This window comes from Vulpes vulpes, chromosome 2, assembly GCF_048418805.1.
Source record: "Vulpes vulpes isolate BD-2025 chromosome 2, VulVul3, whole genome shotgun sequence".
In the NCBI taxonomy this organism is placed as follows: domain Eukaryota; kingdom Metazoa; phylum Chordata; class Mammalia; order Carnivora; family Canidae; genus Vulpes; species Vulpes vulpes.
In genome coordinates this window covers 158554305-158813380 of record NC_132781.1, presented here as the reverse complement: position 1 = coordinate 158813380, position 259076 = coordinate 158554305, and the positions used below count along the sequence as shown (strand labels likewise).

Here is a 259076-nt window from a genome sequence, read left to right as displayed (position 1 = left end):
CTGCTATAAACATTCATGTGCAGGGTTTTGTGGGGACATAGGTTTTCAGCTCACTTGGGTAAATACAAATGCGACTGTAGCAATGTCATTGCTGAATCTTACAGTAAGATGATGTTTAATTTTGCAGGACCCGCTTCCAAAGTGACTGTACATCTTGAATTCCCGTAGGAGTGAAAGGGACTTTCCTGCTGCCCCATTTCCTCACCAGCATCTGGCGTTGTCAGTGTTTTGGATTTTATTTATTTGTTTATTTATTTATTATTTTTTTTAGTGTTTTGGATTTTAGGTGTGTAGTGGCATCTCATTTTGGTTTTAATCTTTCTTTCTTTCTTTCTTTCTTTCTTTCTTTCTTTCTTTCTTTCTTTCTTTCTCTCTTTCTTTCTCTCGTTCTTCTTCGTTCTTCTCTTTCTTTCTTGGCTCCATTCTGGGGCTTGAACTCAGAACCGTAAAATCAAGACCTGAGATGAGATTACAAGGATTACAAGTTGAATACTTAACCGACTGAGCCACCCAGGCGCCCCCATTGTGATTTTTTTTTAATTTAATGTATTATTCATGAGAGACACACACAGAGAGGCAGAGACACAGGCAGAGGGAGAAACAGGCTCCATGCAGGGAGTCTGTTGCAAGACTCGATCCCGGGACCCCAGGATCACGCCCTGAGCCAAAGGCAGACGCTCAACCACCGAACCCCCCGGGTGCCACCTCATTGTGACTTTTAACTCGAAATTCCCTAATGATATGTGGTATTTAGATCCTTTCATATTCTTACTTGCCATGTGTGCATCTTCTCTGGTGAAATGTTGGTGCAGAGCTTTCCTCCATTTCTTTGTTGTGTTGCTTGTTTTCTGGATTGTTGAGTTTATTTTTTTTATTTATTTATTTATTTTTTTTTGGATTGTTGAGTTTAAAGACTTTGTGTGTGTTGGATACAAGTCCTTTATCAGATACGTGTTTTGCAAATATTTTCTCCCAGCCTGTGGGTTGTCTTCTCACGCTATGAACTGTCTTTCACAGAGGAGGTTTTTGTTTAAATGAAGATCATCTTATCAATTTTTTCTTTCATGGTTTGTGCTTTCGGTGTTGTGTCTAAAAACTACTGGTCAATCCCAAGGTCACCTAGATTTTCTGCTATGTTGTCTTCCAGAAGTATTTCAGTTTTATGTTTTCCATTGAACTTTATGGTCCATCTTGAGTTTCATTTTTGTAACAAATGTAAGGTCAGTATCTAGAATCCTTTTTATTGCAGGTGGATGTCCAGTTGTTCTAACATCATTTGTCAAAAACACTATCCTTTCTCCACTGAATTGCCTTTGTAAAAAAGTCAATTGACTCTATTTGTGTGGGTCAAATTCTGAGCTCTCTATTCTGTTCCACTGATTTCTCTAGTCTTCCATTAATACCACACTGTCTTGATTAGCGTATATTTGTTTTTTTAATTTGTTTAAGGAGGGATGCCTAGGGGGTTCAGTCAGTGGTTGAGCCTCTGCCTTCGGCTCAAGTCATGATCCCAAGCCCAGAGATCGAGTCCTGCATCGGGCTCCCTGCGTGGAGCCTGCTTCTCCCTCTGCCTGTGTCTCTGCCTCTCTCTCTGGGTCTCTCATGAATAAATAAATAAAATATTAAAATAATAAAAAATTAAAAAATAAACTTCATTTGTTGATATCCACAAAATAACTTGCTTGCATTTTGACTGAATTGAATCTACAGATCCAGTGGGGAATAACCGGTAACAATATGAAGTTTTCTCATCCATGAACAAACAATATCTATTTCTTTAGTTGTTCCTTGATTTCTCTCATCAGAGTTCTGTAGTTTTCCTCATCTAGATCTTGTATATATGCTGTTCGATTTTATACCTAAATATGTAATTTTGGAGGGTGCTAATGTAAACAGTATTATTATTATTATTATTATTATTTTAGAAAAAATCAAAGCTTCCTTTAACCACCACAAACCCAGTCCAAAGTTAAAGGTGGGAATAGTTAAGGATCAAAGAGATGGAAATGCAGAGAGGTGAGCAGAGTCTTTTGCTTTGTTTTGTTTTCAATTTTTTAAAATTTAAATTCAGTTAATTAACATATAGTTTCTTAGTAGTTTTTGAGGTAGGTAGTTTTTGAGGTCAATGATTCATTGGTTTTATATAACACCCAGTGCTCATGACATCACGTGCCCTCCTTCATGCCCATCCCCCAGTCATCCCATTCCCCCACCCCCTTCCCCTCCAGCAACATTCAGTTTGCTTCCTATGATTAAGAGTTTCTTAGGGTTTGTCTCCCTCTCTGATTTTGTTTTGTTTCATTTTATCATCCTTTCTCCTATACTCCTCTGTTTTGTTTCTTAAATTCCACACATGAATGAGATCATATGATAAATGTCTTTCTTTGCTTGACTTACTTCCCTTAGCATAATACCCTCCAGTTCTATCCATGTCATGGCAAATGGCAAGATTTCATTCCTTTTGATGGCTGAGTAGTATTCCATTATATATATATATCTATATCTATATCTCTCTCTATATATCACATCTTCATTATCCATTCATCTGTCAATGGACATCTGGCTCTTTCCATGGTTTAGCTATTGTCGACATTGCTGCTATAAACACTGGGGTGCAGGTGCCCCTTCATATCACTACATTTATATCTTTGGGGCAAATACCCAGTAGTGCAATTGGTGCATCCTACGGTGGCTCTATTTTCAACTTTTTGAAAAACCTCCCCACTCTTCCAGAGTGGCTGCACCAGCGTGCATTCCCAACAGTGTAAGAAGGTTCCCCTTTCTAACTGTATTACTTTTAATTTCAAATTCCAATTGTTCATTGCTAGTATATAGGAAGGTGATTGGTGTTTATGTATTAACTTGTATCCTATAACTTTGCTGTAATTGCTTTTTAGTTCCACAGGTTTTTGTTGATGGTTTGGGATTTTCTATAAACACGATCATGCCATCTGGGAACAAAGTGAGTTTTATCTCTTCCTTCCCAATCTGCATATCTTATACACCATTTGCTTTTTATTCCATGAGTGTATTACATTGCTAAAAATGTTTATTTTTTTAAGATTTTATTTTTAAGTAATCTCCACACCCAATGTGGGACTCGAACTCATGACCCTGAGATCAAGAGTCACATGCTCTACTGACTAAGCCAGGACCCCTAAAAATATTTTTTAAAGATTTTATTTATTTATTCATTACACACACACACACACACACACACACAGAGGGGCAGAGACAAAGGTGGAGGGAGAAGCAGGCTCCCTGAGGGACTTGATCCCTGAACTCCAGGATCACACCCTGAGATGAAAGCAGAGCTTAACTGCTGAGCCATCCAGGAATTCCAAATATTTAATTTAAATAGTGGAAGGATATCTTAGAAAGGTACTTGGAGTGCTGATGTGCTGAGGCACTGCCATTACACACAAAATTGCAAGTGCATTGGTCACTATTCCCTTACCCCTCAAAAGCCAATGATGTGGGGCACCTGGTGGCCCAGGTCGTTCAACATTTGCCTTCAGCTCAGGTCATGATCCTGGGGTCCTGGGATCGAGCCCCACATCGGGCTCCTTGCTCAGTGGAGAATGTGCCTCTCCCTCTTCCTCTGCCCCTCCCCCTGCCCATGCTCTCTTTCAAATAAATAAATAAATAATCTTTAGCAGCAACAACAACAAAAAACCTAACAATCTCACGGAAAACAACGAATGTTGGCAAGGATGTGGAATTCTTGTGCACTGTTGCTGGGAATTTCAACTGGTGCAGCCACTATGGAAAACAGAGTGCAGATTCCTCAAAGCATTAAAAATAGAATTACTATATGACCCAGCAATTCCATTTCCTGGTCTACACCCAAAAGGACTGAAAGCAGGATCTCTAAGAGATGTTCACACACCTATGTTTATTGTAGCATTATTCACAGTTTGGGTTGTGGAAACAACTCGAATGTCTAAAGACAAATGAATGAATACAGAAAACGTGGTAATGCATACAATGGAATATTATTCAGCCTTCAAAAGGAAGGAAATCCGTTCAGTGCTACAACATGGATGAATCTTGAGGACATGTTGCTCAGTGAAATAAGCCAGTCACAGAAAAACAAATATTGTATGATTCTACTTATATGGGGTACTCAGGGTAGTCAAACTCGTAAAAACGGAAAGTAGGTTGGTGGTTGCCTGGGGCTGGGGGGAGGTGGAGGTGGGAAGTTTTTTAATGGGTATAGAGTTTAAAATTTTTTTAAAAGGGGGTCCCTGGGTGACTCAGTCAGTTAAGCATCTGACTTTGGCTCAGGTTGTGATCCTGGGGTCCTGGGATTGAGTCCCACATCAGGCTCCATGCTCAGTGGGGAGCCTGCTTCTCCCTCTGCTCCTCCCCCTGCTTGTGCGCTCTCTCTCTCTGTCAAATAAATAAATAAATAAATAAATTTTAAAAATGGGTATAGAGTTTCGGTTTTGTAAGATGAAAAGGTTCTAGAGATCTGCTGCACAACAAATGTGGATATACTTAACACTACTGAACTGTACCCTTAAAATGATTAAGATGATAAATCTAATGCTATGTGATTTTTCTACAATCTGAAAAAAATGTTAATGATCTTTCCATATTGGACTGGAAGGATGAACTGGAAGACTTTTCAGGTCCCACCAGATCCTATAGAAATCCATCTGTAAGCAAATACTTAAACATGTCATGTTATTACTATTTAAGTTTTAAATAGTAAGTATCTTTTAAGTGTCTTAAAGGGACTGCTTGTGAAAAAGCATGATTATTTTGCAGTGAGAGCAGCCAAGTCTAATTTATCAGATTTGAAAAGTGAAATTTTTGTTTCTTTAAGTTTTTTTTAGAAATATTTTATTTATTTATTCATGAGAAACATACAGAGAGAGAGAGGCAGAGACACAGGCAAAGGGAGAAGCAGGCTCCATGCAGGGATCCTGACATGGGACTCGATCCCAGGTCTCCAGGATCAGGTCCTGGACTGAAGGCAGCGCTAAACCTTCTTTAAGTTTTCCTAAGGGCATCAAAAGCATTTTCTGGGGTTAAAATACTTGAGTTTTCTGAGTAAAACAACAACAAAAAAATGCAACTATTCAACTTCCCTTGTTGGATAAATAATTAGAACCAGTCATTTCGGGGCATGTGAATGGCATAGTCAGTTAGGTGTCTGACTCTTGGTTTTGGCTCAGGTTGTGATCTCAGGATCATGAAATAGAGCCCTGTGTCAAGCTCCGCACTCAGCGCAGAGTCTGCTTGAGAACCGCTCTCCCTCTCCCTTTGCCCTTCCTGCTCATACTTGCTCTCTCTCAAATGAATAAATAAATCTAAAAAAAAAAAAAAAAAAAAAGAACGAGCTGTGTTGTTTGGGTAATTAGTTTGTTTTTAATCTTAAAACCACATTAGAAGTATTTCCTTATTTGCTATGACAACCAGGAAGCTCAAAAACAAGATTTGTAGTACATCTCTAACGTCTACCAGGAACTTTATATTTTTTTTCTAAATTTGTTTATTTTAAAGTAGGCTCCACACCCAACACGGGGCTCGAACTTACGACCCCAAGATCAAGAGTCACATGCTTTACCAACTGAGCCAGCGGGGAAACCTCTACCCAGAATTTTAGGCAATATGTGTTCAGGCAACATCATGTTTTATTTTGTCTCTTAATTCATCTGATTTATTCCCTCCCCTAATGTTTGCTTGGCCCAGTTTCATCACTGACTTTTTTTTTTTTAATCTTTTGCACAATATACATTTAGGAAATCCTCTTTGGAACATGGTGAGGTCAATAAATATAAAATACAAATGAGTAATGTGAACGGAGTACCTTACAGATATGTTCTTATATAGTCATAAATTTCCAAACATCATCAAGTCCATGACTTCCAAAGACAAATAAAATTCCAAGGCCAAGTGAAATTCATCCTGCGAAGCAGAAGGAAGTAGCAAAGCATTAGGGGAGGACTCTTTAACTAATATATTTCATATCTCTTTGTAAACAGGAAGCACGCAGTTCTAACAGCCAAGCCAAGCAGCTGATGGGAGGAGGAGGTGGGGAGGAAGGCTGGTTCCTGAACCAACTCGTCCTGGGGGCAGTTATTGTTTGTAGCAGCCTCGACTGAAGAAACCAGCAACCTTCTAAGAAAGAGATAGGAAGTTAAAACTATGCAGTGAGGAGACTTTTAAACACACAGATGTATCATAAATCACGATGACACTAATGATTCCTGTTAGTCATAATCGGCTTCGAGTGCTTTCTCCAGCAGTGGGAGCGAGGGACTTTGAGCTATCCCCTTTGCTAAGGGCCTCGTGGAATTAAATCAAATTGAGTAAGTGCTACATCAATTAGGGTTCTTGGTTGCAAGCCACAGAAATGAACTCTCGCTTAGGCAAAGCCAAAATACATCAGGAGAGATGTTATAGACTGAATGCTTGTGTTTCCCCAAAACTCGTATTTTGAAGCCCTACCCGCAGTGTGATGGCTTTTGGAGAGGGGGCATTTGGGAGGTAATTAGACGAGATGAAGTCATGAGGGTGGGGCCCTCATGATGGGATTAGTGCCCTTGTAGGAGGAGACTCCAGAGGCCTAGCGCCCCCTCTCCCCACAGCATATGCAAAGAGGAGGTCATATGAGCACGTAGCATGATGCCAGCCACCTACAGAAGAGGCCTCAGGATGAAGCCCACCTTGCCAGCACCTTGATCTCACAGTTCCCAGCCTCCAGAAGTGTGAGAAATAAAGAGAAATAAATGTCTGTTGTTTCAGTCCCCCAGTCTATGGTATTTTGTTACAGCAGCCTGTGTTGCCCAAGACAAAGGCTACGGGGGTTCACAGAATCAAGAGGACGCTGTGGGTCTGGCTTGGAAAATCAGCAGGAAGGGGTTTTCCAGGGAATTCCAAAAGCCCAGCAGCCACGTTTGTACAATTCTTGGGGCGAAAAGCACTGTTCCTACAGACCAGGAGTCAGCCGACCATGGCCTGCTGGTCACTTCTTGCCTGCCACACGCTTTTGCAAATAAAGTTTTATTAGAACTACCTCTCTCTTACAACACTGCTGGTTTCCTCCATCGGGACTGCAGAGAACAATAACTGGCCCTAGAATACTCTTCAGTGTACACGTTGCCTATGGCTGCCTTGGCACTGTAACAGCAAAGTGGAGTAGTTTCAACGGAGATCACATGACCTGCAAAGCCTGAAATACCTACCCAATGTGTTTGCTCATCCCTGCTGTAGACTAACCTAGAATAGAATGAAATGGTGCCCCCCAAAGTTGTACAATGCACTGGTGGCCTTGTCTGGAGGGACACTGAGCAGCAGAAACTATAGCTAAGGTTATGCTACAGGTCAGGTCAGGCTCACCTGCTGCCTCTGCGAAGGGTCTGGGGTTTCCAACCCCTTTCTCCATTCTCTGTGTCCTTAGAGAGGCCATTGGCTGAGAGTTAAGTCCTGCGGCCATTCTGTACCATGGGACAGAAGGTGGAAGGATTGGGCCCTCTTGGCCCCATTTACAAGGGTGGATCAGGGTGCCAGGCCTGGCCCTTCCTATAAGACCCCAAGTGAGTTCCTAGCCAGGGGGCTTCAGGTCCTAATAGGAGGAAGAGGGAGCTGGATGTTGATTGGCTGGAAGTCTCCAAATGGCCTCATAAATACGAACAGCACAATCATTGTTTTATGACCCACCAAGGTAGACATGGTTGTCTCATTCATTCATTGTCATGCCTCCCGTCCAGAATCTTCTTCCACTAGCTGCAACCCTCATCCAGAAAATATGGCCAGGGTCATCTCTCATTGCAACAGGTACCTTCTCCGTCTCCCTGCTCCCAGCCTTGCTTATTCCAGTGTGTTGTCCACACAGCTGTTAGAATATTCCTTCTACTGTTTGTTTCACTGCAAACCCGAAGTCTGGTTCCATCACATCTCTGTTCACGGTGCCCAGTGGCTTCTTGTCTAACTCAGGGTCAAAGCCAAAATTGTCACCATGGCCCACCGGGCGTCATCTGCCCCGCACTGGCTCTCTGATCTTATCTCCTGCCATTCTTCCCTGAGCTCTCTCTGTCCGATTATGCAAGTGTTCTCCTGCTGCAAGGCCCTTGATCTTGCCCTGCCTTCTGCCTAGAGCTCTGTTCCCCCAGGTAGCTGTGGGACTTCACCAATCGGGTCCCTCAGTCCTTGCTCAAATGTCTTCTCGGCAGAGAAGGTGACCTTGATCTCGCTCACCCTGCTTTCTCTCTCTTTCCTGGCATCTCCCACCAGCAGACACGCTATACACATCTGTTCATTTCTTCGCTGACTCATCTCAGAGAGCAAACTCCCGAGGGCTGCTGTGCCCCTGTGGACCCGCCCCGGAGCAGAGAGAGTAGCACTCCATGAAGAGATGTTATTTTTTAAACGATTTTATTTATTTATTCATAAGAGACACAGAGAGAGAGAGAGACAGGCAGAGGGAGAAGCAGGCTCCATGCAGGGAGCCCCATGCAGGACTCGATCCCAGGACCCCGGGATCACAACCTGAGCTGCAGGCAGATGCTCAACCGCTGAGCCCCCCAGGTGCCCTTGATGAATATATGTTAAATGGAAGAATCCTGACCCGGGAAGGGCACTGCTTCCCTTGAACACTGGGAAGCTCGGGACCCTGAAGCGCCCTAGAGTGAAAATGAACCTCTTTCCACCCTGCACCCCCCCACCTCGGAATGTTGATCTTGAATTCCCTTACTTCACACTGGGGGAATTTCCAGACTATAAAACTAAGAGCTGAAGGCATTGAGCTTTTAAATGCCCCAAAGCCTCAAGAGCAGGGCAAGGGGTTCTAGTTCCACAGCAGAGCCGAAACAGTTTGCTTTTTCTCGTCCCTAGTACCCCGCTTTATTTTTCTTCATAGCATTTGTCACTGTTTGAAAGAGAGCTGAAGCCCCATCTAGCCACCTGGCTGTTTCTGCATTTTATGTCTGTTTTTCTGAAACTCTCCTTTCTTCTGATTTTCCTTGGGGGGCCATTCCCCTCACCCCACCCCCCCACTCAATTCAAATGGCTTACCTGGAATAGTTCTCAAGAGCCCAAGGAAGAGGCACTTGGGCAAGGCTGCACTGGTCCCCCTGCTTTATCCTCTGGCTGCAGTGACTGCCTGAGTAGGGCCATGTGAACGCACTGAGACAAAAGAGAATCAGGACCAATTTAAGTCAGTGAGACTGCTGGAGAAACAGAGCATCTTTTGCTGCCCATTCTTTTTTTAAGATTTTTTTTATTCATGGGACGTCTGGGTGGCTCAGCAGTTAAAGCTCTGCCTTTGGCTCAGGGTGTGATCCTGGAGTCTCAGGATCGAGTCCCGCATCGGGCTCCCTGCATGGAGCCTGCTTCTCTCTCTGCCTCTCTGTGTGTCTCTCATGAATAAATAAATAAAACCTTAAAAAAAGAAAGATTTTTTTATTCATTTATTTGACACAGAGAGAAAGGGCACAAGCAGGGGGAGCAGCAGGCAGAGGGAGAGGGAGAAGCAGGCTCCCTGCTGAGCAGGGAGCCCAATGTGGGACTGGATCCCAGGACCCCGGATCACGACCTGAACCAAAGGCAGATGCCTAACTGGCTGAGCCACCCAGGCACCACTTTCCTGCCAGTTTTAAGAGAGAACAAGATATAAGCCTGGAATGGCTAGCGCCAGCGCCACAGCTAGGAAAGGGCCTTCCTATACAAAGTGGGTTTTTTTCTTTCTCTACATAGTTTCACAACAAAGAGACAGAGACTGGTCACATGCTATTGAGCCTCCGGATACAGCCAAACCTGAAGTCGTGGACTTTTCCAATAGATGTTGCCTAAGCCAGCGTGAGCTGGATTTTCTGTTACCACCAAGAGATCGTCACCCTCTTATTCACTCTTCCCTCCCAACTCATTGGTCATTCATTCCCTCTGACTCCTCTTCTGCTGCTAGGAGCCCTGGCTCTAGGTCAGACATCAGGCCGTGAAATGGGATACAAAAGCACTTCCTGCTCAAAGCCAAAACAACAGGATGAAGAAGGGGAAAGGTCAGTCCATTTCCCCCATGTTTTCAAACATTTGGATGCTTGTCAACACAAAAACAGAACTTCTGGCTTTTGATCTGGTAATTTTGGAGCTCTGTCAATGCCAAAGGGCTTGATGCTCATGCCCTCCTTAGAAGTGTAAGACTTACTAGAATTTGTGCAGAACTTGGAGAGAAGGACCCTAAATACATTTGCTGAAATATCTGTACAACTTCCTCTTAACCTCCTTCAATGATGTCATTGTTTTTAGAGCATTTTGAGCTATTTTTCCTTTTTAATGTTAGAAGAATAGAGGTAGACACATGCGGACTGTATCTTTTTAATGTTAAAAGAACAGAGGTAGACACATATCTAGACTTCTAAAAAATATTTCACCTTCATCTTTTTTTCCTTAGGGAAGTGAGAAATATCTTAGAAAAATAAAACATTAAAGGACTAGATAAAACAAGATACATAAGGGTGCCTGGGTGGCTCAGTGATTGAGCGTCTGCCTTCAGCTCAGGGCATGATCCTGGAGACCCGGGATCAAGTCCTGCATCGGACTTGATCCCTGCATAAAGCCTGCTTCTCCCTCTGCCTGTGTCTCTGCCTCTTTCTGTGTGTCTCTCATGAACAACTAAATAAAATCTTTAAAAACAAAAACAAAAAAACCCAGAATACGTAAACTTCCCGGTGAGCTGACTCTCTGAGATGACCACAATTGACAGTTTGCTGGATATTCTAGTACATAGTAAAATAGGAAGTTCTTAGACCCAAATGGATTATACCATATATGTTTGTGACTTTTTTCTTGGATACATCATGGACAATTCACCATGTCTTTATATACTCTTTTAAAAAATAAAAATAAAAAAAATAAAGCGTTGCATCATATTTCATTGTGCACAGGGCTGTGCATGTTGCCTGAGTTGCCAGCGTGTGGTAGTTCTGATTTTATAGAAATTCCATAATTTATTTTTCCAGTCTCTCTTTGATGGGCATTTGGGTTATCTCTAATGTTTGCTCTAATAAATAATGCTCTATTTGTATCTTTCTGTTTGCTTGCTTGTGTAAGTATGTAGAATTTATCGCTTACTGTCCAATTGCTGGGTCAGAGGGTATAAAGTTTTAATATCTAGGGTCCAAATTTATCCTAGGGTCCAGCAGTTGTGCCAGCTTTTACCATTAATGCATTGGAGGGCTTGGGATACTAACCTTGTTTTTTCTTCTCACTAATAAAAACCATCAGTAGGTGTCTTAATCTGTCCGTGCTGCTAGAATGAACTACCATAGGCTGGGTGGCACATAAACAACAGAAATTTATTTCTCGAGGTTCTGGGGGCTGAGAAGTCTAAGATCAAGGTCAAGGTGCTGCCAGTCTGGGTGTCTGATGAGAACCTGCTTCCCGCTTCACAAACTCTTGTCTTTTTGCCCTCCTCCTGTGTTGGGAGGGAAGGGAGCTCTCTGAGATCTGTTTGATAAGGGCACGAATCCCATTTTCTAGAGCTCTGCCCACATGGCCTCCCAAAGATCACACGTCCCAGTACCATCCCACTGGGGATTAGATTCCAATATATTAGTTTGGTGAGGACACATCCAGTCAAGGCGGAGGACTGTGTTGCTTTTTACCTATAGCACCTGGTCAGTGTTAGGGAACGCATTGCAGTGAGCCATTTGCTTTCATTTCACCTCCATTGTATTAGGGAGAAACCAAACTCAAATTGGTTTGGCAAAAAGTTGGCCTTAGAAAGTAAATAGCTTCAGGCAAGGCTGGATTCAGGGCTCAGATGTTGCCATTGGAACTCATTTTCTGTTTCCCACGGGGTTGGCTTACTTCTATTCTAGGTCATGCCCCCAGCAGCTCCAGGCTCTCTCTTTTTTCCTTTCTTTCTTTCTCTCTTTTTTTTTCTTTCAGATGTTATTTTTAAGTAATCTCTATACCCAATGTGGGGCTCAAACTCAGAACCTGGAGATCAAGAGTTGCAGGCTTTACCAACTGAGCCAGCCAGGCACCTCCAGGCCCGCTCTCCTTTTCGGAGCAGGGTGGTTGCAGTAGCTCCAGTTCTCCTATCCTTTCAGGTTCAAGTTCTGCACACAACAGCATGTTTTCTTTTTGTCCTTCCTTTTTCTTTTAAAAATTTTATTTACTTATTTGAGACAGAGAGAGAGAAAGAGAGAGCACAGCAGGAAGAGTGGCAGAGGGAGAGGGACAAGCAGACCCCACTCAGCAGGGAGGCCAAAGTGGGGCTCGATCCTAGGACCCAGAATCACGACCTGAGCCGAAGGCAGATGCTTAACTGACTGAGCCACCCAGGTGCCCCCCAAAGCGTGTTTTCTAGTAGTCAAAGTTCTGACACTCACTGTTTTTAGACTCATCGTGGACCCAATCACATCGACCCCGTAAATGGGCTGAGTTGTTGCTTGGGCTGGGTTGCTCAAGAGCTCCGATCCCCCCCACCCCCACACAGAGCCTGAAAGAGAGGGGGAGGCAGAGGCCCTGAGGAACCTCCAGGAGTGCTGCTTGGTTGCTGGGGCGACAAAGCCCGCGTGGAGCTCTGGGCTCTGGTGGTCACACTGCCTCCAGCGCTGTCCCGGGGTAAATCCATTCTCCATACTGCAGCCAGAAAGGGGCCCTCCCAACGGAACAAATCTGAGCCTTGTTTAAAACTCTTTGGTTGTTCTTCTTTGCCTTCAGGGTAAATTCCACCCTCCTTAACAAGGCCTCCAGGACCTGGCCTCTCCCACCCCCCACGCTCCCTAGCATTCCTTAGTAAAGCCAGGCTGCATTGCCTAGTTGTCCAAATATGCCTTGTTCTCTCTCCTACTTCTTGGCTTTTGCATAATAGTCCTGGTGATTTATAAAGAACTTACTAAGTGCCAGGCAATGTGCTAAGCATTACGTGTGCAGTATATACCCAACGTGAGCACTCACCATAACTCTATGAAAGGAGGCAGGGTCCGTGGGATACACACAGTTGGTCTGCTGGAGTTCACGTTCAGGCTTATGCATTAATCATATTTTCACTTTCAGTACTTTACGATGCTTTAACATCTCAGGGCCTCGCCAATCCTGGAGAGATTGCATCTCCCAGGGCTAGCTAATTCTTAGAGACAGTAAATGACTGGCGTTCAAGCATCCCTTATCCTACACACACCAGTCAATTCAAAGCCCACACCCCGAGCCCCTCCTCCATCCAACCCCCATGCAGCAAGTCAATATTTCCCTGTCCTAATTGGACACACGGAGGCCAGGTAGCCAGACAACCAGGGTCACCCCATAGCCTGGAGCCTGTTGACATAATTCAAACTAGCCAATCCTCAACTGCTCGTCTAGCCTCTCTCATTCCTTGCCCTGAAAACCGCAATCAAGGCTTATGCTGATGCTTTTTGTGTCTAACTTGTCCTGGTGCTTTTCCACACGGGGTGACCCTACTCCTTGGGAGTTTTAAGTAATAAATCCTTCTTCTTCTTCTTCTTCTTCTTCTTCTTCTTTTTTTTTTTAGAGATTTTATTTATTCATGAGAGAGAGGCAGAGTAACAGGCAGAGGGAGAAGCAGGCTCCATGCGGGGAGCCCAGCGTGGAACTTGATCCTGGATCCCCAGGATCACACCCCAGGCTGAAGGCAGCGCTAAACCGCTGAGCCACCCAGGCTTCCCTAAATCCTTCTTTTTTTTTTTTTTTTTAAAGATTTTATTTATTCATGAGAGACAGAGAGAGAGAGAGAGGCAGAGAGAGAAGCAGGCTCCATGCAGAAGCCCGACGTGGGACTCGATCCCAGGATCCCGGGATCACGACCTGAGCTGAAGGCAGATGCTCAACCACTGAGCCACCCAGGTGTCCCCCTAAATCCTTCTTTTGAAGGCAGTTGCCTCCATCTGTCAGTTGTCTGAGATCTTACCATTCCTCATTAAAATCAAGTCATGGGGCACCTGGGTGGCTTGGTCAATAGAGCATGTGATCCTTGAGCTCAGGGTTGTGAGTTGGAGCCCCACATTAGAGGTAGGTTACTTTAAAATCAGATTAAATATTGTATTTATTTATTTATTTAATATTTTATTTATTCATGAGAGACACAGAGAAAGAGAGGCAGAGACACAGGCAGAGGGAGAAGCAGGCTCCATGCAGAGAGACCAGCATGGGACTCGATCCCGGGTCTCCAGGATCAGGCCCTGGGCCGAAGGCGGTGCTAACCCACCAAGCCACCCGGGCTGCCCTATTTAATGATTTTATTTATTTATTTGACAGAGAGACAGCACAAGCAAGGGGAGTAGCAAGCAGAGGGAGAGGGAGAAGCCGACTCCTTGCTGAGCAAGAGCCAGACACGGGGCTCAATCCCAGGACCATGAGACCATGACTCGAGCTGGTGGCAGATGCTTAACCAACTGAGCCACCCAGGTGCTCCCAAATTTTAAAATTGTTTAAAATTTTTTAAAAGATCAAATCATGGATACATTTCATAATAGTTCAACTTCTAACATAGCTGTATGACCTTAGACTCAATCCCTCTCTGCCTTGAGTTCTCTCTCTCTCTCTAAACTGCGGATAATAGTACCTACTTAAAAAGTGTAAGGAGGGGCACCTGGTGGCTCAGTGAGTTAAGCAGCTGACTCTTGATCTCAGCTGAGGTCTTGATCTCAGGGCCCTGAAATCAAGCACCGTATTGGGTTCCATGCTGGGCATGGAGCCTACTTAAAAAAAAAAAAAAAAAAAAAAAAAAAAAAGTAGAGAAAAATTGTGAAAGACTTTGAAATGGAAAAAAAAAAAAACCAAAAAACCCACAAATGGGTGTCTGATGAACTTACCCGTCACAGTTATTGCTACCTTTCATGGTCTTTGAGTTATTTTGCAACTCTGTAAGTTATAGGAAACTGATAGTAATGCAATAATTATTGCTAATAGAAATGCAAATTGTATGTGATGAAATGCCGTTGGTTTTGCCCTGGGGAATTCGTCCAGTTTTGTCAGTTTTGCATCTATTTGAAAATTCATTTTAGTATCCCTGGTCTATCAAGGGTAGCACTTCCAACTTTCCAAAGTTTTATTCCTACCCATAGTATCTGAGTGGTTCCCTCAGTACTTGAGTTCAGTAAAGTCTTTGACAATGTTCACTCTATTTTTTTTTAAGATTTTATTTATTTATTCATGAGAGACAGAGAGGGAGAGAGAGAGAGAGGCAGAGACACAGGCAGAGGGAGAAGCAGGCTCCATGCAGGGAGCCCGACGGGGGACTCGATCCCGGGTCTCCAGGATCAGGCCCTGGGCTGAAAGGCGGCGCTAAACAGCTGAGCCACCCGGGCTGCCCAAAGTTCACTCTAAGAGTCAGGATTTTACTTTTTTGGAGAATTATCCTTTAATGTTCCACCAAGACATCCTACAGACCCACCTGATGGCCGGGTCTGTGCTTGCAGAAGTGTGCCTCGGGCTGGTCTAAGCGCAGGCCCGTCGCTTCTTGGTTCTCAGAAATAGATCCCAACCAACAAGGGAATCTCGACTTTCCTAACTCTCTGTTTCTCTCTTCTCTCTACTAAGATTGTGTTTTGTTTCTTGTTTTGGCTCATTTACAGCCAATAAATTATTCTCCTTTAGTGGCGACAGTAATGGGGAATTTGATTTTTACGGTCAGAACATTTAGCAATCTCTGTAAATGGGTTAATGGATTATAGAGATCTATTCTCTGCTGAGAGAGACAGAGAATCTGGCTCGTTAGTCTTTTTGTTTGTCTATTTGAGCTCAAATCAATGAAGACTTTTATGCTTGCCAGGAAGGAAAAGAGCTCTTTGATATCCGGACCAGTGAGTTTTACATGTTTCAGTTTATTCTTGACCCTTGGCTACAGTGTAGGTCTGAAGCTGGAGGCTTTTTGTATGTTTGTGTATCTGTAATACAGCAAGGCTCTTATCTCTTTTCTAAGTATGTAAAGTTTTCCTATCTTCGGAGGATATTAGTAAATCAGGTTAAGAAGTCTTCTGAAGTAAAGGAGCTCTTTTCTGAACTTCATAGAGATTTTTAAAAAGTGATCATATTTCTAAAATATGAATAAAATGAGGAAATTGAATTTCTAATACTTTAATGTGTGATAAGGAAACCATTCTTTTTGAAAAAGATTTTATTTATTTATTTATTTCAGAGAGAGAAAGCAAGAGAGAAAATGAGCATGAGCAGGGGGACGTGGATTGGGAGAAGCAGACTGCCTTGCTGAAGAGGGAGCCTGACGTGGGGCTCTATCCCAGGACCCTAAGATCATGACCTGAGCCAAAGGCAGAGGTTTAAAGGACTGAGCCACCCAGGCGCCCCTCCTCTTTGATTTCTATCTGCATGAAGCCAAAGACCCTGTTGGCTGGTCCTGTGGGAGCCTCCCCTGGGTCCTTGGACCCAGCCTGCCTGCCTCACATGTATAAAATAAATCTTTGGCAAAAAAAGATTAGCTTGGGGATCCCTGGGTGGCGCAGCAGTTTAGCGCCTGCCTTTGGCCCAGGGCACGATCCTGGAGACCCGGAATCAAATCCCATGTCGGGCTCCTGGTGCATGGAGCCTGCTTCTCCCTCTGCCTATGTCTCTGCCTCTCTCTTTCTCTCACTGTGTGCCTATCATAAATAAATAAAGCAAAAAAAAAATTTAAAAAATTAGCTTAACAATTTTGCTTTAATAAAAACAGCTATGTCTGATTTACCAGCGTGAGTATAACAACAGTGTACATTTTATTATACTTGGGTTTACTCCGAATTCATTCAGGATTATTGATCAAATAAGCTAACGTATTCATGTGTAACGTTTACAAAATGAAGAAATGAAGATCTGTATTCAACTAAATCAAATCACTCCGACACGCTATTGTTTTTTAAGATTTTATTTATTTATTTGAGAGAGAGAGCGAGGGAGGTCATGCATGGGGAGGCGGAGGGGCAGAGGGAGAAGCAGGCTCCCTCCTGAGCAAAGGGAGTGACACACTTTAACAGTGGTGATGTGATGTCTTAACAGTATGTCAGCAGATAGATCATTCCCAGGGTCTTCAGAGGACTGAAAACCTTGAACTGATAGTCAGTTGAGTTATTGAATGGGTAATCATCGATACCCAAATAATTTCTAAGATACAGGGCAGCCCTGGTGGCGCAGCGGTTTAGTATAGTCTGCAGCCTGGGGTGTGATCCTGGAGACCCGGGATTGAGTCCCATGTCGGGCTTCCTGCATGGAGCCTGCTTCTCCCTCTGCCTGTGTCTCTGCCTCTCTCTGTCTCTATGAATGGATAAATAAAATCTTAAAAAAAAAAAAATTTCTAAGATACAACAGTGAAACATTGTTTACTAGGCATAATTTTCATCTTTTATACTTTGCTTATATGTTTGTTATATAAAGGCTGTATTCTGAATTATTCTAATGGGCATTTTAAAAGGTGTAAGAGAAATGTGTGGCTGTAGAAAGTTGCATTGTAAGTTTTGCTCATCTGCTACAATACTGGGGTATGGCTGACAGGTCTTCATCAGCTATCCCCACATGCCCCAGTATTATCTATGAAATGGAAGTTAGTTACTTTGGGAGAAAAGTAAAGCTTTGGTTAAAAACAAAAATTCAGGGATGCCTGGGTAGCTCAGTCGGATGAGCATCTGACTCAACCGTGACTCAGGGTTGTGAGTTCAAGCCCCACGTTGGGCTCCGTGTTGGGATGGAGCCTACTAAAAAGTGTATAAATATTTTAAAATTGTATGCCTTATGGGAAGTCCCTCGGACAACCTCCTTGCTCTCCATAGTAGGAAAGCACTCTTAGGAGCTGGTTCTCTTAAGAACAAAAACCATCATGAAATAGCTCTGTTGAGTTTTCCCATGTCAGAGTCCTGTCAGTGCTTTGACTAATGAAACTGGCAACTACAGCACCATGTATATGAGCCTGGATATTCTTTAAAATGTTTACTTGCTGTAGTCTTCCTTCTTCATTTTGGATCTAGCATGGTCTAGATCCAGTGGGATGCACTCTAGACTTACCGTAGAATAGAGATCTGTAGGCATCTATAAGACTTCTAGGTCCTACTTTAAACTTACTGAGAATCTCTTTACTTGATATTCTTGGTATAAAAAAAATTATGTCTCAGGATTATTATATGCTCTCTCTTAAGATGTTTTCCTCTGTACCAATTATGTTCGTCTATTTTTGTGGATCAGACGTAACATTAGCTAACTTCTTTGAAAATAGACTTAATCATTATCTTCAGAGTATTTTGCCTAAATTTTATTCTTTTTGGAATGGTTTCATCATCTTTGTTTAGCTTGCCAGAAACAACGCAGTTTCCTAGTCAGTTTCAGGAATCTTTTTATTTTTTTTAAGATTTTATTTATTCATGAGAGACACATAGAGGCAGAGACACAGGCAGAGGGAGAAGCAGGCTCCCTGAGGGGAGCCTGGTGTGAGACTCGATCCCGGGACTCCAGGATCACGACCTGAGCCAAAGTCGGACACTCAACTGCTGAGCCACCCAGGTGCCCCCAGTTCCATGATTCTTGTTATGATTCGTCATCAGCCCTTGCACACTGGGAAATGATCAGAAATAAGTTAACCAGAGCCATTTTAAGTCATTGCCATCTACAATAACTTTTTTTTTTTTCCATCTACAATAACTCTGAGGCTTACCCGAAGACCCTGCTGTAAACACAGGGTTTGTGTTTCCTTCAAAGAACCCAGTCTCAGAGCTTCGTGGCAAACGACTATACCAGATACTTAAAACTATTGGCACTCAAACCTGAGTTGACTCAGCTTAGACAGCTTTTAGACTGTACCAGTGGACTGAGTCAGGATTTCCAGGACTCTATAGTTAAGCAGATGGCTTCATGAGACTCTAACTCAAGAGCCAGCTGAAGAAGAATTAATTACATAGGGCTGAATGAACTGACAAGGGAAATGTTATGGTAGTTATTTGTTTGGAATACTGTTGATCTTGTAATGTTCTGTTTTCCAGATTCATAAGGAAGCCCTTTGTCTTTCTTCTTAAGCCATCTGTTATCCATAACAACTTAGTTGATTTTGCTTTTATAAACTGAACTAAACCATTTAAAATATCTGATTTTCACTGACCCTACAGAATCCAGAAACTGTTGATATCTTTTTACTTTGCACGGTAATAGCTACTTGCGCAGGTTCAATTAGAGTGTGTCCTACTTCTTACCGGGATAAATTAATTGTACATCAAGGCACCAAGTGTCATATTTGAGAATGATGCTCATCAAATCTGGTATGAGAAGACATTTTAAGGAATGGAATTTTGGCTTTACTTAAGAAGCTTATGCCTACAGAGCACTCCAAGAAAACTGTCCTGGTGCCTGAGTTACTGGCGCTGAGGTATGATATTTGGAATATTCGGGGGACCTCAAAAGGAGAAGAACTCACCCGAATTTATCTATGACAGGTGAAAGAAATCTAGGTTGGTTTCTTAACCTAGGAATTACAGATAATAGAGCCTTTTAAAATTCCACTTGGAGATTCCTTATGAAAACTTCCAGACAAAAGTTAATTGTGTAATTATTTAGAACCGTATGGCTTTAAATTTTGCAAAGCAAATTTAGGAGGTACATATGACAAATTAATACACTCACTGCACCTATGTAAACAATCAGACCAAATCTCATGAGACTTATTTTGTGATCAAGAATAATTTTTCGGGGCAGCCCAGGTGGCTCAGCGGTTTAGCGCCGCCTTCGGCCCAGGGTGTGATCCTAGAGACCTGGGATCAAGTCCCACGTCGGGCTCCCTGCATGGAGCCTGCTTCTGCCTCTGCCTGTGTCTCTGCCTCTCTCTCTCTGTGTCTCTCATGAGTAAATAAATAAAATCTTAAAAAAAAAAAAGAAGAAGAATTTTTCGGGGCTCTTGAGTGGCTCAGTCAGTAAGCATCTGCCTTTGGCTCAGGTCATGAGCTTGGGGTCCTGGGATCTAGCCCCACCAGGGGAATCCCTGCTCAGCAGAGCCTGCTTCTCCTTCTCCCTCTGCTCCTCCCCCTGCTCATGCTTGCTCTCTCTCTCTTTCAAAAAAATAAATAAAACTTTAAAAAAAGAATAATTTTTCTTTCAGATGATTATGATCATAAGGGGTTGGCAGAGACCAAAGGGACAAGTTGGAAAGACCTAGAAATGCAGTGGGCATTCAGACTGGATTCACGTTACCTCTTTCATTATCACTGAGCTACTTTGCAGCTCAGAATTGTAGAAAATTGACAGTAATGCAGATTATTCTTACCTGTTGATATGCAAATTGTGTCTAGCAGAGTGCAGTTGATTGTTTTGTGGGTATCCACCAACCTTGCCTGTTTTGTATGTGTTTACAGATTAATTTCGCTGTTCCTTATCTCCCTATAATGATGGAAAACTTTAATTTCTCCATTGCACTCGTCAATGTCTAACTGGTTCCCTCATTATTTAACAGGTTCCATAAAATTTTTGAGGTAGGCTCATTTCATATCCTTTCGAGAGTCAAAATTTTATCTTTTTTGAAAGTCATCTTTTGAGTTAATGTAGGATGCATAGCACAGTGCCTGGCATCTAGTACAGGCTCAATAAATGTTAACTTTTTAAAGTCAAAGGTGCAGATTATCCCTACATCACAGATGAGGAGAACAAGGTGCAGAGAAGGTAAGCAAATTTGCTTTATTAAATGACACAGCTTGTCAGAGGTGGAACAGAACTAGAAGTGCCCTCGGTCTTGTGGTCCCCACCCTCTCCATAGCCCTGTCCTCTCTGGCTGTGCTCTGCTGATTCTCATGCATTCTTCAGCTTTCAGTGTTGGAGTCTTTCTGGATCCTTCTGAGCTAGGTCCACAGCTCCGCCTACAACCTTGCATCTTCCCGTCAAGCCCCATGTCGTAAATATGTTGCAACCATCAATTTCTTCATCTGAAGGATGAGCCCCGTACAACCAGGGACCCAGACTGTTGGCATCATCACCCCAGCACAGGGCCTGGCGGGCAGCAAATGCCCCTGCATGAGCACCAGAAGTAGGACGTCATAGGTGGGGCCTTCTTTCCCCCTGAGAGCAGGGGCGATGCTTTTCTGGAACTGCCCGGAACCCCTCAGCATCCCCTCTGTGCCAGCCCAGCACTCCCTGAGCTCCTGTGAAACCGCCCAGAGAGGATGCCCGGAGCCCCTGGCCCCCCCAGGACTGGAGTTCCCTAGGGGATTTTTGGTTGTTGTCATTGTTTCTTCTTGCAAATCAAATTCCAGAAACCCAGATTTAAAAATAACCGAGAAATGCAATCTTCTCCACCACGCTTGGCAAAAACAGATCCTCAACGAAGACCAGTGTGCAGTCTCGCTTCACACTTACTCATTTGCAGACGCCAGCTCGGCTCTGCCTTGGGGTGGGGAGGACAGGGGAGGCAGGGCTCCCTGGGACTGTGGGGCAAGGGCACGGGAGCCCATAACTGGGCTGGATGGGGCGACAGCTGCCTGGGGCCGGGGGGCCCTCCGTGGTCCTTGGGGTCCCAGCGTCGGCCCCCAGCCCCGAGAGAGCAGATCAAAGCAGCCCTGGAAGCCGGGATCCACTGGGGATCCAGAATTCATTCCCCTTCCCTGGGGAGACATCAGCCTCTGCTCCAGCCCGCCTGTCCCCGGCACTGCTCAGGGAACTGGCTGGTGGTAACGGGGGGCAGCCCTTCTGCTCCTGCTAACAACAACCTCAACCCCCCTCCTCTTCTCTGCATGGTCTATTTTTTGACCCGTCATCTTCCTTAATGCCTATTTTGTGGGCGAGAAAAATGTGTGATGGAAGAGAGGAAATTCAGAACCAGGGAAGGCCTGGAAAGCTGTCCAATTTCATATTTCCTCCTCCTTTGAATCAGCATTTATGTCCCTCAATGGGGTTTTCCTGCATATGCTTGTATAACTCCCTTTTAAAACAATTTTTGCTGTTTTTTCCTTTCCCTGCCCCTGGGTAAGTTATTCCAACGACTACTTTCCACCTCAAAAGAAAGTAGTGGACAGGAAAAAAGTGGTCGTGTGGTCTGTTGGCTACAACTCCAAGTGGAGAGCCGAGAGACGCTGGTTCTATTCTGAGCTTTTTTTGGGAACAGGATGAAGGAGGGGGACACAAGCCTTTGCCCTTTTACGGGAGTTCCCGGGACCCTGTGCCAAGAGGAGGAAGTTGCTTACTCCAGATCAGAAGGGGGCCGGAACCAGCATTTAGGAAAGCTGCAAGGTGCCAGGCTCGTTGAATCCCCACAGAGGTGTGACATGGGCTTTGTGACTTCCATATTACGGACGAGGAAGCTGAGGCTCAGAGAGGTGTAATGTGGTGCCCCAGGGGAAGCTTGTCTGCAGGGAACACGGCCTGACTCTGAGTCCTAGGCGTGAGCAGGGTCACTACCACGAGCAATCCGCTAACTGCACTTTATTCGTTGATTTACTCAATTTATTGAGCACCTATGATGTGCCACTCCCCATTCTAGTTGTGAGCAAAGATCCATTTTTCTTTTTTTTTTTTTTTTTTAAGATTTTTATTGGGATCCCTGGGTGGCACAGCGGTTTGGCGCCTGCCTTTGGCCCAGGGCGTGATCCTGGAGACCCGGGATCAAATTCCACATCAGGCTCCCGGTGCGTGGAGCCTGCTTCTCCCTCTGCCTGTGTCTCTGCCTCTCTCTCTCTCTCTCTCTCTGTGACTATCATAAATAAAAATTTTAAAAAAATAAAGATTTTTATTTATTCATGAGAGACACAGAGGCAGAGACACAGGCAGAGGGAGAAGCAGGCTCCCCGGGGGGGAGCCCTAAGACCTATTTTTCTATGGAGCTTCTATTCTAGTTGGGGGTGGAGCACAGGAAGGAGGTAGATGGAAAAAATGTAATCAATATGTAAATTATGTAATAATACGTCTTACAAAAAAAATACATCTTACATGCTGAGGACAAAAGAAAAAAATTGAGTGGGCTAAGGCCCTGGGAAGGCTGGAGGCACAGTTGTACGTTTAAATGGGGTAATCAAGATAGGCCTCACAGAGGAGGTGACATTGGTGGGAGGATGAGAGGTGGGGATGGTGTTTGAGGGAAATTATTACTGTCAGAGGGAAGAGTCAAGTCAGTGCCAAGACCCTGAGGTGGGAGTGTGCCCGGAGTGTCTGAGCAACAGCAAGAAGGTGAGGGTGAGCAGAGTGTGCAAGGAATCCTTACACATAAAGGGCCACGCTGCCGTGTTGTGACTAGACCCAGAGGGCGGGGAAGAGGCAGGAGAGCCGGGAAGGGCTGCTGCAGTCCCAGGTGAGAGACTGTAGTGGCTCGGAGGGGGCTGGGAGGATGGTGGTTGCATTCTGGATTTATTCTGAAAGCAGAGTCAGCAGGATTTCCTGCTGGATTAGATGCGCTGTGAGAGGGAGAGGCAGCAGGGCGCTTCCAAGGTTTCTGCTGGTTTTGAGTGGGGCAGATGTGGGCAGGGAAGGGAGATCAAGAGTTTGGTTTTGGACATAATGAGTTCTGAGATACGTAACCTCTCTCCATACGGAGCCAGATAAATAACACTCAAAGGCAAGACCGAAGGAGGAGCCTCCAAACAAAAACCAGCTGATTTCACGGTTTCCCCAACATCACCTTCCTCTATTTTCTTTAAAAGATCTCATTTACTTATTTGAGAGAGAGACAGAGAGAGCCAGAGGGAGAGAATCTCAAGCAGACTCTGCACTAAGCATTGGAGCCTGGGCTCGATACCAGGACCCTGAGATCATGACCTGAGCTGAAATCAAGAGTTGGATGCTTAACCGACTGAGCCACCCAGGTGCCCTGACGTCACCTTCCTCTTGTCCACCTGTTTTTAACTCGGGGGTCCATGAACTTGGATGGGGAAAACAATTACATCGTTTTTCCCCCACTAACCTCTTCCTGGAATTTTGCATTTCCTTCACTTACGAATGTAGGCGACAAACCCCAGTAGACTTAGCAAGGCCGGTGACTGTTACCAATAAGAATCACAGATATTTTCACTTTACATGATTGGTGCCACAGATTATCCTCAAATGTCTTTGGTCTTCATCACCTCTTTGCACTTATAATAACTATTAGAAACCCACTACATTTTATGGTTTCATGCATTGGCAAGCACATGTATTAATTACTCTACCATAAATTTGAATTTAAGACATTTTTTATAATGGTATTTTGTCATACTTGGTTTCCCTGGTAATCCTATGCATTTTACTGTTTGACTCTAAAATCATTATTTTGAGAGGCACCTGGGTGGCTCAGTCAGTTGAGCATCAGACTCCTGGTTTCGGGGCAGCCCAGGTGGCTCAGCGGTTTAGTGCCGCCTTCGGCCCAGGGTATGATCCTGGAGACCCAGGATCGAGTCCAACATCGGGCTCCCTGTGTGGAGCCTGCTCCTCCCTCTGACTGTGTCTCTGCTCGCCCCCCCATGAATAAATAAATAAAATATTAAAAAAAAAAGACTCTTGATTTTGGCTCAGGTCGTGATCTCAGGCTCGTGAGATCGAGCCTCCACATGATATCAGGCTGAGGGCAGAGTCTTCTTGAGATTCTCTCTCTCCCCCTCCCTCTGCTCCTCCCTCAGCTCTCTCACTCTGTCTCTAAAACAAAGAAATACAATCTTTAAAAATAATAATAAAATAAAAATAAAATGGGTATTCGGAGAAATCTTTATCAGCTTCCCCAGACTGCCAAAGGGGCCCATGGCACAAAGAAGTTAAGACCCCGATCTAAGATAAATATCCTTGACAGGACAGGAGCAAAAATCAATAAATAAGCCCCAAACATCTCTTGGGCCGTGGCAGGAACCATGTCAGGAACTTTATAGATATCACTTCATGAAATCCTTCCAGTTGCAAGGTGGGCATTCCTACTCTTTCCCCCCCTTTACAACTGAGGAAATTGGGGCTCAGAGACATTAAAGTCACCCAGCCGCTCAGTGAAAAATCAGGCGCCCAAACTCCAGGCGATTTCTAAAGCCCGTGTTTGTGTTACTAAAACGAACTGGATCATATGCCAAGCCCTACATGCCCCTGTGAATCAGCACAGCGTCATAGCCCAGCGGCAGGGTGGTAGTAATTAAGATTTGAAGACTGGAGGGGCGCCTGGGTTTGCAGAGTGTTGAGTGTCCAACTTTTGATTTGGGCTCAGGTCCTGATCTCAGGGTTGTGAGACGAGCCCTGCACTGGGTTCCATGCTCAGCGAGGAGTCTGCTTGAGATTCTTTCGCTCCCTTTCCCTCTGTGCTCTCTCTCTCAAATAAATTAAAAAAAAAAAAAAAAAAAGAAGAACTGAAGACCGGGGTTAGGCTGACTGGGCTCAGATCCAGCCTTTGCGGATTGTTTACCTGTGACTTTGGCTAAATTACTCAACCTCTGTGTGCTCTCGCTCCTATGTCTATAACATAGGCATCATGGGGATAAGGATGCCACCAGCACAAATGTGTTGTGCGGTCGTGAGTGTGTGACAGGGTCCAGAATCCAGAAGATGCTTGGTTTATAAGGATTTATTTTTATTTTTATTTATTTATTTATTTTTAAGATTTTATTTATTTATTTATGAGACAACACACACACACACACACACACACACACAGAGGCAGAGACACAGGCAGAGGTTTCTAGATTAGAAACCATTGAGCAATTGCCCCCATTGATTAATTCCCTTCCTGTCCTATTCCATTCACCCCCAGTGAAAATGTTAACAATTGCGCAGTAATTGCGTGTGAGAGGCTGCTGGAACTCCACAACCCACCAATGATAGGGTCTTCATTGTCAGGCACCTGGCAGGTGATCCAGCTCTAAAATCTCATTTTAGCTTGCTTCCTAAAACCACTTTCTGTATCAACTGATATGGGTTGGGTTCTCTTAAATCTTAAAAAAAATTTAGGTCTTCAGTCCCTCTGGAGCCTACTCTGGATGTGGGTATTATGTGGGTGTGTCTTCCTTTTACCTCTGTGTAATGAACCAGCATTCCCAACGTATCTTCGTCTCTCTGCTCTCGCTACTTTTTATTTTTTTTAAGATTTTATTTATTTATTCATGAGAGACACACAGAGAGAGGCAGAGACATAGGCAGAGGGAGAAGCAGGCTCCCTGTGGGGAGCCTGATGCAGGACTCAATCCTAGGACCCCGGGATCACAACCTGAGCCAAAGGCAGAGGTGCAACCACTGAGCCACCCAGGTGTCCCTGCTCTGGCTACTGTCTTAAGATGCCACATCTGCAGAGAATCATTGACCTCTTAATACTCTTACTTTATGGCTTAAAAAAAAAAAAAAACAACTCGATTCGTCTTGCCCTCTATACAGACAGCACTGGGCACTTTGGACCATTTCCACTTCTTGGAGCTCTGTGTGCACGACCTTTCTAGACTTATTATTCTTGTTTGCCTTTTCCTCCTTCATCCCTTCCTCCTCTTTCATCCCTAGGGCTTTGCGGGTTGACTTTCTCTTACAGCTCTTAACAATTGGTGTAATTTAAGGCTCTCTGCTTGTCTTTATTTTTATCCCGTGTAATTCTATCTTCTTTGAGAAATCCATTCATTTTCAAGGTTTCAATACTTCCAGGTGTGTGACTTCCCAACTGGCAGGTCCAGCTCTGACCTCTCTTGTGAATGCCAGTCAAATTTCAAACTGAAAAGTGGGCATTTTTAGTATGTCTAGAGTCACATTAATCTTAACCATGAAAGTAACTTTATATGATTCATGTATATTTTGTACATGTCCAGATCTTCCAGAAATCTAGCACAGTATCTTCTAAAAAGTAGGTGTTCAGCATGTATTTATTCAAAGGAAAAGAGGATCTCTTACATTTAGCCGTATTAAAAGTCAAAGTCAAATATTTTTATTCATGGTTCAAAAGATCAGAGTCGCATATTTCAGAGGGAAGTTCAGCCACGAGTCAGCTTATCTTCATCTTTCGGGAAGCAGCGTTCCTCTCTCTGAGATAGAGTAGGGAGGGAGGAAAGGAGTTGGCAGTGGGCAGAGCCATAGTCCCTGCGCTGTACTGGAAAGATCTTACTTTTGGAGTCAGAGAGACCTGTGTCGAAATTCCATATTCTCCACTTAAAAGAGCCTGCTCTCCTTATGTATAAAAGTGGGTAAGAAGGCTCAGGCCAGATGGCTATTAAAGCCTGAAGGAAGCAACACATGGAAAGTGCTTAGCACCCAAAGGATGCTAAAGAGAATTGTGAGTTCCCTTCCTTCCTTCCTTCCTTCCTTCCTTCCTTCCTTCCTTCCTTCCTTCCTTCCTTCCTCTCTCTATCTTCTTTCTTTCTTTCTTTCTTTCTTTCTTTCTTTCTTTCTTTCTTTCTTTCTTTCTTTTCTTTCTTCCTTTCTTTCTTTTTCTTTCTCCTTGCATCGCTCTCCTGCATTCAGCTTCCAGATGAAGACAGACGTGTCTGAGCTCTCAGGGTAAATGGTCTCTATCTGAGCATCCTGCGTAGCCAAAGGGGAAAGTCAGAATGCAAGTCTCATTAATCTACACAACCTTCTCCGTGCGTCTGTAAAGCAGAGGGAGGAAACTACACCTGTCCCCTACTTACAGATTGAGAACTCAGAGTACCAGGTACCATCCCAAGAGCATCAGACGAGCACTTTACAGTTTTCAACAGCTCAGAACTCGGACTCTCAGGAAGTGAGCTCACCACTTTTCAGATGGGCAGAGGAGGAGATCATGTCAAACTGTCCATCCATCGTGATCCTTTCTGGTGACGTGGGCAGCACATTCAAGCTGGTGCAGGGGCGAGATTTGAAGTCACTACAAGCATCCCTAGTCTGTCTCTGGAATCCTTCCAGACCACCTCCTTGTTTTTCTACCCTGCTTATTCCTCGTTCATAAATTTCTTAGTCTTCAACTCTCTTTGTTTTGGCTTCGTACTATGGTTCCTATTCTCCACCCATCTCTGTGTTGGATGGTCCTCTGGGCTTGACTCACTCTCCTGGCTCTCGGCAACCACGCCGATCCAAGTCACTGCTTGGTCTTTGTGCTTCTAACTCCCACACTGCTCCGACGGGTAAGAAGCAGCCCGTCTGTCGGGTCTGCTGGATGCACCCCACCCCTCTCCAGGACCACAGGGATCGTGGGAGCCTGCCAGTTCCAAGAGGGCAAAATAAGGGCATATCTGCCCCCATCATTAAAAAGAAAGCACTCCAAAACAAGCAGTGCAGGATATGAAAACAAGAGCATTGTTTATTAAACCAGGAGAAAACAGCAGCCCCCGCCCCCCGCCCCGATCTTACAGGGAGTAGGAAAGTGGAGAGACGAGGGGCCAAGCACCCCATGTGGACATCAGAGCATCCCCAGAGAGACACCAGACTAGATTGTGTAGACAGAGGGTTCGTCGTACGCGTTTCTTTATCCTCAAAGCTTACCATAGGACTATTCAAGCACTGGCCAGATCAAGTCCTCATTCAACACTTGTTGAATGAATTACATCATTTTATGTATATCATATAATAGTTATCCGCGTTTGAAGACATATTCTCTTGCGGGGGGAACGGTTAGAGATGTTCCCTACGTTGCTAAGTGGTGCTGCCATTATTTCTCTTAGAAGGCCCTTCCCAACCCATATGCTGAGGAGAACTCTAAGCAATACCCTCACTTTGATATTTAGCATTTCACTGCTTCAAATATTTTTAAAAAACTCACAAAATCTGCTTTTTCATTAGCTCAGTCTTCGTCTTTCATTATTTTAACATGAACTTGGTTCCTATGGCGGTCAGGACTTGATAATTACATTCAGCCCTTTGCAATTATTAGTAAGGAACCAGGTAACAGCACTGACATTTAATATTTAATTGTTTTTGATCAGCATTAATTAGTCACAGATGCACGCCAGATTCCCATTGAATTAAATTCTCTCGGGAACATATTGCGGGCTCAGGGATTCTAACCACATCAAAAAGTGAATGTTCAACTTTAAAAGTTGGGCCCTAGAGACCCAGGCATCCATGGAGAGGAAATTCCAGATGTCTCGCATTCTCCCTCTTTCGTCAGAAGTCAACCTCCTACTTGCAGCCCCATGGAATCTAAACCCTCAGGGTTCTGCAGGGGATCTTGCAGGCTGCAGTCTCTCCCTTGTTCCACCAGTTTTACCCTCTTCCCTGAATCATTCCCATCTGCCTGCAAACATGACTAATTCCTCTGACCCTGAAAACCTGCTCTGGATGCCACTGCTTCTCGAACTATCACCGCTTTTCTTTGTTCCTTTTTAGAGAAATACTCCTTGAAAAGATCGATGCACTTAACGTCTCCAACCCTTCTCCTCCTGGTCTTTCTCAAACCCACCATCTCCAGTCTTTGGCTCCGACCCCTCCGAGGACACCGTCCTTGTCAACGTAACCCCAAAGAACCACCTTGGTGAGAAATCCAACGGCCGGGTCCTCACCTCCCTTGGACCAAGCCAGTCATATTCTCTTTCTTGAAACATTTTTTTCATCCTTTGGCTTCCAGGAAACTATTCGTTTTGGGTTTCCTTCCACCCACAGTTGTTCCTTCTGATTCTCGTTTGCTGATTCATCCTCTGCTCCCCAGGCTAGACTTTCATAGGCTCAGCGCTTGCTCTTCCTTTTTCCTCCTCTATACTTGTTCCTTAGATGATTTTAGAGAAGCACATGTATGCATTGAACTCCCCATTTTTCAACTGCACTGACCTCTTCCTCTGCTTATTCTGCATTTCCCCTCGAATGTTGACTTAGCCTGGGTGCCTTAGAAATCAGAGCCCGAGGCCCAGCTTATGCTTGGGCATGCTCTGTTGGAAGAGTGCAATCCCAGGGCAGAGATGGGGGGCGGGGGAAGGGGAAGGGAGGCAAGGAAGGAGGGCAAGCAAACACAGAGAGGTGCATTATCTAGCTAGCCATATGTTCACAAGAGAACACAGCTAGCGGCTCGGTCACACGGGAACATGTCCAGAGAGAGGCCGTGTGTGTGTGTGTGTGTGTGTGTGTGTGTGTGTGTGTGTGTCAGGAGGGACCACAGCACCTCAGGGCTGCCTCGCAGGAAGAAGAAGGGTTTATTTCTGGCCTGTAGAAGGAAATAGATTTCATCTGTTGGCTCCTTCTTATGTCTTGTCTCTCAATGGTAAGAGTTTACCCCTGCACGTCAGGCCTGTGGCCCCGGGCCTTTCTGGACTCCCTAGGAGGCCGTTTCTCCCAGCCATGCTTTAGAGCCTAATCTGGGCTCAGAAGTGTTTGGAGGAGCTGTAGCCTCAGTGTGTGGACATGTGGGCCGGGTGCAGGGAGCTTGTGCAGGTCCCCAGACGGCAGGCACGAAGGGGCCCAGGCCTGGAGAGGCTGAGGTAGCAGGAGGCCATTAGCGGTGGTGGTCAGGCCTTTCTTTGAGTCAAGAGCGAGTGGGGAGGATGGGGAGGGAGGCAATATAGGGCAGCCCATAAACTGGGTCTCAGCAGCTCCAAACTTAAGCTAGCCAGAACCCAATTCCTGCTTCTGTTCCCCTGCACAAACTCCATCCTCCTGTTTTCTTCTTTTTTTTTTTTTTTAAAGATTTTATTTATTTATTCATGAAAGAGAGAGAGAGGCAGAGACACAAGTAGAGGGAGTAGCAAGCTCCCTGCAGGGAGCCCAATGCGGGACTCGATCCCAGGACCCGGGGATCACGCCCTGGGCCAAAGGCAGAGGCTCAACCACTGAGCCACCCAGGTGCCCCTCGCCTGTTTTCTTCTATCACAGCTTCAACTCCTACCTTTCTCTTTGCTCACATCCCAAATCTTAGAACTGTTCTTAAGTCCTCTTTCTTTTTTCCTCAAACCCACATCCCAACCATCAGCATATCCTATCAGCTCTACCTTCAAAATATATCTGGAAGCTAAGCTCTTCTCACTGCCTCCTTTCCCATAATTCTTAAATGATCACAAGAGTCTTTCTGTCCAGCTCTCGGCTTCTGCTCTCGCCCCCACATTCTGTTCTCAACACTTTCAAATGCAAGTGGTCACTCCTCCCCTCCAGCCTTTGATGTCTGTCCGTCTCACTCAGAGTAAAACCAAGCTTTGCTATGGCCTGCGAGGTTCTATACCATCTGCTTCTACCACCCTTCTGATTTTATCTCCTGTTTGTGTGCTCCGTTCCAGCCACACTGTGCCTTTATAGATAGAGTCAAGCAGACTCCTACCCCAGGGCCTTTGTGCTTGCTCTTCTATGTGCCTACAAGACTCTCTCGCCAGTATCTGTGTGGCTTGCTTCCTCATTCTTTCAGAGTCCTTAACCTTGTTCCATTGCTTCTCAGCTGGAGACGGCTCCATGGAGGATGGGGCTGAGGGATGGGAAAGACAGGAAAACAGGAGGGAAGGAAAGATCCTCCCTTCAGGAGCTTGTCATAAAGCCCACAGCAATTGCAAGGATAGTTTGGCCACCAAGGAGACCTAATGTATGGGAGAAAGTCCCATGAAAAGAAAGAGTTGGAGAGGGAGTGGAGCCTTTTCGAAAGGCTTTGAATGTTAAGTAAATGGGAGAATTGTTTATTCTGTAGACAAGGGCATCCAACTGAGAGTCAAAGTCAATTCATTTAAGTTTCCATTGAAAAATGTCTCCCAACCAGGAACTCTGAGTCAGTGTTTGCCCTGGTGGCCTAAACATATCCACGAAGGAGGCAAGAGAAACCAGCATTGACAAAGGAGCAACGAAGCTGAGAAAAAATATATGTTCCTGGGAAGAATTTTCCAGGCCCTTTCAAGAAGTTGATAGAAGGGAGCCTTCCCCAGAGCCGCTATTTGAGAGCTCACACATCCCATGATGTGGCACCTGGGTGTTAGAAATGGGATTCAAAACCGACCCAACAGGGGAAGAACAGGAGAAGCTTGGTGTTCTGGTGCTCTTGGGTCAGGCCTACCTGGCTCAACCTCTAGGATCTCTTGACACCAGTGTTGTAAGGTCAAGGAGGTCAGCGACTGTGGGTGCCACTGCCCTCTGCTGGAGGGACTGGAGTCCTCCCCAAGGCCTGTATTTGGCTCCAGGTCCACCATTAACCTTCTTGGATCTGTGGGTCCCTTGGACAATCTGAGGCAAGCTATGGACTCAAAAAATATATGCATTCATCCATAAAGATTTGCATAGAGTTTCAAGGATTTGTTAGACCATCTGAAATCCATCCATCAACTTTCCAGATAAAGGTATAACTTTATTTTTTCTTATTTATGTATTTAGATTTCTTTTAAATTGAAATATAATTGACACACAATGTTACATTAGTTTTGTTTTATTCCACACATAAATGTAATGATATGTTATTTGTCTTTCTCCGACTCATATTACTTATGTAACACCCTGTAGTTCCATCCATGTTGTTGCAAACGATAAGATCTCGTTCTTTTTTTTTTTTTTTTTTTTTGTGGCTGAATAATATTCCAGTGTATATAGAATACCACATCTTCTTTATCCACTCATCTGTGAATGGACTCTTGGGCTGCTTCCGTGTCTTTGGCTATTGTAACTAATGCTGCAAAAAACATAGGGTGCTTACATATTTTCAAATTAGTGTTTCCGTTTTCTTTGGGTAAATACCCAGTAGTGAAATTATTGGATCATATGGTAATTCTATCTTTAATTGTTTTTGAGGAAACTCCACACTGTTTTCCTCAGTGGTTATGCTAACTTACATTCCCATAGAGGTGTAACTTGTGAACCTGACAGACCTAAATGCCAGTTCAGGGCTGAGACACCCCCCTATATGGCTGTGAGACAGAAGAGAAATAAAAATGAAGTTACTCAACCTATTTTCTGCCAAGAAAGTCTTTTCTTTTCTTTTCTTTGGAGCCTATATTTAGAAATATTTTCCCTACTAGGGGCACCTAGTTGGCTCATCGGTTAAGTGTCTGCCTTTGGATCAGGTCATGATCTCATCCAGTCCCCGTGTTGGGTTCTCTTGGTAGGCAGTCTGCTTCTCCCTCTCCCTCTGCCCCTCCTCCTTGCTTGTGTTCTCTCTCTCTCTTTCATTTTTAAAAAATTTTTTATTTATTTATGATAGGCACACAGTGAGAGAGAGAGAGAGAGGCAGAGACATAGGCAGAAAGAGAAGCAGGCTCCATGCACCAGAGCCCGACGTGGGATTCAATCCTGGGTCTCCAGGATCGTGCCCTGGGCCAAAGGCAGGCGCTAAACTGCTGCGCCACCCAGGGATCCCTCTCTCTCTCTTTCAAATAAATAAATAAAATCTTTAAGAAAAAAATATATTTTCCCTACCAAATGAATTGCGTTGACTAAGAAATCCCCAATTTTTTGTTAACCAAACAGAACAGGCAATGATAGCCAGTAACTTCATTATGGCTGAGTTCATACAATCCAGACAAAAATCAAAGCTAACTTCACATTAAGTTGGCCAGGAGAGCTGTCCTGTGGATCAATCCATGGCTTTGGTTGGCCTTTGAACTATCAACACTCAGGCTATAATGATTACACATGCACCAACTCTTACTCTCAAGTTCATACATTTAAATCCAAAGTAACTCAGTGATGGTATTTGTCTCAAACTCACACTCTCTCACAAATCCATTTCCATACCCTTTCAGTGTATCTTCAAATGCATATAAATGCACCTTCAAAGACGTCTTTCCAAGCATTCCCTTAGACTCAAACTCTCTCTGACATCAATTCAAACACATACTGACTGCAAAGCTACACTTAAATCTGCTCTGGTTGTTACCCTCCAATTGTGTCCCACCCTGGGACCCTTTGGCCTCCATTGGGGGGCCATGTGAGAACACCGAGCGTTGACTGAGCACCACTTCGTACCTGGCACAGCTGGTGCTAGAGATGTAGAAATGAAAGAACGCCCCCCCCCCACACACACACACCATCATTCCTGCTCCTCATTCATTCTCTTAAGAAATATTAGTTAAAATGCCTTCAAAATGATCAGATACCATGTGGAGCACTAGGGATACAATGACCATGAGACCCATGAAGTCCTTGCTTTCATGGAATGTAAAGTCTGGTGGGAGAAACAGGGCAGGGCAGAGAGGAGAGGAGTACACAGAGAATATGATTGCAAATTTTGATATGCACTAGGAAAGAAGGTGAGGGGCCAGAAAGAGAACAGGGGAGGAGAAGGATCTGTCATGGGTTTAGCAGCCAGGATCCTGGTAGGAAACACGTGGTATGCTCAAAGTGGGACATGGAGGAGAGTTCAATACTTCGCAGTTAGTAACAGTGGGAGCCTTACTGGTATTATGTCCACAGTACAATGGGAAGAAGCAAACATGAGAATCTGAAGAGAGAGTTGATGGGGGGCCCAACTGATGTATGCTCCATGTATGTACACAACCAACAATTAATGTCAGTGTAGACTGAGATCCAGCTCACAATTTCCGATTTCCCATCTAGCCAGTTCCCTATTAGCTTGTTTTCCTAGGGTTGCTGTAACAAAGTACTGCAGACCGGGTGGCTTAAAATAATAGAACTTTATTCTCAGAGCTGGAGGCTAAAAGTCCAAAATCAAGGCATCTGCGGGGTTGGCTTCTGGTTGGTGGGTCAGAGGGAGACTCTGTTCCATGCCTTTCTTCTAGTTGCTGGTGATTGCCAGGAGTCCTTGGCATCCCTTGGCTTGCAGCCACATCACTCCAGTCTGTGCCCTCATCATCACTCAGCCACCTTCTCCTGCATCTGCCTGTCTCTGTCTTTCTTGTCCTCTTATAAGGACCCCAGTCATTTTGGATTTAGGGCTCCTCTTATTCCAGTATGATCTAATCTTAATAACATCTGCCATGACCCTATTTCCAAATAAGGTCACATTCTGGGGGGTCCAGGAAGGACATGAATTGGGGGCAGGGGGCACTATTCAATTCAGTAGGTCTGCTTATTTGCAAAGCATTGATTTTCCAAAGTGTCTTCATCGTCTTCTCTTTCAGGGACCCTTTCATTCCATTTTTAAGAAAGATTTTATTTATTTGTTCATGAGAGACATAGAGAAAGAGATAGAGGCATATAGGCAGAGGGAGAAGCAGACTCCCTTAGGTGAGCCTGATGTGGGACTCAATCCAGGACTCCAGGATCACGAACTGAGCCGAAGGCAGAGGTGCAACCACTGAGCAACCCAGGTGTCCCATGAATAAATAAAATCTTAAAAAAAGAAAAAAAAAGAAGAAAAGAAAAAAGAAAAAGGAAAGGAATTCACTTTTAATTGAAGGGAACTTAGGGGAAAAAAGGCCCTCTTGGAATCGCAAAGACCTTTATTTATGCAGGTGCTGTGCTATAAAATATTCTAATCTACATGGTTAACTAAGCTGGATTTACAACCTAGTAAACTAAACAAAGAGCTTATGTGTACCTGAGTAATCAGTTGAGGGTGACATCTAGACTACTTAAGTGACAGTTTTCACTTTTTCATTTTTCTCCTATTCAGTATAAAAGGGTGCTGGCTCTCTTGCTGTGGAATTGCTTTATTACAAGACTCTATCTTTACCCATTTTTTTTAAAAGATTTTATTTATTCATGAGAGAAAGAGAGAGGTAGAGACACAGGCAGAGGGAGAAGCAGTCTCCATGAAGGGAGCCCGATGCGGGACTCGATCCTGAGACCTCAGGATCACACCCTGGGCGGAAGGCAGGCGCTAAACCACTGAGCCACCCAGGGATCCCCCTTGTCTTTACCCATCTGAAGGTCAAACTTCATCTTCATGAAACTTGTTTCATACCATTGGGAGAAGTCCTAGTTGTGATAACAGTGACTTATACAAAGAGTTCCAGTTAGGAACCAAGCACTCCTTTGGCAGTTTGGAGTTATAAAAACATTTTGGCATGGCATTGTTAATCTCTGAAGACTTCCTTACTTTGTGTTTGTGACACAAGAAGACATTCCAGGGTCATCTTGTATTTTCCCTGCTCCAGCTCTGGAGTCTCCATCATTTTTCTAAGGAATCCTGGTATTTAGAAGACAAAAGCTAGGCTTGCTTATTGCTACTGATGTGTCATTGCATTTATTTATTTATTTATTTATTATTTATTTACTTACTTATTTTATGTATTTATTTTTTCAAAGTAGGTTCCACACCCAGTGTGGAGCTTGAACTCACAACCCTGAGAACAAGACCTGAGCTGAGATTAAGAGTTGGACACTTAACAAACTGAGCCACCCAGGGGCCCAGCTTTGTTGTTTTACACCCTCTAAGCAGACAGGATCAGGAAATACACATACGTATATTTAAATTTATCTCTACTATATTAAATACCATGAGTTCATACCAATACATTCAATTCTAATCCAACAGCGAAGAATTCTTGCAAGGGTTCCCCTATTCCATGTTTGTAACTCCCTTCTCCAGCATTGGGACTTCTTTTTTTTTTTTTTAAGATTATATTTATCCATTCATGAGAGGCACAGAGATAGAGGCAGAGACACAGGCAGAGGGAGAAGCAGGCTCCCTGCGGGGAGCGCGATGTGGGACTCGATCCCAGGACTCCGGGATCACACCTTGAGCTAAAGACAGATGCTCAACCACTGAGCCACCCAGGCGCTCCTGCTTGGGAAATCTATTTTTAATCATTTCAAACATAACTAAGTTTATAATGAATGTATTGCAGGTTTTTTTTAATATATATGTTCCACACTTGTATTGGTCTTTGTTCTCCGAGAGCTATGAAAACTCCGGAATTTTCATTTATTTTATTCATTCGACCACCACCATGTATTTATCAAGCAAACATTGTCAGATAATGCTCTAGCAGTGGGGATACAGCAGTGAACAAAACATCGTGCTGGGAAAGGAACCGTGGAAAGAGAGAATAATAGATACAAGGCTAGGAAATGGCAAAGCTGGGATCAGACCCCAGACAGCCTGGCTCCAGAATTCACGCTATACCATCTGCCTCTGATTGCTTTTGTAAGTTGCTCTCTGCCTTCTACCAAAGTTTACAACTCTCTTGAATCCAATAAAAATGCCTCTGTCAGTCTCTAACTCAACACAATGCAGAGCCTTGTGCATCTTCCACATGACTTCTCTGAGACTCAGTTTCCAAATTTGTGAGAATGAAGATACCAATTTCAATCTGCTAAGAGGATAAATGGAATTATAGGAGATGCCTGGTGCTATTTGTGACACATCATAGGTATTTAATGAAGTTAATTTTTTTTCTTTTTCAACACAACTGTTATATTACACAATATCCTCAGAACATTAAAAAAATTTTTTTTAAAGATTTTATTTATTTATTCACGATAGACATAGAGAGAGAGAGAGGCAGAGACACAGGCAGAAGGAGAAGCAGGCTCCATGCCAGGAGACCGACAGGGGACTCGATCCCGGGACTCCAGGATTGTGCCCTGGGCCAAAGGCAGGCGCCAAACCACTGAGCCACCCAGGGATCCCCCCATTTTTAAAAAATATGCTCTACACTCAACATGGGGCTTCAACTCATGACCCTGAGATCAGGAGTCACAGGCCTTACTGACTGAACCAGCCAGGTACCCTGAGAGAATATTTTTCTCTAACTCATTGAATCAATCATTTGTTTATACATCCACTCAAAAAGCATTTATTTAGACTCCATACACACCAGGCCCTCTGCTAGTCACGGGAGATGCAAAAATGGCACAGCCCTCGTTCCCAAAGGACTCCCAGTTTTGTCCAAGAATTTGTACACAAAGAATTACAATACAATCTGAAATGTAGCTCAGATGAGAGCTGGAAGAAAGGTGGTCATGGAGAAAACCTTCCTGAGGGAAGGGGCTCTGTCTAGCAAGGACTGGCACAGGAGTTCTACTATTAAAGTTGCCAAGAGGGCAGCCTGGGTGGCTCAGCGGTTTAGGGCCGCTTGTGGCCCAGGGCATGATCCTGGAGTCCTGGGATCGAGTCCCACGTTGAGCTCCCTGCATGGAGCCTGCTTCTCCCTCTGCCTGTGTCTCTGCCTCTCTCTCTCTCTCTCTGTCTCTCAAGAATAAATAAAATCTTAAAAAAAAAATAAAGTTGCCAAGAATAAATGAATAAATTAATGGGTAAATGAATTCAATTCAGTTCAATAAGCACTTCACAGAAGATCCTACTGTCCGAGGCATTCTGCTCTACACCCGGAATGTGGAGATGAAGAGGCAGCTCAGGCCCATAAGGAGTTTCTAGTTTTACTGGCAGATACAAACATCTATAAAGAGCTGTTTCTACAGAATGTAGAGATCTCTATGGGAGAGGCAAGCTACTTGGACAACAAGAGGATAGAGGGGGCTGTAAGCTCTATTAGTAGATGAGGTTGGGAAGGGGGTGGTGCTCTAAGATCTAAGTGTAAGCTTCCTAGAATGAACTCCTTGAGGCTTGGGTATATATTGTTGTGCCCAAGATTGCGAATCCGAGAAACCACCAAGGAGCCAACACCGATGCAAGCACAGGAGGGTTTATTAACAAGCTTGAGTCCAAGTATACCCGACACAGCGGAGCAGGGACTTGGACCCCGAGGTGGGTTTCAGCTGGATTTTTATGCGCTGGTCTAGGGGATTTCCAGAAGGGGTGGAGGAATTTCTTAAGCTCTGTGCTCATTCTGATATGGGACTTCCTGCCATAGGCATTAAGCACAGGGGCCTGAGGTCTGTACTTGTGCTAACGTCGAACTGGAGGTGGAAAGGCCTTAATTTTGTCGGCCTCTACAATATCCCACAGGCAGATGGGAGTCACTGACAGCTTCTAATCAGAGGACGAATGAGCTCACATGTGTATTTGTTGGTCGGAGGGGGAATGTAAAGGGGGAAGACGGGCTGAGGCCAACGCCAGCAGCAGAAAGGCTGAGTTGTGAACAGGAGGCTTGAGCTGGACCGTGGCATCTGGAGATGGAGGTTGGCAGTGGTTGCAATTGCTCCAGGACAGTGTGCAGAGCCAAGGGGGGATGGACGGGTGCACCCTTAGGCAACCCTGGGAGGGCACCTAAAGATTAGAGTCGGGAGCAGGACTCGGAAAGGCCGGGTCCTGGGAACCCGCGGGGCAAAGTGAAGGCGGGGACGAGGAGGTCCAGCACGTGTCCGAGTCCCCAGAGCATCCCTTAGCTCTGCCCTAGGTGACCCTTCGGGGGGGCTGGTCCAGAGCATCCCTTAGCTCTGCCCTAGGTGACCCTTCCGGGGCGGCTGGTCCAGAGCATCCCTTAGCTCTGCCCTAGGTGACCCTTCGGGGGGGCTGGTCCAGAGCATCCCTTAGCTCTGCCCTAGGTGACCCTTCGGGGGGGCTGGTCCAGAGCATACCTTAGCTCTGCCCTAGGTGACCCTTCGGGGGGGCTGGTCCAGAGCATCCTTTAGCTCTGCCCTAGGTGACCCTTCGGGGGGGCTGGTCCAGAGCATCCCTTAGCTCTGCCCTAGGGGACCCTTCCGGGGCGGCTGGTCCAGAGCATCCCTTAGCTCTGCCCTAGGTGGCCTTTCCGCGGCAGCTGGGGGTGCAGGCGGGAGCCCCGCCGCAATCAGTCGAAACAGCCAAGACGAGTAACAGGAATGAATAAATCATGCGCTGCGCCCTCATCTGCCCTGGGAATTGCCAAGGCCAACGTCGGAGCCGGTGCGGAGGAAGGGCCTTCCCGACCAGCTCTGGATGCCGCCTGGGCCGCCTGGGCAGCCCGTCAGCCGCGCAGCAGGCTCAGGTAGGCGCGGCTCCAAGGTCAGGGTCACCTCGGGCCTCCCGGCAAACCCGTCACCTTGACGACCGACGGGGGGAAGGAGGGGAGACCGGAAGGGGCGGGCGCGTGCGGACCGTCTCGCGATATCTGGCAGGCCGGCGCCGGCCTTCCGGGCCTGGAAGCGGCGGCCGGCTCTCGCGAGACTTGCCGGGAGTCGGAGCGCGCGGGGCCCGACCTTAAGGGAAGCGGGAGCCGCGGGTGGGGAACATGTCGGATTCGGAGCTCGGCAGGAAGTGGGACCGGTGCATGGCGGATGCGGTCGTGAAGATAGGTAAGGGGCCTCCCGCCTCGCGCCGAGCGGCCGGCTCCGGGCCCCGCAGGCCTGGCGGGGTTGGAGGGGGAGCCCCCGGGGGAGGGCGGGCCGACCGGCCTGCTGCAGCCCCGGGGCGCGGGCGCGGGCGCGGGCGCGGGCGGGCTGGCAGGTGGCTCAGGGCTGCGGAGCTGCTCGGGCAGCGGGCGGCCTGCGGGGCGCAGCCGGTGCCCTCCCCGCCGCCGCATGTCCCCGGGCGGGGCGTGGAGCCCGGTCAGGGGGCACCGAGCTCGCCGGCTGAAGCCAGCGCCGTCCCGGGAAGGTCACGGGGAGCCGCCTGTGGACGCCGCCGGGCCCCGGCGAGCGTGGCTGTCAGTCCCGAGTCGCATCCCGACCGCCTGGCGCCAGCGTCGTCCGCGGCCTTGAGACCGGAGACCTCCAGATCGGGGATGAGAACTGCCCCGGGAAGTAAGACTCTGGACACTTTTGGGGGCGGGATGGGGCGGGGTGTCCCTGGGGTAACTCCCGCGGAGCCTGCAACACGTGCTCAGTGACGACACAGATTATGACGTCACTGCCCCGTCCTAAGGGCCGCACGCCGTGCTAGGTGTGCGACGCATGACGTCAGCTCCCGCAGGCGGTGACGCGAGAGGTGAACGGATGCGTCCAGGGTCGGGTACGTGACAGAGTCGCTCGTGCCTGGCAGAGTTGGAAATTTGAACTCAGGTTTTCTGGCCTCAGGTCCCACGCTTTTTTTCTTTGAGGACTGGCTCTTGTTATCCAAATTTTTTTTTTTTTTTTTTTTTTTTTTGCATGGGAAACTTGAATATTGAAGAGGACTTAGGATTGTGCCCTTTGGGTGACAGGGTTGGAAGGGAATTAAGATGGGGAGCACCGTGAGAGCAGAGATGCTTTGTGGTCTATTCACTGCTGTATCTCTAGGCCTTTTCTCGGTTTTCTTGTGCTTAAAAAAGTTGTTGAGAAGGAGTTAATAAGGGGAGTACTTACTTGACAGCCAAGGCTTGACAGCCTTGAATTTGCTTGATTTGGGGCAAGTTGTTGGATCCCTCTGTCCTTCTGTCTCATTTGTAAATTGACAGTAGCCAATGTTACTATCTCACAGAGTTGTTAGGATTATGAGTTAGTATAAGTAAAGGCTTGGGTATGAATCATTTATTAAGAATGGGTTATTCTAAAAAAAAAAAAAAAAAAAGAATGAGGTATTCTAAAAAAAAAAAAACAAAAAAAGGGTTACTCTGGGCAACCCGGGTGGCTCAGCGGTTTAGTGCTGCCTTGGCCCAGGGTGTGATCTTGGAGACCCGGGATCCAGTCCCACGTCGGGCTCCTTGCATGGAGCCTGCTTCTCCCTCTGCCTGTGTCTCTGCCTCTCTCTCTGTGTCTCTCATGGATAATAATAATAATAATAAAAAGAATGGGTTATTCTGTAAGTGAGCCAAGAAATACAATTTTTGTTATTGTAAACAGCTCACATTTAACATGTAGATATTAAATGACCACAGTAAGTACTAAGCAGCGTGATGGCAGTAAAGAGTGGGAGGCAGACGGCTGACTTTGAAGTCACCTCTCTGGCACTTCACCCCTGTCCTCGCTAGTTTTGTATCTTTGCGTAGGCTCCCTTCCCTCACTATGAAATGGAGCTAAAAAGATTTACCTAGGGCACCTGGGTGGCTCAGTGGTTGAGCGTCTGCCTTTGGCTTGGGTTATGGTCCTGGGGTCCCAGGATCGAATCCCACATCGGGCTCCCCACTGGTTCTCCCTCTGCCTGTGTCTCTGTTTCTCTGTCTCTCGTGAATAAATAAATAAAATCTTAAAAAAAAAAAAAAGATTTACCTAAAATGATTAGGAAGATTGAAGGATAGTAAAAGTACATAGGATACTGAGCACAGTGCCTGGCACTTACATAGTCAACAAATGGTGGTCGTGATAATTGTTGACGTTAATATTTTGTGCCACTGGGGATCACCTGAGGCAGTGAGTAGCGTCGCTGTCATACGTGAGTGGGACATTGGTGTGGGGGTAACACACAAGAGAAATAATTAAATGAGGCACAGTGATACAGGATTACAGGTAAAAGTTGAAATGAGTGATGCAGGCTCTTTCTGCAGTAGAGCTGTTATGAGTCCAGTCAGTCCCTCAGTGATGGGCTGAGGTCATCCAGTGAGTTTGCAAGGAAAATGGGCCTTCATCTGACCTCTGGAGAATGACTTGGACATGGATGGTCACGGAGGGCGGGAGAACTGGAACAGAGGCCAGGTGAACTTTTGTAGAGCAGGAGATTGAAGCACAGAGACGTTAAGAAGCTAGATGTGTTGGAGCAGGAGTTAGAATCAGGCATTCTAAGTCCAACACCCCTCCTCCCTGAAGGAGGCTGGTTTGGGTGGAGTCAGAATTGTGAAATGTCTGAGAGAAATTCCACTTTATCTTAAAGGCTTTTGAGTTGCCTTTGGATTTTTTATTTACATGCACGGTGCATATTCAACACGGCTGTCTTAAAAGATCTATTACTTTCTGCTTCTCGGGCTCATTAGGTCTAGGCTGGTGGAGAATCATGGGATGGTTTTAAGCAACAAATATTTATTGCATTCTGGGCCAGTCAGTGGGCAAATAGAGAAGCAGAAGGCATTTCACTTCCCTCAACGGGGAATTGATGTGATATAAATGGAATTTTGGTATGATTGTTCTGGCAGTGTTTTATACAGAACAGGTCAGGAGTCGAGGCCAGCGGTGCTGTGAATGTGAAGTGATGAAAGCCTGCTCTGTTAGACCAGAGAGGAATGGGTGTACTTGAGAAACGTCCAAGTTCGTTCCCCATTTATAAAACGGAGATAGTAATTCCCACCTCCTAGGCTAGAACAGTGCCAAGTTCATAGTAGGAACTCAATAAATGCTATTTTCTTCATCTTTCTCTCCAACTGGTTAACTTTGCCTCATTCCATTTCTTACAAAGATGACTCTAAGGTTAGAATGTGGTTAAGGGGGGGCGCCTAGGTGGCTCAGTCAGTTAGGCATCTGCCTTTGGCTCTGGTCACGATCCCAGGGTCCTGGAATCAAGTCTGGCATCGGGCTCCCTGCTCTGGTCTGCTTTTCCCTCTCCCTCTGCTCCTGCTCTCTAGCTCTCATTAAAAAAAAAAAAAAAAAAAAAAATAGGGATCCGTGGGTGGTGCAGAGGTTTAGCGCCTGCCTTTGGCCCAGGGCGCGATCCTGGAGACCTGGGATCGAATCCCACGTTGGGCTCTCAGTGCATGGAGCCTGCTTCTCCCTCTGCCTGTGTCTCTGCCTCTCTCTCTCTCTCTCTCTCTGTGTGACTATCATAAATAAATAAAAATTAAAAAAAATAAAAATAAATAAGTATGTATGTATATATATGGTTAAGGGGTGATTCACTGATGGGAACTGGACCCAAAACAAGAGGGGTGTGTGTGTATACCTCATTTATCTGAAGTAATGAAATTCTAGAAACTGACCATGGGGGGATGGCGGGAGAACAATGCGAACAATGATCATGACTTTGGTTGCTTTTCTGCTTACATGGTTGAATTGTTTGAGAACGATAATGCAGTTGAGTAGGGGGTTTTAATTTTGCTGGAGAAACTGAGTTCAGATTTGGAGGACATTGTCCGGTTAGTAGTGAGCTTAGAGAAAGTGCTTAAAATCGATGAAGCACAGATGCGTTACTTGGGGAGTCTTTGGTCTGAGAGGTCTTTGAGTTGGTGAAGACAAGCACATTCTATAGTGAGCGTATTGGGCCCAATTCCCGGAATCGGTGAGGTTATGGGGACTCTTCAAACCTCCTTGGCTGCTTGCTGCCCTGTCCTTCAGGAAGGAGGTGGAGACTCAGAGTGGCAGCCTGCCAGAAGATAGAGGTTTTGTAGAAGATGTAGGCGAGGAAGAAGGGGCCAGTGCAGGCTTTCAGCTCCATATTGGGAATTTCATGCTCTGGCTTGACAGAGACTGAAGGGAAGCCAGGGTGAATGGACAGCTCCCTTTGTGAGCACTTCTCTGTGTGTTTGGCTGCCTTAAATGTGAAGTGTTTTTGTTCTTCTCCCACTGGTTTGCTGAAAAATGTCTATTTTCATTGCTCACGTTTAGCCTAGATGTAGTACAGCCGAGTTAAAGAGCATATAAGCTTGTACTTTAGACAGTAGTTCTTTCTTTCTTTCTTTCTTTTTTTTTTTAAGATTTTATTTATTTATTCAGGAGAGACACACAGAGAGAGGCAGAGACACAGGGAGAGGGAGAAGCAGGCTTCATGCGGGGGGGCCCCGATGCGGGACTCCATCCCGGGACTCCAGGATCATGCTCTGGGCTGAAGGGAGGCAGTAAACCACTGAGCCACCCAGTCATCCCCTAGACTTTAAAAAAACATAAAAGCAACTGCTTTTCATGGATCTCTTACTCTGAAGCTTGAGCAATGTCTCAACAGAAAATTCTATGATTTTGTCCTATAGGAAGAGCTACGTTTATTCATGAATACCCTCCGCTGTCATAAGACAAGCAGTTTTATTTTCCTTGTTAATTTTGGTTTTAAAATATCAGTTTATTTTGTGTGTAATAGGAGCGTGGTAGGATAGGTGGTTTCTAATAGTTTGACCTAATATATCGAGCCCATGAATCAAACAAAAGAAAACAAAACACATGCCTCCCTGTAATAGGCACAATAGGCCATTGTTCCTTACACATCTGTTTCTCTCTTTCAGCTCCTGTTCCTTTCTTTTCCTTTCTCCCCCTCACATTTTTGCCCTTTTCTTTGGCCCGTGTTGTTCCTGCCACTCATGTGCATTGCCTACTTCCTCTGTAAAGTTTGAGATTAATGTATCTTTTTCTTAAAATAAACTTGTTAGCATTGAATAAGTTCCTAGGTGTCCTGTTTATACTCCATGACGTCCCTAATTTTTCTCAGTAGCACATATCACCATCTGAAATCTGTGATTTGTTTCTTTATGTGATTGTCCCTCCTCACTAGAATGTGAACTCAATGAGACCCAGAAACTTTTTTTGTTCACTGTTGATCCCCTAACCCCTGGCATAGAGGAAGCATACAGTGATTACTATTAAATGAATGATATGTATTGCCGAGAATTTTGCAAATTACATTCTCTGCCCATATTTCCTCCTCAGTGTGTGTTTTTATTAACCAAATGAATTAGCATTTTTTATTTTAAAAATTATTTTTATTTATTTTTGAATTAGCATTTAAATTAAAAAGTCAAGTAAGGGGACGCCTGAGTGGCTCAATGGTTGAGCCTCTGCCTTAGGCCCAGGGCTTGATCCCAGGGTCCTAGGATGAGTCCCACATCGGGCTCTCTGCAGGGAGCCTGCTTCTCCCTCTGCCTGTGTCTCTGCCTCCCTGTGTGTCTCTTTAAAAAATAAACTCTTAAAAATAAATAAACTCTAAAAAAAAAAATAAAAAAAGTCAAGTAAGGTAGATTTCATGTGAATTTCTGCCAGTTCACATGTTTGATCATGTGTCCCTGTAATCTTGGGACTTTTACCAACTTTTTATTTCATCTGGGAATGTGAATTATTGTCAGATCTTCATAATAAAGTAGTATTAGAAATGTCTGGGAGTAGTCCGCTAAGAAACATGAACCAGAGAGCACTTTTGTATTTAAACAAGTAAAGGCTGATGTTGGTTTAAGCAGTAGTGCCAAAGCCTTATTGCAGGAAATTAAAAAGGAGTGAGGAATATTACATTTTATGAATGGCATGTTCCGTTAGTTTTTATGGGAATGCGTCATTAATGGTTTTTTGCTAATTTTATGGATTTATTTTTAAGGTTTATCAGATTTTTTTGAATGCTCTGGTTCTCTTTTTGCACTCTGTTCATGGGCTGGGCCGTTCGCTTCCCTTGTACATAGCGAGTAATTTGTCTCATGTGTACCCACATGAATCAATCACATCTTCTTGTTAATGAGAATAGAAGGCATAGCTATCATGCCAAAATAGAGGGCTTAAAAGCTCTGAGCAGAGCTGGTGCCCTCAGCTTGTGCTCATCACTCTGGACTGGATGGGCAGTTATATCTATTTTCTGTTTACCTGGGAAAATAATTCAGGAGATGAGAAAAACCCAGCCCGGAGACTTAGGGAGATGCTTCCTTGGGATAGGAGGATCTCTAAACTCTGCACGTGTGGGTCATGGAAGTACTGCCATTGCCCCCAGAGCCTTGTTATAACTCACTCTTGAATGCTGGAGATCTGTGCTGCCCGGCTGTGACCTCATGACCAAGTTGATGTCTGTGTGACCGTGGTCCAGGCCTCAGAGTTGCAGATGTGCCTGAGGAGGCTCTGAGGAAAATCCAATTCCAGGATTCATAATGTGACTTGTAAAGTTGGACCATGGATTGGGTCCTTCTTCCCCTCTTCCCCACATTTCACTCCCACTGTGAGGCCAGAATACCAATATCTAGTCTCACTAACCTGTGAGTTGGTTAGGAGATCTAGAAGAGGGGAAGGAGATGCTGTTGTGGTTGGGCTAGGGGTTGCCCAAAACTGCGGTGCTTTCCTGGAAAAGCCTGTCCCTGCCAGCCAGATGTATTCAGCACAGGTGCGTTTTTCATTTTCTTAGTAACAGGGAAAATTACAGGCCGTGGACATTGGGAAGCAGCCCTAGAAAGTGTGCTGTTCAGTGGACTATGGGGCATTCCTGGTCCTTTCCTTTTCTGAGGTTCAGTTTATAGAGTGTACAACTCTTGATCTCTGGGTCCTGAGTTTGAGCCCCACATTGGGAGTAGAGTTCACTTGAAAGAAAGAAAAAAGGTATCAAAAGTGTCTCTCTGTGCCTCATTTTCCTCATCTATAGAATGGTGGTACCTTCCTCCGGGGTTGTTACAAGTAAGGGTAAAATGAGATACTCTCTCTACAGCAGTTAGGATATTACCTGTACTTGATAATTATTAGCTGCAGGCATGTGAATGAAGGATAGCAGTCATAAGTTAAAATAATTGTCACATTTGCTTTTATCTTGTTGTTGCGGGTAGTATGGAAGCCCGATGATCAGTATTCCAGTTATGTATGTAATAGTAACCATTAATGTATACTTCCCCAAACAATTTAGTGCCAGGCATTGTGGGAAGCCTGGGGGTGCAGTGCACAGATAATAGGCACTGGCCTTACCCCGAGGGGCTTACCTTCTGGGGAATGTGCCAAGAAGGTGGTGACATTGGAGTTCCACCTTGGAGCATACGTCGGCATTTAGTAGGTGGACCAGGTGGAGGACTGCATTCTAGGCCTTGGAAACTGTCCGGGCGGTGTCCCAGAGGACAGAGAGGCTTTTTGGCTTCTGCAGAGAACGAGGCTAGTGGCTGCCGTTTATCGAGCACTTAGCTTGTGCTGCCAGATACTGGCGTTTTACGTTACATTTTATGTACGTCATTGCATTTAAGCCTCATAGTCTTATGGGTTACTTCCCACCTCTTCTCCACATTTTTTTTTTTTTTTTTTTTAAGATTCCACCTATTTATTCATGAGAGACACAGTTAGAGACAGGCAGAAGGAAAAGCAGGCTCCATGCAGGGAGCCTGTGGGACTCGATCCCAGGTCTTCAGTATCAGGCCCCGGGCTGAAGGCGGCGCTAAACCTCTAAGCCACCCGGCCTGCCCAAATAAATGAAATCTTAAAAAATACGCATAACAAAACTTACCATCTGACCCATTTAAAAATGTGCAGGTAAATGATAGTACATTTGTAAGGATTATTGCTACCTTCTATCACCAGAACTCTTCATCTTGTAAAATTGAAACTGTACCCATTTAACACTTACTCTCCATTCCTACATCCTGGCAGCCTCTGGCAACCTCGGTTCTACTTTCTGTCTCTGATTTTGACCCTTCTAAGTGCCTCCTGTAAGTAGAATCATACCGCACTTGTCTTTCTGAAACTGGCTTATTTCACTTTGTGTGATGCCCTCAATGTTCATCCGTGTCATAGCATCAGAATTTCCTTCTTTTTAACTCTTAATATTCCACTGTGGGTGTGGGTGTGTGTAACACATTTTGCTTATTCATGGACAGTATTCATGGACATTCATGGACACTATTGTGAATAATGCTGCTGTGAACATGGGTATACGACTATCTTTTGGAGACCTGCTGTCAGTTCTTTTGGGATATACCCAGAAGCGGCATTGGTGGATCATATTGTAATTCTATTTTTAACGTTTTGAAGATCTGCCACGCTGTTTTCCACAGCTGCTGGGCCATTTTACATTCCTACCTGGAGTGCACCAGGGTCCCATTACTTCACCTCTCACTAATACTTGTTATTTCCTTCCTTTTTTTGATAGTAGCCATCCTAATGGATGTAAGCTACTATCACATCGTAGTTTAGATTTGCATTTCCTTAATGATTAGTGATGTTGAACTTCCTTTCATGTGCTCACTGGCCATTTGTATATCTTCTTTGGAAAAATGTCCGCTTGAGTCCTTTGTCTATTTTTGAATTGGTTTATTGTTGTGTTTTAGGAGTTCTCTGTATATCTGGATATTAACCCTTGTCAAATATATGTTTGCAAATATTTTCTTCCATTATGTGGATGTCTTTTTTTATTCTGTTGACATTGTCTTTAATGCACAAAATTTAAATCTTTTTGTGGTTTATCCATTTTTCCCCTGCAGTTGTGGCATCCACTGTGTGGGTTTTCCACACCAAGCAATTCTCTGCCAGCAGCTGAGTGTCTTCTAATTCAGTTCAGTACACTAACTGGAGTTAGCATAGACCCTACAGGTTAAGGGCTCAGTCACATAATACTGCCACCCACTTTAGATACCAATCACAAGTCCAGATTCTTACCTCTGCTTCTGACTTGCTGGGTATGAACCTGAGGTTCCCATGGCTCCCTCCTAGGGCTTGGGAATTTGCTAGAATGGCTCACAGGACTCAGGGAAATAGTTTACTTACTAGATTCCCAGTTTATCACTGAGGATATTAAAGAATATGAATGGGGCACCTGGGGGGCTCAGTGGTTGAGTATCTGCCTTTGGCTCAGATCATGATCCCGGCATCCTGGGATCAAGTCCCATGTCAGGCTCCCCATAGGAAGCCTGCTTCTCCTTCTGCCTAGGTCTTCTTTTCTCTCTGTGTGTCTCTCATGAATAAATAAATAATATCTTAAAAAAAAAAAAGAATATGAACGGACAGCCAGATGAAGAGACACACACTGAGGACCTGAAGGGGCCCAAATGCAGGTGCTTCTGTTTCTGTTTAGTAGGGGTGTGCAACCCTCCTGGCACATGTTCACTGACCTGGAAGTTCTCAAAGTTTTCAGAACCCACACGGGGATTTTTATGGAAGCTTCATCATGGAGGCACAATCAGTCATTAAGTCAGCTTCCAGCCCCTCTCCCCTTCTGGGAGGATGTGGGGTGGGGTGAAAATTCCAAGGTTGGCTTGGTCTTTCTCCTGACCACATCCCACCCTGAAGCTATCCAGGAACCCACCAAGATTTGCCTCATTAGATCAAGACACTCCTATTACCTGGGAAATTCCAAGGGATATAGGAGCTCTGCTGGGAGTTGGGGGCAGAGACCAATATATGTATTTTCTGTTATTTCAGTGTCATATTCAGGAAATCATTGCCAAATCCGATGTCATGAAGCTTTTGCCCTATGTTTTCTCTAAGAGTTTTAGAGTGTTAGGCCTGACATTTAGCTCTTTGATTCATATTGAGTTAATTTCTACATACGGTGTCAGGTAAGGAAGGATCCAGGGGTACTTGAGTGACTCAGTCACTTAAGTGTCTGCCTTTGGCTCATGTCATGATCCCAGGGTCCTGGAATCGAGCCCTGCACTGGGCTCTGTTCTCAGCAGGGAGTCTGCTTCTCCCTCTCCCTCTGTGGCTCCCCCTACTTGTGCTCTCTCACTCTCTGTCAAATGCATAAATAAAATTTTTTTAAAAAAAAGTAGTGGGTGGGAGATCCCTGGGTGGCTCAGCGGTTTAGCGCCTGCCTTTGGCCCAGGGTATGATTCTGGATTCCCAGGATCAAGTCCCACATTGGACTCCCTGCATGGAGCCTGCTGCTTCTCCCTCTGCCTGTCTCCTTACCTCTCTCTCTGTCTGTCATGAATAAACAAAATCTTTTAAAAATAATAAAAAATAAATAAAAAAAGAAGTGGGATCCAGCTTCATTCTTCTGTGTATGACTATCCAGTTTTCCTAGCATGATTTGGTGAAAAGACTGTCCTTTTGATGTCTTGGCACCCCAGTGAAAAATCATTTGACTGTATATGCAAGAATATATTTCTGGGCTATGTATTTTATTCGATTGGGCTGTATGTCTGTATTTATTCCAGTACACATTGTTTTGATTACTGTAGTTTTGTTGTAAGTTTTGACATCAGGAAGTGTGAGTCCTCCAGGTTTATTCTTCTTTTTCAAGATTATTTTGGCCATTCAGGGATCTTTTGAGATTCCATATAAATTTTAGGATAGGTGTTCTGACTTGTGTAGGACAGCTTATGGGATTTTTTTCCCCCTAAAGATTCATTTATTTGAGAAAAGGAGAGGGAGAAAGAATACCAAGTGGATTCCCTACCGAGTGTAGAGCCCAACGTGGGGCTCGATCCCATGACACTAAGATCATGACCCCAGCCAAAACCTAAGAGTCTGACGTTTAACCAGCTGAGCCACCCAGGCTCCCCATCATGGGATTTTGATAAGGACTGCGCTGAATTTGTAGATTGTTTTGGATAGTATTGACATGTGTTAACAAACAGAATATTGTTTATTAGTATTTAATATTATTTTTATTTCCATTAATACCATTAGTATTAATACCACTTATTCTGTTGACCTAGAACACTGATGTGAATCATACCACATTTTGTTTATCCATTTACCAGTCGATGGACCTTGAAGTTGTTTGTACTTTTTGGCTATTATGAGTAATGCTGCTCTGACCAAGTGTACAAGTTTTTACGTGGAGGCATGTTTTCATTTCTCTTGGGTATTTATGTACCTAGGGGCGGAATTGATGGGTTGTATGGCCATTCTTTGGATAGCATTGAGGAAAACCACAGAACGTGAAGATGAAGAGTGACGTGGTTGGATTTCTGATTTCAGAAAGATCACTGATGTAGAACGAGGAGAATGAATTAGAAGGGACCAAGATGAGGGCAGGGAAATGGGGTTAGTATATTATTGCAAATTCATGCTGAAGATGAGGTGATCTGATTAGAGGAGACCGAAATTCAGATGAGGACAGAGGAGTAGAATGGAGACAGATGTCATGGTGCTGTGCAGCAATCATCTTTATGGGACTTGAAATGCTTGCGAGCGAGAGGAGTTGGGATGATGCCATATCTGTGTATGGAGGTAGATGGAGAATGGTGTTGCCCTTGACACATAGAAGAGGCAGGAGGGGAGCCCAAGCAACATTTTGCAGTTTATTAATTTCTGGTGCATCTACATCTTGAGATAGGTCGCTGGTTATATGCAGCTCAGTCAACAGAGATGAAATTGCTTTGCCATGCATTCATTTTCATGAAAAGAAAGGATTTGGTCTTGTTTCTTCCTTGTTAAGAAAGTAGGACGGTAAATGACTTAGCAGCTGATCTGCCTTAGAATTAACCAGTAGATTTTGTGTATCCATCCAGTAATCAATTGAGTGTAGTTAAATTAATTGTGAAGGCCGTTTTCAGGTTAAAAAATACTATATGGAAAGAGGCCATTGAATAAGGTCATGGAAAAAGAAAGCAAATTATTGTTTGTCTTTAAATATCAGTTCATCTGATAAATGTGGCTTACCACAAAGTATTGGTGGCTCACCAGAAATTGTCTTTTGGTAGCCTGTGTTTGCAAACTGATATGTCTCCATTTCATGGGGTGATATCACTTAGGCCGAACTAAAATACTTCAAAGGTTTTTTGGCTGTTTATAGGTTTGGGTTTCAAATTAGTACATGTTAATTGTTGAGTTAGTAGCCATATTTTGTTATATGTATTTCTAAACAGTTTTTGAGAGCAAAAATACTTTTTCCATTTGTGGCAGCAATATGAATAATGGAAAATTGTGATCTTGCTAGAGGAGAATTTTCTGTTAGTATTATAGAATAATGTAATTAGGCCGTATATGGAACTTGAAAACATTTAAATTTTTGTTCTGGCTGTGGTTTTATGCTTTCCTAAAATGTGGCCTGAAAGAGTTTATTAGTAAATATGCTGAATTGCTTTCTCTGGCAAGTGCATTTCAGTATTGAATCCAAGTGAAAATACAAATATTTACTTATAAAAGTCTTTTGGTGTGGTAATATTTTCACTGTGGCCATTGACCCACTAGTAAAATGTGAGGGCATTGCTAGATTGGATCTTGTTTATTTAAAGACCAAGAGAGAGGAAGCTAACATTAAATGAATGCCTGGTATCTGCCACCATATTTGGTACACCAACATATTACTCCTTTTTACCCTCCTGGCAACTCAGTGGGGAAGTTTATATTCTTTCTCTAGCAAGAAAAATAATGCTTAGAGATATTTATAGAAATTGAGAAGCTGATTTTTAAATCTACATTAAAATGTAAGCAATCCAAAGTCGCCAGGGCAGTTTTTAAAATGAAAAACAAAAGTTGGAAAAGTAACATTACCTGACATTAAGACTTACTGTAATGTTACAGTAAATGAGACCTGGGTATTGGAGAAGGGAGAGATACATCTAGATCACTGTCCAGAAATAGACCCATCAGTAGAAGGGAGTTTTACAAGGGAGTGGAAAATCTTTCCAACAAATGGTGTTAGAACAGCTGGGTATCCATATAGAGAAAAAAAAATGAACCTCATTGTCATGTGTAAAAATTAACTCGAAAGAGGGGGACCTAGATGGCTCAGCAGTTGAGCATCTGCCTTTGGCTCACTAAGGTTGCGACCCCGGGTTCCTGGGATGGAGTCCAGTATCAGGCTCCTCGCAGGGAGCCTGCTTCTCCCTCTGCCTGTGTCTCTGCTTCTCTCTGTGTGTCTCTCATGAATAAATAAATAAGATCTTTAAAAAAACCCCAAAACTCGAAAGTATCACAGACCTAAATGTAAAAGCTAAAATTATAAAAACTCCAGAAGAAAATATAGGAGAAAAATGTCTATGACCTTGAGTTCAAAAAACATTTCTTAGGTCACAACAAAAGTCACAAAAAAATCGATATACTGGATTTGGTCAAAATCTAAAACTTTTGCTCTTTGAAAGACACCATTAAGAGAACAGAAAGGCAGGCTGCAGAAACGGAGAAAGTATTTGCAGTACATACATCTGACAAAGGATGTGTTCCCATAATAAATAAAGAAAGAAAGAAAGAACTCTTAAATTTAACAGTATGAAGACAATCCATTTGAGAAAATGGGTAAAATGTTGGATAAGATTTTTGTTTTGTTTTGTTTTTGTTTTTTGTTTTTTTTTTTGTTGGATAAGATTCTTCACAAAAGATGTTTCAGAATCATTATGTTGAGGGGCATGTGAGTAGCTCAGTGGTTGAGCGTCTGCCTCTATTCAGGTCGTGATCCTGGGGTCCTAAGATCGAGTCCCTCATCAGGCTCCCTATGGGAAGCCTGCTTCTCCCTCTGCCTGTGTCTCTGCCTCTGTCTCTCTGTCTCTCATGAATTTAAAAAAAAAAAAAAATCATTATGTTGAGTAACAAACTAGACACAAAAGATTGTATATTGTGTTCTGTTTTTAAAAAAATTAAAAAAAGTTTTTTTAAAGTAGGCTCCATGCCCAGTGTGGGGCTTGAACTCACAACCCCGAAATTAAGAGTCACATAGTCCATCAACTGAGCCAGCCAGGCACCCTTACAGTATTCCATTTATGTGATGCCATTTGTATATAAAATTCTAGAAAATGCAAACCAATCTGTAATGACAAAGTAGATAAGTGGTTACCTGGGCAGAGGGTGGAGGGAAGGGTAGACTGCAAAGAGCCACAAGGAAGCTTCTGGGGATGACAACAGTGTTGTGTTTCATGGCTGGACAGGTGGTTTCACAGGTATATACACTTGTCAAAGACTGTAAGTGGCTGCATTTCATTCTACTAAATTATACCCCAAAAGTTATTTAAAACCAAAAGATGAAAAATGTACCATGTCAGTGAGGATAAAAGCAACCAGAACACTCAGACTGCCTGTGGGAATATTAGTTGGTGAACTACTTTGGAAAACTGGCAGTATCTGCTAAAGCTAACTGTCTGTATACCCTGTGACACAAGAGTTTCGTGCCCAGGTATCTACCCAACAGACATGCATACATGTGTTCACCAGATGACTTGCACTAGAATGTTCATTGAACACTATTCATAATAGCACCGACTGGAAACTACCCAAATGCCCATCAAAAGAGACTGAATAAGTAAATTGTGATACACCAATATGATGGAATACTCTATGGCAATGATAGTTAACCACCTACAACTGTTCACAAGTGTTAGGCTAAAATACTGTGATTCCATTTATAGAAATTTGCCTATACAAACAGGCAAAACTACTCTATACTTGTAGGAGTCAGAATATGATTGCTCTTGATAGAGAGCTTTAGATAAGGGAGCACAAGGCAGGCTTCTGGGGATGTTGGTAATCTTCTGTGCTTTGCTCTGGCTCCTGGTACGTTGGGGGTTTTTGCTATGAAAATACATCAAGTGGTGCACTTAATTGTGCAGCTTTCTATATGTTGCATTTCAATAAAAAGTATTTAAAAGACACGTACTGTTGGGGCACCTGGGTGGCTCAGTGGATTAAGTGTCTGACTCTAGATTTCAGTTCAGGTCATGGTCTTAGGGTCATGGGATCGGGCCCAGGTCCGGCTATGTGCTTAGTGGGGAATCTGCTTGGGATTCTCCCTCTCTCTCCCCCTCTGTACCTCCCCCTACTTGTGCTCTCTCACACCTCCCCAAATAGCAAATAAATAAATCTTTAAAAAAAAAAAAAAGACATACTGTTAAAGAATGGTGTCCTTGATAATTATAAAGTGAGAAAAGCAAACTGTAAAACATCATGCATGATGTATAATCCTATTTATATAAATGGAATGATAAACAATAAACTTAACCCAAATTATCTCTTGGGAATTATGATGTTAGATAAGGAGGATCATCAACTTTGCTTAATGTAAGCAAATAAAGAATAGTTTCTGTCTTTAAAAAATTGTTATTTGGGGTATGTGGCTGCTCAGTTGGTGGAACATGAGACTCTTGATCTCAAGGTCGTAAATTTGAGCCCCATGTTGGGTGTAGAGATTACTTAAACCTAAAATCTTTAAAATTAAAAAAAAAATTATCTGTGGAGTCCATTTGGTTCCTTTAGTTGAAGGTTTTGAATAATCTTTAAATGAATACGTTGGGTCTAGTTTTGTTATTTAACAGGTTAGTACTTTATAAAGTGAAAATCTTTTTAAGCTTTTCGCCAACTTTGAAATTATATTGGTGTTTGTTAATGGAGTTTCTCATTGGGTGACCTGTTAATGAGTTTGCTCTTGGTGGATGTGATGGCCCATTGTTACCTTGGAAGGCCCCACTCAAAATAACCTCCATGAATTCATAAACTTAAGGATAAAGCAGCTGAGGGTCTTGAGCTGGAGAAGCAGTGTGGGATAGTGAAGAGCCACATGGACTTGGGACAGTTATTGGCTCTCTCTGAGCCTCAAATTCCTTGTCTGTAAACTTGCTTTTTTTGGGGGGGAAGTATGCTCCACACCCAGTGTGGGGCTCAAACTCATGACCCTGAGATCTAGAGTCGCATGCTCTACCCACTGACCCTCCTCCTCGTCTCTATGCTTGGGATGCTAGTCCCTACATGATTTTGATGAGGCTCAGGATACGATAATCTAAGTGGATGTGAGAGCACTTCATAAATTGTAAACCCCTAGGCCCGTGGTTCTCCACTGAGAGTGATTTACCACCACCTCCTACCCCCTGGGGACATTTGGCAAGCTCTGGAGACTTGTATGGTTGTTATATAGGGGATGGAGGAGTGGGGGTGCTACTGACCTCCTTGTAGGTAGGGGACAGGGATGCTGCCAAACACTCTACAATGCGCAGAATAGCATCAAAGAATTGTACACCCTCAATGTCTGTAGTCAAGGTTGAGAAACCTTGCCCTAGGCTTATGTAACTTCTCTAAACTAATTACTCCCTATGACTCCCCTGCCACAGCCTTTCAGACTAATACACAACACAGGTCATATATTCATATATCTATATGCACATACTCTTTCAGCAACTGAAATTGAGGTGGGAAATGAAGAAAAAAAAAAAAAAGAACAAACAGAGTAATTAGAATGACTTTAAAGAAAGCATAACCCAGAGCACCTGGGTGGCTCAGTTGGTTAGGCGTCTGCCTTCAGCACAGGTCATGATCCCAGGGGCCTGGGATCACACCCTTCATTGGGCTCCCTGCTCAGGGGGGAGCCAGCTTCTCCCTTTCCCTCTGCCATTCGTTCCCCTTGCTATGCTCTCTGGTTCTATCTCTGTTAAAAAAAAAATAACCCATTATTTTTAAGGTCTTAAAAAGAAACACCGCATGTGTGCATATGAGAAGAATATGGAATACAAGAATATGAGTCAATATTAATTAATGATGGGGACGCCTGGGTGGCTTAGTGGTTGAGTGCCTGCCTTTGGCTCCGGTCATGATCCCGGGATCCTGGGATCGAGTCCTGCATCGGGCTCCCCATGGGGAGCCTGCTTCTCCCTCTGCCTGTGTCTCTGACTCTCTCCATGTCTCTCATGAATAAACAGAAATCTTTAAAAAAATATTAATGAATGACAAAGAGCTGAGTAGCAAGATGGTTTGAGGCACAGCTGGCAGAATGAGCAGATCGCAGTGCTTTTTAAAAACCATACAGACTTTCCAAAGTTGCTTCAGTTGGGAGTCTTCTTCAGGTAGAATTTTAAAACTGTGATTAATAGTTAACATTGTATATGGGAGGAATTGAAATCCAGTGTGTTTATGTCAAGTTACTTTATCCAACATAAAGCTGCATTAGAATGCTTAGGATAATTTATAATTATTGTAACACTGACATAATTGTTGACAGATTTGTAGACTTTGACAAATGTTTACAAGTTAGAACAAATGTTTCTGATTGTCAGGACCTGCACATGTAAACCACTCAGAATTTGTGTGTGATAGATTTTAAATGATTAACTGAAGTGAATGATTTAAGCAACATAATTCACCTTTTACTAGGAAGCAGTCCTAAGAAAGCTGCCACTTTCTTGGCATCATCTCAAATGATTAAATTGAGATCCATTAGTTGTAGGGTTTGTGTGTGTGTGTGTGTGTGTGTGTTTCACTGTATTAGTATAGACCTATATGTGACAAACCCTGAATTCGTGAGCTCATAAATATCCCATTCTGATTAGAAGCATAAATACAGTATATTGCTGCTCTAGTCATATATTGTTGACATTAGAATATATGCTACCAATCTTACGAATTCCCAGAAAATATTGGCCGTGACCCTCAAAAAATCACAGCTTATTTTTCTTGTTCCCGCTACAACCTGAAATTCATTTTATTTCAGCTCATAACTTCTGTGTTAGAAGACTTTTTTTCTTTACTCAGTTTATGAAAATTGAATTCTTGATTTCTTTACATATGCAAGTCCAGTGACTTGGAGAAGTTTATTTATGGGGTTTTGTCAATAATGATGCCTATAAGAAAGATGGTACAGTACCACTGGAATATAAAGTCAGCTGGGTGCTGTTGCCTAGGCTTGGGCCCCTTATTAGAGCCAGATTTGAATAGCAGAAAAACAGTTGCTTACTCATATAAGGCCCTGAAATTCAGGTGAACCCTTCCAATACCTTTGCAAATGCTGATTTGGGATATTCCCCATTTGCACCAACGATACCTGAAATTCAAAACCATTGGTATATTCTTCAAATATTTGAGCCCCTTTTATCTCTTTTTACCTTTGTCCATGACTGTCTCTTTTTTTTTTTTTTTTTAAGATTTTATTTATTCATGAGAGACACACAGAGAGAGAGGCAGAGGCATAGGCAGAGGGAGAAGCAAGCTCCCTGTGGGGGGGCCTGATGTAGGACTTGATCCCAGGATACTGGGATTACAACCTGAGCTGAAGGCAGGTGCTCAACCACTGAGCCACCCAGGTGCCTCCATGACTATGTCTTAAAGATCCATCATCTAAGAATCATCACTGAGTGTGGTCACTCCCACTGCTCAGCACTTCCCATCCCCTGCAGAGTCACGTGGAACCTGTGCTGCTCACCTCAAATACTGTCCCTCATACTGTCCCTGTCGGTGCTGCCTAGCAGGGAATAACAGGAGAGGCTGAGGCAGGGCTGTTGAGAGACTACAGTATGTAAGAGGACATTTTTCAGTAGATGGACAGAGGAGAGTCTGCGGTCTGGACCTGCCTCCCACTGGAGCTACTGTGATGGCTCTTGCCTTGCAGTACCCCCATCTCTGATGGGAGTCTCTTCACATCTGCCCCCATTTGTCAAGTGCTCATCAGATATATTGTTTCCCTGCTTACTTCCCTTTATTGCTTCCCTGCTGCTTACAACAGAGGTCGGAGTCCTTAGTGTGGCCTGAAAAACTCATGCTCTGTCTCCCTCACACTGGATAATGTGGCAACGTGGAACTCCTGGGAGCATTTCCCTTGCCCCTTCTCTAACCCTCCAGAATGGTTTGGGCATCCTTCTCAGTGCTTTTCATGCATCCTGTTCCCATCGTTGTACCTTGCCCTTGGAGTCTCTGATGATCAGTTGGCTCCAGCACTGGACAGTGAACCTAGCGATTGCAGGGCCTACCATAGCACCTGGCACACAGTAGGTACTCAGTTTGTGTGATTAAGGAAATGCTCACAACATAGTATTGGTCAGGACAAATTTGGGAAGGTTTTAGTTTACTTTAGGTAGTCAATTATCATAATAGCTTTGTGTATCTGTGAGCGGACTATCAAGGACCAGGTCTCTGGAATCAGGCTGCCTGGGTTCAAATCCCAGATGTGTGACCTGGGGGAAGTTACTTAACCTTTCTGAGTCTCAGTTTCTTGGCCTGTAAGATGGAGCTAAAAGAAGTTTAATGGTGAGGATTAAATGAGATAATGGGATACTGAAGCATAAGCGTTTAGTGAATGTGTTTCAAGTAAATGTTGTGTGGTGTTCCTGAAAACATTGTACATGTTCCCCTTTTTAAAGGATTTTATTTACTTATTTTAGACAGATTGACCCTGAGTTGGGGAAGAGGTGAGGAGCCGAGGGAGAGGGACAAGCAAACTCCAAGCTGAGCCCGGAGCCCCGAATGGGGCTCAATCCCATGACCCCAAGATCATGACCTGAGCCGAAATCAAGAGTTCAACACTCAACTGAGAGTTGGTGCCCCTGGATGTTGCAGGTTTTTTTTGTTTTTGTTTTTGTTTTTTAAGACTTTATTTGACAGGGAGCACAAGCAGGGGGAACAGCAGAGGGAGAGGAAGAAGGGGAGAAAGCAGGAAGGAAGTGGAGGAAGCAGGCTCCCCACTGAGCAGAGAGCCCGACATGGGGCTCAATCCCAGTACTCTAGGGGACCACGACCTGAGCCAAAGGCAGATGATTAACAGACAGAGCCACCCAGGTGCCTCAGATGTTACAGTTTTATAAACCCAGTTTATATTTTAGATTAAGGGACTGTGGTATTAAAAGGTTATTTGATGAATGTTATAAATAGCACCAATGTTTTTCTAGTTATCCAGATAGAAGTTCTCAGCATTTTCTTTGACAGCCTGCCCTGCTGCAGCCCCCAAACCCCAGATCCACATACACACATTTAATCAGTTGTTAAGTCCTGTAAATTTTGCCAGCAAAATGTCTCTTCCTTTCCAAGTGATCCTACATACCTTAGTTAGATGAATCTTACTAAAGCACAGCTTCAGTCATATTTTTAAAAACTCTTTAGAGCAGCCTCTTGCCTACTAGATTCAGTGCCATCATGTTTTTAGGGCCTTCAGAATGGGCTGAATCCCTTTCTAGCCTTACCTCCTCTCTAGGACACACCTCAAGCTTCAGGAGGACTGCCTCCCTTCCCCCACCAGTCCCCCAAATTTCCCCGTGAGCCTTGGATGGAGCCATGTGCCCTTCCTCACAAACTAGGGCTGTTCAAAGTCTACCTTTTAAGACAACTCAAATGACCTCCCTCATTAGTATTTTAAAAAATCTTCCCAGCTAAGTGTGTTCCTTTTACCTGTTCTCTCTGGACCAGCAGAAGACTGTCCCAGTCAGTTTCCTGGGTCCCTGACTTGTTATCCTCCCCATCACAGGCTCCCCAGGGAAGAGACTCTGTCTTATTCATTTCTGACCTTTGTTGAACCCCTGTAGCCTTGCCCTACAGCACTCAGTAAATATTTGAACTTTTGATTTGTTCTTGAAACAAATCTTACCAGCCTCTCCCCCATCCTTCCTCTGACCCACCAGGATGGTTTGGCTGGTTGGGAGAAGGGGATCACAGTTACTATGCACAATGCACTGTTCTTCAGACTCTTTACACATATTCTGCTGTGTCACTCTCACTGGTCCCTAGTCTGGGGCAGGAGCTCTTAGTATTCCTGATTTCCATATGAACAGATGCCAGGAGTGTTCTATCATCTGCCCAAGGACTAAGACACAACTAATAAGTCACCTAACCGGTCTTCTCATTCACGTTTAACCTGTCTTACCCCCAAGTCCACACAACCATATCACTTGAAATAGACCACTGAGTAACAATTCCCACCTTCAAAGAATAAACACCTTTGCCTTCTACTTCATAAATGCTAATAAGTGTAGCTCAAGTAAATGTGTAAGGAAAAGAAATTATTGGTTCTTGTTTCGCCACTGAATTTTTCATTTGGATCAGGAGTAGGTGACAACATAACTGCTATAATGATGTACATGTTGGGTATCTTGAATCCCTGATTTCTCTATTTCCTTTCCCAAAGATGAGAATCCAGTTACTGTATGAATGGGGATGGGCTAGAGGGATTGGGGGTGTTGGGAGGGAAGGAACTCACTAGAAGACACCCTTTTGAGCAGTTTGGATGAAATTAGATCCATTTTATCAGCTCTCAGCCCATTTGGAGTCATTTGCTCTACAGCCGGTGCACAGAGGGAAGTACTTCCCAGCTTGAGTTGTTGACTCTTTCTCATTGATTCTGAGTAATTTCAGGTTTTTGTTACCGCTCCTAAAAAGTCAAACTCCTGTGGTTTCTATTATTTTCTTGAGTGACTGAAGAGTAACATAGTCATAAACTACCTGCTACAAGTGCAGAAAATGCTTGGTATTAATATGCCCTTGCTGCTCTGCTCAACTCTCCATGAAGTTTACCCCTTTGTATAGGAAAGAGCCGTGACTTTGGAGTCAGCCTGGGTTCAGATTCTACATTTTTTTAGTTGTGTGTACTTGGGTAAGTCAGTTCCACTGAACTGTTTCCTCTTCTGGAAGACAGGATCATAGTACATCTTACAAGGTGCTTCTGTGGGTCAAATGAAATAATATTTAGAAACATAATACAGTGCCGGACACTATAAATGTTAGTTCCTCCAAAGCACCCTCCCCTCTAATCAATGTAATGCATTGCGTCTTTTACTGTGTTTATTGAAACTTAGTAATTGTGTGTATTTTTCAGTCTCCCTCTTTTCAGTCTCCCTCAGTCTTCAGAGCCTTTTTTCATTTTCCTGCATGCTATGCCCACATGTGAATATGTGAATTTATTAACTAATTCTATGTTAGGAAAATGTGTACCAAACCTGTTTCTTCTTTTATGCATTCTTGAAAAGTTGAATGGCTGTCAGAATTCTGTAAGTTGGATCATGTGCTACACGCAGTCATTTAAAAGGACCCTTTTAGTGAGTTGGGCCTTTCTTGAAGCAGAGCACACCAGTAATGACTTCCACATTTACCTTCCCTATCTTTACTACTTTCAGCTGACTGCTTTGCTTGTTCTGATCAGAATCCCGGGAATTGACGTCCACTCGAGAAATTCCTACAGATGTTCCAGCCTCCGTCTAGTCCGGAGAGCCACAGGAAGGTGGAGGTCTTGTAAAACAGCCACCTTCTTAGTCTGTTTCCTATATACCCTGCAGCAGTGTTGACTTTTGAGAGTCTGAATTTACCATCTCTGGGTCTCTGGTCCGGCACACTTTTCCTGGTTAACTCACATGACTTGGCGTTTACACATGGACACCTGGGACAATCTGTCTTTGCCTCAGAGCATTAAGTAACACAGTTTGGAGCGGACTTAAAACTTTTTTTCCCCTCATAAATTGGGCCCTGAGCATCTTTCATAAATCAGGAATGTTTCTTGGAAATGTAATTCTCACTAAACTCAGTCCCAAGGGTATGTCTCTATAAAAGCACATTCTTATTTGTTCTGTCATAACAAATGCATTTGATGATTTTAATAGCATTGATCGAAACATGATTGAACAGGAAAGCATGCCCGTTATAAATAGATCAGTTTGATATTAATCCACATTCAAAGCATAAATATGAAACACCAGATAGCTCTAGGAAAATCTTTATCATATTTTAAGCAAAATGTTCTAGTTAGTCATGAGTCTGAAGGAATCCTTGATTTTTAAAAAATGTGTGTCAAAACCGGAGGTGTTCCTATAAAAAATTGCTGACACCTATGCAGAGTTGGGGGGGGGGGGGATTGTGACTTTCCACCCACAGTGTGATCCTAGGCAAGCCAGTGGGTTGTATTTTAATAGAGGATTAGCTATTACATGACACTTTTGACCTATTTTGAGTTTCATTAGAGAAGTAACAGCTTACCTACCACTTGTTGAATTTTGTTCTAGACACTGCCAGATACCTTCCATTTTCCTGCTACAGTAACCCTGCGAGATTGTTTTTACTCTATAGCCAAGCGGGTTGAGGCCGCTGGTGTTAGATAATGAACATGAGGTCAGAGAGCTAGCTGCCCAACAGTGGCTGACGTGGGCACGTCTTGTGATGGCACCAGTTCTCTTGCCAGGCCACTCAGGAGACTAAAGCCCTCCTTGCTTTGGAACCTTTATCTTTTCTTTTTAAAATTTTATTTATTTATTCATGAGCGAGAGAGAGAGAGAGAGAGAGATAGGCAGAGGGAGAAGGTGGCTCCATGCAGGGAGCCCGATGTGGGACTCGATCCTGGGACTCTAGGATCACGCCCTGAGCTGAAGGCAGACGCTTAACCACTGAGCCACCCAGGTGTCCTGGGACCTTTATCTTTTCTTTTTTTTTTCTTTTTTTAAAGATTTTATTTATTTATTTATGGAGACACATAGAGACCATTTGAGGCAGAGACACAGGCAGAGGGAGAAGCAGGCTCCATGCAGAGAGCCCGACGCGGGACTGGATCCAGGGTCTCCAGGAACACGCCCTGGGCCACAGGCGGCGCCAAACCACTGCACCACCAGCGCTGCCCACCTTTATCTTTTCTTTTCGACATTTAAGGATAAAGTTGCTTGGCACATGGCTTCTAGGAATCTGAAAAACTTGCTTGGAATTCCTGAAGCTTCTCATATTCACAAAACTGCCCATTACTGTGGTACTTAAGTTTTTGCTCATACATTTTGATCTAAGGTATAGAAATTACGATGGAGTTGCTGTGTAATTTTCACTTAATTTTTAGATACAGATCACATTTTAGCATTGATAACTGTACTGTGCTTTAGGCTTATGAATATAGGAGCTTTATTTAAAGTGTGACATGTGAGTCCACTTCTCATGATGAGTACTAATGTAGAGAATTGTTGAATCACTATATTGTGCACCTGAAGCCAATAGTGTTAGTATGCTGTTAACTATACTGGCATTAAAATAAAAAACCTAGGCATGCTCGGGTGGCTCAGGGGTTGAGCATCTGCTTTTGGCTCAGGGTGTGATCCTGGAGTCCTGGGGTCGAGTTACGCATCTGGCTCCTTGCATGGTGCCTGCTTCTCCCTCTACTTCTCTCCCTGCCTCTCTCTGTGTCTCTCATGAATAAATAAAATCTTTTAAAAAATAAATAAATAAAAGTGAAAAAATAAAAAAAATAATACGACGTTAAATGTAAGCTGGAGTGAGTTTAGTTATTTTAATAACTTATTGATAAATAAAATGGGCCCATGGTCCTTTTTCCCCCCTATGATCTTTCATAGAAATGTTTTCTAAGTGACTTTATGAGGATTTTTTTTTTTCTCTGTCTCTGCAAACAATGAGTCCCTCCTCCTTGCCTGGAAGTCCATTGGCAAGTGCAGCTTTTACAAAGTTGGTTCCTCAGGAGCGTGTACTGCTCCAACTTGTTCTGTGTAGGGGCTCACATCCAAAGTACATTTCTACCCCAAGACTGCAATCAGATTATGTAGCCTGCTTGTTAATTTTTGCTGATTATGCTTGCTTCCTAATGATTTGCAGTGAAATAAAGCTTTATGATAGGTGGTATGGCAAGAGCAAAGATTTTTTTCTAAATACAGTTGGAACTAGAAATTGTCCACATGTCACAATAATGGCCATCAACATATATTTATTTCCTCCCCTTTCTTACATAGAATAAAGCTTAAGGCACACATGGGTGTACTGCTTTGGGTTGTTTTTCTTTTAAATTTGTTACAAAATCCACTTGGGCATAAGATATGGCAATATTTTGTATTTTACATGTCATTAGTGGGAGTGAGTTATTTCTTGTTTTGTTATTAAAATAGTATCAGATGTAAAGAAGATGTGGTTTATGTATACAATAGAATATTACTCAGCCATTAGAAACGACAAATACCCACCATTTGCTTCCACGTGGATGGAACTGGAGGGTATTATGCTGAGTGAAGTAAGTCAGTCGGAGAAGGACAAACATTACATGTTCTCATTCATTTGGGGAATATAAATAATAGTGAAAGGGAATATAAGGGAAGGGAGAAGAAATGTGTGGGAAATATCAGAAAGGGAGACAGAACATAAAGACTCCTAACTCTGGGAAACGAACTAGGGGTGGTGGAAGGGGAGAGGAGGGCGGGGGGTGAATGGGTGACGGGCACTGAGAGGGGCACTTGACGGGATGAGCACTGGGTGTTATTCTGTATGTTGGTAAATTGAACACCAATAAAAAATAAATTTATTATTAAAAAAATAAAAAATAAAATAAAATAGTATCAGATGAACTGTTAAGGGATTGCTCCTTCCTAAAAATCTGTTTCTCTGCTAGCCAGCTTTATGATGTCCTTTTGGGCACTAAATGTGCAGGGAAGTGCAGGGTTAGATTGATTTGGAGTAATTTCTTTTTGAAAGAATTTGTGCCAATTCTTTTTCCTCTCCAAAAGAAATGGTTTCGGAGCATGGGCTCCTTGCCTAATGTCAATTCCATAAGGCTCCTCTTTTTTTTTTTTTTTTTTTGCCTTGTCCCCCTCCTTCCCCTCATAACTGGACTTTGCCACGAGGAAGATGTGTACCTATAATCAGGCATTTCTTTCCTGTAGGGTTATTTGTCATTCCAGACAGCATGGAGCAAAAGAACAGGCTTGAGTGGGGGGAAGGCAAAGTTATATAAACTTTATTCATAGTTAAATATTTGCTTCCAGGGAAGGTGAAAAATGCTTTGTACTTTTTCCTTTGGCTTTTTTCCTCTAAGAGAGCTTGTCATGCAACAACACAAAAAAGTGGCCAAAGGCGGAGAAAACTCTTCTCTTTTCCATGTTGGTTTGTTTTTATTGTAAGACAAACCTTTCATGTTTTATTGTTACAAAGTTTAAACGTGGCCTAGAGGTGCCAATCTTTAGTGGAAACAGCTGCAGAGTGGGTGTCCCCAGATCAGGTGGGACTTTCTTTGAAGCAACATGTTGCCTTTTAAAACAAATCCAGCATGTGAGAACTTGAGCCTGTGAAACTCATCAGTGGCTCCACGGTTGCTAATCTCTCAAATAACTGAGATAGCTAAGTTTAAGTAAAACATTGGCATTGAAAAATCAGTTTCCATATTCTATTCTTCTGAAGAGGACAGTCTTGTTATTTTGTGTCTTAAAAATATAGAAACGATGTTGGGGGGCGGGGATCACTCTTCCGAATTGAAGAGGTAGTAGCCCAGTTGAACACCACAGAGCACACTCCGTCTATTGGTTAGTCTGACCTAGGATTTGGATCTCAGACTTGCAGATAGCTGCCTTTGCTGGGAGCAGAACCAGGTGGTTGGGGTATATACCTGAGCTTAAGTGTCTAGGGTAAAATTTCCTGTTCTGTATTGAGTGATGTTGAAACATTTCTCATCTCTGTGGTGAGCGATGCTGGTAGCAGTGGGTTACCATCATTCTTGGTCTACTACTTGGAAAAGTTGAGCATCAGAGAGCTTTCTTTCCTTGGGGAAAAATAGGAGAGACAGGCATGGAGTCAGAGGGACAAGAAAAATGCTGAAATATTTTCCTTTTGGGCTTTTGATTTGTTTGCCAAAAAATTGCCTTCCAGATGGAGAAGACCAAAAGCTCTGATTGTAAGCCATTATGTTTTTACTGGCCTACCTCCCCATCCCATTGCCTGGTTTGAAATCTGTAAGCCAGTCCAAATCCTTTACCTCATTTTCTAGTACCAATTTACTGTCTTACTCATCTTCCAGCTGCAAGGGGGTGAGGCATGTTGCTTTGAAATTGAACCCGGTGCCATTTTATAAACCGGGCAACAGCAGATTCTCACCAAGGAGTATCAATCGTGATAGCTCGCATTCTCTAAAGCTCTGGAATCTCACCTACCAGGTGGACTTGTGTCTGTGGCGTGTGCAGTAGGGTTAGTTTGGGAATGAATCTGAACAAGCCCTTTTGGCCTTGTGCAGACTTGTTACTGCCCTGGTTGCCGAGCGTTCTGGGCTGTTGCGTGGGAAGCACAGTTTGGTTTTTGGCTCTATCTTCACTGGCAGTAGAAATCTTGACACTCCAATTTTCCCTTGGGAGGATAGTGATTGTTTCGGGGTTGAAATTGTAGGGCCAGTGTCAAGACATAGTGGGTAGAGTGGCTTTGGAGTCTGGCAGACCTTGGCCCCGTTCACTGTTATACCCCTAACTAAACAGAGTATCCCTGAGCAAAGTACTTTCTGCATTGGAAAAAATAAGGGATAGTCCTGTATCAGGTTGTCATTTGGTTTGACAGAGAATTTGGGGGTGGGAAGGGGAGAGAATGGTGGGTACTCATGGGAAATACCAAAATGTTAGTTCCTTTTCCTTCAAGTGATGTTAGCTTTGAATAGAGTTAACTATTGTGGTCTGTAAACTGACTAGTTTTCTACCAGATTATAAATTATACGGACATCAGGGTGACCTTAGTGATTTTCAAATACTGCATTTCAAAGTTGGGCACTAAACCTAATGCAGGGTCTTTGGACAGGGCAAAGTAATGATTTTTAATTAAAATTCATATTTGTATAGGATTCAGTCATAGGAAAGAAACATACACCATGGCCACATATACATGTCAGGAGAGAATGATCAGAAATCATTCTGAGTAAGTTGCATAAATACTTTCTTCAGGCCACCATCAGCTTGGTGATTGCATGATTATGTGACTTAGCTTGCTTACTTGTGCTGAAGTTCTGTGTTTGGAGCAGAGGTTAGGCTGGTTGACGGGGAGTACTTTGAATGTTTATACTGCAGTAGCCTACAGTCATGGTTAGACTGGGAAGAAGCTCTTGGAATTCCAACAGCACAAATTGGAAAACTATTAAGGCAAAGTGAGAATTGGAAATTTTTGGTGGTGCTTAATTATCAAGAGATTGGTTGGGGGCTCAGTTGGACTCTGGAGTAGATGCTTTATATAAAGAGCCTCAATACTCTGAGGTCTGAAAGCAATGGTCAAGTCTGGAGAAAAAATACATAATCAGATCTCGGTGTGATATATATAACTTACTTTTTCAATAATGGAAAAATGAGTTTACCTCAAAGTTTGGGACATGTATTGATCGCTACAGTACCAGGGGTGATTTATTTTATTTTATTTTTTTGCCCTAAAATGGTACCATAGACAAAAAAATATCTTTTAATGGTTCTACATTCATCTTAACACATATGAAAAAGATATAACTAGCGCTCAAAGCTGTAATTACACCAATGTTATTTAAGTTCAAGCCAAATTCAAATACGTGCATTGATTTTCTTTTTCTTTTTCTTTTTTAATTTTTATTTATTTATTTATTTTTTGGACCCCGCCCCACATGGCCGAGGGGCGGGGGTGGGGGGGGGGCTCTTTTTCTTTTTTTAAAGAAAACGATGGGGCAGTCCTGGTGGCTCAGCAGTTTAGCGCCGCCTTCAGCCCAGGACGTGATCCTGGAGACCCGGGATCAAGTCCCATGTCGGGCTCCCTGCATGGAGCCTGCTTCTCCCTTTGCCTGTGTCTCTGCCCCTCCCCCTCTCTGTATTCTCATGAATAAATAAATAAAATCTTTAAAAGAAAAAAAAATGATGAATTGTGAAGGTGGTGTAGATTTAGAAAAATTGTGATGGCAGCACTAGGATGACCAAAGTTTGAGAAATACTGGTAAAAATAGGGATCTAGTCTTTTTCCTCCACAAGCTTAGATTCCTGTGAGGTGTTTTTGTTTGTTTGTTTGTTTTGTTTTTTGTTTTAGATTTTATTTATTCATGGGAGACACAGAGAGAGAGGCAGAGACATAGGCAGAGGGAGAAGCAGGCTCCCTCTGAGATCCTGATGCAGGACTTGATCCCAGGACCCTGGGATCACGACCTGAGCCAAAGGCAGACGCTCAACCACTGAGCCACCCAGGTGTTCCAGTTCCTGTGATGTTTGATTGAAATTAGGTATTTAAAATTTTTTTTCTGCCAGACAATTATAATACGCTTGCATTTGTTCTTTTATTTTGACCGATAGTGGTTGAAAATGCTGTGAGTGTAAACAAGGGAAGGGAATTGATCTCCACATTTGGGGCTTTTGAGGAAATTCTTTCCCTCTGTCTGGTTACTCTGACTTGTGTCTGACATGCGACAGCCTTTGGGAATGTTCTGGATCACTCCTTTCCCTATTCCTCAAAAAGTAGCCATCACTCAAAATGCTAAAATGACAAGGGGAGCTTCCAGTCGGCATTGTTTATCTAATGTTCTGTCTCTGGCACCCCTAAGGAAGATGGCTAGGAGAGCCCAAGAAGCCAGACGCTATTTGCAAGTGGAGCAGAGAGCGTCTACTCAAGAACTGTCTCTTGGCTCATTCCCCCACCCTGCCAGACTTGTCTAGACAGAATTGGGAATAAAGTTTCTATCCTCTATTGTAGGCAGAAGGACCCAAGGAGTCTATAAAGCCTCTGATGATAAGAAGGTTAGAAATGAGAAAATCAATTCAGTACCAAATTATTTAAGAATTTGTTTTACAGATGTTCATATTTATGAAATGTTCATTTTACTTTTGTTAAATTACTATTATAAGACTTAACATGTTTTTCCTCCCTCTTTGTAGGTACTGGTTTTGGATTAGGACTTGTTTTCTCACTTACCTTCTTTAAAAGTAAGTGTGACTTTTACTGCCTTTTCAGCATAATGTCCTAGTGTGCATACACACATAACAGGCACACTTCTGGAGGACACAGCTTCGTGGTTGCCACCCATCTGTTTATGGGGTTAGGTAGGCCACTGTCAAAGGTGCTAGGCAGAGAATGTGGACTCTGAAGAGGTCAGAATGGGTTGGGCACCTCCAGAGTTCCCCCTGGGCGTTGAGTCAGGGTGCCTGATAACTTCAATATGATATCATCCGAAAAGCCTGTACTTTATGCCAGTGAATCATTTGGCCAAATCTGCATGCACAAATATTTCTAATTAATTATAATCTTTTCTAAAGGAACTTGAAAATGAGAGTCTTGCTGGTCATAAAAACAAGTGGACCAGAAATACACATGCTTTTTGGCCAGAAATTCTCCTAAGCAAGGGCAGACAATATCCCTTTCACTCTGTGGAAGAACTTCTGAAGGTTTGGCTATTGAACAGAAGCCAGAGGGGTCACTTTGACCCCTTTCTGTGAAGAATGAGTGGGGAATACATTAGAGAATCATAATTAATTCACAGTGCTGATACAAAACAGTCATTTATAGTATTGGCATAAATAAGCCTTATGGCTGACCACAATCAAAGTTCACATGGTTCCATTTAAAATTCAGGCACCTTACTGAAAGGTGGTATTTCTGATAAGAAATTAGTTAGAATAAGCAAATGATTAGAATAGATAAAGAAAAATTCAAAGGTTCAACCATGTCCACTGTTTTCATATTGCACCACTTTTTTTTGTTGTTGTTGTTAGATTTTATTTATTTACTCATGAGAGACACAGAGAGGCAGAGACACAGCAGAGGGAGAAACAGGCTCCACGCAGGGAGCCTGACGTCGGACTCGATCCCGGGTCTCCAGGATCGCTCCCTGGGCTGAGGGCGGCACTAAACCGCTGAGCCATCCAGGCTGCCCTGTACCACTTGTTAAGACCTTGAACCTAGCAGCATAGGTACTTGGTAAATATTTGCTAAATTAGTAAATTCACTAATAGGCTCCCTTTCCTGGTTTTTAGCTGTTGATTAAATATCGATAGAAATGTGTGGCGTCTTGTAGTCATCAATAGGATGCATGTTGAATATTTTTTGAACTCTAAGCAAATGTATTTAAGCCACAGAAAAAGCTTTATCTTCTCTTAATGGTTCCCTATTGGGATTTTCCTTTTTCTGCTCACTAGGAAGAATGTGGCCATTAGCCTTTGGTTCTGGCATGGGATTGGGAATGGCCTACTCCAACTGTCAGCATGATTTCCAGGCTCCATATCTTCTACATGGAAAATATGTCAAAGTACGTACAGAATTGATATTCTCTTTCTTTCTTTCTTTCTTTCTTTTTTTTTAGGATTTTATTTATTCACGAGAGACACAGAGACAGAGAGACAGAGACACAGGCAGAGGGAGAAGCAGGCTCCATGCAAGGAGCCTGATGTGGGACTTGATCCTGGGACTTGAGGATCATGCCCTGAGCTGAAGGCAGTTGCTTAACCACTGAGCCACCCAGGCATCTCAATATTTCTCTTTCTGTTAAAAGCAAAGAATTTCTCCAGAGTCCTTGAAGAGTTCTTCGGAGCACATATAATTAATAAACTAGGTGTGTCATCATAGTACCACTAAGCTCCTAATTGCTCTTTGACCTTTAGAGATGTTAACACCGATATGGTGCCTGAAGTCCTTCCCTCCTACTGTACTTTGAGATGTACCTGTGCATTCACTTATACATTTTTATGTTAGCGAGTGGAACTGATGAACCTGCCTGGGTGTTTATCACCACCGTACAGTAGATTTGTCTTAAATATCTGTAAGTAGCATTTATGTTCAAGATCTGAGTGCCCTGTCAACAGCTCACACATGCTCAGGCTAAACCTAAAGACAGCTGGGACTCAACATTATTCCGCTTTTTATTGAGAAGGGTGGGTTCTTGACTGTAAGTCCTTGTGAACAGATGGATTTTTTAATAATGTGGACAAGATGAAAACTTGTAGCACGCACCTCCGCAGGGAGAAGGTAGCACATCTGCTGAGGTTCTCCCCATTGCCTTACGTTAGATGATTGATTACTGTGGGGTTTGGGGGAAAGGATCATGGGAGGCCAAGTGCTCAAGGACAGGGTGGTTTTCATTTTTGTATCCCCAGGGCCTGGAACAAAGTAGACACTCAAATAAATATGAAATGAATGAGTGAAGTAAACTATATATCCTATTAGATGTGCTTGAGGCCTTGGGTTTACTAAGGCCTACTCTTCGTAGCAACACCAGCTTCAGTGAAGAACATCCCGTTGCCTGGATGTGTAAAACCATCTCCTTTCTGGGTCACTCTTGAGCTAGAGTTAGTTGCTTTGATCTGGGCAGCAGCAGGGAGCTGGTGGGAAGGGCCCTGAAGCCGGGAGTCTGGGGTTTGAGTCCTGGGCCACCCACCACTTGCTTCCTCAGAGTTTTTACTTCTGAGTTTCTGTCTCCTGTCTGTAAAACGAAGGTAATAATTCTTGCCTACGTGGTTGCTGTGAGAATTTGTTGTGAAGATGTTTTTAAGCTGTGAAGTGCTATACCAATAAGAATGTTGGTGGTAGTAGTGGAGGCCAGCCCAGAAAGGGTGATTGACTTACCTGTTGTTGCACCATAATAACAAGTGGAGTGGAAGATGTGGTACAATTGATTGTCCCAGTTCTGGTCAAGAGCTGTAGCCAGAAGGGTCACCAAATTTCCACCGACAGGACACACCGCAGCTCAGTAGCCTCTGTCTTAGAACCTGCTCAGGTCGCCAACTGCCGGCCGAGCCACCAGCCTACGTGTGCTCAGCGACAGAACTGGAGCAGGGGGCAGTTGTCCGGCCAGGAGGCCTGGCCGCCCTCCCTGTTAGTGAGCCATCGCTGCGCCAGCGACCGGGTGGGGTCATCATAGGGACAGTGCGAGAAGAGGCGCAGCTGCCTGGCACCGCAGCCGACAACAGGCAGTTTCCACCGCTCCCGGACCCTTTTTTTTTGGCACCACAGCTGGATTGGGGAGAGAACAGAAAGGACAGGAGCGGAGCTTCAGGTCTTTTCTTTGTTCAGAATGTTTTCATTGTTCCAAACTGAGTTGTCGTGGATGATGGCTCAGGGGTGATTATATGCATATCATACATTTCATGGCTGGGAGCTACTGTGGAAAACACTGTTCCTTTTTAACAGCCTTGTATGTACTGCTTCAAAATGGCCTTGTAACCTTACCTGGACTTGAGTCTGTGCCCCTGTGTGCTCATCCTCCATTCTCTGAAGAGAGGAGCACAGCACAGGGCTGTTTCAAGGTAGTCATTTTATGGTAGTTGTCTGTTGAGTGCCTGCTGTGCCTTTGCGAGGCCCTCCTAGGTGCCTTGCCTTCTGTTCTTTCTCGAGACCTCCCTCCCAGTAGGTTAGTGGGAGAGGTTCTACTTTTCCCTCTTTCAGCAGATGGGGAAACACAGTCTTCCCGAGGTTAAGGAAGTTGCACAAGGTCCCATCAGTAGTTGGCTGTGTGATTGCAGAGCCATGCTGTGTCCGCTCACCTGTGGTGCGGCCCTTTGATGAGTTTTAGGAACAGTCGTCTGGATACTGACTATTTAGTCCTGCTCTGGTCCTCTCCCTCTGTCCTCCCCTCAGGTTTAGGGAGCCACTCTTGAGGCCCTGGGAGGGGTGTTTACAGTCGTCTTGTTGTAAAGCAAACAGGGTGTTAAGTTTTGGGGCCCATCGATCCCTTAGGTCAGCGATGGTTGTCAAAATGCTGTCTGCACACTTGTAATCAGAGTGTCCTTACTTTCCAGGAGCAAGAGCAGTGACTTACACCTGAGAACATCCCAGTGGGAGGAAAAGAGAAACCATGTTTATTCCTCAGGAATACTGAAGTGCCCTGGAGTAAGCTGACATTCTTCTGTAACAATGTTATCAGTAATGCTTTAAACTCCAGCGCACTGTTTATGTATTTGAAACGAAGTCTGTTTCTTGTTTTGTATTTTCTCTCTGGAAATCGCAAGGAGGTGGTCTTAAAGGAAATAAATTAAAAATAGGCAGCCCATGCATTGCCTGTGTTTCTTTGCCTTTGGTCTTTGAGCCTAAGGATGGCTGTATTTGAACTGCCAGCAGCTGTAACCTCCTGGTCCCCGCCTCGCACAGAGCCTTCCCGAAATCACAGCTGGTGTGCACCCTTTCCACCACCCGCCCCTGGTCCCCTGCTGGGTTGTGTTCAAAACTGCCTCCACCTTATTTAGTTGGTGCTTGGAGGTGGCCGCTGCCTTGTCTGCTGATGATGACAGACGTCTCGAGGAGCCTTGTCTTGCTGCAGCAGCTCTGTGAGACCCGCATGTCGCAGCCCGTCGGCTGTGGCTGCCGCTCGCGGGCGGATGGTGGCTGTACAGAAGGGTGCATACCCGAGCGGCGGTGGCGGTGGCTCACTCCATCCATGTCACGGTTTCCTGCTGCTTCATGGGGCTGGACACGGTCCAGGCTTCAGTGCATAGGGCTTTGCCCCAGGGGGTGGGGATAGCTGGTGGCATGTCTGCCTGGTAGGGTCGATTTTATCTTCACACAGCAGCTGAAGGTTGTGGACGGAGGGGCCACTTGTCATGCCCCTCCCTGAGTTCATCCCTTTGGTTTCACTGGAACCGGGAGGCTGGACTTACAAGTAATATCACGGCCATTTCTTCTGAAAATGTACAGAAACCCAGAGGGAGCTCAGGCTTTCCTACTGTGTTTCTGTCTTTACAATAAAAAGAAGATGGGCAGAGCTCGACCCCACTTTATCCTGTACATGTGGACTGAGCATCTTGTGTGAGCCAGGCACCGTTCCAGGCAGCAGAGACAGATGGAAAGGTAAGACACAAGTCCCTGCCCTCGAGGTGCTTAGCATGTGCTGGAAAACCGGGTACGTGGACTCTTGATGCTGAAGCAGAGGGGCGTAGGAGTACAGAGGAACCAAGGAGAAGGAGCAGCGAGGTGTCCTTCGGATGGCCTGGCGGAGGAGGGAATACCACGGACTGATACTTAGAGTTGATGTGGACATTCGAGCCCCCGAGAAAGAGCAGGAAGGTGGCTTATGTAAAGGCGCAGAATCGTGCAGTGTGTATGGTGTTTGGGAAAGTCCGAGGGGGTCTGTGGAACCAGAGCACGGGGGGCCAGGCGGGGTGGGGTGGGGGCCGGCAGTGGGGTGGAACCAGTGTCTGAGCCCAGTTGTGGAACCTTGATTAGACGGTTCTTGCCAGCATCATAATGAGTAGATTCAGGGTAGAAATACCCTCTCTTTCTTCCCCTCCTTCCTCCTTCATCCCATCCCCCTTTCCAAAAAGGTATGCTAAGCTCTGGACCAGAGCAGGCAGCAGTGGCTCTCTGCCCTGAAACCATCCAGACTCCTCTGCTCTGTGGGCCTTTTTGTTTATTTGAATCACTTAAAGCCCAAAGTGGGCCTGAGCCCAGGACTCTAAGTCACAGCCATGGCTCGCCGTAGCCATCTGCTGTTTTCCACTCTGCCCCCTTCATTCCGTGATCAAGACAACCCATGTTGTTCAAAGAAAAATACCTCTGCAACCTGTTTCATCCCTTAGTCTTGTCTTCACATTTGCTTTAAGAGTTATTATTTCCCTCCAGTTTTTCTGTATTTATTCAGGCAGAGAGAAGAATAATAGGTCCCTTTCCAAAAAAGAAGAAAACAGAAAACACAGCATGCCCACTGGTTCTCTGGATAATGTCAGGAGAATATGGAATGAAAATGAACACCGGAAGCCGGCTTCCCTATCTCCTTATAGTCACGGGCTTGGGCATTATGTTTGGAGGGTCCCTTTGCCCAGCATCGTTGAGTCGCCACTTATGTGTTTGAGAAACTGGTCAGCTCTGTGAGTGAATGATTCTGGGCAAAGGCCGGCCAAAGGAAGCATTGACTGTTTGCTTTAATTCCAGAGTACTTTGTATTCCTGCCTTGTAGCTCTTAGCAGAGACTGGCCCAAAGCACAGTACTCAATCTTGTCCCCACTCCCTGCCCCCATCCCAAATCAACCTCCAGAAAGTTCCAGCTCTTTGGCAAAGGCACACATTCTGTTCTACTTTAAGTTTCATCAGAAATTCAAGTCCTCCGAGGCTCTTTTCCCTTGTGGGGCCGTGAAACTTTGACTTTGCTTCTTGTCTGCCCTTCTGGAATCAAATACAAGGAAATTCATGGGTTTGGGGAGAGAGTGATGGGAACCCAACTGGGCACAGGATACTAGGATAAAGCTGTGGCGCCCTGAAAGTGGCCTGCTCTGCCAACATATATAAATTCATACAGTCTGAGCTTGACACTGTATAATTTGGCCCAGAACAATATGTATTTTGAACTCATTTAGGTGAATGACTTTGGCATTCCAAGTACCCACTGGGGGAGTCTTTATCAGGCTGCATTTGCCTTATGCAGAAATAGGTCTTTGTTCTGAAAAATGGCCTCAGAACACACTTTGTTGAGCTGTCTCCTTAAGTGAGTGTCATCCTCTCTCACCCATTCCAAAAGATCCAAGAATGCAGTCTTGAAATCTTGCTTGTAGGAAATGCAGAGATTGGTAATGAAGGAGATATCTTTGTAGACTTAGTTTTCCCAAGACTCACTGTTTACATTTTTTTTTTTAATGTAACCAAGCCATAATTACATTTTACTTGTTGTGGTTCCATCTGATTGTATTGTTGAAGGACTATTTTTGAATCTGTCCAAATAAACTCTGCAAACTACTTCCACAAGGATGTACTCCATGGGGCTGGAGCAGCCTTCATCCTGAGCGTACAGAGACACAAACAGTTTCCCATTGCATGCTTTCTAATTACATAAATGCAGAAAGGTGGAGGGGAGAAAGTGGAAATTCTAAGTACCAAAAAGAATGTTAAGTTTAGAAATAACAAGCTCATCTGGAAGCTATCACCACTTTTTTCCTTTAGTGTGCTGCAAGCACCACTTCCCCTCGGACACCAAAGGATGAGGTCGGGGTGAGCACAGGCCTGGGCAGGAGCAGGGCAGAGGTTCCCGTGTTCACCGCGCAGCCTGTGTGTGGAGCTGGTGTGAGAATCTGTGATCACTATTAGAGCCAGAAGTGTCCCCAAGGAAGAGGACCGATGGGGAGCAAGGAAGAGGCGGGAGGACTCTAGGAAAGAGCATAGGATTTAGTCAGAGGAGCAGGGTTGGGGCTGCGGGGGTCCAAGTTCCCATTCCACCACTTAGCTGCCGGATGACTCCCTTCTCTGCAAAGGGACAAAAAAAGAATCCCTACCATATAGGCTTTGGGAGTTACATATATGTGCTAACACAAGTATTAAAAAGAGGTGAGGGACGCCTGGGTGGCTCAGTGGTTGCGCATCTGCCTTCAGCTCAGGGTGTGATCCTGGAATCCCGGGATCGAGTCCCACATCGGGCTTCCTGCAGGGAGCCTGCTTCTCCCTCTGCCTGTGTCTCTGCCTCTCTCTGTATCTCTCATGAATCAATAAATAAAATCTTTTATAAAAAATAAATAAAAAGAGGTGGTTGCTATTTGAATCAGAATGGAGTACACTGTATTTATTATTAAGGGTGGGCAGGGGACTGTCCCAGAACAGAATGGGTGTAATCCTAAGGCTCAAGGAGTCTGGTTCTTTTTTTTTTTTTTTTTTAAGATTTTATTTATTTTTTCATGAGAGACAGAGAGAGGCAGAGACACAGGCAGAGGGAGAAGTAGGTTCCCTGTGGGGAGGCCGATGTGGGACTTGATCCCAGGCCCCTGGGATCACACCCTGAGCCAAAGGCAGACACTCAACCACAGCCACCCAGGCATCCTGGGAGTCCAGTTCTTAAGAGTCTAAATTAGCAAGATCTGAGAGGGAATGGATGTCTCCAATGAATTTCGTGTAATAAACTGAAAGTAGTTAGAAAACACTGCATCTTCATGAGTATTAGTGTCGTTTGTTTTCACTCTGCTCCATTGAGATACGCGTGCACAAAGCCACTGTGGCATCTCCCTTCTGTAACTACCTGAGCTAACACTCAGAGTTACTCTGAGCACGGGGTATGCTGGGAGGGGCAGGAGGACTGGGGACACTAAGGAATAGGAAGGGAACTTGAGACCTCCTCGGGGAGCTTCGGGCATGGTAGGAGGCGGCACCGCAAGTGAACATTTGTGTTCAGGATATTTGGCTTCAATCGTGCGATCCTCAGGTTGGAGCACAGAGCCAGGAGATGCGAGTGGGGGAAGGCGATGTCAAGAATTCTTGGAGGAATTCAGGAGTGGGCAGAAGAGTCTTTAATAGGGGAGAAACTGGGACTAGAAAAAGGAGCCCATTATCAACTGTCAGCCGAGTCATCTTTCCCTATTCCTGGTCCAGCCAGTCTGAGCCAGGCAGAGCTTAATTTGATCACTTCAAGTGACTGTATAATAGTATTTATGGGGCACATACTTGGTGACAGTTACTGTTCTGAGGCTTTATATACATCATGATGCTTAATTTTTATAACACACCCAATGAGAGAAGTACTCATATCCTCATTTTATAGAAGAAGAAACGGGGCAGCCCAGGTGGCTCAGCAGTTAAGCGCCGCCTTCAGCCCAGGGCGTGATCCTGGGGTACCAGGTTCGAATCCCACATCGGGCTCCCTGCGTGGAGCCTGTTTCTCTCTCTGCCTGTGTCTCTGCCTCTCTCTGTGTCTCTCATGAATAAATAAAATCTTAAAAAAAAAAAAAAAAAAACAGCTTTGGAAAGGATAAATGAACTTGCCCAAGGACAAACAGCCAAGAGGTGATACAGGCAGGATTTTTATCTGATTCCAGAACCTAAGCTCTTAACTACTCAGTTGTAAACTGTTCAAACTGACGAGGGTCAAAAAAATAAATAAATAAAATAAACTGACGAGGGTCAAAGGGGCTCTTGATCCAGTTTAAGTCTGATTTGACACACTTGAACTATTGAAATCCGTTCCATTAAGTTTAAACTGATAAGAACAAGTTGATCCAATTTGAAATCAGCTGTCTTTATTTAAAAAACAATTCCTGTTTATTAATCAGAAACATAATTGGGAATCAGAGCTTCCTTGCAAACATGAGGAAGCATCATGACATTTTATTGACCCGGGCATTTTAAAAACTACACTTTTCAATTAGTTTTTTTTCAAGACATTATTTACAAATAGTAAAATGTACCTGTCGCCTGGTTTGAAAATGAAAACCGTCTTTACAATGTATACTGGTGATATTTATACTACCTTTATACTCTACTTTTAAGAGGCTAAATTTTTTTTTAAAGATTGTATTTATTCATTCATGAGAGACAGAGAGAGAGAGAGAGGCAGAGACACAGGCAGAGAGAGAAGCAGGCTCCAGGGAGCACAACGTGAGACTCGATCCCGGGACCCCGCTGAAGGCAGGTGCTCAACTACTGAGCCACCCAGGGATCCCTGAGGATAAATATTTTTGTAACTTGATTTGATAAAATTTTACATTTACAGAAAAGTTGTGAAAATAAGGGACTCCTTTGTACGTTTTACCCATGTTCACCAATTGTTCACACTCTTCCTTGTCCACTGTACCATTCTGTGTATCTGTGTGTGTGTGTAGTATTTTTGAGCCATATGAGAGTAAGATGGAGACATCATGTCCATAGACACACAAATATTTCAGTGTATGTTTTCTAAGAATAAGGACATTCATAGGTAACCACAGTACAATTATCGAAATCAGGGAATTAAGAGGTGCCCAGCTGGCTCAGTCAGTAGAGCATGCAACTCTTGATCTCGGGGTCATGAGTGCGAGCCCCACGTTGGGTGTAGAGATGGTTTAAAAATAAAATCTTTAGGGATCCCTGGGTGGCACAGCGGTCTGGCGCCTGCCTTTGGCCCAGGGCGCAATCCTGGAGACCCGGGATCAAATCCCACATCAGGCTCCCGGTGCATGGAGCCTGCTTCTCCCTCTGCCTATGTCTCTGCCTCTCTCTCTCTCTCTGTGACTATTATAAATTTAATAAATAAATAAATAAATAAATAAATAAATAAATAAATAATAAATAAATAAATAAATAAAATCTTTAAAAACAAGGGGCACCTGAGTGGCTCAGTCTCCGACTTTTAGCTCAAGTGGTGATCTCCGGGTCGTGAGTTCAAGCCCTGTGTCGGGTTCTGCGCTGAGTGCACAGTCTGCTTGAGATTCTCTCCCTCTCCCTGTACCCCTCCTCCTGCTCACATGCACTCGTGGTCTCATGGGCGTGCAAGTTCGCTCAAGTAAATAAGCACAATCTATAAAAAACAAAAACAAAAGTAAATCAGGGAATTTACATTAATACAGTAGTATCCTCCAATCCACAGTACATGTTAAATTTTGTGAATTGTCAGAACAACACATCTTCCTGCCCTTTGCTCAGTCCAGACTCATGCGCTGTATTTAGTGGTCAAGTCTCTTTCTTTTTTTTTTTTTAAAGTCTCTTTCTTTAATCCAGAACCGATCATCAGCTTTTCTTCTTGCTCTTGACATTTTTGATGAGGACAAACCAGTTGCTTTGTAGAGTGTTCCTCAGTTGGGTTTGCCTGTGGTTTCCTCACGATTCATGATTAAATTTAGGTTTTGCAGTTTGGGCAGAGATGTATCTTTCTGATGCACGGATGTCCACGTGTCTTCACAGTAGTGCAGTGAACTTCGCTCACTTGGTGTAAGGGCTGCTGGCTTAGTGTCTCCAGTATACATTTATTATTTTTCTTTGTAATTAATAAATAAATTATGGGGGAGATGCTTTTGACACCGTACATATCCTGTTCCTCATCAAGCCATTGTGATTTTTAGCATCCGGTGGCAATTTCCAGAATTCATTATTTTTCATGACTTGACGTCATTATGAGGAAGAACTTTCCCTTCCTCCCAAGCTATTTGTTCATTTATTTCTATCATTATGGACTCATGGGGTCTCACTTTATTAAATTGATTATAATCCATGATTGTCAACATTTGTTTCTCAGATTATCCAGGTACGCCTGTTAGGAGCTCTTCCAAGCTGGCACCTGTTTTCTTCTGACATACCCACTCCATAAGGACAAGGTAGTCCAGACTCTTCCAGTATTTTCTTTACCCCAGTCTTGGAATCCTGCCATTTCTCCAGGGAGCCCTGGTTCCTTTTAGGGGAGAGTTGTGCCCATTTCTGTCCATGTGTCACTGTTCCGCAGAGCCAGGAAATAGGTGTGTAGGTGCGTGTATGTGACCTTGAGTTTGTACTGATAGATAACTAAAGTCCCGGACCTAGGGTTTTGTCTGGCCTTAGCCCATCCCAGTTTGTAATTCCCTTATCTAGCAGTGAGAAACCTGGCTTCGGGGATTTAATTGCTAAAGAGCAGTATTTATTATCCGTGATATCTACTTTGCTCCTGTGTGTTGATGAGTGGAAATCCTCTGTGATCCCCGAGAGGCGGAGTATGAGTGCCCTCTGGTCTCTCAGCGTGTCCTTTTTCCTTACTTTCTACCTTTTCTGCTGTCTACACCTCTGGAAGCGATCAAGACCCAGAGTACAGTTTTTCTTGTCCTAATAATTATGAAACAGTTTTATCCTTTTTAATTTTCAGTTAGGGAGCTGAGTTTAATGTTCCATACATTTTCAAAACCCCTAAATTAACGTTTTTTTTTTTTTTTTTTTTTTTTTTTTTTTAAGTGGGTGGCTCTGGGCGCCTGGGTGGCTTAGATGGTTTAGTGTCTGTCTGCCTTTGGCTCAGGTCATGATCCCAGAGTCCCAGGATCGAGCCCCACATTGGGCTCCCTGCTTGGCAGGAAGTCTGCTTCTCCCTATGACCTTCCCTCATCTCGTGCTCTCTCTCTCTCACTCTTTCTCTCCCAAATAAATAAATAGAATCATTAAGTGGGTGGCCCTGACTGATCATTTGTATGGGTCAGTGACTTTCAATTAGAAGAAAGGCTTCCCCAGGTTTTTACTATAGAGCATCCTCTGTTCTCTTCTGAGCTGCTTCCCTAGGTCACTGTGTAATCATGAGAAAGTCACTCGATCTCTCTGGGCCTCATTGTAAGACGGCTGTAATGATCCCTTCCTGCCACACTACACATGTGAGGTCATGCGTGCACCGTGTTATTTTGGAGAAAAGTGGGACAGCCCACCAAATAATATTTCATGATATAATCAACTATGTAACAAAGTATGACCAGGTGAATCATTTTGCCATTTAAAATGGACGTATATCAATATCACAGGACAGACTCTTTTTATTTTATTTTATTATTATTTTTTAGATCTCATTTATTTATTTATGAGAGACAGAAAGAGAGAGGCTGAGACATAGGCAGAGAGAGAAGCAGGTTTCATGCAGGGAGCCTGATGTGGGACTCGATCCTGGGACTCCAGGATCACGCCCTGGGCCAAAGGCAGATGCTCAACCACTGAGCCACCCAGGCGTCCCAACAGACTCTTGTTAGCACAGAAATAAAGACTTCACTTCCTCTTCACTCTATGGTGGACTTTGTGCACAAAATTCAAGTTCCACTTGTTTTACCAGGAAAAGTCCTCCTGTCGAGGGGTATAAGGTAATGACAGATCTTTCCTTGATCCCTTCTTCTTTTTTTTTTTTTTTTTTTAAGATTTTATTTATTGATTCATGAGAGACACAGAGAGGCAGAGACACAGGCAGAGGGAGAAGCAGGCTCCACGCAGGGACCCCGATGTGGGACTGGATCCCGGGACCCCAGGATCACACCCTAAGCCAAAGGCAGATGCTCAACCACTGAGCCGCCCAGGCGTCCCACCTTGATCCCTTAAAGACCAGGAGATAGAGCCATAGAAGGTGAACGTTAGAACATGTCAGTCAGTAGCCACATCCTTCCAGGTTTCTTGACTCCACTCCACGGGCCCCAGAAACCAGTCATAAAGCTGCTTTTTGGGCCGAACCCAAGCCTTGTTCAGTGAAGGTAGGGGGTTCTTGGGGGATTCTTACCAGAATCTCCGAAAGACTTGCGGTGGCCTCTCAACCTCCAGCCTCACCCCCTTACCCCAGTTTTTTTTTTTTTTAAGATTTAATTCTTAAGCATCTCTATACCTAACATGGGGCTCAAACTCACAACCCCAAGGAGGGCCCTGGCTGACTCAGAGCATGCGACTCTTGATCTTGGGGTCATGGGTTCAAGCTCCACATTGGGTATAGAGATTACTTAAAGTTAAAATCTTGCAGGGATCCCTGGGTAGCTCAGCGGTTTGGCGCCTGCCTTTGGCCCAGGATGCGATCCTGGAGTCCCGGGATCGAGTCCTGCGTTGGGCTCCCGGCATGGAGCCTGCTTCTCCCTCTGCCTCTCTCTCTCTCTCTCTGTCTATCATAAATAAAAATAAATCTTTAAAAAAATAAAATAAAATAAAATCTTGGGGTACCTGGGTGGCTAAGCAGTTGACTGTCTGCCTTCGGCTCAGGTCATGAACCCGGGGTCCTGGGATCGAGTCCCACAGCGGGCTCCCTGTAGGGAGCCTGCTTCTCCTTCTGCTACGTCTCTGCCTCCCTCTCTGTGTCACTCATAAGTAAGAAAATTTAAAAAATCTTTAAAATAAAATAAATCTTTAAAAAAACAAAAACAACTCTGAGATCAAGAGTTGCATATTCTACCGATGAAGCCAGCCAGGTGCCTCCGGAACCCACAGAAGTTTTAACACTGTTTTGCACCCATTGTTCATAAATTCTCAGCAGCTCCCCAGTAATGCACAGGGTCTCAGTCCAAATTTCTTTGCGTAGCATTCAAGGCCCTTCACCAACCAGCTCCTACCTCGGCCTCCTCTGCCCACTGCCCTCTCCAGAGTAAGTTAAAGGCTGAGAGCCTGAGCTCTGGAGCCACACTTTGGGGGTGGTGGGGGTGGTGGTGAGGGTTTGGATTCCAGTTTGGACACTTACTCGCTGTGGGGTCCTGGAAGTTACTTACTCTGTCCCTGCCTTGCTTTCCTCGTCTGTAAACGGGAACAGTGACGATTCCTTCAAAAGGTTACTAGGAGAATAAATTCATCAACATATGACTTCGTTACTCTAGGAGAAGCCTTTTGCCTGGTCCCTGGCCTACAGTCATGTTGGGTTATATCATAATTTCCCCCCTTTATTCTCCACACAGCAGCCTGTTTATAACAGAAATTGCATTATGTCAGTCACCTGCTCAAAACCTTCCAGTGGCCTTTCATTCCATTTGGAGAAAAAGCCAAAGTCAATCCAGTGGACTCCAAAGACCCTGCAAGGTGTGGCCCTCCCGGTACTTGTCCGACCTTGACTCTTACCACCCTCTCCCTGGTTCCTCTGCTCCAGTCGTTCTGTCCTCTCTGTGCCTGACCACACTGGCAGGCTTCCACCTCGGGGCCTTGTACTTGCTGTCCTCGGCTGGTGGTCTCTGACGGCTCTTCGCCCAGGTACCCACAGAGCTCATGCCCTTGCCTCCTTCCAGTCTCTACTCGATGTCTCGTGCTCAGCGAGATCTTCCCTGACCACTCTGGTCTTTCTGACCCTACACATACACCCTAACCCACCGCTCTGCTTTATTTTTCTCTCCAGCATTTCCCACACCTCGGCACCTACATGCTTGGTTGGCCATCTGTCTCTTCTCGTTGGGATGTCAGCTCCCTGAGGGCAGGGATTGGGGTTTGTTTTACTGCTGTATCCTTAGCCAGCACGCGGTGGGCACTCAATAAATATTTGCTGATAAGTGAATAGTAGTCTATTAACTCTATTTCCATCAAACTCATTATTTATTCCTGAGACACGTTTCCCTAGGGGTGACATTTTCAGTCACCCACGTTTCATCTCCACATGTACCCATTTGGTGGTGACTGTCTAGAGGAGCGATCTGAAGGATTCTGGGGCTGTATCTGGGCCAAGCCCAGGGGTGTTAACATTACTGTCATCCGCTGTAGTGCTGTGGACGCCTGGGGGCCACGCGTTTGTCAAATACAAACTTCCTTTCCTGGCTTTTTCTTTCTTAGTATGGACTGCTTTCCTGACTTGCACAAGCCCTTTTTTTTTTTTTTAAAGATTTATTTATTTATTTATTTATTTATTTATTTATTTATGATAGAGAGAGAGAGGCAGAGACACAGGAGGAGGGAGAAGCAGGCTCCATGCAGGGAGCCCGACATAGGACTCGATCCCAGGACTCCAGGATTTGCGCCCTGGGCCAAAAGCAGGTGCCAAACCGCTGAGCCACCCAGGGATTCCCCTGCCCCCCTTTTTCTTTAATGATTTTATGTACTTATTTGAGAGAGAGCATGAGCAGAGGGAGTGGCAGAGGGAGAGAGAGAAGCAGGCTCTCCTCTGAGCAGAGAGCGAGATGTGGGGCTCCATCCAGGACCCTGAGATCATGACCGGAGCCACAGGCAGACGCTTCACCAACTGAGCCACCCAAGCGCTCCTGACTGGCTCAAGCTCACATCTCCAGCCCCTGTTCAAATCCTGCCTCCTCCAGCGAGCCTTTCTTAGGCATGTCAGCCCCCTGGGACTTTACTACTTCTCATTGTCTGTGTGTCTGTCCTTTCCCCTTACCGGGCAGGCCTTGTGCCTTCTTCTGTCCCTGTACCTGCCGCTGTGCTGGACACTTAAGGAAGTGGTCAAAGAAAGACGTTTTAATCACACTTTTTGGGGAGGTAAATGATAAACGTCTGCAAACTAGCTTAAGATTATAAAATACTCAGGATGCCTGGGTGGCTCAGTGGTTGAGCATCTGCCTTTGGCTCAGGTCATGATCCTGGAGACCCGGGATCGAGTCCCACCTTGGGCTCCCCACAGGGAGCCTGTTTCTCCCTCTGCCTGTGTCTCTGCCTCTCTCTCTCTGTCTCTCATGAATAAATAAAATCATAAAAAAAAAAGACTGCGAGAAACTCAGAGATTCCAAGGACAGGTGCGTGTCAAGGATGTGCAGGGCAAGACCCAAGCCCTTGTCAGCTTCTTCAGGAGCCGGACATCTCTAGAATTCCACTCGGACCATGGTTGAGCCCGCCCCGCGTGGCCCCAGTGCAGATTCCTCCAGAGAGCATCTGATGGGTGCAGCCTGGCTCACCGCCCACTGGGGTCTGGCCTGCCTGGGCGGGAGGGCGGGTTCCACGAGGACACTCACTGCCAGATGGCCCTGTCTGTTTGCAGATGTAGCAGGAGGCCGTGTCCTCAGGAGAGGGGCTGCACAGAGACCCCCCAGATGATATGCTTCTGTGCCTTCTTTTTCTTCCCGAGTTCCCATGTTCCTAAAAAGGGTACTTTTCAATGAATTTATCTGGAGCACAGAAACCTTAAGAAAGAAGGTTGTTCTTGTTCTGTAGGATGGTAAATATATGCCCAGAAGGACCAACTCTTGAGGAGGGAGAGAAGCTCTCCTCTCTGTGGGCTTGTGTGGCCACGGGAGCTGAGAAATGGAAGAAATGATGTGAGAAAACAATGGGCAAGTGACGGTGTCCAGGAAGTGACTTCCCTGGTGTGGCCCGCCGGCATGACAGCCCTGCTCACTGTGTTCACCACGAGCAGCAGGGTGACGCACACGTGCCCCTTTCCTGACAGCCCCGCTCGGGCGCTGCCACAGGGGAGGGGGGAGAAAGCAAACAGGTGCGGGGCGAGGGGGTGGCTGGGCACAGCCCCCAGCACCCCACCCCTGGCAACACCAGGGCGTCCACCGTCAGAGCGGAGGTACAGCTGGGACCACCTTGCGAGGCTGCCTGCCTGGGTGCGGGAGGGACAGCCACTGGGCTCGGGTGGACCTGGGCTGAAATTTCTCACAAATTTTCAGAATTCGGTTCTCGTCTCTGACCATCTTCTTGCCCTCATCTCCCCCATTCTTAGCACTTGATCCCTCTTTCTGATGCTTGGCCTCCCGCCCCCGCCAACAAAAGGGTATTGCTTTTTTTTTTTTTTTTTTTTTTTTTAGATTTTATTTATCCATGAAAGACAGAGAGAGAGAGAGAGAGGCAGAGACACAGGCAGAGGGAGAAACAGGCTCCATGCAGGGAGCCCGGCACGGGACTCGATCTCGGGTCTCCAGGATCAGGCCCTGGGCCGAAGACAGGCGCTAAACTGCTGAGCCACCCAGGCTGCCCCCAAAAGGGTATTTCAAATTTGTCCGTGGGACCCCGGGCCCTCCCCTGGGGCCTCCCCTGGGGGCTCACCAGTCCAGCCAGGGCCATCCCTCTGCAGACGCTGGAGAGCATCACCACCTTCTCCTCCTCCCGCTTTCTCTGAGCCCAAGGTGGGGGCCAGAGCCTTCCTGAGGCTCCAGAAGCAGGAGGAGGGGGAGGAGGAGGAGGAGGAGGCCGAGGCCAGAGGACACAGCCCAGGGGGCGGGCTCAGAGTCAGAATATCTGATTCTGCTCCTGCACCTGCTCCCACGCTGCGCAGACTCGGGCAAATCCTTTCGTCCAGGGCCCAGGGTCACAGCAGCCGCTCCGCTTCCTGAGAGCGGGTCTTGCCGGCTCCGCGCTGCTCTGCGTGCGTGGCTGTGGCTCTCGGTGAGCCTGCCGTTGGCTGCTCTTAAAATTCCTCTCTCACAGATGAAGAAACAGGCTCAGGAAGTGCAGGAGTTGAGAAAGGAGAGGAGGAAACCTGTGCCAAAAGCCTAGGGGTGGCCCAGGGACCCCGACCCCCGCCTTCCCTCTGCTACATACGAACCTTCCTGAGATGGTTTCAACCTGGGGTGTTTTCCAGAAACAGCGCGGGGTGTTTTCCAGAAACAGCGCCAAGCACTTTGCACCCATTTACTCCTCGAATCCTGACTCATCACCTCCCTACCTTCCATGTCCCCTCTGAGCCGCCTCCTGGGGCTCCCCCGTCCCACCGCCCCCACTGGCTTACTTAGTTCTTCACAGCACTTGATGATGGGAAACCCATTCACCTGCTCATGCGGGCTCTGCTCCGTGTCCCAGGACGCTCGCCTCTCAGGGGCTGGGACCTTACGGGTCGGGTCCCCTGCTGTGTCCTCACACTCTGTGCCTTCTGGTGCACCGCAGGCACGATGAGTCTTTATTAAGTAAGTGAATGAGTCCTGACCAGCAACTCTGTGGGGTGCCATGACCAGGTACGCTTGGCAGGGGAGGAACCCGGGGCCCAGGCAGGAAACAGCTTGCACGGAGTCGCGGAGTCAGCGAGGATTCAGACCCAAGAAGGAAGGCTCCAGAACCTTCTGTGGTGAGTCCTAGCGGCCCCTCCCAGCTGCAAACGCGGAAGCGTGGAGATGCTTGGTCTTTATCTCATAGGAGAGGGAGGGACCGAGCATCTCCCAGCCCGGTACCAACCCCCTGATTGAGTGGGCCGGACTGGGAAGGAAGGCCTTTTGCTTGTTTTCACTCTCCAGGAGAGTGCAGAGGTTTGCACCCCTGTCGAGGCCGGGCTGACGGGATTAGAGGAAACAGCTGGCCCGAGCCCGTGCCCTGCGGGAGGGAGCTCACATTCCCGGGACTCGGGGAGGGAGCAGCTCCCCACAGCCCAGCCACATTCCAGGTCGGTCATTTTCTTGAGCCCAGATGTTTGCTAATGAGCTGGGGAGAGAGGCTTTCAGGCCTCTACCCCAGCCCTGGGCCCCACATTACTCGGCCCCAAGAGGCTGGCCCAGGGCCAGCAGGCTCTGGCTTCAGGCCCGTGCCCTGTGCCAGCCAGGCCTGTCGGGGCAACTGGCGCGCTGCTGCCAACCAGGTGTGTCTCTGCGAGCTCGGGGACTCTGACGTGACAGGTTCTGCCTTTCTTGCAGGGGCCCCATCCCCCTGGCTCCCAGTGGGGTAGCATCCTCACGGCAGGCAGCCTGATGGGGAGAGGCTCGGAGGCAGCCAACAGGGTGTGGTGGGCACAGGAGCCCAGGCTTTGGACTGGTCGGGTCTGGGTTCAGGTTACAATTTGTCAGTCACTACTGGTAGGATCTGGGGCAGGTCCCTAAACTTTTCGAGGCCTCATTTTTCTCACCTCTAAAATGGGGATAATGTCGAGACTGTGGTAAGGATTTGATAGGATAAAGCAGGCATAGCGCTTGGCATAATACCTGGCACATGACGGTAGCTGGTGGTATTATTGACAAGTCACCTTCCAGAACCCCTGGCCACTGTAGTCATTCTGAGATGACCAGTCTTCCCCAGGCAGGTGTGAACTCAACGCTAAGCCCCGTGTCCTTGATGAGGTGTTTGGGATTGCTCTAGAACTTCCCTGTGTTTCAGAGTTGTGGCTGAACTGTCAAGGGCTACCGCGCCCAGCTTTCTGTGTGATCTGACAAGCTCACGAGGCTACACAGTTAGCTTCCTGCAGTGCTGGAGTGGCTTCTCTCAAAATGCAGGCCTCCACTCCCCCTGCCTTGAGAAGGCTGGTGGCAGGGCACCCGGGTTGGCTCAGCGGGTGAGCGTCTGCCTTCCTGGGGTCCTGGGATCGAGTCTGGCATTGGGCTCCTTGCAGGGGACCTGTTTCTCCCTCTGCTTGTGTCTCTGGCTCTTTCTTTGTGTCTCTCATGAATACATAATTAATATCTTTAAAGAGAGAGAGAGAGAGAGAGAGAGAGAGAAGGCTGATGATGGGCACAGTGGTAACTATTTCCTGAGTGTCTACTTTGCACCGGGCTGCAAGGCCAGACTTTGTGGGACAGGGTCATCCCAGAGACAGTAGCTGGCCTCGTCTCCTGCTGTGTGACTTTAGGCCAGTTACTTAACACCTCTCTCTAGGTTTTGCTTCTCTCACCTATAAAATGAGAATAACAATACTGTTTATTTTATGGAATTATTGTGCGGGTGACAGGTGGCTAGAATGGGACCGGGTCCCCACTGAAGTGCTCGGTATGTGTGAGCTATTGCGATTGTCATTCCACATACAAATCCATATCATAAGATACATTTTATATATTGTAGGGTTGGTATTATTGTCATTCTCCTGGGAACACTTATCTATGGGAGCTAATAATTATTTCCATTTAGCCAAATACATCCTGCCCCTCCTTAGGCCCTGGGGACACTGGAATAAACAGGCCATCCCTGCCTGCAAGGAGCTCACGGTCTATTGGGGAAGAGAGACGTGCACAACCGGTGTAGAGGGGAATTGGCACAGCCGGAGGGATGGATCATGCTACCTGAGGGTCTTGGGAAGTCTTTCCAGAGCGGTGCTTGCAGAACACGTTATCGGGAGAAGAAAGGAGAAGGGAACCCCAGGCAGAGGCTACGGCATAAGCAGGAGGTAGAGGCACCGGGATGCGTCCGGGTGTGGAGCCATCAGAGCCCACCGGGGAGTCACCAGCAGGCCACCGGGAGCCCCCCAGGGTGCTCAGCCACCTGCGACATAGGTCCCCGGGGCGGGAGCTTCCAGGCAGGCCGGGGTGGAACCCGGGGCCGTGCACAGCTCTGAGGGCAGAATCTCCAGGTCCCACGACTGTGTCCTGGGCTCCTCCTTTGCAGGAGCGGAGCTGTGTCCTCACTCCCCGGAGAGCACCCGGGGCCGAGGGGGCACAAGGGCCACCCCTCGAGCGCGGCCCGAGGAGCTGGGCCGCGGGGGCCTGCGCTCCGCCCTCCCCGAGAGAGTCCGGGTCCGGAGTCCTCCCGGGGCTCGCGCGCCCTTCTCCGGACGCTTGGACCGGGCCGGGGCGGGGGGCGGGGGCGGGGGCGGCGGCCGGGCCCCGCGGGGACCCGGGTCGCGCCCGAGGGCGGGCAGGCTGGGAGCGCCGCGGGGCCGCACGGAGGGGCCGCCCCCGCCTTTGTCACCGGCGCCCGGCCCGGCCGCGGGGGTCGGCGCGGTCCGGCGCGGGGAGGCCGGCGGGGGCTCCGCGGAGCTCGGGCGGGGCGGGGGCCGGGGCCGGGGCCGGGGCCGGGGCCGGGGCCGGGCGCCCCCTCCCGCGGCCCGCAGGGAGCGGCCGTGCGCCCGCCCTTTCTCCGGCGCGGCCCTCCCTCCGCTGCCCCCGCCCTCGCTCCCTATTTGGAGCGGAGACACCCCTGACGTCGGAGCCGCCCGGCTCGCCGCTCCCCCGCACCGCGCGCCCGCCCGGGGCCGCAGACGGCGCGCAGCAGCCAGCCCAGCCTCGCGGGGCCGCCGCCAGCGCCGCCCCCCGCGCCCCGCGCCGTGCGCCCCGCGCGCCCCCGTGCGCCCCCGTGCGCCCCGCGCGCCCCGCACCCAGCTCCGCAGGACCCGGCGGCGCCCCGCGCGCGGTAAGTCCCGGCCGGACCGGCTCCCGGAGCTCCCCGGCTCCCCCGCTCCCCTGCTCCCCGGCTCCCGGGCTCCCCGGCTCCCGGAGCTCCCCGGCTCCCCCGCTCCCCTGCTCCCCGGCTCCCGGGCTCCCCGGCTCCCGGAGCTCCCCGGCTCCCCCGCTCCCCGGCTCCCCAGCTCCCCTGCTCCCCCGCTCCCCTGCTCCCCGGCTCCCCCGCTCCCCAGCTCCCCTGCTCCCCTGCTCCCCGGCTCCCCTGCTCCCCCGCTCCCCTGCTCCCCGGCTCCCCCGCTCCCCTGCTCCCCCGCTCCCCTGCTCCCCAGCTCCCCTGCTCCCCCGCTCCCCGGCTCCCCCGCTCCCCCGCTCCCCGGCTGCCCTGCTCCCCAGCTCCCCTGCTCCCCCGCTCCCCTGCTCCCCGGCTCCCCCGCTCCCCAGCTCCCCTGCTCCCCTGCTCCCCCGCTCCCCTGCTCCCCGGCTCCCCCGCTCCCCAGCTCCCCTGCTCCCCCGCTCCCCTGCTCCCCTGCTCCCCCGCTCCCCTGCTCCCCAGCTCCCCTGCTCCCCAGCTCCCCAGCTCCCCTGCTCCCCCGCTCCCCGGCTCCCCGGCTCCCCGGCTCCCCCGCTCCCCCGCTCCCCTGCTCCCCAGCTCCCCAGCTCCCCTGCTCCCCCGCTCCCCGGCTCCCCGGCTCCCCCGCTCCCCGGCTCCCCCGCTCCCCGCTCCCCGCTCCCCGCTCCCCTGCTCCCCGGCTCCCCCGCTCCCCTGCTCCCCGGCTCCCCGGCTCCCCGGCTCCCCCGCTCCCCGCTCCCCGCTCCCCGCTCCCCTGCTCCCCGGCTCCCCCGCTCCCCCGCTCCCCGGCTCCCCGGCTCCCCGGCTCCCCGGCTCCCCCGCTCCCCCGCTCCCCCGCTCCCCGCTCCCCGGCTCCCCGGCTCCCTGGCTCCTCCGCTCCCCCGCTCCGCCCGCGAGCCGCGGCTCCTGCCTCCGTTTGTCCGGCCGCCTGCCCCGTCCGTCCCCGGCTTCCCTTCCTTTCTGCTCCTCCCCCGGGTCTGCCTTCGCGTCGGGTCCCCCGCGCTCGTGCCTCTGCCTTCACGCCGTGTCTCTCGCATCTGCCCCTGGGCGCCGGGCGGGGGGTGGGGGGCTCCGTGTGTGCGCATCTCCCGGACCCCGGGGTCGGAGGCACGAGCCCCCCTGGTCTCCGTGGGGTTCATGACTAGTTTCCTAGACCCGGGAACAGGAGCGAAGCCCTCCCCCTCCCTTCCGCCTGCCCCGGGGCCTGGCCTGGGTCATCCCCCTGGAACTGAGTCTGGGGCCGGGGGAGCCCGCCTTTCCGGGGGCTCAGTTTTCTTAAGAATTCCACCCCCGCGAGGCGGCCTGCTCCGGGGGCCCTGCTGCCGGCCACCTGCCCGCCCTGCTCCCTGGGCGGGGCGATCCTGAGCTTTTACAAGCCGCAGGAAAGGGGGCAGCTGCCTGCCTTGGCGTGGCCGGGGGCTTGGCAGGCATCGGGGGACCGGGGCACATTTTCAGGCTTTCGGAGGCCCTCGCCCAGCTGGAGGACACCAGCCTGTAACTACGGGAACCCCAGGAAAACAGAGGTCAGGGCTGGAGGCCAAAGGCTGGGCGCTGGCGGGGGAGGGGGGTGGGGAAGCAATTTGTCAACAAGGAGCCCCTCACCCTTTGTTACTGTGGAAACCACCAGCCTCCAGAAACTCCCCCCAGATGCTGACACTGCTTGGGTGTGGTTTGCCTTTAGTTGGGGCCAAAGAAAAGGCGCGACTGGAGCATTTGCTTGGCGACCCCTGCCCCTGTCCCCCCCCCCCCCCCACACACAAGCTGGACCTCTGTCTCCTGGGCCTCCGTGGAGGGGCGGAGGGGGGAGTAGGTGGTCTGCATTAGCCACGGGCCTATCCTCATTCTTTTTAAAGTGAGAGTTCAGGCTCAGTTGGGCTCCTTCTCCCCACCCCCAGCCCCAAGGGTCGGAGGCTGCAGAGTGGGCAGGGATGCTGGTGAGGTCTGCAGTGGGACTTCTGCTGAGCAGATGTGCAGGCCGGCCCTGCAACAGCCCATTAGCATAGATTTGTTTGGGGGATAGTTTTCGGGCTGTGGGCAGGAGGGTCTGCAGGTGGGAGAGCGTCGGTCCGGGTCTGGGGGCTGTGGCCGGCAAGGTGGAGCTGCCTGGGTGGGAGAGGCGGGCCGGCCTTCGGGGCATGGGCCTGGCCCTGTGTGTCCGCCCCCCTGACGGTCAGTTCATGCCCTGCCAGCGCTGCCGGCCCCGGGGAGGAAGGAAGCCAGCCTGGGTGAGACTGGGGTCATGGAATCACAGTGGTCCTAGTGCGCCGGAGCCGGGCTGCCCTTGAGGGAACCTGCTTGAATGGACATTCCCAGGCCACGCTCCCTATTTTAGAGGCGGCAGATGGGAGGCCGAGGGAGGAAAAGCGAATGTTCAGTGGCTCCGTCTGTGACCACGAGACTCCCTCGCCCAGGCGCACAATGAGTCCGTGGGTGAGCTTGGGCCTGAACTTGTCCTCGGACCCCAGAGTGGGCCGGGGAGAGCCCGCTGAGTGGAGCCGGGCCGGGGTCTGACGCCTCTTGGCCGGCGTCCCGGAGCGACCTTTCCAGCTGCACCATTCAAGGAAGTCCTTGTGCTCCGTCCAGGACCTGCAGGGACTGCCGCACCCTGGCTGAGCCCAAGCCGAGGCCCGCGGGCCCCAGAGGCCACACCCTCCGCACCAGCACCAGCAGCCGGGACAGCCTGGCAGCCAGGCCCAGCCTGTTTCCTCCAGGGTGGGCTCGAGGCGGCTGATCTCTCAAGACCCTGTGCCTCAGTCGCTGGCCCCAGGGTGGGAGCCTGAGCAGGGTCTCCCTCTGGGCTCCCACCCTGGCCAGTGAGCGTGTAGGCAGCACTCGACAGCTTGAAACACCCTTTCTGAGCCATCATCTTGCAGGGTTGAGTTTCCCCCTAAATCCAGTTTCATGGGAGCAGGGGCAACGCTGGATTTAGGTATTTTTCAGGACCCACCCAGGATCTGGTGGGAGGAAGAGAGGAGGGGAGGGGCACTGTTCTGGAGGCAGGAGGGTAGGGGCCGGGTTCAGGGACCCCAGGCTAGCACTAGTGGTGACCTCACTGAGGCTTTATCCCGTGGCAGCTGCCCTCTGCAGACCTTTCCACTCACACCGTGTGCCTGCTTTGCAGAGGAGGAAATTGAGGCACAGGAAGTTTAAGTTGGCCGAGGTAGGCTGTGGACTTGGGTCTGTGGCAGTCAGTGGTGGAGAGTGTGTTGTGGAGGACCCAGATCCTGTGTGTTATGTGGACAGGAAAAGTGGGACAGAGGGGCACTAGGGTCATCCGATCGGTTCAAGAACAACACACCACCAACCCCATGTGCTGGCTGGGCGAGTCGCAGTGTCCCGGATGGTGGGCCCACAGGTGGAAGCCTCCAACCGGCCCAGGGGGGTGGGGGGTCCTATGTGGGAAAGGTGCCCAGGAGAGGTACTGGAAGCAGAGGAGAGGCTTCCTTTGCCACCAGGGATTTGCTAGCCCTGCCCTCACCTGCTTCCACACCTGGCTGGTTGCTGGGAACAGTGACACCAGGGGCGGGTGTGTATGTGTGAATGGTGGGGAGTAGACCATGCTCCCGAGAAGATCCTGGTTTACGAGAAGATCCTGGTTTACGTGGCCGAATATTCAGATTTACCCCAACGAGGAAATGGGCAGTGATTCACTTTTTATGCAAAATGGACTCTGCTCTACAAAGGGTGGGTGGCCTGAAGGTCCCCCTTGAAACCTGGGCCCCTCCAGTGACGTGAGGACTTCATTCCAGGCCCTGGAATCCAGGCGTCAGGCTGGGAGCCGTGTTGTTGTGGGGCTCCCTTCCCTGGGGAGTTTGGGGAGTCCTAGCTCCTAACCTGGCTGGGCCTCAGAATCATGTGGGAGCACTTGTCAGTGCTCAGGCCACACCCTGGACCTGTGGGGTCAGAACATCCAGGGCTGGGGCCCGGGCCTCTGGGTATTGACGAGCATCTCTGGGAAGATGCTAGATTCTGGGAGGTGTGGAAACAGAGAGGACCCCAGGGGCCCAACCAGGAAGCCTGTTCTTGTGACCGCCCCCGCCCCTCCTGGGGACCTTCTGAACCAAGGAGCCCGAGACAGCCCCCCAGTGGCTCTCCCCTGTTTGCCCACTGCCCTCTCGTCCCCGGTGTGAGAGAGCTGGGTGCTGTCCCTGTCTCCACCAGCCAGCGTCCCCTCCACTCCCCCCAGGGAACTTCCTTTCTGTGTTGTTGGCAGCCTCGGGATGTGCCTGCTGGTGGCACAAGGCCCCTGAGGATCTGGGGGGCTTGGATTTAGGAGCGGCAGTAGGGCGGTGAGAAGGCGGTCACCCCGGGCTGACGACACCCCCGATGGAACTGCGCCGCGACTCGGAGGCTCCCAGGAGCCAGGGGTTGGCCCTGGCTGGACGCTGTCACTGGGGGGATCTGGTGGGCGGGGGAGGCGGGAGCGGGACTTGAATTCTGCTCCCCGGTTGTGCGAGTCAGGATGAGAGACACAGCCCGCTGGGCAGGGGCAGGGAGCCCCGGCCCGGGCCTCTCGCCAACTCGGGACCATTAGGGGAGACAGAGGCCTGGAGCACGGGGACTGGTTATTAGGGTCGGGTTCTAGCCATAGGGCGTCTGCCTCTGGACCATTCCCTGGGTTCCCTGGGCGCCTTCTCTTCCTCTGTGGCCGGTGCTTTACCTTATTACTGTCCGCGTTCAAATCCTGGTGGCGTCAACCTTCACTTTGTCAGCTTGAGCATGTCTCTTAAGCTCCCTGTGCCTCGGTTTCTCCCATCTGTAGAATGGGGGGCATAGCAGTGTCTAGCTCTTGGGGGGTGTCAGGACGTGGGAACGCGTACGTGTGAGAGCCCAGAGCAGTGCCCTGTCCGCAGTCCGCGGCGGCTCCTGCGCCGCCCGTGAGTCGGGCCGGCGTGCGCGGGGCTCTCAGCCTTGAAGCCCCTCTCGTTGCCATTGCCCCTGCGGTGCCCTCAGCCGGGAGCCCCCTCCTCGCCCCATCGCTGGTAGCTCACTCTAATCCTGACTAAGTCCAGAGTTAAGGATCTCTCCTGCCTCGGGCCCAGCCGCCCCTGACTGCCCACCTGCACAACTCCTCCCTGGACCTCCCGGGCCAGGCCCTGGCTCTGAGGGGGCGTAGGGTCTGGGCCCCCAGCTGCCCTGCCTCACCCTCCACTGTCTCCTCCACTGTCTAGAAGGTGCTCAGTGGACTGAGCATCACACTGCGGGGACCCCGCATGCCTCAGGGAAGAGCATTGCTTGGCCTGACTTGCCGGGGTGTGTGTGTCTGTGTGGGGGGTGCTTGGGGCTGACCCCTTTGCAAGGCAAGGGGGCGTGGGCCTGGGGGAACCCTCTTCCCACCCTGGCCTTCTAGGAGTCCCGTGATTTATGGTGTGACCTTCAGGGAGGGAGGAAGAGATGAGAATCTCTGGGTGAGGCTCTTGTTCCAGAAGGAAGGTCCCACTGCTGTCTAAAAAAATTAGCTAAGTTGCTGCTTGAAAAAAACAAAAAACAAAACATAAACCAGCAAAGAAGAAAACCTGCTAGCAGAGAGCCCACCCCAGTGCAAGGGGGGCAGCAGGGATACTTGGGGGGTGGGTGTGAGGGTGGGCGGAACGTGGGTGCATCCCCATGGCATGCGTGTGTGGGAGAGACTTGCCCAGGTCCCCCCTGCCTCCTGCTCCAGCACCAGGGGTCTGAGGCCTGACTCGCTTTCCCCGCGCTCTCCCGGGGGACAAGGCCTGGCCAGGGCTGGGTGCTTGCTGATTGCATCTTCCCAGCCGTCCTCCCCAGCGGTGGGGCGGTGCTCCCCATCCTAAGGTTGAGGCAAGTAGGGGCAGGGAGCTGAGCTTTATTTCTGGAAGTCACACGGCTCCCAGGTGGGAGGGCCCAGGGGACTGGGGGGTGGGGGCTGCTTGTGGCACAAGCAGGGCAGTTGGCTGGAAGTCAGGGCAGCTGGCCTGGACAAGCAGACTGTGGCTCCAGCCCCCTCTGAGGACCTGGCCGGGCCTGGCGGGTTGGCTTGCAGCCCCTGTCCCCCTGCCCCCCCACCATGGGCACCGCAGGATTAGCCCTGGGCTGCTTGCTGGAGAGGCAGATGCCCTATGGCAAGAACTTGACCCTAATAACTAGTCCCCGTGCTCCAGGCCTGTGTCTCCCCTAAAAACCCACCCCTGCCCTGTCTCAGTAAGCCTGTTATTAACCCCAGCACCCCCCAGCCCCCACGCTGCCCCCTTAGCCTGATCCTGGCCTGTGGCTGCCATCCCCCGCACCCCCCAAGCTCAGGTGCAAAGCAGACCCGCCTGGGCTGCAGGCTACTCCCCGTGAGCTTGCTCCTGGTCCGTCACCTCCTGGCCCAGGCCTGATCTTCCTGCCCTGTCCATCGGGTGGACAGAGTCCCCAGGGCTGGCTGAGGTCTCTGAGGGGCCCGTCCAGCCTGGGGAGGCCCCAGGAGCTCTGGCCTGGACGGGGGGTGCCTGCAGGGACCCTCGTGGGACTCAGAGCCTCACCCCCTGGGCACGGACGGAGGAGGGCCAGTGGGGTCAGGAAGCCTCCTGGACGCCCGGCTTGTTGAAAAATCAGTTAGGTTGCCAGTTGGGAAGGAGTCCATTGTATTTTGTTAGGATGTGGTTGGACTTAAACCGTGGGCTTTGCCGGCCGTCTGGTGAGCGAGGCCGGAAACCTGGGGGTGAGAGCCAGGGTCATGACACAGACGCAGGCGGGATGGGGCACACCGACCCGACTCCCCTCCTCTCCCCTTGTCGCCCCTCCCCGCTGGCTGGGAGCAGAGGAGACTGGTCTCTGCAGGGAGATGGAGCTGAGCAGACTTTCTGGGTGGAGAGCGCGGTGCTGCGGACAGTGGTCACAGCCCTGCAGGCTGGGTGCCCCCCGCCACCGCAAGCCCAGCTGAGCCACCCACCTGGGGTTCCCTGTAGGAAGGAGCAAGACCCCCGGCACCCCCGCTTCCTGGACGCTTCACCAAGGAGGTGGGCTGAGGGTAGGACCACGCTCCCACCCTGGGGCTGGGCATCTGTGGGACAGCCCCTGGCCCTGATCCCAGTTCAGCCATGCCCGGGCCCCTCTTGGGACTGTCCCAAGGCCGGGAACCCCCGGCTGAGCAGGACCAGTTCTCGCGCCTTGGAAGCTCACTAGCCATGCCCACTCCCGCTCCACCCAGGACCTTCACTCCGCAAGTCCCCAGGGGGCTTGCATGGTCTGCTGGGTTTGGAAACCAGCGGTCCGGGCGCCTCGCTCCTCCTGAGGCCTGGTGCCCAGGGTCGCACAGCAGGTGTGGCCTGCTGGCTCCCAGTCCAGCGCCCTTTCCCGTGCCCTGTCCCCAGAGGACCCCCTCGCAGGCCCTGCCTTAGTTTCCAAGATGCCCTGATGCCTCCCTCCTTCACCTTTTGGAGGTAGGGGAGAGGGTGAAGCTGGGGCGCACTGGGAGAGCCTCCGCTCAGCAGCGCTTTGCACACACGCTGCCCTGCAGCGCCACCTTCTGGCCGATTCTGCTTTAGCGTCTCCCATCCGTTGACGGGGTCAAGCGCGTGGCTGGTCTTCGAGGTTGGGTTGGACCTGGCAGAGTTGGGGGTGTGTGTGTGTGTAGACGCAGGGCTTGAAGCTCTGGTGGGGAATCCAGAAAAGAAATAGCCTGGGATGCCCAGGTGGCTTAGCGGATGGGCGCCTGCCTTCCGCCCAGGGCGTGATCCTGGAGTCCCGGGATCGAGTCCTGCATCGGGCTCCCTGCATGGAGCCTGCTTCTCCCTCTGCTTGTGTCTCTGCCTCTCTCTCTGTGTCTCTCATGAATAAATAAATAAAATCTTAAAAAAAAAAAACCAGAAACAAAAAAACCCAAAAAGAAATAGCCTGGTCCAGAGTTAGCTTTTTCACCTGACGCCCAGCCAGCGGAGGTGGTGCAAGAAGTCGCCGTGGGGGCCGGCGGAGGTCAGCTTTCCTGGTGGCCGACACTTGGGCAGCATGCCCAGGGGACGCGCTGGGTGGCTAGCTTTTGTGTTGCCCGGAGGTCCCCCAGCATCACGGTCCCCTGCCATCCCCGCTCACCATCCCCATTTCTTAGACAAAGAAACCAAGGCCCAGACATAAAATGTTAACTTGCTCAAAACCGCACAGTTGGTTGTAACGGTGACCCCGTTATCTACTAGCCTCCCCGCCGAGGGCTGTCGTGTGACTGTGGTGATGCTCTCCCCAGGTCCCCGGGTTAGCAGCCTCACTGTCCGGGTTCAGAAAGGAGAAATAACTTGTCCCAGGTTGTGCTTCGCTGGTAGGTAGTAGAGCAAGGATTGGAACCCGGGCAGTCGGGTGTCTCCCCACCGGCCCCCCGTCCACAGCCCCCTGGGCCCCGCTGGCCTCATCCGCAGTCTCCACTCAGTTCTAGGGCTCTAGAGGCCGCGGGCACGATGCTTCGGGTCCTGGTCGGGGCCGTCCTCCCCGCGATGCTGCTGGCCGCTCCACCGCCCATCAACAAGCTGGCACTGTTCCCGGACAAGAGCGCCTGGTGTGAGGCCAAGAACATCACCCAGATCGTGGGCCACAGCGGCTGTGAGGCCAAGTCCATCCAGAACAGGTGGGCGCAGGGGCTGCGGGCGGAGGGGCTGAGGACAGGGGCCAGGAGGGAGGCGGAGGACCGGGCTGCCCATCCCTGCCTCCGCCTCGGTGTCCTGGGCACAGTGACCTCTCCCCCCACAGGGCGTGCCTAGGACAGTGCTTCAGCTACAGCGTTCCCAACACCTTCCCACAGTCTACAGAGTCCCTGGTTCACTGCGACTCCTGCATGCCGGCCCAGTCCATGTGGGAGATCGTGAGTACTGCCACCCGCCCCTGCCCAGCCTCCGCCCAGAGCCCTGGCCTTGGCTGCGGGGTTCACTAGTCAGACCCCCCGTGTGCGGGTCCGGGGCTTGTGCAGGGGGCGGGGTACGGACGTGGTCCTTGCCGCGTGATGGCTTAGGAGTCTGACACCAGTGTGTGCAGGACCAGAGCTCCTCCTGAAGCTCCATCCTGATGTCAGTCACGTGATGAAACCCCTGCAGTGGTTTCCCATTGTCTTAAGATGAGACCAAAATCCTTGCCGGGTCCCATGGTGCCCAGCAGGGCCTGGCTCACCAATCCCTTGAGCTTTGTCTCGTGTCTCTCGGCTTTTTTTTTTTTTTTTTTTTACTTTCTTGACACTTGACATTCTTTCCAACTCTCATATGTGCTGTGCTTGCTGCCACCACGGGGCCTTTGCACATGCTCTTTCCCCTGCCTGGGATACCTTTCTTCTCCTCCTCACTCAGTTAACGTCTGTTCATTCTTCTGCCCTTGGCTCAGCGTCATTCTTAGGGCCCTTCCTTTCCCCTGAACACTGTGTGCCTCTGCTTTGACATCTGTGCCGTCACAGTTTTCCACCTGCATTGCCGTGATTTTGACAAGTCTGTTCCCCCAGCTAGACTCTGAATTCCTTGAGCCACCATGCCCATCCTTGTGTCCCCAGAGCTGGGAGGGAGTGGGTGCTCTGTGGAAGGAAAGATGGAGAGAAAAGGAAGGAAGGACAGGGAACAGGAAGAGCTGTGGGAAGAGTGTGGCATTAGGGGAAGCACAAGGTGCTCAGACCTAGGCTGGGCTGCAGGTTTGGGGTTGGGATCTCTGGACCCAAAAGTTAAGTAGGAGTTACCTGGCCAGTTTGGGACAGGTGGTCGGGGTTGCGTTAGGTGAGGGCCTTCCAGGCAGAGGGAACAGCATGTGCAAAGCCTCAGGCAGGTCGGGCAGCTCAGAGTTGGTGGCAGTGGCACCAGGATTTGCCAGAGGCAGCCCGGAGGTCCTGGGGGGTCTTAGTAAGGAGTCTAGATTCTTCTTCGAGTGCAGTGGGGAGCACCGAGGGGAACTGTAGGAGGGGGCAGGCCACGTTGGATATCCTGCGTCAGGCTGCTGTCAGGGGACGGGTAGGGAGGTGGCGGGACTGGATGTGAGGAGACACGCCGGGTGGCTCCTGCAGATGCTCACCCTCCTCCCTGCGAGGGGCCACAGAGCTACCTGGGGTACCCCCCGTCCTGGCTCAGGCATTCTGGGATCTCTGGGATGGTGGCTCCCATGAGGAGTGGGCCCTTGGGAAACAGGTCTTCCCTTCTGTCCTGTCGTCCCCAGGTGACCTTGGAGTGCCCCGGCCACGAGGAGGTGCCCAGGGTGGACAAGCTGGTGGAGAAGATCCTGCACTGCAGCTGCCAGGCGTGCGGCAAGGAGCCCAGTCACGGGCTGAGTGTCTACGTGCAGGGCGAGGATGCGCCGGGCTCCCAGCCGGGCCCCCGTCCCCACCCTCACCCTGGAGGGCAGACCCCTGAGCCCGAGGATCCCCCCGGGGCCCCCCACGCAGAGGAAGAGGGGGCCGAGGACTGAGGCCCCAGCCCTTCCTCCCCTCTCGTCCCCTGCGGAATGCTGGGTCTCGCCCGTGGGGGAGCGGTGGGGAGGAAGGCCGAAGCCCCCCTTTGGCACTGGATGGACTTGGATTCAGACTTGGACTTGGAATGCTTTCCAGTTGCCATGGAGATCTGAAGGGCGGGGTCGGTGCCAAGCCGCACAATTTAATATATTCAAGAGTGAGGGGAGGTAGCGGAGGTCTTCAGGGTTCTTTTCCGGAGTGGGGGCGGTTCTCTTCCTTTCTGCCTCCTAGAGATGTGCCTTGGGTGGGGGAGAGGTTGGCTAAGCTGCTGAGGTGGGCATCAGGTCCTCACAGCCCCCGGTGGGGCAGGGCCCCTGGGGTGCAGAGGGTGGAGTGGGGGTGGGGGGCCCTGAGCTAAGGGCGGCGACCTTGTCCTCAGCAGCCTTGAGGGAGGGGCTGGGTCCCGGCCAGGAAGACCCCTGGCCAAAGCTCTAGCCCCATAGGCCTCCCCCAAAGCCTCCCATCCCCAGGGCAGCCTCTCCCCAGTGGCACCGAAGTGGCCCTCCCTCGATGGTGTGCTCAGGAGTCAGGTCTGGGCAGGACCCTGCTGACTCATGGCCCTGTAGCCTGAAGCCAGGCTCTTGGGGCCTCTCCAGCTTCCTTGGCTTTCCAGGGGGTGGAGGAAGGCCAGGGAGGAGCCTACTTGGGCTGGGGGGAGGGGAGGACTCCCAGAGCATCTCTCCAGTACCCCTCCCCCTCCCAGATGCTAGTGCCTCCCACTGCCCCCCCCAAATTGGACCCCACAGAAAGCTGATGGAGCCAGCCTTCCCCTCCTGGGGAGCTCTTCCTAAATATCTGACTGGTGTGGAGGCTCCAGGGAGGGCCCCGGGTGAGATGGACCCTGGCTGAGCCTCAAGAAACGAGGAAGAGGAGGGGGGAGGGCTCCTGGCGGCCAGTGTCCCCACAGCTCTCCAGCACCCAGTTCCACCCGTCACCTCCCTCCCAGCTGCACTTTAACCCAGAGGGGGAGTGGGGTCCTGGGGACAGGGCGAGTGAGTCTGCTCCTCTGTCCCCGGGGCGCCGTCAGCTCCCCCAGCCCCCTGTCCCGGGGGTGCCCCGGCCCGTCCTCACGGCTGTTCCGACAAGAGCTTCTGGAGCTTGTAACGAGTAGATTGTTTCCCTGAGTTTTCTCATGAATAAATTCGTTCAATGCTTGTGTTCTCTTCCTCACTGGGTGGCTCTGCTGACCCAGGGTCCCCCAGCGGGGCCACGGGGAGGGGGTCCCGCCCTGCGGCCTGGCGCTCCTCACACGTCCCTCCTGTGTGGTGTGCCCGAGGCTCCTGCCTCCCTGGCTCCCACCTCTTTCCTTGGGCACCCATTTCTGGCCTTGTATAGACACCTTGGGTGGGCCTCCAGACCAGGCACTTCCAACCTTCACCCCTGGTCCCCTGGGGCCTGCCTCATGCCGTCTCTTCCCCCTCACAGTGACTCAGCATCAGCCTTTCTCTAGACCCCAGCCTAGCCTGGCCCAGAAAAAGGGGAAAGAGACAAAACCGGTGGTTATAGATGAATATACAAGTGGGGTGCTGTGCTAAGTACTTTACACGGAGGAACGCACTCAGTCCTCAGCACCGGCCTGTGATGTGGATATTGCCTGCGCCGTACAGAGAAAGCATCTGAAGTGGCCAGCGGTGATCCTCTGTCCAGGGCCATGCGGTTGACGACGGCAGCCTCAGGCCTCGAGCCCAGGCCTGGTCACTGCTGTCGGGATCACCTTAGCGGTTGTCACTTGTCCACCTCCTACTCTGTGCCAGGTGGGTGCCAGACCGCCTCACAATGACCTGTGGGTTGGGGATCGTTACCCCCATCCCATTTGGTCCCCCCGAATTCTCCATCATTGAGAACAGCAGGGCCTGTGGGGTGGCTGAGGGCCTCGACCCTTTCTTCCTCACGCCCAGGGCTGTGAACACCACTACCAGGCAGTTCACATGTATTATTTAGAATCTGGAAAATCCTTTTGCGCCTAAACCCGTTTATGTTATGCTGCCGGAGTGCTGCTGTGCCTGGGCCTGCAAGCAGTGGCACCCACATTTCTAATCTAGGGGCCCTCTGGTGGCTCAGTTGTGTACGCATGACTTCCTGGCGGCACCGCGTCCCCTCGGGGCGGCTCTGCGCTGTTGGGCAGGTGGACAGCGCCCCCTGCAGTTGTGCGGACATAACCATCCCCCGGGGCCCTGACGCGGAGTTGGGCTGGAGAGGAGGACACGTCCTGCCTGCAGACTTCAGTGACCCCCAGTCTGGTAGGGACAAGGCCTGGTCGTCTTCGCGGCCATTCTACACGGAGGTGAGGCCCGACCCGAGGGCGCAGAGAAGATGCTGTGGGGCTTCCGGGGACTCCGAGACCAGGTCCAGATGCAGGTCCCCCTGAGGCCCTGTGCCCGGTGCTGGACCCCTGAGAACCAAGCCCTGCGTTGGCAGGATGACTCTTGGTCAGGAGCCGCCTGCATCCTGTGTTGGAACCAGGCAGGGGTGACAGAAATGAAGAGTCTCCTTGGAAGGAAAGCAGGAAGGTGGGCTGGCGTGGTGGTGGCACGTCTGGAAGGCTAGCCAGTGTTCAGACTTCCGGCTTTTCAGAGCCCAGAGGGCCTGCGCAGAGCTGGGTTTTGGGAGAGTGGAGACGGGCGGTGGTGACTGCAACAGTCCGGGCAGGAGCCTGAGACCCAAGAGGCCAGGGCGCTGGGGACACGGGGCCAGGCAGGAGGGCGCCGCTGATTGGATGCGGGAGCAGCAAGTGGGCGGAGCCAGGTGTGAGCCAGACACCCGCATGTCAACGGGCCTCAGATGGGGCGTAGTGACTCTGATTTGCCTCTCTGCCAACCTCAAGCTGCACCCCCAAGAAAGCCCAGAAAAAACATTGCAGATCCTCCCCTAAGCCTCGCTCCCGCTGCCCCTCAGCAAGGGAGCAGAGACCTGAAATCTTTAGGAGGGAGGAACCTGACAGCACAGGCCCCTCTGCAAGGGCCGGCAATTAGCACCAGCTAACCCCCCTTGTTTGCCTACACGGAGCCTACGACCCCCAGCTCGTTTTCTTCCCCTTCTCTAAGCTCTGGGAATCCCCAGTCAGCCTGGGTTCAGATCTGGGCTGGGCCACTTCTAGCTGTGTCACCCTGGAGCCGGGTCAGTTAAGTCCCCTGAGGTTGGGTTTGCCCGTCTGCAAAACGGAGACCAGTGACCACACCTTTCTCACTCCCGGGGTCCCGGTGAGCTTCACATAAATTAAGGGACAAGTGGAGCTTGGCCCAGTGCCTGGTGGGTAGCAAGACCTTGAAAAATGCCCGCAGTTGAGGCACCTGGCTGGCTCAGTTCGGAGAGCCCGTGACTCTTGATCTCAGGATCTTGAGTTCAAGCCCCACGTTGGGTGTGGAGCTTACATTACAGAACAAAACACACACAAGAAAAATGCCAGTTGACAGCGTAATGATTTTTTAAAAAATTGTATTTATTTATTAATGAGAAGCACAGAGAGAGAGGCAGAGCCACAGGCAGAGGGAGAAGCAGGCTCCACGCAGGGAGCCCGACGTGGGACCCGATCCCGGGCCTCCAGGATCACGCCCTGGGCTGAAGGCGGTGCCAAGCTGCTGAGCCACCCGGGCTGCCCGACAGCGTAATGATTGAGAACGAATGATTGGGTCACAACTGCTGCTGGCGTGGCTGATAGTTTTGTTCATTCATTCATTGAACAGATGTTTGTTGAGAGCCCATTATGTGCTGAGGATACGGCAGTGAACGGAACAGACAAATCCCCGACCTCAGGGAGTTTATCCAGTTAATCAACGCCTTCTGCGACAGCAGCTCTGAGCAGGCCTCACAGCCTCCCCGGATCGCGGTGTCTCCATCCCCGTAATGCGGAGCTCGGGTGGGCCTGGAGATCTGGGGCCGAGGACTTTTGAAGAGTCAGCTGTTCCATCGTGGCATCAGCTTTTTCCTCCAGAGAGGGAGCTCCCCGTGGCTAGAAGTAAGCAAGCAAAGGCCTCTGAGCATCCCCCGAAGGTCCCTATCTACCCTGAGAGGTTAGGGAAATCTAGGGCTTTATGATCCCATGACAGATATGATAAACGTAGGAGCACACACACAACTCTTGAGGGCCGCCCGGGGGCGCTCCGTGGTTGAGCGTCTGCCTTTGGCTCAGGTCGTGATCCCCATTCAGGGATCCTGGGATCCCTGGGATCCCCTTCAGGGATCCGGCTCCTTGAGAGGAGCCTGTTTCTCCCTCTGTCTATGTCTCTGCCTCTCTGTGTGTGTCTATAGTGAATAAATAAATAAAATCTTTAAAAAAACAAATTTTTGAAAAGTTCTTAAATTCAAGATAACAGTGTGGCCACAAGGTGGCACCACCACCCAGGCCCAATCTTAAAAAAAAAATCTAGTTAAGGGGCGCCTGAGTGGTGCAGGGGGTTACCCGTCTGACTCTTGGATTTGGCTCAGATTGTGATCTCAGAGTTGTGAGATCAAGCTCCTGACGGACTCCACGCTCAGTGCAGAGTCTGCTTACGACACTCTCCCTCTCTCTGCCTCTCCCTCCAGAGTGCATGGGCTCTAACAAATAAATAAATCTTTTAAAAAAATTATAGTTAAGTACAGATCATAATAAAACAAATGTCTGTGAAGCTGTCACCCATAATGAACAAGTATCAACAAATTTGTCATTTTTTTTTAATAGGCCTTTAAAAAAAATAAGGCCCCAAGAGCACAGAGCCGGTAAGCAACAGCAACGGGATTCCAAGTCTGATCTTTAGGATTTTTTCAGCCTGGTGCTTGATATCCTCTGGGGCAGGGCAGAGATTTTCACAGGGGTGTCACATGGGAGGAAGGACAGGCCTCGCTCTCCTGCTTTCATGGACCTATCCGTGGGCACAACTGGGACTCTAGGCCCCAAAGGGTGGTTTGGGTGTGGATAAGGCACTGCAGGGTCTTGAAGTTTTTCTGTCTTGGGTGCTGGACAGTCCCGAATTTCAGTGCCATGGGTCTCTTGCTGCTGGTGACCTTGGGTGGGGCCCTTGGCCTCTCTGAGCCCCAGTTCAACACCTACTTATCAGCATTATTGTAGTGGTAGGAACAAGGGGATAAAGCCCCTGGAACGTAACAGGAATTGTACACACGGGAGGTACGACTTTTCTGTTTCTGTGGAGGGAAAAACACCCTCTTCCCCTTAGATTCCCTTCATTGTTGCTCTTCATTTTCTTTTTTTTCTTTTTAAAAGATTTTATTTATTTATTCATGAGAGACACAGAGAGAGAGAGGCAGAGACACAGGCAGAGGGAGAAGCAGGCTCCATGCGGGGGGCCCGACGTGGGACTCGATCTCAGGTCTCCAGGATCACGCCCTGGGCCAAAGACAGGTGCTAAACTTCTGAGCCACCCAGGGATCCCATTTTCTTTTTTTCTATAGCAGTGATCCCTTTATGATGACTGTAAGAGTCCGTTATGCTTGTTGTTTATTGTCTGTCTCCCTTCCACTAGACTGTAAACTCCACAAAGCTGGATCTTTGTCGTGGTCACTGTCGTGTCCTGATTGGCCAGAGCAGCATCTAACACCTAGTAGGTGCTCAATAAGCGTTGAATGAATGAGTGGAATCCGCAGTGTTGATCTGTGAAGAGTCTGGTAGACACACTCCTTCGCTAGGGGGGAGAGGCACACAGCGGGGTCACCTTCATGGGGTGCTACACCCCTACCTGCAGCGTCTCTACCCCACCTGGCCTAGGGATCCCCAAATCCCTAATCCACATTCATTGTTAGACTGGGGGAACCAACAAATCAGGGGCTTCCGGGGCAACCCGGGTGGCTCAGCAGCTTGGCACTGCCTTCAGCCCAGGGTGTGATCCTGGAGACCCAGGATCGAGTCCCACGTCGGGCTCCCTGTATGGAGCCTGCTTCTCCCTCTGCCTGTGTCTCTGCCTCTCTCTCTCTCTCTCTCTCTCTTTCTCTCTCTGTAGATCATTAATGTGTGATACATATATCTCACATTTTCTATATCTCTCTATATTATATATAACATAATATAATACTTATATAAATATATATATATAGAGAGATTATGTATTATATATATATAGATATACTGATGTAGGTAGATACGTAGATACATAGATAACCACAGTGGAATATTATTCAGCCAGAAAGAAAAATAAATCTTGCCATTTGCAACAAATGGATGGACGTTAAGACATTATGCTAAGTGAAATAAGTCAGAGAAGGACAAACACCATACGATCCCATTTCTATACGGATTCTAAAACAAACAAAACCAAAGTCATAGGCACGGAATAGATTGGTGGTTGCCAGAGGCAGGGTTTGGAGAGTGGGCAAAATTGGCGAAAGTGGTCAGAAGGTACAAAATTCCAGTTATAAAATAATTAAGTCGGGGTACCTGGTGGCTCAGGTGGTTGAGTGTCTGCCTTCTGCTCAGGGCATGATCACAGGGTCCTGGGATCAAGGCCCACGTCGGGCTCTCTGCATGGGGCCTGCTTCTCCCTCTGCCTGTGTCTCCGCCTCTCTCTCTCTCTCTCTCTCTCTCTCTCTGTGTGTGTCTCTTGTGAATAAATAAATAAAATCTCAAAAAAAAAAAAAAAAAAAAAAGAAATCAGGGGCTTCCTCCTTAGTGCCTGGTGCGGTCGCGGAGTGGTGGGTAGAAACCTCAAAGGACCCCGAGGAGGAGGAGGTAACCAGCTGTTTACAGGTTGGGAGGAAGCATTCTGGGGGTCACTGTATACTCTGTGTAGTACCATCTGCATGTCATACGTGCGCGTGTGTACGCACCTGGGTGTTGAGCGAGCTCCCCAGCGGCTCCCAGGGGGCTCCCCGGAGCGCGGCGCCCCCGCGGCAGGTGGGTGACCCCCCCCCCCCCGCAGTCTTCGATCAAACGGGCCGCGGCAGGTCGGAGAGGGGTGTGCGGGCGGGGCGGGGGGAAGGGGGCCCGGGGTGCGGGGCGGGGGCTCGGCTCTCCCCACCCACCGCGGGGCGGGGCGCAGGCTCCGCGGCTCGGGGACCGCGCGCCCCTGGAAGCGCCACCGGCCCCTCGCGCGCCTCCCGGGCTCCCTGGGCGCCCGCCCTGCCCGCGGCCGCCGCTGCCTCCCCCAGCCCCGCGGTCGCCGGCAGCGGAGCAGCTCCGAGCGCAGGTACCGAGCGCGGCGGGCGCGGGGCGCGGGGCGCGGGGCGCGGGGCGCGGGGCGCGGGGCGCGGGGCGCGGGGCCCGGGACCCGAGGCGGCGGCGGCGCGGCCCCCGCTGCTCCGGTGCCCGCGGCCGCCCGGGCCGCCCCGCACGCCGCAGGGGACCGTGGCCGCCGCGCCCGGGCTGCCTCTGCGGCGGCGCGGACCCCCGCCTCCCCCACGCGGGGCTTCGCTCGCGGCCCCCGCCTGCCGCCCCAAGTGCTCGCGGCTCCCGACGAGCGCCGCGGGGCGCCCACCTGCCGCGGAGGGGCTGCCTCGGCCGAGCGCACGGTGGGCCCCTGCACCCAGCGCCCGGCCCCGGCCCGGCCCCCCCCCCGCCCACCTGTCCACTCCGGGTCACCTCGCGTCCCCGGCCCCTCCCCCCGCCCGCCCCCTCTCGGGGGCTCTGCTCCCACCTGTCCACTCCGGGTCACCTCGCGTCCCCGGCCCCTGCCCCCGCCCGCCCCCTCTCGGGGGCTCTGCTCCCACCTGTCCACTCCTGGTCACCTCGCGTCCCCGCCCCCTCTAGGGGACTCTGCTCCCACCTGTCCACTCCGGGTCACCTCGCGTCCCCGCCCCCTCTAGGGGACTCTGCTCCCACCTGTCCACTCCGGGTCACCTCGCGTCCCCGCCCCCTCTAGGGGACTCTGCTCCCACCTGTCCACTCCGGGTCACCTCACATCCCTGCCCCCTCCCCGGGCTCTGCTCCCACCTGTCCACTCCGGGTCACCTCGCGTCCCCGGCCCCTCCCCGGGGATCTGCTCCCACCTGTCCACTCCGGGTCACCTCGCATCCCCGCCCCCTCTAGGGGACTCTGCTCCCACCTGTCCACTCCGGGTCGCCTCGCGTCCCCGGCCCCTCCCCGGGGCTCTGCTCCCACCTGTCCACTCCAGATCGCCTCGCATCCCCTCCCCCTCCCCCCTCGGGGGCTCTGCGCCTCCCATCAGGCGCCCCCTCCCCTACGGCCCCCCCTCCGTGCTCCTTGGGTCGCCGCCCCTCCACCCTGCCCTGCGCCCTGTCCCTGGCCCCCCACCTGACCCCTGCTGGCGCTCTGCGCGCACCGCCGACCCGACCGACGCCCTCCAGGTGCCTCGCCCAGGCCTGCGCACCCCTCCCGGGCCTGCCCTCCCCGCCCGCCGCCCCCCGCCGCCCCCCGCCGCCCCCATGGTCCCCGAGCCCGGCCCCGCCAGCAACAGCACCCCGGCCTGGGGCTCGGGGCCGCCGTCGGGGCCCGCGGGCAGCGGCTGGGTGGCGGCCGCGCTGTGCGTGGTCATCGCGCTGACGGCGGCGGCCAACTCGCTGCTCATCGCGCTCATCTGCTCGCAGCCGGCGCTGCGCAACACGTCCAACCTCTTCCTGGTGTCGCTCTTCACGTCGGACCTGATGGTGGGGCTGGTGGTGATGCCTCCGGCCATGCTGAACGCGCTGTACGGGCGCTGGGTGCTGGCGCGCGGCCTGTGCCTGCTCTGGGCCGCCTTCGACGTCATGTGCTGCAGCGCCTCCATCCTCAACCTGTGCCTCATCAGCCTGGACCGTTACCTGCTCATCCTCTCGCCGCTGAGCTACAAGCTGCGCATGACGCCCCCGCGCGCCCTGGGGCTCGTCCTGGGCGCCTGGAGCCTGGCGGCGCTCGCTTCCTTCCTGCCGCTGCTGCTGGGCTGGCACCAGCTGGGCCGCGCGCGGGCCCCTGCCCCGGGCCAGTGCCGCCTGCTGGCCAGCCTGCCCTTCGTCCTCGTGGCGTCGGGCCTCACCTTCTTCCTGCCCTCGGGCGCCATCTGCTACACCTACTGCAGGATCCTGCTGGCCGCGCGCAAGCAGGCGGTGCAGGTGGCCTCCCTCACCACGGGCACGGCCGGCCAGGCCTTGGAGACGCTGCAGGTACCTGGGGCACTCGGGGAGACCCGGGCCGCGGGGTGGAGAGGAAAGAGCAGCCGTGGGGGGCCCGCCCCGCATGCATCTCACCATATATACGCTGGCTGGTGACCCCTGGGTGCCCATTTCCAGCACGCAGCCCTCTTGGGCGCTCTAGACTCAGGGCTGTCTGCAGGACAGCGCCGTGGACATGTGGGGCAGCTTCCAGAAAGTAAGGCGGGCCAGGGGAATTCAGGGTTTCCCAACCCGCCCCACCTCCGCCTCCCCCGCCTTTCCCATCATGGCAAATGGTACCATCACGGCGTTACCCCACAGAAACGTAGGAATCATTTTTCTCCCTTCATGCTCACGGGGTTCATTATCAAGGCCCGTTGGTGCGGTCCTCCTAAACGTGTACCCCCTCCAGGCCACCGTTGCTTCTTTCCTGGAAGTCCCCACGAGTCTCCTTCGGGCTTTCCCCAGCTTCCACTGCAGACGCACTCCTGTCTGTTCTGGGCACAGGAGCCAGAGCAAGGGACAAAACAAAAGTGATCCCGTCACTTTTAAGCTAAAAGAGGAGACATCTCCCATGTCAGGATGTGGCCTGGGAATCTGGGCCTGCCAACCTCTGCAGCTCCACCTCCTCCCCCTGCCCTCCTTCCTTCTGCACCAGCCACGTGGCCCTTCTGGTGTTCCTGGAAGGCATCAGACTGACTCCTGCGTCCAGGACTTTGCATCGCTGTTCCCTCTGCCTGGACCGCTCTTCCCTTGGGGCTGCCTTGCCTGACTCTTTTTCAGCTCACGGGTCACCTCTTCCTAGAGTGTGTCCCTGTCCACCCTGTCTGCAGACCCATCTGCACTCCCTCACCCTGTTATTCTCTATCTTAACAACGGGTTTACTTGTTGACTCCTTCATTGTCTATCTCCTCCACTAGATTGTAGGGTGGGCACGCCTGCCGGGTTTTCATCGCCGCTGTACCCACTAGGTGCTTACTAATTACTTAGTAATTAGTGGTAAGGCCCTGCAGTGCTGCTCCTGTCACTTAGGCCATAAGGCACCACAGTCTTAGTGTCTATTGTCCTAATCCCCCAAGAAATGGTTGACCAGGCCTGAGCCCCAAAGGATGAGGTCATAGGCCCTGAGACTGGGCTCTCCAATCTTGATGTAGCCCGAGGAGGAGGCTCCTACGGGATGGGTAGGTACCTGGGGGTTTGGGGTGGATGGGGGCTGAAAGGTAGTCCCTCCGGTCCATGTGGCCCGGAGCTGCAGCCTCCCCATCAGCCAGGGGAACAGGCCTTGGGGTGGACAGGAAGTCCTGGCTACAGTCCTACACCCTACCTCTGTCTGTGCTCACGGGAGAATGTTCCAGAATCACAGTAGGTGGCTGTGACCCTGACTTGGTTCCCTAGCAGTGGGAAGGTTGCCCTGGGCCATCCACACTCTCTCTCTGGGTTCTTTCAAAGGAGTGGTTCCCAAACTTGAGGGATCTGGAACCACCTTGGACTATCTATCTGCCTTCTTTCCACCCACCCACATGCCTCAGGCGGCTTCCTTCTCCTGTTTTTTTTTGCATTTTCTCTCCATCACCTCACTTATCTTTTTACTTCCATGCATTTGTTTAGAAAGGAAACTTATCTCTTCCGGAAATGGAAACTTTTGCCATACACAGAGGCCGCCACAAAGACAGCCTCAGTGAGCGGCAGGAACCCCGGCAGTGGCTTCACGGTCATGGTTGTAGTGGCCCAGCCCCAGGCTCGCTTCCTCTTTGGTGCTAGCGGATGTTAAAGACGTAGCAGCATCAACACCGACTTTCTCTTGACACAACCAGAAGAGCTGGAAGAGTGCTGGAAAAGGCCAATGTTCTCACTCTGGCATTCAGTTATTTTATGGGTCCATTTACCACTTCGGGTCATCTTCCACTTCTGCGCATTGGGGAGCTCGCTCTAGGGATTAAGGATGTGAGAAGGTGACTGGTCTTGGTGGGGCTGGGGTGGGACAGGTCTAGATTTTCTGTCCCCCATGATGCACTTTTCTGTCCATGAGGGTAAGTGGCTGGTACCAGGATCGAATGTGAGACTGTGGCCTCAGACGTGGGCAGGAGCCCAGGGGTGCTGACAGCTGCAGCCCCACAGTCTCTGAGTGCTCACTGTGTGCCAGGCCCCGAGCTAAGTCCTCCAAACACCCACCCAGGCAAGGACTACCATCATCCTTGTTTGAGAGATGGGGGCCCTGGGGTTCAGAGAGAGAGAGAGAGAGATGGGAAGTGTCAGACCCAGCTGCTAAGCAAGCCTCCTGCATGCCTGTTTTCCTTATTGTCTGCACAACTGCCTGCATTTGTGGAATTTGTTTCTGGGATATAGACTCCATCTTCCTGGGTCACGACCTCTTCCCTCCCACTCAAGCTGGCCTGCCCCCGATACCGGGCTTCCAGCTGGGTAGTGGAGGCTCACAGTGCCTGGACCTAAAGGAACTGATGAGGATGAACAAAACTTGGGGGTGCATTGCTCTCCTTCCTCCTGTTCCCAGCCCGACCTCGCCCTTGGCTCCCTTCCCCAATCCAGCCGTTAGCTTCCCCACGGAGGGTGGAGGGAAAGGGGGACGCAGGTTCCTGAGGCCCCAGCTCCTCTGGGTCTGAGGACACAGTGACTGAGCAGGCACGAGCATTTTAGTCGGCCCCCCAACCCCCATATCTACGTAGGTATGTGAACAGGCTTTTCAGAAGCCACGGGTTAGCTCAGCGGTTTCGGCCCAGCTTTCCTGGCCCCTCGACTATGAGGTAGGGGGTCTTGCTTCCGGCCCAGGCAGAGACTGGGGAAGACGAGGGGGCGTGGGGAGAGCAGTTTCAGAGGGAGTGAGATGCAGCCAGGGTAGGGGCAGAGGGAGAGAGAGGCAGACAGAGCTGTGTGCCAGGGTGGCATGGTGCTCATCCTCGGGAGGGATCAGGGTGGGAGCTCCGGGGTGGAGGGCGGCGGGGGAGAAGGAATCTGCCGGGGAGTGTCCTTCCCCAGCCTCTTGGTCCGTGTGCCATGACCTGTGCCTTCGGTCCGGAGCCCTTTCCCTGCTGTCCTGCTCTTCCCTGCTCCCACCCCTTTCTCTTCCAGGTCCTTCTCGCCGCCTTCCCTGTCTTCCCCATCCCCCCCATCTTCCTCGCACCCCCTCTCCCATCAGTTTCTCCCCTTCTCCTCCTCCGCCAGCCTTCTCCACCCTCCCTCACCCAACTCTGCATCACTTTGTCTAAGCGATCTGTCTCCCCTTCCACCGCTGTCCTTCCTCCTCCTCAGAGGAGGCTGTGATCACAGAAATATCTCGGAGGAGGAGGAGGAGGGGGCTGAGCTGGGGAGAGGCTGACAGGAGCAGTGCGAGCATGGCAGCCTCGGCTGCTGCGGGGAACAAGGTGGCCTGGAGCAGCAGAGCTGGGTGCAGGAGCTTGGGCTTCCAGCCGGTCAGGGGTTCAAATCCCGCCTTCTTTCCATCGCTGCTGATGATGTTGGGCAAGTCATTCGGCTCCCACTAGCCCAGGGGTAATGCCGCTTATCACATGAGGCTGTTTGAAGAGTCGGTGGGATAACATCTGTAAGCCTGGCACCTACTGGGTGCTCAACAAGTGTTAGTTCCGCCCCTTTCCTCTTGGTGGTAAGATGTGTGGTTCTGGAGAAATCATCCGTTTGAGCCTCTCTAGGGAAAAAGCCCACGAAGGCTGCCAATAACAGTGTCATCGTCATAATCAAAGAGCTGAGCTGGACCCTAATAACGGAAATACCTGCTGACTCTTACACGAGGCCTCCTGTGTGCCAGGCCCTGGTCAGGTGACTTTGTGCCTATTATCTTAGTTAGTCCTTACCACAAGCCTATGAGGCAGATGCCACTGTAAAATTGCCATTTTACAGATGCGACAGCTGAGGCACAGGGAGGTGAATCTCTTCGCTTGAGGTCACACAGCTAGGCAGCAACAGAGCCACGGTTTGAAACCAGACAGTCTGGCTCCAGAGTCTGTCTTAGAACCCTCGCACTACGAGTAGATGATCGGAACAATTTTTGAATTACACAAAAGAATACATAAATACACTTTAAAATAAAAACCCAGGGGGTGCTTGGCTGGCCCATTCGGTAGGGCATTTGACTCTTGATCCTGGGGTCATTGGATATAGAGCCTACTTAGAAAAAGCAATAAAAAAAAAAAAAAAAATCCAGCCAGAGAGATAAAGTGAAAGACTCTCCCAAATCCCACCCAGTCACCTTCTGTTCCCAGGGACACTTTTAACGATTTAGGATATGTCTTTCCACTCCTTTTTCTTTGCGTTTCCATGTTTGCTTATGCACCTGAAGGGGCTTATTGCTGTTTGTTTCATGTATTTTTTAAGCAAATGGAGTCCTGTTGTATCAATTATTTTGCAACTTGCCATTACTACTTAATTTTGATATTATCTCTTGGAGATCTTTTCATTTGGCCAATTATATTCTCTTTTTTTAAAGATTTTATTTATTTCTTCAGAAGAGACACACACACACACAGAGGCAGAGACACAGTCAGAGGGAGAAGCAGGCTCCATGCAGGGAGCCCAACATGGGACTCACTCCCGGGACTTCAGGACCATGCCCTGAGTTGAAGGCAGGCGCTAAACCACCCACGGATCCCCGGCCAATTATATTCTTTTAAACATCTGTGTCGTAGTCTACGGTGGGAATCTACCATGGTTTGTTTAACCACCACCCTTCCATGCACATTTAGGCTGTTTCCAGTTTTTTCCAGGAATAGTGTTGTAATACACATTTCCATATATGCCGAGCGTGCAGACGTGCATGGGTATTTATTGAACGTAGGAACCTGTAAGTGGTGGAGCTGCCTCCTGGAAGGACACTGCCAGACTGTCTTCCAGGAGGCTGCCCTTGATGGCGACACATGCATGTATAAGGGGCACACAAATGCCAGGACATGGCGACGAGGGCAGAGGGAAGTGGGCAGGGTGAGGCTGGCGTCAGCTAGATCTCAGGGTGAGGCTGAGGACTGCCACTGACCTCTGCTCCATGAGGACTTCTTGGTGACAGAGGTGGGGATTTCTATAACCCCCCCCCCCCCCACCATGGAGGCGGTGTGATGAAGTGGAAGAAATGCAATTTCTGGAGTTAGAAATGACTCTGAATGCCTGACTTAACACTTATCTGCTGTGTGACTTCTGGCAAGTTCTTTTGCCTCTCTGGACCTCACCTGCAAAAGGGGGAGAATAATACCTACCCCATGTAAAGACTTAATGGCATGACGAATATCAGGTGCTGACATGTAGTAACTGTTCCCTAAATGCAGACGATGGTGCTGATTGGGGGTCACTTGGGGGGGCTTTGCTTTGAGGCCTTGTACTGGGATGGTGTGAACTGCGCAAGCTCCTCTATCCTCTCTGAGCCTTGGTTTCCTTCTCTCTTCCTTTTGTCCTATATTCTTGGGTCAACTCTTTAGGGAGAAGAAGAGAAAGAAAACCCAGGATTTTCCCAGGAAGATTCCTAGAGAGGGAATCCAAGGCCATCTTTAATTCCTTCTCTGGAACTCCCGTCCTAGTGATTGCCTCCCACCCAAATATTTCTCCAGTGTCTCAGTTCCCCAGTGTCATAGAGCTCTGATAAGATCAGGGCTGTCTCTTGCTCCCCCAACTCCCACAGGTTACCAGAGGTCAGGGGGGTATCTGTGTTGGTGGCCTCTCTGGAGTTGGTCGCTCCCTCCTTCCCTACTGTCTGTCCCCATTGATGGCAGCAATATGAAGGTATGACAGATCTTTGGAGGAAGCAGGAGCCTCTCCTCCAAGCTGACCATGGTGGGGCCACAGAAGCCACCTAGAGTCTACTCTGGAAGGGAGAAAAGGAGAAGACGAAAGACAAAAGCAGAGCCTTTCCCCCTCCCTTGCTACAGCATGGTGAGTCAGAGCATTTGTCCTGACATCTGTCAGGCTGCTTGGGGAGCCTGAGCTGCTGGCAGAAGGACAGGGCCCCTGAGGGTGCTCAAAATTTCCCCAGCCTCCAGCTCCACTTGAACCAACATCAAGGCTACCATGTATGTAGCACATACTCTGTGTCAGGTGCTGTGCATGCATTTATTATCCACAGCCTCGCTACAACTCCACATGCTGAGTATTGTTTTTCCCATTTTACAGATGTGGAAACAGAGACTGTCTCAAGATCACAGAGCGAGTAAGTGGTAGAGGCATGACTTGAAGCCAGATCACTTGTCTTTACAAGTCCAGCTCTGGCCTCCGCACAAGGCTGCCCCACCAAGACAGAGGAGGGAAAATCAAGGGCTTCTCTTAGGCTGCTCTTTGTGAATTTGTCCTTGGCATTCATATAACCAGATTTCACCTGGACCCACATACCGAGGGGGTGGGAGTGTGCTTCCTCTCTCCCCTCCTGCCCACCGCCATTCTGGACTCCGGCCCCTCCACCCCATAGAAGACAGCATAGACCTGGGGTTTCAGCACCATGGACAGGACCCCAAGCCTGGCCACCCGGAGGAGGCGGGAAGAACAGGGCTGGAAGGAAGCCCCTGCGCCTGAGAGCCGGGTGGGGGTTTGGCTTTGGTGCTCCCCGGGACTGACACATCTTCTTGGCTTTGCCTCCTCCGCCCCCTTTCCATCTGCGAAGGTTGCCTGGGAATCTGGTTCCCTTCCTGCCTCCTTCTAACTCTTCCAATTACCCTATACTCACTCAACCCACCTCTGGCTCCCTCAAGAGCTCAGCTGGGCTCTCCTGCAGTTTAGGAAATGTTGGAGGAGGGGTGCCTGGCTGGCTCAGTCAGAGGAGCATGTGACTCTTGATCTTGGGGCTATGAGTTCAAGCCCCACGGTGGGTGTAGAGATTATAAATTTTTTTTAAAGATTATTTTATAAAAATAAAATCTTAGAAAAGGAAAAAAAAAGTTGGAGGAAGCCCTTGCTCCCAAAGGCCAGGTGTGTTCCCAGGGAGCACACAAAACCTTTACACAGTTCAGTCAACTGTGCACACCTTGGCACGCTGGTATTTACTTAAATTGTAAATGTGGGTGGGTCTCACTTTGTGTAACACCGATGTACGAAACTCCAAATTGATTACAACACACTGTTTAGAGGGGGGCTTCGTGGCTGGACCTCACGGTGGTCTTGGAACCTGCTGGAAATGTGGGATGTTTTCTTCTCTGTGAGTGCATGTGTACAAATTTATAAACTTTTTGTTCTTTGGGGAAATTTTAAAAAATAGATTTCATGGCTTCTCAATGAGCTCAGGAGGTTGAAAAAGTTAAGAGAACAGCTGGGCTAAAGGATTGTCTGGTTCAGAGCTTTTTAATGTTTTGGGACTGCTGGTCGCCAGTTTGCAAAGTCAAATTCTAACCTCCTCATGCCTGTGTCCCTTTCTATGGCTGCTGCAGGGCAGCTCCCTTCTCCTTCTTTTCTGCCCCACACTCCAGCTCTTGAGGTTAACGTTTGGGAATGAAGATGTCTGTCTGTCCACAGTGTAATTTGAGTTGTCAAATGCCAAGGTCACTAGCACCCTTAGTAGTCTAAAATTGACTTCATTGCAAACATTTACTCTGTGCACATGTTTTCAGAAAAGCACTGTATTTTGTGTAGCATGAGAGTAGAGGTCCAGGCAAAATCATTACTCCCAAATATGAGGAGAATCCATATATGAAGAGACTCTCATGCTCTGGGCAGCAGCAGGATCTCTTTTGTCAAGTACTGTTTAATAGCAACTAATTCTTGGAGGGCTAAAGGCTTTGTGTGGTGCTGGGGCTCATGGTCATGTGTGTTGACTGGTACCAAGTGTTGTCCTTTGTGAGGTGGGTGGCGGTGGCGGTGGGGGGGGTCTTCTGAATTGTCCGATAGTGTTTCTCTGTCTCTCTGCCCTTCCTAGAGCTCCGTGTGTCAGGATCAGGGCTCAGTCTATTGCTGAGCTCAGGCCACAGTCTGGGGCTAAGGTTGGGCTCAGTCTGGTCCAGGGTTAAGGCTCCGTTTGAGACCTTGGTTGTGTGGGTCTCAATCTACGGTAATTCTCAGGCTCAGTCTGGGACCATGAGCAGGGGCTTGGCTTATTGCTGATGTCAGCACTTGGTCTAGATCAAGGTTTACTCTGGAGTCCAGGTCAGGTCTACTGTTGGGATATCTAGGACTACAGATGGGGCTCAGTCAAGGCTCAGGAGGACTCGGTTTACTGCTGGGACTAAGGCTCCGCGTAGAATGAAGATCGAGGCTCAGTCTGTGGCTGGGATCAGGGTCAGACTGGGGCTCTTTCTCAGGTGACTTATGTGTGTGGCCTTGTGTTTGACAGGTGCCCAGGACCCCACGCCCAGGGATGGAGTCAGCCGATAGCAGGCGTCTGGCCACCAAGCACAGCAGGAAGGCCTTGAAGGCCAGTCTGACACTGGGCATCCTGTTGGGCATGTTCTTTGTGACCTGGCTGCCCTTCTTTGTGGCCAACATAGTCCAGGTAATGCCACCACAGGGGACAGGTGAGTCCAGGCCTTGCTGGGGGAGGCCCCGAACTGCACCCCAGCCCGGACAAGGGGATAGAGGAGGGCGGGCTGCCTCTCATGGCATATGTGTTTGTGGGTGCCTGTCCCATCCGTGCTGGCTGGGGTGGTCTGTGGCTCTGCTCCGGGGCCGAGCATGACGTACCCCATCTCTCCAGGCTGTGTGCGACTGCATCTCCCCAGACCTCTTCGATGTGCTCACGTGGCTGGGTTACTGTAACAGCACCATGAACCCCATCATCTACCCACTCTTCATGCGGGACTTCAAACGGGCCCTGGGCAGGTTCTTGCCATGTCCCCACTGCCCCAGGGAGCGCCGGGCCAGCCTTGCCTCACCCTCTATGCGAACCTCTCACAGCGGCCCCCGGCCGGGCCTGAGCCTGCAGCACGTGTTGCCACTGCCTCTGCCACCTGACTCCAATTCTGACTCAGGCTCGGGTTCCGGTGGCTCCTCAGGCCAGCAGCGCACGGCCCAGCCCCTGCTGCCTAGAGAGGCCCCCCGGGAGCCCCCGCCCTCCACCAGGGTTGCAGCTGTAGTCAATTTCTTCAACATCGATCCTGTCGAGCCCCAGCTGCAGCTGCACCCACTTGGCGCTCCCACGAACTGACGCGGGCTTGGAGCTGGTCAGTGGAGCGCTGGACTAGATGGGATGAAGTCCCCAAAGGCCTTGGACCAGCTCTTGGCTAAGGCTGGGAGGCTGCAGGTCTCCTGGGAGCCCTCTGAGTTCCAGTGGGGTGCACTGACCCAGCCCCCACTGCCCGCCCACTGGGAAAACAGCTGGCTCAGATAAAATTTTCTCCAGGATGCTCTTGCTGAGTGTGACCTGTGGGTGTGTGTGGAGGTGGCTGGAGGGCTCTGGCAGAGGGGAAAAGGACCTCTCGGTTCAAGTTAGGGTGAAGGCAATTATCTCCTTTGACATTTGATGAGACTGCAGGGGAGGGATGCCTCTATCTGCAGAGGTAGATTAGTGTTGGGCTGAATCCCTCACTCCTCCGGGGGCTGCCAGCATTAGTGTCACCTCCCTGCAGTTCGTTAAAAATGTACGCCTCTACCTACCCCCCACCCAAGACTAAGTTAGAATCTGCACGTTAGCAGGAGCTCCAGGTGACATGTGTGCACATTATAGTTTGGGATGCGCTGGCTTGGATGATGTGTAACTGTGAGGATGATTTGCTGGTTTTCGGTCTGGCCACTGCCTCAGATGTGTGTGGGGCTGCACAGACAGACAGACAGACAGAAAAACACCTGCCCTGGGAGTCAGGAAGGCCTAAATTTGAATCTCTGCTCCATTACTCACTAGCTCTTGGACAGAAAGGTTCCTTAGCCTTTCAGAGCCTGGTTCCATGTACAAAGTGGGGTAACAATGCCTGCCTCATAGGGTGTCATGAGAATTAGGAGAACATGTGTAGAGTACCCAGTACCCACGGGTGGTGCCGCTGTAGGTGGTACTTGCTGTTGGTACAACTCCTGGTCATCCAGCACCCCCTGGCCTCTCGCTGTGGGCCCGGAGAGGCTGTTTGTTCCCACTGTTTTCCCATCTCCCTCCTCCCCTTCAGCCCTGGTCCACATCTCACCACCTGACTGACCATGGCTCCCTAACTCTTTGCTCTGGATGCCGAGTGGGGCTCCCATCCCCACTCCCAGGCTGCTCCACCACAACTCCTGGGGGTGAAGAGGGAGCTGGTGGTTTCTTGCTCAACACCAGGAATGGCTTTCCTTCCACCCTGGACTTCCTTGGACGTGGAAGGGAACCAGCTGATGGGGATAGACCAGCCCATGGCCCCACTGCCTCCTGGCATCCCCGGTCAGCCAGGGAAATAGAAGTGGCAGCCACTTGGGTCAGCAGAGCGGTCTCTGGTGTGGGTCGCTGCCCTTGGGCAGCTCGGTGGACCCTGGCACAGGGGCCTGGGTTGTTTTTGAGGGTGGGGGAAAAATCTCTTGGTCCCCACAGTTTACCTGCCATGCGGTCCTTTTCATTCTGAGGCCCCATCAGGCCAAACTCCCATGGAGCCCTCCACAGTGGCCTGGCGCTCTCCTTGGTGCTGATTAGATTCAACTCTGGCCCTGGGCACTGGCCACAGAGGGGCCATGGTGCTTGTTGGGGCTCCCCCTCTGCCCCCAGCCCTGCCTGAGTGGACTCCGAATAAACACTACCTGAGGCGGTGACCGTGGTGTGGACTGGATTCACTTGAGGGGCTCTTGGGGTTGGAGAAGCATTTGGTGAAGTGGGATGAGACCTTGGGCAAAATGAGCCGTCTGAACTCCTAGCAGCCATCCTGTAAATATTTGTTGAATGAACAAGCAAGCGCGCATACGTGAGGATCCCCTCAGCTCTAATATTCTAGTTCCTTCTGCTGTCCCCCTCTAGGCTGCCTCCCCCAGAGCTTATCAATACTTTCTCTTCCTGAGCCTTGGTTTCCCCATCTGCAGAATGGAGGAGAACCGTCTCTGGCCCCCTCATTCAGGGACACTGGAAGGAACACAGGAGGCCGAGATACAGTGGCCAAGAGTTCAGGCTCTGGAGCCTGAGTGGAGTTTGAGACTGACCAGCTGTGTGACCTTGAGCAGGCTACCTAACCTCTCTGGGTCTCAAGGACCTTCAGTAACACGAAGGTAATAATAGTAGCTATCTCCTAAGGTTATTGGTAGGTCAGCCGAGGCCACCCAGGTAAGCACTCTGTCCTTGGTAAATTCTCAATGAGTGGTAAATTCTCTGATTATTTTTATTATCATAATCATCACTCCCCTCCCTGCTGTAGGAAACACTTGCCCCGTGGAATTCATTCTTGTCACTGGGCCCAATTCCATGCACAGTGCACGCTGATTCAGCATATATTCACCACGCTGTGACAGTTACATTCAGGGCCACCACGTAGCACAACAAGGGCGGGGGCACCCTTCACATCACATCCTTGTGACCCACACCCCGGTAGTTCTGCAGTGCACAGCCTGAGTGGCCGCACAAGGCACATCTGATCGTGCCTCCCAAGAGCAGAGAGTGAGCGGCTGGCTTCTCACCTGCACCTGCTCTGTAGGTGTATCAGTGATGCCTGGGGGCTGGCGGGCAGTCCTGGCATGTGGATGGAAGAGCAGGCGTTCACCTGGATTTACTGGGACTGGGGGAGAGGGGTGGCGTGGGAGCCCCCTGGGCCCCCAGGTGGTCAGCCAGCCCCTACACCTGCGGCCCGAAATATGGGAAGCCCAAGGCTGGTAGAGTCCTGGAGCTCTAGACTGTGCTTGCTTGTCTCTGCAGGGCTGCAGCCTGGCTTCCTGGGGGAGGGAACACTGTCTCTCTGCCACTCCCCTCCTTCCAGTTCCTTTCTTTTCAATCCCAATGCCTTCCACTTGGGAAAGGCACAGGTGGAAATTCAGAGCTCGTGTGGGGCACCTGGTGGAGGGTAAGAGCAAGCTATGTGGAGGAACCTGAGAAGGCAGCTCAAGCCCCCTCTGCGGTCAGTCCAGCCCGGGGCAGGGCCCCTGGGTCTCGCTGGCACAATCCGGGCAGCCCAGTGGGTTGGGGTCCATGCCATGGCTGCAGATCTGGGGGCTCTTAGCCGGGCTGGCAGTGGCAGGAGGGGAGGCCCCTTCCTGGTCCAGCCCTGTTGGCACCTGGGCTCGGGTAGGGTCAGTGGATGTGGCCACTTTGGGGCTGTCTCCGGCTGTGGTCTTCTCTGATGACGAGGTGGCAGCTGCCTGGTGAGGCTCTTCTTGGGGCAGGCTGCCCGGGGCCAGCAGGAGCCCCTTTTCATCCCTGCCCGGCTTGGTGTGGATGCCCACAGTCTTCAGGATGACGTCCATCTTCTTGGCGTAGTCCAAGTGGCCACTGACCTGCAGGAGGACAGTGAGCGAGGGTCATGGTGGGTGGTCAGAGCTTTGCCCTTCCCAGGGCGCCCAGCTAAGCTCCTGGGCCTCACCCTCTCCCTCAGTCACCCGATCACCAACGCCAAGACTCCAGCTCTCAATGACTCTCAAATCCAGAGTGGGGTGGGAAGCCTCTGGGGTGGGTTCATGGCCATTCTAGAATTTATTTTTATTAATTTATTTTTAGGTTTTACTTATTTATTCATGAGAGACACAGAGAGGGAGGCAGAGACACAGGCAGAAGAAGAAGCAGGCTCCCTGCGGGGAGTGTGAAGCGGGACTTCGATCCCATGACCCTGGGATCACGACCTGAGCTGAAGGCAGACGCTAAACCACTAAGCCACCCAGGGGCCCTCATTCTAGAATTTATAAATAAAGATGAAAGATGTTTCTTTATAAAATCTGGGTCCTTTGGGGGCAGGAATTGTCACTAAGACAAAGGTTGAGAACTGAGAAGTGCCCACCTTCTTCCTCAGAGAATAGAGATACCCCCGCTTTTGTGTTGGGATGTGTCAGTGAGTGAAGGGAAGGGGTGACTGGGAATGCCCTCTGCCTGACGGCGGTCATGGACAATGCCCGACACGTAGTATGTCCTTAGTACATTGTGGATGAACTCAGTGCACAGCGTCCTTTGACAGGTATTGGCTGCTAACTGTTGATGAAGGAATAGAGCCTTGGAGAGGTAAGGTGACTTGCCCCAGGACATACAGCTAGGATCCGTCAGAGTTGGGTTTTGAATGCGGACCTAGGACCTATCGTCCTCATTGACAATGAGTTGGGGAGGGGAACTTTGAAAATCACTGTCGTTTTACCGAAGAGGAAAGCAAAGTCCAGAGAGGGATGGTGGTTTGCTTCGTGACACACAGCACGCGAGGAGCAAAGGCGCATGGGGCTCTGCTTGCAGTGCTGCAGCTGGAGTCTGCTCAGCTCAGATCTGCTCCTGAAATGCAGCCCTGCGCTCTCCCCTCAGTCCAGGGGGTCTGCTCAGGACAGAACCTTTCTTTTCGTTTAGAAAGAAGGCAGAAAAAACACGGGGGACCCTTAGGGAACCACACAAAGGCTCAGTTGATAACATCTGCATTTCCATTTGAATCACAAATCACACTGAGCTATTCAAATGTGTTTTCAAGAACACAAGATGACAATTCCCTGTATGGTTTTGTTATTTTCTTACAACCAGAATCTGCTGGCAACTCCTTCCTTCCTTCCTTCCTTCCTTCCTTCCTTCCTTCCTTCCTCCCTCCCTCCCTCCCTCCCTCCCTTTCTAGATTTTATTTATTTTAGAGAGAGCGAGAGAGAGCGAGCATGCAAGTGGGAAGGGTAGGGGGAGAAGGAGAATCCCAAGCTGACTTCACACCCAGTATGGAGGCTGACGCCAGGCTCGATCCCAGGACCCTGAGATCATGGCCTGAGCGGAAAGCAAGAGTCAGATGTTGAACTGACTGTGCTGCCCAGGCGCCCTTTGTTCCTTTCTTTACAAACACTTTTAAACAGTGTTCAGTGAACACTCACACGTATACACGCATATAAGGGGCTTTTCAGATCCCTGGGTTCAGGGTGGAGGTCAAGGTGGAGGTCAAGGCAGCGTCTTCCCACAGAGGGTGGACATTAGTGGCTGCAAGGCCCCTAGAAAGAACCTAAGTTTGGGGTCAGAGCAATGGGGTTCCGGCCTCAGCTTTCTCTACTGGTAGTGGGTGAGTCCTTTCAATGTCCTGAACTCCAGCTTCTCCATCTGTGACATGAGGATCCTGACACCCATCTTGAAAGTCTACTACCAGAGTTCAAGGGCCTGGCACTTTGTAGGAATCAGCATATGTGACCTCTGACTATTATGTTCCATCTATGGCCCAAAACACTTTCATAGGGACCTCACCCAATTCGAGTTAGTGATACATAGCTCATGGGGTGGGAGGGAAGAAATAACACATACAAGCCACGAGGTACCGCACCTGGCACATTGCCAGAGCCATATAACTAGGAGCTCCCTTGCCTTAGTGTCCTTGGGAGGGGTGATGGGGGACAGAGGGCAGGGTCCTAGTGGGGCCAATCCATTTGGGAACCCCAAATAGCTGCTCAAGCTCTAGCCATCGCGTCTCAATTCCAGCCAGCAGAAACTTAGACCCACAGGGACAAACAAGAGCTGTTGAAGGGCTGGTGCTGGGCTGGTGCTGGGCTGGTGCTGGGCCGGGTGGAGGCAGACAGGAAGGAAGGCAGGTGTTCGTGGCCCCTGGCTGTCGCTGTTTCTGGGTGGAAATCCCACCGTGCAGCTCCTCCAGCCCTTCCTTGGCTCCACGCTGGCCTGGGTCTCAGCCAACCCTGGTCTCCAACTGCCACTCTGCAAAGCCCCAGGGGGACAACTCGCTGGCAGAGTCCCAGTGGAGGGAATCCCATCTCGAAGGGACGGGAGAACCGAGGTGAGGCGGGTGGGAGAAGGATCTCTCCTCGGTGGTGGGAAGGTCTGTGTGGCTGATGCACGACCACCTCCCTGGCTGCCTCGATGGAAACGTGCCACCTGTCCACATTCGCCCTGGGTGTCACCAGGGCTGAGAAGCCCTCCCTGGCCTTCCCATGCTGGCTAGGGACCGTCCCCGGGCTCCCCTGTGGCAGGTTCTCTGCGCCCATCATCTTCATCTGCTTGCTCATCCGTGTTCTCTGACAAACTGTGGGCCGAGGGAGCGTAGGGAGCACTCCCGAGTCACTCCGCGCCACACGCTGTCTGGATGGGCCTCAGCACCGCCCGCTGCTGTCTGGCGAGGCACCTGGGGACGTGCCCAAACCGGGCTGGCTGTCCCCCACCTCCCCCACCCCCTTCCAAGCCTACCAGGCCCCATCGGGTTCCTCTAACCCCTGGGCCTCAGTGTCCTCCTCTGTACAGTGGGGCCGGCACAGCACCTGCTCCATGTGCGCTGGTGTGAGCAGTCAGGGAGCTGACCCATGGGCCAGAGCCCTTGACCCGGAGCTAGAGGTCACTGACAGGACCCCACGGACCACGCAGGCTGCACAAGTGCGCTGGCGACGAGCCTGGGTTCCCGGGCTCCAGCACTCGCAGGCAGCCTCAGCTTCCCCGCCTGTGCGTGGGGCCGCTCCGGGACCGGGGGCCTGGCACCTGCTGGCTTGGTTGTCATTAGCTCGTGCCCCGCCCTGTCCGAAGTTCTGGAAGTCCGCTGGCGTTTCCTCTGGGACATGAGGAGTCAGGAGGCCCCTGTGCTGGGTCTCTCGTCTGCCCCCTTCCAGAAACTTCACGAGCCCACCCCTTCGGTAGCAAAAGCCCCACCCGCCGCACCCCAGTGCCCGCACAGCGGAGGCCGAAAGGCAGGTGGGGGCCTGGCCTTCGTCTGCTTCCCTCCCGCCACGGGAGACGCCCCTCCCGTCCGTGGCCCGCAGGGAGGAGGCCCAGGCAGGCCTCTCCTCTCCACCCGCAAGAATTTTCAAGAAAAACAGGAGGGCAGCACAAAGGCAATGCTGATTACCTCCAATTTACCCAGAAGAGAAAGGCACTGCTTTTCGTGCTGTGCTCCTGACGTGTGATACTGAGCTACGATCCCGTAAGAGCCGGGAAGCCGCTCCAGAGACGGTCTGAGGAGGGGGACGGTCTGAGACAGTCTCAGGGGCAAAAGAACCAAAGGTAGTGGCAGGGCCAGGAGGGGAGGGGATTGGCATCTAAGTGAAGGCCTACTGTGGGCCAAGCATCTGACACGCGCTGCCTCCCCTGGAAGGCAATTCTCCCCATTTCATAGATGAGAAACTGAGGCACAGAGAGGTTAAGCAATCGGCCCGAGGTCACACAGCCAGCGCGCCAGCGGCAGAGCCTGGCCTCTCTGGGGCCAAAGGCTGCGCTCTTGTCACCGTATCCCACTCAGGGGTGTCCCAGGGCAGAAAGCGGGTCTGGCCAGGGCCCTGTGGTGTTTACAGGGAATTTCATTTACAAGGAAGTTTCTTCTGATCCTTTTCACTTTTGATTTAATAGGACAGCGAGCCCTCGACACGGGGCAGGAGGCCTCGCTCTGGTCCTGGTGTCTGGTCACTCCCTGGCTCCCAGGGAGCTGGACAGCACAGCCCTGGGCCTGGTGGCAGGGCCCGGATCCACGGCCTCTGGCCGTATGAGCCCATTCTCTCAGGTCTGTTTTCCAGCCCGTGAGGTGCAGGTGCCCAATACATACCAGGTGCCCGGCTCTGGCCCCCATCCAGGTGCGGGTGGGGGCTGCTGTGAAGCCCAGCGGGGAGCCCGGATCCTCCCGAGTGCGCCTCCCCCACGGGGTCTCAGATGCCCACGGAGGGGTCTGGGTGTCTGCTTGCAGGCAGGGTGGTGCCTTATGCGGACCCTGGGGAAACAGGGATAGGCCCGGGGGGCACTTGGCCCTCGAGCCTGGCCGCCAACAGCGCAGGAACTGGAAACCAGCGCTCTCGCTCTCGTGGGGCCTCGCGTCGCCAGGATCTGCACTGGCCGCAGTCGGCCTGTGATGCAGCTGCAGCTTAGCGCCCGCACCCTCCTGCCACCGAGCAGGAGCGATGCCCATTTCCTCAGGCCTGGGTTTGAGTCCCGCTGTATGGCCCTGGGCAAGTCCCTCAGCCTCTCTGAGCCTCGGTGTCCCCATCTGTACAACGGGACGCTGGTGCCGGCAAAGGCGGAGGGCAGAGCTGGACACGGACACCGTCCCACACAAAGCTCTCAGCTCCCCGTGACAGGCACGTGCAGGTGGATGAGGTTCCTTCAAGCCCGAAGGGTGGCTCGAGAACTCCAAGCTCGGTTTGTCCCACCCTGTCCCCAGCAAGAATTCTTTTGAACCATCTGCACGCCCAACCTCAGCTTAGCCTTGGATGTCAAGGACCATGGGGGGGGGGGGCAGGGGGGATTATTTCCCGGTGTCCCCTGGGGGGGGATGTCCTGCATTATAAATAAACCCCAGATGATTCCAAGGTGGGGGTTCTTGGAACACCGTCCCCGCTCTGCACGGCAGAGGGGCATAGCCTGGCAGGAAGGGGCTTCCGCTGCGGTCCTGCCCCAGTCCACCTGCGACCTGTGGGTGCTCTCGGTACTTGTGGGGGAACCGGGCTGTCCTGACGAGTAACCGGGGGTGGGGAGCGAGGGAGGGCACTACTGTAGGGTGCAGAGCGCGGGCTCTGGGGGTGCGCACCTGGGCTACTCCCAAGCCTCAGTTTCCCAGTCTGTGACATGGGCACAACCATGACTGCCCCAGGGGCTGCGTGAGGATTAGAGACAATGTGCATAAAGGACCTGGTGACAAAGGCCCCAGCTCGGAGACGGTACCCGTCAACAGGAGTTACCTCCCCCCCACCAAGCCCCAAGCAAATTCTTACAGTCTCCCTCCTCTGGGGTGAAAGGGGGCAGTGTCCCAGGGCCCGGGGAGGGGGCGGCTGGGGTCCCGAAGCAGCCCCGCTGGCAAATGCAGGGCCCCAGGCGGGGTGGGCGATACTCACGACAGAGGACAGGTCCACATTCTCCACCCTCCTGTCCTGCAGCAGCACGGGCCGTAGGCCGGCGACACGGAGCCGCATGGACGACGTGCGGTACACGAAGCTCAGCAGCCAGTCCCCGCTGTGGGCAGAGACGGGGCGTCAGCCTCGGGAGCCCCGCACCAGGCCCCGGGATCCCCGGCGGGCCCGGGATCAAGTCCCGCCCCAGCAGTTGCTAGCTGCGTGAGCGTGGGCGAGCTGCCTGGCCCCCCAGCCTCGGTCTCCTCACCGCCTCTTACGTCCCAGGAGGGCAGGGGCGCACGGTGAGACACCGCGTCATGGACACGGCGCTCACACACGTGGATATTCGGGAAGCATCTGGTCCGATGTTGCCTCCCGCCCCGGGCCCTCTTGCTGCGCCTGGTCTTCCAGCATCCGATGGGCTGTCATCCGTCCTTCCAGAATTCAGCTTGGACTCACCCCCAGGGAGTGCCCCTGAGCCCCTCCACCTGGTACTATTAATCCTTTAAGCCTCATGTGCCTGGAACACATGCTCCTTTGGGGACATGAGTCCCATGTCCTCTGTGTGTCCATTCTTGGGTCTTTTTCCTTTTCTAGGCAGAGCTTACTGACAGCAGGACCGTGCCTTCGTCCTATATCCTGTGTCCTGCGCTGGGGCGGCACTCCAAGGTGAGGGCCCAGCCAGGCAGGCTTCCGGCCCCCCCCCCCCCCCCCCAGGCTTTGTTGAGGCAGCAACCACAACCAAACTCTGGATTTGCTGCCACATGGCCAGTGGAACGGCTGCCTCGGCTACTCACAGGCCTGGAGGCCATGTGCAAGCAGGGGTCCCCCCTGGTCCTTTTACTGTCATCCCCTCCTCATGGGGTATTTGGAGCAGAGGCCACAGGAGTGTCCCAGGAGGCCCACCGTGGAGTGACGCGGGCCTGCCTCAGCTCACATCCTGGCTCTGCTGTGTGACCTTGGCCAGGCCCCTGAGCCTCTCTGAGCTTCAGTTTCCTTATGGTACCACAGGGAGCAGTAAGTACCGCTCGCCCTGGCTGGCTTCCAGAAGGTTCATGGAAGCTCAAGTAAGTGAACGGATTTGCAGAGAGCTTTATTAATATATATTATATACACTTAAATATGTTTACTTTTCGGTACTTTTGGCCTGAAGCTCCCCGCACACGGACCCTCCACTCCCCACGTTTAAGGAGGTTCCAAGCAAGTAGAACACCTTTGCAGGCCAATTACATGAAATCCTGGTTGGTGCTTAGTTTAAGCAAGAAACTACAGTGACTGCTGGTCTGTGTCCCCCCCCACCCAGTCTCCCTCCTCTTCCTCCTCCTGCTTTCTCTCTCTAGAGAGATGGCTCGGGATCTCACAAAATAATTGAAAACCAAGTTTATTAGCCTCAGGTTTGCAGCAGAACAGATGGGTTTAATAAGTTTTTGCTGCTTTCATATTGCACCCATGCAACCGTAATTCTTTCCCTTTGCTGTTCATGAAAAGCACCAAAAAATCATGTGCGATGTGAATGGGCCCAGTTTTTATAACTGCTATAGTTTATTGGGCAACTACTATGTGGCAACCCTTTTCTAATCTTTCCAGAAGCCCTGTGCAGCAGGAGGGACTATTATTCCACAGATAACTGGCAGAGCCAAGATTTTAACTGGGGACCATGTTTTTTTTGTTTTTTCTTTTTTTTTTACTAGATAAAAAGTAAGAGCATGAATAGCAGTCAGGGTGGTGATGGTAGCGAGGGGCAGGGGCAGAGGGAGAGAGAGGCTCCTCAGGCGGACTCCCCACTGAGCGTGGAGCATGACCTGGGGCTCGACCTCAGGACCCTGAGATTACGACCTGAGCCAAAATGAAGAGACGGATGCTTAACTGACTGCGTCACCCAGAGGCCCCAACTGAGGTCCTTCTGACATCAAAGCTTTGTCTGTTCCTTTTCTTCTCTTGTTTTTTAAAACTATCCTTATTTGGGCAGCCTGGGTGGCTCAGTGGTTTAGCGCCGCCTTCAGCCCAGGGCGTGATCCTGGAGACCCGGGATTGAGTCCCATGTCGGGCTCCCTGCAGGGAGCCTGCTTCTCCCTCTGCCTGTGTCTCTACCTGTCTGTCTCTCTGTTTCTCATGAAAAAAATAAATAAAATCTTAAAAAAAAATCCTTATTTGAAAAAATAAAATTAAAATCTCTTTTTACCTCCAATCTTTAGGGGTGGCCGTTGTTATCAGTTTCCTATGGTCCTTCAGGACCTTCCTGCGCATTTACAGACACCTAGATACTCAGATGTACACACAGAAGTTTTTTCCCCCGTACATGGAATCCTAGTCTGTACCGCTGCACTTGCCTTTTCCCTCTTTTTCCCTCTGTACCTATTCTCCCATTTGTGGTCATTTAAATTGTTTTAAATATTTAGTTATAAATGAAGCTGCCACGATTCTCTGTACATCCATTTCTGTGCGTGTGTGTACCTAGTACAGCAGGATCACAGAAGTTAGAATGTGTGGGACCAGAAAACCGGGACATTAAAAATTTTGGTGGATATGGCCACTTGTTCTCCAAAGAGTATTTACTAAATTCAACTATCGCCAACAGCATATGGCGGTGCTGTTTCTCCACATCTTTACCAACACTGGATGTTATTCATGTTTCAGATCTTTGATAATCTGATGGGTGATAAGTCGTATCTTACTGATTTTAATCTGCATTTATTTCATTCATGATGAGGTTGGGCATCTTTTAAAATATTTGTTGACTGTGGGGCGCCTGGGTGGCTCATCCGGTTAGGTGTCCGACTCTTGATTTCGGCTCAGGTCATGAACTCAGGGTCGTGAGATCGAGCCTGCATCAGCTTCTGTGCTCAGGGGGCAGTCTGCTTGAGCTTCTCTTCTTTTCCTTCTGTCTTCCCATCCCCCAAAGCACGCTCTCTCTCTCTCAAATAATTTTTAAATTTAAAAATTAATTATTAAAAATTAATAATTTTAAATTTATTTAATAATAAATTTTATTTAATAATTAAAAATTATTTAATATTTATAAATTTTTAAATTTTAAATTAAAAAAATTTATTGACTATATTCTGTGAGTTTATGTGTAGATATCCTTGGAACACTTTCTTATTAGATTTATTGATTTGCATGAGCTCTTTATATATTATGTCTCTGTCTTTTGCTTCTTTGTTCTTCCTACCATATCCTAATTCTAAGAACTCAGCTTAGAGTATAAGTGATAGAGCCAAGCTGATGGTCAGAATTCCTGTGTCCTGGCTAACGGTCTCTGCCTGTGGCGGAGAATCATCTTTATCGTTAGCTCTGAACTACACAGCTGTTGCTGTGGGCGAAATCATCAAAATGCTAAAGACTTTCCCAATTTTTTCCATTTAGTTTTGGGTCCTACTTTGGATGATCGGGCTTAGGTCAAAATTAAGGTTGACTGGTCTCAGTTTTCTCATTTGTAAAAGGGGATTAAAGTACTAATAACATCACAGGGTTTGGGGGAGGATTAAAGGAGATCATGACCCCAAAGACAGGGTCTGGCAGGCGGCTAGAGTCTAATACTCAGGATATCCGTCCCCCTCACATTGCGGCATGTTGCATTTTTAGTTTTGACTTTTTGATAATTGTCGATTTCAATGTGTTCTTTTCATTTCTTTCTTTCTTTCTTTTTCTTTTTTTTAAAGGATTTTATTTATTCATGAGAGACGCAGAGAGAGAGGCAGAGACACAGGCAGAGGGAGAGCAGGCTCCATGCAGGGAGCCCGATGCGGGACTCAATCCAAGGACCCTGGGATCATGCTCTGAGCCACCCAGGCACCCCTCCACGTGTCCTTTCCACTAGATGTGAGTCCCTCCCATCCTACCCATCTTTGTATTCCCGGCCCAGCCACGGCCTCGGGCCCAGAATGCAGGATGATCCTGCCTTTCTTCTAACCTCAGCTGGGAGCCTCTTCCTCCCTACAAACCCGAAACATATTCTTTAGAATCGGGAATCCAGCACTTTGCTCTTTCTCTACTCTTTGCCTTTCCAATGATCGCCCCTGCCCCCTGGCTTCAGCGGAAGCTGGTGACCCCACGAGCCCTCACTCCAGCTCTGCCTTCTCTGAGCTCTAGTGCCACGTTTCCTGCCGGTTGGTGGAAACGTCACGTTCGTGACCCAGTGGATCAGCTGCCTCCCCCGAGTCCTACCTCCTCGTTTTCTAAATTGTTGTATTTTAAGTTGTGTTCACAGAGTCTACAACTAGTCAGCCAACCTTCCTGTTTCCTAAACTCCAGACCTGTCCTTCGGATCTGAGCCCAGAATGTCACCTTCTTGTCAACAGCCTGCGCTTTGATCCACAAAATGCAGATCCCTTATCTAAAATCTCGGAGGCTGACTGTGTTTCAGAATTCAGAATAATGCCTTGGATTTTAGGAGGTGATCCAGCTTGTAGCCCGTACATCACATAATCCACCTGCGAGGTTTGGGGTGGGGTCCCAAAGTCATCCAGCCCAAAGCCCAGTGGGAGGAGTAAAGCCTAGAAACGTCTCTCGGCAGCTCAGGACACACCGAACCGGGGGAAAAGCCTTTGATTTCAGAGCTTCTGGATTCTGGTGTCGCACTCGAGCTTCCAGATGCCTGATTGGAGCTGCCTGTTTTCCCCACCAGCTTCCCCACCAGGCACTGGGTTCCATGGGGCTGGGGCTCCTTCCCTAGTGCACCTGGCACGAGGCTGGTGCTCACGAGTGTGCTGAAGGACTAGCCCAAGGCCGACGGTGCTGAGGATCCACAGTAACATCCTGTCACTCACAGAGCATGTGCGCACCATGTGCAACTCTGTGGATCACTTAACTATCATCACAGCCTGGGGGGAGTTACTACGATCATTTCACTGTCCCCCCCGTACACATGGAGAAACTGAGGCCAGCATGAAGTCCTAGGTCTGTGCAATTCTAAATCACTGCTCTTAAACACTGTTACCCCATCCTCTGCCTCATTCGGAGGCTGATGGGCCCGAGCTCCTTCTCAGGCTCAGTGGTGGGCTTCATCTTTTCTTCCCCAAAGTCTGGGGCATGGCCTTGACCAGAGCTCCCGAGGCATTCTTCTGCAAGGCCACACAAGGGGCGCCTCCCTTCCAGCCTCGCTGCTGCCGGCCCTCAGAGCTCCCCCAGGTCCTGCCAAGGGTTGTTGTGCGGCTTGGGTCCCTGCTCCTCCAAGGTGTGGGTCCCGGCTCCTCCAACCTTAACTGCCTGTTCCGTCACCCTGCCCTGCCTCAGGTGCTCTGAGAGCTCGGCCCACACACCCACCCACCCCTTCCCACCAGGCATCCACAGACCTCATGCTGGGGCCCCATCTTTGTTTTCCAGTCTGACCCACTCACCTACATCCTCCACCCCCAGATGATGGTGACCCCCATGGCCTCTCCTGTCACCCTGCTAGCTGGACTCAGGCCTGACACAGGGAGACACTTTACCCTCATCCTATGGGGATGGAGGCTTCCCAGATCAGAACGCCTTGCTCCTAGCAGGCCAGAGCCCCACTGGTCCCGGGATCCTCCAGGACAGGGGCCAGGCCTCGAACACCTGTGTCCCCAGCACTGGGCCCGGGCACGCTAAGTGCTCAGTTAGTACCATCACCTCTGGTGCAAGATCTGGACAGACCTGCAGTAGCCGTTAATGATCCTCCCTGACACCACCTTCCGGAAGGGCTCCCAGTGCTTGGCTTCTCCTTCCACGGGCGCACCCAGCAGGACGACGTCCTCGATGATCCCTTGGCAATCTGGGGAGAGAACCCAGGAGAGGCCGTCAGTGTCACTGGCCACAGTGCGTCCTGGAGGGGACTCTCCAAGAGATGGGTGTCACACACATATGTGCAAGCACACGTGCTCACCCCACACATATGCTCACACGTGTCTGTGCACAGGTAGTCACGGGGGCTTCCACCCACAGAGGCCCAGGCCCTGGGACTGCTCTCTTCCTGCAAAGCACCACTCTCCCCATTTTAGGGTTAAGAAGAACCACAGACATTGTCGAAATCGCGTGGCTAGGAAGTGACACAGCCTGAGCTGGGACCCAGATCTAGTCTCACCATCCGTGAAGCGCCCAACCAGCTATGGACTCGGAGGGGACATCTTCCTTCAGGAGGGACTGGTGGGCCCCGGGTCATTGTGCTTGCCAGGACGGAGACGCCACAGCCTGCCTTGGCAGCAGTTCCCCGGGGCCCGTACAGCGTGGCGGGACGGCGGGAGGGAAGGGAAGGTGGGGCCGACTGGGGCCCAGGACACGGGGGTACATTCATCAGCTGCACTGACCAGTTGGTTCAGGAACATTTCGGGCGGGGTTATTCAAAGTGGGATCCAACCGACCTGGGCTGGCCCGTGGACTGTTTGTCCTTTCATTTATTAAAGATTTTATTTATTTGACAGAGAGAGAGCGTGATAGCGAGCACAAGCAGGGGGACTGGGAGGCAGAGGGAGAGGGAGGAGCAGGCTCCTCGCTGAGCAGGGAGCCCGATGCGGGGCTGGATCCCAGGACCCTGAGATCATGACCTGAGCTGAAGGCAGACGCTTACAGGCACCCCCGTCTGTCCTCTAAATACAGAGAGAGGGAAGCAGCAGTTCTCCCTTGTGGCGGACTAGGACCCAACAGTTCACAGACGGGCGTGAGAGTGGACGTTGAGAAGCACGGCTCCCGGCCAATGAGAGCTGCACATGCACCCCCGTCTGGTCCCCCTGTCCCGTCCCCCCGACTCTGTCACTCCCTGTCCTTTCCCCTGCTGTGGTTTTCTTCCTGTCGCGTACTGTTTGCTCATGTTGTCTAGGTTCAGTGAGGGCAGGTGCTCGGCTGCCTCAGTCACAGCTGTGCGGCAGCGTCTAGAGCAGTGCCTGGCAGGTGCCTGGTGCTCAGGAAAGATTTGAACGAACGAACGAAGAGTAAGTAAGGTGGCATCTCTCAGGGAAGCCAGTATAGGTACTTTGCAGTTGCAAGGCCCTAGCTTCAAATAACGTCTGAGTATGGGACTTGGCTGGGTCACTTGCCTTCTGGTGGGTAATGACACTGGCCTTGAGGGTCTTTATTTATTATTTTTATTTTTGAAAGAGATTTTACTTATTTATTCAGGAGAGACACACAGAGAGAGGCAGAGACACAGGCAGAGGGAGAAGCAGGTTCCCTGTGGGGAGCCCGAAGTGGGGCTCGATCCCAGGACCCTGGGGTCACGACATGGGCCGAAGGCAGACGCTCAACCATGAAGCCATCCGGATGCCTCTGGCCCTGAGGATCACAGTGTGGGAAAACCCCAGCACAGGTGATGCACAGGTGAAGTGAGTGTGCCCTCCCCCTGTCCCGCGCCCCCGCCTCCCCAAAGGTGGTTCTGTCTTAGGATTCTGAGTTTCTGCAGGTGCCGGGGAGCCCTATGCTCAGTGACATTCCTGGGGAATGTGTCTGAGAGGGGCGTCCCTGCTCGCTGAGTGACACAGGCCTGGTGGCTTCCTCTCTCTGGGCTCCAGTTTCTAACCAGAGCACTTCCAACTACTCTGTTTGGGATTCCATGTCTGAGGAAAGGGTTCCAGGCTAACAGGTGTTTGGGAACCTCTGGAGTATCACGTGTTCTAAGAGCTCCTGTGTCTCTGATGTTGAAAGATGCCATGGCACAGAATTCTGATTTCGCTCCTTTTGCTTCCAGAAGGATGATAACCCGACAGAAGGGGATTTAAAACTTCGGGAAGCTGGCAGTGCGTGTGCTGAATAGAAAGGATGACTCAGTGGCCCCTCGGTGGATGGGCTATTTCAGGTGCTTATGTGGCTGGCAAAGCTGAAGAGAATGGGATTTTATCCTCCCCCCTTCTCTTTGTAGCCAAGGAAACTGGGTCTCAGAGGGGATGGGACACGTTCAAGGCCACACAGGAAGTGAGACTAAAGCTGAGACCAAAGCCCAGACTGCACGGGCAGCGGCTGGGTCCCCGGGGCCATGCTCTCTGCTGTTTGCACTAACAACACGAAGTACCGTGATCACACGTGGGTCATCACTGCTCCCAGAGTGCCACCGAGGGCCACTGGCTGAGCTCAGCAGCTTTGTGGCCAGCCGTGGTAAAGCAGCATCCCTGGTGGGTGGCCCTGAGCCACTGTCAGGATCCTGTAAGCAGCCACTAGAAAGCTCATAGGAAAAGCCAGAAAAGGTAGTTGCCTGTGATCTTGAACTGAGACCAGTAGTCGAACCTCACAAAACAGTCCAGGCCGGAGCCAAAGCAAGTCACGGTGGGCAGTGAGCTGGAATTGTATTCACCCATCAATGATGCCTGGCTGGCCCTTTGTCATCAGGCTGTTGGCCACACTCAGACGCGTGCCCCAAAGAGGGTTTGCTCTCTGTGAGGTTGCAAACCTGGAGACAAGCCCGGCGGCAGGCTCTCGGTAACGCACCGGCGTTAGCTGAGGAGCTCGGCACGAATTACTTTAGACCCATCCAAGGTAAAGTCCTCTACGGCAGGTCATCACCACCTGCCTGTTCCAGGGAATGGGATGGTCCAGCACGGAAATCTGGGGTCAGGAAAAAGAGGAACACTGGCTGCTGTAGTAGATGCTGGGAAGGAAAAAATGTCAAATTTCACCATCTGGTCCCAAACCTTGTAATACCAGAACATTTCATTCTTTCAGTAAAAAAAGAAAATTCTCACTCAGGTCCAGCTTAGTGTCAAGCTTAGTGTCCTCACTGCCTTCTTGCTGCAGGGACAACGAATGTTTGCCGAGACATGTTTGGATTTACTCCTATTGCTACTATCAAATTTTCTTCTTCTGATTTTTTTTTTTTTAAGAGAGAGAGAACACGTGCACTCTTGGGGGCAGGGGAGAGGCAGAGGGAGAGCAAGAGAATGTCAAGCAGAGCCCAATGTGGGGCTCGATCTCATGACCCTGAGATCATGACCTGAGCCACAGTCAAGACTCAGATGCTTAATGGACTGAGCCACTCAGGTGCCCCTGTTCTTGTGAATTTTTAAGGTGTGAAGATAATTCTACAGCTTTACAAATAGATTTTTAATGTAAAGGGAGGGAGGGATATAACATGCATTCATCTACCTTCAAGTCAGGAGAGTTGGAGGCTTTTGAGGCTTGGATTTCTCACTTAAAAAAAAAAGTTATTTATTTATTTTAGAAAGAGAGAGAGAGAGAGAGAGAGAGAGAGAGAGAGAGCAGGCACATGTGCAAGGGAACATAAGCAGGGGGGAGGGGAAATCCCAAACAGACTCCACACTGAGCCCAATGCAGGGCTCGATCAATGACCCCGAGATCATGACCTAAATTGTCAAGAGTCAGATGCTCAAATGACTGGGCCCCCCAGGCGCCCCCAGATTTCTCACTTTTAAACACAACTCTGTGAAGACAAACCATGAGAGACTCCTGTCTCTGGGAAACAAAGGGTTGCACAAAGGGAGGCAGGTGAGGGGATGGGGTAAAACTGGGTGACGGGCATTAAGGAGGGCACATGATGAGATGAGCACTGGGTGTTATACTATATGTTGGCAAACGGAATTTAAGTAAAATTAAAAAAAATAAAGTGTTTAAAAAACTATAAAAACAATTATCTGTATATTTTTAATATCTGCTTTGTTACCGCTGTTATAACTGGTGCAAAGGAGGCTCTGAACCTCCAGGAGTTCGGAAAGAAAAGCCTGGCCAGTTACGTCTTTACCTCTGCACATCTAGTCCTTTCTGTTGCTCACATGTGTGGTGAAAAACATTTCTTTCCCATACTTTCTTCTACCTCTTATTTTTATTCTTAACACAGGAGCCAGAGTGATCCCTTTAAAATGCAAGCTGTAGGCATGAGGCATCTTTCGGGGGGTGCTGGAAATGTTCTAAAATTGGGTCGCGGTGACGGCTGCACAACTCTGTATGTTGAATAAAAGTTACTGAATCGTACACACAGAATGGGGGATTTTGGGGTCTGTAAATTATGCTGTAGGAAAGTCAGATCATTTCACTCCTGCGCTCAAAACTCTCCTGTGGATCCCATGTTCCCTGGAGTCAAAGTCACTGTGACAGCAGTGAAGGGCCCAAGTGACCTTCCGGATGCTTCCACCTTGCTCACTCTGCTCCAGCCACACTGGCCCGGCTGTTCCCTCTCCTTGAATGTTCTTCCCTCTAATACCCTCCCCCTCACCTCTTTGCTTAACTGCCACCCTCCCAGGGTAGACGAATGCACCCTCCCCCATGTGCCTCACCTCCCTTCTTTGATTTTTCTCCATTCCCTTAAGACTACCTGACTTCCTACCTGTTTTATTTTTAAAAGCCTCATTTATAGCCTGTCTCCTACTAGTATGCAGGCTCCCCAAGGGCTGAGATTGGTCTTTTTTTTCCCCTCTAGTGAATCCCCAGTGCCTGGAACAGTGCCTGGCACAGCTGCTGAGTGCGATAGCTATTTGTGGAATGAATGAAGGCAGGCAACGCAACTGAGCAGTGTGAACCTTTCCCGTTGAGAATACATGCAAAGAGGCTACTTCTTTTTCTTTTCTTTTTTTTTTGCTCTTGGCACAACTTCTTCCCAGCAGCTACAGCTGGGGATCTCCGAAGGCTGGATAAAAGCAAATGAAGATGCTAACCCAGCTGAAAGTAAACGGACGCATCTTTAACTGCTGTTCTCAGCCCCTACAGTTGCTCAGTTCTAGAGCTCTGTTCTGGGGGAGCGGAATTTAGATAAATCAGTGTATACCTTGCTTGCCGCACTTCTCACGACTGCAGTCTGAAACGGGCAGAAAGCAAGTGGTCCTTCTGAAGCTACCACTGCCCCGGTCTCCTCCCCTGGCCTCAGAGGACGCGTTCCAAAGGCTCACGGTAACCTTCCCAAGACCCTGACGTCAGCTGTATTTATAGACGCCCTTGCGTCTGGCCTACATACGAAGCCTCCAGGTCGCCAGCCCCTTCAGTTGATTCATGGTACAGCCCAGGGGTGCCTGATCTCTGGGGCCAGAGATCCAGAGCGACTCCAAGGGCCTAAGAAACTGCACAAGCACCAACTGCTGTTGGCCAAGCCAATGCCTCCCATGACTCACACATCAGGTGTCATGATTTCAAGACTGTGCGGATGCTGCGGTGACTCACAGGATGCCTGGTAAAGGCTGCTTTTGGTCATTTCATATCTCAACCAGGAGACCCTGAAAATAGGACTGCCACCGGGGGCAGGTCTGTGAAGACGTCTGCCATTAGAAAGGACCCACATGCTCAGGAAGGCTAGGACTCGCCGGTCCAGGGAAAGCAGCCTGGCCTGTGGCATGAGAGAAACCTGTGTTCGAATCCCAACATCGCCATGGTCTGAAATGAGGTCAGTCATTCAATAATGTGGATTCTCGGGGCACTTGGGTGGCTCAGTGGTTGAACGTCTGTCTTTGGCTTGGGTTATGATCCCAGGGTCCTGGGATCGAGTCCCTATTGGGCTCCCTGTGGGGAGCCTGCTTCTCCCTCTGCCATTAGCTGAGGAGGTCGGTGAGAATTACTTTACTTGTCCCGGCCTCTCTCTCTGTCTCTCATGAATAAATAAAATCTTTAAAAAAATAATGTGGATTTTCAGCTGCCTTATCTCAGCTGTCAGATGGAGAATATATAACAATATTGATTCTCCAGGACGGGAGAGAGAGGCCGTATGTTCAGGGCAGCATCTGGCACAGGGCTTGGTCCGTGGTATCTATGTTCCCACATGATCGGTTTGGAACCAGGTGGAAATGGAGTGCACGAAGCAAGTTTTTGCAGATGGCCTGACCACTTAGAGAGACATGCCTGTTTCTAGCCGGCCACTGGGCACAGGTGCAGCGGTGGCTCAGCAGAGGGGGGCAGAGGCGATGCCCAGCAGAGGGGGGCAGGGAGAGCAGAGCCACTTCCTCATTAAAGCATAATCTTTAATTGTGATAAAATGCACAGAACATAAAATTTACCATCTAACCATCTTTAAAAGGTGTACAGTTCAGTAGCCTTCAGTATGTTCCCATTGTCGCATTACTCAGCCTCACTTTTTATCAAGGGGAATTTAGATCTTGTCTTCACACGGTTCTGGCAGTTCACACTACACTCCTGACAAGACACTTTCATGCCCTGACACTCTGAAGATTGTCTTTTTTCAACCCCCCCCCCAAAACCAAGAACTGGGGGTGCCTGGGTGGCTCAGTTGGTTAAACGTCCGACCCTTGGTTTCGGCTCAAGTTGTGATCTCAGGGGTGTGAGACTGAACCCCAGGTTGGGCTTTGCGCTCACTGGGGAGTCTGCTTGAGACTCTCTCTTTCCCTCTGCCACTTCGTCTCCTCTTTCCATCTCTTAAAAAAAAAAAAAAAAAGAGAACAGAACAGACAGTGTCTTTATGACAGCAAATTTGTTTACACTATTGTGTTGGTCTTGAAAACTATACAGATTAAGTTTTGTGAAACTAAACAGTCTTACAACGTACCCAGGAGGGTCGGTTCTTCCAAAGAGCCCCCTGGAGAATCTTTTTGTACAGCGAGGGGACCCCGTGTCACTGGGGACGACCCCTCCTGGCTTGGCCTTTGTCATTTTGTCTTTTCCATACAGTAGGCTTTCTTAAAGTGAGGCAGGCCTGTGCAGAGCTTTTCAGGTATTTCCAAACAACTCCCTCTAGGAGTTCGCAGAAATCTCATCAAACGGCTGGAAAGGCGACATCACACACTCCCACATGCCTATCACGTTGCCAATAATGAGATTCTCCTGGCCTGCAAAGACCAAAGGATCTCAAACTTGAGAAGCAAAAAAAGAAGCATTTTCTCTCTCCTGGCGCGGGGGCGGAGCAGGGGGACATGTGTGCCGGGAGCGATAAGGTGGGAAACAGGGGAGGAAATTATCTCCTGACTGCGGGTCCAGAAAACAAACCTTGAAGGAAATGATATGAATTGCATCTAATACAAACAAAATCCACTCCAAAGACATGCACATGCATGCGCTAAACACACAGACAGAAGCAGCCAGAAAGGGAGGGAGCAGGTGGCCGGGCAAGAAGGGAGCTGGAGAAAGGGAAGCTCTGACTGTCCCCCGCCCGCCCAGGAATGAGGTTCACACTGGAAAGAATCGCCTCAGGGAGCCTGTCTGGATATACTGTAAGGATCTGGGATGAATTCTCTAGGAAAAGAGTAAGGCTTCATCCCCCACTTGGATTCCTGTCTCTTTGATCTAGCTGTGCAAGGTGGTAAGCCTGGCACCCGCATCCCAGGACGCTGGGAATTGATCTCCATGCCCGGCCTCTCCCTGCTCTCCTCCGGGGGACAGAAGCCTGGTCTGTCTGAGGACAAGGCAACTGGTGGGTGCAGTCCCCTGGAAGGGAAATAAATCACATCACACGTGATGTCTGCTATCATGGAGATGAGAGAGCCAGCTGACCGAACAGCAGTCCGTCCTGCATGTCAGCTGGTATCTAGTGACAGCTCAGAAGCAGTTTTCAGCCAAGTGGGAGCTTAGGGATTCAAGGGCCACGATGCCCAAATGCATCTGTGTGAGCTTATTGACAAGCTCTTTTGCCTTGGGTTTATCTCACAGACATTAGGGGTGGTGATGCTGGTCCAGCCTCGTAGGGGCTGGGCATGAGACTGGACAGAGAAATCTTGCAGCAAAAGTGTTTTTTAAATTTTTATTTTCATAAACAAAATTCTAGAATTTGATTTTATAATCCCCTCTTGTTTCTTTATCATCATTATTGTCATCACAGCTTACTCTGAGAGGCTCAGTGCCTTATATGCATATTATTTCATTACTTCTCATAATGATCCCAGGAGGTAGGTACAACTACTCCTATTCTATGATGGGAAAAGCTTGCCTCAGAGACACTAGGGCTTGTCCCAGTTCACACCGTAAGTGGCATCGTGGCATTTGATTATTCCTATGTGTTCTCTCCTACTCTCCTGTCCCCTCTTCCTTGTCTATCAAATATAAACTTGAACCAAAATCTATGTTTATGGATGACCGTGACATCTTCCACAATTGCATATGAAATACGGAACACACACAGGCCGCCAAGATGAACATTTACAATTTGGTTGACTCAGGAGATGTATTAGTAGGTTAAAATTTGCTAAAAGGTTAATGATGTGTGCACAGGATAGCCATCCAGGCCACGGGTACGTGACCTTTTGTTTCGGTAATCTCTGGCTCATCTGACAAACCAAGTGGGTGCACAGATAATTGCTAAGAGAGAGAAAGCATGGTCCTGGGTTCTGGGCACTGTGCTCGATGTTCTTTCTATATCGTCACTGCTTTTTGTTTTTGTTTGTTTTTAAAGATTTTATTTTTAAGTAATCTCTACGCCAACGTGAGGCTCGAACTCACGACCCCGAGATCAAGAGTGGCTTGTTCCACTGACTGAGCCAGCCAGGAGCCCCATCCGCTGCTTTTTGAAGTAGATCCTTGGTGGTTATTGCAGCAAAGGTCTCTTATAAACTTGCTCAGTGTGAAAATATCTGTATCTTGAACTATAGTTTCACCAAAGATAGAATTTTAGGTTGACTGCTCTTTTTCTTTTTCCTCTGGCTTCTATTTTTTTTTTTTTCTGGCTTCTATTGTTATTTTGAGAAGTCTCATCAGCCTAGTTGAGCTTTCTTTGTAAGTGATCTTTTCTCCACCCCCCCTTTTTTTAAAACATATTTTTATCTATTTATTCATGAGAGACATAGAGAGAGAGAGAGAGAGGCAGAGACACAGGTAGAGGGAGAAGCAGGCTCCATGCAGGGAGCCCGATGTGGGACTCGATCCCAGGACCCCAGGATCACACCCTGGGCTGAAGGCGGTGCTAAACTGCTGAGTCACCAGGGCTACCCTCCCCTCCTTTAAAATCTTCTGTTCATCTTGCCAGTTCCACAATCTCACTATGATGGGTGTGGGTGTAAAACAGTTATCCTATCGAAGACTCACGCTCCTTCAATCTCCAGAATCAATTCTGGAAAATGCTCAGTCAATAAAGCATATCTCTCTCCTGTTTTCATCTCTACTTCTTCTTCTTTTAAGGATTTTATTTATTTATTCATGAGAGACACAGAGAGAGAGAGAGAGGCAGAGACACAGGCAGAGGGAGAAGCAGGCTCCATGCAGGGAGACCGACGTGGGACTCGATCCAAGGACCCTGGGATCACAACCCGAGTCAAAGGCAGATGCTCAATCACTGAGCCATCGAGGTGTCCCTCTCCTGCTGTCTTCTTTCGGCGCTGATACTAGGCAACTGTTAAGCTCTGAACTTCTCTCCCTATCCTAGCTCCTTACCTCTCCCTGGTGCATTGTGGGCAATTTCTTCACATCAATCTTCCGATTGATGATCTCTCTCTCTCCCTTTGTCTAATCTGCTGTTTAACTCATCCACTACGGTTTTCATCCCAATGACTTTTGTCTTTTCACCTCTAGAAGTTTCACTTGATTTATTTTCAAATCTCCCTGGTGGTTTTTTTTTTTTTTTTTTGCAGTAATGTCTTCTTTCAATTTACTTATAACATTTTAATTTAGGTCTTTAATAATTGTAAATCTTTTTCTTTCTTTTCTTTTCTTTTCTTTTCTTTTCCTTTTCTTTTCTTTTCTTTTCTTTTCTTTTCTTTTCTTTTCTTTTCTCTTCTCTTCTCTTCTCTTCTCTTCTCTTCTCTTCTCTTCTCTTCTCTTCTTTTCTTTTCTTTTCTTTTTAGGGGGAGGCTCCTTTCCTTCCGACCATTCTACAAAGACTGAGAGTCTATTCCTGATGTTTGTTGTTTCTGTAACTTTCCCATCTGGTGGGTTTTTAACTTATGTTAAAAACTTGTTAACTCGTGTGGACTATGAGCTCATCTTTAAAGCTGGTCTTATGCAGAATCCATCTGTGTGGCCTGGTTGACGACTTATTTTCTCCAGAGTAGTTTGGTGTCAATTTTTTGACTTGGGGATTCTTGCATCCTGCGGGTGGTAGAAATTAGAACCCTAAATCCATCTGAGGCATGGTCATGTGTCTCTGAATTCCCCAAGGAGACTTTTTTTTTTCTTTTCCTCCAGCCAGGGCACATGCTTACTACTCTCATTTTTTGCTTCCTCCTTGTTTCTCATCTCTGAATGATTTCCTTTAATTTTGGGGGTGCTGCTCTGCAACTCTTTATTCCATTTTGAAACAGATGGCATAGCGATTGCTGGTGAGAACAGTCAAGGCAGAGAGCACTGATCAATCTGCTGGTGGTATTAAGTCTGTATGACAAACTCCACCATCTCTTTTCATGAGCAGCCCTGCCAAACAGCAGAGCCCCAGGCTCTGGAAGGGCCAAGATCCAGCAGCAGCCGGCATCTTTGAGTGTCCCTGTGAGCGAGTGCACATCCGTGGACCTCTCAGCCCAAGCCCAGGTCACCGGTGAGACATCATGAACTTGGTCATCGTTCTTCAACCTCTCTGCCAATGACTTTCTCCACATGGGTCTCTCACGTGGCAGGGGCCTCTTAGTGTCCTCTGGGAGGCCGTGGAATTCTCAAACAGCCCCCTCTGAGTTCCCTTTCACTTTTAAAATGAGCCCCACAACCCTGCTTTTGTAGAGTTTTGGTAATTTTCAAAAAAGGTGACTTGTCACCGATGGGATCCAATTTTTTTTTTTTTTTTGCATTTTCTCATAAGAAATTCTTTATCAGACCGTTTCCTCCTGATTTTCATCTGCAAAAAAATGAGGTCACTGAAATGGCAGCACACTCTGGGCTGCCAGTAAGTCCAGTCGTGCTTGGATGGCCAGAGCTTTTGCTCTGAGAATGTGTAAGCAGGGGTCTGAGGCTGGTCCCATGCTGCTTGGCTGTAGGGAGTTGGGGCCGGAGGGCACCTCTCTGTTTCCTTGTCTGGAAAGTAGCCCATGAATCCCTAACATGCAGGGCTGTTGGGAAGGTCTGGAAACACCTATTACAGTGGGGACTTGATAAATATCCGTTCTTTACCCTCTCTGTATCTTTGGTACCTAAGAAATGCCAACAAGAAGGGTATAACTGGGTGGCATGGGAATTTCTCAGGAAGCAGAGGCAGCCACACAGGCCCTCCACAGGCCCTCCACGAAGGCAGTCTGCAGACCCTCCCCCAGAAGCCAGCACCTGCTGGAAACGGGCCGGCTGGGCTTGGAGGAGCCCTTTGCCACCACAAGGTGGTGCTGAGGCGACCACAAAGGCTCCTGCTGCCTCCAGGGCCCAGCACTTCTCCAGGGGCTCCCTGGAATGCCATTCAGATTAGAGGGTGGGGGTACCCTGCCAGGGGAAGGGCTGATCACACTGCGGAGCACCTGCTCCCCGGGGACCCCTGAGAGGAGCCATAAGAAGAGGGCTCTGCCCTTGGCCTGGTCTTTACCAGCTGTGCAGCCTGGGCAGGTTGGGTAAACGCTCAGCTAAAAAAATTAAAGGGAGGGGCACCTGGATGGCCTGGATGGAGTCGGTTAAGCATCTGACTCTTGGTTTCGGCTCAGTCAGGATCTCATGGGTGGTGAGATGGAGCCCCAGGCTCCACACTCAGTGAGGAGTCTGCTGGAGATTCTCTTCCTCTGCCCCTCCTCCATTCATGCACATGCACGCTCTTTCTTCAAATAAATAAAACTTTAAAAATGAAAGGGACAGGTGGAGGGTCCCTGTGAGAGTAGAGAGAGGCCTCCTGTGGGCGTCTTTACTTACATCTGTGTGGCGGTGGACAAGCTCCCTGGGCTCTCTGAGCCTGTTCTCTGGAGCACCGGGGATACCATGCCCCCCCTCCCCAGGCTGGCTGTGCCGGTTGATGACACTACATGGGAAGGACCCGGCAGGAAGGGCTCTCGGTCAGCTGGCTTTGTGCCGTGCGGTTCACCCAGCCCCAGCCCTGGGGAAGTGGAGTAAGGAAAGAGGCCTCTGGGACAGACAGGTGGGTGGGTAGGCACAGCCAGAGGCAGGGATGCGGGACAGGGAGCATGAGTGTGGTTGGAAGGGTGGGTGGTCCTGTCCCATCTGAGATCTCCCCAGGTGGGGCTGGAGCCTGGCTGACCTCTGTCCCCTGGACCCTGCATGGGTCGTGGCACACAGGAGGTCCTCTTAGCAGGTCACCCTAGTTCTGCTGATCGGTGGATAAATAAACACAGCAAGGGAAAGAAGTGCCAATATCAAAGATTCAAAACATCGCCTACATCCAGGTCTCCATGTTCCATTCAACAGGTCAGGCCCTGAGTTCTGCACCCTGCTCACCTCTCCAACCTACCTTCTCCCGACGTCCCAGAGAAACCTGGGCGCCAGTGGCCTGCCCTCCCAGACCGTTCACCTTCTTCCCTCTGGATCTTCTCGATTGCCAGTCTTGGGCTCGGAGGCTTCCTGTCTCCCTCCCAGCCTCTCAAGGGTCATCTTTTCTTCCAGACCTGCCACCTCCTTGAAGCCATCCCTGCCTTCTGGAAGGAAGCACTCTCTCCTCTGACCTGCTTACTGCCTAGGCCCATGCATTGTAAGCATTTGGTACTGTTGTTTATGCTTTAGGGCTGGCATCTATTCTCTTAACTAGATTACAGGCAACCTGAAGGCAGCAAGCTTATCGTGAGACACAGCATTAAAGGGTTCACAGGAAATGGTTTAGAGTCAGACGCATCTATGTTAGCATCCCAGGTGTCCTGTGTGTAATCCCAGATCACTAGCTGTGTGCCCTTGGACAAGTCGCTTAACCACTCTGGGCTTCTGGCTCCCCATCGGTAAAAATGGAAAATGCAACACCTGCTTCCAGGTGTAATATGCCCACACCTTCCAAGATCGAGGCAGGCCCTGCTCCTGCCTGGCACACACTAGGTGCGCAACGACCATTGGTTCCCTTCCCCACTCTCCACCTTGCAAAGATGGTTTCTTGTCTTGGAGATGAGCAGCTGTTCTCTATCAAACTTCAGGAAAGCGTGGTGGAGTGAACTAAAAAAAAAAAAACATGCTTTCCACTGTCGTCTGAGCCTATGATCCAGGCTCAACCATGGTCCCTGCAGCCTCAGTCTCCGGCAACCGCTAAATGACAAAATGTAAAATGGCCCAAATGGAAATGCAACTAGGGACTTGTCACCTACTTAGTCTCACGACAGCTCAAGAGATCATTACCTCTGGTCTGAGTTTCCAAAGAAGCCCCTGAGCCAACCTTCCTGATAACTCGGTGGCACCCTGGGGAGGTGATTCCCAACCGCGACATTGTCCTCGTGGTTCCAGGTTTGTAACTTCCAGTTGTGATCTTTGTAGCTAACCAAAGGCAGAGACGTCTGAGGCTCTGAACCTGAGCGCTCAGATAGAGCAAGTGGGGGGAAACGGAGCGGCTCGCTACCCACAGAGCTGGCATCTGCTCTCCCCCTCACAGAAGTGAGAAATCTGCAGTCCTGGCTTTCCATGACTTCGACTGCTAGGAAGCTAATAGTGAAAATCACAGCTCAGTTATTGCAACTGGGTAATAACAGGAGAACATATGATTAACAGGAACAGTGACATAACTAGTGGTTGCCGAATGCCAGCTACTTGCCAGCCGTTCTGCTGAGTCCTTTGCATACATTGTCTCCCTTGATCAGCCTCTGAAGAAAGTACTACTCAACCCATTTCACAGGCGAGGAGACTGAGGCACAGGGATTAGGTGCCTGCGCCTGTTGGCTGAGCGAGGGAGCTGGAATTCGGACCCAGGCCTGGTTGCAGAGTCTGAGCCCCTTCAGCTCCAAGCCCTGCTCTCCTGCATCTGAGCTTCCCAATGGGCTCAGGCCTCTGCTCACATGCGCTTTTTGTCTGCTTCTGATGTTCTACATTTATCCATAAGCTGCTGCACTTGAAGATGTATTTCCTGAGAAGTCCTGTAAGTCCTTTGAGGAAGGAAGGAAATGGGGCTTTGCATAAATTATGCAGAAATGGACATTTGAGAAAATGGGTGAACAAAAGACTGGAAGAAATACACCATAATGAAGAGCATTCTAGAGGCCTGGAAGGTCAGAGTTCACACGGGGACATCCCATGCTGGGGTGGCAGGGACGGAGGCCCCAAATCTCAGACCCTGTCATTAAAACGCCAAGTATGGGGACATCCTGACCCACAGGTGTGAACGTTTTTATCTTCGGTTGCAAAACAGGCCTGGCCTTGTTCTACAAGACAACAGTCTGACGACACTGGCTAAGCAGGCTTGGCTAAGCAGGCTTGCTGCACCTTAGCTACAAGGAAAAACCACAAGTTTCCATTACAGAATGCTGTGAACTGAGATGGCTAATTAATATGCAAATCAATGGGACTTGGGGTGTTTTCTTCCCTGGTTGGAATCCACCCAACCCCCATGGGAGCGCTCCTTCACTGCAGAGCATCTGGAGTCTTCCGTGCTTATCAACCGGGACTTGAACAGAGGACCTTATTTATACAAAATTCTGAGCCCGGGATGGCCCGGGAGGGAAAGAGACCGAGAATGGCCACTAGCAGCGGGATCTGTCCATGAGACTGGGATGGTCATCAGGGCCGACCATGGCCAGGAAAGGGAATATTCCTAGGAACCATCCCCTCCCTATCTCTGTGCTCACCACGGAAATTCTGACAGATAATCTGTTTCCCCAGGAGCTTGGGCAGTGAGTACAGACATCTGCTCCCATCTGCTGTCATTGGAGGGTGACAATTATGGGTGACCTAATGAATCAGCATTCAGTTCTCAGCACTGTCTCTTGTGAGTTTGCTTGATGGGACTCTGATCAGCTCTGGGTGCAAAGGAGACAAAATCATGTTTCTGAAAAGCCCAGAAGACCGAGGGACGGGCCGGCCGCCCAGGCGCTGCAGCTCTTGGAGCTCCGTCACTGGGCCCGCGGCCACCCTGGACAACATCTGAACAACGTTCAGCCTTAAAAGGTGCCCTGGACAGAGCCTGATGTCCCACAAGCCACAAGCCACTGACGCTCAGATGAAACCGACCTGTTGCTAAATCCTAACCACCCTGGGGTAGAGTAGTAAGCTTCCTGTCCCCAGAAGCAGATAAGCATGGGCTTGTAGACACCTCTGATGGATGCTGCCCAGGGGATGCTGTATGTGTGGAGGTCTGAACCAGAGGATTCCAAACAATCCTTCGGAACCTGCATATAGGAAATCTGTACTTCTGGTGTTGATGGGATGGAAGAATGAGCTGAAGTCCTCGCTGACTGACCCCAAGGATGTTGTGAAATGCCCCTGGATCAGGGTGCCTGGGTGGCTCCGTGGTTGAGCGTCTGCCTTCGGCAGAGGTTGTGATCCCGGGGTCCTGGGATCAGGTCCCACGTCGGGCTCCCTGCATGGAGCCTGCTTCTCCCTCTGCCTGTGACTCTGCTTCTCTCTCTCTCTCTCTCTCTGTCTCTCATGAATAAATAAAATCTTAAAAAAAAAAAAAAAAAGAAATGCCCTTGCATCATCAAACTATGATTAGAGCATTAAGTGCCTCTTCCAAAGTTCTAACGCTTTCAAGACTCAAACCAGTGATCAAGCATTTATTAAGTATTAGGCTTGTGCAAGGTGCCCCTATGTGCTGTTTTATCCTTATATCTCTGCAAGGTGGGTCTCATTAGCTCTATTTCACTCCTGAGGAAGGCTTGAAGAACTTGTGTAACCTGCACAGGGTCACAGAGTTGGTAGTGAGGCCAGTATCTGAACCCAGGGCTTTCTGACACTGAGCCCGTGATCTTGACCCTGTTGCATGGAGAACCGTGGCCTTCCAAGTAGTTATCAACAGACTCTTCTATGACTTTTCATAGAGTTAACCTCCTCATGCCACGTATATATTACAGTTAGGAGGAGGAAGCACAAATGGTAGTCCAGGTGGTAGGAAAGACAGGCCAGGGAGATGATGAGTTGATTTCCGGAGGCCCTTGAAAGGTAAGTGGACTCATCTAGTAGGCCCTGGGGGCTGGTGGCCAGTCTGTGGGAGGAAGTGGGTCAGCTGGTGGCTCTGCCCTGAGGGTTGATGGTGAGCAGAGAGGCCAGGCCCCAGGGGCCAGGTGAGAGCAAGCCCTCCCTCCAATCCTTGCCTTCTTCACCCAGGTTCCATGTATGAATAAATGCATTTCAGCAGGTGGCAACAACCAAGGTCAAGGATGTCCGCAGCCCCAGGAGGATGCAAGTGCCTTTCAAAGGGAGTCAGCGGCTTAATATGCAGCCAAGCCTGGCAGAGAGACCCCGTTAGTTGAGATGAAAACAGCAAATGGATCCCATGTTCTGCTGAATCATTCCTCCCCTGGGAGCTGCCATCTAAAGATGTTCCTGTCTTAGAGCAAAGCTCAGAAGCAGCCTTGGAAAAATCCACCTGGATAAACTAACGGAGAAGGGAGACAGGAGTTCTTATTTACTGAGGGTCCACGTGCGCCAAGCACCGTGTTGTCACATCCACTGTATGGAAAGGCTAGAGTTGGACCCTGGGTCCACCATGTGTAGTGATCGCACCTCTGCCCTGTGCCAAGTCCTGTGCCAGGTGCTGGTGACACAGGGGAGAAGGAAATGGCAGATTGTCTGCCTTCAACCTCCTCCCAGGCAAACCAGGAGTATCAATACCTACATCTTAGTGCTGTTTGTACATCAAAGAAGAGAAAATATGCAAAGGGCTTAGCACAGTGCCTGGTACATGGTAAGTATTCAATAAATAGTACTCAATCCCAGAACCAGCCTGAGAGACCTCAGTATCCCGATTTTACCAACTAGCCTGAAGCTCAGAGGTGGAGTGACTTGCCAAAGGGCATCCAGAGTGTAACCAGCAGAGCCTGGTTGGAACTCGGGTTTCTAGTCTCCGGGTCCAGTGTTCCTTCTATATGTCATTTGCCTTGGTTGCCATGATCCCTTGCATTTTGAAGATACAGGGAAGCGAACAAATGGAGCCACCTTACAGATGGAGCAGGGATGGGGGGAGCCAGGACTCACTTAATGAATGCACCCCAGTGCCCAGAGTGCAGCACGCCCGGCAGGCTTTTATTTGCGCAATGAATACGCCGACAGGAGGGCTGGCTCATCTCAGATGTCTCGCTGACCACGTGGACAGGGCCACAGGGCAGGGACAATATGTAATGCCTCTAATTAATTCCCCTCACATCCTTTTGGAATGAAGAGGAGAATAAATGCATAAATAGACTGAAACAGGACTGATTTTTTTGGTTCATGTGGCCATTTCCTGGCGCAGCCTGCTACCATGAGTCAGTCTGAATTGGGCTCGCTTTCCAACTACTTAATTTTTGAGACCTTTTAAAACAAATACATAGAAAAGTGAACAATCCGTTACGACCTGGGGCCCTGAGCCTCTCAGTGAGTACTTGGACGGTGGCTCTTCTTGGCACCAGGCACCGCTACCCTACCCCTGCCCACCTGCCAGGGCCAGAAATACCCTTGGTGGGAGGGTCAGTCACTCCCAAAGCACATTTATCCTGTTGGCTGGCAGATGGACTGTCGGAAGTGGCCCTGGGAATTCTGGCTCCATTCATTTCCTGCCCAAAGGCACAAACGTTTGTTGGCAGGTGCACATTTTGTCACAGTTTTGAGGGGGCAGGATCATTGCACGGGGTGTGCATGTGCTGGAGGATCATGTGTGCCGGGTAGTCTGGGAGTGGGGTGGCCCAGGTGCCCTGGGTCACGGGGAGGCTGGCCCAGGTTTCCAGGGGCTGTGCACCGTCCTCTGCAGGCAGCACTCACAGTGAGCTTCCTGGCCACTTGCACGTGCCTCGTTAATGAATCAACGACTAACTCGAATCAGGCATCTCCTATGTGCCGAGGCCTGGGGGTGGGGAGAGGGGTGAACCCAAAAGCCAGGTAGGTCCTCCGTGGGGCTGACCACCCTCTGGTTGGGGAGGGAGACCTGTAGGCCCCCGTACAGCAAGTGCAGGGAGTGCAAGGCCAGCTGGCCTGTGTGACGGGGAAGAGGCCACCTCCCTGAAGCAGAATGGCCCTGACTCAGGGCCTGGGGACTGGGTAGGAATCCCAGCTCTGCAACCTCCCGGCTCTGCCTTTGGGGCAAATCCCTTCAGCTCTCTGGGTCTCTGCCTCCTTCCCCAGCATTCTGTAAACTGGGACTGGTAATACCTGCCCCGTGAGGATGTCGTGGGCATCAGTCAACAACACTGGGCCATTAGGCCCAAGCATGGATCCCACCCTGTGGCAGCCAACACCCAAGACAGAAGCAACCCCGCACTCTGTCCTCCAAGAGAAAACAAAACCAGGAGGGTCACCTCATGGCTTCTAGCTCCCCAAATGAGCGAGCACCTCCCACAAGCTGCTGACTCCTCCACGAGAGCAACTCGGTCCCAGGTCTGGTGCCCTCCGGTCTGAAGATTCTGATGCCACATGTGGCTTCCACAGCCTCCTCAGAACAGGCCTGTGCTTCTACCAAGAACAGGCTGACGAATACGGGTAACCTTGGGACTCATGAGTGTGTATGTTTTCTCTTTAGAAGCCTGCCTTGTGTGTGTGTGTGTGTGTGTGAGATCTGGCAAGCTTGGCTTTCTGAAATCTGACTGGTTTATATCTTTTTGCAAGAAACGGTATTTATTTTTTAAGATTTTATTTATTTATTCATGGGAGACACACACACAGTGAGAGAGAGGCAAAGACACAGGCAGAGGGAGAGAGTCAGGCTCCCTGCGAGGAGCCCGACGTGGGACTTGATCCTGGGGGGATCATGACCTGAGCCGAAGGCAGATGCCCACCACTGAGCCATTCAGGTGCCCTGAGAAACGCTATTTTTTTTTTTTTTAAGATTTATTTATCTGTGAGAGAGAGAGAGAGAGAGAAAGAGAGAGAATGCAGAGAGAGAGAATCTCAAGCAGACCATGTGCTGTGTGGAGCCCGAAGTGGGGCTCGATCCCATGACCCTGAGATCATGACCTGAGCTGAAATCAAGAATCGATGCTCCACCGACTGAGCCCACCCAGGCGTCCCAAGAAACACCTTTTCTTTTCCAACTGCTCCAGAGACTTCCTCTCACGAGGAGCATGGGGCAGGAGGGGCTGTTGAGCCACACCCTGAAGGCTGTGTCTGAGCCGGCACCTCGCCTGGGTTGGGAGAAGGCACACAGCCTTCCGGGCGGCAAGCACAGGTACAAAGCCCAGGATGCTCTGACCCAAGCAGAGGGGACATGCCCTGAACCTGCAATTTTCTTTCTTGGGCATGAGGCAGCTCTGAGAGAAAAGCAGCTGATGGAAATCTCAGGCCTTGCAACCAAAAAGTCCTAACGGAGGCCCCTGGGAACATCGCTCGGCCTCACACTGAACCTTTGCTGCAAACTGGAGATAAGCATCCTGACTTTAGGTTGTTGCAAGGATCAGGGACCAAAGTCGCGAATAAGAGCATGAATCAGCCACTGTGGATGCAAGTTCCAGCTGAATCATTACCAGCCCTGGAACCAGGGGCCAGGTGCTTTATCCCTGTAAGCCTCAGTTTCCTCATCTGTAAAATGGGGATAGTTAAAGTCTCACGGGATTATCGTGAGGATTGAATAAAATATGGCATGTATAGTACTTGGCTGTGCCTGGCACATCGTAAGTGCCCGCTAGCTGTCAGCTGGGGAGAGGATGAGGATGGTGAGGAGGACTGCAATGAGTCAGTCATGCACACAGGGAGCACACTCTAGCAGAATCTGGGTCTATTTCTGTCTGAAGAGGGGACTCCTCGGCCACAGGAGGCATTCAAAATACTCATCCAGGGGCGCCTGGGTGACTCAGTCAGTCAGGTGTCTGACTCTTGGTTTTGGCTCAGGTCCTGATCTCTGAGTCCTGAGATGTGAGTTTAGCGGGGAGTCTGCTTCTCTCTCTCCCTCTCCCTCTGCCCCTTCCCCAACTCATACACACGCTCTCTCTCTTGAATAAATAGATTTATTTATTTATTTATTTATTTTTATTAATTTTTATTGGTGTTCAATTTACCAACATACAGAAAAACACCCAGTGCTCATCCCGTCAAGTTATTTATTTATTTTTAATGATAAATAGAATTTAATAGAAATACTCCTCCCGGGACACGTGGATGACTCAGTGGTTGAGCATCTGTCTGCCTTCAGCTCAGCTCGTGAACCCAGGGTCCTGGGATTGAGTCCCGCATCGGGCTCCCTGTGAGGAGCCTGCTTCTCTCTCTACCTATGTCTCTGCCTCTATGTCTCTCATGAATAAGTAAAAATCTTAACAAAAAAAAAAAAAAAAAAGAAAGAAAAGAAAAATAAATACTCCTCTAGAAGACAGGGATTCCTTTTTTTTCTTTTTTTGACAAGGGATTCCTACGGGGAGTCGATCCTTCTCATTTAGCTGGGGGCACATGTGACTACACCGCATGGCTGCTCTGAGACCTGGGATGCAGAGGGAGAAGGCTCCATGGGTAGAGCATGGCTCAGCCATTTCCCTGCAAACTCAAGCCACCTGCCTGGAGCTGAGGGAGGAGCAGAGCAGCCCTGCTGAGCATCTGACTGCGTCCTGGGGCAGCGGGGGCGGGCGGGCACTTGTGTTTCCTTCTGTTTTCTAAGCCAAGTACTTACGGGAGGGAGATCGTGCTCTCTCCCTAAGTGCAGGACACTCGGGTTAAGGATGCCAGCCCCAACCAGGCGGCCATTTGGCAGAATGATAAGAATGGCCCATACTGAGCGCCTACTGTGTGCCAGGTGCTTTCCAGATGACTGACACACATCCCTGCAGACCTCCACAGCCATCCTGCAAGACCCCGGCTCACGTCTCAGATGGCAGGTTATTCCCGCAGACTGGACCCCAAGCTCCGTGGGGAGAGGGAGGTGTACGGGCTTACTCACTGCCCCTCAAGGCCCAGTGCGGTGCCTGGCACACACCAGCTGCAGGATGCATACGAGCCGACGGAGTGGGTTTTATTTAGAGGGCTTCTGCTTGCCAGGTCTGGGCTGAGCGGCTGCTTTGAGTGAAAACATCCAGCCAGGAGGGGCCCAAAACAATAAAGAGGAGCTCTGGAGTCAGAGAAAGGTTTCAAGATCTCGGTCCTAGGGGCAAGGACCCTTTCACTGAATCTCCCTCTCGTTATGTGACAAATGGGGGCAGAATCACCTGTCTCAGAGGGCTGCTGTGTGGACTGGGCAGGATGCATACAAATCTCCCAGCGAAAGCCAGTCAGAGAGCTGGGCCTCCGTGAACGGCACCGGCCTGCGCTCCCAGTGCTATTAATATCCCCAGAGCCCTTCCCATTTGTGGGCAGCTCTACATTGTCAAGGCATTTCCACCAGGTCATCACCTCTGATTCTCTGGGCCCAGGGCATGTGGTCTGGAGCCCACTGCCATCAACAGAACTTACAGCTCCGGCCAGAATCTCCCTGGGCCCGCCCCTTGCCAGACTGGACCCAGCTCCATACTGGCCTCAGCTCTGTCCCTTAGGTGGTTACCATGCCAGGTGTCCCTCCTGCTTCTGTCTGCGTGGGGTCTCCTGGCCAGACGCTCCTTGGCACTGCCAATCGCTGGGGCTCTCACCTAAGCATCCCTAGGGCCCCACACAGACCTTCCATCAAGGTGTACTTCCAGCAAGGTAAGAGAAGGTGGGCAAGTCAGCGTTCTGTAAAGAAACTGAGGCTTCCCCTGAGAATTAACCAGAGGCCAGAATCCAACTAAGGTCTTTGGCTAACTGAGTGTGAAGTTCTAGTATGTGTTCAGAGAAGGAAATACGCTACGCAGTGTTACTTCTGTGGCACCACGAGGCCCCCAGAGTGGATACTGGAATAATGAGTGGGTGGCAATCACCGCTGTTGCTCACCGCACAGTCCTGGCCCCCCCGCCTTCTGAGCACATGGTGCGGGTATATTTACTGGCCCCTCTTGGGCGTTAGGAATGTCCACTGCCTTGCTTTGGCCAATGGAACTAGAGTAAAAGTGACCTGTGTTACTTCAAGGGGAAAGCATCCTTATTTTTATTTATTTATTTTTTGAAGGGAGGCTCCATGCTGGGCATGGAGCCTAATGCCAGGCTTGGAATCCATGACCCTGGGATTAAGACCTGAGCTGAAATTGGGAGTTGGACACTTTACTGACGGAGCCACCCAGGCGCCCCTTCAGGGAAAAGCATTTTTAGACCCAGTGCAGGGCAGCCCGGGTGGCTCAGTGGTTTAGCGCCACCATCAGCCCAGGGTGTGATCCTGGAGACTTGGGATCGAGTCCCACGTTGGGCTCCCTGCATGGAGCCTGCTTCTCCCTCTGCCTGTATCTCTGCCTCTCTCTCTCTCTCTCTCTCTGTATCTCTCATGAATTAAAAAAAAAAAAAAAAAGAGCCAGTGCATAACTCAAACATTCTCAGTCTCCGACCGAGGAAGTGCATATTGAGATGGAGCCTCTGTTGGCCTGGGTCTCTGAATGACAGCAGTGACCAGACCCCTGCCTACCCGCAGTGGATTGGTAGCATGAGAGAGAAATGAACCTTTGTCGTGTGACACCTCTAAGATTTGGGGGAATGTCTGTCACTGCGGCACAGCCTAGCCTATCCTGGCAGATACGATATGGATGCCTATAATGCTACACTTCAAGTGCAAGTCACTTAAAGAGCTGGCACTGTCTGGTGGCTTCATCTCAGGTACAGGAGGCACAGGGGTGAGTCAGACACAGTCCCTGCCCTCAAGGACTCTTTGAAAGGAAGCTGATCATACGGAGCTGGGGAGTAGGGCAGGCCCTGCGGTGAGGGGCACCTTACAATCAGTGATGTGTCCTCAAAGCAGTCACCCCCTGCTGTTTGCGACATCACCCAAAAGGGGAGATGAAGCTGTGAGGGTGGTTAATTCTGCAGGCAGCTTTTCTTGGGCGGGAGGGAAGGAAGAATGAGCTGCACTAGGAGGCAGTGGTGGGGAGGAGGAGGCCGGCTGAAGCATTATACGCTCGGGGTGACTCTGGATTTATGGCTCCATTTTATTATGAAGCATCGAGGGACTCCAGAAAACAAGGAATGGATTCAGATGCATCACAGCAATTCCTTTTTTACACCCCCTGACTCAGATAATGACAGCTTTCCTGCAGTTAGGAGAGGGTCCTCCTCAGGGCGCAGATTAACTGGGTGTTAAGCAAGCAGGGCTGCCATGAAACCAGACTGCTGAGCAGGAATGAAGTAGACGGGAAGGAGCAGCTCCAGGGCAAGGGTGAATAATTCATTCACGACCACGGCCAGCCGGGGACTCGAAGATGCCCCAACAGTAACACAAGGCCGGGCTTGGGAAGGGGCTGCGGAGGGAGAGGGGGAAGGTGGGTGCAGAAGCCAGAGGCCGGCTGCTTCTCTGCTAGGTCTGTGTGCCAGGCACCCTGTGCGGGGGGTGCTCCGGTCCTAGGTGCCAGCCCCCTTTATAAAGCTCCCGACATTCCCTTGCTTGCCTAGCATGAGTGCTCAGTAGGTTACTGGGCTCCTACACACGAGCATTTTATGCACACTGTGTCTAATCCCACAACAACCTCGCTGAGATACTATCTTTTATTTTTTTTTTTAAATTTTTATTTATTTATGATAGTCACAGAGAGAGAGAGAGAGAGAGGCAGAGACACAGGCAGAGGGAGAAGCAGGCTCCATGCACCGGGAGCCTGATGTGGGATTCGATCCCAGGTCTCCAGGATCGCGCCCTGGGCCAAAGGCAAGCGCCAAACCGCTGCGCCACCCAGGGATCCCGAGATACTATCTTTTAAAAAAAAGATTTATTTATTCACTTTAGAGAGAGAGAGTGCATATACGGGGGCGGCCAGAAGGGGCAGAGAGAGAGTCTTAAGCAGACTCTGTGCTGAGGGTGGAGCCCAACACAGGGCTTGATCTCAGCACCCCATGATTGTGACCTGCGCCGAAATCAAGTTGGCTGCTTAACTGGCAGTGCCACCTGGGCACCCCAGAGATATAAATCAGTGCAGTGGTGACAGGTCAGGGGACTCGCAGAGTGGTGGGTCTGGCACCCCCCTGCAGAGCACACAGGCACGCAGCTCCCGAGCTGGATGCTTCTTGGTGGGGAAGAGCTGTGCCTCCCCGTCACCTCATGAGCACCCAGACCGGCATCTTGCTCCCTTCCTTCCCGCTGTGCCCAGTCTGCTGAATGGGGGGGACGGAGTGGTAGGCTGTGCAGCTCTGAAGGCCAGGGCCTCGCCAGGTTGCTGGTAGAAGGGCACACCCAGTGGGGCTCTGAGGGTCTCACCACAGGGCAGACGCGTAAACACACCTGTGTGTGCACATGTGTGTATTTGTGGCCTGTGTGTGTCTGTGTTTTTTATATGTTTTAATTTCTGGTATGGGTTAAAGAAGTCTGGCCCACAAGGTGCTGCTAGAGTCCCTGCCTGCTTCCTCGGCCCAGGGCTCCTCAAGGACTGTCGGGGAGTCATGCACTTGGGATTCAGGCCCTTTGAGCTCCCCCTAGATTTGGAGAGATCGCCCCTCCACATGGAGTCCTGAGAAGGCCAAGGGTGTGAAGCGAGTTAAACTGAGCGTGACCCGCACACCCCTGGCATGAGAGGAGCCTTCTGTCCGAGACAGCCAGGCCACAGGCCACATCTCCACGGAGGTGTGCACAACTGCCACTAGGTGGGGAATGAGCCAGGGCTAACTAAGGGGCAGAGCCCCTGGAGCGTTGGTGACCAAGGTCAAGGCAGAGGGTTACAGAGCCCTCTGGCTTCCCATCCAGGCACAGGTGGGGCGGGATGTTATTAACAGCGGGGAAATGAGCAGATGGATTATGAATAAAGACTTGCTCAGTCTTCTGGCCGTGAGTTCTTTCTTCTGGTGGGCAGAGAGGAGAAAACCAGCTGTACTTTGGACATCTGGGTTTCTCTTTTTCTTTTTTTAAAAGATTTTATTTATTCATGAGAGACAGAGAGAGAGAGAGAGAGAGAGAGGCAGAGACACAGGCAGAGGGAAAAGCAGGCTCCATGCAGGGAGCCCAGTGTGGAACTCGATCTCAGGACCCCAGGATCATGCCCTGGGCCAAAGGCAGATGCTCAACCACTGAGCCACCCAGGTGCCCCTGGACTGCTGGGTTTCTCTTCAGATTCCTATCAAACCCTTGTTATTTGGAAAGCTTCCCATCCTAGTTTCTCCTGCTTCTTTTAAAATGCAGAGGTTTTCTCAATCAACACAGACGAGCTATGCTACCAACACCAAAAGGCCTCCCTTTTCCCTGCAAAAATTTATGAGCATCTGTGCTCGGTGCTGGAGGTGCACAAAGCTGAGCAGGACCTGGTTCTTCCCTGCAAGGAGCTTCGAGAGTCGGGGAGGCTGACATGCAGACCCCTGCCCAACTCATGGCTCGTTCCTCCACTTGGTTCACTCCTCACAGGTCCACTGGCACTGAGTGTGTGCCAGACATGGGCTGGCGACAGGCTCAGGATGCAGTGACGAGAAAGAGAAGCAGCACCTCCTGCTCCCCCTGCCCCTGTCTGAGCTGTGGTTCCCGGTCAGGGCTGCACATCACAGCTGCCGCGGGAGCTATTTCCATGATAGGGGGTGAGAATTCCTCCTTCCCTGTGCCTGCCTGACTCTCTAGAGTGCCCTTCTCTCTAGCCCCACTGGATGACCTCTGCCCACTGTTCAAGGTCAAGGTCCTCTGCAAGGCATAGCACAGGGGTTGAGAGTGAGGCTTCTGGAGCCCGGTGCCCTGGGGTTGAACCCTGGCTCGACACTTGGGATTTGCATAGCTGCTCCTGGAGGCCTGAGTTTTCTTGTTCATGAAGCATGAGAATGGCTGCCTCCCAGGGTTGCTATGAGCTGGAACGAGATCCTGCATGTAAGCGCTCTGTATGTGGCCTGGTGCATGGGGAGTCTGAACCCGGCGCATGAACCCATCAGCGTGTGCTTGAGTAGCCTTGTCCCAAACCTAGTTCCTCCAGCTTCCTGAGCACTCAAAACGTGCCAGGCGCCAGGGAGTCAGTGGAGCCTGGGAAGACCAACCCCCTACCTGGAGTTCATGGTCTCAGAGGGGGCCAGGAATTGGACACAAAATGATGAGCTCCTTTATCTACACCACACTCACCAAGGTTCCCTGTGCAGAGTAGGTGTTCAGATCAGAGTTTCGAAGCAGAAACACCGAGTGTCCCCAAATCAGGGCAGTGAGTGTCCCTACTTCACATTCATCATCTCATTGTCGTCTCCCAACCAGCCTTCGAGCTGCAGGTAACCAAACCTCGTATTCAGATGACCAAGCCGAGGTTCAGAGAGGTTAAGTGACTTGTCCAAGGTCCCACAGCTAGTGGGCAACGAAGCTGGGACCCAAATCCAGGTCTGCCTAATACTGAAGCTTCAATTCTTATGAGTGGGCCATGAAGACCCAGGGGAGGGAGCAGTGACTAGGAAAGAGGCAGGCAGGAAGGTGCCCCAAAAGGCTGAGGGACAGGAACATCTCAGTGTTTCACCGAGAGGCCATGGGCCTCCCTCTTGCCAGTTTCCAGCCTCACATTCAGCTGATGCGTGACCTCACTTGTGACTGTCACAGCCAAGTGGTCAATGGTAATTAATTCAATTTGTTCAGCAGGGAACTTGAAGACTTGGCTTATATTAGTGATCTGATATTAACGTGTAATTTAGGCTAGTGGGAGTCACAGACGTGCCGTCCTCCTCTAAACTGAGAACGAGGGACGCCTGGGTGGCTCGGCGGTTGAGCATCTGTCTTCGGCTCAGGGTGTGATCCCAGAGTCCCGGGATCGAGTCCCACATCTGGCTCCCTGCAGGAGCCTGCTTCTCCCTCTGCCTGTGTCTCTGCCTCTCCCTCTGTGTCTCTCACGAATAAATAAAACTTAAAAACAACAACTGAGAATGGGTCCTACTAGAAGACCATGTCACTCCAGGTAACGAGGAGTCCCAGGAAGGACTGAGGCATGAGGGTGACCACCTGCAGCAGCGGCCAGTCAGTGAGGGAGGTTGCTTGCAGGTTCCAAGCACTCCAGCTCTGACCACAACTGCACGAGTGAGCCCAGGCGTGAAGAGGAGAGGAACTTCCTAGTCAACCCACAGACCTGTGAGAAATATCCAGTTATTGCTGTTTTAAGCCACTAAGTTTGGAGAGGTGGTCTGCAGCAACGGAGAGCAGACACAGAACGTTAGTAAATACGGCCTACCGGAGGTCTTCGATGTGCATGTGTGGTTTGCCTCGGCTCTGGCACTCTAGTGACCCTGACCTACCATAAGAGGAACATGCCCTGGGTAGCCACTGCCCCTTCAACCCCACCACGACAAATGCAGACGGAGCCGACGTGAGCCCAGCCCACAGCCTGGGGCCGAGCCTGTCCAACCCACAGCGAGAAACAGAGCCTGTTCTAGAGCAACCGAACAGTAGCCAACCCGTGGATCCTGAGCACGGGAATATTTGGTGTTGTAACCCTCTGAGTTTGGGTAGTAGTCAGTTACGCCGCATCCTTGTGGCAAAAGCTGACTGGTACACCCGTCCTGCCTCTCTATAATCTGCACATTAAAAAAAAAGATTTTATTTATTCATGAGAGACACAGAGAGAGAGGCAGAGACATAGGCAGAGGGAGAAGCAGGCTCCATGCAGGGAGCCCGATGTGGGACTTGATCCAGGACCCCGGGATCACGCCCTGAGTCAAAGGCAGATACTCAACTCCTGAGCCCCCCAGGCGTCCCTAACCTGCACATTTTTTTTTTTTTTTAACCTGCACATTTTAAACAAAGCTCCCGTGTCCTGTATGAGAAATGCCATCCCCCCAATTTCCTAAGAGATTTTGACAGAATAGTTATCATTTGCACAAAGTTGTAGAAGCACAGGACATGGCGTTATGCAGGAGTCAATGGTGCTGCTGTGGGCCAACAGAGCCCTTTACTGCCGGGGAGGAAGAGCTGAGGATGGAGACACATAGTGCATCTCCAGGGGGCTCCTCCCAGCCGGCCAGAAGGCCCCAGGTGGATTATTTGTACCAGGTAGAGCAGGAAAGGCAGGTGAGGGATGTCTTTTTGACTTGCTCTGCTCTGGTGATGCCGAGGTAGGGGAAGAACTTATATAGAAAGAGAAAAAGTACTTCCCCATGGTGGAAGTGGAAACTAACTTGCCTTCACTAGAGCCCCAGAGTCAGCCCCGCTTCCTCAGTGTTTTTTTTTTTTTTAATTTTTATTTATTTTTGATAGTCACACACACACACACACAGAGAGAGAGAGAGAGAGAGAGAGGGGGGGGCAGAGACATAGGCAGAGGGAGAAGCAGGCTCCATGCACCGGGAGCCCGATGTGGGATTTGATCTCGGGTCTCCAGGATCGCGCCCTGGGCCAAGGCAGGCGCCAAACCGCTGCGCCACCCAGGGATCCCTCCTCAGTGGTTTTTGCCTGACTTCTGAACCCAGCCTGGGTTTTCCTGGTGAACACAGCTCCAAGCTAGCTCCCTAGGCCCTTCTGCAGGGTGGTCCTGGGGTATCTAAAGCTACAGGAAGCAGGACAGAGGTGCCTCCCCATTGCTTAGTGATGCTGACAAAACAATGATAAGGGGGCTGCTGAGAGCTACTAGTGAAGAGGGTGCGGTGGGGGTGGGGTCCTCCAAAATGACAGGAGATGTGAGGCCCTTGTGCAGGCTCATACACAGGGGCTTGGCCCTTCCATGGTAAATGCCAGGGATGGCGCACCCACTTTGCCCTAGTAACCAGGAAAACAGCTCTGATCCTCAGTCCAAGGTGGGGGGACATTTAAGCAAAAGAGAAAGAATAGGAATGAATCAGGCCCCGAAGCCCCTGGGTCTCTCCCACGCCCTCCAAGGATGCCAACGCTGAATATATCACCAGTCAGCCCCGACCCGTCCGGCTCCCTCAGGTCCAGACAATGGCAGACATTCTCATGCCTTCTCACTTGCTAGCAATCAGTCAGCAATCAGGTCACACACTCGGGCTGACCAAGGAGTGGCCAGGGACCATCTTCAGGGTTAGCCTCAGGCTGGCAGCAGCTCCAAAGAGCAGATGCTGCAAACTGACATCCTGGAGCTAGATTTGATCAATGAGGGGTTTCACAATTTGCAGAAATACTATACACAGGGCACCTCAACGCAAGCACGCAGGCTGGGTATTCGGACTCCATTCTATAAGTGGGGAAGCCAACACCCAGGGAGGTGAGCCAGGAAACCCCCAGTGGGGTGGCCAGGTGGAGCTGCGGCCCCCTCTGCTGCCCACCCTCTGTTCCCAGGCCATGGAGTCACTGTGTCAGCTCCTTCTCCTGACTCAGGGGCCTGATGCTCCCTGCTCAGGAGAGGGGTAAGTCTGGGTCCCCCTGACCGTGGGCCACTCCGAGAGCCCCAAGCTCTGCACCCGCCTTCCCCAGCTGTCCCCTACTGATTGATCTGTCCCAAACTGTCACTCTATCTTGGGGACCTCCCTCACCCAAGGTCCAGAGCAACAGAACTCAAGCTTTCCACTGCTCTGACACTCGAAGTGTGTCATCGGAAAGGGTTGACACACCCCCCCAGGTGTCTGCAGTGGCTTGAATGGTGGCTCCAGAAATGTATGTCCACCCAGAACCTATGGATGAGAATTTCTTTGGAAATGGTGTCTTCAGAAATAATTGAATTATGCAAATGTAATAAAGCTAAGGATCCTGAGATGGGATCATGCTGATCATGGGTGTGTGTGGCTAAATCCAATGACACTGTCCTTAGAAGAGAAGAGAAGACAGGAAGGAGAAAGTGACGCGAGGACAGAGGCAGAGAATGGAGGGATGCGTCTATAAGCCAAGGAGGGCCAAGGACTGCTGGCCACCAGCAGCAGCTGGAAGGACAAAGAAAGATCGTCCCCTAGAGCCTTCAGAGGTAACGTGGCCTTGCCGACACCTTGGTCTCAGACTTCTAATCCGACTTCTTTCCCTCCCACTCAAGGACGCACATGAGAACACCAAGCCAACTTCATTATTAAAGGACCGTCTCACCTCCACTCGAATTTATGTACAGAAAGAATAAACCCTTTTCCAAATAACTTACCTGTTGAGCTATTCTCAAACTATTTTTGATTTCTAACTACTATCACCAAGAACTGGGAACACATTCACAAGGCTCACGATCCCTGGCCCCAAACCTCCTGCCTGGGGGATGAACCTGGGAAGCGTTTTCACCTGGGACGATAAGCCAGACTCACCTTTCTCCTGAGCCATCTCTTGCAGACAGAAGTAGATGACCCTGGCTCCCAGGCTGAAGCCAATCAAGGTGACAGGTCTCCGGCCCTGCGGGAGAGAGGACACAGGTGTCTAGGGAGGGGGGTACACAGCCAGTTCTAGCAAAGCATCAGTCCTGAAGGGGATTGCCCTTGCACCCTCCTCTGGGCCTGCCTCCTGCTCAATGACTCATGTATGTACAACCCCCGGTCCCGGAGCTCTGATGCCTTAATCAGGATGGGCAGGGCTCTCATTCATGCAGGAGTGCACCTGCCCTGTAGCTGCTTCCTCCCAGGGCCTCCAGGCAGCCTCTGGCTGGGTTAATTCCCTTTCATCTCGAACTATTATCTGACCATCGACTCTTCCTCCCCAGGGGTCAGGACTCATCTGTGAGGCCCTTCTAGAGCCAGGGAGAGGAGGTGGCAGGTTCCGCTGGCTGTGGTGATAGGTAAAGAGGCAGGGACATGTGAGGGATAACTGTGCTGTTTCTAGACAGGAAGGTGGGGATGAAATATTGGCTTTAAATAAGAGAAGGTAGTAAGTTAGACACAGAGAGGAATTTTCTGACTAAAGAACTTACAGGAAAGACAACTCCTTTTTTTTTTTTTTTTAAAGATTTTATTTATTTATTCATGAGAGACACACAGAGAGAGAGGCAGAGACACAGGCAGAGGGAGAAGCAGGCCCCATGCAGGGAGCCCGATGTGGGACTCAATCCCGGGTCTCCAGGGTCATGCCCTGAACTGAAGGCAGATGCTTAACCGCTGAGTCACCCAGGCATCCCGGAAAGACAACTCCTAAGAAGAAGAAAGTTACCTGGGGTATCTGGGTGCCAGTTTTTTTTTTTTAAATTTTTTTTAACTTTTTAAAATTTTTATTTATTTATGATAGTCAAAGAGAGAGAGAGAGAGAGAGGCAGAGACACAGGCAGAGGGAGAAGCAGGCTCCATGCACTGGGAGCCCGATGTGGGATTCGATCCCGGGTCTCCAGGATCGCGCCCTGGGCCAAAGGCAGGCGCCAAACCGCTGCGCCACCCAGGGATCCCTCTGGGTGCCAGTTTTAAAAGGGAGGAGGGGAAAGGGGCAGAGGAGCTCCAAAGGTCCGGTCTGGTCCTGCCAGTCTATTCCTTTTCCTTGTTTTTGTGCCAATATAGGCGTGTCTACCCTTCCCCGCTCCCATCCCAACCCCGTTGATGACAATAGGAAATCCCTGATCAGATAATACCCCAGTTGTACAGGAACCGTGTGGCTACAGCTGCTTGTCATCCCCCAATGCCCACTCCCCCTTGGTCCCTGGTAACAGAATTCCTGAGTTTTGCTGGCGCACAGTTCCCAGGCCAGAGACAGAGTTTCTCCGACTCCCTTGCAGCTAGGGAGGGCCAAGGGATGAGAACTGAAGCAACTGTGTGACTGCCGTGCCCTTGGCTCCACTTTCCCACCTCTGACTGTCTGGAATGGGGGCGTAGTGCCAGCAGATCTGTGTTGGACCGCAAGACAGACTAAATGCTGAGGACATGTGATCATGGCTTGGAAGGAGTCCGGGCTCCTGGTGCTGCAAAGCTGCCCATGTGGGAGGCAGAGTAACACTCCCCCCCCCCCCCCAGGGATCGTCCCATCCTAACCCCGGGGCCCTGTGGATGCTACCTCATATGACAAAGAGGGAGGCAGGAGGGTCAGAGTCCGACAGGTGACGTGCTGGCAGAAGCAAGGGACACGGAGAAAGATCTGAAGAGGCCACACTGCTGGCTCTGAAGATGGAGCTAGGGAGCTACCAGCCAAAGAGTGTAGATGGCATTCGGCAGCCAGAAAAGGCAGGGAAGTGGATGCTCCCTGCAGCCCCCGTAAAGAGCGCAGCCCTGCAGACCCATTTCAGATTTCTGACCGCAGAGCTCTAAGATAATAAATCTGTGTTGTTTTCAGCCAGTCAATCTGTGGTGATTTGTTACAGCAGCAAGAGGAGCCTGATGTGGGACTCAATCCTGGGACCCTGGGGATCACGACCTGAACTAAAGGAAGATGCTCAACCACTGAGGCACCCAGATGCCCCTAAAAGTTTTAATTTTATTTATTTATTTATTTATTTATTTATTTATTTATTTATTTATTTTTATTTAAAAAAATATTTATTTATTTATTATTTATGATAGACATAGAGAGAGAGAGGCAGAGACACAGGAGGAGGGAGAAGCAGGCTCCATGCAGGGAGCCCAACACAGGACCCAATCCCGGGACTCCAGGATCACACCCTGGGCCAAAGGCAGGCACTAAACCACTGAGCCACCCAGGGATCCCCAGTTTTTTTTGTTTTTTTTTTTAAAGATTTATTTATTTGAGTGAGAAAGACAGAGAGAGAGAGAGATCATGAGGGAAGGGGCAGCTTGTCCCTTAAGAGGGAATCCTTAAGTCGACTCTCTGCTGACCGTGGAACCCAACTTGGGGGGGCGATCCCAGGATGCTGAGATCATGACCTGGGTCAAAATCAAGAGTCGGTTGCTTGATGAACTAAGCCACCCAGGTGCTCCCAAATTTCAGAAGTTTGATGCTCATTTATCTTCCTGAGCATTTTACACGGTATTTGGGCCACTGAAGATCCGCTCAGATGGTAGCTCTATACGTGTAGGAAGGAGCACCTGGCCTTGTCCATACCCACAGATGTCCCTGTTATTCAGTCCTCACCTAACTACCTGCTAGAAATGCACAATCTAAACTTCTCACTCGTCAATCCTGGGATACTTCTGTGACTTCAACTAAGGGGCGGTGAAGACCATCCACCCGCCCAAAGCCACTAGACTACCGCCATGTGGGCTTGTCTCTAGGGCTGACGTCTGTGCACAGGTCAACTCGCTCACTTCCCCTCTTACCTGCTGCCGCGAGAGAAGGATGTGGGCCAGGTGCTTGCCAACCTCCACTGACCGGTGGAGACACACACCCCAGGGGTTGTCGATGACGTTGGCGACAGTGAGGAGCGAGGCTGGCCAGGTCAGGGCAGCCACGATGCCTGGGGAGACAGGATATCAGCGAGGAAAGCAGTGAGGGGAGTGACGGGCTAGCCAATGGATGCCCAAGTGAATGCATGCAGAGTCTTGGACTTGGAACCTGTTAGCTGTCCAAGTGCTGCCAAACCGCTGAAGAGCAATGAAGAAAATCGAAGCTCACGTATTTTTGATTCATGGTCTAGATTCCTTCTGTTCAAGCACCTGTCATGATTGGGATTCCAAAGATGGCCTCGATTTGTCATTCCACTCTGTCCTCCCACCCTGTGCTATACTCTGCAATGCCTCAGCCCCTGCCCTGCTGTCCATGCTAGGCTCAGCCACGTGACTTGCTTTGGCCAACAAGATATTAGTAGACGTGAGACTTGAAATGATTTTGTGCATCGGGGCTGGCCTCTTGTGCACTTTTATAGCTGGTGTGGGCTAGCCTGCTGATCCCAGTGGGGGGGGGGGGGAGGTGACAGACAAATGGAGCAGAGCCGAGTTGCCTGAGTTGCCCTAGTGACCCCAGACACTCTGCTGGGCCTTAGGATCTCAGAGAGAGGTTAAGGCTGCATTCCTGTCCATGAAGTGTATAGTCTTTGTGGGGAGGTGACAGGTAAACAGCCAATCACATTGTCACACAGCATATCAGGTAGCTATTGCTGTGTAACAAGCAACCCCAAAACCCAGTAGCTTAAAACAGCAGTCATTTCTCATAATAGCTGAGAAATTGTGAGGCTTCATTTGGCTGATCATAGCTGGGCCTGCTCATGTGTCTATGGATCAGCCGACTGTCCACTCTGGCCTTGTCTGGGGCAACTAGGGTGTGTAAAGATACGGCACCAGTGTAGGTTGGGAGCAGTGGGCATGCTGCTGCTGGCAGTGGGGTTGGGGTGGGTGGGCTTACCGGACAACACCGTGTACTTCAGGGCCTCCTGGGCCACCATGTTGGCAAGACCACTGAGGATGGTCTCCAAGGCGTTGCCGAGCTCCATCAGGTACTTGGCTTCCCAGGCCAGGCAGTACTGCTCCCGGCTGCGGGCCAAGGCCGCCCATGGGGAGCTGAAGGTGCCTAAGGGAGAACACGGGTAGGTGGGGTCTCTCCTGTCTGTGACAGAGGGTGCCCCACCCCACCTTCCCTGGCAGGTGGGGACAGGGGACCATGTGCCCTTGTGGAGAGACAGAGGCCCCCCCTGCTGATGAGCAGCAGCAGTTAGCGGAACAGATGAAGCACCCGACGGAGCACAGTGCCACCTCGTGAGTCAGCAGGCTGGGGTTCGAGTCTCAGCTCTGCATTCGTTAGTAGCTGGGTGACCCTGGGCACACCACTATCCACCCTGAGCCTTACTGTGCTTATCTGTGCAGCGGGGAGATGAGTATCTATCTCTCTTTATAGTGGAGTCGTAGGAACGAAGTGTTCGAGCTTCTATGTGTGTGCAGTGCCACTCTCTCCCACCTGCAGTCATTCTGGCATCAGCTGCTGAGGGTGCACAACAGGAACGTGCACTGCAACAAGCAGCTGGCTCTGGGCGTCAACGGAAAGTCATTCAACAAACTGGAAGTTTGGGGCAGAGGCACCTGAGCCCAGCTCCGCCACCATCTCACTGGGTTGCCCAGTGCTCCCAAGTTTCAATTTTCTCACTTAGGGACTGGAAATGGGTGGATGAGGACAGCAGCACCACAGTGACCAATGTCGGGCAGAAGTCGAACCTTGACTTTCTGCCTCCCTCTCTCCCCAGCTCCGCATCCCTTCCCTCTGCTCTGGGGATAATGTCACCTCTCCGGCACGACCCTGAGGCCCTGGGTGAGCTGGCCCCTGCCTCCCTCCCCAACCCATTGCTCCCCAATTTCTCACTTACACTCTGACCCCCAGAAACACCTGCTTTTTCTCACGGCCTCTGAAATAGGGTGGGTCAGGAGACGTGGGTTTGAATCCTGCCACCGCTTCACAGCTGAGGAAATGGAGCCACCTAGGCCTCAGGCTGGGCCCGGGCAGGGCTGTGCACACATCACACAGTCGCCCCACTCTGTGAGAAGGACAAGGGGGCACGGCAGGATGCCTAACCTGGCCCCCCATGCATTTTTGCCTGTGGCCCAAGCAACCTTTCCAAAACAGGAGTCTCCTCCCTCCCCTGCCTAAACCATCACTCTCTCTGTTCACTTTTACTTCCCCTGAGCTTCCAGTTCAGTTGCGTCTTCCCCGGGGAAGCCCACGTGGCCCTCTGGTGAGCAAATGCACCCCGTCCTTTTCCACTGAGAGTTCTTGTCGCAGGGTGCAATTACACGCATGGTTGTGCACCTGTGTTCAGTGCACATCTCCCACGGTCTGTTTGTCATGGATTAGGAGCCCGAAGCCTGGTGACATGGCATGTAGCAAACACTCACAAAAATATGACCATGAATGAATGTGTGGCATCAGCTTCCCTGAGGCTTCGGGTTCTGGGTGTCAGCTCCCTGCTGCACTCCAAGGCCTCACCCCTAGCTGAGGGTGCCATGCTGATGCAGGGGCCACCCTGGGGCTGTCCCCTGCTCTGCAGGGACCCTGTCACGGCCCTCGACAGCTCAGGATGGAGAGCAGGGGCTGGGGTGGGGGAGAGTACGGGTGAAGAGGGCTGTGTTATAAGCAGCTTCGTCAGCCAGGCAGGCCGCCCTCGCGGGCTTTGGTCCCTACACCTGTAGGAGTGGAATGATAACATCTGACTCCTGATCCACGGGGATCACGTGAGATGCCCCACGCACAGCACTGTGTAAACTCTAAAGCACCGTCTGCGCTGTATCGCCCCGTGGCCCAGAGCAGGGGCTGTGGAGCCAGTGAGAACGGTGGTGAGCCCTGCCCTGGTCCCTGGCTAGCCTGGTGACCCTGAGCAGTCCTTACGAGCCTCAGTTTCCTTGTCTATAAAATGGGGGTGACGGTGATGCCCACCTCCCTGGCTTGCAGTGAGGGGCTCAGCGAGCAAGGCATGCGAGATGCTTGGGGTGGAGCCTGGTTGGCTGCAAAGCTGTTGTCATTATTGCATGTAATCCTGTTTAATAAAGGGGTGGGCTGCAGAGAGTCCAGCTATCGCCACCACACACAGAAGCAAGCGTGGGATGACCCACAGGCTTCTCTCCTGGCAGAGACGGGAAGAGATGCCTTATCTCCCTCGTGGGTGTCATCTAGCTTCCCACATTTCTTTTTAAAAAATTTTAAAGATTTTTTATTTATTCATTAATGGGAGACACACACACACACACACACAGAGAGAGAGAGAGAGAGAGAGAGAGAGAGAGAGAGAGAGGCAGAGACAGAAGCAGGCTCTGTGCAGGGAGCCCGATGTGGGACTTGACCCCGGGTCTCCAGGATCGCACCCTGGGCCGAAGGCAGGTGCCAAACCGCTGAGCCACCCAGGGATCCCCCACATTTCTTTTAAACACCCGCCCTCCCTTCTCCTGGAGAGCACTGCAATGGCTGCTGGAGGAGAATCCTGAACAGGATTCCCTCCCCCTACAATGAATTAGGTCTTTGACGTAGGGCAAACCGAGCAAAGGGGGTTAAAACAAAGATAAGGAATTTGCTTTTCACATTGGTCAGAATCGCAAATTCCTTAACTTAGATGCTTGCTCTTGTTCCCGCCTGCAGCGTGCTGTCAGGGAAAGGAGAGAAGGGAGACAGCTACGAACTTTGGGTCAGGAGATGTGGGTTCGAATCCTGCATCTGCCACTCACCTGACCTCACGTGCCCCCCCTGGGTTTCCTCTCCTGCCCACTCAGGACAAGAAAAGCCCTCGCCTCAGGGTGTGGATGTGAGGATCTCGCGAGGTAACGCCTATCAAGTTCCCACTGTGTGGGCAAAATGTGACTCGGGGTAGGTACGGACTAGGTGCTCCACTAACATTAGAGACACGCTGCGTGCGGCTGGGGCTTGGCGATCACACACCAATCAGACTCTGGCACCTGTTCGTGCCTCCACATGGAGCCTGGACATTTTCTCACTTGCTTGCTTGTGTCATTTAGAAGAGCTGTGGCTTCCACCCTCAGATGCCAGAGATTTGGAAACTCAGAAGGCTGTTAGCTCGTGTCTGGCTGGGATGCTCCAAATTCCCTGACCCGCCCTGCACTCTCTCTATCTCTCTGTCTCTCTCTCTCGGTAATGAACTGTTTGCTAAGCCTCACACGAGGCACTTGCAACAGTGAGCCAGGCAGTGGGTGGACCACGGTATTAGCCCTTGAGGCCACCCTGGTTAGAATCTCCCCCAAAACACACGTTCAAATGAGAGCAGCAAAGGGAAAGAATGTTTGTGGGCTGTCAGTGAGAAACCAGGTGCCTGCCATGTGTTGTCTTGTTTAATTTAAACTTTGCCAGTATCTTGAAAGGCAGGAATAATTTGTTCTACTTTACAAAGAAAGCAGCTGAAGCATAGAGAGGTTAAGAAGTTTGCTTGAGGTCACACAGTCAAGACGTACTCTCACCTACTTAACGTCTTTTTAACTTTACATCCCATGCTTAAAGTCCTTTGTTCTCTCCTACTGGCTCTGAGGATAAATTCAAACTCCTTGCCATATCTCACATGCTCCAGCATGATCCGACCCTGTCATTACTCCTGCCTTCCAGCTCCCCGTTCCAGCCATCCTGTGCTGGATCTTTTGCACCACTGGGCCTTGGTACATGCTGCTCCTTTGCTCGGTTTATACTTTTTGCTCCATCTTTACCCAGTTAGCTCCCAGCTTTCAGCCTAAATGTCCCCTTTTCCAGGAACCTTTCCCTCACTCCCCAGTAACACTCTGTTGATTCCCCTACTGGGCCATCCATAAAACTTCCCTGTAATTACTACTCATCACTGAATTCCTAGGGTCTGGCTCAGTGTGTGGCATGTGGTATGTACAATACTCTATAAATACTGCTCAGTGGATGAATTGATAGAAGAATGGATGGATGCATGGATGGATGAACAGGTGGATGGGTGGGTGGGTAGGCGAATGGGTAGATGGGTGGATGGGTGGGTAGGTGGATGTATGATGGATGGGTGAGTGTGTGGACAGACTGGCGGATAGATGAAGGGTAGATGAGTAGATGGGTATGGGATGAAGTCCTCTCACGTTCATGAGCCTCAGTTTCTTCCTCTGCAAAACGGGGCTCCCCCCACCCCTCTAGAGACATACATAGGTAAGAGCCTACCAGAGCTTAGCCCACAGCAGCAGTCCCAGCTCAGGCAAGACTTCCCCCATCCCCCACCCTTCTCTGCTCTGCCCCTGGTCCTCACGGTATTTGCCGGACGCCAGCCACCCTGTGATGGCGATGGTGATGTGCAGCTGCCTGCCTTCTGTTAGAGGCAGAAATGTGAACTCTTCAATGGCCCCCACACGCTTCTTCATCTTGTATCCTAAAAACCCAGATACAAAAATGAGGGTGGAGATGGCTGAGGACCCCAGGAACATTAGTCAGAGTGGCGCACTGCGCTCACACACTCACAGTGAGTGCCAACTGTGTGTCCTGCCCCTGGACAAATGTCCCATTTTTTAAGTCATTAAAGGTAGGTGCTGATTATAGCCAAGGGTAAGGGGCTTCCAAAGACCAGCCAGCTCTCTGCCACAGAGCTGGAGCTGGAACTCATTGCTCCATCCTGACTCCGTGGTTCTAGATCTTTTCTTCCCATGAACACCATGGATGTAGACTGACCATGTTTCTCAATGTGGGGAGGGATGGATCTCACCTGGGGAGTGACTGGGGGCTGGGGTGCTGCTGGCACATATGATTTAGAACCCCCACCCCGCCCCCATGATACTGGTTAACACAGGATGGCCATACGGCATCTGAACATGAAGAAGCCCACGTGTTTCCAAGGTGGCCAGCTTGGAAATTTCCTGGATGGAGACAAGCAGTTCCAATCAGATCCTTCTCAGAAAGTCTATACAGGTGCAGATGCCCACACCCTGCCCATTTCTGGCTCACGCCAGGCTACTGGGCCAGTTCTGTGGGAAACCTGCTGAGAGTTCCAGCGGTGCTGGGACTCAGCCTAAGAAGAGCCGCGTCCTCCTCTGTCCCCTGGAGAGCCATCTCAGGTGAGAATCTGGGCATGTACCATAAGAGCCTGGCCACCCTGGCTAAAAATCCACCCTAGGCCACCACTCCCCTGGAACCTTACCTGTCAGGCCAGCTCCAGCTGCACCAAACAGTGAGGTCATGACAGCGATGCCGGCCACCGAGCCCAGAGCCGCTGCCCCAGCACTGCCAATGATTGTCGCGGCGCCAGCGGCCACGAGAGGGGCAGCTAGACCCCCGGTCACGCCTGCAAGGAAAACAGCCCATAGTACGTAAAGATGGGAAGATGAGGCCTATCGGGTTCTTCCCCCGTTGGCTGCCCACTGCCTTCCACGGATGCTTCTATGAACTCGGATGAACTCACTTCCTGCTGACGGGGCACCTGGTGCGCGCCGGGGGCCACTTCCCAGCTGACCCCTTACACTCTCCTCTCTAGCTTCGTGAGCCTGGCTTTGTCCCTTGCTCTGCACTGCCCTGACCCATGTGCCACCGGCCCGACGTGGGCTGGCCTTACCGATCACTGTCCCTCCTCCGACGGTTGCCAGGCCTATCAGGAGATAGCGCTTCCATTTCCTCCGGTTTTCTTTCTTCTTCCGGGATGCCTCAGCCGTTCTGGGGGGAAAGAGGTTGGTCTTTAGGGCTGGCTGTGCCTGGGACCCCTTGAGACCACCCCGCCTCAGTAAGCCCCCCAAACTAGGGTCAATGCTGGGTATGCTGCCATGCAGAGCGAGGTACCAAAGTCACCCTGGGCCCAGCGATGGTTTTAAGAAGCTGTGAAGTTTCTAAAACCCAGCTGGAAAATCCCAGTGTGTGGGATGTGCTACTTACCCCATGGATCCATCCTAACGGGGTTGCAATTTGAATAATAAAAGACAAAAAAATAATAATAGCAAAAGCAGCACAGAAAATATCTTTGAACAGATGGACCCAGAACAAGTACCAAATACGATCCCAGACTCCATCGCCCTGCCTTCCCGTTCCCTCCCTGTTCCCCACTGTCTGATCCCATCCCCCTCTGCAAATGTGGGCCATCGGGGAGACCTTGGCCTTGGAGCAAAAGCTAGAATCGGCCAGACCTGATGTTTAAAAGCTATAAAATTGAGCAGGAAGGAAGCGTTGGGGATAAACTGAGTCAGATGAAGCTGAGGATGGCCACTGTGTGTGCAGAGTGTCACCAAGCCCAGCAGCCCTCGTGTCAGGTGCATGGCCCTCAGGGCTGGGGGGTGGCAATCAGGAGCAGGAGGAGGGATCAAGGGCCGGTCGGTGCAGTCTTCGTGAGTGCGAACTCTGAGCTGAAGTTGGAGTTTGGACAACAACTCCATGTACAGCGTGATAGCAGATGACGGCGATCAAGAGGGAAAATGGTTAATATTTACTGAGGGATTGCGTCTAGCCAGCGCCGTGCTTTGTGCTTCGCATGGTTTCTCTTACCCTGGAAGCGGTTTTGTTCTTGTGTTCGGATCACAGACCAGTTAAGGGACAACAGCAGCCCCCTCCTGAGGGGCTGCGGGCATCGAGGAAGAAAATGTCAGCCAAGCATTTAGCTAACGGCACACTGCAAGGGACAGATGACCAAAACGGTGGCCAGTGCCACGCTCCTGTGCTTCCCCGAGCCTCAGCTTCCTCTTCTGTGAAATGGGATTAATAACAGCTGTCATGTCAGGCAGTGGGTTGTAATGCACTCTTTCTTCATCCACCCATTCAACAGCTGGTCACCAAGAGTGGGCTTCGGGCTGGCACTTCTGCATGTCTGTGCGCAGGACAACACAGCCCTTGGCCAACACCCGTTTCCTTGCCATCTTGTTCCTCCCGAACTGCACATTATATTGAGAAGTAGCTCATCCTCGGGTCATCGAAGAGAAGTGGGATTTGAGCTGGGTGTGCAGGAGCTGCTATGCCTTATGGTTCTTTGCCAGTTCACCCCAACAAATTCTTTCCGCACGGCCCATCCGGGGTGCCGAGTATAGCCCCTCACAGCTACTTTGATAAAGGGAAGCAGACACTGCACATAAAGGTCCCCGTGCTGCACACCACAGGTGTGCCGGTTTTCCGTGGCTGAGATTCATGCCATTGGGCATGGGATGAGGCTCAACTGTGTATATCTAAGGGAGTTGGAGGCAGGATGGCGACAGAACGTGGGTCCTGACCTGCCAGGAGCTGACCCTGTGAACTTGGCCTCGACCCCTGTTGTGTGGTAGAGAAGCACTGCCCACCAGGTGTGCTTATCTCTCCCCTGTACTGGTCCTCCCTACACAAACAGTATGCATCCCCGCCCTGTGGAGCACAGGGTGGGGGCATCACCCACTTTCACTAATGAAATGCACCGTGTGTCACTTCTGGCACAATCTTTAAGAGTTAGTGCAGGCGGTGTGATGAGTCTCCTGCTCTGCCTCAACCTAGCAACATTCCAGACAGAGGTCATTCTGTCACCCTGCGTGGGACCCAGAACCAAGACAGTGAGTGTGGGTTAAAGTCACCGCCAGTCTGCCAGGGACATGTGTTACGAAGAAGAAATGCACCTTTGGGGGCACCTGGGTGGCTCAGTGGTTGAGCATCTATCTTTGGCTCGGGTCATGATCCCGGCGTCTTGCGATCGAGTCCCGCATTGGGCTCCCAGCGGGGAGCCTGCTTCTCCCTCTGCCTGTGTCTCTGCCTCTCTCTCTCTCTCTCTCTCTGTCTCATGAATAAATGAATAGAATCTTTTTTTTTTTTTTTTTTAAAGAAATGCACCTTTGTTGCAAGCAAGCCATTGAGACTTGGAGGTCATTTGTTACTGCAGCAAAAGTCAGTCTATCCTGATGGTTGAGCTACTAACTGTGACTAAGCACCAATTACTTGACCCGTCTGACTTGCCTCACCCCACATGTGGGGATAATTATAGCACTTCATCCCCGAGGGCACCGTGGGGGTCAATGAGATAATCCATATGCAGCGACTGGCATATTGTAATCAGGTATGTTTGCTGCTATTATCATTCCTTTCATTATTATGATAACATCCGCCTCCATGCAGGCTGGAGATATACTTTGGCCCTTGACTGCTAGCACCATTCCATGCAAACGGGAAGGCTGGCAATTAGCTGCTTTCAGCAGAGTTCAAGGTCTGAGGAAAAGACTCCAGCTGCTGAGGGCGTACGCACAACAGGATCGCGCACTGCGTCAAGCGCTGAGCAGCTGGCGCTGAATCAGCGGCATCTCATTTAACGGGCTGGGAAACTGTGGAAATTTGGGACAGAGGTATCCTGACGAGCCCAGCTCCGCCACGATCTCGCTGGGTCCCCCAAGGCTCCTGAGCCACAATTTTCTCCCATAGGGACTGGAAATGGGGGGGATGAGGACAGCACCACCACAGCGATAGTATGACCTTGACCCTCTGCCTCCCTTTCTCCAGCCTCTGTGTCCCCTCCCTCTGCCTTGAGTGAGAATAGTGTCACCTCTCTGACATGACACTGAGGCCCTGGGTGACCTGGACCCTGCCTCCTTTCCAGCCTCATTGCTCCTTATTTCTTCACTGACACTCGGCCCTCCAGAAACACTACACTGCCACCAGGCACACTGCCTAGGCCTTCTCGGTCCCTGTGCTGCCGGGGGACCTTGGCTGTCAAGGACCTTCTCACCTTCCTCTGGCTGGCTAAACACTAGTCATCATTCAAGACTCACCTCCTCCAGGAAGCCTCCCTGAGCCCCAGGGTTGCCTAACTGCCTGGACTCTGGGGTCCCTAACCCTCTGTACTCAGCATGGAATTCTAGACCAATGGTTTTCAAAGGGTGGGGCCTTGTATATCAGCTGCATCACAAACCCCCAGGGTAGCTGTTAAATTCACAGCTTCCTGGGCCAGAAGCTCTGGGCATGAGGGTGAGGCAGCTGTACCCACAGCAAGCCCTCCAGGGACCCCCTGTATCTTGTTTGACACTTGCACAGACAGGGCCTTTCTTGCTCTCTACCCTCAGCAGCTTGCCCGGGCTTGGGACCTGGAGGGCGCTCAGAACCTGTTGCTGCGGTATCTATTCCTCCACTCACTGTCCACATCTATAAGACCAGCCGGGCATTTTGGCTAAATAAAATATTTAGCCAGACAACAGGCCAATCGCCATCAAGAAGAAAACTTCTGAGATACTACGACCAATCTGAAATGTTGTAAAATTTTGTAAATTTCTGCTTCTAGATTCTTCCTGCGGTGACATCTGCACAACCACGATAGTAGATCATCTTCCCTTTGAGCTGAGTTTATGCAGGGGAGGGGGGAGACTCATATCCTAAAGGGAATAAAGTAACTAAACAGGAGCTACAGTCCTTGAAGCTCTTTTACTTAAATGGGTGAGTGCTAGTGTATCAAATCAATTTTGCAAAGATTAGATGGATGCTATACTCTAATCTCTAGTATTCTTATTTAAAGGTTTATAAAAATGTGCTGAATCAAAGAGACTACAATGTTCCCTCCAAAGTTATTTAGCTAAGGACCTCTCTCTCAATGTTTACGCAAACTGATTGCCTTACTTATTTAAGTACTCGAACATCCCTAATAACTGTTTTGTACGTAAAATGAAGCGATCTGCCAATCATCATTAACTAACACAGCATTTTACTTCTGCAATTAATTCCATTGTCTGGCTGAATTTCAACATCTAAAGCACCCCAGGAGATGCTGGCTCGGAGTTACTCTACAACGGGCCCTGTACTTGGCAGTGGGAAATTCAGAGCATGACAGTAAATCCAAAGGGAGCCCCGTTACCATTACTGACTGCCCACAGGTCAGATGCCATGGCAAATCTCTGCCATCATCCAGGCCTGGCCACACTCATGGTCTGGGATGCCAGAAATGACCTTGAGTTGGTGTCCCCTGTCAGCCTTCCAAGGATACCCAAGGCTGGGTGTCAAGGACAGAAGCTGTCCTTGAGCTGTCACTCAAGGACAGAAGCTGGAGCCATGGATACATGGTGAAGAGCAAGACACCCACATCACCATCTGAGGGGTCCGTGAATAAATATCACCCACTGCCACCTCATCTCCAATGGGAGGGTGTTTCTTACCTTTCTCGCTCAACATCATCAACACCTTGTTATTATCATTATTATTTATTTTTTAAAAAATTATTATTATCATTATTTTTAATCACCTTCTCTAGTTGATAGAGGGAGAGCTTATTTCTGGGAGGTCTAGAGACACTTTCCTAGTAAAAGCACAGAAAGCTCCATTAAGAATTATCCTTACTGGGGCGCTTGGGTGGCTCAGTTGGTTAACCATCTGACTTGATTTTGGCTCAGGTCTTGATCTTGGGGTCATGAGTTCAAGCCCCCCATTGGGCTCCACATGGTGCATGAAGCCTACTTAAAAAAATAATTATCTTTACTACTTTCTTCAGAATTAAGGAAGGAACCTGGGCATGTCAACCATGCCGTAAGGGATGTACTGGGTGCTATTCAGATAGATATGGTGGTTGAATCTGATGGTGCCACTGGCCAGCGCTGTGACCTCGACCGAGGTACATCATTCCTCTGACCTTGAGTTTCTTCCTCTGCAAAAACACCAGGGGATTGTCTGCGCATCTGATGAGATGGCATCTTGTTCTGCATCTACGGAGAGCTCACTGAAAGCTACACGTTGACCATGTCATTCTGATGTGATCCGTGTGAACTGCTGGCAGGGCAGTCGCCAACACTTGCAGGCACCTACTATGTGCTCGGCACTGGTCCAAGCTTCTGATACGTATCCATTCATCGAATCCTCTCAACAGCCCTGTGACGGGGATATTACCATCACCCCCCTGTTGGATGTGAAGTCACCAAACAGGCGGGGGAAGCTCAGATGGCCTCAGGGTTCAGATGGGGACCCAAGAACAGAAATGTCGTACATCACACTCTGAACCCGAGCTGCAAAGGATCGCCTCGGGGTGTCGAGTGATAAGCTCACCTTGCAGACATACAAACCACAGAGCTAAAAGGAACCTGCACAGAATTTGATCCTCTGCTTGTATAGGTGAAAAAACCCAGTGCTGTTGCCCAGAGAAGGAAAGTAGTGCGTCCAGGACCATACAGACACTGGGAACTTGGCCTCCCCTGGATCTCAGACTCTTCCAGAAACCCTAGGAAGAACCTGAGAGGTCTCCAAAGACCCTAAAGAAGAATTTAAAAATCACACGTGTGGAGTATCTTTCAGAGGCAAGAGCCCAAATGTAGCAATGTCAACAATGATGACTTTACTACAACAAATAATGATATTTTTCAACTAGTTACCTCATGCAAGGCCTGCTCAAAGCACTTCACATGTATGACCTCATTTGAGTTCTCCCAAGGACCCTATAAGGAGGTGCTATAATTGTCCTATTTTGCAGATGAGGAAATGGAAGCCCAAGCCCAGTGTTCCCCCAACACCACACCCTGACAAGTGGCAGAGCCGGGCTGTCCTAGAACCTGTTTCACATCATCCCTGATCTGGCATTACACAGTATGGTCAGAACAAATCCTCTTGACATGTTTTTTCTGATAAGATTTCCAAGCTAATAGCTAAGATTTTCTTCCATTTCCAGGCATACAGATACGTGCGTGTGTGTCTGTGCACAGTAATATATCCAGAGAGTCTGGGCCTTGTTTCTGATTATGGCAATTGGCCTGGATCCCGGTGTTTCCTCACTGACAGAGTTCTGGGAATCCAAACAAGCCTGTTTTCAGGTTATTTCAACAGATCAAGTTTCTTCCTTAGTCAAGGAAACACCTCCTTCCTTTGCCCTACAAACCCTGGTGGGAGGGCAGCTCTAGCTCTGAAGCTGGCTTCAAAGCCACATTCCCAGCTGGGTGGAACTTGCACAAACTGGCTTGCTCACTGAGAGCCATCATGGCCAGACAGAAAGGACGCTGGTAGACGTGCCTGGTGCAAGGAGCCTGCAATTAGGCTGTGACTGGGATTGACTTATTGTTCTAGTATCAGATCCTGTGTAAGGTATTTATTCATTCCACCAAGAGCTGAGCTCTGGCTAAGTTGCCAGGATAATTTCCCCCTATACACACCTGACCATACGTAGCAAGGCTGCTCTGCAGCTGGTAGCTCAGAGGTCCGTGGGGGAAGGGAAGGACTCAAATCTATGGCACACCTGCTGCGTGCCAGCCCCGGGCCGAGCCCTCTACATGACCACATTCGTTTTTCACAGTAACCCTGGGAAGACTCTATCCTTATTCCCATTTTTCAGAAAAGAATATTGTGGTTTAGACAAGAGGGGGCTGGGTGCCTCAGTTGGTTAAGTGTCTGCCTTCAGCTCAGGTCATGATCCCAGGCCAGGGTCCTGGGATCGAGCCCTATATTGGGCTCCCTACTCCATGGGAAACCTGCTTCTCTCTCTGTCTCTGCCTCTCCCCTACCCTGTCTCTCATGAATAAATAAATAAAATCTTTAGAGAATGGGGGACCCCTGCCCAAGGTCGACAAGTAGATGGGTGTCAGAGGTAGGATTTTAATCCAGACCACTCCAACCCATGGGCGAGGTGTCACAAGAGCCTGAGGTGGAGCATGGTGTCAAAGGCATGGACTGTTAAAGTCACAGACTTTAACACTTTGTATAACTGAAGACTGGGGCCCAGAGGGGAAATGACTTGCTAAGGCCACACAGCAAGTCTGGGCTGCACTGGGACTCCTGGTCCAGTGCTCCTCCCATCTCAGTGCACCACCATCTCTTAATGGGGTGATGGAGGAGGGAGTGATGAGGGGAGCATCAGTTATCTGAACAGTACACTCAGGGGGAAGTCCTTGCTTCCTGGCAAGCAGGAGTGAGGGTCACAGGGCTCCCTTACTCAGATTCTTCCTCTTTGGTTTCCTTCAGGCTCTCAAGGAACGTTTCTTCAAGGAGATCCAGCTCTCCCAAGGGCACTTGGAAGAAGGAGTTTATGTGGCAAATGAGGACTCGGGCCCGTGCATCGTAGCACCCTCGAAAGAGAGAAACAAGGGCAGAGAATCAGTTTAAGATTTTAAGCCCAGAGCCCCTAACAACAGTATGATGGATAAAGTCCCAGCCCTGGAAACACCCTACATGCATGACCCCGTGGGCAGCGGTCCACTAAACCCCAGGACGGCATCCCGGATGGGCTACCACACAACGCTGAAAGCCATTGATCAGAAGCAAGGTGGTATTTTTCACCAAATTAGCAAAGATCAATGGTTTCGATCCCAAAGCTGTGAAGGAGGTGATGGAAACAGGTGGGTGGCTCGAGGACATCGCTGGTGGGAGGGTGCATTGATTTGAACTGCCTGGAAGGCAATTTGACAATATGGATCAGAATGTGAGGACAGTGTGTACCCCACAAATTATAGAGACACAAAGTAGAGCAGCAACCAAGGGCTGGGGGTGGGGGGAGGAATTAGCATCTAGGAGGACAGAGTTTCAGTTTTGCAGGATGAAATGAGCTCTGGAGGGACACCTGGGAGGCTCAGTCATTTGAGTGTCCTGTCTGACTCGGTTACAGCTCAGGTCATGATCTCAGGGTTGTGAGATCGAGCCCCGCATCCGGGCTCCCTGCTCAGTTGGGAGTCTGCTTGAGGATTTCTCTCCTTCTCCCTCTGCCCCTCCCCCTGCTTGTGCTTTCTCTCTCTCTCTCTCTCTCTCAAATAAATAAATAAATCTTAAAAAAAAAAGGGATCCCTGGGGGGCGCAGCGGTTTAGCGCCTGCCTTTGGCCCAGGGCGCAATCCTGGAGACCCGGGATCAAATCCCACGTTGGGCTCCCGGTGCATGGAGCCTGCTTCTCCCTCTGCCTGTGTCTCTGCCTCTCTCTCTCTCTCTCTCTCTCTCTCTGTGACTATCATAAATAAAAAAAAAAAAATTAAAAATGGTAGGCATACCATATTAAAAAAAAAAAAAGAGCTCTGGAGATGATGGTGGTGCTAGCAGCACAACATGGTGACTGTGCTTACTACTACTGAACTGTACACTTAAAAATGCATAAAATGTCACATTTTAGGTTATGAGTATTTTATATATATATATAAAAAGGAGGCCGGAAAGATGTGCATCCCGTTGGCCCAGGAATTCCATCTCTGAGATGCTAATCTTAAGAAAACAATCCTAAATGTGGAAAATAGTGAGTAAAGGCCTTACTGCTGCATTTCTAATGTGGAAGTGATAGGCATCTGGAGATTTCTAACATCAGGGGATTTGTTAAGCAAACCACAGCACATCCACCCCATGGAGAATAAGCCCTAAAAAAAAAAAAAAGATTCCTAAGGAAAGTTTGTAAATCTGAAAAAGATGCTTATGTAATGAAACATTTTTTTTAAAGGGCTAGATTGACTTGATAATAAGCCATAGGGCCCCAACTAAGGAAAAAAAGCCCACTGAACAGGAAAAAGGGAGAGAAGTATGTCAAACAGGATTTTTTTTTTTTTTTGCCTTTTCAACATTATCCATAACGAACTTGGGCTGATGTTATAACTGGAAGAATTAATTGATCAAAACTTAACCAAAGGTGGTCTGTTCAAGCTCTATTTATATGGCACAGAAGCTTGTATGAATGCGTCGTGATCAGGTGAGTGAGGCATGAGGGACCTCAGAACATGATCCCACTCAGCCACCCAAGCTGGAGATGGGGAATCTGTCCACCCTCCTCTTTCATCCCACACATCAAAAGTCCCCGAGACCATTAGTTTATCTCAAAATGTCTCCATTGGGCACCTGGGTGGCTCAGCAGTTGAGCATCTGCCTTCAGCTCAGAATGTGATCCTGGGGTCCTGGGATCGAGTCCCATGTCAGGCTCTCCCCACAGTGAGCCTGCTTCTCCCTCTGCCTGTGTCTCTGCCTGTCTGTGTCTCTTATGAATAAATAAATAAAATCTTAAAAACAACAACAAAGTCTCCATTGGGTAAAAAAAAAAAAAATCTCCATTGCATCCCTGTCCTTTCTTCCCACCTCCCCACTGGGAGGGCCACCCTCTCTGACTGGGACCAGTCTGATGGGTCCCTGTTCTCTGCAGACCTGCCTGCATGGTGGGCTTAGTGGGGCAGTGAGGCCTCTTGGGGTGTAGTGCAACAGTGCCTCAAGCCCCTAAACTGCCACCACAGTCGTCTCCAGTCACCTGTTGATGCTGGGACTCCCTTCTGCCTCACTCAACTGGCTCCAAACTCAGATGGGGACAAGTGGGGTGTGATTCGGATCCCAGAGATTCTAGTTCTGCAGTGTGGGTTGGGCCCTGGGAGTCTGTCTCTACAAGTGTACAGCCAGGTTGGAGGACCACTGCTCTGGGGGCCAGAAGTAAGAGGAACAGAGCTGCTGACCCCCTGACTCTGCTCTCGGGCTTCCCTCCCTCAGGCTCCCCCTTGCCCTCCTTGGTTCCCCCCCCAGCCCAGAAGCATCTCCAGGCCTGGAGATGGGACTCCAGTCAGGGCTCCCGACATTCTGCTTTCTTCTTTCTTTGGTGATAACATAGAGATCTGTCATGATTAGAACCAAATCCAAACCCTACCATGACCTTCAAGGCCCCTGGTCAAAGTCCCTGACCTTGCCTTCTAGAATGTTCCTGCTTTAGGGCTGCAGCACTTACTCTTTCTACCACCTAAAAGGCTCACTCATCAGATCTTCATGTGAGGCTTCTCCTCCTCCTTCAGGTCTCTGTTCAAGGCCTCCTGCCCGGGACGCCTTCCTGAGCACCTGCCCATAGCTCGTTATCACTTTTTCCCTGCCTTTTGTTCCTCACAGAGCTCCACTCTCTGATATATTTGTTTACTTTTGCTTGTTTGTCTCTCCTCCCAAAATATAAACTTTATAAGGGCAATCTTATAAAGGTAGTCACTGCCTTATCTTTAGTTCTCCGAGCAGTGTTTGCCACAAAGAATAAATGTTCAATGAATAACTTGACAGACCCGAGGTGGGATCCTGTTTTTGTGCCTACCCCTGGGCAAACAGCTCATCCTTGCTCGGGTGGAAAACAGAAATGGTGAGAGTCACCTCACAAAGGCATGAGGAGAGGACTCCTCGTCCACGAGAGGCTCCTAATGAATGTTATGGGATCAGACTCCTCCGCGGGGTGCCCGTGATGTGGGCAGTTATATTATACTAAAGTAGTAGTGGCTAGCCTTCACCACGCACAGCCCTCCAAAGGCCTGAAGTTTGAGGTTTCAAGCTTCTGCAGAGTAAGCCAGTTCCTTCCTAGCACCAGGGCACCCAGAACGAGCCGCAATCTGGTGGCATTTGGCCTGCTGTCCTTGACCACAACTGTCTACGTGTCGGGGAACAGACATGTCGTGTCTTGGGGTTACTAGGTCAGTTAAAGCTTCACAAAGGAGCTCCCCGCTTTCGTAGACTATTGCACCCAGGTGATAGTGGAGCAGTGGAAAGCAAGCCAGCGTTGGCCACGGTGATTAATTGGTGGCAATTATAATTAGCTGCGAATTCATACTCCACTGGTTAAGGCAGCAGTGATTCAGCTTCTGGAATATAGGTTGCCAGGTGTATAGGTGGGATCACCTCCCAAAGTATACTCAGGCACAGGGTTCTGGAATGTCAGCCTTGTGTAAGGGTCACTGGCGGCCAGGCATCCAGTCCCTGCTGGACTAGGATGCAGCTGAGGCCCTCTGAAGGCAGAGGGTAGGTGGTGAGGGATGGGCATGAGCCCCAGGCGACCCTGACACTGGGCTTTTCTGGTCCTGGCTCTACTGCCAACCTGCCAGGTGGCCAGCTCACTCCTCCAGGGCCTGACTATCCTGCTGTGGAGCTCAGGTCAACAGCTCTGGGCACTGTTCCTGGTTTTTCTTGTTGCCCTATCCTGACATCCAATCCATCCACCAGTGAATGCTGTCAGCTGCACCTCTATTTTTTATTTTTTTAAAAGATTTTATTTATTCATGAGAGACAGAGCGAGAGAGGCAGAGACATAGATAGAGGGAGAAGCAGGCTCCACGCAGGAAGCCCGATGCGGCACTTGATCCTGGGACTGAGGGATCACGCCCTGAGCCAAAGGCAGATGCTCAACCACTAAACCACCCAGGTGTCCCTGCTGCACCTTTAAAATATGTCCTGAGTCCGACCCCGGCTCTCCACTACCACTGCCTGCCGTGGCCACTGTGTCCACCTTCCTTCTTCAACTACCAGCTGCCACACTGGTTCTGGTTCTCATCTTTCACCCTTACCAGCACTCTGGCCACACCGTCCCCAACCCTGTTCCTACCACTGTTGCATCTGTGGATAGCTCTATTGTCTGGCTCTCCCCACAAGACTGTCAGTCCCATGAGGGCAGCAACTTTGCCTCTGTTCCTTATTGTCTCCCAGGGCCCAGGATGATGGCCAGCAATTAGTGAGAGGTATTGGCTCACTGGAGCTCTCCGATGTGCCCACCCTCTTCCGCCTCCCACCTCCAGCCAAGACTTATTCTCTCTTTCCAGTACCCTCTAAGCCCTGTAGCCCCAGGGAATGAGGCAGACAGTGGGTTTGCTGGGTAAGGCCTCGCTCCTCCTCTGGGTAGGGTCATCTCTTACAGCAATGAGTTACTCTCAAATGTCAAAGTCTTGACAACGCCTTGAATACTCTCTTGGATCTGCTCATCACTCCGTTTCTTCCTCAAATGTCACCTTCTCTGAGAAGTCCTTCCTGACTCCACATCACTGCTTTCTATTCCTTTATCAAGAGGTATTTCCTTATCACCATTTAAAACCTATTTTTAGGGACACCTGGGTGGCTCAGCAGTTGAGCATCTGCCTTTGGCCCAGGGCATGATCCTGGAGTCCTGGGATCGAGTCCCACCTTGGGCTCCTTGCATGGAGCCTGCTTCTCCCTCTGCCTGTGTCTCTGCCTCTGCCTCTCTCTCTTTCTGTGTCTCAAATAAATAAATAAATAAATAAATAAATAAATAAAATCTAAAAAAAAAAAAAAAAAACCCACAAAACCTGATTTTTAGATTGGCCCACTTGTTTGACTCCCTCTCTAGAATTTAAGCTCCAAATTCACTATACATCCCTAGCAGCCAGGCCTGTGCCTAAAACAAAGCAGATATGTAATAAGAATAAAGAATGGAATATTTGTAGGAATGAACGAATGAACTGATCTGTGTTGGGAGAGGTCCAAAGAGGGGAGGATAATTACGCTGCATAAGATTTGTATCCCCTTCCAGCAGAAACACCCCATGATTAATACTCATGTTAACAGTGGAAGCTGCATTTATGCACCGCTCCCTCCAAACCAGATCTGGTGCTACCCTCCACATGAATTGAGTCCCTAAATGTCACAGCCACCCCAGCAGGCAGCTGCTGTAGTATCTCTGTTTAATTAAAGAGGACACAGAGACAGCTGGGTCACTTGCCCTGGGCCACCCAGCTGGTCTGGCTGTAGAGGTTGTGCCCTTGGCACCGCCCAGGACACAGGAACCGGGGCTGAGGCAGCAAAACTCTATCTTTACACACCTCCCAAGCCCATATATTGCTTTTGGCTTTCACTCCTCCCTCCTGGCCTCCCCTTGAATCTGGGCTGGGCCTTCATCTTCCCCAGCCCACCCAGTAGTGGGCAGTAGGCAGGCAAGGTCACCTCGGCTGCTCCTGAGGACTGCTCAGGTCCCAGCCCAGCGCCTGGGATGGCACTTCTGGAAACCCACCCGAAGGACCAAGGCCAGAGAAGCTGGTCTCCTGAGGTCCCTTCCAGCTCAGAGATCTAAGGGTCAGCTTCGGGGCGCCTGTCCTCACCCCCTCCAACCTCAGGGGAGGTATCTTCAAAAGTCCAAGGTCACTAGGACTTGAAACAGCCCCAAAGCAGCCTCTGCAAGATCTTTCACCAACCTCAGGAGACCAGAGTCTGCAAGCCACTGAGCACCTGAGCCCAGATGATGTGACGTGGGGTTGAGACCCACAATGGCAGGCCACAGGGGAGCTCACCAAAATTCAGATTCCTCGGCCCCGCACTGAGGTCTGGCATGGGGCTTGGGAATCTGTACTTTTAACAGTTGGCCACCTGATTCTGAAGCAGGTGGTCCCCACACTAAGAAACATAGCAGTGGGCAAACGGGTTGGCGCTTCCTGGTCTGATAAGGTCCGGGTGCCCTCAGGCCCGGAGGCAGGGGCACGATGGAGATGGCCCCCGTGCTGCCCCTGCAGGAAGGAACCCCGCCATGCTACTAAGTGCCGGGCATCACCCAAGGAGCTGGCATGTGTCATTGCTCACCCTTCGAATGGTCTTAGGAGCTTGGTATGACGATGCTCGGTTTTTCACAAGAGGGAAGAACAGGTGCAGAGGAACTTTGTAAAACAGTCACTCAGCTGAGAGAGTGGTGGAGCTCAGATAACAAGCCAGGATTATCTGATGCCAACGTTTCCATCCATTCCACTGTGGCTGTCCTTTAAAGGCAAATCTACTCCCGAGTGATTTGGGGGTCCCCGGACAATCCCATGGTCTGCAGCCAATCCTCTTTCTGGCTTCAGGGGTTATGTGGTGTACACACACCTCCAGGTATAGCCTAGGCCATGGTCCGCAAGCACATATAAAGGCAAGGACAGGTTCTTTGGAAAATCTAGGTCGTGGTGATGATGGGGTGTGTGTGGGGGGAACCCAAGGATCTCAGCTGTACCACCAGGGGGCAGGAGTGTGCCAGCCCTGCACAACTGCTGAGCAGCCCGGGGTGGGGGGGGGGCACCCCCAGACACACAACCACATACTGTGCAAGCCCTTGCTGCCTAACTGGTCTCTCTGGCCTAGGAAGAGCAAGTTCTAGCGTGGTGGTTCTCAGCCAGGGACAGTTTGGTCTCCAGATGACATCTGGCAATTATGGAGACATTTCTGGTTGTCACAGCTCAGGAAGTGCTACTGGCAGCTAGTAGGTGGAGGTCGGGATACCGCTAAACATCCTACAGCGCACAGATGGCTTCACAACGAAGAACGACCCAGTCCCAAACACCACAGTGCTGAGCTTGACGACTCTGATTTAGAGTTATCAGCTTAAATTCAGCTTAACTGTCAGCATGAAAAATAATTATTTTTTCACTTGTGTGGGAAAAGAGCTCGGTGGGTTGTGACTGGGTGAAGAGACCGCGGCTACCACACACCGAAGTCCACCCGGCTGCCAGGATGGCACCGTCTGGTGACTAAGATCCCAACAGTGTCGGTAAAGGTCAACCTTCCAGGAAGTTCTGAGAAACCCAGCCTTTCTTATTGATTTCTTGGGCTGATTCCATGACTAATCACCCCACCTCATACTCAGAATCCCAGCGGCACGGAAAGTTTCTATCTTCCTGGTCTCTGTAGAAGATGGTTTAACCCTCAAGTTCAGACAAACCACCCTGCTAGTACCTAAGCTCATTCTCTAAAGAAAGGTCGTCCTTCCTTCCTTCCTTCCATCCACCCTTCTGTCTCTCCATCCATCCTTCCATCTATCCATCCGGTAATCAATCACTAAATGCCCACCAAGTGTCTAGCAGCGCAGATGTTGGGATGGCACGGTGAACAAGCCAGACCAGGGCCCTGCCCTCATGGAGCTTATGGGGGAACCACCTGAGCAAATGGCCAACTTTGACACCAACCTTCTCCTTAGAAGATCCTTAAGCATGCTCTTAGAACCAAAGACAATTTTTGGTTTTTAAGGAGCATCTGTCTGTTGCCCCTTATTTGTATTTGATGCTGCAGTTCACAGAAGTTAAATGACTTGCTCAAAGTCACACAACGAGAGTCTCAGAGACAGGAGGAGTATTCAGGTTTCCTGACTCCCAGGGCTTTGCCATTTTACCTCTAACCACCATCACGCGTGAGCACACTCACAGCCGGCTCTGCTTGGAGCGCTCTGCATGGGATATCTCATGTAATCTCCACTACCGCCCTCTAAGGTAAAGACGACTGGTATTCCCATTTAATGCCTGAGAAACTGAGGCACAGAGCCATTCAGTAACTTGCTGAAGTGGAGCTTGAATTTTAACACCCAGGCAGGCTGACTCCCCAAACACCCCCACTTCTTGGTCCCTGGTTCTTCATTAATATGAAGCGTTGGGCACGACAACTACTGGCCAGCCAGCCCCACCTCCGGGCCTCATTTTACCACCTGTGCGCTGAGAGGGTGGTCTAGATGGTTTGAGGATCCACCCATCTCTGACCCCTGTAGACCTTTGGAGCCCTCACACCTGACCATGTGGGGTCCCCGTGTGGCGGCAAAGCCACAGGTGCCTGGGGAGGCTAACCAGATAATCCAAAGGCACCTCCTGAGGTCACTGGGGAGGGTGCATCTTAGATACAAGGTATATTCTGTGGGGATGTGTCTATATATCCCAACCCTGTGGGTAAAATCCACTAAGGTTTTGGGTATTAGCACTTGTTTCAGAAGGTCCAGCTCTGCCCCTTACCAGCTTCGGCCAGTTGACCGTGCTGAACACAGCTTCCTGAGCAAGTATGCATGAGTATACACGTGACCCGCTGTGTAGGCTGGAGGAGGTCCCAGCGCCCTTCCCATAGGGTCCCTGAACCACCACTCTGCATGAAGGGGTCACCCAAGACAAACACCAGGGTGCCCCAGCCGCACCCTAACACCCTGGTCAGTGGTATCCGGCAACCAGAATTCCAGAGCTGAGACACTGCTCCCGGCTCCTTTCCTGAATTTCCTCCATCTGGTCGGTTGGCGAATCTGCGATCTCTTTGGTCAGAACCACTCCTGGGTCAGCCCCTCACCCCCAGGGTCTCTGCTGCCCTTGGTGATGCTGTGTTTCCTCACACCTGGCTGATAGAGATGCATCCTGCTCCCTTCCCCAGCTCGGCTGCCCACGGCCGCCAAGGTGGCCCAAAGCCCTGCCCCGGGGACCTTCCCCTGTGTGCACTTTCCTGCCTATGCTCCTGCACACGCTCTTCCTGTTATTTTTCCTCCTCCCGCCCCCCTGCTCCCCCACGAGCTGGGGTTCCAAGGCAGGCTTGGTGCAGTTGCACCCTATGTAATTTTTCATAAAGGTGTAACTTTTTCCCAAGCGACGGTTTGGAGGCTGTTGGGGTTTCGCTTGCCATTCTGTGCTCCTCCTCCCTGCTCACCATCAGAAGAAACATTGGAGGTCTTTGTGCTAAAACCTCTTGCCAGCTCAGGGAATGGAAGAAGCCACATGCACAATCACAGGGGAGCCCGGCAGAGAGGAGGTGGGGAGAAACTGAGGCAGAGCCACAGGCCCAGGGAGGTGCTCGTGGGCAGCCCTGTAGTGGTTTGATGCAGAACACTCTGGGGTGCTGCAATGGGTTGCATGGTGACCCCCAAAAAAGACACATCCACGTCCTAGAAGCTGTGCAGGTGACCTTATTTGGAAAAAGGGTTTTTGCAGATAGAAATAAATGCAAGAGGTCCTTACAGGAGGCCCAGAGAGGAGAGGACAGGGAGGAGCAGGCCTCGGGAGGACGAAGGCAGACACTGGAGAGACGCAGCCCCAGGCTGGGGAATGCTCGGAGCTAGCAGAAGCCACAAGAGGCAAGAAGGGTTCTCCCTACAGCCTTCAGAGGGAGTGAGACCCTGCTGACACCTGCTTTCAGGGCCTCCTGAGCTGTGAGGGAATACATTTCTGCAGCTTCAAGCTTCCCAGCATCTGGCAATTTTTTTTACAACAGCCCTAGGCAAGAATGTAGGTAGAATCCTGCACTGCCACGGACTGCGCAGCCTTGGGAAACCGCTTAGCCTCTCTGAGCCGACTTCTTCATCCACAGAGTGGGGCAGTAACATCTATCTCATTAATTCATTCATTAGAGATCTACCGAGTATGTACTATGCTCCAGGTGCTGTGTTAGGGACCAGGAATATGGCCAGGGGCGGGGGGGGGGGGGGGGTGCGAAGAAAACCAGATAGGGCTCTGTCTGCCTGGAGCTATGGTCTGGAGGGGAAGCCTGCAAAGAAATGCCTTAACTATTCAACCACAACCATGGCCACGTGGTCCTGGGAGGAGCATCCCAGACGGGAGGCCAGAGAAGTGATGCCTGAGCCGAGGGATGAAGGCAAGGTAGGGAGTCACTGGGCAAGAGGAACAGGACTCTCTGTGGCCAGGGAAAGGGCATGTGCAAAGTCCATGGTGCAGGAAGCACGGGCACTAGGGGAGGCCCATGGTGGAGAGTGGGCAGGGGAGTGCAGAGAGGAGAGGTGGGGGTGGGGCCAGGGACAGCCCCTCTCCTGAGTACAGGATGGAGCCGGGAGGCAGCACGGTCCCATGTATCTTGGAAAGCTCAGAGTTGCCATGCTCTGTGAACAGCCTGCCAGCTAGTGTGGAGACAGGAAGACCAGTGAGGACACCCCTGCCATCATCCAGGATGGGGGGATGGGGATGGTGGCTCAGACCAGGCTGGTGGGTGGAGCCAGGCTCAAGAGCCCCTTAGGAGGTAAAACCATGGGGCCTTATGAGGAGAAAGGAAATAACCACAGCATTTGGCACCAATGAGGTGCTCACTGGCTCCCCAAGGACACAGGGTTCCTTTCCTTTCATGCACCAGAATGCAGGTGGAATCCTGCACTACATGGGGCCATGGGGGACAGGCCCACAGGTGGCAACACCCATTTCTGGCTTTACTGGCCAAGTGGGAAGATGAGCACCCGAAAGTTACAGAACTTTAAAAAAAAAAAAAAAAAGGTTTACAGAACTTAGAAGGAAAATCAGCTCACCATCCTTGAGTGAGAAGCTCAGAAGGTCCTGGGGAGAGAAAAGTAACAGGAATTAGCAATATGTTGATGGGTAATTAGCCTGCTCATTTGACCAATATTTACTGACTTTCACTAATCAGAGAACAAGATAGACCAAGTATCCCTGCCCTGTGTTCTAGTGCTGAGCCAGACACACGGGGAGGCCAATAAATGCACAGATGTGTGAGAACTGCAAGGAGTGAAATCTGCTCATTTGACAATAGCCATGTCACAAGCTGCCTGCTTTGACTGCACACAGAGCAGGTTAGCGACCTGCTAACAGGTTAGCACAGCTGCTGCTTCCAAAGAGAGGCACCCCTGGGGATCCCTGGGTGGCTCAGCGGTTAAGCGCCTGCCTTCGGCCCAGGGCGTGATCCTGGAGACCCGGGATCAAGTCCCACACCGGGCTCCCTGCATGGAGCCTGCTTCTCCCTCTGCCTGTGTCTCTGCCTCTCTCTCTCCATGTTTCTCGTGAATAAATAAATAAAATCTTTAAAAAATAAAAAACAAAACAAAACAAACCAAAGAGAGGCACCCCAGCTCAGCACTCAGGAACCCGGACCCTGGAGTCAGACTGCCAAGGTTCAAATCCTGGCTGAGCCACCTGACCCTGAACAAGTCACTTAACCTCCCTGTGACTCAGTTTTCTCATTTATAACAAGGGGGTGATCACACCACCTACTCATAAAGTGGCTTTGAGAATTGAATGAGTTAATATTTGGAGGGTGCTACCATATAAGAAGCACCATGTAAGCACTGAATTAAATCAATGGTAAATACTCAATAATGAAAACTCACTATTAGCTGTGATCATCATCCTGTGATAACAGGATGAAATATTTTATCTTCCTTATTTACTTTTTAAAGATATTATTTATTTATGAGAGAGAGAGAGCAGGTGTGAGCAAGTGGGGTGGGGCAGAGGAGGAGAGGGAGAGGGACAAGCAAACTCTACACTGAGCGGAGCCCGATCCCATGACCCCAAGGTAATGACCTGAGCCAAAACCAACGGTCAGATGCCAAACCGACTGAGCCATCCAGGGGCTCCAGAATATTTTATCTTTCAACTACATCACCCCACTAGATGCGATTTTCAGACTGACTTTGAAGGGAAATGAGGGACGTCTGGGTGGCTCAGTGGTTGAGCATCTGCCTTTGGTTCAGGGCATGATCCTGGAGTCCCGGGATCGAGTCCCACATTGGGCTCCCTGCATGAAGCCTGCTTCTCCCTCTGCCTGTGTCTCTGCCTCTCTCTGTGTGTCTCTCATGAGTAAATAAATAAAATCTTAAAAAAAAAAAAGGGAAATGATCTGTTCTATGTTCCCCAGCAGCTGCCCCTGGGGTGTTGCGTGTACCTGTATGATCACCAAAGGGTCATCCTTCAAGATGGGGTCCTTCAATAAAATCGGAGCAAACACGTCTGCTCCTTCACCTCCCAGGCCTTTGGCAAAAGCAGTCATGGTTGGCAAGACGGCTTCGGGCAACTCCAGCCACTTCACGAGGTCCGCCACGAACTCTGTGCAGAAGGAGCTGGAAGACAGACAGGGCTCAGATCCTGGAACAGTCTTGCAAGGCCGCTGGAAGTTTAGGTCAGATACAGTCATGGGTGTGAGCAGCTGGCCCAGACAAAAACCACGGTGACTGCGGTCTGTGGAGGAAGATGGAGCGTTGCAAACCTAATTTCCGGTGATTTTGGGTCTTAGTTTCTTCCCCCACCAGAACTTTTACCAAAGCCGCTGGTAAACCACAAGAAGGAGGGTGAGGAGCAGTTGGTGACAGGTGTCCTGGGCCCGGCCTGAGCCCGAGGCCATGCTGGGGGCTGCAGAACCCGAGAGCAGGATGCCACCTCTGGGGAGAAGCTCACAGCAGGGCAGAGCCACAGATGGGACTCACACACTCTTGAGTCACAGTGTCGCACGATACACCAGGAGAGGCAGGGCTGAAACCCCATGAGTGCAGAGAGGCAGCGCCCAAACCACCTGCGGAGGGGAGAGGAGGGGGGGAGGGGAGGGGCTGCGCTGCTGGAGAAAGCATCCTACAGAGGGTGGTCGGCCACTGTTGGAAAGCAGAGAAGACACCGCGGGAGCAGGTAAGTGCACAGGAATGGTCTGTCCCCACAAGGTGCCAAAGGATGCCGTTGGCTTCAGGTCCACAGGAGTCCCAGGGCAGGGGACAGTTGGGTGCCCGAGGGGGAAGGAACCGGTGAACTGTGGGAAGCACACAGCATCTGGGAGACGAGGGCACAGTCCACGTTGGGCTTTGCGTCAAAGCCACCATTCCTGGTGGTGGCTGTGGTGAATGGGTGGCAGGGCCGGGGATGTCCTCTACTGGTGTCATCAGTCCAGAAAAAAGGCTGAGACCTAGAGGTCACATCTACCTGCAAACCCTCATCCCAGCCTGCCTTGACTGCACTGTTCCGGGGCTCCCCACACTGGCTTCTGCACCCCGGGTTCCAACCAGGCCAGGGCAGAACCAGCCCCCTCCACCCCAGAAACAGAGCACCCTGGTGGTGTGGGTGACCTCGGGAGGGCCCGTGGAGGGCCCCTGTAGGGCCCCTACAGCCTCCATGCTGAAGCCCAGTGGAGAGGTGTGCCCGCCACTGTCATGCATCAGGTCCCCAGGAAGCAGCTCTGAAATGGAGATAATCAGGGGGTCCTCGTGGGAGGGAAGGAGGAAACAGGACCCAGCAGGGGGCAGAGGTGAGTTGCAATGCAGCCTCAATTAGGGCCTCAGCCAGTCCTGTGGGGAGTTCTGGAGATGGGTGACCCTTCAGAGCTGCCCCCAGTGGGACCTTAATATCCCTCCCCGCATCAGGCAATCATTGAGCCAAGGCTGCCAGGGGAGGGGGGCAGAAGCATGGGCAAGGTGGCTTTCTTCAGCAGAGGCAGCCCTCTCTGCAGGGGCAGAAGGAGGCCATTGCAGCAGCCTGCCAAATAAACTGACCTCCCCGTGCCTCAGTTTCCCTATCTGCAATGGGTTTAAGAGACCAACATCATGATGTTATTTGAGGAATCAATGAGTCGGTACATACAAAGCACCCAGAGCAGAGACTGGGATGTGGGAGATGCTCAAGGCATGTCAGCTGGCCTCACGACCTTTGTTTCTAAGGTGACCAAGGGAGGCAGTGGAGGATAGGTTTCAGGGTGGGGCTCTGACGTGCAGGGCCCACGGGAGTCCTGGCTCCCTCGGTGACTGGCTTTGTGCCCTTACTTCACCTTTCTTCGCTTGGTTTTCCTCTGCTATAAAATGTGGATGATAACAGGATGTGCCTCAGAGATTGGTGAGAAGATTAAGTGACATCGTAATAGGGCCTGGCACCTGATAACCGTCAATAAATGTTAGCTACTGCTAGTACAATTATTACAATTTGCCCCATTGCCGTCTACAGGGACAACCCGGGGGCGGTTACGTGGGTGTGTACGGAGGCAGGAAATGACTTCGTGAGCTGAGCACCACTTACAAGTAAGCTAAGCATGGCCTGGCCCTGTGTCCAAGAGGAAGGCCTTGGGTGTAGAGAAGCATCTCATCATAAGAGCAGAGGGGGTAAAGAGCACAGACTCTGGTGCAAATCCCAGCACTGCCACTAGCAGTGTGATCTTGGATGAGCTACTCGACCTCTCTGTGCCTCGGTTTCTTGAGCTGTAAAATGGTGGCGATAATGAAGAAACCCATTTCACAGGGTTGCTGAAAGGGTGCAGTGAGTTAACGTTTGTCCTTGTGCTTGGAACAAAATCTGGCCCATATAAAGCGCTACGTGTGCGTGTCTTTAAATGCAGCAAACCGGGGATCCGTCAAGAGACTGAACAGTTCCATAACCTTTTTAAAGGATCAGTCTGGGGACACCTGGGTGGCCCAGTGGTTTAGCGCCTGCCTTCGGCCCAGGGTGTGATCCTGGAGTCCTGGGACCGAGTCCCACGTCAGGCTCCCTGCATGGAGCCTGCTTCTCTCTGCCCGTGTCTCTGTCCCTCTCTCTCTCTCTATGTCTCTCATGAATAAATAAATAAAATCTTTACAAAAAAATAAATGAGCAAACAAATTAATAAATACGTAGGTAAAGTGGCAGCCCAGCCATGGATTATGGAACAGTGTCCTAGATTGGCAGGGTCTCCGGAATTGCTTCTGCTGTGCTTGCTGCGTTAGCCAAGATGTGTGAGAATCAGCAGCAGCAATAATAACATGTGACAATCACAGAGCAAGTATATGCCAGTCCCTGTGCCAGGTCAGTGCTTTATTCACCCTGACTCACCACACCCCCTCTGGGGAGGGAGGTGCTACTTTTACCCCCAGTCTGGAGATAAGGAAACCCAGCCCCAGAGAGGTGAAGAGACAGCTCTAGGGTTCAAACCCCTATCTCCATGATACCAGAGGCCTTGCTTACCCACCATAGAGACTGCACCCTGCAGTGATTACGTTCCCGGGCACTCACCCTAGCCGCGTTCTGGGTAAGCAGGTGCACCCGACGTCCCCTTGTTTGGGGGTGCCTCCTGGCCTCCACTTACTGATGGAGCACCTGGCCGCAGAGGTTAAATCAAGAGTCTCACGGCTGGCAAGGAGCAAACCTCATTCGAAATCCAGGGTTTCTCACACTGTGTCCAAGTCTCCTCCTACTCACCAGGGACTGGCAGACGAGCCATGGGGGCCAGAGCTGGCCTGCAGCCTGCTTTTGTAAATGAAGTTTTATTGGAACACAGCTGCATCCATCCTCTACATCCTGTCTCTGGCTGCTTGCAGCCTATGACAGCAGAGCTGGGTAACTACCTACCATAGAAGCTACATGGTCCGAGAACCTAAAGTACCTGGCCCTGCACAGAAAACATTTGCTGTCCTCCACTCCACCCCATAATTTCTCCATATTTCGTAAACAGAGTTAATTACAGGGAACAGCATCGGTGATGTTTACGGCTCAGATAAGAAATACATTAAAAAAGGGGGGGGGGGGCAGCCCTGGTGGCGCAGCGGTTTAGTGCCGCCTGCAGCCCGGGGCGTGATCCTGGAGACCCTGGATCGAGTCCCACATCAGGCTCTCTGTATGATGCCTGCTTCTCCCTCTGCCTGTGTCTCTGCCTCTCTCGCTCTGTCTCTATGAATAAATAAATAAAATCTTAAAAAAAAAAAAAAGGCTGGCTTGTATGTCCCATGTGGGACAAAAAGCTGTCTTCTAAAGATTACTGAAACCGATGGTGTATCTGGGTTCTAAAATGATGGAAATTGTTTTTAGAATGTGTTTTCGGCCTAAGAAAACTGAGATTGATCTTGTGCATTCTGAATCGGCATTCTGAAAGGGAAACTTTCAGGAAGGAAACACCCCAGGGCACATGCTTTCGGCCAAGTGAAGACACAGGTGCTTAGAGTGGTCCCTGGGTGTGTGTGTGTTGCGGGGGGGGGGGGGGGGCCTGGGGGAACACACAGGACAGTAACTAGCTTCTCTACATGCCCTCCTAGGTGGTGCCCAGTGCAGGCCTGGAACACAGCGACGGCTCATAAACATCTATTTATGGGAACGAAGAACACAAACATCTTCCCCCTCACTATATGCTGGCTTGTCAGGCACACCCAGCTGTCCAGAAAGCTCTGGAAACTCACAGGTGAACAAGGCAGCTCCTGCCCTCCAGGAGCCCAAACTGGATGGATGGTGGGTGTGGGAAGAGCTGCAGGGCAGCGTGGTGGTTGCAGGGCTGGGTCGCTGAACATATGGCTGGAGAAACACTCTGGTCTGGGGCATGGGGAGGGTCCAGGAAGGCTTCCTGGAGGGGACTCCCAAGAAGATAAACATGCTCAAGTATTTAGTCCCAGGGGAGAGATGAAGATAAAAAACAAATAGAACAAATAAAAACCCAGCTAAGACCTAAGGCATGGGGAAGTTTACTCATGGGGGAACCTTCTGGGAGGAAGTCTGGAAAATACTATGGATGTAAAAACTTCCCGTCATTTCCTGCTCCCATCTGTTGCTTAGTCTCCGTGATGATATTTCTGTCCTTCTATCCTTGCCCACCACCTAGAGGTTTAGGGCCACAGTTATTAGTTCCTCCCTCTGCTCCATCCACAGCATCCGACCTGTCCTGGATTCGACTCCATTGAGAGTCAACTCCAAGGAAAGTCTGTCTCACCTGTGCGCCCCTCCACCTCCCGGTCATTGCCCTGGTTCTCCAGACAACTCTATCAGCCTTCCTGTGGGCTTCCTCCTGCCTCGAAACTCTCTCCCCCATGACTCCTTGAAGGACTCAGGAGGCCAGAGCCTCAGCTCTTAACCACTCAGCTATTCTGACACCAAATGTCTGATTTCAACACATGCCTGCTGGACAGCAGCATGTCAGATACTAACACTATTATTCACCCTGTCAACCTTTTGTTCCTGTGACACCTGGTTTAAACCCATCCAGGCACTTACCCCATCTGTCTGGTATAATGGTAATCAGTTATTTGGGTGCCTTACCCCAGATTGTGCCCCTAAAGGGCAGGAGCCAGGCCTTGTTTGTCTTCTCCACAGGGCCTAGCAGTACCTCTAGCACAGAGTAGGTGCTCAACAAATGCGTGTTGCATGCATGAATAAACTTCCCCTGAGAGGAGTATCACCTCCTCTGAGACTCCCTCTCTGCCTCCCAGGCTCAAGTACTCACAGGGCCTGGCACATACCTTTTCTCCCATTAGACTGTGTCCTATTCATCTCATTCATGTATACCTTCCCTGCATGATTTAGTAGGTGTCAGAAAATGCTTGGTGTAGGTATAAATGAGTGAGTATGAAATGATGTATATCTTATCCCCCAGATTGTGAGCTTCTTAAAGGCAAGGACAATGATTTTCTCCTCTTTGCTGGTGATACCCAGGGTAGGTGGCTTGGCTGTCAATAGCTGCCTCCCTGAAGAAGCCATGACATTCCCTCTGTGAGACAGAAGCACTCACCTTTGCTCAGGTTCTGGAAATAGCTGGGACAGGGAGATGCCACAGAGGGCGGCATAGGCAAAGCGGTTGGCCTCGGCCAGCTCCCGGCCCGTGGGCAGGTGCGGCTCCCCTTCCACAGCTGGCTCAGCCATGGGAGGCAGTCTCTGGCTTGACCTGTCCCCTGTGGCCACGCCCAGCCCTGTAGGAAAAAAAAATCTGTGAAAAACGCAACCAGGGGGCAGGTAAAAGTTACTTAAATGGGACACAGCAGCTACCAATCATGAAAGAAGAGGCTGATAAAGGAACCTTTATTCAGATTAAGAACTGCAATGCATCATTTTCAAGAGAGCCCATGGACTGGGGGCAGATATTTTCAATGTGTATATCAACAAAGGATTTATACCCATAGTGTATAAACAACCCCTATAAGTCATGAAGAAAAAAAAATGAGTCAAATTTAAAAATGGGCAAAACACTCAAACAGGTACTTCATAAAAGATACCCAATGGCCAACAAGCCAATAGTCATCAGAGAAATAAATTAAAGCTCCAATGAGACACTGCTATTTACTTGTCAGAATGGCTAAAATTAAAAGGCTGACAATACTAAGTGTTGCTCAGGTAAGGGACACGGACACATAGAAGGTCCACATGCTGCTGGTGGGAGTATTCGTGGTACAACCTTTTGGAATATGGTTTGACATTTCCCACTAACACTAAACATATGTCTTTCCTACGCCCCGGCAATTCTACTCCTGAGAAACGAGGGCTTAGGTCCACCGGAGGGCATGTACATGAACACTCACAGAAGCTTCATTCACAATAATCCCAAACAGGAAGCAAGCCGCATGTTCATCCACAGTGGAATGGAATAACTGCCATATTCAGACCATGGAATATCACAAAGCAACGAAAAGGAATGAAGTCTGGCTAACCAGAACAACATGGGTGAACATCACAGACAATGATAAGCAGGCATACTTATTTGTGGAACTGTGTTCATATGAGCTTGAGGAACAGGTCGAACCAATTTAGGGTGGAAGAAGACAGGAGAGAGACTGTCGATGGAAGGTAGTGAGTACTGGCTCAGAAGGCGCACAGTGAGGCTTCTGGATGATGGAAATGTTCTGTAAATATATCACCCAGTGGTGATTACATGGTTACAAATTTATTTAAAAATTCATTAAGCTGTAGGCTTAGGATTTGTGTACTGTATGCCTGTTACACTTCCATGAAAGGAAGGAAGGCGAGAAGGAAGTGGAGGGAGGTCTCCTTTTCCCTCTCCCTTTATTCTTTCCTTCCAGAAGAGGAAGCAGGGAAGGCAGAGGAGGAGACAGATGAAACCAAGGCAGGTATCCAAGGGGCAGGACGGGTCCCGGGAGTGGGTACCAGGAAGGGAACCTGCCTTGACTCCAGGGCATTGTGGATATGAATGCAGACTCAGGACCAGACAGACCTGGGCATGAATCCAAGCACCTCCATCTGATAGATATGGAGCCTTGGGCAATTCAACCTTTCTGCGCTTACATTTCTTCACCTGCAAATGGGGCCTATTAGCAGTTATCTTCCTGGAGGAGCTGTGTTAGCAGAAAGTGACATAGCTGTGTGGGTTAGTATGCGTAAGGCCCTTGGAGCAAAACCTGGCACAGGGCTCATACCATAACAACGTTTGTTAAAGCAATAAATGCATTAAAAAATCAACAAACAAACCAATGAAGTGCTCAGCACAGTGCCTGGCACACAGCAGAGGCGCACAGACATTGGCAAGAGCTAACATTATCGTGCCTGTGGCTGGCAGCCAGGCCTGCGGCTGCGGTGTTAACGTGCCCCATCTCAGCTGACTCCACGAGCCCGGCACCACCATAATGTCCAGTCTGCAAACAGGGAGCAGGCTCAGGGGAAAAGTAACTGGGCCCGAGTCACAGCCAGCAAATGGCAGAGTGGAGGCGAAAGCCAGAGCTCTTGGCTGCTACCTCTGCTTAAACACTCATCGCGTTCCCAAGAGACTTCGAGTCTAATAACCACAGTCTGCACTGACTTTCTTCCATAAATTCATTCTCATCTGGCTGAGCAATAAAAATTTTTGTCCTCAATATATTACTTCTACAGAGGACTCATTTAAAAGTCTGTGCACGACTAATATTTCATGAGCTTTGCAAAGTAACCCCTAAGTAGTTAAAGGCAACAAACCAACATCTGTACATCGTGTTAACAGTTTAGGAAGCACTCTCCAATGCAATTAATTCTCACAGGGTTGAGTAGGATGGGAGCCGTTATGATTCCCTCCTATAGCTGAGAAACAAGCTCGGAGAGGCCAAGTGCTTTTCCCAAAGTCATACAGTAAGCAAGTGATGAAAGCCAAACCCGACTTTGGCTCTGACCCCTGGGCTCTTTTCTCTACATATGCACAGGGATCCTCATTCCCTTGTTTCAGATGGAGGAAGTGAGGCCCAGAGAGGTTAAGACCTTGGCCGGTGTCACCCAGCAAGACTGGCCTCCAAAGGTTGCTCCAGGAGCCCACGTTTGGGATCTGGAGATTTCCCTGGCTCTATAGGATCAGCCCAGACCCCGTTGGTGAACAAAGGGGATGGCAACGAGTCACAAACGCAGGATAGCACCAAGGGCAGCACCCAGTCATGATGCTGGCAGGCTTAGTGATTTCTACATTTAATCCACTCCGCATGCCATTTGGAGGCTGCAGTAATTGCGCCTACCACCCAGAGGTGCCCAAGATGGAATTTTATTGTGTTGGTACCTAGAGAGCCCCAGGTTACTTCTTAATTCAAGAATAAATAGCTTCAGGGCACCTCGGTGGCTCAGTGGTTGAGCGTCTGCCTTGGGCTCAGGTTGTGATCCCAGGGTCTCAGGATCGAGTCCTGCAGGGAGCTTGCTTCTCCCTCTGCCTGTGTCTCTGCCTCTCTCTCTCTGTGTCTCTCATGAATAAATAAATAAAATCTTTTTTTTTTTTTTTAAAGAATAAATAGCCTTCTAATCAAAGAAACGAGCTGGCCTGTCTCTATCCACAGGGGAGAAGGAATGTGCTTAGTGCACAAACCGCTGCGATCAGGGCAAATTGGTTCATTTGTTCAACAAAATACACCCTTGATATCCCATAATCCATTTTCCACATAGCAGCTGGAGTGGCCTTTTTGTCATGTATACCAATCATGTCACTCACCTGCTTAACAGCTTCCAAAGGCTTCCCCTCACCACAGGACAAACACCAATCCCCTAAGCATGGCCCCTGCCTGCCTTTAAACTTCATCTCATGCCCCCAAACCCAGCCTGCTCACTATGCTATGGCCATACTGGCTGTTACTGGGCTTTCAAATATACCAGTTGGGGGCTGCTCAGGTGGCTCAGCGGTTTAGCACCGCCTTCAGCCCAGGGCCTGATCCTGGAGACCTGGGATTGAGTCCCACGTCAGGCTCCCTGCATGGAGCCTGCTTCTCCCTCTGCCTATGTCTCTGCCTCTCTCTCTCTCTCTCTCTCTCTCTGTGTCTCATGAATAAATAATTAAAATCTTAAAAAATATATATATATATATACCAGTTGGTCTGTCCTCCTGCTGTCTCCTCTGCCTGGGACACTCTTCCTCCGACCTTCACATCACTCTGCTTCAGCCTGAATGTTACCTCCTCTGAAAGGCCCTCCATGATTCCCCAGGCTAAAGTACTCCTCTATCCCAGCACCCTGTTCTATTTTCCTAATACTTATTCCCATCTTAAATAATATATATTTAGGGGTGGGGAAAAATGATATATATTTTTTTTTTTTTGGAAAAATGATATATATTTAAAGTATTTGTTTACCTGTATATACGAGTAGAATATAAGCTTCTTAAGAGAGGCCCTTGGTTGTTTTTTTTTTTAACTATTATGCCCCCAGCTCTCTGAACAGGCCTTGGAATATTGCAGGCATTCAATAAGCATATGCTAGATAAATGAATAGGGGAAAATGACATGTGATGCCCTGTCTGGGTCTTGGGGCAGATCAGGTGATAAACTGACAAATTCGCTGCTTACATCCTGGTGGGAGACAGGGTCCTGAGACTGAGCTCCATGTTGGGCTATGCGCTTAGTGCAAATTCTACTTGAGATTCCCTCTCCCTCTGCCCTTCCCCCTAGTCACACTCTCTCTCATTCTCATAAATAAATAAATAAATAAATATCTAAAAAAAAAACCCAACACAGCAATACATAATAATAATCTAAGTAACATGCCCAAGACTACATAGCTAGTTAGTGGTGGAACCAAGATTCATACTCAGGTCTGATGGTGGGATCCACGCCCTTAACAAGTTGGTCAGGAAGTAGGCATCTGGGAAAACAATTAGGGTGAGGGGATATGAAGTGTCGGGTAGGAGGGGGTGACAATGATAGGCAGTTGCAATGCGAGGTACCAGCAGAGGCCCGCAGGAAACAAGGGGGGCAGCCCGGTGGTTGGGTGGGAGAGGGCATTCCGTAGAAGAAACTGTGCCATGGTAGAGACAGACAAGTAAACAGATGATGACAAACCAGGAGGATAAGCACTGGGATGGGGCCGGGGGTGAGGTGGGGTGAGAAACATAGATGGAGGGAAACAAACAGGCCTACAACCCAGAGCTGGCTTCAAAGGTGCCGCCGTCAGGGGTGGGGTGGTAGGAAGAGCGTGTTCTGGGCTCAGGGGACAGCAGGTGCCAACTTCCAGAGGCAGAAGAGACAAGATGCTTTTGAAGAACCATGAAGATGCTTAGTGTAGCCAGGGCTTGGACAAGTGGGTGGGCATGGAGGGGTGGGAGGGAAGAAATGAGCGGGTGGGGAAGCTGCTGGGGGGTACCATGCAGAACCAAGTTGTTCCAGCTCTGGTGTCAGACTTTATTTTTTATTTATTTTTATTTTTAAAGATTTTTTATTTATTCATGATAGACATAGGGAGAGAGAGGCAGAGACACAGGCAGAGGGAGAAGCAGGCTCCATGCAGGGAGCCCGACGTGGGACTCGATCCTGGGTCTCCAGGATCACACCCTGGGCCAAAGACAGGCGCTAAACTGCTGAGCCACCCAGGAGGGATCCCTGGTGTCAGACCTTAATTGTAAAGGCAGCAGCCATGGGGGAGCTGAGTAAGGGTTTGTGGGACCTCTTGGGACTAATTTTGCAACTGCCTGTGAGACTATAATTACTTTAAGATAGAAAGCTTTCAAAAAAACAGCAGGATGTCTCTACAGAATTTTAAAGACCTTAAGTTCTAAAGAAATGAAAAATAAATGTCCACCTCACCCCAAATGAACGAGTTCATTTAATAAATGTCCATGGGCACCTACGTGCCGCCAGGCATCATCCTACACGCCGTGGACACAGCGGGAGACACAACAGACAGCAGCCCCTCGCCATGGAGGTATATTCCAGCGCGGGAGACAGACAATATGCAAAGATTTAAAACAAGATGATTTTAAATAATGGCAAGGATTTGAAGAAAAAGAAACCTTAAGTAACACTTACCCAGATTTCAGGAAATAGTTGTGGGCCTCCTGTCTCTGTGTCTGAAAACAGGCTGTTCAGCTTCTTGAAGGTTCTTGGAGGAATATGCAAATTGCCCTGGGGGGAGCAAACCAGAAAAACCAGCCTATGGGTCCATAGGGTGTGGGATCTGGAGGAGGAGAGAGAGATGGGTTAGCCCCAGGTTCAGGGAAGCCTCCCTACTACTTACACTCCTCTGGGGCTTGGCCCCAGCAGCTTGCCCTATTTGGGATGCTTTTCTCAGCAGGGCTGCAGGCTGCGGTACCCACTGAGCATAGCCTGGGCACTTGGCATAGGTTGTCTCATTTAATATTCCTGTTTTCACTCCTCATAGCCTGAGATGTGGTTATAGAGCCCAGCTCTGTGGTTAGCCTGGCAGTAGCCACCAGGCACCCCATCTCCTTCCTATCTGTTCCTGGTGCCCCAAGCACTCACCTGCCACGGGGTGAATGCTCAGAAGACATCTGTTACCGGGGCGCCTGGGTGGCTCAGTTGGTTAAGTGTCTGCCTTTGGCACAGCTCATGATCTCGGGGTCCAGGGATCAAGTCCCAAGTTGGCATCCCCACTCAGTGGGGAGTTTGCTTCTCCCTCTCCCTCTGCCCTTCTCTCCTGCTCCTGCTCTTGCTTATTTTCTCTCTCTCTCTCTCTCTCTCTCTCTCAAAAGAATAAATTTTAAAAATCTTTAACAATTAAAAAAAGATGTCTGTTACTGGAATGAATGAATGAACTAGGTTTTAGGCTTGAAGAAGGGCTAGATTTTCTTGCTGATTCTCTTCCCACAGGCACAGCTTATGTTCTTATAGCTTTGACGGAGCATCAGATGAGGGAGGGAGATGGGGCAGGGACCAAGCAGCTGGAATTGCCCAGAGTCTCCCAAAACTTCAAATAATCTGAGTTTCACCCTAATGGCCACTTTCCATGCCAAAGAACCAGAATATTATTTTCTGCCTCTTTAATCTTTTTTTTAGAGATTGTTATTTTTATTATTTCTTAAGATTTTATTTATTTGAGAGAGAGAGAGAACACGAGTGAAGGAGGGGCAGAAGGAGAGGGAGAAGCAGACTCCCCACTGAGCAGGGAGCCCAATGTGGGGCTCAATTCCAGGACCCTGGATCAGGACCTGAGCCGAAGGCAGATATTTAGTTGACTGAGCCACCCAGGTGCCCCGATTCCAGGTGTGTTTTTTAAAAAAAAGTTTCACAGAACAAAAAGATCACAAGGAAATCTCTCCAAATGTTAATGATCGGTTGCCTCTGGGGGGTGGAGCTGTGGGGCTAGAAGTAATTGGTTTTTTTCTTTCCTATTTTTCTGTATTTTTTAACATATGCCAACCTGAGCACATTAGTGCTTTCATAATGAAAAAAAAATTAAAAACAATTTTGCTCTCGATCCCCAGAAGAGGAGTGTCTTATCTCAGAGAGCCCTGGCCCCATGTGGACCACCAAGCTTGTGGGGCTGAGGTCACAGTTAAATCCCATTCCACTGACCAACAACAAGTCTTTAAAATCAACAAAATGGACAAGGGGTAGCATGACAGGCTAAGGCAATCCCCATCTATCTGTGAAGGTGTGATGGAGGAATCCTTGGTTCCAAACCTGCGGATTGTCTCCTTGGATGGGCTGCGCCCCCAAACCACTTCCAACTGAGGGAGTGTGGATGCAGCTGTGGGGCTGGGAGATCTATCACCTAAAGTGTGTACACTGGTCAGCAGGGGACTCTACCCCCTGGACTGATTTGGGATCAGGATCTGGTCTAAGTTGAGCTGAGATTCTCAAATATGTCTGAGAAGGTAAACTGATTTCAAGAGGGTGTGAGAGGGACACCTGGGTGGCTCAGTGGTTGAGCATCTGCCTTTGGCTCAGGGCATGATCCTGGGGTTCTGGAATTGAGTCCTGCATCCGGCTCCCCGAGGGGAGCCTGCTTCTCCCTCTGCCTGTGTCTCTCATGAATAAATAAATAAAATCATAAATAAATAAATAAATAAATAAATAAATAAATAAATAAATAAGAAAAAGACCAGTGGTGACTCCATGTCTTGGGGCCACCTATTGCACAGAGAGCTGGTCCAGCAGCACCCAGGGCTAAGGAGGTCACTGATGGACACAGTAGCTACCAGGGGTCTGTCCCTGTCTAGGTGCTGTGGAGACTCCAAGGAACTCTGAGAAAGGCCTGTACTTGTCCCAGAAGAGCACCAACTGGCAGGGAGAGGCCATACGCACAGTGAGAACCAGCAGGGCCAACGCTCACCCATGGCTGGACTGCTAAGCCCGGGCCCAGGACGGACAGGCGTTACACTGGAGTGGGCCGTGGCATGCTGGTCTATGATTACGAGTTTCACCGAGCCAGCTCTCTTACCTACAGCCAAAGGAAATGCTGGCCGAGCCACTATCGTCAGTAGTGAGGGGAGAGAGCCACTCCACACCTGTCCTCAGCTCTGCAAGCACCCACAGCAGGTGCTCAACCCATATTTGTTAAGCAACACCATGAACGACGCAGTGGGATTTCTCCTCAATGAGATGAAAAATCCCAAAGTCAGCGTTGAGGAAAAAACAAATATGATCAATGCCATCCTGGAACGTCCTTTAATTCATCCTTAAAGCTCCAGGACCTGAGCCTTTAGGGGGTCACATGCAAGAATGAACTTCTTTTGTGTTTCTTACACACCAATCTGTTATGCTTTTTACCTCTTGGAGCAGCCAGTGAAGGTCAAAGTCAAATTTGATGTGTATGTACGTGCATGGGGCAGGTGGGGACAGGGGTTCTCTTTCTTTCTTTTTCCTTCTTTTTCTGGTGAACTGGTTAGAATTGAGTTTGGTTCTTTTCTTTTTTCTTTTCTTTTCTTTCCCTCCCTCCTTTCTCTCTTTCTCTTTCTTTCTTCTTTTCTTTTCTTTCCCTTCCTTCCTTCTTTTCTTTTTCTTTCTTTCTCCTACTCTCTTTCTCTCTTCCTTCCTTCCTTCCTTCCTTCCTTCCTTCCTTCCTTCCTTCCTTCCTTCCTTCTTTCTCTTTCTTTCTTTCTTTCTTTCTTTCTTTCTTTCTTTCTTTCTTCTTCCTTCCTTCCTTCCTTCCTTCCTTCCTTCCTTCCTTCCTTCCTTCCTTCCTTCCTTCTTTCTTTCTTTCTTTCTTTCTTTCTTTCTTTCTTTCTTTCTTTCTTTCTTTCTTTCTTTCTTTCTTTCTTTCTTTCTTTCTTTCTTTCTTTCTTTCTTTCTACTGAAGGGCAGAGGGAGAGAGAGAATTGCAAGCAGACTCAATGCCCAGCCCAGAGACCAATGTGGGGCTGGATCTCACAACCCTGAGATCATGACCTGAGCTGAAGTCAAGAGTCGGACACCCAACTGACTGAGCCACCTGGGCACCCGTACAGCTGAGTTTTTAGATGAGCCTGCGGTACAGTAAAATAAGCATCACAGGGGGAGAACAACAGTGTTATGGGAGGGCTGGGGACTAGATGTTCTGGAGCCGAGGAGAAAGAAAAGCATCCTTCACAACAAATAGCTATGGCATCGTTCTTAGGCCAAAAACTCTGAAGATGGTAGTTCAAAGTTCAGACACACACAAACGTGTACCCAGACACACAACCTTGAGATGGTCCTAGAAGGGAGGACTCTAGGCAGTCCCAGTTCACTCCCTCACCCCACCCCCCTCCAGCATTTTAGGAGAGAAACTCATTCATTCTATACCTCTCTCTGGTAGTTAAATTGGAAGCCAGTGGTACATGGAGCACTCAGGAGGTCTCCATGGCAACAGTTCCAACACAGAAGAATCCAGAGGCTTTCGGACAATCCCTCTACAGACCAGAAGAAGAAAGGGATGTTGGCACACAGGAGAGTCCCTGTCCCATGACGCTTCAGCAGCCTAGAGGATGGGCAGGTGGTGAAGTGGGGTGACAGGGATGGGCGCTCAGGTTGTGTGACATTCTGTGCGCATTATGGCTGCTCCATTCCTCCCCCACCAGTCTCCTGCTCCATCTGCTCTCCCCATCCCATCCACCACGCTGTGGCCAGAGCGCTTCATTTCCACCCGGAAATCAGATCATGTCCCTTCTCTGCTCCAAACCCCCACTGACTCCCTTCCCAGAGTCACAGTTCTTCCAGTGGTAACTGCGCCATATGCAATCTGGCCCCTGGCCTCTCTGTCCTCCTCCCCCTCTCCCCTTCACTTGCTCTACCCCAGCTGCACCTTCCTCCTTGCTGCTGCTAGAGACCACCAGGCATGCTTTCACCTTGAGGCGTTTGAACTGTCTGTTCCCTCTGCCCAGAATGCTCTTCTTGCCCTCAACCACATGACCAGCTCCCTTACCTCCTTCTTGTCTCTGCCCAAATCTCAGCTCATGAGACCACCCTGCCCCTGCCTTTCCTCCCAATCCCCCTTCCCTGGATGCTTTGCTTGGTCTCCTGCACGAATCACTGTCTGACATACTAGACCATTTCCTTGGTTACACCTGTTGCTTACTGGCCACCTCTTTCTGCCGTCATGCCAGCCCAGCAGGCACTCAGAAACATCTGTTGAATGAACGGTGGTTTCTACTTGGGAATAGCTAAGACATAACGTGAGGCACATCTGTTGAGGACAGAGGTGCAGGGGACATGGCAAAGTCCCCAATGGCAAAGGTCCCACTTGATCCGCTCGTTTTCAAACTGCCCCACAGGCCCCCAGGGACTTCTCTTACTCTGGTGGGCAAGACAAAACACGGTGGGGATCCTCAACGCCCCACATTCAAATGATAGTAAATAATCCAGCAGTACCACTTTTAGGTATTATCTATCCAAAAGAAATGAAAGCAGGGTCTCAGAAAGATATTTGTTGTGCACCCATGTTCACAGCAGCATTGTTCACAATAGCTAGAAGGTGGAAGCAACCCAAGTGTCCGTCAGTGGATGAATGGATGAACAACAAAAAGGCAATATATCCATATGATGGAATATTATCCAGCTTTTAGAAAAGGAAGGAAATTCTGACATAGTACAACATGGATGAACCTTGTGGACATTGCGCTAAGTGAAATCAGCCAGTCACAGAAAGACAAATACTGTGTGATTCCACTTCCGGGAGGTACCTAGAGTAGTCAACATTATAGAGACACAAAGCAGAACAGTGGGTGTCAGGGGCCTGGGAGAGGGTGAAACAGGGAGTTGTTTAATGGACACGGAGTTTCCGATTTGCAAGTGGAAGGGTTCTGGAGATGGGCTGCACAGCGATGTGAACACGCTTAACACTACTGGCCTACACACTTAATGATGGTTAAGATGGCGAATACTGTGTTATTTTTTTAAAAAAATATTTTCAGGTAAGTACTCCTCCCCACGTGGGGCTCAAACTCACAACCCCAAGATCAAGAGTCACACGCTCTCACCGACTGAGCCGGGCCAGGCGCACCAGTAAATTCTGTGTTATTTTTTCACAGTTAAATTTTTAAACATTATAACAGTGAACGCTTGGTAGATGTTAGCCACCGGCCTCTCCTTTCCATCCATCATTTCTTTTCCTCCCAACAGTCCTCCAGGGTAGGTGCTGTTATCCCCCATTTATAAGAGGACAGAGAGGCCCTGAGAAATGAAGTCAAGGTCACCTGGATGGAAGGCACCTGGGTCTTGGCCCGCCGCAGCCATCTCCTCTACGATGCCGCACGGGTCTCTTTGGCCGAGCTGCTGGCCCTGAGGAGGCCCAGGAGGTCTCAAACACAAAACGAGAGCCACCAGCTCAGACGAATCTCACTCACGCCCACCTGTCCACAGCCTAACCCCCCACTTCTCACCCTGCCCCAAGCACCTCTGGGACAGACCTAACCTGCCTTCCCAGGGTCATTTTCTTCCAGCCAGGCCTCAGTCAAACCACACCACCTGCTGCTTCCCACCTGCACTGGGGTTCCCACCTCTGACCTCAATTCTGCTGACCTCCCGGTGGGTCCTCATGCCAAATGGTGTCCTTTTATCGAAAGCACAGTTTCATAACAAAATCCGAGGTGGCCAGAGGTTTCCTGTGGGTTTACTCTCAGGAGCCCATTCCAGCCTCACGACAACCTCATGAGGAAGAAACGGTCACTGTCCCTATTTTACAGATGGGAAAACTGAGGCCAGGGGAGGTGAAGGCCACACGGCTGGCAGGGCCAGGATGCAGCCCACAGGCCTATGTGACTTCAAACCCCGAGTTCTCCACTTTACTAAAGGGGCCCAGGAACCACCCTGGATTTGGTCAGCTGACCTGGGGCCTCTTGCCTCTGAAGCCCCCGGGCTTCATCTGCGCAGCCCCCCACTGCCTGGCCTAAGTGCCAGTCTCCCCACCTGGGAGGGCAGACAAGGCCCAGGATATCAGTGCTTCCCCCAGGCTCGCCAGCAGAAAGAGTAGGCCCTGCGTCTCCTCCCTCCCAGCAGACCCTGCGTGGCTTGCTTATCAAATTTGCTACCACCACGCAGTGGGCCACGGGTTTACTGGTCTGTGGTCTCTGTGTCTCTAGAAAAACCTTCCCCAGGGCAGTGCCTTTGTGACTTTCCTTATTGTACCCTGGCAGAGCAGGGGCTCGATCCCTGTGTGTCACATGAATGAACGAAGGAATGAACAAGTGAACACCTACCCCCACAACTGCAAAATGACTTCAGCCTTATATATTTTTTTCATCCTGCCCTCCCGCCTCAGCTTACATATTCACACACACACACACACACACACACACACACACACACATATTTGAGAGAGAGCACGTGTGCACACAAGCGAGGGGAGGGGTAGAGGTAGAAGGAGAAGCAGAGTCCCTGCTGAAAAACGGAACCTGACTCGGGGCTGGATCCCAGGACCCCGAGATCATGAGCTGAGCCAAAGTCAGACGTTTAATCGACTGAGTCACCCACAAACCCCTCAGCCTTATATTTTTGAAGAAAGACAAAACAGTTTTATATAAAGCGAGGTTCCCATATTTGCTCTTTGCTCAAGAGATACTCCTGGACGTAGGTTTCATTACTGAGAACCTCTCAGCAAACTCAGTCCAATCCTGGAAGTCAGGAGGGTTAGAGTTGGGGTGGCATAGAGGGGATAGGCAGGAATTACCCCCCAAATGAGGACACAACTCCCTCCTGAACCAAACCTCCCACACACCTGGGGCTGTCTTGTAGCCTGGGGTTGCCCTCAGATCTGAAGGATAAGGAAGGATGAGGAAGTGTTAACCTGGGAAAAGGGAGATAAGGGAGGAACGGTGTTCTAGAAGAGCATGTGCTAAGGCCCAGCATGCCACAAGCACAGACGGCTACTAATAAAGTGGTCTGAGATGTGGCTGGAGGTACAGGCCAGGCTGCATGGGGTCTTATGGCCCATGTTAATGGTTCTGTTCTTTGCCCTAAAAAACGCAGGAAGCCACAGCAGAATTTTGAGCAGAGGGTGGTACAATTGAATTGGTCCGACTGTCCATGTGGAGGGTGGCTAAGTAAAAAAGTGGACTGGCCGCCCCCCTTCCTTCAGCTCCCTTCGGCCTGCTAGAACACATTCCAGGCAGTGAGCCCCTCATCATTCTGCAGCCTGGATTATAATGTACAGCAGTGTTTACAAAACACACAGGCCATAAAGGACATGGTGATAAATCACCTACTGACATTTCTCAGGTGTCACATGTACGGGCCCAAATAGGTGGTCCTGCCTTTGCAGCCTGGTAGCACCAGTGGGGGGAGACATGGCTTCGGGCTCATGGGAAATTCTCTAGACTCCAACCTTCACCAGCTTCCCAGGCTGAGCTACAGTAACCTACTTACTCAACGGTGGCCGTCCGATTGCTCCTGGGCCTTCAGTCAAAAAGCAAAAGAGGCTCCCAGAGTGCCAGACTCAGGGCCTTTGTGGCTTCAGCTACTTTCATCCTCATGACAACCTTAGAGACAGTATTTTACAAATGAGGAAACTGAGGACACAGGGAGGTCACGTGGCTTGTCCAAGATGACTCAGGAGGTCACTAAGCTAGGACCTGAGCCTACATCAGTCTGCTATTGCACATGTGACAGCAACGGCTGTGGAGGCTGAAATGCTGTGTGGCAAACATTCCGTTTCTTGAGCCTGGCAGGGAGCCTCAGCCTTCTTGCTTGGAACTCAGCCACCTCCACCTCTGCCTCTTACATTTCTCTACTGAGAGCGGTAACAGGTTACCAACAGGGTCGCTGGAGCCTCTAAATAAATACACCCTTGCTTACATCTCTGATTTGCCAAGGCCTCTGCTATAGGCCACACTTTGGATCACGCTTTACCATTTAAGAAGCATTCTGACATGGTATCATCAATGCCATGTACTTTTATGACCCCCATTGAACGCTAATGAAACAGAGGCCCACAGAGGCGATACGACCTATCCAAGGTCACACAGCTATGAAGTGGCAATGCCAGGTTTCCAGACTCTGACGTTAGTTTCGGGCTTCCTTTGGACCATCTTCTACCCACCTAGGTCTCCCCACCCAATCCCTGGGGAGTCAGGGAGCACACTCATGGTGGCTGGGCAACTCCAACAAGGCCCATGAGGATTTGATGTTCATTCTCTCCCTGCCCTCTTCACATATGTCACAGTTGATAAGATTCCAGTGGTCTGTGTTCTCTGCCCAGCCCTCCCCACCCCTCCACCCCCTGAATGGAGAGCACTGTTTTGTTCTACTCTTCCTACTGTACTCCCCAAGGGCAACACTTGTCTTGTTCACTGCTGTATTTTCAGTAAACAGTGCACCCACTGGCACACAGTAGGTGCTCAATTAACACTTGTCTAATGAATGAACGGATGCCCCCTAAAGCTTAAAGGGGTTTCCTGTTTTCTTCAGTGAAATGAATACTGAGTCAGGGAAAAGAGAACATGTTAACTCCTACTTTGTGTTAGGCAGTGGTCTCTAGGCCAAGACCCAGAATCTAGCTGTGCTCCTAACTCTGACTCCAGGGCAGAGCAGAGAGAGAGCACTGTGAAAGCCTCCTCTGCCTCTGTGCCAGGCCCTGGGTCAGGTTCTGGAGTCAGGTAACCCAGGTTCTTAAATGTTCTCCTTCCTAGGGGTGCTCTCTTGGGGAGGTCGTCTCTCTGAGCCTGTTTACCTCGCTGTTAAATCCCCCCCAAAGTCAGTAACAGTAATTCTTTTCTCACCCTACCAACAGGTGGCAGGGTGGGAAACACGGCCCCACCTAACTAGGGGCCTGAGCTCCCTTCCAGAAGGAATTCCCAGCCCTCTTTTGGAGTTCCCAGTTGGAATGTGTGCTATGAGCTCACAGGGCGGTAGGGGCGAGGAGAGAGGGGATGAGGGGTGCCGGAGGCCTTCTCCACCGGTCCCTGGAGGGGCCTCGTGTGACAAGAGAAAGCGCAGTGACCCTGTGTAACCTTGGGCAAGTTCCTTGGTCTCCCCGGACCAGAGCTGCGTCCTCACTTATCACGGGAGGTGCTGGGCGACCTTCCCGGGTTCAGAGCCGCAAGCTGGGAGGCAGGAGATGCCTGGGAGCTCCGCCCGGCCTCAGTTTCCCCACCTGCCGCCCTACGTAATTTCTAAAGGTATTTTCAGCCCTGAAAGCAACAACCAAGCAACAACCAGGCAGCCTGGACTCCCGGCAGTCAGCGCTGGGAGTCGCGGGCGGCCCCTCCTCGGGAGGCTCGGCGCCCACGGGGCGGAGGGCAGGGTGGGGGGCAAAGGCCCGCCGGGTCGGGTCGGGCCTTGCGGGAGCAACCCTCGTGAGGCCAGCGGCGGGGAGTGGCCCCAGCGTGGACGAACCCCGCCCTCGTCCCATTTGAACCCCTGCTCCTTACCTGGCGGCGGTGGCGGCGGCGGCTGCAGCAGCGGAGGCTCCGCCTTCTCCCACCCCGCCCTCCCGCCCGCCCCTAAGCCCCACCCCTCAGCCCCGCCCCGCCCGGCTGGCCCCGCCCCTGGCCCGGCTGGCCCCGCCCCCGGCCCCGCCCCCTCGGGCCCACCCGGCCTATTCCCCAGCCTGCGCAGCCCGGAGCTCCCGGCCGCCCCGCCCCTCCAGCTTGGCCCCGCCCCTCCATCTCGGCCCCGCCCCTCCATCTCGGCCCCGCCCCGCCCTCCAGCTCGGCCCCGCCCCCCGCCCCGCAGGTCCCGCCGCCTGCGCAGACCTTCCCGGGCGCCGGGGCTGGCCTTCCGGGCCCAGGCTCGCTTGCTGAATGCCCCAATCCGGCTCTCCCTGCCGCCACCCTGCAACAGGGGTGCCGGCATCAGGAAGTGACAGCCCAAGCGGGGCGCGAAACGCGGTGTGTGGGCCTTTTGCCTTGCAGGAAGCAGCAAGACCTCAGGGCCGGAGACCTCGGGGCCCTGCCAGGTTCCACCTTGCGACACTGCTAGGACATTGCTAGTCGCACTGGCTCTGATTCTTCCTTTAGCTTGTCTAACGCCAAGTGTGGGCCACACTCGGGGCCTTTGCATTTGAGGTTCCTGTGCCTGGCACTCTGTTTCCAGCTTTGCGTTACGGTGTCCACTCAGGGTGGTGTCTGTGGGTCTTCCCTGACCACCCAGCACATTCAGTCATTGGACACATATTTACTGAGCACCTGCTATGTGCCAGGTACTGTTCTGAGCACAGGGGATCACACCAGTTTCCACTCCCGTTCTATTTTAATGGTCGTAGTTAACCGCTCTGGAATTAATTTCTTTCTCTGTTTGCAGTTACTTTTTTTAAAAAAAAGATTTTATTTATTTATTCATGAGAGACAGAGAGAGAGGTGGAGACATAGGCAGAGAGAAAAGCAAGCTCCATGCAGGGAGCCCGATGTGGGATTTGATCCTGAGACCCCAGGATTACACCCTGGGCCCAAGGCAGAGTCTCAACCGCTGAGCCACCCAGGTGTTCCTGTTTGCAGTTTATTGTCTGCCGTCTCCACTAGAATTTAAAGACTCTGGGTGTAGGAGTCTCTGCTGCCTTGTCCTCTGCTGTGTGCCCGGCCCCAGGGACTGTGCTGGGTACTCGGTGGATGTTTAGAATTTTATGAATGCAGAATTATTCATTTCGTATCTGAAACTGAAATGTAACTGGGTGTCCTGTATTTTATCTGGCAATCCTGCTTGAGCCCCACTCCTAGAGATTCTGATTCTGTTGGTCTGGAGCCTGGCCAGGCATAGGCATTGTTCACAGCTCACCAGGTATTTCTGATGTGTGCTTAGCTTCAGGAACCACTGAGCTTGTCTATCGATTTTATTCTGTATGAGGTGGAGACTTGTAGAAGATCCTGGGCAGTGATGTGACATGATCTCACCTTTTACACAGATCCCACTGGTTCCTTGCAAGGACAGAGATAAGAATGGACACAACTGGTTAGGAAGCTGTTGCAATATCCAGCTAGGGAAGGGGCTTATATTTGTTGAGTGCCTACAATGGGCTAGGCATAATAAAAGTATATAATGGAGGCATATATTATGGAGCCCGGCCCCAGGCCTACCAACGTAGAAATTTTCAGGTGTGTAGGAGCCTAAAAACTTCTATTTTTAACAGGTTCCTCTGGTGATTCTGCTGATTAGTCAGGTTTGGAACAACCAAATGATTGGATTCGATTCTCTTAGAAATAACCATGAATACTGTTTAGGGCATAGTACCCTGTGGCTGGCTCTACATGGTTTCCATGCTTACTTTATATCATTCAATCCTATGCAGTTGATACTATGATTAGCCCCATTTCATAGAGGAAGGAACCAAGGCTCAGAGTGGTTAAGTAACTTGGCCAGTGTCACCGAGCTACCAATGGCAGAGCCAAGATTTGATCGCAGACTTGGCTTTTTCTGCTGTCTCGTCTTTCCATAGGTTTAAATATCAATACAGGTTCAGAGATATTTAGAGGAGTTTCAGATCATGAATTTCCCAGCAGATGAAGGCTTCTTCATTATGTCCCATAGATGTCTGTCCTTCCAGGATGTGGTTGGGGCTGGCCCAGCATTGGTGTTTCTTGAGCAGAACTGAATTATGGGGTGATGTTACTGAAGGCAGCCCTGAATCCCTTACTGTGGAGTATCCTTGTGATGCCTTCAGGCTAAGCTTGAGACCGAAGGGCCCAGGAGATTGTTTATGGTCCCTTCTTTCCTTTTTTTTTTTTTTTTAAGATTTTATTTATTTATTCATGAGAGACACAGAGAGAGAGAGAGGCAGAGACACAGGCAGAGGGAGAAGCAGGTTCCCTGAGAGGAGCCCAATGTGGGACTTGATCCTAGGACCCCTGGGATCATGCCCTGAGCTGAAGGCAGACACTCAACCACTGAGCCACCCAGGCATCCCTGGTCCCTTCTTTCCTAATGACACCCAGAATAAAACAGAAGTGCCTTGGGGAAAGATGGGAGACACCTTCAGAGAAGGCCCAGGGTGGAGGGCATGGCAGATGGTTTGTGGTTACCATGGATATTGTGATACTGTTGAACAATCTCGTGTTCATGTTTTGAAGGGTTCTTTGACCCAGTGAACTGGACATCATTTTGTTAGTTGGACCATCAAATGGCCCAATTAATTGGAATCGGTGAGGCTAAGTGGCAGAGTGGGTTAATATTTTCTCCCTTTGTTCTTATGCTCTAGTTTTGTAGCTCTCTGCCGTATCTCTTACACAGAGGCTCGGGTGATGGCCTCTGCCTGCTTCTTAACTAACAATGCTTTACATTTGCCCCCGGTCTCATATTTTCTAGTGGAGGATGAGACCCACATCATCAGTGGTACGTGAGATATCTTTAGCTGGCGTGTGAACGTGCATTAAATCTCCTTGGATCATACATGAGAAAGTTATTCCCTTCAAGCCTTATTCCATTGAGAACACAATTTAATGCTATTGAATCTTTCTTTCTTTCTTTCTTTCTTTCTTTCTTTCTTTCTTTCCTTTCTTTCTTTCTTTCTCTTTCCTTTCTTTCTCTTTCTCTTTCTTTTTCTTTCTTTTCTTTCTTTTTTCTCTTTTTACTTTTTTTTTTAAGATTTTATTTATTTATTAATGAGAGGCACACAGAGAGAGGCAGAGACACAGGGAGAGGGAGAGGCAGGCCCCTCACAGGGAGCCCGATGTGGGACTCGATCCCTGAAGCGGGATCATGCCCTGGGCCAAAGGCAGACGCTCAACCACTGAGCCACTCAGGTGTTTTTTTCCTTCTCTTTTTAAAAAGAGACACAAAGACATAGACAGAGGGAGAAGTAGCCTTCCTGCAGGAAGCCTGATGTGGGACCTGATTCCAGGACCCCGAGATCATGACGTGAGCCAAAGGCAGACTGAACCACCCAGGTGCCCCTCTTTCTTTTTCTTTTTCTTTTTTTATTTTGAGGCACAATTTAAAATACTTGTTTCTTATAAAGTAATAAGGCCATTAATCAAACTCCTATTTAAACCTTTTTTTTGTGACTTACAGGTTCACAAACAGAACTGAGGTACAATTTAAAATACTTGTTTCTTATAAAGTAATCAAGGCCGTTAATTAAACTTCTATTTAAACCATTTTTTTGTGACTTACAGGTGAAATCCAAAATAGTCATACTCAGCAGAGAGTAGAATGGTGGTTGTCAGGGTCTGGGGCAGGGGGGAAGGGAGAAATGAGGAGACATTGATCAAAGGTCAAAGTTTTAGTTGACCAGAAACAGAAAGTATGTGTATATATATATATATATATATATACACACAGACACACACACACACACATATATACACACACACCATATATATGTATATGTCCATATATATACATTTACCTTTCTTTTAAATAACATTATTGAAAATCTTTGATGTATAAAATTACATGACTTTAATATTTGATATTTTGATGTATGTATACCTTGCGAAAAGTTCACCTTGATCATGCTAGATAGCTTAATTCATCACTTTTATACAATTAATATTTGTGTGTGTGTGTGTGTGTGTGTGTGTGTGTTGAGAAAGTTTACTTTAAGATCTATCCCCTTAGGAAATTTCAAGTCTCCAATACAGTATTGCTACCTATGGTCGCCATACTCTACATTAGATCTCTAGAACTCATTCATCTGGAGCAACTGAAACTTTGACCTTTGATCAACGTCTCCTCATTTCTCCCTTCCCCCTGCCCCAGACCCTGACAACCACCATTCTACTCTCTGCTGAGTGTGACTATTTTGGATTTCACACAGGAGTGATATTGGTCACTATTTGTCATTCCGTGTTTGGCTTATTTTACTTAGCACAACGTCCTCTGGGTTCATCCATGTTGTCACAAATGGGAGGATTTCCTTCTTTGTTGAGTAATAATCACTGTACTCCTCTAACATTTGCTAATCTTCCTTTTTAAAAGAGGAGGACTAGGCCTCAGCTCAGAGCCTTTGACTCTCTGAAATACTGAGTTAGGATTTGATCCTTCTGTAATTTATTTACTTAATAGCCATTTTATTTGGGCATGAGCTCAGATTGACAGGAAAGTTGCAAAGGTAGTACAGAATTCTTACCTAAGAACCATGTATCCACCCTCTTTCTCCTGTGTTAACATCTTACAAATCATGGTATGTTTGTAAGGACTAAGGCACCAATATTGGTAAATTACTATTAACTAAAGTATGGACTTTATTTGCTGGTTTTTCTACTAATGTTCTTTTCCCATTCCAGAATCCAGTCCAGGATACCACATGCACTTAGTGGTATTTATTTATTTTTTTCAGTCTTTTTTGTTCATTGAAGCATAATTAACATAGAATATTATATTATATTAGTTTCACGTATACAGGGTGGTATTCAACAACTCTATACATTATTCAGTGCTCGCTACAATAAGCATACTCTTCATCCAACCCCCCACTCACCTCTCCTCTGGCAACCATTAGTTAAAGTCTGGTTTTTGGTTTGTCACTTTTTCAGTCTTGATCTCATTTTTAAAAGTTTTTTAAAAAAAATTTTCAATAATACAAATTTTTTAATGTGTGGCAGTGATCTATTTCCCTTTAAAACATTAAGCAAAGAAAATTGGATGATTAAAAAAATCTATAATAGTAAAAGTGGCATGCAGATATGGTAAAAATTTTTAATTCCTCCTGGGTTGATTTCACCTGTAAGAAAATCTTCCCCCTGGGCTGGTATGGTGGTTACCAGGCAGATGGATGGTCTTCCAGCCAGGCTGGCTTCTCTCACTAGTCTTGAGAACGTATGTTTCCTTTAGGATGGTCGGCCGCTGCGGTAAATATCAGACACGGACCAGCACGGTGGCCCAAATCATGACACTGTTGACTCATGAAACATAAAATCCAAAGGGAGGTGGCTCCAGAGTTGGCCCAGTAGCTTGGTGATGTCAGCAAGGACCTAGACTCTTTCCACCTTTCATTACTCAGCATGTTGGACTCCTCTGTCCTGTGGTCCAAAGATAGCTCTGTCAGTCATACACATCCTTCAGCAGTTATGTTCAAAAGCAGGAAAGTAAAGGGGAGAAAGGGAACCCTCTCCAGGAGCCTTTCCTTATGGGCTTCTCCCCCATGGTCAGGGTGGAAAAGATTTCCTGGAAGCCCCCTTGCTGGGATCATATATTTGCATCACATGACCATCCCTGGCTGCAAGGGAGTCCGGGAAAGCAAGGCTCTGCCAAGGAGATAGGCTCAGATCCCTATAGGTGGGAACAAGCCAGTCCTAACCCTTGTGGAGCTCAGGGCAAGAACATGAGATGAGGCCCACATGAAGAAGCAAAACATGTCCTGGCCTTCCAGCCTGGCAGATACACGTTGAGAATCACGTGGAAGATCAGTTGTGAATTTAGAATCCTTTGACTCATCAGCATTCCATGCCAGGATGTGGCTCCTGGCTCGCTGCCCACCTTCCTTCTCTCTCATTCCCAGTTCCATTCTATACCACGTGGGGTCTTGCACATAGCTGTGTGGACACTCCAGCCCTCGCATCCAAGCTCTGCCTGCCCCTCCCACAAACAGCCACTCCTTGGCTACTCCTCAAACCCAGGAATGTGGGTACTGGCTGTACCCTAGGGAGAATGGGTCAGGGAAGAGGCTCATTCCTGCAGGCTGGAAGTGAGCTTGGGGCTGCTTGGACAGGGAACATTGGGGTGCTACATATCCAGAGTGTGGGCTTCGATGGGCACATATTCTTGGTTTTTTAGTCTCTCTCCGTTGGGATGGGCATGGCTGGATGAGGGTCTAAAGGATGGGGCCCATAGCAGAGACTGCTCTTGCCAGTGTTGATCAGGCACCTGGCTGCCCAGAAAAAAAGTCAGGTTTCTCTTAAGGCAGGAGGTGGAAAGGCTGTTGAGTAGGTAGCCCTCAGTGTCCAGGGTAAGTTCGATGGTCTTAAGTCTTATTGACCCCTCCCTGCCTCTCTAGGGCCTAACTCAATGCATGGTATATGGTAGGTGCTCAATACTTACTGAATGACCGAATGCATAATGAATGAATGGATATCACTATCAGTGGTGTTTGAAACTGCCCCGCATCCCCCTCACACCAGGACAGATGCAATTGGAGGCCAGAGTCTAGAAGGGAAGCCCTGAGGGAGCTTGTTCAGGATCCATAGAGGAACAACAGCCCAGAACTCCTGACACCTTGCGTGCTGTACCCCATCCCATACCATGCTCACCTCTAGTGGACACATCCTTTTCAGGTTCATAGCCAGACTCTCCTCAGGGCCTGCCAGCAAGGGTCTGCTGTTGCCATTTCAGAGTTTCAGGGCTAGGGACTCGCAGGCCAAGCCCTCCCTGGCCAACAGTGGACCTCTACCACCTGGCATACAGGCGCCCTCACCATCAGGCCTGCCTTCCTCCCCTGAGAAATCCCCAGCTCAGACAGGTCTGCTCTCTGCCCCCGAGTATAGTGTGTACTTTCCAGCTTCTGTGCTGTCCTCACACTTCCTGCTGCCTGCGTTGCTCTCATTCAGCCCATTTTTTTTCTGGCTGTCCAAATCAAGTCCTCGTTTCAAGCCCCAGCCAGTTCCTGTAGCCTTTCTGAGGCTCGCCTTGGCTGCCCCAACCCCCTTCTTCGCGTCTGCCCTAGGAATTCACATATGTCATGTCCTGCCCTGAACACTCTTCCATTTAACATTCAACAGTGGTCACGGGCCTCACCAGGCACCAGATCTTATGTTGGGGGAAGGGATAAGGAGGTACCAGAATTCTCTGGGTAACTAGCTTATTTAAAGAGAGATATGAAAATATTGGTGGGGGTCTCATGGGCAGGCAGAGGAATGGCAAACAGCTAGGACCTATCAAGACTGGTGATTGGGAAAGTCAGGACATGAGGTTTCTCTCTTGGCCTCCAAGAGACCATGTGGCCTCCCTCTTGCCTGCCTCTCAGTGAGTTTCAGCTCCATTAGTCACTGGCATTCAGCTCCCTACCTTTGACATGCACATGGATCCATATCAGCTCCTTAACTTTCACTGCACGTGACCCTATAACTCAAGCACATGCAAATGAGTCAGCGTTCCTTTAGGTTACAAGAGAAACAACCCCATCAAAATGGTGCAAGCAAAGAAAGGGCATTTTTTAAAAAAGATTGTATTTATTCATAGAGACACAGAGAGAGAGAGAGAGAGAGCGAGAGCGGGGCAGAGGCACAGGCAGAAGGAGAAGCAGGCTCCATGTAGGGAGCCTAACGTGGGACTCGATCCAGGGTCCCCAGGATCAAACCCTGGGCTGCAGGCGGTGCTAAACCGCTGCGCCACCGGGGCTGCCCAGAAAGGGCATTTTTTTGACTTATGTAACTATTGAAAAACCCATCAGGCATGCCTGATTCGGGTACTCAAATAATATGATTAGGAACTTCTCTCTAGTAGAGAGAAAGCTGGGTTCAGCTTCCCTCTGGGTTGGCTTTGCCAGTAGAAATAGCTTTCCCGTGGAGGTGGCAAGACTGACACCAGAAAGTCCAGCCAAACATTCCACTGTCTTAGCAGCTATGGTGGAGAAACCACTCCCTCCAGGTAGCTCCAGCAAGATTCCTGGGTAAAGCTGTCACTGGCTTAGCCTTGAACCAGACCCTGTGGCCAGGGTAGACAATGCTTTGGCAGATTTGGGACACATAGTCTTCCCTCAAAAGACAAATACAGTATTATTACCATGGGAACCCACCTGGACAGAGATTGGATGGGGAGGAGGCCAGCCAATGAGGGTGGAAGTTCACCTCTAATTAACTGGGGTCCAGGTGGGGGATTGGCATACACACCTGCTACTCACATCGGTTCTCTGCTGAGCCATCAACTACTGTCTGTCTCCCCGGTTCCCCTCATCCTTCTGCCAACAGCGCCCTTCTTTGTCCCAGGTCCTCTCCTCCCCCATCACGATTCTACTGGGACTGCCAGTCACAGCCCCGCTGGTCACAGAGGAGCCCCCAAGAGGGCCAATTGGAGTCCTTCCTGTGGGATTTGTCATCATTTACCAAAGGAAGAATCTTGTCTCTTTCTTTCCGGAGGTGAAGCGAGGAAGACATCAGCAGGGGATGGTCACGTTTCCAAGCTGATGGAAAAAAGCTGGTCGGAGAGAACAAAACCCAAAATCCAAATGCAGAGAGAAAAGGAGGCAGAAATGGGGAGAAACAGTCTGAATGGGGAAGGCCCAGGCCGTGGTTTCATCATTACCAACGTCCACCCGGAAGCTAACCGCCCTTGCCACCACTTGGTTAAATGGGCCATTTCACCCACCTTTTTTGTCTAAGTAGAGCAGTTAAATGTTTGGGTCATCGGCACATCCTCTGTGTCCATAAACCATGCTGAGTGGTCTCTACAGGTGCTCCTGTTTGATGCTCACAAATCTGTGATTGTGATTATTTCCCCTTCATACAGATGTGAGAACTGAGGTTCAGAGAGTTGGAGATTAGGGACTCGCTCATACAGCTGTTAGTGGTAGAGGCAGGATGCAAACCAGACAGTCTTCAGCATCACCCACAAAGCTCTACCACCCTGGGACAGACGTGTCAGCACGGGATTAGCCCCAAGTACCAGTTTCACTCACACTGAGTCTTTGTCCTCAAGCTGCTCAGACTCCATAGAATTATGTTGGGCTTAAATTGTTGTTGTTGTTTTTTTAAGATTTTATTTATTTACTCATGAGTGATGCAGAAAGAGAGGCAGAGAGAGAAGCAGGCTCCCTGCAGGGAACCCGATGAGGGACTTGATCCCGAGACCCCAGGATCATGACCTGAGCTGAAGGCAGACGCTCAATTGCTGAGCCACCCAGGCGCCCCTAAATTGTTTTTTTAAACTATGAAATATGTACAGAAAGGCACATATACGGTGGAGGCACCGACACTCTGGGTTTGAAGCCTTTAATCTGTGAAATGGGAATAATAATCCAGTAATTCTCATATGGTTGTTGCAAAGGTTAAGGATATTTCAGAAATGTGGGTGATGAATCTAACTTCAACTCTAACATGTTGGGCACTTTTTTGGGGGGAAATCACTGGGCTTCTCTGAGCCTCAATTTCCCATCCATGAATGGAAGATGTAGGACCTAGTCCCAAGAGTCAATGAGACTCAGCGTGAGCTGACGTTCCCACATATGGGCTACAAGACTCTAGGTAAGTTATAGGCTCAACTTGAAGTAGCCTAGCTGAGGGGCACAGCACGAGGGCAGGCACAGGAAACGTGTGGTGTGGTGTCCTAGGGCTGTCCTAGCAACTGAGTGACTTCAACAACAGAAATTGTCCCTCACATTTCTGGAGGCTGAAGTCCAAGATCCTGGTGTCATCAGGGTTCGTTCCTGCTGAGAGTTCTGGGGGAGAATCCGTTCCAAGCCTTTCTCCCAGTTTCTGGTGGTTTGATGGCCATCGATGGCGTTCCTTGGCTTGTAGAAACATCACCTCAACCTGCCTTCATTCCCCACATGGCATCCTTACCTTGTCTTCCCTCCGTGCATGTCTGTCTCCATGTCCACACTTTCTCTTTCTAGAAGGAAAGTCATATTGGATGATAGGGTTTGTCTCTTAAAAACCCTATTTCCAAGAAGGTCACATTCTGAAGTTATAGGGGTTAGGGCTCCAGTATATTTTCTTTTCGAGAGGGGGCCACAATCCAACCCCTTCCAGGTGGTCAGCATATAGTTTTCCTTCCTCATCAAACTTCCTTATTGAATAAGATTAAACACCTGGCATAGAGCCGGCCCTCAATAAATGTTTGTTGCATAAATGCATGAATGGATCCTAGGTTCCAGAGTGTTCTCAAGTCCTCAGAGAGTTCTCTACTGACCCAGGAAATATTTCCCCCCTCTTAAAAAGGTGATTTCAATATATTCAGACAAGAATATAAAGTTCCTAAGAACAGCTCCAGGCAGATTCAAAAACTCGGAGCTGGTTTCTCTTTGTGTTCTATGCTGTTCCTACAGCCTGAGAAATGGCAGGCAGGTCCCTCATTCCTGGAAATGCTTTCCTCTGCCACAAAGAATTCATTGCTTTAGCAAAGACTGAAAAACTTCCTCTAGGCGTTTGAAAAGAAGTTCCAACAGTGAACAGGGGCTGTCAGGTGAGATGAGAAAGTGCCTGTAGGTAATGGGACACGTGGGTTCTCACAACCCTGTGCCCCAAGCACCCACTAAGTAGGGAGGCTGTAACCAAATGGAGGAACTTCACCTCTTCTTAATTCTGTACCCTTCAGGCCTTGGCACCCACATATCATGAACACTCATGATATGCCAGGAATGATCCATCAGATACAGCTAAGTGACCCAAAGTCCAAACTCTGGAGTTGGACTTCTATGGTGCCCTCTTGATGCCACCACTGCCTCCCTGTGTGATCTTGAACAGGCTACTTAACCTCTCTGTGCCTCAGCAGCCCTGTTGATAATTAAGTGGGGGGTAATAATAGTACCTACTTTATAGCATATATGATAACATGTGTAATACACTTTGCACAGTGCACTCAGGTCATGTTAGTGATTATTTTATTAATTATTGTTGAGAACTCTGCTGATGCTGAGGGTGATAACAGAAGAGATGAATTCTAGTGGCCAGGCTTTAGCAGACTTAAGAGATGAATTCTAGTGGCCAGGCTTTAGCAGACTTCCCTATCAATAAGGTTGAATAAAATAAGATGAGACTGTCCTCATCATTCCTGTTAGTGCTTTCTAGAACTCAACCCATCTCTTCCACCTTGTCTTCTCCCTCCCTTCTTTAACTCCTTGTAATCCCAGTGTTGAGCCAAGGGCTATTTCAGCCCTTTCCTAGCAACCCTATGATATATATACCATAACCTCTATTTCATGCGTAAGGACACTGAGCCTCAGACAGGTGAGGGGGCTTGTGAACGGTGGTGCTAGAATCAAGCCAGCTATGTCTGACTGCAAGGCCGCAGAATAGAGAAATGGTTTGATAAGGATAAAATTTGGCCTCTCCCTGCAATTCCTCTTCGTCCTTAGGACCTAAGCACCAAGTTTTCTACCAGATTGGCCTGGCCTGCGCAACCCTCCGACTCTGGACTGGCTTCACCCCACTATCAAGGCCAACCCTGAGCCTGCTATCACACTCAACAGGCCCCAGGAAGCCCATTCACCCACAAGGGTCACTGACTGATGACAAAGGCAGCCTGTTAGGGCATGGGATTCTCATCCAGTAGCACTTTGAATCCTCATGGGGGCCCTGGGAGGTGTGTGGCATCCCCCCTACAGGTGAGCAAAGTGAGGCACAGAGAAGTTCTGTAACTTCGACTCCTCATACATTGGGTCAGAGCTTAGCTTTGAGCTTAGGCTCGCCTCTCTGTATTCGCCTACATACATTCTTTTGCAGAGCTGCCTGTTTCCTCTCTTCTCCCCCTGCTCCCCAGGACAGTCTGGACCAATATTGGTCTCTTGTGTCCTCCATGCGCATACGGCCAGAGGGTGCTTGGGACCAGCCGGCTTCACAGGGGGTGGAGACAGCTGTGTCAGGACATCTTTCCCCAGTGGAGATGGGAGGCCAATGGTTGGGGACCCTGTGCCAACACAGCTTCCTGCAGGGGAGGTTGGGGCTGGGTAGTAAAAGTCTATAGGAAAGCCATTCCATTTTTATAATTCTCTTTTCTTTTTCTTTCTTCTTCTTCCTTTTAAAAGATTTTATTTATTTATTTTAGAGGGAGAGAGCATGGGAGGAGGGGCAGGGCAGAGGGAGAAGGAGAGAGGGAGAGAGAGAAAGAGAGAGAGAGGGAGAGAGAAAGAGAGGGAATCTCAAGCAGACTCCATGCTTTGTGTGGAACCTGCTTGGGGCTCGATCTCATGACCCTGAGATCATGACCAAAGCTGAAATCAAGAGTTGGACACAACCGACTGAGCCACCCAGGAGCACCCCCTTTTTTTTCATTGGTGCAGACCATAAGTTCTGGAATTCTGTGGCCTCTCTGGGAACCTGACTCTGGAATTCAGAGCCTCCTGAGATTTGTTCCCTGTTCTCCCTTGCAGCAACCAACTTCCTGGTTGGTTTGGATTGTCATAGAATCAGGAGGCAGCTTGATGGAACAGAAAGAGCTCTGGATTAATCCCTTGGGGAACTCTGAAAGCGATTGGCTGTGTGAGTTTAGGCAAATGGATTTACCTCTCTGATCTTCAGTCTCTTCATTGGCAAGATGATTTCTACTTCATAAGGTTGTTACGCAGATTTAGCTAGATAATTCATGTGAAGCGGTCAGTGTAGTGCTTGGCACGTCAAAGGCACTCAATAAATGTGTGCTGCCATTGTGATGGCAGAGATGGGGCTGTTGTTGGCAACTGAAATCTTGGTGGAGGGGCCAAGAACTAGATGGAATGTGAATGGAGGTGAGTGGGGAGACAGTGTTCTTTCCCTATCCTATTGGCAACCATCCCAAACTGTACACGCCCGAGGCCAGTTCTGGAAATGCTGAGCGATTTCCATCATTTACTTATCCTGGGAAGACAGGGTGTTCTTAGGTCCACCTGGCCTTGGCTTAAGAGCGTGGGCTCATGCACACGTACACACACTCACACATACTCTTAGCATGAGGAGTAAATGCGGCCGATAGCATGGGTGGTGCAGTTGCCCTGGAAATACCTTTATAAGAAACAAAGGAAGGCACCCAGATTTCAAGAACAGCTTGTTGCATACATCCTTATGTTTTGAGTTTTCTCTGTGAGTTCAGAGGGGATGTGACTCATGTCCACTGTTCAGGGGCCCAACAGTGCCCCCAGTTTCTGGGCTTCAGGAGTCTTAGGAATAATCTAATCCAATTAACTCATTCCAGGGAAGAGAAAGCTCAAAGAGGCAAAGGATCTTGCTGGACAACACGTACCCATGGGGCCAGGATCAGCCCTTTGTGCTCCAATAGTAGACGTCTCTTCTCCCTCCCTAACAGAGGTACAATAGCCATGAATGAGCATCCAACCTACCACTGTCATCCCAGCAGGAGGAAAGTGGGGCAGGGAAGGACAACAGATCGTGCCCAGTGAGCCTCACTGAGGTTTCACGTCTACTTCCCAATTATGAGGCCTTTGGAAGGAAACAAGGCATCATCTCCCACCCTTTGTTCCCTTGCACCCCCCAGGGCTCCTGTCTTGGCTAAAACTCGATCCTGGCAACCGTGGAAAGTCATTCCCTCCAGCAGAAGCCTCCTCTGTATTCCAGAGCAATCTTTCAGACAACTATGACTGTCAGGGCGAGGCAGGAAAGGTGGAGTTATTGTCAAGAACTGTTGCATTTATGGGGCCTCTTATCTTTCCGACAAAAGCTCAGATGGGAATTGAAATGCAATAATGCAGGAAAAACAACATCCGTAAAGAGCTGATTCCATAGCGTGAGATGGTGCATCTGATAGGCAGTGGGACCCGCTTCTTGGGCAGGGGCCGGGGGGACCTTATAACCCTGAGATTCTCTGTGAAGCCAATGACATCGGCTGGGCAATTGGTGCTGCTTCTGGGAGGAATTCCCTCTACATCCTCTCCACCCCTCCCCAAATCTGCCAACTAAATGTGGGACCCCCTGCAGCCTCAGAACCGCTCCTTTACACAAATTCTCCCCTTTTGTCCCTGGGGGTGACTCAGGGGGACACCCGAGCCACCAGGACCTTTGTTGAGGTGGATGGGTACCAGGTGGGCAGCACACAGAAGGACTTCCCGTGGGCTCTGACTTCCAGGAGGAAAAACAAACAGCTACAAATCTGAACAAACTGCCCCAAACGCAGAAGACCAAACCAAAGCAAAGCAAGAAAATAAAACCGGCTACATAAATTACAAAAAAAAAAAAGGAGTCTTGGTTCTATTTGTTCTGCAAAAAGTTCATCAAAGTATATAAAGAAAACCCAGGGGCATCAGAATGGGAGGAACAGGAGGCCACTGGCTGTGTTCAAGTAATATGTGCCCCTCCCCACCCCGAGTGGTATAGACGTGCTGCGTCCTGGGTAGACGTGTCTGTCATCTAGGCACGTAGTTCTTGACCCAGCACAGCCACCCGGCTTCGGCTTGCAAGTCCAGCTGGCATGCAATCCCCCGAGGGAGGCAGCCTTAGTTCATAGCCCCTTACCCTGTTCACTGCGAGCCCAATGGGGCCCAAGAGGCAGCAGGTGCCATCTGTTTGGAGCGTGCTCAGGCGATGGAAGAGATCTCGCTGTGTTTCCGTCCTCTGCAGAAGAGAGTCCTGGGGGCCGGCCGGCAGCCGCTCTGGCTGCTGGGGTGACAGCAGAAGAGGGAGGACATTAGCAGGGCCAAGGAGATAACGACAGCAAGCACCCACCGCACGATGCCCGGGTAGATGAAGGGCAGGATGAGGATGATGAGCCCGAGCAGCAGGAGCAAGTGTGCTGCCAGGCGCCGGGCCGCCACGCGGTTGGCACTTGCCGCATCCTGTCCGTCCTCGCCCACCGAGCTGGGGCACCCTGCTGCCATGCTGGCAGGATCTGCTAGTCCCTGAGGACAGAGCCGCACCTCCGGGCACGGCCGGACCAGCCGCCCCACCAGGGCCTCGTGGTCGCGCAGGCTGCAGATGAGGCCGCCGGGGACCGCGGTGGCCTTGCGGCACAGCGGGCAGGCGATGGACCAGGTGTTGTCCTGGACGCACAGCAGGAGCTTCAGGCAGACGGCACAGAAGGAGTGCTGGCAGCCCAGCAGCTTGGGGGGCCGGACGTAGCTGTAGGGCTCCCGGCACACCAGGCACTCCAGGTCGCCATCCGCGGAGGTGCAGTGGTCCCTGGCAGGGCCCGAGGCCTCGGTGGCGGTGGTGGCCTTTGCAGAGACGGGCTGGGGCTGCCGTGGGGCTGGCGGCTGGGGGACTTTGGCGCAAGCCATTCCGGGCACGGTGTCAGCGGGCCGCGGTGGCTCAGGGCCTGGGCATTGCCAGGGGGTGTCCGCAGGCGCTGCTGGGACCTGGATGCAGCCTGGCCTGGGGCCGGGCGTCTCAGCCTCCCTCTCGTCCTCGTCAGGCGTCTGGTGACAACAGCCGTCTGTCATCCCTCTCCTGGGGCTGCCCAGCTTGTTTCTTGGCTTACGCCTTCTCTCGAGTTATTGTTATTTCTTTTCTTGAAACCTAGGGTTAATCAGTAACCCGTGGACCTGGAGACCTCGAGTTGCCCGATAGAAAGGCTGGAGGGGCGGGGCCTGTGCGGTGAGTCAGGACTTTGCTGTCGCGGCCAGGTGCCTCAGGAGCCCCAGCAAGATGATGGCTTAGGAGCATTGAGATGCATTAGGGTCGCCACCCCACACTCCCATCCCTGGAGCCTTTAAAAAGGCACATCTCTACGCCCCAAACTCAAAGACTGTGATCCAGCAGGTCTGGACGGGATCTAGGAATCTCTGGGCACAGCTGACAGACATCGTGATGCTGACGCAGGTGGACTGGGGAACCCACTTTGAGAAATAACACCCATGGCCACGTTTTAGAAAAAAACCTTCCAGGGTCAAGATCAGTGGAGAACAGCGCTGTGCTTCGAGTGCATTTGCAAACAGGTAGCCTCGTGAAAAAGAGAGAAGTGATGGGAACAAAAACTCTAAGTGGGTGGCGGGCGGTAGGGGAGAAGAAAGCGCAGGCCAACATAGAAAAACCCCAACCCGAGCTGCTCATGGGTCTTTAGCACCTGCTAAAGCCAGTTCCTTTTTCATCATAGCAGCTGAATCAACGGCTACGGATTCACGAGCATCACCCTCGGGGCCTGCTTTCCTCCCCGTACCTAATGATAAGGTGCCATTTCTTGTGTGCAAGACGCATCCATACTCGGTAGTGGCAAGGGCAGCTACCATGTGTTTGGGATGACTTTGAGCCAAGCCCCCAGTCTCCTGGGCTCCTGGCACAGCCTGTAAGGGAGGCACTGTGAGGCCTGGGAGCAAAAACAGGGTGTGGTCAGGGCAGGCCTGCTGGCAGCCTCCCAAGTGGACTCCCATGGGGCCAGAGCCTTGTGGAATCTTCCAAGATCCAAGGTCAGGTTCCCAGGAACGCAAAGTCGTGTGGCCTCCAGGCAGCCGACTCCCTTACCAGGACTCACGTGGGACCGATGGACGTAAGCAGCATGCAGTTAAGAAAACGTGATCCCCCTACTTTGCCCTGAACATCAGAGGGTGGGGTGGCCCCATCCACTCCCTCAAAAAAATGCCTCACGTAGGCTTCCCCGACTCCAGGAGGACGTGGCGATCGGTCCTTTACCGCCCACGTCACCTGTTGAGGTCCACACGGAGTCCAGCTCTATCGATCAGCTCCTCCCTCCCCCTCAAGGGGCAGGTGCTGCACTCCTGCTTCACCCTCTGTGCCCCCCGCCCAGGGGGACCTCTGTCTCTCAAATCCAGTTCCCCAAATTCCACCTCTGCCAAGGTATTTCTTCTTGGCCTTCAGCTTGACAATTGGCTGTTTCTTTCCATTAATCTTTTCCCCCAGATCAAGCTGAAAGGGGCCCTGGATCTGATGCCGGGCGTCTGTTTTTTTCCCCAGGCCCAGTATCCATTTCCCCTTCTCCGAGGGCCTGTTTTTCTTTCAGGCCACCACTGCCAACCACTGTCATTCCATGTGGCTCCCATTCTGTGGAAAGGGGAGGGTGATGTGATTCAGGGCAGACAGTCAGCATATTCCACCCTATTGGCTGCAGCAGTCGATTCAGACAGAGGCAAGCCGTCTAAGCCACACCAGTGAGATTCAACTAACTCTGGAACTTCCGTTGAGAAGTTTCTCTTACTGCTAGGTTTCCACACTGGAGGATGGAGCCCTGGGGCTGCTAGGACCACAGTGTGCAGAGAATCTGCCCCAGTAAGGCCAGCACAGAAGAAAAATGAGGGAGGGGGTCAGAAACAGCCGTGATGGCATCGTTTGAATGCCTGGATCCAGCCATACCTGCAGCAAGGACTCTATCTTTGTTTTGTTTTGTTTTTTTAGTTATCGTAACCTACAAAATCCATCCCTGTTTTTATTCTTCGGCCACCTCAGGTTGGATTTCTGTCCCTTGCATGAGAAAGACTTCTGAGTAACACAGTGAGAGATGAAGACCAGAACCCTTTATTTGATGTCTGACACAGGGTCAAGCATCAATAAGACAATTAGCCTGGAGATGGCCAAGAATGAACTAATGCCTGTGTGTCACTATGCTCAAAGGGACTCTGCGTCTTTTCATAGCTTTGACCTGCATTATATACTACTACTTTCTGTTTCCTAGACCCTAGGAAGGGTTGGGGATGGAGGGTGAAAAATTTGTTGAGGTGCATTCGCTTATAATGAGAAATAGAAAATCAGATGGATAACACAGTGATGTCAGCATGGCTAGTGCTGCCCACCCCAGCCAGCCAGCTCTATGGAAAGCCAAATAATCAGGAAGGGAGCTAGGTGAGCTTGATATCAGACCAAGGGAAGGTATTTAAGGGTAATGTCTAAAGAAGAACCTTTTTTTTTTTTTTAAGATTTTATTTATTTACTTATGAGAGACGCAGAGAAAGAGGCAGAGACACAGGCAGAGGGAGAAGCAGGCTTTGTGCAACGAGCCCGATGCAGGACTGGATCCCAGAACCCCAGGACCCCAGGATCACAACCTGAGCCAAAGACAGACGCTCAACCACTGAGCCACCCAGGCGCCCCAAGAAGAACCTTTTGATATCACTGGGCAACCACCATTAAGAAAATATATTGGGCATAACAGCCCAGATATTACAGGAAAATAGAAATTAGAACATGAAAGCTTCTTTGACTACCGCCCCCGAGAATGATGGCTCTTAACAGCACATTCCTTCATGTTTCTTGTATCCTACCATGGTAGCCTGGGAAACACTTTTTTTTTTTTCTGAGTAGGCCAACCTGGGGCTCGAACTCCCTGCCCTGAGACCAAGACCTGAGCTGAGATCAAGAGTCCGATGCTTGACCCCCTGAGCCACCCAGGTGCCCCAACACTTTGTTTCTTAAAGGTGTTTTGGCTTAACTATCACCTGCCCTGGCTTTTTATAGCTGGACATCCAACGCTCATCAGTTTACTAGCTGTGTGACCTTAGGCAAGTCATTTCAACTTCATTGAGGCTCCGATTTTAATTTGATCAACTGGAGACTCTAACATTGTAGGAAACTGTGGGAGGCTACTTAAGTCCCCCACTTCTGTTCCACCCTGCTCGGGGAAGACTCAGCAATGAGTCTTGCACCTTGAGTCTAATGAGTCTAATGCACCTTGCTTTATAACTGACCTCAATGTCATGGAGCTCTCCCAGGGACATGGAAATAAAACACTTTGGTGATGTGTTCAGCCAACCCTCCTCCTCCTCCTCCTCCTCCTCTTCCTCCTCCTCCTCCTCCTCCTCCTTCCTTTTTAAGGTTTTATTTATTTGAGTGAGAGAGAGAGAGCATGAGAGAGCATGAGTGGGGAGGAGAGGGAGAAGCAGGCTCCCCACTGAGCAGGGAGCCCAATGAGGGGTTTGTTCCCAGGACTCCAGGGATCATGATCTGAGTCGAAGGCAGACACTGAACCGATGGAGCCCCCCAGGCACCCCCAGCCAGCGCTTCTCAAGGAGAAGTGACCGTGTGCAGGATCTGCAGCGTGGCCTGAAGCAGCGCCGTCTCAGGGGAAATACAAAATGTCTCTAGAGACTTAGTATGAGAATTCATCTAGGATGTTATGTGTGAGGTTTGTGCTTGCTATCGTATGAGAATTTGAAAGGTTAGAGTCCCTCCAAATCTTCAAACAGAAGATATTTGTGTTTGTTTTAAATTGCTACACAGAGATGAACTCATTTGTTCTTTGTAAAACTTTTGGGTTTTTTTTTTCCCCCTTTGAAAAGTAGTTCCTTCCATCCTGTGGCTTCACACAACCCCCGGGGCTCTAAGGAGTTTGAGAAGTACAGTCTCAAGGGAGGTTAGACCTTTGAGGTCCCCTGTGAGAGGGGAAGCCAGAGCCAGTTCTCGTGATGGACCACCTGGGCACTCGGCGCTGGTGGCCACGGACGCACGCCCTGCAAAGACATTGCTCATCTGAGCTCTAGGGTCTGTCTCAAGTTCACCGGGGAAGCAGGGAGAAAACACGACGTCATTCATGCCTGGCACTGATCTTGGCCAACCCACCCTCACTCCACATTTCCAAGGCCACAGAGGGCTGTGTCCCAGACAGACACCCCATCATCCTCGTTCCTCTCTCTGCCCTGGGCTGGCTGGGGTCTTATTGCAGAATTCCTGCCTCTGTGCACGTTAGGACCCAGCCGCCTACGCTCTGGTCCCCCCTAGAGCATCTGTGAGTCTGAGGATGGGCTGCTGGGGGAGACAGAAGGATGGCACTTGGAACAAAGTGACAGTAACAGAATAACAGAATTGAAGGACAGAGACGGAGACATGAAGCAAGAGAGACAAGCGTGTGCCTCGGGCACCGGCTACAGGAAGTTCAAAACCACACTCTGCTTTCTTTTTCTGTTTTTTAAAAATAATTATGTAAAAAAAATCCACTTTTATTTATAGAAAAGAATTACTGATGAATGAAAAGGAAAAGAATGTCAGTAATCAGCAGCCTCACAGCTCACAGAGAACCAGTTTTTTTTTGTTGTTGAGTTGTCGATGACCCTGATTTAAGCCATGAAGGTTGAACTGTCAGCCAATGAGCCGTAGATGAAGCCACTTTTGACCAACTCAGAATCATCACCACACATCTCTCCTTGAGGTTTCAGAAAGAAGGTAATGAACCCCTAAGGCCACATTTGCTTTGAATTCATAGTGATTCTAGGGCCTAGACCCATTTCCCTCTGCCACCTCTAAACTTACTTTCCTGCCCCTCCCACTATTTATCTCTGGCTAGCTCTAGTTGAGACTTCAACTTGGAATTCTTCCTTGATCCCCTCTGTCTACCTCCTGGGACACGTCTAGCATATCTGGTCCTGAGATCCCATCCCCTTATCTACTCCCTCAGCTTTGTGGAGCTAAGCCATGGGAGAAGGAACCCCACCTTTGACCTGGCTCAGGCCTCCAGGGGAGCACACCTGTCCCCCGATGGTAGAGGTGGAGCATCTCATGGGTTCTGAGAGGTCCTTGTCTTTGTCCTCTGTAACCTCTTTCCTGTGTCCTCCAGTTGTTTGGACTAAGAATGTGAGTCCAGGAAAAGAAGGGTTTGAGGAAGAGGTGTTCTTATTACATCACGAGAGTAGCAGGCCACCTGAAGCCTGGTCCCAGTCAGACGCCATGACCTTAGACCATCAGATGGCCAACTCTACTAAATACCTGGCCGAGAGGGATTTTACTTGGAGTTGGGCTCACCCATTATTCCAGATCTTAATTTCTCAACCATGTTCATGCACCTCCAGCTTTCTGTGAGCTTCTTAAAAGTTCCTCCTGAAAAAGTGGGAGTAGGTGGAGAGGAGGGTTCCAGAGACAAACATGGGAAAGAATGCACCCTTTACCTGAACTTGGAGATTCACACGCATGCTGGAGTGTTAAGAGCTCTTGGAAATTCCATCATTAGAAAACCAGCCTGATTTTGTTTAATCCTGATTTTTATCTTGAATTTCTCTGCCTGTGGAATTCATTTCCTGCAAAATACTTTTGAGTATTATGTAAAACTCTGGGGGTGCTGAGAAACAGTTTGGGAAATGCTATTGGATCAAGGGAAATCATTAGAAAGTTGCATGTGCCTCTGTGTTTCCTAGAGGCTGTCATTGAGTCGTATTTGGGACTATTTTGTTGGGTTTTTTTTCAAAGGGTGCTCTAACAAATAGGCTTTAAAAACCCATTACTGCATGTACGTTCAGGGATGTGGCTAGGGATATCTGTGCATGACACTATTTGGTGTCACCTGTATACACACATATGAGAATTTTCTTTTTGGACTAAATCTTGGAAAAAGCTTTGTTTCCTCTGAGGGCAGTTGTGTCTGTATCTATACTGCTTAGATATTCCAAACTATATATTGTACTTTCCCATGTTTGCTTTGGCCACCAGGAAGCTCAACCATAGCCATTATGAAATAATATATTTAGTATATGGTGCTGCAGTCTGTCCCCATTCCCTAGTGTACAAGTCCTTTTTTTTAAAAAAAGATTTTATTTATTCATGATAGACACACACACACACACAGAGGGCTCCCCATGGTGAGCCTGATGTGATACCTGATCCCAGGACCCTGGGATCACGACCTGAGCCAAAGGCAGATGCTCAACCACTGAACCACTGAGGTGCCCCTAGTATAAAAGCCCTATTCTAGTTTATGGTTTACTTCGTCCTGAGATCTGATGTTCCATCTTTGGATTTATATTTCATTTGTATATATTTTTGGTAAATAATTCCAAAATATTTGTGCAAAGAGGAGATGAAGAAAAAAAGAAGAGAAGACATGAAGATAGAATAATAGAAGAAAAATTGGTAAATACTCTCCCTGTGGTGTTTCTCATGAATGAATAAATAAATAAAATATTAAAAAAGAAATTAAAAAATTGGTAAATAAAGCAGGGACAGTGTGGGTGTGTAATGTGGCATCTCTTGCCTGAAATGAAACCCCTGGGCTCTCGCCTCCTTTGACTCATGCTGTCCTGGATATAGGAGCCTGTAGACAATATGTGCCTATCTGAGAACACCTCTCCACTTGTCCTCTGCTCACCACATTCCAGGGAGCACAGACCCAGGATCTGGACCACTGGGCCATGTGAAAATTAGTCCTCCCAAGCACGGCCTGTCACCCATTAAACTGTTCTGCAGAGTGATCATCAGCCCAAGGTCAGGAGGCGGCCAAACCAGCTTCTCTTTTCTCTACAATGTCCAGTCTTGGCTTTTGCAGAGTCTTCCTGGGAGGGAGACACTCAACTAGAAATATTAGAGACTCCTGGGCACCTAGGCTTTTAATCGTGGTGGCATGGCTATTTTTGAGCAGGCTGGTAGGTCAGATTATCCTGTGTTTAAATCTGAGCTGTGTATCTTTGAGTAGCCAAGTTAATCTCTCTGATTCTTAGCTTCCTTTCCTATTGAAAATAGGAATCTATTCCTATTCCCAAATCTTTTGGGCATAAAAGTCAGAAAACTCAGGCACCTGGGTGGATCAGTGGTTGAGCGTCTGCCTTTGACTCAGCTCGTGATCTCAGGGTTCTGGGATCAAGTCCCACATCAGGTTGCCTGCAGGGAGCCTACTTCTCCCGCTGCCTACGTCTCTGCTTCTCTCTGTGTGTCTCATAAATAAATAAATAAATAAAATCTTTAAAAAAATCCAGAAAACTCAACTCAAGCTAGTATAGTCAACAAGGAAAGGGCATTTCTTGGCTCATATGAAATGCCAAATTCTTGGCTCATATGGGAAGTCCTGAGGCAGTCTGGCTTTAGGTGAACCTTACCCTGTGGCTCTCACAAGAGCTACCATTTGTTGAGCGTTTTCATGGATTAGGCACTTACTGTCCACCACACATCTAGGAAATAGATTTTATTTCTACTCTGTGGGTGAGGAAACTAGGTCACAGGGAGGTTAGGTGGCCATACATGGCTAGCAGGTGACAACAGGATGCAACCCGAAGGAATCTGGCTCCTGCACCAATGCTCCAGTCACTAAATTAGATTCCTCCTTTGCCAGCAACATGTGGGGGGAACACGCACCTTTAAGGGTAAAGAAGGAGCCCCTAACCCCTGGCCCTCCCTACCCCAGCACTCCCACCTCACTACTATGATCTGCTTTGAGCCCCTACAAGCCCCTTTGTTCTGTTGTTTGTACTCCAGAATCCCAGGTGGCTCCTCATCTTGGATTGCTAATCTCCCAAAGGCTCTATCATGCCCTATTCTGGTCCCCTTCACCCACCTATCCCCGACTCCTAAAGACCTTCCACTCTGCCCTCTGGAGTTGGGTTATCAGCAAAATAATCTCCATTTCTTGACTTCTTCCCTGGACATTCCTTTTGCCAACACATGCTACTGGGACCCTGGCTCCCCTTTGGGGCTTCTGCTGTCCCTCTCAGGTGGAGGCTGTTTGCTCTTTTCATCACCTTTGTACCGAGGGGTCTGGAGGTGGGCAGGATCCTCTTTGCTCCTGATTGCCAAGTGTAGACCCTTATCCCTCCCCTCATTCTAATTAGATTTGGACTTCCTGTCATCAGATTCTACTTTCTACTGTCTTCTGCTGACTTCTGGCTCATTCCTCTCATTTTCCAGGGATCTGGGCTCCTGGCTCACTGTTGTTTTCCCCCCAACTCCAGTCTGAATTTGTGATGGTTGCAACATATTTGTGGATGATCCTTCTAAGCCTTGGAGATCTCAGTTCCTTGGCCACCCCTCCTCCTGTGATCTTCTCTCCCATCCAACCCAATCTCTCACTCCACTGACCATGCTCTGTTTTATTAATAAGCCACAAATCGGTTTTGTGCACCCAAGTCTACCTACCAGTTCCTGTCTTTCTAGTTCACTTTCTTTAATATGCAAACTCTCACAATCTGTGGACATTGGAACCTCCAGTGCTTCTATCAGCATTTTATGGCCTCTTGTCTTTTAATGCCCTTACTTGTCTCCTTCCCCAGCTACAATTCCATGGTCAATTGTAACAGTCACTTGAGTTCTTGATAAAATCCAACTTTCCATGTGTTCTGGGCCTGTCCCAGGGATGCTAAACAAGGCTGAAAAAAACACACACAACCTGCTGACCATGATCTTCCAATGGGGCTTTAATGCTTCCAGGCAAGCATCCAACATGTCTTTAGTCCATTCATTCTTACCTCTCCAGAGTGGCTAGTTGGTATCTTCTGCTCTCTCCTTAAACCACTACTTCTTCCCAATCCTTACTCTCATCTGTTGACCTTCCTGCCTATTTATTGAGATATTGAAACAATCACCCATCAGGATCTCTCTGCACTCCTATTCCCATAGGTAAACTGTTCTGGCTATAGCCAGTCCCTCCATTTGTGAACTTGAACCCCTCCCCCACGGTCTGGTCACGGACATTGCACCGACAATTCTTTCTTCTCTTTTGTACAAAATCACTTCTCTTGCTTTCTTCAGGATCATTCCTCAGCCATAAAGGTATCTATCATTTTTTCTTATAAGTTCTTCTCAAGGGATCCCTGGGTGGCGCAGCGGTTTGGCGCCTGCCTTTGGCCCAGGGCACGATCCTGGAGACTCGGGATCGAATCCCACGTCAGGCTCCCGGTCCATGGAGCCTGCTTCTCCCTCTGGCTGTGTCTCTGCCTCTCTCTCTCTCACTGTGTGCCTATCATAAATAAATAAAATAAATTAAAAAAAAATAAGTTCTTCTCAAGTGCATATGGAACATTTTTCAAAATAGATGATTTAATAGGCCATTGAACAAGTCTCAATAAATGTAAAAGGATTGAAGTCATATAGGGTATGTTCTTTGAACACAATGGAATAAAATTAGAAATCAATAAAGGAGGGAAATTTGGGAAATTCACAAACATGTGCTAATTCAACAGCATGCTTCTAAATAATTAATTGATCAAAAAAGAAATCACAGGAGAGGGCAGCCCGGGTGGCTCAGCGGTTTAGCCCCGCCTTCTCCTGATCCTGGAGACCCGGGACTGAGTCCCATGTCAGGCTCCCTGCATGGAGCCTGCATCTCCCTCTGCCTGTGTCTCTGCCTCTCTCTCTCTCTCTCTCTCTCTCTCTGTCTCATGAATAAATAAATAAAATCATTTAAAAACATTTAAAAAAACCCAACTCTTCTAAAAAAATAGAAGGGAGGGAACATTTCTGAACTCATTCTGGACATATATTCTCCTAATACCCAAACTAGACAAACATATCACAAAGGAAAAATAGAGACCAACATTCTTTATGGATATAGATGCAAAAATCCTTGACAAAATCTAGCAAACCAAATCCATCAGAATATAAAAGGAATTATATACCATAACTAGGGATTTATCCCAGAAATGCAAGATTGGTTCAATATAAAAAAAATCAATGCAATACATAATTTTAATAAAATAAATGAGAAAAAACATATGATCATCCCAATAGTTGCAGAAAAAGCATTTGGTGAAATTCAACACACTTTCATTATGAAAACATTCAGGAAGCTAGGAATGGAAAGGAACTTCCTCAGTTTGATAAAGGGCAACCACAAAAAAAAAAAAAAAAACCTATTGAAAACCTACCTGGCTTTTTTTTTTAAAAAACTGATATTGACAAGCTGATTTTAAAACTCATATGGAGATACAGTGGACCCAGAATAACCAAAACAAATTTTAAAAAGAAGAATGAAGTTAGAGAGCTCAGTTCTGATTTTAAAACTTACCAAAAAGCTACAGTATTCAGGACTATCTGGTGCTAGCAGAAAGGGAGAGATAGAGTTCAGTGGAATTGAGAGTCTAGAAGTAAAATCATTCTATTTATGGTCAATTGACTTTCAACGAGGATGCTAAAATAACTCAAAGGGGAAATTGTCTTCAACAAGTGATGCTGGTTCAACTGAATATCCATGTACAAAAGAATGAGGTTGGACATTCTATATGAAAATTAACTTAAAATTGATCAAACCAAAATGTAAGAGCTAAAACTGTTAGCATTCGGAAGAACACATAGTTGAGAATCCTCATGACCTTGGATTAAGTAATAGTCCCTTAGATACAACACATAAAACACAAGCAACCTAGGGGAAAAAATAGATAACTTGATCAAAATTGGCAGAGAAACGCTCACAAGTGCGAAAAGAGAATCCATAGAATGAAAGAAAATACTTGAAAATTTGATGTCTGATAAGGGTATAGTACCTAGAACACATAACAATCTTTTACGACCCAACAGCAAAAAGACAAACCAATTAAAAAATGGGCAAAGGAGTAGACATTTCTCCAAAAAAGTTACATAGTGATCGATAAGCATATATGAAAAGATGCTCAGTGTCATTTCTTATTAGCAAAATGCAAAGCAAAACCACAATGAGAGACCATTTCACAGCCACTGGAATGACTATAATAAAACAAGCAGACAGTAACTGGTCTTGGGGAAGATGTGGAGAAATTGCAACCCTCAAAAAAAAAAAAAAAAAAAGAAAGAAAGAAACCCTCATGATTCCTATTGGGAAAGTAAATCATGCAGGTACTTTGTTTTTGTTTTTGTTTTGTTTTGTTTTGTACTTTGAAAAACATTTTGGCAGTTTCTCAAAAAGTAAAATAGGATTACCCCCTGACTCAGCAATTGCACTCCTCAGTATATACTCAAGAGAATCAAAAACATGTTCGCATAAAAACTTGTAAGTGAATGTTCATGGCAGGATTATTTATAATAACCAAGAAGGTGAAAATAACCCAAACCCATTAACCAATAGAGAAGAGAGAACATGGTTTATCCATACGATGGCATATTATTCACCTCTAAAAATGAATGAAGTCATGACACATGTTGCAACATGGATGAACCTCAAAAACACTGTGCTAAATTAAAGAAGTCAGGTAGAAAGGGTCACATATTGTTTGATTCCCATTTATAATGTCCCCAAAGGCAAATACATGGAATCAGAAACTGGACTGGTGGTGACAGGAGATAGAAGGAGGAGGATTTGGGGGGTGATTCCTAACTGGTTTGGAGTTTCTTTTTGGGATGATGAAAATATTCTGGAATTAGACAATGATAATGTTTGTACAATCTTGTGAATATCCTAAAAGACAAGAAATTGTCTTTAAGCCAGCGAAGCCTGTCTTTACAGGATGTGAGTTATATATCTCCGTAACTCCTGGGACCCAGGTTTTCACTGTTGGAGAAGGAAGATACAAATATTAAGAGGGAGAAAACCAGAAAAAAATTTGAGGTTTTGAATCACAATTAAAGGTCGGTGTAAATTCATGGCTTCCAATTAAAAAAAGATAGATTCAGAAATAAATATAGATGTGTGTGCGTGCTCACGTGTATGTATCCTGCTCTCTCTGCTGAAGGTGCCTAGGAGCGGTGACACCCCCATGACAACCCTCAGAGCACAATTCAGATCTTGGTTTCTAAATACCATCCTCCACTAAGCACCCTGCTAAGGAGTCCAGGGAAGCAGAGCACCTTGGAGAAACAGCTGATTCCAAGCTGGGGTAGAGATGGTACAGAGTGAGCCTGGAACATCAAGTGGTGCCAAAAAAAAAAAAAACAAAACAAAAAAAAACAACTGTTCAAAGAACAATGTCCCACTGTCCAAATCAAGGACAAATTGGCAACAAAATAATGATAATAATGGATTAAAACTCATGAAATAGGAAACCATGAGTCCATACAGATATAAATCAAAAAAGGAATGAATTGAAAATGTCATGAAGAAAAGGATAGTTCCAGAGTTTCAAAGTACTTCCCCGAACAATACTTACTAATTACAAAAGGCAGACACGTCCGTAATCAAGAGATAAAAATGAACATCAGTAATGGGATACAGCTAAACAGTGTTCCACCTGATCGGACGCAGTGAGCACTCGCTGCTGCTCCCCTCATGTTCCTGCTGATGATGCAAAACTTCAATAGAATCGTGAGGAAGTGAACAGTCAAAGCCACATTGAGGGATGTTCTATAAAATCATTGGCCTGAAATCTTAAAAAATGTCAAGATCATGCAAGTCAAGGGAAAGCCAAGGAACTGTTCCAGATGAAATGAGTCCAAAGAGACTCACCAACTAATTGCACCGTGTGGTTCTAAACTGGATCTTTTTGCTATAAAGGACATTGTGGGGACAGCTGGTGAAATTTGCATGGGGGTCTCTGGATCAGCTGGCATTTATTTCCTGGTTTTATAGTTTTTTTTAAAAGATTTCATTTATTTATTCATGAGAGACACACACACACAGAGGCAGAGACACAGGCAGAGGGAGAAGCAGGCTCCACACAGGGAACCCCATGCAGGACTCGATCCCAGGGCTCCAGGATCATGCCCTGAGCCAAAGGCAGACACTCAACCGCTGAGCCACCCAGGTGTCCCTGATTTTTATAGTTTTAATGTGGTTGTATGAGGGAATGCCTGTATTTGTGGGAAATACATACTGTTGTACTTGGAGGTGATGCATCAGATTTGCAATTTATTCTCAAATTTATTTTATCTAGGAAAAAGACTTCTTGGTGTCAGTGATATGCTGGCGTCCACATATCTATATTTTCCCAACTATGCATTTAGTCACGTCGTGTTGGTAGCTTGAAATGGGCTGTGGTGGGATTATTTACACCACGGAAATTAGCGAATGTTACAACTCAAGACTTTTTTGCACTGGAGAGCCATTTGTTGAACATTTATCAGGACACCATTCTTTGTAGCATCTTCCCAACGTTTTGGTACATTTCTTGGATCTCAAACATTTATTAAGTTAAAAAAAGAGGAAAAAATTTATTGACAAGTTACTGTTTCAAACCTTCCTTTGAACAAGGCTTGCTACAATAAATACATAAAGAGCATTTGTATTTTTTTTACTCAAGTATAATTAAATACAGTGTTTTACTGTACCAGGTGTACAAACGATTCAGCAATTCTATACCTTTCTCCTTACTCATCACAGAAGTATAGTTTTAATCTACTTCAGCTATTTCCCCCTCATCCCCCTACCCTCTCCCTACCTCCCTCCCCTCTGGCAAGATTTCATTCTTTTTTATGGTTGAGTAATAGCCTATTTCATATATTATTTATCTATTATATATCTATTATATATATATTATACATCTTTATCCATTCATCTATTGATGGACACTTGGGCTGCTTCAATGTCTTGGCTATTGTAAGTCATGTTGCAATAAACATGCGATGCACATGTATCTTTTCAAATTAGTGCTTTGTTTTTGTTGGGTAAATACTCAGTAGTGGAACATATAGTAATCCTATTTTTAATTTTTTTTGAAGAACCTCCATACTCTTTCCATAGTTGCTGTGAAAAAAAAAAAAGAGGAGCATTTGTATAGCATTTTACAGTTAACAGAAGTATATACTTCTATATCTTCCTTTAAGATTCTTGACAACTCTATGAAATAGGAATGATCATGCCCATTATAATAGAGGCAAGTAAACTGAGACTGAAGTAAATTAAGTTAGGATCTTAAATATTAGAATAATGGCTCTTTTTGTACATCTTTGTACCCTCAGTGCCTGGAGTATTTGCATACACTAGTTGCTCAATAAATGATGTCTGAGTATCTCCAAGAGGGAGAGGAAAAGTCTCCAATCCAGAACTTATAACTATTTATAGTCATCCTAAAATTGAATGCACCCCAGTTTGAGTCTAACTTGTCCCCAACCACCTTTACCAGCCCCCATGGCCCCAATCCCAGTCCTCTCTCACTTTGGTTTTCTCCTCCAGGCCTGCTCTATGCATTCGTGTTTTCCTCTGGGCCACACTGGGTGGCAAGTTCATGGCCAACTCTGACAATCCTGGAGCATTAGTGTTCTCCCTGGGAACAGGCTCCACCAGCCTTCTTTCTTTCTTCTCTCTGTTGACCTTAATTTTCCTACTCTCTTTTCATAAAAAAAGAGCATGAAGTCATCTCCCTAGCAGTTGAGTCACCTTCTTCTGCAGTGAGACGTCCAGACGAGTAATTTCACGTCAGAGTAAAGTCCTGGTTTTATAGCTTTGGCCCCACATCACAGGAAAAATCACCAGGGTTGTCTGGCTTTTTCTTTACAGTGAATTTGTGCCCTAAAATAAACAGCTGTGACCTGAAAAGAGGAGGAAGGAGAGACAGGACAGTTTTCTAACGTAAGGAAGTGTGAGGGTGAGGACACGAGGAGGTGAAGGGTGCGGCTTGGAATTTCTTTTCTTTGGTCATCTCTGGGGAACTGTCTTCACCCTACAGAGTGAGCATTACCCATTCATCCTCAAGAAATTTGTCTGCCTCCTCATACAACTGAGCCAGCAACCAGGGAGATCGTCCGGCTGGTATCAGGACTGAGGTCAGAGCATGTGGCTGGCGCTCTAAGTTTTCTGCCTGCAGCGCAGTTTGCTCACAAACAAATGGATCTCTCATTACAAAGAAAAAGGAACTCATTCCAAACAGCTCACTTTAAATCAAATTTTGTTTAAGGAGTGTGAAGAACGTACTATTTGTGTCTATGTGATCATTTGCTGAGATAGTATCAATTTGTACTTTTGTTCTCACAGTGGTGGGTAGTTTCCTCTTTTTCATCCCAAGAAGGTAACCGGAAGCAGAAGTTTCCAGGTTCCCCTTAAGCCAGAACCCCCAGGGCCTGAGCTCCTCTGGGTGACCACAGTGGGATTGTTTGAGAGAGGATGGGGTTCCAACGGTTGGCAGAAGCAGCTCCTAGTAGAGAGGGGACAGAGGAGGAATAGGGGAGGGCTCCCCCAGAGAATAGGAAGGGTAGGATGGAAAAATTTAATGGGTTCCAAAAAAGCGGAGTTGGCAGGACCTCTGATGGGCATAGCTGTGAGCTGAGAAGAGGGAGTTCTGACCCCAGGCACAGAGAACTCCGCCCCTGCCACTACCGCCACCGCCACCCAGCCAGGGCAAAGATGTCCTGTGCACAAGCTTGGCTCCAAGGCAATAGAAATGCCACCTTCAACGTACGCTGCGATGGTGGACCAGCAAGTCCAGGGTGGGCTGGTGGTCAGAGGGTCTCTCCTGGGATGGTTCAGACTGTACAAGCCCCTGAGGACTTTTGCACAATTCTCGAGAGAGGAGGGCTTTGAGGAATACAACTGAGATGGAATTTTCTGGCAGCCAGGCCGGTGGGGGCTCATTAGCTGATTTAGAAAATGAGCACTTCGTATGCCAGGTTGTTAAGGAGTTTAATGCACACTCATTACACCCCTTGTATAAACACCGACGTTGATCCACGTAACAAACTTTATACTTCTTTTACTTTCAAATTGTATCTATATGGGCCTATTCTACCGAACGTGAGATTCAAAAAAGCTCTGTCACATACGAAATCCCGTGTTATCCTCACATTACACTTTGATAGTGAATTAGGGAGATACTGTCTGACTTGTTGCACAGAGAGAAATCTGATCTATAAATGGGTCTTTGTGGTTCTTTCCTGTGTCCTGGGCGGGCTAGATTGGGCCCCCTGCTGTCCCACTCAACCTTGAGATTGGCCATCAGCACTTCAGGCCTCTTGGGCTTTCACTGGCTTTGAAATTTGTCAATGTTTTGCTTCTCTCTCATTGCCTTGTGTTCTGCATACATGACTACCCCATGCCCATTTCTGTTGTCTATCAACTCTTTACACCTGTCCATTCTCTCCATCAATTCCAATCTTCTCAGCATGGGCCATTTGTGTTTCTTTGCTTCAACAACTGGCTCAGATCTAAGAGACATCTAATGAGCACCTCCTACGTGTCAGGCATCATGCAAGGTGTTCTCATATGGTAACTCATTTACTCTTTATGTGGGAGGTAGAGCATGTCTGGTTTTTAGACATGGAATCTAAGAGTCAGAAACGGTAAGGATCGTGTCCAAGGTCGCCGAGCTAGGAATTAGTAGCACAGGGATTCATTATCTTCCTTTTCGGGGTCCAAGTCTCTGTTCTGTGCCTAACTAGCCCCACCTGGTTGCCTTACACAGTTTCTGGGTTCTCTATCCACTTCCAAAGAGAAAATAAGATTGATGTTAAAAGGAAATCTACTCCGTATTTCCCTGAATCCCATCTTGAATGTTAGTACCTGTCCCAATTTAAAGTCACCCCTGGAGTAAGAAGTCCATTTTGACTATTATCTGAGACATACTAATAGAACAGTCATCCTCATTCTTGTAGTTCAGCACCTCAAAGTGGGTTTCATGGGACACCTATTGCATGGGACGTTTTGCAAACGATCTTGAGAAAGGGGATGTTAAGTAGAGTTAAACAGGATTTACCTTTGCAATTCCTTTTTATCCAAAAATGTGCATTTGAATTGCCAAGGGATACATGGGGTGGACATATACAACATTGTTTCCCAAACTTATTTAATCATAAAACCTCTTCTTTCCCTTTCAGATAGAACATTTCCCTGGATGAGGATTCAGAACACAGTTTCAGAAACTTGGTGGAGGTTCTACTCAGCTGAGGACATTTTAGCTTTTTGCCATGTGGTCCCTGAAAGTCAACCAAAGTGATTTTGGTTTCTGAAAACAGCCAAAGGGGAAACTGAGCTGATGCGCCTTCCCTCACAAGAAAAGTCCTTAGGACTTGGATTTGGCAGGCCACCACTGGACACTGCCCCTTTGGGGTCCTGAGCAATGATTGGAGCAGCCCCTCATCTTACAGAAGGGGAAACTGAGCCCAGAGAGAGAAATCGGCTTCTCTTAGATCATCCAGCCAAGAGCCCAATCCCTGCAATCCCACACCCAGCACCAAGAGGTTAAACCTTACTGACTGCCGTGGCCCTTTTCATACTTTACCTTGTTTAATGTTTAAGAATGATAAGTGCACAGTAACTATCTGTAAAGGTAGGATTGGCAGATAAAATTCAGGATAGTCATTTAAGTTTGAACTTCAGACAACAAATAATACACCAAAGAACTCAATCCATATACTGATTTGTTAAATTTTACAATCTTGCCTGAGTCCAGAGCCCTTGGGGAGCTTTTAGCCAAAATGCAGTGGAAAGCATGGAAAGGTTGAACATTAGGGTCACATTCTAATCTTACCACTTACAGACATTGGGACCTCGGACAAGTTACTTGACCTCTCTGAGCCACAAAGAGTTGTGGTAAGAATTAACCAAAGAAATCATACGGGAAAACTCCTAGTACACTGCTTGGCAGGTCATTGGCATTCAAAAATGGCAATTCTTATTGTTCTCTTTTACTCAGAATAACATTTTTTTTCTTGGGCCCTTGTCCTAGTCAAAAAAAAAAAAAAAAAAAAGGCATAGTTGTGGATCCTGGGAACATTAGTTGGAAATGTGTACCTGCCTGCCTTGGTAACCTCAAGCACACCCTTCACCCTATCATCTCCTACAACTAGAAAAATGCAAAGCAATCAATGGAATGTGGGCTTGGGCACATGGACAGACACTGCTAGATGCTCACCAGGTGAAGATCCGGGTTTTGTGGAAGCTGAAATTTATGCAATTTGTGTGTATGTGCGTGTTAAGAAAAATAATATGAAACTAAGTATATACAATTAAATATAGGGCATGGGCTCCTGGGTGGCTCAGTGGGTTGGGCATCCAACTCTTGATTTTGGCTCAGGTCGCGAACTCAGGGTTGTGGAATTGAGCCCTGTGTTGGGCTCTGTGCTGAGCATGAAGTCTGCTTGTCCCTCTCCCTCTACTCCTCCCCCCTCCCCTGCTTCCTCCCTCTTTCTCTCACTCTCTCTCTCAAATAAATTAAAAAAAAATTAGACATAGGGCATTGGAGGAGGATGGACAAATGAGTTACCCTGAAGCTTAGCGTCATTAACTTTTCAGTAAACCTATTTTGATGCCAGCCCAGTATCCACTCTCCACTTCTTAATTTTTTAAAAAAGATTTTATTTATTTATTTGAGAGAAAGAGAGAGCAAGCACAAGTGGTAGGAAGGGGGAGAGGGAGAGGGAGAAGTAGACCCCCTGCTGAGCAGAGAGCCCAATATGGGGTTCCATCCTAGGACCCCGGGATCAGGACCTGAACTGAAGGCAGACATTTAACTGACTGAGCCACCCAGGTACCTTCTGCTTCTTAATTTTTTAACAGAAACCGAATTTTATTTGGGTGATGCTATGGACTGAATGTTTGTGCCTCTTCAAAATTTATATGTTGAATGGTAATCCCCAATGTGGTGGTATTTGATGGTGAGGCCTTTGGGAAGTGATTAGGTCACGGGGTGGTGTCCTCATGAATGAGGCTTGGGAAGTGATTAGGTCACGGAGTGGTGTCCTCATGAATGAGGCCTATATCGTAAGGTGCCCTTACGATATAGGCCTCAGCCATTCTGCCATGGGAAGTTGCTTATGAACTGGGAAGTGGGGTCTCACCAGATACCAAATCCGCCACAGCCTTGATCTTGGCCTTCTCAGCTTCCAGAACTGTGAGAAATAAATTTCTGATGTTTTAAAATCACCAGTCTGTGATATTTTGTTGTAACAGTTCAAACAGACTAAAACAGGTGGCAATTGTCCCAGCTAAAAAAAAATAACACTCCCCTCCACTTTCCAGATTCTCTTGCAGCTAGGCATGTGCATGTGGCCTATCCTGTCAAGGAGACGTTAGCAGAAATCTGTTGGTCAAGCCTGCAGAAAAACAATTGTTTCCTTGATTAAAAGGCATAGATTCAGCTTGTGCACTTTTGTCTTTTTCTTTTCCTTCCTCCTCTTGCTTCTTGAAATGAGAACATAGTCAAGGAGGTGCAGCAGCTATCTTGCAGCCATGAGGACAAAAACCACACCTTAATATAGCTGGTTGGAAAGTTTGAAGGCTCCTGGATCCTGGGTGGTAACTTGGAGCCACTATCCCTGTACTGATGGTCTATCTCCAGAATATTTGGTATGTAAGGAAAATAAATCCCTTTGTTCCAGCCATGGTAGTTTGGTTTCTGTTACATGGAATCAAATGCAATGCATCGGAACAGGATCGGAAACACCTGGGTTCAAATCACAAGTCTAACACTTATTATTTGGATGACTTTGGGCCATTTACCTTAATTCTCTGAAGTTTTAAAAAAAGATTTTATTTATTTATTTATTGAGAGAGAGAGCACGCAAGTGTGCATGAATGGCGGAGGGGCAGACAGAGAGGGAGAGGGACAAGCAGACTCTGCACAGAGCGTGGAGCCTGACACAGGGCTCACTCCCAGAAGCCTGATATCATGATCCAAGCCAGAGTCACATGCTTAACCAACTGAGCCACCCAGGTGCCCCCAATTCTCTGTAATTTAATCATCATATTTAAAACACAAGGGCTATAGTGGTGATTACATATCAGAACAGAGAACTCAGATAGACTATATATTTAGGAGGCTGATGTATGATAGACATGGCTTTGCAAATGAGTTGAAAGAGGACAGATTATTGAGCAGATGGTGTTGGGAAAACCATTAGCTCTAGAAAAAAGAAGTTGAGGGGCACCTGGGTGGCTCAGTTAAGCATCTGCCTTTGGCTCAGGTCATTATCCCAGGGCGCTGGAATTGAGTCCTTCATCGGGATCTTTGCTTAGTGGGGAGCCTGCTTCTTCCTTTCCCTCTGCTTGCCTCTCCCTCTGCCTGCTGCTCACCTTGCTTATGCTCTTTCTCTCTCTGTCAAATAAATACATAAATCTATCTTTTTAAAAACTTAAAAAATAAAAAAGAAGTTGAACCTCTGTTTCCTACAATATGAAAAAAATCCTCAGTGGACTTAAGACCTACCTACAAAAGATAAAAACCATAAAACTAATAGAAAAAAAAGTGTAAGATTATATCTTGGACATATTGGCATGGGTATGGATTTCCAAAACAAGAGTGTGAAACACAATTTTTTGGGAAAAAAATAGACTTAGCTACATATACACTAACATATTTTTTAAACAAAGGACACCATAAGCCAAGTTAACAGATGGATGGACCAGAAGGAGATATTTTCAGCCTAAACCAACAGAGAATTATTATCTCATGTCTAGGTTCTAGGCCTGCACTGTTCAATATGGCCATTGAACACTTTATATGTGACTAGTACAAATTGAACTGCATTTTAGGCATAAAAGAGATAACAGATTTCAAGAGATTAGTATGCATAAAGAAATGTAATGTGTCTGAGTAATTTTAAATTGATTACATGTTGAAATAATATTTTGAGTTGAATGAAATAAATATATTGTCAAAATTAACTTCACCTATTTCTTTTTACTTTTTAAATATGGCTATTAGAAAAATTTTAATTATGTATGTGGCTCACAATATATTTCTACTAGACAGTGCTGCTCCTTGGCAATACAAGAAACTCCTGTACATCTGCAGGAAAAAAGAGTGGGGACTCAATAGAATAACAGGCAAAAAGCATGAACAGGAAACTTATAGAAAAAAGGGGAGGGAGGTGGGTGGGGGGTGGGGGTGACTGGGTGATAGGCACTGAGGGGGGCACTTGATGGGATGAGCACTGGGTGTTATTTATATGTTGGCAAATTGAACACCAATAAAAAATAAATTTATAAAAAAATGAGATAGCTAAGTATGCAATGACATGGAAAGACTTCCAGGATATAGCAGATTAAAAAAGCAGATGAGACATCAATGATATACATTGTCTAATATGAAAGAGTAAAACGTATGTATTTTAAAAAAATGAACATCAACTCCTTTAAGAAAAAAGGGGAAACCCAAATGGCTAAAAAGTAGATGAAGACAAAGAACCAATAACCAGAGAAATATGAATAAATACAACAAGAGTAACTTGACCCATCTATTGAGCAAAAATGCAAAATTAGTAGTTCCAAATAGTGACAACATTTGAAAAAAGGGGATCTTCCTGCACTGCTGGTGGAGTGCAGTCTGACAGAGCCACTCCTGAGTAACTCTAGTCGCTCTAAAGAAACTGTGTTTGTGTGTGTGTAAGGCCGATGTCCAGCTTGTGGGTACCAATCTGGTTCATGGGCAGTGTCCGTTCTGAGTGGGCAGTGCCTGCATCTTGATGGCTATGAAATAGTTTGAATAACAGGCATATGTATATCCTATGAACAAGCTATTCCACTGCTAAGAGCGCTTCTCTGAGAAACTCTCTTACCTCTGTAAGATTAGAGAAATATAAAATGAATACCAAATTGATTGGACACCCATCAAATGTGCACACAATCTGACTCTGAATTCTTTGTGGAGCCAGGAGGTAGAAATTTCCTTGGTGTCTACCACTGGGGGACTACTAGGTAAAACCTGGTCTATGCATTCAATGCAATTTTATGTAGAATCCAAAAGTAATGATCCAGATGTGTATGTAACAACATGGATATGTTTTTCTTTTCTCTTTTTAAAAAAGATTTTATTTATTTATTCATGAGAGACACAGAGAGAGGCAGAGACATAGGCAGAGGGAGAAGCAGGCTCTCTACAGGGAGCCCGATGTGGGATTCGATCCCAGGACCACAGGATCTCACCCTGAGCCAAAGGCAGATGCTCAACCACTAGCCATCCAGGCATCTACATGGATAGGTTTCAAGAAGAAAGTATTGAGGAAAAAAGAAGGAACAGAATGATATTTATAGTACAATTCCATTGTGTGAATTAAAAAAAATCCACGTGATACAGTTTCACATTTGTGTATATATCAAAATAAACAAATGAAAGATAAATTAGATGGACTTGTATTAACTAAGATCAATTTGGGTGCTTATGGTGGGAGAGAAGAAGAGAAGTGGAAGTGGAAGATGAAGGGGAGGAGAAAAATAAAACAAAATAAAACCAAAGTGGGCCTCTTTCTAGGGTTGTCATATTTAACAAATAGAAATACAGGACACCTAGTTAAATTTGAATTTCAGATAAAGAACAGATACTGTATCTTTTTATTTTTTAAAGATTTACTTATTTGTTTGAGAGAGAGAGAGTAAGCGTGCATGAGTGGGGGGGGGGGGGGGAGAGAATCTTCAAGCAGATTCCCTGATGAGCACAGAGCCTGAAATAGGGCTTGATCCCCCCACCCGTGAGATCATGACCTGAACCGAAACCAAGAGTCAGATGACGAATCAACTGGGCCACCCAGGCACCCCAGAATAGATAATATTTTAGTGTAAGTATGTCTCCATACTTAGACCTGTAAGTATATATCTATAATATTGACCATGCTGAACAAATGGTAAAATTCAAATTTAACTGGATATCCTGGACTCAGGATATCCTTGATAATCTGGCAATCCTAGACTCAAGATATAGGTAAATTCTCTCCTTTATCTGGCTGAACTGGCTAAGTCAGTGATAAAAGTGATGTTCATCAGATTACAGTTCTTGGGAGCTCAATCCCTGCTTACTACAGTGACAGCCCTGAATGGTCATTGGAACTGCCCATGCCTTTCTGGTTGGGTCACTGGATGTAAGAAGGCTACCTCCTTGGATGTATGGGTGGTATGGATTAAGGGTCTCTGGCTATTTACAGTAACACTCAAACCTTACACGTGTTTAACCCTTGTACTGTGTCAAAGGCCTGACATTAGGATACCATGGGAACATTCAGCCCATCACTTCTCACTCACATCCTACAGGGAAGAACACCTAGGAAACTGAGAGAGAGAGAGAGAGAGAGAGAGAGAGAGAGAGAGAGAGAGAGAGAATGTAATAGACAAAATCATGGACGTTACTGCCAGTCCAATCTTGGTTCAAATCCCAGCCCTGCCATTTATTAGCTCTGTGACATTAGGTCACTGACCTCCTGAGTCTTGGTGATTTTATCTGTAAAATAGGAGAAAAAACAGATACTTCCCAAGTCTGTTGTGAGGATTATAAGAAATAATAGTGAGAGGCATGGTAATAAAACATACGTAAAGGGCTTAGCACAACCATAGAAAATATTTATTTTCGTATTAAAAAAAACTTTGGGGAGAAATCTGAAATATTGGCAGTGGTTAAGTGCATGAGACAGGGGATCCCTGGGTGGCGCAGCGGTTTGGCGCCTGCCTTTGGCCCAGGGCGCGATCCTGGAGACCCGGGATCGAATCCCACGTCAGGCTCCCGGTGCATGGAGCCTGCTTCTCCCTCCGCCTGTGTCTCTGCCTCTCTCTCTCTCTCTGTGACTATCATAAATAAATAAAAAAAAAATTAAAAAAAAAAGTGCATGAGACAGCATATATAGTGCTCAGCACATGATAATGGCTCAATAAATAATACTTATCTTTTTCTGTTACTATTTCTTGGCAACGGGCTCATAAATCATGGTTATTCTTTTCTTTTCACTTTTTGGTGATTTGTCCCCGTATTTTCTAAAATGAAAGCATGATTATGTTTGGGCCAACAGACATTTGTGGGTCACCTGCCATGTCCCGGGCACCATGTTGGTTGCTTGGCATAGAGTGGGAACCAACAAGGCTGTAGTGGGAAAAGCAGGCTGAGATGACAGGAGGTTATCTCTACAGTTGCTATTCTCCTTACTGTTCTTTGTGCTGTAGGATCTGTAGACTAGTTAAAATAAATGAGATAAGCAACATAGTCTTCAGGGGCTTAGCACCTTCCTCTAGCCTTTCAGACCACATCACTCCTTTCCATCAGGTACCCTCTCTCTTTTTTTTTCCTATACTAATATTTCTAGAGTACTAGAAAGGGGCACCAAAAATCACTTAGCAGTGCCCATAAATTTTACAGATGAGCTCCAACCTGTGGCTTCTCCCCTCTCCCATATTTTGCTCCATCAGTGTTCTTGCTCCTTAAGAGACAGAATTAGGTGGTATTAGATATTCTAGACCAAATGTTAAAAGTCTCCAAGTTCAAGTCCCCAGATAGCAAAAATACTAGGTGAAATATATTCTGAGCTTACATTCTGGTGTCAGGGTGTGTGCTGAGTCCTTTCAATATGATTTCTTGCTGATGCCAAGATACCCAGAAAGGTGTCTGAAGAAAGACAGCTTCATAAAATAGTTTATTCTAAAGTATTAACAAGTGCTGGCAGAGCAATCCCCTGAATCCAGTGATTTCAAAAATGGCAGGGGCAAAAGTATCTTTAATCACAGTGTTTTTTGTGGAACATCATAAAACTCATATATACTTGCCCCAAAGGACAAGTTAATGCAACTGTGTTATATGTTCAACTAAAAAAGGAGAAAGAGATAGGTTGGATGAAGCATGAATCTCTTTGAACTTCCTAATTTTAGGCTGCTACTTGTTTATATGTGTAGTCATTTTTGAGCATTCATCAGATAGCAGACAGATACTATATTTATTGGGGGCCTTTTATGGGTTGGACTCGTGGTAGACAGATGGTATTAGGTTCCAAAAGTCTGGGAAAAGACATATTTATGTGAGAAAAACATTGAGATTGACAGAAATTCAGGACCCTTTCTGGGAATGTTTATAATTTGAAAGAGGTTTCACTATTTTTCAACAGAGAAGGATAATTCTGATGGTGGAATTTCAGCCAGTGTGATATGTCAAGATAAGATAGGTATTTGGGGACATATCTCAACTCATGTACCTGTGGCAGCACTTTCCTTGTCATGGCAGGGGCCTTCCCAGTAGATGGGCTTCAGTGCCAAAATAGATTTGAAGCTTCATTCTTAGATAAGGTGGGATAGGGATTCTTGGGACTTTTTTTGATGGGAGTTGGCCTTTGTACAGCTCTGAAGAAATGAGAAGAGAATAACTGGAAGAGGATGACCTGGTGGCACTTGCCCCATTAGTGGCCATCTGGGTGGTGGAGTACGTGTTTCCAGGTGTGTCCAGGTTGTCATGTTGACAAACACGTCAGTCTGCACCTACCCTGCTGTTTTCAGAGAATTCTCTTTTCTTCCTGGTGTCCTTTGCTCTGGGGTTCAGCTCCCTCAGCTGTGACTCCAAATGAACCAAGGCCCCAAGGAACCCTATGTCTCTACTCTGTCTCTCAGTATCTAGAAACCTTTCTGTAGGAGGGGAAGGAAAGGCAATAAAAGATCACTGACTTCAGAGCGTCGAACCAAAGGATTGCTTCTTCCTACCTAGGTGGCCATGGCAAGTTGTCTTAAGGACCTTCCTGAGCTTCAGTTTCCTAATCCAAAAGTGAAAATAATGATAGAATCTTCATTAGAGGGTTGTCCAAGGATTTAAAAAAATGTATAAAGGTGCTTTAGCAAAGTGGTAATGCTCAATCAGTAGTAATTTGGATGATTATTAATGTCCTAAAAATTCAAGATATGGGATCACTTAATCTCTAGGGAGACTCATGAATCTTGTATACATCTGTCTCCCAGTGCCTTTTTCCAGATGACACAAAATATACTTTGCATATTTCTTGGAAGAGAAGTGGCATTCTTTATGGGGTGAAGTCTCCTGCTCTAGAAGGGAATTCAGAGGAGTGGAACAGACCAGATGTTGGATTCTTATCTCTGTAAATGACTCACTTGCTTTGGCTTGGAATCTACCTTTGCAAAATGGAGACAATAAAACGCTTTCCCCTTCACTCCCCAACCTCTTTTTCAACATATGAGCCTTGTGGGAACACTGATTAGCCTGTGAACTCATGGTCTCCATCTATTGGAGGTGATGACAATGGTTGTGATTTATAGAATTGAAGATTTGTTTTCAAAGCAACCCTTCCTGATACCTAGAAGTGAAGACTGTTCTATGTGGAGTTAGGCAGGTGTAGGTGGGAATAGTATGAAACACAACCTTGGAGAACCAACAGTCCTAGAATTGATATTTGTGCCTAAATCTATGCAGTAGACTAAATTATTCTCAGGGGTTTGGCAACAGGATAGTTTTGTTTAAAACTTTGTAGTTAGGAGCACAGGCTCTGGAGTTGAACTCAGTGTTGAATTCCAGCTCAACTCTTGCTAGCTGTGTGAATTTGGATGAGTTTACTTAATCTCTTTGTGCTTTAATTTCCTCATCTGTAAAATGGGAGTAATGGTAGTACTTAACTCATCATAAGATTGTTTTGAAGATTGAATCTAAAGCTTTTAGAACAGAGTGCCTGACAGAGTAGAGGCAAGTAAGTACTAGCTTTTATCTATCTATCTATCTATCTATCTATCTATCTATCTATCTATCTATCTATCATCTATCTTATCTATCATCTGTCTATAGCATCATCATCTACATTGAGCAGTGCAGTGTAGAAGAAAGAATCTAGGATTTGAAACAGATCTTTCCAATTCTGCCTGTACTACTTAGAAGATTTGAGACATCTGGGCACTTACTATTCTTAAATTTTTGTATTTGGTAATGGATGAAAGCTGAAGATACTTAAATGAACTGTATAAAGTACAAAAATATCTTAAAAGCATCAAAGACCTAAAAAGATAGTGAAGAGTACTGGCTGAGATCTGGGAACAGATAGGATCCCAGAGAGGTGAGCCATGTATTCAGGGCTGCTTTTGCTCGGAAATACTTGCTGATATCAGATAAACAGCTGGAATATTAAGCTACCTTTTGGCAGCCTCTCAGAGCTAGGAGAACTAAAGTAGGATTTTGAATCCTATCAAGAGTAGTGATCCTGGTAAACAATTTCCATTTTCACCTGAAACTCAAAAGTGCTGTGCCCTAGGTGAAAATGTGAAGTGGACCTAACCAGCTCTAGTTCAGACTACAGCTAACTAGTCTCTGAGTCATTAGAATGGCCCAGAAAACGTCAATCTTTTAATTTGATTAAATTGTCCTGGACAGTTAGTACCCTCAGGTATTTGATAGAAGCTAATGAGCTAATAAAGTTTTTTTTGGAAGAACATACCATTATTCTAGGTCTTAAATTATTTTAACAAATATGTTTAAAAATACAAAGTAATTAAAGATAACTAGGCGCACTAAAAGACAAGACACCATGAGTAAGTGTCTACATAAACAACAGACAACAGAAACAGACCCATATGGACTACCATTGTAAGACTGATCAGAAACCAACAATAAAACAACAACACGCATTATGTTCTGAGAGATACAACCTAAGCTGGAAAATTTGGTTAGGATACAGGAAGTGATTAAAAGTGACAGCAGATTTTAGAAAGAACCAAATAGAAATTCTAAAACTAAAAAATATAAGAACCAAAACTAGGAGTACAATGGATAGGTTTAATATCAGATTAGGCACAGCTAAAGAAAGGATTAACAGCATATACTATAAGACAGGTAAAGAAAATCTCCAGAAAAAAAGGATAGGGAATCAAAAAGATATGAAGTACAGAAGAGGTAAATGACATAAAATGCCCGATTTAGGATTAATTAGAGCCCCAAAAGGAAAAACAGAATGGTATGGAGGTTGTATATGAAGAAAATGATTAAAAATTTTCCAGAAGTGAGGGCACATCTCTCTACAGACACGTGAAGCCCAGAAATTCCCAGACAGAATAAATAGAAAGAAATCAGACTCTGGACACTTAATGGTGAAACTGCCCCTGTGGTTCCCTGTTTCTGGAACATTCTTCCACAGTGGCCATTCTAGCTAAATCCTATCCACAAGTCACATCTTGATTTACATCTAACCTAAAGTAAAATGCTTTATGTCTCACCTCCTCTCCCCAATGCAGAGTTAGGTGACTCCTCCTCTGTGCTCCTATAGCATTCTAAGCTTATTCAGATTTTTTAACTTACCATATTAGAAATTGCCTCTTTATCTAGCAATATCTCACACCAGACTATGAGCTCTATGAGAGCAAGGAATGTGTCTTTATTGCTTTTTTGATTCCTAGTATCCCATCACAGAGCCTGGCACACAGAAAAGTACTAAAAATTCTCAAAGGATGAACGTTGCCTGTACTCCTTGAGCCTCATTTTTCTCATCTGAAAATAGGTACAGTACCAATCTCATGGATTCCTATATGGTTGTTAGAATTAAATTAGATAAAATCTGTACCAGACATCTACCGGCATAATAATGCTATATATTTGGGGTGCCTGGGTGGCACAGTCAGTTGGGTGCCTGACTCTTGGTTTCAGCTCAGGTCATGATCTCAGGATCATGAGATTAAGCCCTGTGTTGGGCTCTGCGCTCAGCACAGTCTGCTCGAGTTTCTCTCTCCCCCCTTTTCCCTTCCTGCTCATGCTCTCTCTCAAATAAATCAATAAATCTTAAAAAAATAACGAGGGATGCCTGGATGGTTCAGCCGTTGAACATCTGCCTCCAGCTTAGGGCGTGATCCTGGTCTGGGGATTGAGTCCTACACAGGGCTCCCTGTGAAGAGCCTGCTTCTTCCTCAATGTCTCTGCTTCTCTGTGTCTCTCATGAATGAATAAATAAAATCTTTAAAAAATACTGCTATATATTTGACCTTCCTGACCCTCTGTTTTCTTATTTGTCCAATGGGGAAAATAATACCAGTTAAATCATTTTTATTATGGCTGAGATAAGCTATCAATCATGTCATAGTTTACAGTGAACTAACAGGAGTTAAATGAGTTAAAGGGAAACCAGGCTGCTTTGTTACATTTCTACTGTGTGTCATTTCCTGTGCTGGGAACTGTATATTCATTACTTCGTTTTAAAGTGGATTAAAGGGGATCCCTGAGTGGCTCTGCGATTTGGTGCCTGCATTCGGCCCAGGGTGTGATCCTGGAGACCTGGGATCGAGTCCCACGTCAGGCTCCCTGCATGGAGTCGGCTTCTCCCTCTGCCTGTGTCTCTGCCTCTCTCTCTGTGTCTCTCATGAATAAATAAATAAAATCTTAAACAAATAAAGTACTAATACTTAAAACTTAAAAAAAAATAAAGTGGATTAAAAAGTGAGGCATACAGTTTTTTTCTTCCCAGTTAGATGCTTGAGAGCTCAAAGCCTTGCAGAGACCCCATTACAGAAGAATTGTCCTGGAGGAAGAGGAAGTAAAAAAGAAAAAAAATGTTTTATATTCTGGGTAAAGCTCTTGATTTTCAAGCTCCACTGTGCAAAGTCTGAGCTCAAGGAGGAGAGAGATTACATTGCTGAGCAAAAGACTTTTTTCTTCTGTATTCTCAGCAATTAAAAAGTATATTTTTGGACAATACAGATCTGCTAAGTCCAAGGAACCTAATATCCCTCTTCCTATAGCTACTGCTCTTCCCAGAAATAAATACCCAGTACAGTAAAAAACCAGCCCCTTCTGGAAGGGTCAGAAGGGGCAAGGGGTCAACATCTCATGAAGCCCATTCGATAGGACTCAAAGCCCTGTCCTCAGTTATGTTTAGCCAGTGACCACACTTATGTTTAGCATGACACACTCATTCACTTCTCACAACACTGTAAGGCTGCAGTAGCAAGTGCATAGTGAAAGATGCCATCATGAATATACCCTCCAACTTCAGACGTTGCACACAATCAAAGCTTGTTTTCCCCTGACTTAGTCCCGTGAGAATGTTCCTGGGCAATGGGTGGTTTTCCTCCTTAAGGTGACTTAGGGACCCAGGCCTGGAAGTGACACACATCATTTCTGTTCACATCTCAATGGCAAAAATTTGTTTTTGGCTGAATCTGGGTGCAAGAGGGGCTGGGAAATGCATTCCATGGTTGGGCAGCTGTTTCTAATAAGAAACAACTTCATGCTCTGGAAGAGGAATCATGGATTTTTGGTGGGTGGCTAGTCATCTCTTTTGTACAAGTCTTATAATTATTATTGTTATTGTTATTATTATTAATCATCATCACTGTCATCATCATCCTCATTTTTGGATGGGGACACTGAGGTGCCCATGCTTAGGAAACTTATACCGGGTCTGTAGCTAGGAAGTAGTGGAGGCAGGATTTGAACCCAGGTAGTGCAAGTTGCAAATCCCGTGTGCTTGCCACATCATCCTGCTAGCTCACAGTGATGAAGGAGGCCTAGTGCCCACTGTCAAGAAAAAGATGATGTCAGGGGTGCTTGGGTAGCTCAGTTGGTTAAGTGTCTGCCTTAGGCTCAGGTCCTGATCTCAGGGTCCAGGAGTCAAACCCTAGGTCTGGGCTCCTTGCTCAGCGGGGAGTCTGCTTCTCTCTCTTCCTCTGCCCCTGTCCCTGCTCATGTGCTTTCTTTCTCTTGCAAATAAATAAATACAACCTTAAAAAAAAAAACCAAAAAAAAACCAAAAAAAAAAAAAAAAAAAAA

The 259076-nt window shown here is 49.2% G+C and overlaps 5 protein-coding genes and 1 long non-coding RNA gene across 15 annotated transcripts in view; 3 read left to right on the top strand and 3 right to left on the bottom strand.

Moving 5' to 3' along the window:
* Positions 1-9137, bottom strand: part of LOC140596227 (uncharacterized) — a 9901-nt gene extending 764 nt beyond the window's left edge. The window contains exons 1-3 of the long non-coding RNA XR_011998263.1: positions 9025-9137; positions 5819-5916; positions 1-458 (exon numbers count right to left, since the gene is read on the bottom strand). The exon at positions 1-458 is cut by the window's left edge and continues 764 nt beyond it. This is a non-coding gene — a long non-coding RNA (uncharacterized lncRNA). The remainder of the gene's footprint in view (positions 459-5818; positions 5917-9024) is intronic.
* A 30508-nt stretch (positions 9138-39645) lies between these two features.
* On the top strand, positions 39646-73225 carry MICOS10 (mitochondrial contact site and cristae organizing system subunit 10). The gene is made up of 4 exons (XM_026012052.2): positions 39646-39780; positions 69123-69170; positions 70380-70489; positions 72975-73225. The coding sequence occupies exons 1-4, from the start codon at positions 39717-39719 to the stop codon at positions 72987-72989; spliced, it is 237 nt and encodes a 78-aa protein (XP_025867837.1). The 5' UTR covers positions 39646-39716; the 3' UTR covers positions 72990-73225.
* NBL1 (NBL1, DAN family BMP antagonist) lies at positions 39653-101883 on the top strand. Of its 5 annotated transcripts, XM_072751002.1 has the most exons (5): positions 91690-91847; positions 98507-98578; positions 98687-98881; positions 99004-99115; positions 100438-101883. In XM_072751002.1, exons 3-5 carry the CDS (start codon positions 98715-98717, stop codon positions 100684-100686), a joined length of 528 nt encoding a protein of 175 aa, XP_072607103.1. In that variant the 5' UTR covers positions 91690-91847; positions 98507-98578; positions 98687-98714; the 3' UTR covers positions 100687-101883. The 5 variants fall into 5 exon arrangements, with proteins under 5 accessions (XP_072607105.1, XP_072607102.1, XP_072607106.1 ...); XM_072751004.1 differs by lacking the exons at positions 91690-91847; positions 98507-98578 and adding an exon at positions 39653-39780; XM_072751001.1 differs by lacking the exons at positions 91690-91847; positions 98507-98578 and adding an exon at positions 89133-89302.
* A 7034-nt stretch (positions 101884-108917) lies between these two features.
* HTR6 (5-hydroxytryptamine receptor 6) lies at positions 108918-120379 on the top strand. Its single transcript, XM_026011886.2, has 3 exons — positions 108918-109753; positions 118011-118169; positions 118371-120379. Exons 1-3 carry the CDS (start codon positions 109040-109042, stop codon positions 118818-118820), a joined length of 1323 nt encoding a protein of 440 aa, XP_025867671.2. The 5' UTR covers positions 108918-109039; the 3' UTR covers positions 118821-120379.
* A 539-nt stretch (positions 120380-120918) lies between these two features.
* TMCO4 (transmembrane and coiled-coil domains 4) lies at positions 120919-213199 on the bottom strand. Of its 6 annotated transcripts, none has more exons than XM_026012053.2 (16): positions 213106-213199; positions 207047-207153; positions 203351-203498; positions 197893-198070; positions 192346-192520; positions 190973-191000; positions 180198-180330; positions 172932-173029; positions 172521-172664; positions 171639-171758; positions 167306-167470; positions 166285-166421; positions 163408-163492; positions 133130-133247; positions 127514-127631; positions 120919-122041 (listed from the first exon to the last, which is right to left on the bottom strand). In XM_026012053.2, the coding sequence occupies exons 4-16, from the start codon at positions 198021-198023 to the stop codon at positions 121667-121669; spliced, it is 1827 nt and encodes a 608-aa protein (XP_025867838.2). In that variant the 5' UTR covers positions 198024-198070; positions 203351-203498; positions 207047-207153; positions 213106-213199; the 3' UTR covers positions 120919-121666. The 6 variants fall into 6 exon arrangements, with proteins under 6 accessions (XP_025867838.2, XP_072607096.1, XP_072607097.1 ...); XM_072750995.1 differs by having other exon boundaries at positions 207047-207221; positions 213106-213173; XM_072750996.1 differs by having other exon boundaries at positions 203351-203446; positions 213106-213165.
* Positions 213200-227169: 13970 nt separating this feature from the next.
* Positions 227170-228617, bottom strand: RNF186 (ring finger protein 186). Its single transcript, XM_026011888.2, has one exon. It carries the CDS (start codon positions 228459-228461, stop codon positions 227763-227765), a length of 699 nt encoding a protein of 232 aa, XP_025867673.2. The 5' UTR covers positions 228462-228617; the 3' UTR covers positions 227170-227762.
* Positions 228618-259076: the final 30459 nt, after the last annotated feature.

Bases quoted from the DNA above. Each gene is read 5' to 3' on its own strand.
- HTR6 (XM_026011886.2), top strand. From the start codon at position 109,040: ATGGTCCCCGAGCCCGGCCCCGCCAGCAACAGCACCCCGGCCTGGGGC. The intron at 109,754-118,010 runs GTACCTGGGGCA...TGTGTTTGACAG, and splicing joins AGGCCTTGGAGACGCTGCAG to GTGCCCAGGACCCCACGCCC. The intron at 118,170-118,370 runs GTAATGCCACCA...CCATCTCTCCAG, and splicing joins TTGTGGCCAACATAGTCCAG to GCTGTGTGCGACTGCATCTC.
- TMCO4 (XM_026012053.2), bottom strand. From the start codon at position 198,023: ATGGCTGAGCCAGCTGTGGAAGGGGAGCCGCACCTGCCCACGGGCCGG. The intron at 192,521-197,892 runs GTGAGTGCTTCT...TCTGTCTTCCAG, and splicing joins TTTCCAGAACCTGAGCAAAG to CTCCTTCTGCACAGAGTTCG. The intron at 167,471-171,638 runs GTGAGGACCAGG...GTTCTCCCTTAG, and splicing joins GCTGGCGTCCGGCAAATACC to GCACCTTCAGCTCCCCATGG.
- MICOS10 (XM_026012052.2), top strand. From the start codon at position 39,717: ATGTCGGATTCGGAGCTCGGCAGGAAGTGGGACCGGTGCATGGCGGAT. The intron at 39,781-69,122 runs GTAAGGGGCCTC...CCCTCTTTGTAG, and splicing joins GGATGCGGTCGTGAAGATAG to GTACTGGTTTTGGATTAGGA. The intron at 69,171-70,379 runs GTAAGTGTGACT...TCTGCTCACTAG, and splicing joins CTCACTTACCTTCTTTAAAA to GAAGAATGTGGCCATTAGCC.
- NBL1 (XM_072751004.1), top strand. From the start codon at position 98,715: ATGCTTCGGGTCCTGGTCGGGGCCGTCCTCCCCGCGATGCTGCTGGCC. The intron at 98,882-99,003 runs GTGGGCGCAGGG...CTCCCCCCACAG, and splicing joins GCCAAGTCCATCCAGAACAG to GGCGTGCCTAGGACAGTGCT. The intron at 99,116-100,437 runs GTGAGTACTGCC...TGTCGTCCCCAG, and splicing joins CCCAGTCCATGTGGGAGATC to GTGACCTTGGAGTGCCCCGG.
- RNF186 (XM_026011888.2), bottom strand. From the start codon at position 228,461: ATGGCTTGCGCCAAAGTCCCCCAGCCGCCAGCCCCACGGCAGCCCCAG.